Genomic DNA, 288,358 nt, shown 5'->3' with positions numbered 1-288,358 from the left:
GCTGACAGCTACGCCTCTGGACCTTCCAGTCCGGACTGTTTCCTTGTAAGTAAAGCGCTTAGTTGCCCCCAGCCTATTTATTGACCAGTCCATAACGGGCTCACAATGTTTGTAAAGAGGAGAAAAGTGTATTATAGCGCACAGAAACTTTTTTTTTCTCAGAAGCAAAATAAAAAGCCTCTCTGCAGTGGACCCCTGTTGTTCTCCCGAGGAATCCCGTCTGAGGAGATTATTGTGGCTGTGCTTTGACTTTATTATCAAGTGTAATAAGACCAGCTGTCAGAGTAGTCCATGTTTATTCCTCCTTCATAACACTAACTTGCGAGGGAGTGAAGTTTTGAGTCGTATAATTAAACTCGCTCTCGTTTTGCTGGGGGACCTCCTGTTACCCCATTAAAGTCCCCGCACCCTGATGGAGTAAGCACCACACCAGCAGCCCTGTGAGCCCACACAGTCCTGGCACATCACGCTGTAACTTGATTAGGATTGTTTGTGCAATTCCTGATTCAAGTTTCACCTCGTCTTTCACAACGGGACAACATGCAAAATGGTTTCTTAATTGAGTTGACTGTGGGCCATGTGTGGTATTTTAGTGCCAGTTGTCTGTTCCAACCTCGTTTATTGATGCTGTCCTTGTTTAAAAAACGTATTTAATCAGGCTCGGTGTAGTGAAAACTGCAAGAAGAGTACTCTGTGAGTGGACGGCGTTTATCTAGGTGTGCAGTGCCTTGCTCAAGGGCACACTGACATATTGCAGAGAAAATAAATGAACTCAACTTAAAATGTTTGTTCGAAAACTCTCACAATGTGCCAGAACTGCCACTGAAAACATTTTTCCGCCACCAAACTCCTACTGTAATATATCTTGATTTAATATACTTAAAAAATTGGATTAACTCTAAGAAGTGTAATTTGATCTCACAGGCCAGTCAGGAATATAAAAATGTGTTGGTGTTTCCAATGTTAGAATGAACAAACTGTCCCCTCAGGCTGAGTAAACTAATAAACCCAAACATGTCATAACTAATAAACCTCTGCTTTAGACACTCAGATTCATGACAGGTATTACCCTAATTCCTGTTTGTGTGCTGCTTGCTGCAGTTCACAAATCACATTTCTTGTAAATTAAGAATTATCCCCAGGACAAGACGGACAACAGTTGAAACCCTGTCTGCCAGCTCATTTAGGAAATGAGCCAATTTGGGGCATTTTTCATGGAACATCCTCCAATGTTTGGGGAACTTCAGCACTTATTAAGCTGAATGACACAATTATTTTACTGACAACACAGCCCTCTGTCCTCTCAATCAACATTTTGGCTCTCGGCTCAGAATATTGTAACCACTATGTCCAATGGCAATTTAGCATCCTCGGTGACAATTAGGCGTCTTGCTACAGATTTTTCAGCATCTGTTTGTGTTGCTGGGAATGTGGGGTTAAAGACCAAAGACCCAGAGACTCCTCTGGCTCCCAGGTTCCTGTGTTAGGCGCTTAATCTTCCCCTGGGAAAGTGAGGAATGCAACTTTTAAAAAAGTCCTCTGAAAAACATGAATAACGGCACTTGTACCCGGGTAGCCTCATTGCCCTGAAGCACCACTTAGTCAAGTTCAAGTGCAGACGCTGTTTATCATGCATGTACGCAGACACACACTGCTCTTCCTGTCCTCTGGGACAATGGACAACTACTGTGGGACAAATGTCCCCTCTGAAACAGCTGCTCTAAACCTTTTGGGTTTGCATAAAGACAGGGTCCTGCGTTCCAAGTCTACTTCTACTGTCTCAGCCAAACCTTATCGGTCAAGATTTAAGGACCTGCAATCATGTTGTTTTCAAAGGGAATGGCTTTATGGCTCTGGATTATCTTTCAGAAAACACCTAGGTTGCATATTTCCACACCACTTGAGATAGTCACATTATGTTGGCAGGTAACTCAAAGGGAACCAGCTCTGTTTCTCCAGGCTCTGTAAACGAGCCAGATTAGCTGATGATTACTGTAAACCCAAAGAGGCAAGTACGGACAATTTCACTTGTGGCCCAGTGTGATCCCATTGTAAAGTCCCCGACACCAAAGGCCAGTCCACTTGGTGAATTGTGTTGTGGGTTGAAAGTTGTTTAATTTTAGAGTGCTGCCTGTGTGTGAGAATGTGGGTGTTTGTTAATGAGAGACAAACGGGGGGCTGTAGTATTGATGCAAATGACAAGTGGGTATAGCAAAGGTTATAATATATTACAACAGTAACACTTGTGTCTTTTTGGTAAAGCTGGCTGAGAGCGCCTTGGTCTTAGACCAAACTGCGTTTGTCCATCTCTACCTTCAGGCGTCCGAGCCAAGGGAAATCAGTGTGGAATCGACTGTCTCTGTTATGTTTACCCCAGGGAGGGAGCAGCAGCAGCAGCATTTGTGTTGGTTTCGAGGACAGCATTCATGGTGTCAGTAAACACAAGCTTTCCTCCCTCCATGTCTCTTCCACATGATGCAGATGGAAGGCTCGAAGGAATATCTCAATAACCCGAAACACCTGTAGGATTCCCCTGTTAAACAAGTAGCTTAAACAGGTCTAACTGCAGTTGTTAATCAACAAAAATCCCCCCAAATTAGTCGTACGTGTGTTTTTAGTACTTACAGACTTTTTAAGTCCCCTATGTTCTGTTTTACTGTCTGAAATAAAAGTAGTTCAAGCAGAGGACAAATCCAGCTAAAGATACATGGAGTTTTCCGAACCCTTTTGTGTGGGTGAAGAGGGATTGCGCTGTCATGTATTTGTTGCAATTATCTTTATACAGGCTCTTCAATTTGGATTAAAGGAAATGAATGCAGCAGTAGTACCTCAGGACCTGAATTTATACGGCAGCTCAGAGGGAAATAATTGTTAAGAGAGTCATCACATCTCCACCAGGATGAAGTAGCATCACTGAGGTTTTAGGAGTTTTTTTTAAAGCATTTTTTAACACTTTCTGGTAGAAATTGAAACATAAAATGCCAAACTTTTTAATTATGATAATATCAAGCTTCCTTTTTTTAATAATTTTAAAATGGCTATGGCAGAAAGAGGGCCTACTCAACATGTTCTTGCAAATACTGTGTGTAAAAACAAGAAAATACCATTTCAAAACCACAATTGCCTAAATGTCACAATCTTTAAATCAAACTAGTGTGAGACTTAAGGAAAAAATGAATTTCTGACTATTAGCTGAGGAGAAGTAGCATCTGATGCTCCTGATCAACAGCTTATTGACAAGAGGAAATGATGATTCATTTCAGACAAGTGGCATTAAGTGGGTGCATGAATTTCATGATAAACTTCCACCTCTCACTCTGACAAAGCACTGTTTTGAGTCACCTTCAGGGCACATTGTAGGGGTAAGGAAACCTTGGTGAATGTGAATGTCTAGGGGAGATGGGTGGCTAGTGAGTAGGTGCTGGAGGTTTTTCCAGTAACAGTCCTAGCAGTCTCGTAGCAGTGGGGCCAGGGAAAAGCCCTAAATGCTTTCCAAAATAATCTCCCTTCAGGACCCTGATTTGAGTAGTCCCCTGTGAGGAAGCAGCCTTGATGAGGAACCAAAGAAACGAGCATGTTGGCACATTGTGGCAGAGCTGACTGAGCTAACAGAGATGGTGAAGGATTGAGGGGAACTAGGTTTGTGTGGGAAGATAATCTATTAATTGTGAACTATTAAATAAATAACCAACTATTTTTAATAATCAATCGGTTTGAATAATTTTTAAGAGAAAAGTCAAAATTCTCTAATTCCTGCTTCTGAAAAGTGAATATTTTCCAGTTTCTTAACTCTTGTATGTCAGTAAACTGAATATTTTGGGTTATGGATAAGACAAGACATTTGAGGACCCCATCTTATGCTTTGGGAAACACTGATCAACATTTTTATCAATTTTCTGACATTTTATAAAGAGCAGCTGTTGCTTCTTTAAGGCCTCGGCAGTCATGGCAAGCACATCCTCTGCTGTTTTACATCGCTGTTCCTAACATTTAAAAAAAACGGCCACCAGTCTCAGATGTTTATCCATTATTTCTGATTGATAAATAGCCCTAACAACATTCAAAGGAACTTTACTCTCACACAGTCTCATATTTCCTCTCAGGAGTGGTGCCTTATCTTATTTGCAGCCACGATAATGTGTATAAAGAGCATTTCTGCCCACAGTGCCACAGGCGTAATGGGGTTTTGCAAGTAAAAGACAGCATGAAGATCAGTGTGTTAGGCTAAGATTTCTGTGGTTGGGTAGAGATAAGGCAGACACATGGCTTCTGTTTGCCAGTGTCCTGCTGCTTTATCCATGTTAGATTGTGAAATCCTTTTCGATTTTTCTTATTCTTACAGAAAGCTACAGTTGTTGATGGGGTTTGTCTTTATTTTTTACTTGACATTGATGAGTCCCTGCATCACCAGCTTGTAGCAACCCTAGTGTGATGCAAGATGAAGCCTGATCTTGAATGGTCCCCTTTGTAACCAAGCGCTTCCCAAGTGGTTTCCCAAGTTTCCGAATGTGCTGGTCATAATGCACGCCAAGCGTTCTGCTGCGACGCAAACCCCAAGCCGTAGCGTTCAACCTCACAGTACAGCCTTATTGGTAAACACCACCCCCAGCAGTTGGTTTTGGCTTCTGCCTTCAGGAAATGGGTTTGTGTCGGTGGTTTCCTGGCAGGGGCTGGGAGCTCAGCTTGGCTGGTTGTGGATTGGTCTGCAGAGGGTGGGGCTGCAGATCACCTGGCCTGGGGGGGAATACAGGGGGGAGTTGGGGAGACATTTTCCACCCACTGCATGGAAGTGTTTTGTCAATGTCACGGTCTGCTGCCTTCAGGCTGGTTGGTTTAGTTGGTGAAAGTCCTGTCAGTGGTCAGAAACCTCAACCACTGTCACACATGTTATAACACACTGAGAAAAACCAGAGGAAATGAAGCATTACAGGACGGTCTGCTCGTATGTCACACACTGTCAGACAACTCCTTTGTCTTTAGGGACCGTTTTACTTGATTTAACCTACGAATGAGCATGCAAAAATGATTTACCATATTAGGAGCATGCTTGCCCTTGGTGCGGTGTTTCTGTCATGGCTATTGCTGCTGTTAGTAAGTTTGAACTTGAACTAAATGCTTCTTCCTTTGCTTGAACAGGTTCACATTTCACCAGTTGGGGCAAAGATGCAGCAACAGCAGCAGGGCTCAGCCACTTGTGGTTTCTCGGGCATTTCTTGCTACGCAGCCTTGTAATCTTGTGGTATTGGGAGTGATTATACCAAGTTGTTGTTGTTTCTCTAGCCTTGTGACTCCCATGTCCTCTGGCGGATATTTTAAAGTCAGACTCTAGATTTTGGAGGAGTTTAAGATGATATTATCACTGGCGCTGATTTTAATCAGCCGCTCTTCACTTTTTCCTCCCTTATCAGGCAGTTTGGTGTTAAGTTGGATAGTAAAAGGGAGTTCCTGTAGGGAAATTTAAAGCGGCAATCCTCTTTTAACAGGTCGAGATGATTCATGCAAAACATTAGCAGTGAACAAATTAGGAAGGAACAGCTAAGGTTGAGCCCCTACTCTAATAACAACAGATAAAGTCTGACATTAACATGAAGATATGGAGTGAGCTCATGGCCTCGCTCTGGCTTTAATGACAATCAAACAGCTGCTGCCACAAGTCATTCTGCAGGAATCCAGTCAGCAGAATAGATGGCCCTTTTGTGAAGACACTTAAGGGCGCCAAGTTTTTTTCCACCTTTCCCTCTCCCCCGAAGTCGGTGTCTACAAAGTGGGCTTGATCGATGAATCATCTGCGAATTCTCTACATCTGGTAAGAGTTTGGGAATCTGGAGAGAATGTTAGGAAGAAAAAAAGCGTGACTTGGACAGAGAGGGAGAGGTGCTGTGCAAGTGAAGCAGCTTCTACCCAGAAAACAGGCAATACTTCGAGAAGTGAGGCTTTGAGTGCGAAGTTGGGCCAAACACTTTTTTCAACCCCAACCCCCCCATACTAGCCTCTGTACTTTTTGATACTGCTGAAAGAAAAGGAGCATCAGAGCTTCACTGTCTAGACTGCCAAACATTCACACACACTTATAATTTAAAGATAGCACAGTCCACTACTTAGGCACTCGTTTCAGCGCTGGCTGGAGTGTAATTATTGCAGAATTTCACTCTGCTAGTTTAATAAACAATGAGTAGAAAAAAAATTGACTAACGATCCTGTCTTTTTCTTTGCTTTGAAGTTAAGAGGTCAGCTGTCTGCACAGTACTAAAACAATAAAGACGCATACAGTACTTATGTTTTTCTTTTGGATTAATTGGGGGACACTCATTTCCTTTTTCTCATAATTAAGTAATCTGGCGCCATTTGTAAGAAATTGTTATCATGCTAGTGTAAAATGCAGGAGCTTGATCCTGTTTGTGTGTGTGTGTGTGTGTGTGTGTGTGTGTGGACAATGTGTGCACATAATTGCATATGGTGTTATTGTGCTTCTCGTCTGGAGAAGTCCATGCTGGCGTCATTGTTCATGCAGTGCCTCGAGCGAGTGCAGACCCTTTTTTCCCAACCTTCTCCCTGTTTGTTTGGAGTGCCCCGCTCCATCAGCCCCAAATGGCGGTGCACATGGCCCCAAGATGTGGCCTGCCTTCCTGCTTCGGAAAAACTTCAGAAACTGAGTCACGCTCCGAGTCTGACTGATTTCAAAGGCTGGAGCGACTCCTTTGTTGAGTTGTGCGTGTGTGGTTGGGGGCGGTGGGAATCTGTAATGCAAATGGTGAAATATGCTGATCCCATCAGCGCTACAATTCTCTGATCCTGCACCTAAGTTCTCCTTCACCCTCCCAAAGATCATATGGGTGTTTCAGTCACATTTTAACTCTTCACATTTATCATTATTATCGCAAATCTTGTCGGTCAGGCTATGCTTTTAACCTTGTGAAAGTTGATAAGATAGTGGCTTTGTTCTGCCCGTTTCCTGCCTCTGTTTGACTGGTGTGTAAAATGGAGGCCTGGAGCTGGTGTTAGCTTTGTGTACACTCTCACTGCAGTTGCCTGGCTATAAACTGGCCTTTAATGACAGGAAGAGTGGTGTGTGTGTGTGTGCGTGTGTGCCCGTGTGTGTGTCTGGCCCTCAGACACTCAGGTTATTATTTGACTACTTTTATGATGCTCTGAAATCAACCACATTAAAGGGCCTTTGTCTCCCAGCTGGACTACAGAAGGCTCATCACTGACATCACTTCACACTTTGAGCGAGCAAAGTTCACACCGCATTTATCCGCGATAGAAATGAGGAAGATAATGATGATGTATCTCTGTATGTGTAAGTCCCCGCTCCAGTCCTCCCTCCCCGTATCTCCCCTCTCCCACACACAGACCGTGTGCTGACTTACAAGCATAGTGTCATATGCGATGACATCACTCCTGTACTCCCAGCTTTCCACAACTCCCACAGCACCCATAACACAGCTATTTTTTAAAGCCTTTTAATGAGTTTTATATGTCAGATCAGCTACGTGATCTAGCAGTGAGGGTCTCCTGCAGGCTGTTTTACTTCCTAGACAGTTTGCTTAGTCAGATAGATCTTTAATGAGTTTATCATATTGTGTTTTGAAGATCTATCTCCAAGAAAGGCTCAGATTGAAGCAAATGTTTCAGATTGCTCACACATCGCTCCAGTAGTTGGCTGATCATCAGCTGATACAGTGGGTTGTTTTTGTTAGGCTATAAAAAGTAAAAATGCCCTTCACGAGTTACTAATGTCACAAGTAACATTTGTCAAACAGTCCAAAAAGTTGGTCACATTAGTTAGTTGGTTACACATAATAATGATAGAAAGAGGAGAAAAGCTCTTTGTTTCAACTGGCAAAAGTGTTGTTTTTATACTTGATAGATAATTAATCAATGATCCAAACAGTCACATCACTTTTTTGTATTGATTAACTAACTAAGTGACTGTGACACCTCTTCAGGACAACAGGTGGTTGGTGATTATCATAATATTGTGTTTTAACCCAGCATTTGGGCCGTCCGTCACGTTCCACAGAGAGCCTTTATCCTCCTGATGTTAAACAGTCTCTCAGTGTTTGTGGTTATTGTTTGTTACGTGCGGGGAGGCGTTTGGGTGGTGGCTGCTGGGTGAGGTTGGAAGGTGGGAGTGTAACTGTTTCTTTATCCCATACCAGCTCTCGTTCCAGCTTCCCTCTTGTTTCGTGTCCCTGCAGTTCTGCTGTCAGAAAAAAGGTTATGCTGACCTTTGTGCACACTGATGGGTAGCAGATCGCAAGGAACCACTTGAAATGTTGGCTAGTGCAGTTTAGAATAAATGGTAAATGTTGAATAGGGCCTGTTTTTTTTTATATTTGCAGATTTTTGGAATATTCATATTTAACTTTGATGACTTCAGAGGTACTTTGTGCTGAATGGGCGCTGATAGGTCTGTTACAATAATTACTTTGGTTGGACAATATATTGTCCCAGGAAATAACTGCTATAAAAGTTATAATTGTAATGGAAGACCATTTTATGCCGCTTTTATAGTGTTAATATAATAGCATAATAATCCAAGTACACCCTTTCAGAGAACAATTAACTTTTAAATCTTAGGAATATTCAGACATTGAAATTGGCATCTGAAACAAATATTAAAATATCCCTCAATGAATAAAAGTTAACCACACAACCAAATCATTAAATAAACTCGGCCCTTAAGCTTAATTTACAGAAATTGCATGTGAATTGCATGCTGTGACTACCAGAGTAATAACATGATCATCAGTTTTAATATTCTCATAACCATGGATAATTTAATAAAGTTTTCAATGAATGTACAAAATGCTCACCTGGCTGCAGTGCACCAGTCAATACAGATTGCATTCAGTGGGAAAATTAGTACTTGGCTCAACATGCATCCTCAAATTATCGCGCACTTTCTTTGGTTAAGTACCTGGCAGAGAGTGCTTTTGATTTTGATCCCGCTGACTAATGTCAAACAGTCCTGCCCTTTTGTATAAACTAGTTGTACCACACAATGGAATGCTGCTTTTGAAGCATTAAGACAAACTGCTTTGTAGTGTTTGCCACGGTTAATCACAGCGACTGTTCCCATCTCGATCATACATCCTTTTCCGGTCTGTTAAATCGTGTGATGCAAACTAATAGAAGCTGTTGTGCCATCGCTGGTTTGTTCTCTGCAGCCAGTGCAGAGTTTGTCTGGTTGTGTGGACAGTTCTCCTCCGTCTCTGTATGTTTGTTTCTGCTGGTCACATCTGTCAAAGTCAAGAACTCTAATGACTTCTAGGCTTCTGATCGCTGCTCGGCAAACTCTTCCAGAAACGGCATGATTGTAAGGTCACTTTCTGGAAAGCATTAACAACGCTTAGCAGTGGAGTCCCACCCCTGCCACCCATCTCCTCCCAACCCCTCCTTTCACAGGAGGGAGGGGGGAAGGGAGAGGGAGAGGAAGGGAAACCAGCGTTATCACAATCGGCTCATACAGTAGGTGTTAAAATGCTGTGAAACTTATCTAATCTGATAGGGAAGAAATAAATCTGGCTGACTGAGATGGAGAGAAAAAGAGTTGAGTTGTGTAAACACCATAGGTGACTGAGAAAGAGGCACATGCATGCTCGTGCTCGCTCACAAAGGACCAGTTTTATTTGTTGCCGTGGCCTTTAGCACCAGTACGGCAGGTTTAACTCTCAAATGTGACTTGCTTTTTTTGTTAATCGTCCCTTTGTTCTGTTCTGCCCTGTTCTTTCTTTTAAGGTTTGGCTTTCATGCCTGTGGATATATGCATAGCCAATTTCCTCCACCTTTTTAAATGCTAAAAAAAGCTCTTTGTGGAGGTTGTGTTCCTGGATATATCTTTATTTGCTTGTAATGCGAAGACCTGTTTTGTACCTGAAGCAGGTTGATAAAAACTAGTGAATGCTCTTCCAGTGCTCTCCCAAGTTCATATTCTGTGAGCCGTGCGTGCGTGTTAGAATATACGTACCCCCGGGCAGAGGCGGCCTATAGGAAAGCTGTGCGATTTTTTTCACTTCACCATAACGAGGTAATTGCCTCCTGTTGCAGGGGACGACAATTTAGTGATCTGGGCCACAATGGGAGGTGCCCCAGTAAAATGATCATAAGACAGACACACATGCACACCTCCCCTGTCAGACCTGCGCCTGCAGGGCAGACACATGCTGCTATTATCTCGTCACACACACATGCACGCAGGGAGAAAGCTTTGGGGAGGGAGGCTGTCATTATCTGCAATCGAGCACAGAAAACAAGAAAGGGAAATCTGTCAAGCTAGACAGAGATGAAGATTGATGGGAATAAAAATTGGAGTGTGTATGATGTAAGGCAATAACAGTCTTTGCTTGTGGTATTGAACTATTCCCACTTTTTCTAAAGTAAAGAATCAATGACATGAAGCAACAGCCCAAATACCTGCTTTCTCCTCACCCCCACGGCGGTCTTTTAAGACCACAACGGGACAAGAGGACGTGGAATGTGTTGCATCAGGTAAAAAGTGTCCCCAGTCTCTGGGAATAAGCGGCCATCTCTCGGCAGGCCTGTGAAACATTCCTGGGCCGTCTCTCACGTCTGGACAGAGGGATGGAGGGGCGGGAGGCAGGCGGCTCGGAGCTGTGGGCTCCCTTTGTCTCCCCCAGCCTAACCCCACCACACAAACACAAACAGCACTCTCACTGTAGCCTCCTCTCTGCCAACAGGCCGGCCGCATGCCAGCCAGCCAGGAGGTGTGTGTGTGTGTGTATGTGAGTGTGACAGAGATAGCACTTGTTTATGCGTGAATTAAATTTGATTCATATGGCCTGGGAAGCTCAATCTGAAATGCAGATGTGTGTTCGGTGTGCACGCACCCACACACCCCTCCTTCCCACCCGCGCTCTGACGGTGGTAACGCTATATCACTGGACAAATCACTCTAATAAGCCTCCGCACAAGTCAAGTGCCAGCTATTAAATACACTGTTAGCTTAAAGTGCAAATTGACTGCTACAGATGAATAGCCTGTGGGTTATGTTTGGAAAGTGAGCCAGGAGAAATAGGCACTCTGTATCGATAGTATTGATCGGGCCCTCCTTGAAGGCCGGCTGAATGGATGTACTGCAGTGTTTCCAGGCATACTTAATGTGGACGGATGAGGCTGTTTGTCAAATGGGAGAGATAATTGTTGTTATTGATCAGGATCCTTATTTGAACTACAGAACAATGGCTTTGACAAGTACTATAAAATATATCAAAAATATTGCTGATAATTTGATTGTGGATGTTCTCCCAGTCTTCTCTTAGGCTGAAATGGATTTGAGCTACATTTTTATTCACATCCTCTTGTCTTCTTTTTCAGAAATCTTGGCCACAACAAGCTGAGCACCATCAGCGTTGATGCTTTTGACAACCTTCCCAACTTGAGAGAGCTGTAAGTAGGAACCAACAGAAAACTCGCCACATACACATGATTTCCATTGAGGCAACAGAGAGCAAGCCCCTTGATACTGACTTGTTAGAGTCTCTTTATCTCTGCTTTGAGTGCTAAACTCTGAATATAATTTAGTTTAGTTTAACTTTAATCTAGCGCTTAAATGATTAGTCGATCAATCGATTCGCTAATCTAAAGAAAATTAGTTGTCAGCTATTGATAAATTCTTCATTTATTAAGCAAAAATGTCAAACATTTGCTGGTGCTTTTCTTTATATTTACAATAGTAGATGAAGAGTCTTTAATGGACAAAATAAGCAATTTGAAGACAATTGTGAAATTGTAATTAGCATTTTTCACATTTGGCATTTTATAGACTAAATTATTAAAGATTCAACATTCAAAAATGTACTAAAATTGCCAACATAATGTGAAGAAATAACAGTTTGGAAAATAAGGCTTTATGTATTGTGTCTGTCAACTGAAGTTATCATGCTAACCAGCTAGCACCCGTCCCATGTCAGTGGTGTAAGCACCAACACTCTCCCGGTGCACCGAGCTGCCAGCCCGGACTGCTAGCTGCATGGCTATCTAAGCTAACTTGCCAAGGGCAGCTACAGTTAGCAGCGGTTAGCCTATACTCCGGTGATATGCTGTTTTGAGGTGGCCAATTCTTACGTATTGCACCTTTTTAATCAATTGATCTTGAAAATAATCTGCAAATGAATCAAAATAATCATCAGTTGCAGCCCTATCAAAATGTCACTTGCAATACCTTTTTTATCAATGACTTAATTCTGACTAACGGATGCCACTCTACTTCCTAGTAGCATCCTCGTATGTGTCGCCTTGAACTAAGTCCAATTGAGAATAAAGTGGTGGTTTTCTATATTAAGCCTCCCCTTCACCACCCGATACTGTGGCCAACGCTGGCCTTGTAAATATTTTATACGGTGAGGAGAGGGCTTGGCTCTGTGTCACTCAGCGCCAGTACACAAGACACATACACACACACACACAAGCTAACTGATGATACACACACTGGTGACATCTTTGGCAGGCCGGCCAGCCAGTCATACGCTCCTCGACATCTGTTTTACTCCCATGTTATTTTTGGTTTTTAAAAGGATGACTTGCTACTTGCTCTGCGGCAGACGTGACAAGTTGCGTTTGAAACCTTTTGATTTATGCAAGGTTTGATTGAATTTAGCCTCCTGCGATGGAGTGTGTGGAAAAGCCCCGACAACACGGTGGCATCTCATCTGGCGTGTTTATTTGTGTAGAAAACTTCACTAGCATTGCAGCTTTAGTTTGATTCCGGCTCTGTTTTTATGCCTGAATTAAAGATTTAAAATACAAAATTGTACCATTTTCTTTTCACCAGTAAGGCTACTAAAATTCCTGTGCTTTTGTCAACTACTTTGAAAAATGCCTCCTAAACTCTTGCCTATCAGTTTCTTTGTTTTTCCTTCAGGGCACAGTTTTGTTCTCTAACCTGCAACTGTGTATGTGTGTTTGCCACTTCTTTCAGGCGGCTGGACCACAATGAGCTGACCTCCATACCAGATTTAGGACAAGCTGCTCCCAAGATTGTATCTCTCTACCTGTGAGTACCCCCCCACCCCCACCCCAACCCCACCGCCATTCACTGCTTAACATGGTACCAGAGTTATCTGGCTTTCTGTTACTGTATTCTTAGGTCAGTGGCCTCTTTGAAATGCTCTTGAAATAGTCCCTTGACGTCTGTGCAGGGTTAATATGTCTTTGCATCTGAGAAGTAATACTGCATTAATGTGAAGTTGGCAATGAATGCAACCCTGTTACTAGATCAAACTAGATCAAAAATGAGCGCTGAGCAAATACGGAGCTCTGTCTCGGGCAATTAGTATGTGGTCACGTAACTGACTAGTCTTATTAGCTGGCCATGAGCTCTTGACTGCAGCGAGTGGTGCTGGCTGCCTGAGAGTCGGCTCGTATATAGTTCCAACTTGGTTGCTCCCAGTTGTGAAACTGTGCCTGTGGGGACTGCCTGCACTGGCATCTCACTGGAGATTTACTGCCCTATTTGGGAAGGGTGTGTGTGCGCTTGTGTATGTCACAAACGTGAGCTCAGTTCTCCATCAACAGTCTCATTTTTACACTGTTGAGGCAAGAAAGTGTTGGTTTCATAACTTTAGTCATGTTGGAATTGATTGTGGTAATACAGGTGTTCATATACTTTTAGTAGTTGGAAGTTACATTTACGTCTTCAAGTCTTTGAATCATCTCAGTACTGAAACTTTTCTGTGTTACTATGATAATCAAGAAAGGCTCCAGGAATGTGAGGCCCTCAAAACAAATGCAGTATGAACAAAATAGATGGCAGTTCTTCTTGGTATGTTTCAGATTCTGCACACACACACACACACACACACACACACACACACACACACACACACACACGGGATAAGTCAAACCATGACAGCGTTCCACCCATATCATCTGTTGGGTGGACTGTTGTTTTCCAGCGTGCCATAGTTTTTTCCCCTCGTGCGACCAGGGGGAACATTCTTACATCTCACTCAACCTGAAACAAGAAAGTTAAACCCCACTAAGCTGGTCCAGTGCTAACCATTAGCTTCACTCTACATATGTTTTTTCACACCTTGCTAGCATGCTGGCTGACTGACTAAAGCGCGCAGCTGCGGGTTCCCGTAACGTTGGTCATGGTCGTGTCATTGCTGGTGGTGAGCTTTGTGGGAGTCACACCTACGCCTATCCCTGTGCGTCATCTGTCCACCTCTCAGAATTCATCATGATGCATTAATGTGGTCAGAACATGTCTGTAATCTGTGAACAGTTTGTGAAGATTAAGCAAATCTGACATCTGTTCAAATTTGTCATGTTTCCAAAAGGTTTGAGCTGTTATTGTGTGTGTTTTCAAACTAGATGTTTAGGGTTTAAAACAATCTCATGTTCACTTTGCTTTTGATACAAAACCGATCAGAGCAAGTTCACCTTTACTTGCACAAACTATGCAGTGTCGCAGCCCCTCCAAATGATTGGGGTGTCTTTTTTTGGCCTGACTTGAAGCCTGTTGCTAGGGGAAGGCCTGTAGGCCTGGTGGGAGTGGAGGCTGGAGGGAGGGTCGGATCTTTACAAAGCCACACAGCTGAAGTGAGGGCCCGCTGAAGCACTTGCAGCTGCAGCTGTCAGTCACATGGCTTACAGTAAAATGGGTGACAGTGAGAAGGGGAGGAAGGATGAGAAACTAGGGAGGGTGGACGGGACGGGGGATGTGAATAGTGTCAGATCAGGGTGACATCACTACATAACGAAAGAGGAATGGTTGAGGAGAAGTAGTGGAGGAGGCAGCAGAAGGGTACAGAGGGAGGCAGAGGAAGCAGAAAAGGAGAAGCGAGAGGTGAGCTCATGCTCAAGGATATTCCCAAATGTAAATCCAACGCTCCGCGTTTCCCCTGCCAACTACAGAGCCCTCTGAGTGTGAGAGTTTCACTGTATGTGCCCTGGCAGAGGCAGCAATGGAGACTGTAGGCAGTGATCCTGTGCCATTGGTTGAGATAGTCTGGAATGCTGTCTGACTACAAGTTTGTGTGAGACAGTGGGTTACACACACACACACACACACACACACACACACACACACACACACGCACACGCACACACTAAAGAACGGACTGAGAAAAGACTTTCAACCCCCCCATCCAACGGTCACCAAAAGGGCCCATCATATGTGGTTGCTACTGTCTGACTGCCTGTGAGTCCTGGAGTGTATCAGTTTGCCAGTTTGCACTGTCTGATGGAAATCAGTTAATGATGTTTGAAGAATAACACACATTAAATAGCTCAAGGAAATGGCAAGTTTCCAGGATTTCTGTCACTCTAAATGTTCAGTTAAATTAGGCCTGGGCTACATGGTCTTAAAATAACTATGTAGCAACAAACTATGTATTTTTTTTAAATCTTCCTCTTTATAAATGGTCAGACTGGGCAACAAAATCAAATATCCCCATAAATTTTACCAAATACCTCTGTAAATCCTGCGACAATATTATAGTCATGTGGATATAATGACAAAGTGGGTAGAGGCAAGTATTAGAATAAGTAGAACAGTTTGGTAAGGTCAGAAACGTACATTACTTCATTGTAATGCAGCTTTTAAACCCATGAAAAGATTGCTGATGAGTTATCTTTGCAAAGATAATCATCAGACTGTATCTAATCAGCACATGGTTATTCAGAGATATCTGATTCACAATCTTTAAAGTTTATACTTGATGACTTCAGTCCTGTGAGAGCACAGTATACACATTTATAAAGAATTATGTTTATTATTAAAATAAAGAGGAATAGATTAGCTAAGAAGGGAAAGGTGAGTGGGCTGTGTTTTTCCAGCTTCCTTTTTTCTTTCTCTGTTCTGCTTTCTTCTTGATCCCTTGCCTGGCAGAGAGATGACTTTCCAACCCTTTCTTTTGCCTTTTTTTTCCTGCTTACTGTTACTTTGATCCCTTCCCCATAGTTATCAATTGGTAAGATGTCAATCAATCAGTCAAACCAGTGCTCTACCTTAAATTGTAAACAAGAGTCACCTAAAAGCTCCCGCTGAACTAACCGGGCTCCCACAGTCCCACAGTGCGCTTGGCGAGCCCACTGGCATTCCTGCCGACTCCCAGAATGCCACAGCAGGGTAGCAAGAAAACAGCAACAAAAAGTTTTAAAAACACATTGTCAGAGTGACAGCAGAGAAGCACAAACTTTCCCATTGTTTTCAATGAACATCAAAGGGATCCATTAAAACAGCTCAGGATAGAAATCATATGGCCCGCTGGATGATCTGATTTTGAAATAATTCTCCTTTTGTCCCAACGGCCAGCTTCAAATGGGAAAGGACGGGCCAAACAATCGCCCCCAAAGATGACACTGGAAACGGGAGAATGGGCATGCTAGTGTAAACCGCTGCTGCACTTTCCATACATCAAAAGAAGTGTCAAAATGAGCCCGGCTCATGATAATCAGATGGTCAATGGGGCAGGGTAATGAGATTTGGAATTAAGTGGAATGGAGGCGAATAAGACCCCCAGACATCAAAGGGAACAAGAGTGAAGCCAGCTCCTCTTTATCAGAACTGTCCCCGGCCGTATGATAATCACTTTTTATAAACGCTACTATTGTATGTGTGGACTTCAAACACACTGAGCGCCGCGGCTTTATCTGTCTCTCACGCAGCTGGGCTCTGACTGTGGGAGGGAGCGAGCAAGAGGGGGGAGAGAGGGAGACGGGGGAGAGAGAGAGAGGAGAGGGAATTTGGTTGGAGTGGTGGAGGGGAGAGCAGGGCGAGAGAACGAGTGAGAGAGGTCAACCTCTCCCACCAGTTTGAGACTGATCTGTTTTTCCCAGCAAAGGTCACCAGCTGTTGACCCCACCTCACCCCTTCATCCCCCCCTCCTCCCTTTACTCTCCCAAATCCTTCCCTCTGTCCCTTTTGCTCAGGCTCACTGTAGCCACTGTCTGTTGCTCTGTCCCATGTGTGTGTTTGTTATTTGTATAGTGTGTGTGTGTGTGTGTGTGTGTGTGTGTGTGTGTGTGTGTTTGCCCAGGCGTGCTTGCTTGGCTCATCCTTAACCATTTCTGCCACTGTTTATTCAGGTGGGATGCTGTGGTGTGACCCCTCCTTCTCTCAGACACCAATAAATGTGTGTGTGGGCGTGTGTGTGTGTATGTATGTGTGTGTGTGTGTGTCCATCTGCTGGCTGAAGGCTAGGAAGGAAGGAGGGACTGACCTTGTTTTGACGAGTTTGACTGGTGGAACACCTGCTCTGTCTCTTGCTCTTTCTGTCAAACACACTCATACACACACACACCACCCTAGGAAGTGAACTCAGAATAACATTGCTGGGCTTTAATTTAGAATAAAGGAGCGTTTTTGAGTTTTCTTCTAGTGCTGCCACACTTTCTGTTAGTCAAGTGAGTTGATCTTGAGATAAAACATTTAATTAACTTGGTATTTGTGATGCTGGTCGCTGCCTGATGTGTCAGCTTCCTGCATCTTATGTAAATGTACTGACAAGGGGAAATCCATGCAGGTCATCAGATTTGAGCAAAATAGATCCCAAATGGTCAGCTCCATGTTGGAAATGGGGCTTAAACACAGGTCCTTGGTGCGAGAGACCATGTTGGGAGGTCAAGAAAGAGCTAGAGAGAGTTTAAACTGAAACTTCATTTGGTAATTGTTTGATGTAATTCGGTGCTTTTCTCAGTTTTATCTGTGAAGTGTTTATACCTGCTCTCTCTGTGCTTTTTTTATTAAAAGACTTAATTTGATCCCTCTCTTTGCTTTCCCTCTCTGTCGTTAGATTTTGTGTGTTTTTTTCCAAACCAGTCGGGTAAATGAAAGGGATACTAAATGAAATTCCCGTCCCTAGTTAGCACCCAGGCATGTGTCAAATGTGTCACCCAGCAAAGTCTTTCATGTATGATCAGATAACAGCGGCCATCAGACTCCTTAGTTACACACTGACATATACACGGACACACACAAACATACCTCCGCACACACATAGACAACTGGTGTAGCAAGATGGATGTCTAACTGCGTGTTCTTTTTTAACCTGTCTGTCTGCTTTGCATATTGTACTGTATGCGTATGTTTGCAGTAGAGTAGAGCTGCGTCTGAGTTACACGAGTTCATGCCTTACGGGAGTGTGTCTGTCCCTGTCGAGCAGTGTTTCCACCATCCCTTTATCCAAATTGTAGGATAATGACTGCGATTAGTTCTTTTACTTTCTCTTTTGTTCTTTCTCGTCTTCTCTTTGTTTAATTGGGTCCTGGTTGGCAAAAATAACCCACCATAACCCACGTTTAGGAGGACAGGAGACCTCTTGACAGAAGTGTTGATTGTTTGTTTTGTTGCATCTCTTCAAGATTGTTACATTTTTGCTTCTCTGTTATATTGTTGTGAGTTCCTGCTCCTTTGCCCTCAGCAGATTAGAACTTTGATAGTGGCCAGAACTTCTTGAGAACCACACAGCCATCTCTCCATTCCATCACACGCTGAAGTGCTCAGAAATCCCCCTTTAAGTGGCCCTAGTTGATTACCAAGGCCCCATCTATCTAATAGATGTTGCGCCTAAGCTCTGTTGAGAAGCACAGGTGTCCTTGGAATTGTTTAAAGAAGGCCAGCCTCTGTTTGGAAGCTCTTAAAGGACAAATTTGTGGTGGTTGAAGACCACTTTGCTCTGTGTACTCTGCTGTCTTTGTGTGAAGAGAGTAGATTTAGAGAAGCAGGGGGATTTGGAGTGTCTTCCTCCGGTGATGGGAAATGGACACTGAAGTTAAACAGGGTCATATTTTCCATGATAGTGATACTGATACTTCATAGAGTCGAGTTTTCAACCACACCTCATGCCTTTTTGTGTGTCTTCATTTTCCAGACATCATAATAAGATCCGCAGCATAGATGGCAGGCGGACCAGAGAGCTGGTTTCTGTGGAAACGCTGGACCTGAGTAATAATGACATCACTGAGCTTCGAGGGCACTGCTTTCCTGCAGGGCTCCAAATCAGAGACCTGTAAGTACAATCTCAAAGTGCTGCGGCATACAACACACCAATCTTTAGAAATGAAACAATGAAACTTTAACAGTCTCTGCAGGGTTTTGCATACATTTTTTTTTTTTATCCCAAATACGATACTCAAGATTGTATTCATAAAAACAATTTGGGGGAAATTGATTGCAAAATATTAGAAGTATGTAAAATAACTCAAGAATGACAGAAACTGGGGATCTTACATCACAATGTGCTGTTTCTGTGTACAGGTACCTAAGCAACAACAAGATCAACGTGTTGGAGCTTGGAGCTCTGGACCATCTGGGCTCAACTCTACAGGTCCTTAGACTGAGCAGAAACCGCGTCAGCCAGATCCCCGTGAGAGCCTTCCAGCTCCCGAGGCTCACCCAGCTGTGAGTACCACTGGATTTCATCAGTTCAGCAACCTAATTAGCATGCTGACAAGGTTGTGTGTTGATCTGTCTGAACCGTTCCTGTAAAAACAATATTCATTTTCAGCCTAAACACAAATGTCAAAAAATATGAGTGTCCCAGTTTCTTTGGAGACATTACAGAATTGAAAAGAATGAAGAGTTTAAATGAGGAAGAGTTGGTAGTGGTCTGTGTGTTTAACATTTGGAACACTATTAGTGTGAGCTATACCTCTAGAGGTGGACAAGGTCTGACTAGGTAAACACCGGAGCTGTATTATCTGTGATTTATTGCCTTCTTCCATATCCCCAAAGTGGTTAGTTCATTCCACACACCGTGCGCTATTATCTCAGTCAAACTTCCCTCCGGCCTAACAGCGAGGTTGACTCATTTGTAGCTCAACGCCTCCACTCCGGAGAGCAAAGGGACTCACGTAATGGGAGTCTCCCCCATTGTGGCTGCGGTAGTTTCCCCCAGGTGCCTTTTGTTGGACAGGTGGCCCCGGTTGCACTGCATCTGCACACGGTAGTGGTGATGCACATTAGACCTAAAAGAGCCTGTGTGGATGTTTATCTTTACCAACGTGAGGGCTTTTACAGCCTCCACACTCTCACATGCCAGATGTACAGATTCACAGCTACATGCAGTGACATCTCAGGCCTTGTATGCAAAATACTGAATCACTGCTCGGTTTAAAATCTTACACCATGTTGTCTTTTCATATCTCCTTTCTAGTATAACTTTTAATTAATAGTGTCATCAGTTGACCCCTGTTTGTAAGTTAAAGCCTGTGGGTATACAGCGCTGGCCACAGGTGGAAAGGACACCACTGAGGAATGCTTGTTAAGATTTGTTCACTACAAAATGCTCCCGCTCCAACTCAAGCGTGCAGGCTACAGGATTCTTTGGTCGTGACTTGCGTGTGATGGATTTTAATGTAGACTGAGGGCAAAAGAGAAAAATAAGATCTTGTTTTTGAAGTGAAGAGAATATTTTGACATAGTTTAAGTATGATTAAGTGGCTCAATGACTTTTTTTCCCCGCTATCAGTCGTTAGATTTTCTTTAAAATTTCTGTCTGTCCACCCTGCAGTGAACTGAACAGGAACCGTATTCGTCAAGTGGAGGGTCTGACCTTCCAGGGTCTGTCCAGCCTGGAGGTCCTCAAACTGCAAAGAAACAGCATCAGCAAACTGACTGATGGAGCCTTCTGGGACTTGGCCAAGATGAAAGTCCTGTGAGTAAAACAACTAAATAGTATCTATAAAGAAACATAATGATGCATTTACATAAAAGTTGCCAAGTATTATACCTTACATGAAACACTCTACACCAGCATTGTAAAACCTGTATAACCTATTATCTGAAACTCTGACAGTAATCCTATTTGCACCAGTTGCTATAACAGGAATATTCACCCACCAAACCTTCTAAGAATTAAATCTTTTTGTGCTTACTGGAACTTGTTCATTATCTCAACAATCACTACTTATCCTGCTGACCTACAATTTTACATATTATTTCAATTACATGCAAAATAACACAGTAATGGTCTCAAATTGCACTGTAGTTTTTTTCAGAACTGCTGCTGCAATTTCAAGGCACACCAATTCCCACCAAACCCCACCCATCCTGTTGTATGCGAAACCAGTGTGTCTGAACCCTGAACGTCTTTCTTCCTGATGATATTTTTTATTCATTTCGCTCATGTTTGTCTCTTGCAGTCACCTGGACTACAACAGCCTGACAGAGGTGAACAGTGGCTCCCTGTACGGACTGACCTCCCTTCAGCAGTTATTCCTCAGTAACAACTCTATAGCTCGCATCAACGCTGATGGATGGAAGTTCTGCCAAAAGCTGAGGGAACTGTGAGTACAAGCATTTAAATTAGCCTGAAAACTCACACTTTAAAAAAGTAGACAGCAGTTAAAGTTCCTAAAGTTCCTGCAGTGGAAGTGGGTGGGAGGCAACTAAAGTGAACATTACTAAAAATAAAAGTTGTATATTTAAAACTTGCGGGTTGAAATGTTGCTCTGTCTCTTAGGATCCAGATCTCTTGTCCTATAGCTTGAGAATTCAGCACTCCCCACCCCCAACCATATCATCCATATACCTTCCAAGGGGTTAAATGACATTGTGCTTTAACACTCAATACGTTACGCTATTCTCAGATTAAGCCTGTTTATCCCATAATTAGAGCTGAGCTCAACAACACTCAACCCCTTTGACAAGAGTTTTTGTACTCACTTCTGAAGCGCGGGGTTTGGCAAAGCGGCGTGTAATCCTCTACCGGTTGTGTTGTGGTAATTACACTGAAGGATCGCCTTTACGGCCCTTTGTCTTCCCAATGAGGAGCTATTATCTGTGAGTCTTTCCTCTTCTGTTGACATGACTGTCGTATTGCTGCTGTAAAGTGCTTTGCTCAGCTGAGGCGTTGCTAACTGCGAGGTAGCCTGGGGTATCCGTGGCGCCTGTGTTAGTTTATATGTAACAGTCAGTAGGGATAAAGACGTAGGTGGCATTCATGTACGTTTGCTCTGTGTATCTCATTGCTGTTTCCTGTGCACACGTCTATGAATGACAGATAGCTCCCAGCGCCATCTCTGAATCACCCTCCCGGCACCGCACCAGTCAGCGGTTATATGATTTGAGTTATGATGACCCCAGTGACTGATAGAAAAGAGTGACTTGTCTTTATGAGGAGCCTCTTATTGCATTCCCAATGAGCCCAGGTTGGTCATCAGGAGGAATCTCTGCACACATGACTGGTCAAGCAAACCTGAGGCCTGGCCACAGAGACAGACAGCAAGGGCCACAGAGAGGGCAATATAATGCACAATACTGCCTTTGACCACGGCTGAAGGATAGCATTATTGGATTTATAATCAGGATTTATCAAGAGGTATTACATGCATACTATGAAAATAGTCTTACAAGCCATTGTAACAAGATCTGAGTCTTCAGTTTAACCTGTTCCTCATGTAAACTCGAGTCAGATGTCGTCTTATTACTAGCAGAGTACTCTTTCCTCCCAAATTCTTAAAACAAGTGAATCTGTTTGGAATCCATGTACTCTCCTTATCCCATTTGGACTTCCTGCCACTATGTAAGAAAAAAAAGAGATTTGATATAAGAAAATGTATCAGTTTGTGTATCAGGCTGCAGCACACTGAGTGACAGTATATATTCCCCTGGGGTTTACCACATGCTCAAGTAGGTTTTTAAATGGAGGTTGTAGACATGTAAAGCTCCAACCAAGAACTTATTCTCTTCCCCGCCAAACTGTCAGGACCACAGTTGAGCTCTTGAGGTCTGTTAAGCTCATTCTCTGTTTCAGGCACAATGGAAAAGCACATCACAGAGTGGCAAATAGACATTGAATCAGCCATGAAATTTAAGTATAATGATGTCACGAGCTGCCTCAGCGTTCTGCCAACCTGTCATCTCTTTCCAGACCTCACACAGAACATTTTCTCTCTTTTCCCCTTGATTTTCCTCTCCTCCTCTCTCCGTCTCCCCGTCTGCCTCTGTCCTCCTCTCTGTCTGTCTCGTGCTCTGTTTCTCTCTCCAGGAATCTGTCGTACAACAACTTGACTCGTCTGGATGAAGGCAGCCTGGCTGTGCTGGGGGATCTCCACACTCTGCGTCTGGGCCACAACTCCATCAGCCACATCACCGAGGGAGCTTTCAGAGGCCTCAAGGCCGTACGCATCCTGTAAGTACAGCCCCCCACCCCCTCCCTCAACCACTATTACCAAGCCCCAAACAACCCCCAACAACCCACTCATTATGGTTTTGCCCCTGCTGACGATAAGGCTGAGATGTGCCACTTGGGAGCAGTGAAAGCTGAGATGTTTAATATTGGTCTTGCCTTTGTGATATTTGATATTTAGGCTTACGCAGTCCATTCATTGAGTTGTATATTTTTTCAAGACAGCTTTAATTTCGATTTGCATTCATGTCTATTCATGAGTTTTTAAAACTTTTTTATGAGGTGTTCATGCATCACTGTTGCCGTGGTTTCTGTGGCAACTCCTTATTATTCTTGCGTCTTTTCTCACTTTGCTCCTTTTGTGTAGTTTTGTTTTGAGGTTTTTGTTTTGTCTCGAACTCCAGCTTCCAACAACCTTGGATCTGAAAGTAGTCCACGTCGCTCACGTCCCTTGAGATCCTTCCTCGCTTTTAGGAGCCACGAATAAAGACGGAGCTTTCTCTTCCAGCTGATCCACCTTTTTGCACAAAGAGTCCAAACAGGCCTAAAGAAAGAAATGAAAGGAGGGAATGAAAGGGAGAAAGTCAGGGGATAAATCCAGGAGAAAGACTTGGGGGTCTTGGTTCCTAACCAAGGTCCTCTTGGCTATGCCTTCCTCCCGGTGAGAGAGCCAGAGAGGAGAGTTGTGCCAGAGCTGGCTAGACAAGCTCTCTCTCACAGCTGGGTGACAAGCCAAGGCACATAAGGCCTCTTTCTGCTGGCAAACTGGGTGCTAGATAACTAGCTACAGAGGGAAATGGAGAGTTGGATGGCTGAGCTTGTGACCACCCTATCTCAGTTCTTCTCTCATGTTTTCCTTTCTTGTCTTTAATTGGTTACTTTGTTTCTTTTGGCTTTACCCTTTTAAAGCACACTTAATGCCTATCTCCTCCCCTCAGTTTTGCTAAGTGTACTCTGTCATCTCCTTGTGTTATCCCCAAATACACACACTATCTATGCACTGATTTTGCATGATCTTTTCTCTCCTTCTCTTTGTATCCTGTGCTCCGTGTCTTTGAGGCAGGCCTAATCTAATCAGTGGAGGGGAGGACAGGCATAGGCTGGGCCCTGAAAAGGAGCCGGGGGAGCTTTAATTGGGCCTGCGCTGCTGGTTGTGCTGGCATGGGGCTGGAGCCTGCATCGGGGTGTGAAAGCTCCAAACAAGCCAGCCTGCCCTCTAATTCGGCCACGGGGGTCGTTGGCTCATCGGAGCACCCCCTCCCCCCTCTCAGTGCCCGGTCTCCCCGCTCCACAGCCCCCACCACTGGCCTTGCTTTAACAAGGCAACGGCCATTCACATCCAGCCAGCCAGAAAGAGTAGGAAATTGGCAGCCCCTGTCCAGTCCAACTAAGACAGCGGCCAATGGAGACTGAAAAGAACCAGAGGGGGAGAGGAGATGCTTGGAAAGCAAGGGGAGGAGGGGGGGTGGAGGGTGCTATTGTGGAGGCGGTGGAGGGTGTTGCTGACCATCAAGCTCAAAGGCCTTTCTCAAGTTTGAAAGAAAGTCTTTTAATGGTTCAGAGGAGTCGTCCGACTGTTGTTTTTTCTTTTTGATTACCACGAAGAGGGGCGGAGCTGTGGCTCCTCTGCAGCTATGACCTCACCTACAGAGGTAATTCTTTAGACCTTGCAAGGGGAAATAAAGTGCATTCAACAAGTGGTTGGAAACCCCCGAAGGCTGTAAAAGAAGCTCTTTTTTCTTCCTTTTCATCGAGTTCATTTTGTCTTTGCCCAGCCGTGGCTAAGCTCGCCTCCTAGCCTCATTTGGCAGTGCCATACCTGCAGCCATTGGACGAACAGACCCAACGGTTTGGCCTCTCACACGGCATTGTGTTCCCGCCAACCCCTCCACGCAGTCATGAATTATACATGCGTTTCCCTGCACTGGGGTTTGACTCAACACACCAATGCACATGCACCCATACTCACATGCGCACTCCTTCTCCACCCCTCCAAGGAAAGAATGCGCTTGGTTGGCAGAGCAGAGCAGCAGAGGGGCTCTTAAGGCCAGGTGCAGAGGGGGGAGGATGATGTAGGGAGGGAGGGAGGGAGGGAGGGAGGGTGTGTGGGCGAAGGGGTAACCCGTGACTTCCAGACCATCCTCTGCCAGGGCTGTGTAACGCTTCAGCGCTGGCAGACCCTGTCCCTGTTCTACTGCTCCCCTCCCTCCCCTCCTTCCATCTTTCTTATCCCCCTCTTTTCTCCTTTCTCCACAGGGAGCTGGACCATAACGACATCTCGGGCACAATAGAGGACACCAACGGGGCCTTCTCTGGATTGGACAGCCTCAACAAGCTGTGAGTGTCTCCCCTCATTCTTTCTTTAAATTCCCTCCACCTCTCCTTCGCTATCAACCCCTCCTTTTCATCCCTCTGCGCTGTTCTTCAGAAACAGACAATCAAAGAAACTGAATTGAGCTTTTTTCTTGGATCCAAATGTTTCCCTCCAAATCCCGACTCAGCCTTCATTGCCAGCCAAGTTTAGCTAGTCCAATTACTGGCTACAGAGTGTGAGATATGTGTCCCCCCCGGACCCCACACTTCACTTGGTAGGGAAGTCGTTTCAGTGACTTATAGGGCCCCTCTTCCTTTTTTCACAAGGCTTGTTCATGAAACATTGAAGGTCACTTCATCCTGTTGAAGCGCAGGCCAGCTTTTCTCCGGTTCAATCTGGCTTTAATCTTATGATTTCATTGTTTCACTGTAGCTTTATGGCCAAACTGTGTTCTTTTTGCTGCTAACTGGTTCAAGAAGGAGATAGTGAATCATTTTGTTATATCTGTTTTTCATGATTACTCATCAACGTTTTTGTCAAGGCAGCTAGTAAAAAAAGTTCAATGTCAAAAGTTGGCGAGTTGAGAAATTGCAGCGGACGTGGAGTTTCTGGCACCGAGCGGCAATCATCAACCTGCAGGATGAAAAGATGATGTCCAGCCAAGATGGTTCCCAGTGTGAGCGCCGCTGAAAGAGAAAGAACGGGAGAAGGAGAGGGAGAAAAGGGCTTTTCTTCGAGCTGGCAGGGGTTCGCTCCCCAATAGGCTTATTTCTATTTCTCTTCCATGCCTCCGCTCCTCTCGTCCCCTCTTTCCCAGTCCTCGTTGTTTGGAACTGAGAGAGGGTGAAATCGAGGACTTGCATTCAGTCATCAACATCAAACGCCTTGCACGCCCCGCCCTCTGACCCTGCCCCTTTTGTCACGGCGTTGGCGGAAGCGGCCTTGCTGCATCCCAACGCTGGCAAAGCAAGCCATGGGAAAAAGAGATGCAGAAAAGAGAAAGACGGGGCGAGACATCAAAGTGTCCGCTGGGTTTCCTTAAAGCGGCTTTTGAATGCCGCCACATGGGAGGGAAGTGGATCTTATAGATCCAAGCCAAGGAAAAAGATGAGGCGATCTCGGATTTCATTTATTTATTTATTTATTTTTAACTCCTTCAAAATAAAAGTTGCAAAAATGACGAAGTAGCCCTCTCAACGTCACCGTGACAAGACAGCCGCTTGTTTGTGCGTACGTGTGGATGAGTTGGAACACTGGGGTCTTCATTGTGAACCAGCCAGCCGTGTCTCCTCTTCCTGCGAAGCGGAGGCTACAACATGAGAGGGACGAGGGAGGGGAGGTGGAAGGAGGGATTAGGACCCCGAATCAGAGCGAACAGCAACTCACCTCTTGTTTCAAACCAGGCTTGACAGGCACGGACACACACTCACATGGTTGCACGTATGTCCTTACAAGCTCTGTCGGGGGTGAAAGAGCCACCCCACACACACACACACACACACACACACACACACACACACACAGCCCTGGCCAGTCATTGCTATTAAATTCTAATAAAGATAAAAGTGGTCTTTGAAGAGCAGCGCAGAGCCCAGGTCCCCCCCCCTCACTCACACACACACACACACACACACACACTCTCAGACCCCATCCAATCTCCCTCACCCTTCCTCCGGGCTAATCTCCGCACAGTTCAGATTTCCAATACCTCAATCCCCCTCACTCTTATCAGATTCAGCCTTGCTAATTGTGCTTCTCTCTCTCTCTTACTCTCTCTTCTCACCCCCCCTCCCCCCTTCTTCTTCTTCTCTTTCTCTCTCTCTCTCTCTCTCTTCATCTATCGACACCCTTCATGTTTGGAAACGGCAGGACTCTGTTTGGAAACAAGATCAAGTCGGTGGCCAAGAAAGCCTTCTCTGGCCTGGAGACCCTGGAACACCTGTGAGTATCCCACAATGCTTGGCTGCCCCCTCCTCCTCCCCGCCATAGAGAGAGAGTGTGGAAGATGGTGGTGGTGGTGGTGAGGGTGTATTGCCAAAAGTAGCTGGCAGAGAGCAGGCCGCTAGCAATTTAATAGCGTCTTTGTAAAAGGAGAAGACAGAGGCTTTTGCGAGCGCCCAGCTGCTTCTCTCTCGTTAGCCTAACACGATCTCAACTTTGGCCTTTTTTTTCCTGCCACTGCGCTGGAACAAAGTTATTGAGCATATGGCGAGCTCCGCACAAGAAATGGAATTCCTATAAGCTCTTTCACAGGCCTTTTGTCAAACGAGGGCAGGGAGGGACGGAAAAGGTGGCATGCATCCTCAGACGTGGATATATTTCCACCTTGGTTAAAAAGTCAGATCCTTGCTAATGAAAACTTGAGTGTGCATAGCTTTAATGTGCGGTCGTTGTTGATGAGACGATGTGTAATGTCCCTACAGGAACTTGGGAGACAATGCTATTCGTTCCATCCAGCCCGATGCCTTCAGTAAAATGAAGAACCTCAAAACCCTGTGAGTGTTATTGATGCACTTACACAAATACACATTTATGTGCACAGAAAACCGACACATGGCTCAAATCCCTGGCATCCACACACACTCTCAGAACTACATATTCAGCTCCAGATGCAACAGATGTGATAAATACAACTATACTTTTTCCTCTCCTCTCCTCCACAGGCTCATTCAGAGCGACAGCTTCCTGTGCGACTGCCAGCTCCACTGGCTGCCCGACTGGTTGCTGTCACGTGCTCTGCAGGCCGGTGTCAATGCCACCTGTGCCCACCCAGAGAGCCTTAAGGACACCAGCATCTTCCAGGCTCCGTCCAGCAGCTTTGTGTGTGGTGAGTTATATGTGTGTGTCTGCGCTTGATCTGTGTTTACGTGGACGGGTGTGTTGAGCAAGAGCCACACTGACAGCCGCTGTGTTCTGTTATTTGCATAGTTGCACATATTTGTTTGGGTGGTGTTTTGTGTTTAGCTTTGCATTTGCAGTCGGACAAGCTAATGGATCCTAATGTGTGTTTTATTTGTCTCTTTCACATCCGTTTATTCATAGCAAGCAGACACCTACTGAGAGATGTGATGTTTGACACGTGTGATTTATGCTTCAATCTCAAATCTACTTTTCTTTTTATCTCATCCCTCCAAAAACTTTCTTCTTTTCCTTCTATTGTTATCCTACCTCAGACGATCTTCCAAAGCCCCAAATCACCGTGCAACCAGAAACCACGGTGACGGTCCTCGGTAGCGACGTGCGTCTCACCTGTACAGCAGCGAGCAGCAGCTCCTCCCCCATGACCTTCGCCTGGCGTAAGGACCAGGAGCTGCTTCGCCAAGCCGAGACGGAGAACTACGCCCACGTACGCGCTCACCACCAAGGCACAACATCTGACGTGCCCGGGGCAGGCGGGGGCGTGATGGAGTACACCACTATCCTGCACCTGCGGCACGTCACCTTCGCCCACGAGGGCCGTTACCAGTGCATCATCACCAACCACTTTGGCTCCACCTACTCCAGCAAGGCCCGCCTCATCGTCAATGGTAGGTTGTTTTTTTAGGCTGAAATGTATTAATATCGAAGGGGAGAGTTTGGTTATTGTAGTTCTGGTATGTTAAAACGTGAGGGGAAAACAGAAGAACATTAGAGATCGAGTGTCATGTCAAGACATGATAGACAGAGAAAAACATGCCACTCCAGTATCTCTGTTGACATGTGTGTGATTGCATTCATCATTTCCACCAAATAAAATGCCTGCTTATGTTAAACTTATGTGAGTTGCAATTGTCCTGTTTTGACAGAGGAGCGATTGAGATTAGCAGTCATGCAGATTTCTTCTCTTTCACTCGAATAAAGTCTTCTCTCTCTGGCTCGGGCCTCCATCTCTCCAAGGATGGTATTCGGAACAAATTGATTTAGCTGCATGTCAGTGCTAACAGGGGCCATCTCTTCTGCGCTCTGTCACTCTGATATTCTGCAAATGTAGAGTATTTATGTAGAGTTTGGGTCTGCGTCAGACCTCTTGCTGCTTCTTTACTTTGCGGTGAATTATTTGCATCGAGGAGTCGAGCATTCTGCTTCGAATGCCAGCACTTGGACAGTAAACTTCACCTGAATAACGGGGTCTCTTCTGCCCACAGTTCTCCCATCCTTCGTGAAGACTCCGAGGGACAGCACCATCAGGACGGGCCACACAGCGAGGCTGGAGTGCGCCGCCGAGGGCCACCCGGCCCCGCAGATCGCCTGGCAGAAGGACGGCGGCACGGACTTCCCCGCTGCACGTGAGCGCCGGATGCACGTCATGCCCGACGATGACGTGTTCTTCATCATGGACGTCAAGCCGGAAGACATGGGCGTGTACAGCTGCACCGCCAAAAACACAGCGGGGACCGTCTCTGCCAACGCCACGCTCACTGTGCTGGGTAAGAGCTGCACGTATTTCAACGTGTTGATCATTTTCCCGCATGCCCCAAAGACGAGCGCTTGTAAATAGCTCTGTCGCTCAGTCGGGAAATGGTCAGTCGCAGAATGAGAGGCTTTATATTTTTCTTTTCTCTGCAGCTGTGGCCTTGCTGCGGGTCAAGGGCCAAAGGTCACAGTTGGGGGTCAAAGGGGGGATGGTGGGGAAGCGAGGGGGGCTCACAGAGGGGTGTTTGTTAGGCATTCCCACCCCCCTCCTCTCTCTCGGTGGGAGGGACAGTCATGGCTGCTTCACTGCAGGCCTCAGTGCTCCCAGTTTATTGGCTGTTTTACACTGTTAAATCAAACAAAACTGAGCTGCTCTCCTATAACCATCTCAGGACATAGATCATCTTTGTCCTTTGTCTTTGAACTGAGCAAAGCAGTCCCTTGTTGAACAGAGAGAGAAAAAAAAGAGAGAGAGTTGGGGGGTTTCCTTGCGAACACACAATAGCTAAAATGTCCCCCAAAGAACTCAGAAGCAACTGCGTCTATATTTAACAGACTGGTCTTTCAAGAGGTATTTTAGTGACTCATTTGCATGTTGTGCGACTTGTGAGAGACTTCCCAGCAGTTCAAGCCGAGTGCTAATCCACTGAACAATGTAAAATATTGAGGCAAGCGAGCGACGTTGCCTCTGGACTGAATCTGTGATGTTTGGGTTTGAGAGACGGACAGGAGGGGAGAGAGAGAGAGAGGGGAGGGGGGTGGCTGTAGTCGAGGGGCCCCTGTCTGGAAAAGAGTGGCGGGGGAGAAAAATGGGAGCCAAAGAAGAATTGGAATGGAGGAGTCAGTGTGTGGGGGAAGGTGAGCGAGTGGGATTGAGAGAAAAGAAAGAGGAGGGGATTGATGGAGAGGGAGAAAGTATTGATAGAGGAGAGAGGGGCGACTGAAGTGGGTTAAGTGAGATCTCTTAATCTGTGTATGTCCCACTGTGAGGGGAAGTGCTCAGTCTGAGAGGAGAGGCCCACCTTAACACACACACACACACACACTCTGTTCAATGTGCTCCTTTCAGCAGAATGTGAAGTTGCCGAGAAAACAGTGAAAGCTTTGTTCTGAAGACGACAGACAGAAATCCTGTTTGTGTGCTGTCATTAAAACGTATGAATGTGTCAGCAGCGCTAAAGATGTGACCTCAGACGTATAAATATGATTGTTAGATGAGACCGTTATCATGAGATAAGGGTTTGGTGGTCAGATCAAACTGAGAACATCACACTTTGTGCTCAGTCGATCCCGCTGACTCACCGCTCTGTAATCAATACTGTGAACAATCTGAGCCGAAGCAGAAACCTGAGAGCAGAAACCTAAAACTGTGATGTCACAGAATAACAACAGAACCAAACGCTGACCTCAGGAATCCTCTCCTCCACAGAAACCCCCCACCTGGCTCAGGAGCTGGAGGACCGCAGCGTGGTGGTCGGGGACACGGTGGCGTTGCAGTGTAAGGCGCTGGGCAGCCCGCCGCCCCGCATCACCTGGCTGCGCAACGACCAGCAGCTTCGCCCCTCCGAAAGACACCACTTCACCCCCGGGAACCAGCTGCTGGTCATCGGCTCCGCCTCTCTGGAGGACGCCGGCCGCTACACCTGCCTCATGTCCAACACGCTGGGCACGGAGCGCGCTCACAGCCAGCTGGTGGTGAAGCAGCACCGCGGCCTTTGCTCAACGCCGGTGGGGCCGAGCACGGTTACTATAGGGATCATCGTCATCGCTGTAGTGACGAGTATTGTGGTGACGTCGCTGGTGTGGGTGTGCATCATCTACCAGACCAGGAAGAAGAGCGAGGAGTGCAGCGTCACCAACACAGGTGAACTATTCTGTCCTGTCCTGTCACGGAGAGAAATGGAAGATGTCGTGTGTCTTTTTTCAACCCACAACTCAGACATTTTTTCTCAGTTTGACAACTAAAACAATGAATCGATTGTGAATTAAATTTTCCTAAATATTCTGTCAAATGAGGCAATGTAGGCAGAAAAAAAAAGAAAAATAAGACACAGATGGTGAAACCAGTGATTTTGTTGCAGTAAAATATGAATTAAATGATTAGCTAATGATAATCAATAATATGCGTCAATAAAATGGATTAATCAACAATTAGTTTGAGCTGCAGTGTCACAGTATCCGCAGCCCTGGTTCTAATGTCCTCCTGTTCTTTTCCTTCTCTCCCAGATGAGACGATCGTTCCTCCAGACGTCCCCAGCTACCTCTCCTCCCAGGGCACTCTGTCCGAGCGGCAGGATGTGTGTATCCGCGTGGAGGCCGGCGGTGGACCTCAGCCCAACGGACACGTCGTAGACACCACAGGTACCCGACAGTTGTGCTCTGCTCGACCTGCCAAATGTTTGCGCTCCCCAGCAGCTTCTCCCACTTCCCATGAGCGAAGTCGGCGCGTTGCATAACGATGAAAGGAGCGCCGCTGTCTGTGAAGGCCTGCTCAGCATCAGAAATAATTACAGCAGACACCCTAACCACAGTGTTGACACACAGTTGTTGATTTTGAGTTTCCAAGTCATTTATTTTCTTTCCCCCTGTCTGCAGGATTCGACGGCGCAGTCGTGTGCACGGATTGTATGGAGAACAGCAGCAGCTACTCCAAAGACCCCGACTACCTGACGCACGGGTTCGGCCCCGCCGGAGGCATGGAGTACCAGCAGCACTCTCACTTTCACCCAGTGGAGCAGCATGACGCGGGGCCGCACTCAGCGCTGCTCTGCAACGGGACACCCAACGGGATCCGAAAAGACATCGAAGAATTTCCAAGAAACCACAATACGTTACAACACGATAGAAAAGGTAAGATTAAAGTGTAATGAGGGAAAATTTACCTTAGGACCCGCACTGCAACTGCTCCAAACCCATCCCATTGACAGAAACACTTTTTTTAAAGCCCTGGAATATGATTTATTTCAGGTGATGCCATGAGAAACAATCAGCAATCTAGCATCCTTTGTCAAGGCAAATTCTTTTAAACATGATTGTTGATGGATTGGCTTGCTCCAGGATTTGACAGTCCATCATAGTTGCACACCCAGAGCCCCTCAGGATATCTCCCTGAAAACACTGTAAAGCAGCACTGAGTTCTCACTGCTGCAGCTGCACGTCTGGGCCTGTTCTGGGATTCAGCTTCTTTAGCGAGGAGTAATACCAGTGGTATTGGCCTCCAAATACCAATTCTCACCTCCACATGTCAACACAGCCCTGTTCATACATTCCACTGCCTCTGTATCCTGAAGCTGACTGCATATTTCTCTACATATATGTCACGTCATTGACCTTGCCTGTTTCTCCTTCTTTGTTCATCAGTGGGCAGAACGGGACAGATGGCGGCGTTCTCTCCATCACAAGAGGACTCTTTCCACAAACCGGTGAAACTGGCCGGGGTGGCGACGAGCCGCGGCCGCCTCGACAGTGACTGTGAGCCTGAGCTCAGGCAGACTCTGCTGTCCAACGGACACACCCTCAGAGCCTCTCAGAATGAGAGCGGCCCCCTAAGGAGAGCCAGCGACTAGCAGGCGCTCCATCCAGCCCAAAACGTGGACTCGCAGTAGCGGAGTGGACTTTTCTCTCTTTTTTTTGCACTGGGAAATAAACTGCTACCTCATATCGAGGCGATTGATCCTGAGCCTCCTGGATCTGGACTGAAAGGGAGCACCAGGAGGGGAAAAAAGGCAGGGGGCATCCGGAGTGTGAAGAGCTTGTGTGGGTGGCGTCCCATCTGAGCGTATCAGCTGTACATAGTTAAAAACCTTCGTTCGGGAGGTGACCAATTAAGAAATTCTAGCTCCAAAAAATGTGACTTGCATTTGAAGCATGTAAATGTAGGGAATCTTGTACAGTATATGTATGTGCAGGGGGAAAAGAGAAATATACCTTTGGACATTTGACTGTACATAAGAGTTTTCTTATATTATATATTATATAACTTTTACAAAAGAGTATTTGAATTTATGTGCATGACAAAGAAAGGAGTGATGGTATTTTTATTTTTCTTCAAAACAAAAAAAACAAAAACAGCCTTTTTCAGCTTTTACCAACAACATTCAGCTGCGGTGCCTTATTGCATGATCAAAGAAAACTTCAACTTGTAATAGCATATATCCAGAGACTTTTTGTGAGAGATCCTGGTACACTCTTTATAGCAAAACCAAGCAAACACTTGATTGCACTTGAATGTTTTTTGACAAACCATGGCCTTACACAAACACAATTCACATGCGTTGTTGTATGAAGGAAGAGCTTCAATGTAAATTATTTTGGTACGTCAGATGGTTCAAGATGGGATGATTATGGGCGGTCAGTTAAAGCACTTTTTATATTCACTTCAGAAACAAGCAGATTGTGTACATGATATCTGCCAATAGGAATGCCGGAGCCTCCTCTGCGAGGAGACGCTCCACTTATCTTGACACGGTAAAGTCGACAGTACATACTGTACCATTAAGGCTCTTCCACCTGTTTCACAATACTACAAGTTACTGCGAAGCTGCTCTGATCCAGTTGGGAAAAAAAATATTCTTCTCTGTACTCTGATGAGTTTCTTTATTTGTCCAGGAAAGTGACTTTGGCACAAGTTTGCAATTAAACTCAAACTCAAGCTGTAGAAGCCAATAATGATCTCAGCATAAACACCATGCGTTCTTGGTCACATTCATGATGAGATTAGAGCTGCGACGATTAATCGATTAGTTGTCACTTATTAAATCAATTGCCAACTATTGTCATTTCCAGCCACTTAGAGGGTAACACCACCAATTTGACACATTAAAGTGTGTTTACAGGTCTTGGGGAGCAGTGTTAAACCTTTTGTGGCTCCAGTGACGTTGATGTGTGGCTGCGTTGCATTGTGGGTAATGAAGGCAACAGGTTTTGAAGAGAAAAGAAGAATGCATGGAATAAAAAAAAGGCAATAACTCTGGTTCTGCTGTATTGGTCAAACCACGGTGCTTACATTACCCACAATGCCACTCTAGCCTCTGAGTGACATCACTGGAGGCAGTTTATCAGATTACATGCAGCTTCCTCTGGAGCCACAAAAGGCTTTATACTACTTTTATGACATGTGCAGTAGTGCTCCCAAAGACCTGTAAACACACCTGTAAAATTGGTGGAATAACCCTTTAAATGTGAATATTTTCTGTGCTCCTTTGTGACGGTAAACTGAATATTTTTGGTTTTGTAGAACAAGACATTTGAGGACGTTATCTTGGGCTTTGGCAAACACTAACATTTTTTTCGACCAAACAACTAATCGAGAAAATAATCATCAGTTGCAGCTCTAAACGAGATCCGCAGCTGTGGACACTCGACATCTAATCGTCTGAATGTTTAAATCGACATTTCAATGCTACGAACTTCAGAAAAGACGGAGAATCAGGGAGAATCGTGTTGTGTCGTGTCGCCGTGTTACTGCTGTAATGTGCCTCAACAGCCACCGTTGTGCATTCACAGGATAATGGCCAGTAATCAGCCTCTGTCACATCCATAACCTTCTCACCATCACATCACTACAGCTCAATAATGTCTGAGGTAACTTAAAGGTGCGCTCTCATGCTGTGAACAGTCGGGAAGCTTGTGAAATGCGTGCTCTAACCAAACTTGGGAGGATTCATGCAGTCTGGACTGTCACCGTCCCTGCATGATGATCAGGCAGAGCAGTAGTTACACTTTGTCTCATGTACGCATGTGTTTCGCCAGTGTGCTCCTGTCTGAACTGTGTTCTGTTACCAGTGGCCTTATCAAGGTAACGTGGAGGACACACTCCTCTGGTTACACCTGATAGCACCCATCAGAGATGACTTTTTTTTTTTTTTTTTTTAAACCAGCAAGACCAATCAGAGGTCCCAGTTGGAAAACCAATCCCAGTGTAGCAGGTAAAAGGAACAAGAGGGGGAGTGAGGTGCAGTCTGTGTTCTGAGTAATTTATTGAAACAAACTGTTGAACCAATGTCAAAGCTGAAACAGTGAAGTGTCTAATAAAATCCCATTTTGCTATTATTGTGAGTGCTCTGCCTGTTATTTAATTTTTTTCCCTCCGCCTGTTCAAACAGAATGAGAGGATGTTAAAGTGACAACAGAATCACAAACAGCTGAGTTAGCGTTTAGCGTTGCTCACATGTCACAGCGGTTATGGAGAAGCCATCAATTGAAATGGAGCATGCACAAAGACATGAAATCCACAGACCTTGATCTTCAAAGCAGTGAAGTAGTAACACACACACACACACACACACACACACAGCTAATCTTCCAACCAGGAATGTGTCCTGGCTCCCTGAAGCTCCAAAAGACAGCAGGCATATTTTTCCCTTCTCCGGCCTGTTTAAAATATTTGCTATGGAGTCGAGGCTGACTGAGGGTCAATGGCTGGCCAGAATGTGCATTCCAGATGGATGTTTGTCACTGGATGATTGACATGCCTCCGGCCGTGGCCTCCACCAATCACACGCCGGCCATTGTTGTCCAACAGCATAGTGACAAGCAGCATGACAAACACTCCCACCTGTGAGGCCATCCGTCTCCCTCTGCCCCCCGACAGTGTTCACTTTTACCTCCGCCGTGGCTGAAGGACAACACTGAGCTGAGGAGGGAAGCTGATACTGAAGGCTGATTTCTCTTACATGTGTCATTCAGATGTAGAGGAGTGATTTGTTAGTCTTGTAATATGTTATCTTGGATAACTGCATGCTCTTATTTTGAGAAAAAAAAAAAAAGGACATGTGGAAACCATCAGTACTTGTGCGATTGGCCGGTGCAGACATTTTTACTGCACATTGTATCTTAAGGAAAACCATGAAATTAATCCAAAATTGTGTTCAAAATAATATAATTAATTCTTTACAGCTTTTAATCAGCCTTTTTCCCCTCATGGAACCATTTCCTGTGTAAGGCCAGGTGCAATTACAGCTGGAGCTCATTTAAATTGTCAGTTTCGACGAAACAACAAAAACATTTTTCCCAGTCTGCCCCGACTTGATCTACTCATGCAGATCATCTTGTTAGGCCCCAGCAGCTGAGCTGATATCCCGGAAACTTGGCAAATACAATCGAAACCATCTGCATGGCCTGATAACACCAAAAGTAAGTGGGAAAATATGCTGCTCATTTCTCCTGAGCAATTCTCAGTAAACTGAGTAAAAAGGTCTCAGACTTAAAGGGTAACTCCAACAATTTTACACATTAAAGTGTTTACAGGTCTTTGGGAGCACTGCTGCATTATGTGAAAAAGGTAGTAAAAAGCCTTTTGTGGCTCCAGAGGACGCTGCATGTAATCTGACAAATGTGACTGATGTCACTCAGTGGCTAAGTTGCATTGTGGGTAATGTAGGCAACAGGTTTTTTTTTTTTCAATCAGTTTTTCAATCAAAGATTAAGGAATGACTCCTTACAGAATCCAGTCATTAAATAATAATGTTCCACAGTAAACACACGAGAGATAAACTCCTAAATGTAATAAGCAGCTTCTGCAGGATACCTGAGGCTCCTAATAAAACTAGGCCCTTGTTAATTTAACAAAGTGTTCTATTGTTGAAGGCACCTAAAGTATAAAAATTAAAGCTCCTGCAGGTGGATGAGCTCAGTCGTGCTCCAGCGGGAATGTAACAATGGTGAGATATGAGTGTGTCTGTAACACAGGTGGCCCGGCTTAGCAGAGAAAATATGGATGAAACACTAAAATGATCATAAAACCTTGTGGAGGAAGCCTACAGGGAACAGGAAGAATCACCAAACCTCACTCAAAACATAAAAAGAGACCATCTTTAATACCATAACTTATTGATTCACACACACACACACACACACACACACATTAAACAGTAAAGAGGCATCATCATTTTCACCAAACCGCCGTCGCTGTTACAGGAGTGTGAGCTCAGGCTGCAGGGCACTGATGAGCAGGAATGCAGCACCCTGGGTAATGCGATCAGGCCCGCGGACGACTCTTCGCCCGAGCACCAGGTGTTCCTTGCTTCTCAGGGGCCCAGCAGAATGGAGGTGCGGGGGGGGCCTCCAGGGGACGAGGGTGCTACTTCCGGAGACGCTATCCCTGCTGTTCCTCCACCAGGTCAGGACTCAGGACGGTCACAGAGGACGTGCTGCTATAGCAAAGTGCGGCGGATCTTCTCATAGGCTCCCAGGAAGATGAAACCACCCACACTGATGAAGGTTACCCTCGGTATGCTGCCCGCAAACAGACTGCAGGAAACAGGAGAGAGAGCAAAACATGCTATTCATTTTGAACTAATGCAGATTCAAATCCAAACAGCCGGCAACTCTGCTGAATTACTTCTGATGATCACAGTTTTGATAACTGGTCAACCACAGCTTATTTACTTCAATAAGTTGCACTTGCTTGACTGCAAAGTTGTGACTAGCAAGTAATCATAACAAATGCACATGTGCAGCTGCCCATATTTACAATAGTGACGTATGAGTGAATTGTTATCCAAAGCTGTACAGGCGCCAAATCACAAAATATAACAATTCTTGCATCGTATTGCTTTAATCCATTTTTAAAATGTATTACTAATAACAGTTTTGGTTGTATATTTGTATTCAACTTTAAAAATATATATGGTATACAGTAGTGCGATGGTAAGTGATGAACCAGAATTGTGTTAAATTGAGCCAATTTTGTTCACATGACTCAGATAATAGTGTCAGCGATCTGTTCAGTGTGTTCATCATCTCATCTTTGTGAGCGTCACAGTTCCTAAAAATCATATTGTTGTTTTTAGTGATTTCAGCAGTACAAAAACAGCATCCCCTCTTGTGGCTTGCAGCTTAATTTGTGACTAGTGTGACTCAGTCCCTGCTCAGCTAAAGCCACTAAGTGTGTCCACAGAAGAGGTGACATGAAAGAGAATGATTGCTGCGGCTGGAAAATAATCTGCAAGGGAAAAAAAAGTTTATTCTCCGCGGCAGAAGATTCAGGAAGGAGACGGGTTTTCTGTCCTCGGAAACTGATGCTAATTCCTCCACAGTTTTCCTGCTCCAGCTTTAATTATCTCCATGAAGACGCAGGCCGGATCATGTATCGCTCCGCCGATCGACAGCATCTATCTGTGAGTGATTTATGGCTGTGAAGCGGGGCCGCGTGGTCCATGAGAGCGGGTCAAACGTGAGGCGTGTGATGGTGGAGCCACTTTACAGGAGAGCGAGAGGGCCCCGGGTTACAGCGGCCGAGGCCCGACAAGAAGCAGTTGACGTAGCAGGGGTCAGAGGATGAGATGAGCCATGAGAGAGCAACCATCTCCCAAGAACCACCCCCCTCACCAGCACCACCCTCCCCGCTACACACAGCTGTTTTTGGGATTAGGCTTCGAGCCCCCACCCTACGGCCTCCCTGGAGCTCTCACCCCCTCCCTTCTCTCTCTCTCTCTCTGAGCGTGACTGATGGCCGGATGACATCCACACATGTCCCTCCGCTGTCCGTTTCTCTCTGGTCTCTCTGTCCAGCGACGCCCCCCTCAGCTGGCTCAGTTGTTCGGGGATTTCTCCTCCGTCTCCTTTTTCTTGCTGCGTCATCCACTTCTCAGACACGTGCTCGCTTCGTCTGTCTTTCTGCGTCTCTCTCCTTTTATTTTCCCCATTTACTCCCTCTGCCCGTCTCCGTCCCTCGGCGTGTATTTGCCTACCAACACCTTCCGCCTGCCAATACGCCCCCACGCTCACATGGTCTGGCCCCGTCCGAGCCAGATGTAATGGATGAAGGGTATTGTGTGTGGAGGAGAAAGTGCATAAAACTGTCTATGTGCCCAGACTGCCTGTCCTCATTCCTCATCTGCGAGGGTGTGTGCGTCAGTACTCGTGTTTCTGTCCATTTTAATCTTTAGGAAAAACCTGAAGTATCACAAAATCCTGCTCGGTTTCCGTCAGCTGCGCTCCAGCAGACACCGTAGAGAAGCTTCTTGAGTCGACCTTTCTCATATCAGACATTTTGATTAGTCACAGTAGGAAAAGCACAGGTGCCAGCAGAGACGAGATGGCAAACTGAAGAGTCATTTCCTGTATCAGCGTCACGTGGGTTTCACCACCGCCCGGCCTGCGCCTTTAGGAGACGAGCAGCAGGCTCCGAGTCTATTAATTCCGACGGGAAAGGCGAACACGAGAGCAGATCATGACCAATTCTTTCCCCACACATTCATCCAAAGTGAATATTTGACCCCTTTTTTCACGAGCTGCAGATCTTACAAGCAGTCTGATACCAAAATAGAATTTTTAGACAAATCAGAGCAGAAAATATCTTTGCTGAGACCTTTCTCTGTCTCAATGACACAGTCTTGCGATATCAGGGGATCTGGAGTGAGCATATTAAGCTCGGATAAGCGAAAATAAGAATGAATCCATGACGGTCCCCGAAACTGAAGCACCTCAAGGGAATTCAGCAATCATTAATGTTATTCTTTATACTAGAGCCTGACTGATATATATCGCTTGGCCAACAAGATCAGTATGTTGTCGATATCGGCTGATATGAAAACCTTTTAGTTTAAAAGAACACAGAGCAGAAAACAATGCTTGGATGATTTGAAATTACAAAATTTTGGGTGAAGTTTATTGTTTTGGTTCACTGATTATTGTTAAACTGTGTGTACATCGGCCGGTATATCGATTTTGGAATGTTTTACTCCATACTGTCGGTATCACCATCGGCCCAAAAAACCTGCATATCAGTTGGTGCTTTTCCTACTGTAACATGTAAAAAAAAAAAGTGAACAGCTACAACTTTCACAAAAAAATCAGAAGAGTTGTCAAGATCTAGTAACGTTTTCACTGGAAATCCGCCACCAGATGTTTAACGTAAAACAGACGGGTGACAAGACCTGTAAAAATACTTTAATGTGTAAAATTGTCGGAGTTACCCTTTAACTAGCTCTTTCACTGGAAATGTAAGATCGGGATCACAAACAGACTCGCCTGTTGTGCGTCACTTTTGTCAACTGCAAAGCTCTACAAGGTGACAAGCATGTCAGGGATCTCCCAGCCATCCCAACCATTCGCACAACTCCACGCTTCAGAATGCCTCGACCCAGATCGGGTGTTTTTAAAAGACGGCCAGTAAAAGGTTAGTTGTGCGTGGTCGGGCTCGTGGGAGTGCGCGAGACACAAAGAATGAATGTTTGAAAGAGAGAGGAGCGAGAGAGAAGCCGAGTGTGTTTGTGTGAGCACGGACTGGTGTAAATGCTCCAAATAAACGTGGAGACATCAGTCAGAGGTCGCTGCTCCTCCCATCTCAACACAGCTTTTTATCACCATCTGCCGAAACACAAACCACAGGCCCACTCCAGGCAAGTACTTAAACAACAATATCACATATGATCCGGAGCTAAATCAGAATCTAATGAGAGAAAACCAGCTGGACAACTAAACAACATCACAGTAGACACAACAAGTCCCGACATCCCCTCATGTGATGGCTCTGACTGCCGGCTGTGTGGACGAATGAACTAATTTTAAACTGGACGTGCTTGTTTTGTCTCAGCTCTGGACTACCGTTACATTTCCTGTCTGGGATCGGGCCCACCTGTGGACTGGAGAGACGTCAGAGCAGAGACAGAGCTCAGATATTCCCCTCGGCTCCCCCGGGTGCCCTGACTCACTCTGACATCACAGCCCGGCCGGCCAACTGATCGCCGTCATCCTTCTATTGTGGGCCAATCACCTCTCCAAGGAATCGAACTAAATATAGTCTCAAGGCATGACAGGAGAGCAGAGAGAATGTCTCGGCTGCTGTTTTAAAGACGGTGGTTGTAAAGAAGAGAGGGTGGAGATCTTGTAATGTCTAACACAATCAGTGATAGCTGGTGCTGTGTGTGATGTTCTGCTGTAAAGCGTTACGCACTGTGATCTTATCTGCTCATTTACCCTATGACAACAGACCTCATGCGAGCAGCCTCCACTGGCCGCAATAAACTGGTGTTTACATGATCCTGTTTGAATCAATCTAAAACAAAAACCACACCAGCTATAATCAGCTTTCATTTTTTGCAGCAGGAAGTTAAGAACTTCATCTTCTGCCAAATCCTGTTGTGCTTGCATGATGACGTACGTCACGATCTGGAGTTGATATGTTTGATATGTGATCAAATAAAGATTCTTATTTCTTCTTCTTCTGTGTTTTTACTCAGTCAAATTTGATTTAAAAAAAAAATACTTTCATCATTTATCAGTGTTTATTGACTTACACAACCCTTTAGCTTAGGTTGTACAGTTTTCAGGGATATGAAAGTACTCAAAGAAATGACAATAAGAAACTGGCGGATCATATCTATTGAGTGCAAAGTGTGGAAATGATTTTGAAACTCTTATTTTAAGGTAAAATTGTTGCATAATGTTGCTTTAATGAGAGGATATAAATGGATTAAATCTTCTGAGAAATACTTTATAAAACACAAATAATCCACTTGGAGATACGATCTGGATTTTCCAAAAATATAAAGGCTTAGCTGATGGGAGAAAGCACACAACATTACAACTCGTACAATCACACTTACATAGCGTATGAAGTGTTCATTTGAAGGAGGCAGGTGAAAAGTGCTCAAACTGCTTCACTCCATTCCTGACGGTGAAGAACAAGGACTGCTGATGTCATAAAAGTACAATTAAGGTTTACCACAAACTTCGAGAGTCTCTGCTTTGTTGTGTGAATGCGGTAAGAAAAAAACCCTCGTATTTACTTTTCTTTCCATTTTGGTTTACATAAGGCACGGAGCAGACACAGCCTGGGGGACATGTTGCTTATTAGTCTTTGTTTTGACATGTTTCCTGGTGCAGCTTGCAGGTTACTGGGGGAGGCCGGCGTGAGCTCCACCGCTCTGTGCTGCTAACCCGGGGTCTCTGGGGCATGGCACACACATGGAAGCACTTTAGAGCTTCACTACACTGCAATTGGGCCTATTACCATAATTACAGCTTTAAAGCCCCAGCAATTTGTATCAGGCATGCACCAGCGCAACCACCGGGCCTTTGGCCCTGCGGAGCAGCAGCCCCCCTCCCCTCCCACCTCCCCTTTTTACTTTCTACACACTCTCCTTTGTCTTTGCATTTCATTCTCTCGTCTCTCATTCCTCTCTGGTTACATCAACATCAGGGGAGAAAAGGATTATTCGGGAGTTGATCATGTCGGAGAGCTTACGGTGCATGTTGTCTGGGGCTGCACAATGTGAGTGAGTTTTACAGCCGGTCTCAGAGGATCGTCGGGGGAGATAGAGAAGGAGAGGAGGACATCAAAGGTTGCCGTGTGGTGCAGAGGTGGGGGACTGGCATCAAAGAGCTCCCCAGTACATTACCACTTGGTTACTGTTGCAGCTGGGAGAGCGGGATTTAGGCTTTTCCACGGGGGCCCGACAGCTATCACCTCAGCGAGACGGCGCAGTCCTCTCAAACATGATCTTTATTAAAATTGAAAGCTGGATGTTTGAAAGCTGTTTGTAGGGAATCACCCTTGGCTCCTATTATAACACAAAGCTGAGATGTAATTTCTCTCTGATTAGATTCCAGCGCTTGCAGCCCCGCACACACAAACAAACAACACCGCGGTGCGTGTGTTGGTGAGATAGAGAGATGTCCCGCTTGTGTCTGGCCCGGTCCCAAACCAAATCTGCTCCGAGCATTAGGCCGAGGTGCGTCCTGACTAAATGGTGGTCGCTGGTGCGCGAGCAGGCCTATTATTCATCGCGGCTGAGGGGTTGTTTTAGTGCTGGCAGCCCTCTGCGGCCCCATTAGACCTGGCCTTTTGTCCGGTGTGCATTATAAACACATCAAAACACTCAAATAAACCCCTCCACTCGGCCCCTGTAACACCTTAATCAATAGGACGGTACTAGGAAAAGCTTTTATGCATCTCATTTTTCAGCTCTGGCTGTAAATTCACGTCCCCCAGCAGAGAAGCGACTCGTCAAACTTGATTACGTGAGGGATCAGGGAGTAAAATCAAATCATGTAAAATAAGAGGCTGGGATGAATACAGTTTGTGTGAAGCGGCTGAATCGACGGCCTTTCCCTCAAACGAAGACTCACCCCGTGAGGCCTCGGCTCTTCCACACGTCGTACAGCACCAGCGGGATGTTGCCGCTCGCTGTGGTCGACCCGGCCTGGAGAGAAAAAGAGAAAGACAGAGGGTGAAAATAAAGGTGTGATGATTGATGGATCGTCTCCTTCACTTCCTGCTCCTCAAACAGACACCCTGTTTAGTCTTCCTCAGCTGAGCTTCCTCCTGCCCTCCCCTCCCATCATTCCTCCGTCTCTCCCTCCTGTTCTCCTCTCGGACAGCTGTGTCAGCGAAGGTGACACCTCCAACACCCGCCCAGCCGTTTGCCCACCCAAAAACACACTCAACAGGTTCTCCCGCTCTCCCTCCACAGCTCGCACCCGTCAAAGTCTGGAACTTTTATTTACACAATACGGCTTAGCTGGCCAGAGAGTTTCTAATCCATCACTGCGGAGAGGCGGAGGGGTATGGGAGCGGCGGGGCGAGGCCAGCCAGGGTTAAGTGAGAGCGGGCGGTGGCAGCACGGAGAGGAGACGAGCCGGAGGAGGCGACGGGAGTATGTGTGTGGGTTCATGTGTGCCAATCTGCGCTACAGCTCACGGAGCGTGTAGGAAACTAAGTTTGCGGCGTCCTCTGTAAAGTTGCGACTGGAACGAGGGGAGGATTCCCGCATTTTATTCATGTGAGGAGAAAAAAACACCCCTATTCCTCGTGTTTCTGTTGGAGACAGGTGGCTGAGAAATGACTCTGGTCTGACAAGTTTTCTTTTCCTTTACCGCTGTGGAATGATGGAAGGAGGGGATGGAGGAAGAGGGTTTCCAAAACACACACACGCACACACACACACACACACACACAGACACACGGTCTTTGTGTAACTTATGCTGACATAAAGAATATCTTCCTGCAGCTCAGTCTATACGTTCCTCTGTCTTATGTTCTTTCAATCATGTCCAAATAGAACAAATTCCCACTGACAGTCTCAGCTGAATGACAGTGATGACTTCTGAACAAGGTGTTGGACCGTACCAGACATCGACTCCGGTGATTACGACAGTGAAGGCAGCAGTGCGCTGCCAGCCTGAGGAGAAGAGCAGTGTTGTGCAGTAGCAGCGTAGGAGGCCGTGGTGTGCCAGGCATGTGGCCAGTGCTGCAGGCAGGGCGGTGTGGCAGCAGTCCCTGCCCAGGAGGGGCTTTGCATGTCCAGCTGTGCCCTGGACGCCCGCCCGCTTCGGCCTCGTCCGTGTCAGGCTGCCTACCGTACAACACCGCTCTTTCATTCTGCCCACCTAAGACAAGGAACAACCTTCTGCTCTGCCTCTGTAAGACGGAAACTAATGTGACAAGTTCCAACACCCACATTTCCTCCCACCGTCCGATCCAAACCATCCATACCCATCAACAGCAGCCCTGCTCTCTCTCCATCTGTCTGTCTCTGATTCTCTCTCCTGTCGAGACTTGTCATCCTTCTCTGCTCTAGTAGGTTTTATAATTTAACAGAACTCCGTTTTCAGATGTGATAAGCTGCTTTACTGTCATTTGTTGCCTCATATCGTACACAAATCACATTTAAAATGTTATTACCTCCAGCAAGGAGGTTATGATTTCACCTGTGTCCATTTATTGTCTTGTTGGTTGGTTTGTCAGCAAGATTACACAAAAAGGACTTAATGGATTTCCATGAAACTTGGATGGAGGATGGGTCTCAGCCCAGAATAGACTCCATTAACTTTTGGTGTGGATTTCTCACTTTCTCTAACATTGCGATACAGGGCAATTTCTTATCTTGATGAAAAAATCAGGCGTATTTAGGTGGCTGGTATCCATGAATGCATGTTAGAGTGATTCAGGGCTATTGAGTTTGATACTGGATTAGGCTTGATTGAATTAAAGGGGACTGTTAGGCCTTGGCAGAGGTAAGCGCTCTACTGAGTGCCATTCTAGTTTTTTAGTACATTTCTATTAGAGCAGAAACATTCAGTTCATTAATTGATTAGTTGCCAAACATTTACTGGTTGTATCCGGTTTATCAGCTGATAAAAACCGTCTCGTTAGAAGATCTGAAATTTCATCTTCCAGTTTTTTTTCCACCTTACCTGTGGTGCCTTGTGTGGATCAAAAACTTGGCCTTATAAAGTTATAACCGAACCTCGTTGAGGCAGCGCAGGCCAAGTCCTCTGCTGGTGGTAAATTACAGCAGCTGCATTTCAAATGGTGTTTACAGGAAGCTTTTGTGCCGAGCTGTTCCACCTACAGCCAACAGCTTCTCGCAAGAGATCAAGACTGTCTGAGTGTTTTGTTAATTCCAGTATCTCATTAGTTCGGATGGAGGGGGGGTGAGGATCGGAACACTGTGTCTTCTCCAAGGACAGCGTGTGTGTGTGTGTGTGTGTGTGTGTGTGTGTGTGTGTATGAATGTGGGGGGGCTGATTTGGGTAACTCTGAACTCACTACCCTCTCCATACACAGACACACGCAGGACATGGTGAGGTAAGCCAGACGTACAGTCAGAGCGAGCCAGGAGTGAAAGAGGAGGTGGAGAGAGGGAGGAAGAGGAGGGAACACCGCTACACAGAGAAAGAGAGGAGAGAGAGGGACTGTTTGAGAGGATGGACAGAGTAGAGGAGTCAACAGGAGGGACACTGGCCCTCTGCTTCACCTCTCGGTGACAAGCAGCCTTGAGATGGAAATTCCTCTGGAGCAGCAACAAGTCCTCGCTCTAACACTAACCATGCGCACAAACATGTCCTGCCGACACTGTCCATAGTCCACATCGGATGATAGATGTGTGTGTATGTCTCACGACTGTCCCGCTGCTACCTCGGCCCTCTCCGTCCACTGTTGCTGCAGCGCTCTGCCTGCGAGGCATCACCTGACAGCAGTGTTTAAACGTCGCTGCCAGAGGAGCTTGTGTGTGTGTGTGTGTTTGAGTGTGTATACCTTCGCGAGCATGATCCTGGTCTTCGCCACGTCGAGAGGAGTGGTAACAAATGCAGCTACCGCACCTACGAAAGACACATGCACACATTTAGCAAAGTGCAAACATAAGAGGACCTCTCTGCTCCCAGGAGAATCTTTAAATATTAAAAATAAACCCATTAAAAAAGTCCAATTACTTAACCACAGATACAGTAACCTATTAATTCAGCAATAAACAGTGGAACTCTTGGCCCTCCGCTCCATTAAGTTCATAAAAAAGATAATATTCCCCATCCGAGACCTTCCCCGTTATTAGACCACAAAAACCAGACACACACACTCTGTTTCCACCAGCCACCCTCCTACTTACTGCCTCATCCAACCCACAACCTCCACCGAGCTACACACACACTCAAGCACAGACACACACATGAAAAAAACACACATTTGGATTTATTCAGACGTACAAAAGCCAGCAACACAGACACACACACAGGTTTGTGCAGCTATCCTTGTTGTGACTTTACATTGACTTCAATTCATTTGTACAGCCTAACTAAAAAGCCTTACCCTAAGCCTAACCTTAACCTAACCAGGATCTCAGAAATCATGTTTGACCACATTAGGGCCGGTCTCCATGATGACTATTGGTCCTGACATGGTTCATGCCAGAAACAGTCCCCAGTATGTAACAAAAACGAGTATATATATACACACACACACACAATCTTTTATAGAGCACTTTTATTATATACACCCCAACTTCCCTCCACCCGCCCAAGTTGGAAGCTGGATGGGCGCTGCGTTCCAGAGGTGTCCCCACTGAGCCGCAGTGTGTGTCTGAGTGAGAAGTTGTGTGTGTGTCACTCTGTCACTGCTCTCGCTAAACATATCCACATGGGCCACCGAGGAGCAAAGCGACTGCGAGTGAGCTGAGGCTCCAGAAAAACATTAGGATCAGTATTGTGTAACACACTGTTAGATTTTACTAGTTAATCCTGGCTTGTTATACGAGTGGTTTTAAATGATTTTTTTCCCCCGTAGTTGGGTGGAGAACACTTCAACGAGGATAAAAAGATACATTACTGTTGCCTGACTTGTAATATTCTTGGACAGCAATAAAAGGCTGCATTATCCAAATAAATCTTACACATGGAGCACTGATTTGGAGGATCTAAATTTGGCTGGAGGAACCATGTGATGTGATGTGATGAAGGTTAGACCCAAATCAGACGGTGATGTAATCTTGTCTCGGCTGGGCAGGATTTTTTCTTTCTAGGCAGTTCAAACCGGGTCAAGTCCGTCGTAAGTCAACACGGGGTACGGGTGGAGATATTTGGGATGATTAAACGCGGCTGTGTGAGCATTTCCAGTGTCAAGCAGATTATGTATGAGTGAAGGAGAGAGTGTGAAGCGCGATGTAAGGGGAAGTGCCTGAAACTTGAGGATCCCTCTTGGACAGCGGCTCTGTCGCAGAGGGACGTGAAATGGATTCCTACCCTGGACCTACGCCCCTCCCGCCCCCAAGACTCCCAACCCACCCCCTCACTACTCCCTTAACCATTTTTTCCCCAACTTTTTTCCACCCTTTATTCTCACAATTTCATATTTTTCAATCCTTTTTCCTTTACATACCAAATAACAATATTGCCTTCACACTTTTTTTGTTAAACAAGGCATGAAACACTAATGTTATGTCACATATACACTCACCGGCCACTTTATTAGGTACACCTTGCTAGTACCAGGTTGGACCCCCTTTTGCCTTCAGAACTGCTTTAATCCTTTGTGGCATAGATTCAACAAGGTACTGGAAACATTCCTCAGAGAGTTTGGTCCGTATTGACATGATAGCATCACGCAGTTGCTGCAGATTTGTCGGCTGCACATCCATGATGCGAATCTCCCGTTCCACCACATCCCAAAGGTGCTCTATTGGATTGAGATCTGGTGACTGTGGAGGCCATTTGAGTACAGTGAACTCATTGTCATGTTCAAGAAACCAGTCTGAGATGATTCGCACTTTATGACATGGCGCGTTATCCTGCTGGAAGTAGCCATCAGAAGATGGGTACACTGTGGTCATAAAGGGATGGACATGGTCAGCAACAATACTCAGGTAGGCTGTGGCGTTGACACGATGCTCAATTGGTACTAATGGGCCCAAAGTGTGCCAAGAAAATATCCCCCACACCATTACACCACCACCACCAGCCTGAACCGTTGATACAAGGCAGGATGGATCCATGCTTTCATGTTGTTGACGCCAAATTCTGACCCTACCATCCGAATGTCGCAGCAGAAATTGAGACTCATCAGACCAGGCAACGTTTTTCCAATCTTCTATTGTCCAATTTTGGTGAGCCTGTGCGAATTGTAGCCTCAGTTTCCTGTTCTTAGCTGACAGGAGTGGCACCCGGTGTGGTCTTCTGCTGCTGTAGCCCATCCGCCTCAAGGTTCGACGTGTTGTGCGTTCAGAGATGCTCTTCTGCATACCTCGGTTGTAACGAGTGGTTATTTGAGTTACTGTTGCCTTTCTATCGGCTCGAACCAGTCTGGCCATTCTCCTCTGACCTCTGGCATCAACAAGGCATTTGCGCCCACAGAACTGCCGCTCACTGGATATTTTCTCTTTTTCGGACCATTCTCTGTAAACCCTAGAGATGGTTGTGCGTGAAAATCCCAGTAGATCAGCAGTTTCTGAAATACTCAGACCAGCCCGTCTGGCACCAACAACCATGCCACGTTCAAAGTCACTTAAATCACCTTTCTTCCCCATTCTGATGCTCGGTTTGAACTGCAGCAGATCGTCTTGACCATGTCTACATGCCTAAATGCATTGAGTTGCTGCCATGTGATTGGCTGATTAGAAATTTGCGTTAACGAGCAGTTGGACAGGTGTACCTAATAAAGTGGCCGGTGAGTGTATATACACAACACGTCCTTAACCTTAGCTTGTCACTCCCCAATAATCTTACAGGTTGGTGCCAGGAAAATTATTGGGGAGTGACCACCGTTGTTAACCTATTTCTGCTTATATCCATATCATGTTATCTACAGTTTCTTTTTCACTAGCTTTAAAAAAGAAGTTTAAAAAAATGCTGTCAACCATCTAACAGCAGAAGAAATACCCTTTGTCTGACAACTAAAAACTTTTTATGCTTTTCTAAGCCGCTCTGCTCCTTATCACATAAGTACTTTATGTCTTTTTTCCTCTGCATGTCTCAGTCTGTCTCATCCACATCTCCTGTCTCCTCTCTCTCTTATTCTATTCTCATTTCTTCACTCTTCCTCCTCTTCCTCCCAGCATGAGCTGAGTCCAGGTGGGGTGGCTCAGGGCCACGTCTCAGCTCCTTGGGGTGCCGTTTCGTCATCCCCTCTTCTCTCCTTCACCCCCATCTCCATCTCCATTTCTCCATCACTCCTTGAGCAGCTAACCTCAATCTTCCTGTCCTGTCTGGCGCGTTGTAGCGTCGCAAGAGTTATGGACTGAAAGCTATAACTGTCCAACGCGGGCCAGCCTGCGGAACTGTTCTTCTGAAATGTGTATTTTGGTTGTGGTTTTGCTTTTTCAACTCGAAAAAGATGAGGACTGAGTTGAAAGATAGATGGTGTGACACATTTTTTACTCAGAGCTAAAATACTGGAGGCAGGTGCTATGTTGTTACACTCCTCTTGATTTATAATATTTTAATGTGTGTTTCCCCTGCTAATGCTTTTCTTCAAACTTTATGCAAGACACTGAACAAGATCACAAAGCTCAAGCAACAGCATACAAACAGAGTCACATACAAAAGTTACAAAATATAGTTCAACTCAAACTCAGGTGAACAGGTTTAAACATATTTAACTTAACCTATGCATGGCTACAAGTGTGCATCCTCGCTCATAGCTTTCAATGACAACTGGTATAAAGTCGACTCAGGACTATGGTTTTATCTTTTATGCATCTAAAGTTGCAAAAACATATTTAGAAGTTTTACCTAGAAACTCATATGGAGCGGGGATCAGGGATGTTGTTTTGTCACACATACTTAATAGTCCCGAACCTTAACTTGTCACTTCCCAATAATCCTACTGATGCCAGGAAAATTATTGGGGAGTGACCACTTTTGTCAACCTATTCTTGTTTATCAGACTACGGCAACCATACCAATTTTTTTTATTTATGTCTTGCAATTAGGTCTCCAGGGAGAATATTAGAGCTCAGGGATTATGATTTGTGATATAAAACAATGTCCTTACCCTTGATAAGGATTACATTGGACTGAGACCTTTATGTTGAGATGGAACCCTTTACATTTAAAATCAAAATCATCAAACACACAACTATGCTCAAGATCACCTTTTTAAACAATAACAATCATCACAAAATAAAGCTACTAGCATCTATCTCTACTTATCTCTCATGTTTTACAGCTTGATTTAATTCCCTCTAGTTGCTTTCCTTTCCCCTTTTTGTATTGTTTTTAGGCCACTCCTCCTCTTTATCTTTCCTCTCCTGTGCCTCTTTCTCTCCCTCTCTTTTAAGAAACTTCAGGCCCCAGCACTCAGGAGGTCGCACAGCTGCAGGGGCCCATACCCAGGAACCGGCCCCCTCTTATCTCTGCTCTCTCCTCCCTTGGTTGTCTGTCTCTCCCCTGATACTCATCAAGGCTAAGACAGAAACGCAAAAATCTGCCATGGTATGATTTTCATTGGATGAAGGGATGGAAAGGTCTGATAACGAGATCTGTATGGGAAAACAATGCAGATTCACTGTACTGAGGATTGCTAATTTAAAGCTGTGAGAGAGCGATGTTTAAGAATAATGTTTCTTCCCATTGCACTCCATCCATCTTTCTCTATTCTGTTCTCTTCTCTCCTCTGATCTGCTGTGCAGGTGAGGATGAGATGTGCCAGCTGAGCTCATCTTCATGGAATCTTACAAGAATGTGGCTTTGGGTAAACTCGTCCTGCTCTCCAGGCCATCTATTCACCCATCCATCCATCCCTCTATCCATCGATTCTAGCCATCCATCCCTCCCTATCCTTCGCCCAACCCCTCTCCACCCCCCTCCGTCCCTCTCCGCCTCTCTCCAAAAGCAGCAAATAATCCCCTGCACCTGCAAAGGCTCCGCACACTGCAGCCTGCCAAGAGTAGAGCGTGTGACCTTGCTTCCACGACCACAGAGTCTGGGAGAAAGAGAGAGATATGTCGAGAGAGAAGGAGAGGGTTGTCGGTAGAGGGGGATGATGAAAGAGCAAGAAGAAGGGAGGAAGAGGAAGGGAGAACGAGAGAGAGAGAAGACTGTAGTTAGTGGACATATCAGACACATTGAAAACACATTGTGAACCTTGGTCCGGTCTGGGGTGCAGGCCCGCGGCTGGGAACCAGGCTGTCCGGCTATTTTTGTGTTGCCTGTTCTCCCCAGTGATGTCATGCTACTTGTTTCCCAAGAACTGGGACGGGACTAGAGGGAGGCAAGAGGATACGCTGCAGCGCTCCCACTCTGTCACACTTTTTTTTACACTTTTTGTCTAGATGCCATCATGTGGACATACAATAGGTCAGCACATAATCACATATCAACACATTGTTTTTACTGGTCGACATTCACGTGTTGAAGCACTAAAATATACAAAATAGCAGAGTCACATGAATACATGATATACATCAGGGGTCTCTGACTCAGATTACATTGGATTCACTTGAACACCTCACAAAAAAAAGAAAAACTCACATATTTTACATAACACATTGTTTTGCACGTTCAGTAATGCTTTCTGGGGAACAGCAGCTTTCTCCCTGTAGAGGACACAGATATAGCGACTAACTACTTTTAAAGTTATTAGTTCATCTCTTTAAACTGCTCCAGGTCAACATTTATTGCACTGAAAGATGCATTTCAGTGTCAGCTGTGCTATAGGAAATCATAGTGTTGCTGGTCAATGTCTCTATGTTGACCAATTGAGAAGTTAGATATAGCTTGCTAGTTGCATAATGTTTGATAAAAAGCAAGTTTTATGCACCAATTTTTAACCCTTGCTTAAAAAAAAGGTAGTGATCACAATAAAGTGACCAGGCATGGCAATCTAACGCACAACAATCAAATGTTTTTTGAATTTCAGTCAAATTCAATTATTGGTCAATCTTATAGTGACAGCAGAGGGTTGAAAGGCATTACATTTTAAGAATCACACCTTGCCACAGTGAAACAAACAAATATGCATAACAATATAATTAGCCCTTTAGCGCTGGGCAATGAATCAATATTATATCGCAATCATGATATGAGACTATATATAGTTTGGATAGAGCACAACTGATATTTCAGTTGACCAGTATAATCAGCTGATATTGGCCTATCACAGATAAATAGGTATCGCTGCATATGTTGTCTAAGATATGTTTTTATATGATTTTTCTTTTACAGTGAGTGTAATGCAGAAAAAGATGCTTCAAGCTCATTTGTAAGTACATATTCCCAGTGAAGTTTATAGTGCACGAATGTCATTTTGTGCAGTGACATCCATGCACAGGCTATTGTTCTACGTCTCTTTTTCACAAGTATTTAATAACCACTTTTAAAGGGATCATTGCAAAAAACTTTTTTTAAATGCTCTCATTTGGATATTGTTACACCGTGATATGGCACAAGTGTTGTCTTTTTCCTGGTTTGAAAGGCTGCATTACAGTGAAATGAAGACATTTCTGAACTTACCAGACTATTCTTCTTGTTTTAATACTTGACTCTATCCACTTTAGTCATTATGTCCACGTAACTGAAGATTATTGATTTTAAATCTCATTGTGTTAATATTTTGTGCAAGTACCAACAGTGATTTCTATAATAAAGCTAAAATATGGATATCAAGGTATTTTGTCTAAAAATGTGACATTTGATTTTGTCGCCCAGTCCTAACACTTCTGAAGTGTTTTTAAGGAGATTTTAAAATATTGATATATATATTGTGTACGGTGATATAGCCTAAAAATATTGTGATGTTATTTTAAGGTCATATCACCCAGCTTTAAATGTATTTCATTGGAAATACAGTTTATAAATCAAAATACTTGATGGTGCATTTATTGTAGACAATGCATCTTGTAATTATTTTTGGCATACAAATATAATAATATTCTGCAATAATATCCCCCCCACAGTGTCTGAGTACAACACCACTGTCGTAAATACAAATCCCAGGTCTGTAGCGATTCAGACATAATGTAGGTGCTGACTACAAACAAAACTCATTACGTCATAACAATGTTATGCGGCTGTGACAGAGACACTATTCACCATAGAGTATTTACTTAATTATAAATAATTTCTCAATAATCATAGTTTGGAAAATGAACTCCTTATTTGAGGACAAAGCTAATTGCACAGAAGTTCATCAACAGAGTGTACGGCCAATGAATATGTAAAATTGAATTTTAGTCTGGAGCATTTTACAAAAACTCTGTGTCAAAAAACCTTCAAATCACAGGACAGCTTGCCCAGATGCAACTGGCTACTGAGTGAAACCACCTGATGTTTTTGTTTTGAGAATGAACTCTTCATCTCTTCTTCGCCCCGTCTCCTTTCAATGAGGGGACTGTCTATGCAACGTTAGTCTTTGTATAAAATGCATGTGGACAGCTGGCCTGCCTCGGGCGCTGCAAGGTATGATTACTTCTCAGGGAGAGCAATTGAGCAACAGCATGGAGCGATTACTAATATTTTCTTTGTCCATTCCCCCCCTGCAAGTCTAATCGGTTGCATGTTATCTCGTTCTCCTCCTATCTTGCACACGTGTGGAACATCACGGAAACCATGTGTGCGTGCACAACACACGAAAAGACAAACAAGTAAACACGAAGACAAAGAGAGATAGAGGAATAGCTGTGTACGAGCTCAGGATGCGTCATGTGTATTTCATTAGAGGGCAGATTAAAAACGGAGATTTTGCTTTCCACATCAAAGGCCTCTCGCTGGGGGATTCCTCTCCGTCTCTCTCCCTCTCTCCATCCCTTCCTCTTTGTTTCATGAATAAATAATAAGGGGTAAACCTGGGAAAACAAACTTTTTGACCCTTGAACCCTCATGTCAGGGTCAGAGTTTGCACCTGGAGGACTTCCCACAGGAAAGAGGTGGTAGGTCCGTTTGTCAGGACGTCACGTATGTATTTTTTGCGTGCGGAGGCAGCATCTGTAAGCGAGTCCAACTGGTTAAATACGAGTTCCCGTCATGCCTTCGACGCATTAATTCCTTGAATTTTTTGTGGCTCTTTCTTGGTGTTCAATCGTAACCTAAAAGTGTTACACCCTCCTGGTTTGCTAATGTTGTTTTTGAGGTCAGAACAGATGGGGTGAACTGTGAGCCTTATTCTACAGCTGCTGTTGGGAAAACAACTGAGTGAAAACCACAATATTGTGAAATTAATGTGTGAGAGAACAGTGAGAATTACTCACATGGTTATTGAAGTCTGGTGTGAAAAAACACTTGAAATGTCTGTGCAGTGACCAATGCGCGACTTGTCTGATGAATGTAGAACACTCCCTGACTTTTCCTGCCAGGAATATACCTCTTTGTGATGTACCCAGAAACTGAAGGACTCTGTGAAAGGATTTGTCTGCTTACTCCTCTTCCAACAGGCCTACAGCAGTTAGTCGGTTCATTTTCTCCCTTTCCATCTCTCTGAGTCTCTTACTGACAGCTGTGCTGGCTCGGAGTGTAAAGCTAAAAGAAAAAGGCCACATCGCAGCACATTACCATCCCACAAAGCAGATGGGAGATCGTGCCACACACAAGCAGTCTCTCAAAATTCCTTCACTCTGGTATTTTTCAAACTAAATCACGTTACTCTTGTGTATGAAAGCCTCAGAACATCTTGGTGGTCACTCTAAAGGAATGGCAGTAAAAAACCTGTTGCAAGTTTTTTTTTCTTCTTCTTCTTCCATGACTAGTCAGCTCATCTCCCTGCCACTGTAGCCAAGAAACGCCTCATTAGCTATCGGGAGCACCATGTTAGTACAGAGGGTACATCTGGGAGGACTGGGAGCAGGGAGCCAATGGATGGAGGAGAGGATAAAGAGAAAGAGGAGAGGAGAGGTCCAGATTCCAGCCGCTCAGCTCTCCGCCAACGGACGTGTCCAGATGGCCTGGAGAGAGAGGCCCTTTGACTGAGGGACAAAGAGACACTTGTGGACGACAAAATCTAACTCGCGCAAATGCACAGACACACACACATGCACACACATACACACAGCTGTGCGGCGTATTGTTCGTCTTAGCCGCGGCCGTTAGCTCCCGAACATTGATGGAATGTTTGACTGTCCGCCTCTCGCGCCCCTGAGACATGATGTCACTTCAACGAAATGCCGTCTTTTCAAAGAGAAGCAGCTTTTTATGTGTCCGGGGCCACACAGTGAAAAGAGACAGAAGGGAAGGAGAGAACGAAAAAAGATATTAGTAAAATATTACAAGGAGACAGATGTGCTCGTGATAAAATGAAGGCCGGCTTGACGGTAGTCGTGACAAGCCATTAAACTGGGGCGCAAAGTCCAATTTTCGCCTGCCACAATGATACAGGGGAATGCAGAGTGCGACCTCGCCGTAAATGTGTCAGAGCGTAAGCACACTATCATAACTTCACCTCGGATTTATCACTGAGAACAATTACTGTAAATGATGGTGCTGAGGAATGGTGGAGAGTGGAGGGATGAAGGGGGATAAAAACAGATGGATAATAAAGACAGAGAGGGAATTAAAGTCAGAAAGGCAAACATTTATGGAAAGATCTGATACGCACCTTTAAATATTCCCAGAGTGGAAACTGCACCAGCGAGAACGGGATCTGAAAGAGAAGAAGACAGTTTTAATCATCAGGATCATCTCAGTGTTAGTTTTATTTTTCCGGAGGTTCAAGTTTCATCTTTAACCTCCAATCTCCCGCACTTGTCATCCCTGCCACCTTTCTCCGTTTCCTCTCTCTCGTCTGACTGCTCCCTTGTTCCTCCTCACAGCTGATGATTAATGAATGAGACAAGCTGTGGATGGATGGACAGACGGATAGGCCGACGGATGGATGGACAGACGGAAAGAGGAATAGAGGGATGGAGGGAGGGCTCTAAAGTGATGGTTGGGAGAGTGAGTGTTGCCGCTGGAAACACTAAATCGGCTCGGGCAGGAAGCTACAGCGGGAGGAAATCAATGGCACTGCCAAGGCAAAGGTGGCAAGCGACACACAGTCAGACCACACACGCGCATGCACACGCTGACTCACACGGCGACGTGCAGACACATGCCCAGGAATTGGCGTGCTTTGTATAAACAGACACATAGAGAAAACTACACAAAAACACTAATTCACACAGACACATGTTCACTTTTTCACTTTGAGACACACATTGCGGACACACACACATGTATCCTGTCATCTCGCGCTGCAGGAACGGCAGATCAGGTCAGGACAGGAAGGAAGAGAGGGAACAAAAACAAAAACCAAAGAGAGAAATAAATAAAGTGACACTGGGTCGTGTCATCGGTCTTTGATCACTGAAACAAGGCGATCATTCATCCATCTGCAACGCCTCCTCCAGCATGTTCCATCAGACTACGTTAGGATGTCAGTAAAAGCCGAGCCCGTCCAACTCTGAGTCAGCCCGAGCACAAAGACAATACACCAATGGTGTTTATGTCACTTAATGAGCTTACTAAGCACTTAGTCCCGATGAGCTGACCTCATATAAACACTCAATCTGAAGTAGATTAGCTTAAAGGGTATCTGCCGCATCTGCTTTCTGTGAGCCGGGTATAAAACTTTATAACATCCTCCCAATGACCTGGAGTTTTATTAAAGGCCATTTTGAAAAACAAAAGCAACAACAGAAAGCTGTCATCTGATGACAATTGTATTAAAAGTGATTATTACAAGTAATAAACATGTTGTGAATGACTAAACCTAATGTACAGTAAGACACTCAGAAAAAGCCACCTGTCATATTCTTTAGTAACCTTTTAAATGCTCTGACATATCTATGTTTTTTAGAAAGTTTAGGACTGTTCATCCTTACACTATACACTTACATACTTATAATAATGTAGTTAGAGAATAATATACTGCTCACCTTTGGAAGTAAAGCTATTGTAGTGCGGTTACTATGGCATGCTTACATTTGCAACATGTACATTAGAGTAGATACAGTCTACAAATACTGCATTCAAGTACAGCTACAAGTACAATGATTTTTTTTTCTTTTCTAAGGTTCATCCCAATTGAACATTTGATAGTTGCTTGATTAAGCCAGCCTGGGTGCATGAAGCTAACACAAATCTTTCCAGTGAAAACTGTTGTCCGGGCAGACAGAAGCCAATCCTCTCAGTCCTTTGAGGTGATTTGAGAACTGGATTTGATGTAGGTCTGGTCTCCAGACCCCTGAGAGCAGAGTGATTATACGATGACGGGAGAGTACACCTCTGTTTTCCAACTGTGGAGAGATGAGAGAGCTTCCAAAAGGGAAGCACGTGTCTTTTATCACCACCCCGCTGCTTTTTCCTCCAGGCCAGGGAGAGACAGAGAATGTAAGGAGGGTGTCACGGTAATTAGCCTCTACTGCTAAATGTAAGCACAACATACTGTACTGTATGTGATAGTAAATTGAAAGTGAAAGTAGGTAAACCTGTCCTGACTTATTTCACACTTGGGACACTTTTAGACTTGCAAACTTGCTCACGGCATTTTCATAGTTGTATACTGTATGTTATATAATCTCAAATACAGTATAGATTTTGTGTTCAATCTGAAATACAATGTAGATGTTTTGGCTGAAAAAAACAGACTATTTGTCTTGTAATTGCATAGTTTTAATCTTCAGTGCTGGATAATATTCTCTTTTATCTTTTAGAAATGTTTCACAATATTAATCAATGTTTTATTATTTTAAATCAGCTTGTAATGTAGCTGACAGATTAGCTTAAAAAAAAAGAAAAAGTACAGAGTGAGAGAGAAAGGAGAACAGATGAGTTCGGCAGAGGGTCTGGAAAGACTGATCCACCGATGATTTATGACTTAGTTTGACACCCCTGGCACACTGTGCTAGTGCTGTGTGTGTGTGTGTGTGTGTGTGTGTGTGTGTATGTGTGTGTGTTGCCTGGCAGAGATGGAACGTCTGAAAACCACATGCGGTCTGATTAAAATTGATAAGTCATTTATAGTTAAGGGAAAGCTGGCGAGCACACACACGCACGCATACACTGGAAACATGTACGAACCTGAGTGAATGTGAAGAATCCAACATGAGTGTTTGTGTATTATAGTTATAAAATCAGGTGGGGGGGGGCAGATGTAAGCTAATCACTGTAGTGTTATCTTATTCAGCTCTGAAATGATTTCTTCTCATCTCAAATCAACCAGCTCGACAGACATAATAAATCTCTCAGCTGAATGAGAAACGACAACAGGTAGAGACAGAAAGAGAAGTGGTGAAGAAAAGGAATTGGACAAGTAATCCGTCTCCTCATTTTCTTCTGCCGCTGCATCATCACACCGTGAACATCGCAATCAAAAAGTTACCTGAAGTCTTTTCATTTTCCATCGAGCATCTGAGCGGTGCATGCGATGTGTTACCCGCTGTGGAATGATTGCTCACCGCAACTGCAATCCTTGTGTCGCTGCTCTGACTTGCACTAAAAACACGAAACAGGATTCCTCAAAATAGCCCAGGGGAGCGGGCTATATTTGCTTTTGCTATTGCTATTGAGGTGGGGTAACCTTGGAGATAAACTTACGCATCACAATCATACCAGAAGGTTGCTCATGCACTTCCTGTCCATGAAGGTTTGTGTGAAGAAAGATTAATTGAACCCAGAGATGTGTCCAGTCAAGGTTCATCTATTTATGGCCTAAAAAAGAGCGTAAGAGCTACGCGCCACAGAGCTGCTTTTATTTTGAAATTCTATCTACCAGTCACGGAGAGGAAAGAGACAAACACTCTTAACGTATCGCAGCCAATATTTCAGCCACACCACTGCAATTATTAATGCACAGGTACATGATTACACACCGTGGGAACAAAATTGTTTAACTTTTGTGTGACTCCTCAGGCCAAACAGTTACACAATATCAGATATCAAAGATAACAGAGTGCAGTTCTTAAGAATTAATTTGCAACAGTGATTACTAAGCAAACTGAGCCGGAATAAACCTCCCAGCAACCCACAACTGTGCTGCTGAGAAACTGTGTTTTTAAACAGAATGTCTTGCTCAACGGGCAGACAAAAATCAATATATCAGTTGTTCTTGATCTTGAGATATGTTGCTCATTATATGAGAAGTTTGTTTAATCAAAGTGTTTAATTTGCCTCAGGTGTTTGTGGTTTGATCAGCTGTTGCAACCTGTGGCTCTGTTAGAAAGATGTTGTTTCATATTGTGAATTTGCATTTTCACCAACAGCACACAGGGATTCAACACTTTCTTTTGAAATGATTTCAGTTGTCTATGTCTCTGTCTAATATGTCTAATTTAACAGTTGTGGCATTAGACACTTCATTTACATTTGAAATCTACAGAAAATATTACCTCTGCCAAGGAGGTTATGTTTTGACCTGTGTCCATTTGTTGATTGGTTTGTCAGCAGGATTACACAAAAACTACTGAATGGATCTTCAGAAAACTTGGTTTGAGGATGAGTCTGGGGCCCAGAACAGACCCCATACAGACCCTACTAACTTTTGGGGGATTTTCTCACTCGTTTTTTTGACATTTTCGTTCATTTCTCAGGGAACAATGATGAAAAAAATCAGGCTTAGTTAAGTGGCTCGATCTGTTGACCTTAAATAACAGGTGGTTTAAATTTTAGAGTGATACAGGACTATTGAGTTTGATATTGGATTAGGCTTGTTTGAATTAAAGGGGATTGTTGGGCCTCGGCAATGGTACAGTATGTGCTCTACTGAGTGCCATTTGAGTTTTTGTTTTAAAGTACAAAACTTTTTTCAAACTTGGGACAGTATGCAAAGTGTGTAAAGTGTTAGTACAACATTGAATCTCAGTTTGTTTGAATTAGATTTTAGGATTAACTACAGTATCAAGACTAGATTGGTACTCAGTGAAGTGCAGACCTCAGCCAAAAGTCCCCTTTAACTCAATAAAGCCTTTTCCAATATCATATAAAACATATTTAAACCTGAATCAAATTGTACTCACTTGTAGATACCAGCAACATAAATATGCCAGATTAAAAAAAAAAGAAAGGAAGAAAAAAGATCCATGTATTATTCCCTGAGAAATTATTGAAAATGTCTATAAATACCTTATCTTGCAATGTTAAAGACATTTAAAAAAAAAAAATCCCAAATCTGTGCCTTTATTCAGATCCAAATCAAAAGACTATCTATTCTGGGTTGAGATCCATCCTCCATCCAATTTACGTAGAAATCCGTTCAGTAGTTTTTGTGTAATCCTGCTGACAAACCAACCAACAAACCAGACAGGATTGGTAAAAATATCATACATAGTTTTAGCTATGAAAATGTTTCCAATTAAATCAAAATGGAAGTGAGTAAACAGAGGGTCAACCATCACTAAACGTTTATTTTTTTAAATAACCTGCATCATGCCGCTACGCTGTTAACCTGTGCAGCTTACAACTGAGCACGTTAGCAGCTCAGCATTTAGCTTGAGGACACTGTGCGGGACCACCTGGTTGTAACTGGCTGCAGGTGCTGAACTTAAAAGTCAAAAGGGGACACTTACTCCGTCCAGTGGGCCACAGGGCCAACCGCATGGTTTTGATATTCTAGAGTTACAAAGAGGTCTGCCAGTGTCGAAGACACATTTCAACCTGAACTATGTCATGGTAGACTAACAAACAGCCATGCAGACAGCCAGGCCAGTGCTACGCTATGCTATCTGAGGGCAGCCAGCCAGCATAAAATCCACACTGCTCCATGGTGCTAACTGCTGACTCTGTCTCATCCCCCTGCCTTGTATAACGCATCAGCTACCCCGGCCTATTCAGCGCCATGAAGCCAAGCCAAAGTCTCTGTGTGCGCGCGCGCGTGTGTGTGTGTGTGTGTGTGTGTGTGTGTGTGTGTGTGTGTGTGTGTGTGTGTGATGGCCGCTCAATCCAGGGTCGTTATGTTAACTCTAAAAAACAGACGGGACTCCATAAACTGCAGCAGAAACGATGGAAAAGAGATGTCTGTCAGCATCATCAGGACATAAACAATCAGGCTCCTACAATCATATCATCAAACTCACGGGACTAATGAAAGAGAGCAGCGTTTTATCTTGTTACAGCGTGTCATTTCACACAGTCTAAATATGTGGCTGTTATTTAAATGATCAGTTAGCAGAAGAAAAACCCTAGCCTGAAGGCAGAGCGGCGCTCATGTTTATGTCCATTGAAAACGACTGAGGTTTTCCTCCGCCTGCCAAAACTTTACTAGCTCACTCAACTCCAGCTTGAGCCAATCAGTGCGCTCGCACGGCCGCGCGGGCAGCAAGCGAGTCATAACGATAACCAGGGAGACAAACACGGCCAGTGCATTTAACACGTTGTTGAGGTCTGTGAACATGACCTGTCACTTGACATGAGTCAAGTCTTGTGACAAAACACACACATGGACACACACATACACACACGCTCAAGTAAAAGTGGCCAAAGTAATAATTTAGCCATGCCAGCAGCGTAGCTCCAGCAAGGTTATGGTCAGGTGGTCCATCCTGTACAGACCTTCATGGTCCTGAGAGGATGAATCTTTTCTGATTTTCATGATCCCCTGACTTTTCCTCAACCACCAGCACCGGGAGGCTGACATTCTTGAGTGAAATGTCTTGACAGCTGTTGGATGGGTTATCAACTGAAGTCATTTTTCACACAAAAATGTCAAACATTCTCTGGATCCATCCACTAAATTGTTAAGATTTTCTGCTTTTATGTTTGTGCATTTTTGTACAATTCTTTAATTTCTGGATTTTTGGCTGTACAAAATATGCAATTTAATAAAGTCATGTTGGGCTCGGCTCTGGGACATTGTGATGAGCATTTTTCACTATTTTTTTACATCGCCTGTCCAATCGGGCCAGGCCCTGCACTCATGTATTTTACCTTCGTTTGAATCTGTTTCACTCTGGACTAAAGCTTTGCTGAAACGATTCAGCATGCCTTGGATAAATCATTTGTTCACAGAGTCAGCTAGGCCTCTGTTTTAAGTGTCTCCCCTTGCGCGATCTCATATCGCTGTGTTGGTGTTGTTCCTAGACCATCATAAAATATGATGCTCTCACTGAGACCAATATGCAAGGGGACAGTTATCCTTACAAGTCAGTGTTTAACGATGTTAAATGGTCTATTTGACCCCAAAGTTTTTCTTACCAAGTATTTTAGTTTCCTAAACCTTACCAAACAGCACAACAAGCTGAAAAGAAATGGGAAAAAGATTATGAGTGAATTAAGAAGTGAACAGTACAACAACATATTCCAAATAGGATACAAGCAGTGGTTTCCTGAGTGAGAGCCCTATACTCTAACCACTCAGAGACAACAACCTTCTCCAGATGCAGACTTTGTTGCAGTTTCATTGAAATGATGGTCCTGGAACAACATTACTTATGATGTTGTGGGAACAACACCAACACGGTGATATCAGATACCCTTTAATTTCAGGCCCTATGCATCCGGCTGTCTAAATTATAAGTCTGTCTTCACTGTGCATCAAACCTCTATCAAATGATCTCCTCTCTGTCAACCAGTGTACCCTCTCCACCCTGACCATTCACCTCTGCTGATCATTGCACTGAACTCCAAAGTAAACAGTCAGGATCAAAACTGAGTCACCTCTGAGATTAGAGATATATTCATATACCCTTTTTTTCCCAAAAAAAAAAAAAAAAATCATGCCAAAATCTGTCTCTGCAGCTTGGACACAAAGTGAAGACTGTGCTCCAGGAGCTCAGCAGCATCTGCTCCCAAAGCCCACAAACATCTGTGTCATCCAGCTGGCCTCCAGGGACAGGATTCCACTGCTGGGAAACACATGACCGGCTCTCACACAGACCTGCTATCCTGCATGTGTGTGCCTGGTGTTTTTGTGCATGAATATGTCTGCGCGCTTAATCATATTTCTGCTTATGTGTGTGTGTGTGTGTGTGTGTTTGTGTGTCTGACGAGCAGCATTTTATGTTTGCCGGTTGACACATTTTGTCAGTGATCAAAGGTGACAGTGCCACTTGCTGTGACTGTCAGGTACTATATTACAGGAATATGGACATTGTATCTGCTGTGTCACTCTGCTGACAGTGCTCCAGTCTGTGTGTGTGTGTGTGTGTGTGTGTGTGTGTGTGTGTGTGTGTGTGTGTGTGTGTGTGTGTGTATGTGTGTGTGCGTCCTTGCCAACTGTATTAGCGCTAACTTTATTAGTATTCAGAGAGGCTTTGGGCTGTCACAGGTCCTTAAGCACTCAGCGGAGGGCAGGAAAAACACATGTCAAAATATATTCACATTGAGCCTGATTGCAGGCAAGCCAGTTGGCTGCAATTTGACAAATGACTTTTAATAGGTCATACTGCAGCCTCTGCATACTGATGAGTATTTAGGAGGAGAGAGAAGGACTAAGGAAGACAGATATTAAGATGGAGAGACAAGCAGACAAATGTATAGATGGCCAAACCAACAGAGGAGACATTATTCATCTTTTCCAGCAGACTTTTCAAAAAGGATCTCATCCCTTAATGTTTGCAGTTTAAAAACATCTACCTGCTGCTACTGTAGAACGACTCTCCAAAACCAACCTCACTGGAAACCAGAACTCAAATGCTTTCCAACAAAATGTAATAATTTATCTCCAGCCTGTCAGACATGTTGCATAATATAGTACCATTGAGATGATATAAAGTTACAGTAGTTTGTACAGTCCATTTAACATTTACAGTGCACTAGAGACTTTAACACTAAGGCATAAAAGAATACCGATTGGCTGGTTGGTTGGTTAAAAATCAACAACAACAGGACAATTTAAACAAACCCCCCTGGCCAATTCTTCAACCACTGCTGATCAACAAAATTTCCACTTCACATTTTATTACCAGAAATCTCTTACCAATAACACGCACCAAACTATGAGTTAAACTGACAACAAACCAAGGGGAATAAGTGGGGGTTTGGACTGAAAACAGCCCTGTGTAAAACGACACAGGCGTCTGCTTTGGCAAGCTGCTAAAAGTCCCCATGAAGTGCCCCACATATGTTTTGCACTATAACTCACAAAGAAGACAGTATCATACCCAACGATCGCAAAAAGTTCATTTTGTTGGTATTCTGATGGGTAGATTAGAGTAAAAAGAAAAGATGACTCATCCTGCCCTGTGTGCTAATTTTGCATCCAATATATGCTCTCTTAGTTTTATGAGGCTGCAGTAGATGCATGAAAACAAGGACACCACCAGAGCGGATTGTTTCTGAGGGCCGGCCTCATGGATTAATGTACAACAACACCATTTTATAACTTTATTCACTGATTTGGGTGAATCCTATAATTTCTTTGGAGAAAACATTTCCAAGTTTACTCACTGATGCTACTCCATCTCAACTCTGGACCGCTTGCTTTACTTGTTACTAAAGTCACTGCTAAGTACTGCTAACCACAAGCAGCCTCCCAATAACCACAACCAAGAACGACACAGTTACAGTACCGGGAGTTTTCTTTGGGACAAATACGGGTACCTCTGTTGCTAAAGTAACCGCTAACTGCTGCTAGCTGCCGTTCTTTAAACACAGCCTACCTTTAACAGTGGCATGTGCATTTAAATATATAAAACACAAACTGTGAAGTTGTTCCTATGGTTTGATTCAGTTCTTTTGTAATCACTTATGTGATACTAAAAGGCATGTCATCTTTCACACAACAGTTTACAAGCAATCCAATTGTTCACATAGCAAACATGCTGATAATTCTTATCACTGTCTAGATCGACAGTTTTGTTTCATCTAGATTTCCACCCACACGGATGGACTGCTGCCACCTTGCTGAAAACACTTTGTGTCAAAGCTCGCAGTATATGATTCACAAAGACAGTATATGCTTAATGACGTTGTTTACTGTCACTATGATGACAATAAGGACGCCCTCCCAGATGTTACTGCCATATTATGAAATCCCAGACCCAAATAACAGTATTCAGAAAAAACATTTTTCACGCTCTAACTCAGTCAAGACACTGTGGTGCAATCGTGAACCCAACAACTCGCGCACTTGCAACTCATTCTGCTCTGTTCTTGCCACCAGATGTGGAGTAAATGAGCAAAAGAGCGAATGATTCATGAGCCAGAGAAGTCTGCTGGATCCTCTGTTAGTATTTGATACTGAGTGACCATTCCAAATCCATTTGGCAAAACCTCATGAAGCCGAGGATTTGGAATTTAGCAAATGTACCATTTCAAATGAGACCATATGTGCTCTCCCAAATTCAATTTATATGCAAAATAAAATTAACAATGGCTGCTTTTACATGTTAAGGTCATCATGTTAAGAAATGGTGAGTCACTAATCAGTTCCCCTTGCACACTGATACTCTCTGAACTTTGTGTGTTCAATACCGATTTACACAGATTGTATTTTTATTTTTTATGGGGGAGAGAGGGTAAGGTGGAAGAGCTGGGAGAAAAGAGGGGAGGGGAGAGCTTTTAAGAGAAAGCAGATGGGAGTCAGATGTCGAAACGATCAACAGCAGCCCTATTCAAAGTGAGGAATCACTATGAAGACACACACACACACACACACACACAAAATAAAAAATCATACACACTGGCCAGGCGAAGCAAAGCCCCGAGTCTAAGTCCACATTTATTACCTGCTAATGCAACAGGGCTGCAAGCTGAACTCACTTGCCAAAGTCATACAAGCACACGCACACACAAACATTCAGACGCACCCACATTCCATCTGCTGCGTGTCACAAAAGTATGACGAGGAACTGACTGTGGTGACACGCTGATAACAAACAGACAGATCAGATTTTAATATGTTGAGAGTTGATAAAGTCATAACTCAAAGCAGAGCGGCAGGTGGTGTTTGACACATCAGCGTGTTACTGTGCCAAGTGTTCAGCCTCAGTCACCGAGCAGAAGAAGCCAGACCTGTTTGTCTGCAGGAGCACACGCAAAAACAAAAATACAAAAACAATCACTTCTAACAGCACAGCTGTCAGAGAAACACACACAAATACACACAAACTGGTTAGTGATACTGTAGTGAAGTATGACAGATAACGTATAAGGAAACATGTTGCAATACCCTGAGCTCTTAGCAGTAACCCTAAAATAACTCCAGCAAACGGCTTCTGGATACCAGCTCAGGACAGATATGTTTTTTATCAATCTTTTTTATATTGATGTACATAAGGATAAATGATGTGGCAAATCACAATTTAAAGGTACAATATATGTAAGGATTTCCCACTTGTTGAATTCAACACAAACCGCTAACTGTTGCAAATTGTAGCTGTCCTTAGCCAGTTAGCTCAGTTAGCCGTGCAGCTACCAGTCTGGCAGGCTGCTAGCTGGCAGCTAGCAGGCTGGGAGCTTGGGGCACGAGGGAGGACACACTTTGCTGATGTTAATATCAGTTGTACTTATTGTGAAAATGAAACAGAATCACACACCAATGTGTTTTAAAATTGTAATTGCAGGAATCTTTTTTTCAATTTTTGTCACTCGGTTTTGAATGCAAGGTTTTATTCTCAGCAAATATTTAGATTTTAATGGAAGTATTTATACTCACAAATGCTGTTTACCAAAACAATGTCCACATATACTGATCTTTCTTTTTTTCAGGAAAGACAGATGTCTTTGATATAAAGTCAAAACTCTTATTTCTTGACATTCTGTTGATAATTCAGTTTATATTCAAATCAGTTAAAACTCTTATATGTTGCACCTTTAAGTTGTTAATCATTGCTTCTTTAGAATATGATCCTATAATCATGATCGTGATGAACATCAATGAATAATAATAATAATATCGCAGCATCATGCAGCTGTCTTATCATGCAAACAGTGTAACGATATGATTTAGCGACTGTAACTCCGGCTGCACTAGCCTATTCAACTTTCTAGCATCAGTCCAGTTTTAACCACACATGGGGCGTTAGGCATTTTCCTATTATGGGCAGCTCTATGTTATGTTTCTAAACACTGGACACAAGCTTTGCGTGCACATATGAGCTAATGTCACACCTAGTTACTGCAGTGACTACACGTTCCACCCGGCAGTGACGCTGCAACAACCCCTGGCTAAACACAGGAGCACAGGAGGAATTTGTATGCGCACAGTCCAGTCAGAGAGACAGAGCGTGTGTGAGTGTGAGTGTGTGTGTGTATGTATGTATGTATGTGTGGCACATAAGTACCCCTCAGGGACAGAGGGGTTCAGGGCCTTTTAAATAAATAAACAAACACATAAATAAAGTCAATCGATAGAAGGAGCCTGATCCGGCACTCCGGGCCTGTGTTTGGCCTCTCACTTCATAAGAGAGGCCTGAGGGAGAGACAGAGGGAGAGCGGAGGGGAGAGAGGGGGGAAACTGAGAGTGCCAGAGAGAGAGAGGGAGGGAGAGAGGGAGTCAGAGAGAGGGAGAGAGAGAGAGAGGGAGAGAGAGAAGGTTGGATTACTTCTCTCTTGGTGGTTGTATAGTGTCGGTTAGTGGAAGCCAAGGTCTGCTCTCCCCATAACAGAAAACAGACTCACATATGCTGTCTTAGTTCAAACACACACACACACACACACACACACACACACACACACACACACACACACACACACACACACACACACACACACACACACACACACACACACACACACACACACCTGTCTTTAAACTCCCCTGAGGCACACTTCACACAAATCATATGCCTATCCAAACCTAAACCGATAACACATAGAAAGCATAACTCCCGCCCGTGCTCAGTGCAGTTCCTCAAAAACCTGAATTTGTCACAGATTAGGGAGTGTTGGAGGCCGTGCAGCGTGAGCTCGTGTCCCTTTAAGGCCTATACTGTGTAACTATGAGGAGTGTTCTGCCTTGAGCGACTAGCAATCACTCATCCCAACCTTTCCAGCTCCCCGGCGCTGTAAAAACTAGAACGAGAGTCAGTGCACTTGCCGAAAGAATTCCATCTGACAGTTTTGAATGCCAAGGGCAGATCAGAGTGTGTGTGTGTGTGTGTGTGTGTGTGTGTGTGTGTGTGTGTGTGTGTGTGTGTGTGTGTGTGTGTGTGTGTGTGTGTGTGTGCGCGCCTGTGTCTGTGTTTAAACAAGCCAAACTAGGGAGAGGTTTAAGCACCGGCACATCTCATCCGTGGGCAAATCAAATCGCAGCTGGCCTACGGTTTCCATGAGCCGCGGCAGCTCCGGCGGATGGCGGCGCAGGGCGGTATGATTCCCGACAAATTAAGACTTGTTCTGAGGTGGAGGGAGAGAGGGAGTGAGCAGAGGGAAAGAGGGAGGAGAGGTGGTGGGAGAGAAACAGTGTGCTGGCATAGATTCAAGAGAGCAATTCCATCGACATGAGAGAAATGCTTCCCAGAAACTGAATAATATTTATGTTGTGCTTGTGATTTTTTTTTCTTCCTCCCACCTGTGTGCAGCTTGTTGCTTCAAAATGGACACCTGATACAGCAGAACAGGCAAAGGCACAGAGGGAAGAACACAGGCTTCCTTATCTACACACACCTGAGGCTTCTTTTTCTCCACAGCTTTTAATGAAGGGATGACAAGAATAGCCTGCTGCTGCTAATACAACGCATTAACATGCAATGTCTTAACACTCTCACAGTTAGTATTTTCATATTGGGAGAACAAGCTGTGTTTAATGCATAATTTATTGGATAAATAAATCAACCTAATTGAAAACACTTCATCTTTCGTTGGGTTAAAAATATGACGTTGGATCTGTCACAGCTACTGACAGATGACATCCACGGCACAGTGCATATTAGCCAATGAATGGTGGTGTGGTGTGACACAGGATGTCCTGAGGGCCAACCAATTAGCTGCTGACAGGAAGAGAGATGTATGGGCGCCTGAGGATCTGGCTGAGGGAACGAGTAAGACATGGGAGAGTGGACTGAGAGCAAATGTGATGGTGGGAAAGGGTTGGTGGAGCAGCATTAGGGTGGTTATACAGCTGACCGAGAAGCGTAGAGTCTTCTCACCAGCAAATGATTCCTACATCGACAGGAATGCTTGCAATCTGGAGCTTAAAGGGTATCATGCCTCTCAACATGATCTCTGCTTCATACTCAAGGTGGGAAAACTATGGTTGTTGTGTGGTTTTCTGAAATGAACGTGTACCATCAGCGTCATTTTTGGGAATAATCAGTGAATAAAAAAGCTTCAACTGTCTGTGTTTTAGCTGCTACCCACAAAGGGTGCGGCGCTGTCTTCTCCAATTGTGCTAACAAATAACTCAATTTAGGATGATTTCAGAGAAAACATTCAACCAACTGGTGCCAAAGAGGCTAACCAACTGCATGTAATGAGTTTAAATGTGGACGATTTATGATAGGATTGTTCAGACTGTTGAATCTGCGCACAGAGACTATCAAAGGAACAACAGGAGAATTGTGGTTATGAATGTAACCTACAGACAAACATACACAGTGTTAGTTGGAAGAAAATCCCCAGCAGTATCTAACTGAGCCACTGGCAGCGCTTACCACAAAAATTAAAAAACTGACACAAGGAGCATATTAACAAACTAGCTGGGAGAACTTCGCCAAAATGGAACAGACGGCTCTAATCAACAGAACCAAACCCATTATGGTTTAGATAACTAAACCAGAGGGCTGCATATTTCTGTCAGATTCTATCACCGGCAGCAGCGCAGGAATTCTGAATTTATGTGCTACTACACAGGCACTTTCAAACATAAACTGCAAGAGACAACCATCACTACAGAAACAGCAGCCCTCGACTACTGCTGAGTGCATAACCAAATGTCTGCATACAACCGACAATGTAAATGAATGCCATTTCTTGGGTTTATAGTTAGCTGCTATTGTCAGCCAGCTGGTCCGACCAGTGCGAGTCAAACAATGCTGTCACTATTGTTCAGTTGTTTTGGATTTTCTACCATGCATGCAAACGTGTGGTGCAATTGTCAGACAAGATATTTGCGTGCTAATAGTGGTCAGCTGTAACTGGGCAGCATTATGTCAGCACAGCATTTACATACTGGGTATGTTATGAACAGATAGACAAAATAGCAGAAAGTTTGCATTTACTGTATTTTTCTGATAACATATATATATATATATATATATATATATATATATATATATAAAAGTGTGTTTAAAAATACAGGTAACATTCAAGACTGTTAAATACCCTCAGCAATGATGTGAGAGTTTCCCTTTAAAGGAAAGAGAGCAAACTACAGTAAAGCGATCAGGAGGGTCCAGAATAAAACGGCGTGCTATCTCCAGCATGGCACACACACACGCATGCCTGTATGGAAACACACACTGCAGAGGTGCAGACGCACACACATTATGTTCTCTGGGAGCAGTGCCCACAGCAATAAAATACAGACCAGAGTCATTCCAGCTAACCAATCACTGCCTGACGGCCAACTGAAATGTTTCTCTCCCCGTTTCTCACTAACAGAAACATATCTTATCAGCTGGGAATCAGATAAGAACAGCAGCAGCACAGCTGGAAGTAACAGTATCTCCATAGTGAGAGAAGTGTATACTGGCAGTGACGCAACTACTTTAAACACACACACACACAGATGGATGAGTTAGTCAAACAAGGCCATGCACGGACGTGATCAATTTGTTACAGAGCTCGACAAACGGCTGCACAACAAATGTCCAGCTTGCCTATCATAAGTGAATATAAAAACGCCATAAAAATGTACTATGTTATCCATCTGGTCACCGAGTAACAGATTTTCTTCCACTACAATCACAGCACTTGAGCCAATATTTAAACTTTCTCCCTCAAATCTGAAAACTGGGGTGCTAAGCTAACAACTGAATTGAAAGTTGCTAGGATTTAACCTCTGGGAACCATGAATGTCTGTACATATTTCATGGTAATCCATCCAATAGTTAGATGCTCCAGTCCGGGCCAAAGTAGGGGACCACCCATCAGACCAATCAATTTTCCAAGCCCAGCCACCTGGGCTAAAAAGTGTGTGTAGATGTGCTGGAAAGAAGTAGGCATGCTGAACAATCAACTTTTACAAAAAGATTGCTCCTTTGTTTGAGATGACCTCCTCATTTTAAAAGGGCTAAAGTTGCTTGAAAACTCTTGATGTGCACACACGTCACAAGTGGGGAATATTTAAGTGTTTTATGGTTGTTGGCAATAGGTGGGCCAAAATGACCCACTAGCACCCATTAAAAAGCAGTCTCTGCGAGTAGTTTTACCTTGATGTATGAAATTTTAATTCTTTGGGTCGTGTTTATGGTGTTTGTTGAACATTGTGACTTCTCACTGGATGCCATTGCTGTGGCAACGTGTTAGTCACCATGAAACAGGAAGTTGCTGTAACTTGATTGTACATGGACCAATCTTCCCTTAATTTGACGTGTTTGTGTCGGCCATAACACCTCAACTTGCTAATGAGGAGGAATGGTCAACAGCCAGCTACTAGCAACAGGAAGTAAGCTTTGTGTGACAATCATCATTTGATTTACATGAAATTTACACAGTGCAGTCTACCCTTGATATAAATCAATCTAACATGTAATTACTGCGTCTTCTCTTGCAGCACTCTTGGAAGTTACAATGAACTCCAGTGCGCAGTGCCCAAAACACATGAAACTTCAGAGGCATGTCGAACTGTCCGTGCTCGGCCAAGAGGCCACGGCTGCAGCACACCCTGACTCGTTCAGGGGCACTAGGGCCTGTTTTGTTTTGCTTGCGGTTTTAACTGTCAAATGAATTTGAAGGTAACTTCAGAAATGTTTAAAAAAAGATGGGAAAAAAAGAAAATATAAATTATCCGGTTTTCCATTAACTGGTGTAGAGCAAATAAACTTGGCTACACGATCACGTTTTGTCAGATGTTGGCAATGTACAGTAGGCTCATGATGGCAAGAGTAGCAAAAGTAGAGGGTGCAAAATGCAAAGATTGCCAGAAAGTTTGCCATCTGCCAATAAAACTCAAAGAAGATGAAATGAAACCAGTCACCTCAGACAAAGCTTCTTCTTCTCTTGAAGCAGAAACTGCTGGTCATGTCAGTTGAATGTTAGCTGTATCAGAAGGTATTCAGAAAATGTGTTTCCAATTCTAATCAAGCACGTTATGTGAGCATTAAAAAAACACCTTAAGTGAGCTTAAGTGAGTTTTTTGCGACTATTTTTGCAACCTTTCCTTACGTGATACAGAAAGGAAACAGCTATTGTTGATATCAAACATGTACAAAAAAGTTAACTCCTACATTAATCTGACCTGGTTTGAATTACTATTGTAGTATATGATTAAACCATGTTACCGCTTGGCTCACATAAACAACAGCTCCGGCTTGGACTGCCCTGAATGTAGATGAGTGTTGAATTATGAATTGGTTTGAACTCTTAACCTCTGCCGGGGTTGAGTGAGGTGAGCTCTTGTGGTGCCAGTGACACTTTATATTTCTTTTTTCCATTGGACATTAAGCAGTGACATCACAGCGTGACCCTTGACATTCAGGTGGTTTGTTCCAGATGCTTTTGGGTCTTAAGCACTCCTGCGAGCAAGATGATGGCTGTGAGGAAACAGGGGCAGGCATATGCCTGGGTGGGGTGGCGTGGGGTGGAGGGGAGCAGGTGCTGTTTCTGGAGAGCCTCATATGACTGTCTGGGAAAAAGGGCACTTATGCAACAGAAAAAAAAACTTGCAACCTACAATACAGTCCTGCAATGCGTAACGTGATTGAAAAAAGCAACTCTAGAATGATTTACATTCCAAAAGCCAATTTAATTCAAAAGGGGTCATATTTTACATGGGATTTAACGTTAATGTAAAGCCACAGAAATGAGAGATGGGACTGTCTGGTTTTGGAAAGGAGGGGAGAAAAGCAGAGGGAGAAGGACATGCATCGTTGCTTCTCATGAAAGAGAAGTGGTGCTGTAATTACCGGGTGCTTCCCCATGTCTGGCTATTTCACAGCACTGATTTATACTCCTTCCACTCCCTTAACTCTCACTCTCTGCTGTCACTCCAGGATAAAGTGAAAAATAAGACCTCAGTGTTATTCAGAGTGGATTTGATTGAAGGTTTAGCTGATGTAAAGGTTTTCTTACAGTGGCTTTATAATCGGCTGATTGACTGGGTATTACAGCAATTAGGCAGTTAGGGTATTATGTCACTTTAATGCCGGCTGAACTCAAGTGGAACAGGTGTCCAACTCAAGCAAAATCTGCAATGCAAGTATTGCCGTCAGGGGAATAATACATCATACTCAATCTTGTGAGCTGGCACCAGATACTAACATACAGGAGCATACTCTTGACAAGCATTTCCTTCCACACGACATCCAAACCACTGCTGTCCCTTTTCCCTCCGTTCCAGACCTACCCCTCCTCCTCTCTCCTTTAAATACTCTCCCACCCTCAGTCCCTTGCCAGGCCGTCCGGGCTGCGTGTTATTAGAAACACATGTGGAGCACCAAAAGGTTTTCGGCTCGCATTGAGACAAACATGCGTAAAGTTGTGGGACGCAAACGTAGCCCCGAGACTCAAGTCCACGGCACTCACACATACAGCAGAGGGGAGAGGCATAAAAACATCTATAGTTGCACAGCTAAAACAACAGTGTCTTTTTCCTGGAAAAATGTCTGGCGCTAGATATTGGTAATAAGTCTCAGTGCAAAAACGCAGAAATGCACGGAGAATCCCTGCATTACAAATTATAGCCACAATGATGGATTTTTGAGCGGATTGAAGAGCTCAGTGGGGACAAACGTACTTAACATAAGCTTGTGATCCATGGCTCTCAGTGGCAGAGACGTCCAATGCATCATCCTCAACAGGGAAGCACAGAAAGCCGTGCACTGTCCCCCGGCCAAGTCTGCACCGAGCAGGAAGGCACACGTGGGGGTCTAGCAGCGTGGCAGCTAACTCCTCCTTAAGCACATCCGACTGTAGAAGTCATTAATAAGACCACGTGTTGATCTAAGAAATGCTGTTGAGGTTTAGTCAGATTTGCGGCAAAAGCCACTGTGCCAGTGTCCACCACAGAGGGACTAGATGTATAAGGGGGATTTAATATGTGTGACAATGTATGGCATGGCACAGAAGCTCAGACAAAAAATGTGAAAGTACAGTTGTATTCACACAACTACACTGATGTAAATGTCAGGTTCAGTCGAGGAGCTCGTCCATCCGTCATCCGGAGTGGTGGCGGGAGAAAACCATTCATCCCCGGAGTGACATGTGTGGTAAAGTGATAGAGATCATCCAGTGACTAAGAGGAATCATTCTCCGTAGCTTAAGAAGGCCATCACTCTTCTAACAAGGGTCGGCCTGACCTGCAAACATCTCTAACAGGGGCAGCATTCAGAACAAATAGTCCATAACTCAAGCGGGCGGACAGATAGTGATTCATCAAAGAAATGAACACTATTAAAGCTCACGATGTGAATAGACATATCAAGCTGAGGCCTCTCTACAGCTGTGGCTGGCTGCCTTCAAACTCCAGTCAAACAAGTTGAATTGAGGCTCTTATTCTACAATTTCTCTCTTTCTTTTGGTTAACTGGTAGAGGGCTTATCAATTAACTCAAAGCTCAGATATTACTGCTGCGCCTGTTCGCCTACTTGCTTTTCTAACTGAGAAGTGCTAATCAGACTATGTCCCGATTGTGTCCTAAAGACCAACCATAACAATAAAATCTGAGCAATACCATCTGTGACACAGGCAATTTGGTTAGCCATTTGGAGGGGCTCTGCCTTAGCCAGGCACTAGCTCCCGCTCCCAAACAAGCTCCTGTCATCCAATCACCTCCTTTGTAGTGTTTGCATTCCTCCACCCCAATGAACAGATGATTCACAACAAGATATAATAGAAAATTCCAAAAAGCACAAGAGCAGTAAGAATTTTTTGCAGTAAGACAGCACGTGCCAGTGTGGTGTATGAAACCCTATCAGCTCAATTAAATGTTCTTAAAAGATATGTTCACCATAAAATGAAATTTCACTCATTATCTGCTCACCCTCGTGCTGATATATAGTCAAGTGAATTTCCATGGTCCACAAAACATTTCTGGACCTTCACAGCAAAACAGCACTGCAGCATTCCCCTAAACAACTGAAGTAGATGGGGACTTGTTTTAAAACGTGCAAAAAAACAACTCATAAAATGGCTCCATACAGCTCATCCGGCATAATCTAAGTTTTCTGAATCCCCAAGATCCCAAAGTGATTTATAAAGAAGTTATTTACACTCTGAAATCTTTGCTGTAGCTGCTAAGAGTTGGCGCACACCCAGTCCAAAGTGGGTGCACAAGCTCGTCCGCACGTTGAGGGTGTAAATATTAGCCTTTCAAATCTGATATCGGATATCTTGGGGCTTTCGGAGACTTGGATAAAAGTGGATGAGCTCTATGAAGCCATTTTCTGTTGTTGTTTTTTTTACATTTAGAAACAAGTCCCCATCTGCTCCAGCTGTTTAGGAGAATGCTGCAATGCTGTTTTGCTGTGAAGCTCTGGAAATGTTTTGTAGCCTATAAAACTCTGCATGGGAGAGAGTAGATAATGACAGAATTTTTCATTTTTGGGGGAACTTATCTTTTAACAACATTTCTTGAACAAAAAAATGAGGTGACTGATTAATTCGTCTGGTATAATTCAGCTGAAAGTTGCCCAACGATTTAAGATCCAAACCACAGGAATGGTAATTAGTTAGCTTAAGAGGTGTTGGTGGACAGATTTTGTTACCTTTGGACGGAGCCAGGCAAGCTGTTTCCACCTGTTTCTAGTTCTGTACAAGGCTTTATAATAAGTGTACAGACAGAATGGCATCATCTAACTCTCGGCATGAAGAGGAAAGCGAATGGGCATTTTTCCCAAGAACTTTTTGGGAATTCAACTTTTTTGTTTTTGTGTATGTGTATGTGCCGTTTGTGTGTGTAATTATCATACTTATGTCCTATAGACAATACATTCAAAACACCTGGATAGCAGACATTATATCAGTTCACCATATTGCAGAAACAACTGAACACACACACAGACCCTTCTGCAGGTCAAGTCATGTCAAGGGTCAAATCTAAAGAGGTCAACAGGTTTTGTCTGGACCCATTGATCGCAGTGTAAACAGATAAGATAACACCAGTAGCTCACATTCTTTAAAACATTCTCCTCCATCTTTGTAACCACTCGAGCCAGCAAAACCATTTCACTGCTTAAAAAAACTTTTTTCTATAACTTTGCAAATGCGAAAAGCTACAAACTGAAAACGGTCCTTACAATCAGTCCAAAATGAACAAGAAAAGGTACCAGGTAAGTGAATGATCATCTCGAAGATGGGCATTGTATTTGATTTTCAACCGACAGTTTAATATTTTCCTTGGTTTAAATTCTCTTTTTGCTGGTTTCCATTTCATTTAATCCACTCTTGTTAAGTTTTTCAAGGTGTTGAAGCCGTGCAGAAGGGCTGCTTTGCTGTCTGGCTGTGAGAGACTAATGGCAGCCGCTCTGACGGGGTCCAACTCTAAACACAAAGCAGGAGGAAGCCTCCACTCCTTCACACGTGTCCCACAAATCCTGCCTTTACATATGTAGAGAAAAATAAACACGTTTTGCTTCCCTTGCTCTGTCTCTCTTCCCTCTTTCTGCTCTGTCTCTCCTCTTCTCTGTCTTAGTCATATGAGGGTGTATAAACATGAGCCTCTCTGGATCAGTGCGCACACAGACAGGATATGAGAGTGATTCCCCTCACCTCTCCCTTTTGAACCTGCGTCAAAGACAGTGAAGAGTGGCTCCTTTCCAAAGAAAGGGCCAAGCAGGGGTCAGCTCTGCTCTGTTCTGTTCTGTTCTGCTGCATGCCTTACCTTATGGTTTGGACCTCAGCAGCCCAGCAGTGGAAGCAGATTTCCCTCACTTCTCTGTATGTGACAGTCGTAACTCAATGTACACGCCAAAACAATGTCATTGCTTGGCTGTGATTACACATACCGTACAGAAAAAACCTGCAAACTCACACACGGATCCACCTTTTCAGATTGAATCCAGTGTGACCGGAGCTCCGCAGGGAAACGAGGGGAATCAAACACACCGAATTGGGGGTTCGACTCGGTTCCCCGAGGGGCAGAAGGGCCCTGCAAGGGTGAAGGGAATGCAAGGGAGAGAATGTGGTAGGGGGTCGATGCGTGCTGAAACGCTTAGTCGATTGAGTGGTTAGTCAATTGTTACCAGCGGCGACCGTGTGGCGAGTGTTGTTTTCACCTTGGGAGTGTGTGATCGGGGGGAAATACGTGGTCCTGGAGACACCTATTGCACTTGTTGCCAGCTGTTTTCAATGTCTGTCACAGTTGAGATCAAAATGAAGATGGATTTTAAGACTATTCAGTTTTCAGTTATTCAGTTTTATTATTTCCCGTTTCATTTTGTAAGGTTCATCCTCATGTTGTGTTACTTCCTGTCTTTGTCTTTCTTCCCTCCCTTGTGATTGTCTTGATTAGTTTCACCTGTCCCTGATTAGCCTCCTGTGCGTTGTCTGTCTGTGTCAGCCCAACACCTTACTAATACACTTTCCTTTGGTTTTTATCCTTTAATTTGTCACCCATCTGTAGCACAACGTCAGCTGGTGAAATGCTCTGAAACCTTAAAATCTTTAAAACCTTAAAATCAGCTCTAAAACAGTACATAACTCCGGAAATCCCAAAGTTGAAGACATGTCATTTGGCCTGTTGGTATCAGTTAAAACCCAAGTCAGCAAGTCTTTCCTCACAGCCAAACCCCCTGATGGAGGAAGCAGAGAGGGGATCAACAAGGGATTGAAGAGAAGAAGGATAAAGAGGAATCAGAGGTGTAGTGTGGAGGAGCCTGGATGCAGAGGTGTTTCATAAGCCTTACTGCCAGATCCTGTAGCTCAGGTTGCCAGGTCCCAGCTGTTGGGGTGGAGAAACCTTAAGGCTGATTCAGCCGCTGGCTAAAGAAAAAATATATAACACTGGTAAAAGCAAGACCAGGAACACATTTCTCAACGGCAGACTGTTCTGACTCACTTAGCAAGCTCAATTACCCTTCTTGTCTGTGTGCTTACCTAATTAAATGCGAGGAAAAAATGGATTTAGATAAAGTGGCTTTCAGACTGAGTAGGTGAGGAGATATATGATGTGTGGCCGCTGCTATATTCCAATCAGACAATGTTCAAGGCTCTTCAGTCGACTGTGTCAGACACTGTCAGCTTCACTTACACCTACCGCTCCGCAGCCCTCATACACCTCACATTACTAAATTACTATCTAATAACCCATCTCAGGCTCATTACTCAAACTCAAATTGGAGCAGTTTAGATCAAATCCAAGATCACCTCACAGCACTTTAGTTCAGAAAAATAAAGGGCTTGCCATTAAAAAAAAAAAAAAAAAAAGCCATCATTTTCACTGCAGTGACTGCTGCTCATAAATGTCATAAAGCTGGATTGGTGTAATGGAGAAGAAGAAAGACAGGAAAATAGACTGGGGGGTGAAATGAGAGAAAGTGAGGCGCAAACATCTATGGCAGTGCTAATCTTAGCATGCCATCTAGTGGTGGAAGGTGGTATTATGCAAAAGGAGAGACCTGTCAGAGCCTGCCAATATGACGGCCTCAGCAGATGCTGATATATAAGCAGAGTGCAAAGATTTTACAGTTAACTAAAACTGAACAAAAAACAAAACCAATGTGTGATAAAACATTTGATTTAGCTGAGATCAAAGTAATACAATTAATAATACATTGGACTTATATAGCTCTTTTCTAGATACTAAAAAGATACTTCACAAAGGAAACAACAAAACAAAAAAACAACAATAATACATGAGTAAAGGGAACATATCAAACACATATACTATATTGAGACTCAGACATCTACATGACTGTGAGTCAACTGCCTTCAAGTGTTGTGTTTGTATTGAACAGTGTTGCAAAAAGTACCTAAAAGTCATACTTGAGTAAAAGTAAAGATATTGTGCTCATATTACTTCTGTAAATGTGAAAGTCATCCACATGAATGGTACTTGAGTAAAAGTCTTGAAGTATCTGATATTAAATGTACCGGTACTTAAGTATAAAAAGTACATGTAAGAGTAAATGATACATATATTTACATGTCCTGTATGTAAGTACGTGTCGATCAGCTAGGCCGATTATCAGATCCAATATTCAGCATTCTTGTGATTCTCGAACCAGAGTTTTTAGAGTTTCTGATTAAGTTAATTTTAAACATGCACTCATCTGGCTCTTGATGCAGATCTAATCTAAAAAGTAACTAGTAAGTAAAGTTATCAAAAAAAATGTAGTGTAGTGAAAATGTTGTGGAGTGGAAGTATAACGTAGCAGAAAATGGAAATACTTTAGTTAAGTACAAGTACCTCAAAATTCTACTGAAGTAAAGTTCTTGAGTACATGTACTTAGTTACATTCTATCACTGGTAGTGAAATACCTATTCTGAACCTCTTAAATGTTGCCTCTGACAAAGATGCCCATATTGTTATTATATTTTATTTCTTTTAAACTAAAAATAATATTAAAAATATAAAAAACTGAACTAAAACTAAAGATTTTCAATAACAAAAACTAAACTGAAATGAGCAATGCCTGTCTGGAAACTAATTAAAAATGAAATAAAAACCAGTCTTGATGAAATATAAGTACATCTGGGACTAAAAAACAAGTTTGCTTTTAACTTAAAATCATGAGCAAAGTATTTCTGATGTTAATTAATGCGCCCTCTTTTTGAATAAAGTCATTTTTCACAGCCCAATTTTATTCACCACAATCTGAATCTCATTGATTTCATGCTCTATTCAGCTGGAACCCAAAAGGTGCCGACGCAGCACTTGAGAGTTTCTCTTAAATTGAGAGTAGACAACAGTAAAGATTAATGTGGTGCAGATGAAAAAAGAATGTAATGCGTATTAGTCAATAGTCCAGATAAGTTTTTTTAATAAAACTTGGGGCAGAGTTGGGGTGTGCTGTGTTAAAGCCCCTGTGACTGTTTAAAACTGGCTCTGGCCCGTATGATCATCTAGACGTGGGTTGCTGCGACAATGTGAACCAGATCGCCAAATCAGTCACACCTCCCCTCCATCTCCCGAGCCCAGGCCAGCCTCCTGACCGTGGTCGATCCTGACACATCCTGTACTAAAGTGATATCATGCCCATCAGAGGAGCCCTGTGAACCTTATGAATATATAACACAGAGAGGACCCCAATTAGTGGGCCGGCCTTGGGGAGTGGGGGCACGCTACACCACATAAACAAACTTATCTTGACAGGGTCGCTTGGTCAAAGCAGGGAGATGTGCGGATAGCGAAGGAGGCCGAGAGAAAATGAATTACCTTCCTGACACACGTCAAAGCCAATCACTGCGGAGCATCCCTTGCCGTTCCCGCGCCCCAAATCCCCGCCGCCACCGTTGCGTTTCATCTGCTAGTGTTAGTATGCACACAGGCCGTGCGCCAGCCTCCAAATGTATTCATTTATTCAGAGCCCCTCGGAGAAATCACAGTGTCTTGTTGTCCTTTTTTTCCCCGGCTGTCCAGATGGAATTTGCGTGAATAACATCAGTTTAGTGAGGCAGAAAATAAGTACAGGCTAGCACAGCAGAGGGGACTAGATTACGCCCTCACCCACCTCCCCAAAAAAAAAGGATGGAAAGACAAGTGTCACCTTCATATACTTCTGTCTCCCTCTCCGCCTGCCTTTCTCATTTTCTTTTCAGCTTCTATTGAAACTTATCAGGCAGGCGGGAGGGCTAAAAGTGAGAGATCTATACAGCTTTTGCCACAATCATTTTGTGTTATCACGCACTGCAGGGGCAATTAAACAGAAGATCATGAATCAAAGAACGAGAGCGGCTTTTTCATTAGAAAAAAGGTGAGCGGCCATCAAGGGACTGGAGCCCAATGCTCATTTATCCTTGTTTTGTTTTGCATTTATAACGCAACTAATTGCATTAATTAATCAGATGTACTTCTAATAGGAGAAAGAGCATCTTGAACAAGTAATTGAATGAGATGAAAGTGAGGGGGGAAAAAACTGTAAATCAATATTTCCATCCCCAGTGAAGCCCAAGAGAAATTAAAATGTCTTTAATCAGAAGAGTGGAAAGCCTCAATATTCGTCCAGCCTATCAAAAAGAATTCACTACGCAGCCTTCAAGGAGTCCAGTAATTGTCTTAGTATAAACTCTTGAAATTGATTTCAATAGAATCTGCACGGTGTGCTTCACAACTGCCTCGAACTAAACTTTACCAGAGACAGACATAACAAGTGTGTGATCTGCTTTAAAACAGCTATCATTGTCACTTTGGTTGTGATCACTGTCACCAGTGGATGGCAGACAGAATAGACCAACTGAGAAAAAACAATGATTGGGTGAAAGAAAAACACTGAATTAATCCTACCTCTCTGAGAACTGTGCTCCTGTATCCTCTGTACAAGCCTCGGACACCCTGTTCAGAGACAACATATTTGTTACAATCACAGACATCACTTCATTCAATAAATAGAAAAATGTTTTCCTTTAAGAAACTGTCAATGATATATCAATATCAATAGCATGAGCTCAGTATTTAAAAACAATGACAACATGAAGAGTTTGAAAATTAATTTTAAGTTAATCTGTGAAATCTTAACATGGAAGAATAATCCTGATTTTTGACTCTCATTCCTAACTCGTTAATTACTGACGAGCTGGAAAACCCAAAGTGTCAGTATTTGACGCGTGAGGAATGAGACTCACATCATCTTTTCTTCCAAATAGGACCTTTGAAGGTGAACGTTTCAGAAGAGAAAGATCTTCATTGACTGATTGTTTGTGCCCAATCAAACTAAATAAACAAACTCTCTTTGTTTTCATGACTGAATAAACTGAATAAACAAACTAACGAGGAGGAAGGACAACACAATTTCCTACTTTATATTTGGCGGACCCTGCCACCTTTCTAGCTTCAAACAGTGATCTGGGGACCTTATTTTCCTCTGAGAAGAGCTTGTTTAATCAGTTATGGAAAATATAAATATTTCTGAGTTTGTACTATAACTTCATTATTATTGTAATTTTTTTTCTTCTCCACAAACTACATAGTGCCCCTTTAAGGCTTCAGTATGCTCTAACAAAAGCACTTGTCAGATGGTCTAGCATCTACTAAAAGAAGATCAAAGTTTTAATAAACCGGAGTTATCCTTGAAGAAAATGCCTAGACTTGTGTGTACCTCTTCTCTGAGTGTAGCCAGCAGGTTTTGGTAGGTGGTGGATGATGGGGAAGCCTGGGTCCTCTGTTTGACCACCTCTGTGGGTACCCGGATCAGACACGCCACCTACAGGATGGAAAGAGCGAGAATAAATAGACACTGTCTGACGGTGTTGCATGAATACATAAAATATCAATCTGCCGCAGATGCCCTGTGGCTGTACATGATACCATCCTGTGAATGTTCTCGCTACGTGGCAGGTGGCCATGATATGGCACGGCCTTTACATCGAGCTGGCAGGCTAACAGGGCTTTATTTAGCATCCAGTTGGGCCAATTAACAAACCAGTGTGTACAAGAGGCATGACACTGGAGCAACAGGTAAAAAGGTCATCAGGCTGACTGTATCTGTGTCCACAGAACACACGCTTCCATCAAACACGCTGATAGATCTGGACACACATGCACACCTCAGTAACCACACTCCCCGCTACAAGTTCCAACCCATCCACCATATGTCAACAAAAATATGGACTGCCAACAGCTAGTGAAGATAGACATGAATATTTATGCTTCATAACTCCCATCGCCCTAAAGGCAGGCAGGCACAGCTGCCCACCTGGCGACTTGATTTCCCATTTATCCTGCAACGGAGCGGAAATACCGGCTAACGGCAAGCAATCTTACAGAGCGATTGGTGAGCCGCCCCCCTGCTGTGACTCCCCTTGGTCACACAGATGCCAGTCTGCCGGTGCCACCCTCGCCACAGCACCGTGATGTAGGGGAGAGGAGGAAAGAGAAGGAGTGATGAAGGCAGTGCAATAAAGAGGAAATTCACTCTTTTTCTGTTTTGTTCCATCTCCATTCAGCTATCCATACTGATTTACTGTTTGGGCCCCATCGGAAGTTTTCGAGGAGATGGGCCCTGGAGGATCTATTGCTCTGTGAGGAGGGGAAGGCTACCCCGACAGCTGCTAGAGGGCTCACTTCTATCAGCCACTCGTCCTTCCTGTTGTTTCCTCTGCCAGACACCAAGGACACCTCATGAGCAAGAACGTGGTTATACGTGGGGCATAAAAGGAGAACGGATAAGTCAGCAGTGCTGGAAGTCAAGTGAGCTGGAGAAGACTTGACAGATGCAACATGTGAAACAGCCCCAGTTCTTGCTGTGTATGTCGACTGTTGTTTATTACATGGTCGATTTCTCAGCTTTGTTTAGCCCTTCATTGTATCACTTTTACTTCAAGACAGTGTAACTTCTTCTATTCAATACACAGCGAGCCGATAAACCGCATTCTTTGTACATAAGAGCAAAAGCAAAAGACCTGAAGGAGTGTCTATAAAGAATTCAGCGCAACACTTATTGGTATTTCAGGTGAGTAGGACCACAGCTGCAACCTAACCACGGAGCAACAGTACCACCAAGTGGCCAAACTTTCACCTGCACCACCTCCCTGTGTAACAAATCTGGCTGCATCCATCTCAGAGATCTCATTTGCCCTCCCTTTGGTCAAGTTACCATTTATAATACATTGTACATCATGTTTTCCCCCGAACCAATTCTCCAAAGGACCAGAATAAGGCAGCTAAATAGAAAGAAAGTGGCTATGACAAGTAATTACTGACGTAATTGGATGTGGGGCCTGGAGTTGAGACGGCTTTTCCTCTCCTGTCACCGCAGAGGGGAAGGCAGAATGAGCCAGAGATTATACCAAATAAATTAGGGACATTGTTTATTTGGGAGTAATTTGCGCGCCTCGGGTTGGGGAGAACGATGTTGAGTGGATAGAAGATAAAGTGGGCAGCCTCCGAGACCATTTCAGATCCCTGAAAACAGCAGAAAACGGGGGAACAATGGTGATGAATCGGGGCATGATAAAGTAGGACTGGGGCTTGGAAGTCTGGATAATAGAGTTATGTCACGGCGGCAATGTATAGATAGCATTCTGCTAAATTTGGAGAGAAAAAAATAATTACAATTAAGAATGGACGAATTAGATAGACGTCCATCATTACAAGTCAGGCTGTCAGGACGACACACTCCAGTTTCTTTACCTACTTTGATTGCCCTTCTTTAAGTGCTTTTCTCTGGCTTGTAAACTTATTATGAAACCCACTGGCAGTCTTTTGGATTCCTGCTACCATTCATCTTTATTTACAAGCTGTTGGATTCGTCAGGTGGCGTTAATTAGGAGGCAGCCTGCCTGTGATTGGAGCCTTTCAGTTTCCCCTGGCATGTTGTTGTTAATCCAAATGACAGAGCGTGTTTTCAATTTCCAGCGCTGGCCGCTAAACAACAAGGTAAGCGGCCGGCGCTCAATCATGGGCGAACAGCAGTAAGGAATGGGAAATTAGCAGAGACTCACAGCACATTATGGGCATAGCCGGCGAATCAATCCGCAGATTGAGTCATTACATCCCTCCGTCCTCTCCTTTTTTACCGCTCACGGGCATCAGGACACAGTGGTCAGTCAATCAGGACCAGGATTATCATGTGGCACCATGAAGATACAACAGGTAAGAAAACATCTGAAACAGCTGTTATGGGCCTCAATTATTTGGATTTATTTGTCATAAAATAGCCTGCATTCACCCCCACAACAGACAATTTGCCAAAGAGAAACTGCTGCAGTCACACATATAAAGATAGCCTAATTTTACCAACGCCAAGACCAATAAACAAAATAACTCCAGCTGAAAAATCTGCAAAACAACTTAATCTCATACTTGACGTGCCTCTATCGAGCACGAGACAATAAATGGAGCTAAACAAGCTTGAAAACCCCTGTTACATCTGCTGTAAGACTAATCCAGAGTCATGCCCCCCTTCAGAAGGCAAAAAAAGTTAATGCCCTTCGCCTAACAATTGTCATTAAAAGGGAAAGTATGTAATAATTAAGATCAAAATATATCTTTAAAAATATAAAAAATAAAAACATCAACAGAATGTGAACAAATAACAGTTTTGGCGTTATGACGTCTATTTATTGTGTGGCAGAGAAGTAACCAGCTAGCCCTAGCCCGTCCCGGATCTAGGCTCCTCTGCTAGCAGTGTAAACACCAACACACATCTGGTCCCTGAGCTCCCAGCATGGACCGCTAACTGCACAGCTAACTAAGCAAACTAGCTACAGATGCTACAATTAGAGGCAGCTAGCTAGGGCGATATGCTGCTCCTTATTTGCTTTGAGTATGAATTCGACAGGTGACTAATTCTTACATATCGCACCTTTAATCATTAACAATGAAAGGGAAAGCAACTCGTAAAAAAGGATCAAAGGTGAATTTTAGTGAAATAATGGTAAGCACAATAGTGTTGCAAGCTCTTGTTTCTTTATTCTCCTCAACTTAGTTTCACTTCACATTGTTCCCAAGCTCATAGGAAAATAGTGCCTTCAGAACCCTTTGAAAGCCTGTATAGACAACAGCATCTACATGCTGCCCCTGAAAGACAGGATGTGCCATCGTATGCACCAAATTCCCATGGCTTAACTCGGTTTGTGATCATTCGCCCAATCCTGGAAACACATCTTATTACCAAGAAAGACTGAAATAAGGGTCGACAAAGGAAGGAAGGAAAAAGGGGACGAAAAAAGGTCATGAAGAAAAAGGAAAGAGATGAGGACACTGCGTATCTCCAAATTTGAAACAACAGCCAATAAATCACAGAGCGTGGCGCTGCTCAAAGGCGATGCATGGATTATTTCTCAGTGCCAAGTTAAGTGGCTGCCAGTTTCTACCCCCAAAACTCCTCCCTCCTGCTCCCTCCCTCTCGCTGTCCCCCTATCTTGTCATGTCACACTGTATTTTCCAGTACATCCTCCCAAAGACGTGTGGTGGCGAGGGGGTGTTGGTGGGGGTTTATAGATGCGAGAGAAACCCGCCGCCTGGCCTTGACAAATGAGCTTTCAGGGCAGACGTCGAGCGAATGGGAATGAAGATAAATCTGATCTAATGGCTGGATAACAGCCTGCTAGAGCCTGACAGACGCCATCAGCTTACACATTCTTTATGGGAGCGTCCCACCACCACAGTCACACAAACATCAGGACACTTCTGCCGGGGAGAGGTGGGGTTTCTCTCATTGTCTTGACCCCCTCTAGTTCTTCCTGTCTACAACTTATGAGTGTCCTCCTCTCTGTCCTCCCTGTCTCTGTCCTGCTTCTGTTTACAAGTTTAACCAAGCGTTAAGTAGGTTAATATAGAAATGATATCGGTTATTACATTCTAAGACATCCATGCATCAGCTCTAGTAGATTTCTGCTTTATATCTGTTTTTAAAAGCACACACTGTATGTCCACCACAATATAATCCTGTATCTGATAATCTTATTTAGTAGTGATGCACAATATTACTATTATCTTTTGGCTGAACTTTAAATTTATTGATAAAATTATGATTCCTGCAAGCTAAAACTCTCACAGGTATTTCACATACGGTGATTATTATTATGGTAAGGCATGTTCTTGTTGTATATGCTTAACCATTCCTCCTTCCCTTCGATGAACATCTGTTAAACCCAAGGATTGACTATTTTCTGTCTTTCAATTCCCATCTCATACTTTATGCAGAGTAAATTCCAAGTGACAAACCCCCTCTGGTATGATCATCACAGACTTTGACTGAAGTCCACATCCAGCAAGTGAGAGTCAAGTCGAGCACATCATCCACGGAGGGAGACTTCAGGATGGGATTAGCAAGGTTATAATTCCCATAAAGCTTCTGTTGCAAATGTTGCGGAGTGGAAACAGTTGGTAAAACACAACTAAATGGACTCCTGGGGAAAGGATCATGGGTTGACGAAGGGGTGGGGTGGGGAAGTCGGACGAGGACCAAAATAACAAGTTCTTCTTCTTTAAGTCCCTGTGTGTCAAAGCCTGCCCGCACACAGCTGTTCCCAGCAAAAGAGAGACAAGCGGGAGGAAGAGAAACACAAAGAAAAACAAGTGACCCTGTCTTACACTGGCAGAACAACATATAATGCAGAGGGGAAGATGAAACATAATGCTAATGCTGTACGGTTAAATATAGCCAAATAAGAGAACTTTAACAAACTTTCTGCCACATAATTAAAATTCTGCTCTGAATCATGAAAAAACACAGCTCTTATAGTCACAAAGTAGATGGTAGAGAGGCAGCACATGAGACGATGAGCTGTCTTCTTTACTTTTAGTCCAAGAGAAGGACTACAAGAAGTAATGATGGCTGAGAGCAGGGGGGCCCAAACTTTTTCACTTGCAGGGCCAAAACCAAAACTTAATGGTGGGCCCCGGACCAAAAGCAAACTTTACACACCTACTGTATTGTCTTGTTACATGCAAAATGGCGTGAGGATTCAAAGTTCCCTTAGAGGAGACATATTGTGCTCATTTTCAGGTTCATAATTTCATGGGTTACTACAGGTTTGCATGCTTTAGTGCTCAGAAGACACGTCAGTGGTGCAGCACTGTATTCCCCCTCTGTCTGAAACGCTCGGTTCCAGCTCTGTCTCTTCAAGGTCCCCCTCCTGAATACTCAGTCTGCCCTGATTGGTCGGCTCACACACGCCTGACCCAGCACCGCTAACAACAACAGAGCAGCTGTGCTAAATCAGTTGTTACGTGCCAAACTAGCTGCTAGGGATACATTATGCAAATGTGTGACAGAAAGTGAAAAGGCGGGACTACTGACGAGGGGTTTCAGGCACTTCCGGAGCAGTGCTTTCTGTGGGAGAGAGGAGGTTCTGTAGGTTTGGACTGATATTTCACATGCACAAGAACCTATGTGAAAAGCTGATTTAAGGGATACAATGAAAAAGCTCAATAGGCCTCCTAACTGACTGACTCTGCCCACCATGCTCAGATTATGAAAAATGATTAGCAATGAGGGATTCTACTATTTGAGGAGGATTCCTACCTCACAAATAATAAAGCATCATAAACAGTGATGGCAGCCCTGGCTTATAGAGAACAGACTATGAACTGAGCAGGTACCGTACCTTCCAGGTAGAGTCTGATCTCCTCTCAGCCTCAACTGTGTAGAGTCACCATTTTGAAAAAGGGGCTTTACAGCACTGAGATCATGTGAAGTATGCCTTAAAAGGTTTAGCAGTGAAAGAACTGATATATTGCAGTGTGAACATGCAATGGAGAAAATGACTTAAAATGTATGAAGAAGAGACAAAACTACGGCTGCTGAATTATTTCAGCTCTTTTTACAATCATTTAGTCTATAAAGTAAGAAATTACTTTTAAAAATGGCCCTCTCTGTTTTCCCATGGCCATATTGACATCTTCAAGTTATTTGTATTGTCCAAATTCAAAAGGTATTCAATATACAATGAAATAAAATATAGCATATCAGAAAATCCTGCTGGTTGGATTCATTTTCTATCAATCAACTTATCAATTATTCGAGTGCTTGTTTCAGCTCTAGACAAAACAAGAATATTGCACCCACTTGGCCCAAACTGAGTCAAGCTTATGTCAGAACCTCAGTGCGGTAACTTATAATTAAAAATCATTAGCGAGTACTGAGGAGACACAGAATCGTATGTGGCAGCCGTTGCATCATAGCGCGGCTGTTTGGGCCTTGCACAGGGCAGCACCAGGGTAGGCCTTTCATGGCTAAGCTTGCAGATTACTCTCTTTGAACAAGACGTATCCAGTTGCCAGAATGCAGTGGGATACCGCCCCTGCTCTGCTCAGCTCCGCTCCTGAGGATTTGTGCCTTTGATGTGCTCAAATCCAGAACAGCGGGAGAGGGGTTAAAGGTAGCCGCGACCCCAGCCTCACCTTTGGCGCTCATCCGGACCGTGTCGTAGACAAAAAGTTTTGAAAGAATGCGCAGATTGTTAAGCGCTTTGTTGCTGCACTGATGTTGACAATCGCTCACTACAATTATTGAAATTGTGCTAACATGAGAGTTGCACATGGCATTCTTCTCAACACTGTGAGACTTTACGACAGAGATAAACTCACGGTGAACACCCTCCCATGTGGAATAATCCCATTTCATAAACATGCAAAGCTTGGCCAAATTACATCCATCCAAAAGCCATGAATACTGAAAGCCTACTATTTTGCAGAGAGCCATGGTGGTATAGCAGGGGGGCATGCCTCTTTTCCATACCCACCATCCGTCTACCCCCCGCTTCATGCCAATGTGAATACGCGTGGCCCCCATATGGCTCAGATTCTGTGGTTCACTGCGAGTGATTTGGAGAGGATGGGCTGAGGAAATTGCGCTGCTGTTGGTTTCAAGCCCCAGTTCCCCAGACTAAATTGGCAGAGTCTGGGGGCCTGAGCTGGGAAAGTAGATGAGTCAATAGGCAGTAATGAGATCTTATTTACCCAGCTAGTGGGGGAAATGCTGGGAGAGTCCTGAGGAAGCCCCCTTAACTCGCCCAGCTGGACCCCGGGGCCTACAGCCAAAACCACATACTTGCCCCCGCCCTCCTGCCCTGCTACTCCCTTGCATACTGGGCTATGAATTTTAGAAGGCAATAACGTTAACAGACATGCCGATGGTGTTCATTTGGGACTTACAGTGGTGGGAAAGAAACAAAGAGGGAAGAGAAACAACAAGTGCACAGAGCAGATGGCCTTCTAAGAATGGAAGCAGTGAGAATGAAGAAGGCCAAGTTGAGAGAGTTCAGCAGCGGAGCAAAAGAGGATCAAAAATTCAACTGAGAGTTTGAAAAAGTTGGGAGAATAAGGGACAGCAAGACTTACTATTTCTCCCAGGGAGGCGGCCAGCATGTGAGTGACAGGTGCCACGTGTGGTGCCGCAAGCACTCCGCCAGCGCCGAGCAGGGACTTTGTGCAGTCGTAGGTGACAAAGAAAGCAGCGGCTGTAACCAAGCAGAACCACAGCCATTTAAGGCCCATTAGTCAACCAGCATACAGCAATTAATATCCCTCACTACCACTGACAGGGGAGAAACTGAGGTGTGGGCATGAGTGTGTATGTGTGTCTGTCTGCGTGGAGAGGAGGGGGGGGGAGCTGAGAAAGTTTAGTGTGTCTCCTGTGGACAGAGTTCAGTACTTTCTTACGGTCACATACATTCATCCTGCAAAGGCCTTGAATTCATTCGGATCGGATATTTAATTTAATTACATGACTCAAAAGTCTCATCTTTATCAGTCTCTCTCTGTGATATGCTCATGAAAGTCATACTGATCCATCAAATAGTCATCTGATTTATGCAAACGTTTAATTGAATGGTCTATTGATTATCTTGTGCATCTATTTGCACACTATAGCACCCAAATCGTGTGGCCTCAATCCAAAGAGATTCTTCAAACTATTTTATATTTATAACCTCTTCCATTCAAAAGTGTTCTTGGCAATAAGGTGGACATGTAGAACTGCAATGATTAGTCCATTAATTGATTTGTCAATCAAATGCAAATGTATTGCTTACCAACTATTTTGATTATGAATTTGTGGTTTCAGTCATTTTTCAAGCAAAAATCTTCAACATTTTTTGGTTCCAACTTCTTAAATATAGGGATACGCTGCTTTTCTTTGTCATTCATCATAGTAAATGAAGACTCTTTGGGTTTTGGACTGTTGGTTGGTCGTAAGAAGCAATTTGAAGACGTCACTTTGGGCTCTGTGATGAGCATTTTGTACAATTTTATAGACCAAACGATTAGTCAGGAAAATAATCGTCAGATTAATTGAAAAAGGGAATAATCATTAATCTCAGCCCTGTTGAAATGGCAGACTGACTTGGTGCATTTACAATCATATTAACAAAAGTTGAAAACGTTTGTTAATGGATGCAATGTTGTGTTCAAACTTACACTCAAGCTGACGATGACAAATGAAATGCCTGCCTATGGAAAGCACTGAAATACAAACGCTAATAAGCTGTTGAAAAGATTTTTGTTTTTAACAGTCTAGTCACGTCAAAACCGTTTTAAGAAGAGCTTCAGAGCATAATTATGTCATTAAGCGAACTTTAAAGGGAAATCCTGTATTTTTAAACCTGGGCCCTATATTTACATGATTTTGACAATCTAGATGAGGCAACAATTGCAACATCTTACCTCACCAGACTGAGAGTAAGATTTCTCTTCAGCCTATCAGCGGCAAAAACAAGTGCTTTAATGGACGTACTTTGACGATCTGAGTTGCCCCAAAGGATTACATTGAAGAGGTGCTAAGGAGATCTACTGCACCGATTCCAAAACTGTCCCTAAGTAGTTAAAATCCAGGTCCTAAATAGCTGTAATCCCACATGACCACAAGTTCATTCCTCAAAAGTTAGAAACAAGAGTCTGATCTCACCGAGAAACAAGTAAAGAAGAGAACTTTGTCACCACTTAAAAAGATTTAATGAGGATGCATACGAGTCCCTGTCTGATCCTGCAAAACAAAGAAAAGAAATAAAACTAATTTGTTTGTGAACTACTAAACTGATCTGTGCAACCCAACAAACGTCCACAAAGTTGCACTCTTACTAATATCACAAGTGCCTGACTTTAGGCCTGACAAGAAAACAAAATAAAATAATGAGCCACAGTTAAAATAAGGTCTAAACAGCCAACTCAAACAGTTACTCTGTGGATGTTACGACCAACACAGTGCGAGGTTAGCTTTCAGAATGACTCCACACGCAGAAGAATTGTAGTTTTTGGTATGTAGCTCTGGGAGAATGTCAGTTACAAACAATACTGAACAGTGAACCTTCATCAGACCACAGATCCAACCATCGGAATGAGCGTCGTACCATTAGGGAAGGAGCCGACAGCAGCAGATGGGACTCCAGCGTAGATGCCCCTGAAGCCCCCTGCCTTGTAGAAGCCCTGCTGACTCTGCAGTCTTGTCTTAATGGTGTCCAGGGGGAAGAGGGTCAGATCCACGCACATCCCTGCACAGCCTCCTGCCTGAAGAGATAATGATCATTTTGTGAGATGGAATACATGCTCTATAACACCAGTGGTGGACATAGAGATCTTGTACTGTAACCTGCATTCATTGGGTTTTTTTCGGCCCAAGTGTAACGCAACAAGCTGTAAACCCTGACACATTTTGATTTTTGATTTTTATAAAGTTGATATAGTGAACTTCTTATCAGCTCCCTGTCAACATATCCAGCAGAAGCAGGGCAACATTAGGAATAATTAGCATGATTTTTATTTCCCACCTCACATACATTATTTTGACTCAATACTCACTCTACATTTAGCTCTCTCTGTACCAACTCCAATGAAACATTTCTGGCTCAACAGCTGCAAAATGCTCCACTACATTCAGCAGCAAGTTGCCAGCTTTGTTTGTTTGTTGTTTGGCCCTGGGTAGGTAGTGCAGAGGGTTTTATCAGAGCTTTCATTTGCTGCTTCTGTAAGCAATGCTGATGAAAGCAGTAGAAATGCAGGCCGCTCAGCCAAAACAATAAGGTGCTTTAAGTAACCATAGCAGTATCACACTGAAAAAAATATATATTTTCAGTAAAATGTACCTAAAGCAACATTATGTCACTTCAAATAACAGCTTCAAAATCATGTTGATGGTACAGTGTCATGTAACAGGGTGAGTGGTGTCTCTGTCTCAGCCACTCCGCCTCCTATCACTTGTTTCTGCACTATGTCACTTCAGTGAGAGGGTAGGATCACAACGTTACATACATGATTACTTCAACATTCAAGTTTTCAACACATAATATTGTGATGATGTCATGAGTTTTGTTTGTAGTCAGCACCTACATTCAGGGACGTAGCAAACTTTTCAAAGTGTGGGAGATGGATGTGGTCTTTCCAGTTAAGAGAACTTGTTCCAGATGCCTTAACATCAGAACTTTGGACTCATCTAGAACTTTGTACTTTTGTTCAGTCCTGTAGTAGTCAGAAGGGGACGCATGTACATGCGCAGGAGCACTACCTGTGAAGCGCTGAGGTGGGATACGGACACGAGGAGAGGCAATGGGAGTGAGATGTGTCTCACACATCCTTGTTGCCTCTCATTTACCCATTCACACACGTACGAATATGTCTGGCAAAAAGACATGTACCAAAAACAAGGTATGTAACGTTCTCTGATGATTATAAACGTTAACTACTCCTTATATGTTTATGTGTGCACCGGAAACTGTTGTACCAGAAGAGAAAAGAAATATCTGTATAACGGTGGATAAATTCTTTTGAGCATCACAACCCCCCATGAAATGACTCATTTCACTGTCACAATTTGAGTCATTCGGTCCAATAACATTTGGAAAATCTAGAAGAACTGCATGATTAAATTATTCTACCTCCTTTAAGTTAGCCGGCTCGGTTGGTGATCCAGGTATTTTCATAGTCAGGAAGTAAAAACTTTTTTGGCTTCAAAACACCACTGAGCAGCTTTCATAGGACTGAAAAAAACCCAGGTCTTCTGCAGAGTCAATTAACCTGGGTGTAAATACCGAGTTTACTCAACTACAAGTACCTTAGAAATTGTATTCAAGTATCTACTTATTATAATACTTGTTTCTTACTGTGCACTTATATTGACTTTCTATCACTGTACACTACTTTACATTATCATTAATGTGCAATAAGACAATAAAACATGGTAACTGCCACATGTCTTCTGTTACTTAAGTTATTTCTTAAACTCATAAAAATTAAGAAAATAAAAGTTGAGGAAAAATAACAATAACAATATCCACAAGAAGTGTTTTAACAGAATAAAGCTTGTTCTTGTCTTAAAGTATTCTGCTTTATCTGTGATAGTACTTACATGAACTCAGTTACATACACATGGTGCATTATCTTTTATAATGTCACTTGCTGAGCTAAGTTAGCTCGTACGGTAACATTTAAAACACATTAACCTGTGGTAGCAGGAGGTTACACCATGGACGTAGTGTTACAGGCTCCTGTGGTCTAAACTAGCAGCGGGTCTTGCTTGTCTGACACTACATTTCGCAAATAAATTCATTCTTTAGTGACTTTTGAGCGGAACACGAACACATATGTACCCACGCATTGAGCTCTCATGCTAAATTGGTCTTCGGCTGCAAGTAACCGACACAAAGTGATTGAATGCGGTTAAAACAGAGGAAGGCTGAGGGAAATATTAACATGTACAGAGACACGTTGTACTACAAGTGCCACCTTACCACCAGGGACGCGACAAACTCTCTTCTCTCCATGCTCCGCTCTCAAAATCCTGTCTTGTCAGTCGAGTAGCTCGTTAAATTCACAACTGTTGAGCATGTTTCTGCCTCCACTGTAAACAAAACATGCCTGTCAAGGACGCTGCCATCTTACTTCCGCGTGACGCCATGACGCACGCTGCTACTCACGTGACGTCAGACGCTTTTCGTTGAGTGCATTTCTGTTTCTGGTGTGTGTAGACACGACAAAGAAAAGAACAGAGCTAAGAAATCAATAAAAAGAAAAGTGTGATTGTGATCGTTAGACATATTCACCCACATTATATAAAGACACAGATATTCATTTTACAGTTTATTCATGCGGATAAATGAAAGCAAATGCTGACTGGTTAAAAGTTCACTTCCATTTGCTCCACTACAGCAGTTTCTGGCAGACAGACTACCTCTGTGGGCTTATGGGTGTCATGTGCAGCCTCAGGAAGTAACAGAATACATGCAACAGGATCAGGATACAAATAAGAAGGTAACTGTTCCAGTTCCTCACACAACATCACTCTGGTCTTGACTGAAACCGAATACACAAGAGTGTGTATTCTCACAGAAGATTAAACAAAAGTCATCTTATTGATTTTTTTTTTCTCACGTCTTTATTTGCATGTGTTTGGTATTGAAGTAATCCAAAAGTAACTGAAAGTAATCAAGTTACATCACTCCTTGGGTAACTGACTACTTTTTTTTTTAACAGGTAATTAGAAACTGATCGGAATACATTTTTATTTTATAACTAGTTTACTCTATTCTATATTATTACTATTTTTATCATATCATATTCTTCACTACGCAGCTCAGGGAGATGTTTTTGGTGCTGCTGTTTGACGTTGTTGCACTGTTGTACACAATTACAGTAAAGACTTGAATCTTGAATCACTGGGTCGAATTACAAGCTATTTGGTAAAAGATCTACTACGGAAAACTTACATTTTCCCTCTCGACACTTCAGAATGATCATGCCACAGGTCCAATCTCAGGAAACTCCAATATCTTTTCTCCCACACTAGGAGAGTGATGCTGCCATTTGTTGCCTGTAATGTCCAAATGGGGCGATGGATGACACACCGCTTGGATAAAGACTCAAATGTACAAGCCATGTTAAAGCTGAGCAAAGGTGAACTTGACCTGCTCCACCGCCGAGACAACTTTCTCTCGAATTTGTCCGTTCCACAAGTTTCAATGGAGCTGAATGAGACAGGTACATGTGTAATTGTGCCTTTACAGAGTGTACTGGTGTTTCTTTGATTGGTCTCTGTGTTGAAAGAGCAACCGTGATACAAATGCCCTGTCGTTTTCCCTGTCGAGTCTCCAGTCTCTGCTTGTCACCTCTGACAAAGCCAGAGAAGGAGAACAGAATGAGGTTAAAGGAGCGGAGCCACCTGAGGACGCAAAAGCACAGTTCTGATTGGTTACAGTCATTTATTTTAGCCTTAATTGCTGTGAAAATCTGGCATCGATTAAGTTTGATGTTTAAATTTTACCTTGAATATGATATATAGATTTGTGTGATGACACAATGCAGTGTTAGTGATATCAAACAAAGTATATAAGTCATGAAAATGTGCGTCTGTGACCTTCCTTCACACACACTTGTGTTGCCATTCTATAACTGTAGTCCCTGCGTCTCACCTTTCCCCGTGGTCCTGTTGAGTGAGCGTGCTCAGGTGAGTGTGTTCTTTTCCAGTGACACGCCGACTGGGTTATTTATGGGCCGCTGTCAGCCAGGCAGCGCCTCCTATTAGGGAAGAGCAGGCGAGGGGCCACCACCTCTTTATTCAGCCCGGACCCAATGATGTCTGGGCTGAGTGCGCCCAGTTTGAAGCTCGGTGCCCGTCATCCATCTTGTTGAAGCGGGTCTCGCAGGGATCCCATTGGATGCGAGCCCCAGCTGGATCTGGAATGGGCTGCTGTCTCCGCTGCCTTGATCTGTATGTTAGGCCCGAGGACGCAACAGCATCACTTTACAGACACTTTGTCTTGATGGACCTCAGAGTGTGAATCACTGCACGCAAGGATTTCTTTGTTGCTGATGTCTATTTAGGGATGTTATTTAAAGGTATATTATGTAGTTTGTTTGGGGAAGAAATTTTAACCAGGGGAGAAAGATCTTCGATGACTGAGTTTTTTTATGCCTAAACAAACTAAATAAACAAACTCTCTTCGTTTCCATGACTGAATAAACTGAATAAACAAACTGAATTTGAAGGACAACTCGATTTCTATTATATTTGGCGGACCCTGCCACCTTTCTAGCTTCAAACAGTGTTCCGGGGGCTTAATTTCCTCTGAGAACAGCTTGTTTATTTAGTTTTGGATGTATTATTACATCATTAATATTTTAAATATTAATCATCTTTAATCATGTTTTACTCCTCTGAACATATGCAGTGGTGATTTACTGTGGCGCGGTCATCATGCTAGTGTTCTTACATTACTGCAGATGCCCAGGGAAGACTTAGGCTTTAGTCAATACAGCACATTAATGCTATGCCATACCTGAGATTGATTTTTTTTTTTCGGTTGTTGTCGAGAAGTTTGCAGTGTCCAGAGTCCTGTCTGTTCCATCATGTAAAGCCATTCATCACCCTGTCACAGCATGTCCTTGGTTGTTGGGATTTTTGTCATTTAAGCTCTGTATTCCTCGACGTCTCAATGGACTGTGTGCTAACCTTAAGGTGGCATTAAAAATATAGAAATCGTACAAGTTTCCTAACAAGACTGGACCACCTAGAGATTGTTTTCCCAATAAGTTAGCGACTTAGAGAGATTTTTCTGGAGCTTAAAGGGGCACTGTGTAGTTTTGGAGAAGAAATCCAAAGTCAGAATTTTAATATTTACAATATTAATGAGGTAATAATACAATCTCTGAAATATTTGTTCTCTCCATACCTGAATAAACAGGCTGTTCTCAGAGGAACATAAGGTCCCCAGAACACTGTTTGAAGCTAGGAAGGTGGCAGGGTCCGCCACATTTAAAGTAGGAAATTGCGTTGTCCTTCCTCCTCGTCAGTTTGTTTATTCAGTTTATTCAGTCATGAAAACAAAGAGAGTTTGTCAATCTTTCAATGAAGATCTTTCTCTTCTGAGTAAAATGTATTCCCCAAAACTCCATACTGCACATTTAAGGAAGCAGGTTGTCTGTCATTTATTTATTACTTCAGCAGCGATGAAAATCTCACCTTTTACCTCTCAACACTAACAAGCTGCTGATGTGCTCCTCAGCGACTTCAGCCAGATACGTGTCAGAGGCGCGGCGTACAGTTTGAGGCCAAGAACAACTCAAATAGAGCTGAAACCGGTCTGCGCCGACGAGGTCCATGACTCTTTGATGAAAGCCCTGCGAGCAGCCGGTGAATTCATCCACAGAAGTTCATTTAAAGCTGCCTGGATGAGAGTAGGAGTGCTCAGTTACCCCTGTGTAAGGTCAATGAGAAGCACCCAGAGTCTGGGCAGATTTGCAGGGAGCACCATTGATCTTGACCCACTCAGAGTATGATCTCAGAGATAAAAGGGAGGAGACGAGAGGGGAACTTATTCACTGTCAGCCGCAAGTCAGCAAAGGGCAATTCTAGCCTGCAGGCTGTCTTTGAAAAACTGAAGGGCAAAAGCACGGAGGATTAAGCCACGAGGTGGGGAGGGAGAGCAATGCAAGCCGCCATAAGGGTTATTGTAATAACACAGAGCCAACATCTATTGGTTTCGCTCCACCTTAGATGTGTGTGTGTGTGTTAGGTGACAGCCGGAATGAACTCCGAGTCAAAAGGTTATGTGACTTGCGCAGGTGAGAGGGTTTTCAGAGTTCCACCTGAAGTTTGGAGACACTTTTAATGCCTGTTTGTGTTCGTGTTCGTGTGTGAGTGTGTGTGTGTGTGTGTGTGTGTGTGTGTGGGTGGGGGTTGGGGGGGGGGCAGATTGCTTACATTTGAATTCTTTAAATGAATTTTCATTAACTTCATTTTAAAGGCCCAGTTGCTCCTTTGGACACCGTTACAGACCAACAATTGTCTTTTTTTCCCCTCATAGGCAATGTGAGAAAGCGCCATCTGTAATGGTCATTATTTGTGAGCTGAGAGGAACACACATCTTGAGGCTGACACGGCGATATTATTCATGAGACAGGGTGGTCGAGCAGCGCGGTAAACTTCAGCCCGCTACATAACTCCTGCTCATTAGGGCAGCCTAACATTTGCATCATTAGGACACCGCAACAGCAGGGGTAGGAGAAAATGCGACTAAGCGCCTTTCATATAACTCTTTGTTTTTACCCTCAGGATGATAGGCTACATGAGTCCGTGACAGGGAGGGAGAGCAGGAGGGGAGGGAGTGATGCTCCGAACCAAGAGAGGAAGGGAGGTGACAGGAGGAGAGGAAGGAGGGAGGTGAGATAAAGGGAGTAAAGGAGAAGAGAAAGGTTAGAGAGAAAGAGGAGAATAAAAGAACATTCATTATAAATTCACTGAATCGACAAGCTGTCAGGCTGCGCTGCCGTCCATGTAGCGTATAAGCCTCCGCTGCACTATTGACTCCTACGTCACGCCCAAAACTTCTCTCTCCTCTGCTCACCTTTAGTTGCATCCATATCACCTGTTCCAGCTACACGCTGCCCGCTCTCTGGATTGACCCCCGAGAGCCTTGCAAAGCCATGTCATCATCCCATCTTCCCCTTCCCTTTTCTACCCCTCTGTCCCCCTCATCCCTGCTGGGGCCACCAGTGAAATATGAGCTGCCTGTAGCATATTGATCCCATGCCTAGCTCCTGCCTAAAGATAGATAGATCACGGACAAGGCAAAGCACTCCTGATGCCTCCTCCTCCTCTGCAGAAGCAGCAGAAGCAGCAGCAGCAGCAGCGGTGCCAATGGCTTCACTGGTTGATATTGATCGCAACAATCAATTTCACCACAATGCACGCTGATGGATTCTGTGCTCCTGTTGTCGTTGCCTCAGTAAGAGCAGGTGAGCTAAGCGAAGGGCTGTCACACAAGTAGAGCTGTGATGGCCTTCGATTGGTCAGGACGGGTGTAATCAGCCCTGTCTTATAGCTGTCCAGCGGGCAGGGTCCACAATAGAGGCGTCAGCTGTCAGGACCAAGTTCACACCGTTAAGACGAGCTTTTAGCGTTATATGTCACGGGTCAAGTGTTCATTTTGACACAACAATTATAGTTATATTGCAATTTATATATTTATATTTATATATTTACTTTCTCATACTTTCAATCGTTATAATGGTCCTTGTGACGGCTCCACTACATGTCTCGCAGGTGGACAGATGGAGTTGAGCCTCCCCAAACCATTTCATTTCACATTACATTTCAACTTTTTAAGTGTTGGTCACAAATATATGAAAGTTAAACAATGTTTCTATATCACAATGACTTAATGTGTCATTAGTTATGAGCTGAGATCTTTTCTGGCTGCCTTTCCTTCTCATATCTGTTACTGTGTCCTGATATGGCATTGCCTGCTCCAGCAGGGAGAGCATTGGCATTGACTATAGACTATGAATTACACCAAATTAAGTGAAAAAATACAGTTTGTCCATGCCCAAATGTACTCATCAGGATTTATAGGGGAAGCACAACATCTTACATCTTACCTTATATGTGTAATTCAATAAGAATTCGGTTTTTAGCAGCAAAGCAAGATGGATGGAAATGTTGTTCTGTTGATTTACCACTTGGGTTAACACTTTACTTTTACTACTTTATCACTGTACCTTCTTTGCCTCCTCCATCAGCAGGGTTCTTTCTTTTCCACCGTGATTCCAGTTGTTCAACCATTATCTTGGGATAGCAATGAGGAAAACTATGCCTCTTCCAGTTTTGGTTGCACAACGAGAGACTTGCTCCCTTCGTGCTGTAATTCAACCTTCATTTTTCCAGCATAGTGTAGTGAACGTGAGGTTTATAAGAAACTATCCTTTCTATCACACTGTGCAATCAATATGCTCTTCAGAATCTTAACTTAAAGCAGAAAAGTTGTCTATTGCGAGTTGAACTTAACTTAACTTTGCAATGTTTCCAGTACCCTGGTTTATGATTAAATATCTCCAATGGTATTCCAATCAGCCTCAGCTGATTAGCAAATGTTGCTAACAGGCTAACTAAACTAAGATGGTGCACAGGACTGACTGGTGTAAATATTTCTCTTTTTAGTCTCTTTGTCAGTCAGTTATCTCACTATGTTCATTGCTCATGCTTGTGGCTCATTGTCTGGTTTTGACCTCAGCTCATATGAGGCTACAAAGAGCTGCATTGTTTTGTCCTATTAACTGTGAAATGCAACGTTAAAAGTGCATTCAAGTTGAATGAATTTCTTTCAGATTAAGAAATTGTTTTGGTGACACAGCCTTTAATTTGCACTCTGTCTCTTGTCCCTGACTTGCTAGGTTCCTCACAGTTACGGACTGTATTATACATAAATTGGGTTTATAAAATGTGGTGTCCTATTACTGTGTATCAGTATTTGTGTAATATTTAGCCTCACAAATCCTGATAATTTTTTTTTTACGTGTCTGAGAGCAAGTGTGATTCGAGACAGAAACAAGCCAACAGGTTGAAGAAATGTGCTAACTGGTATACAGCGGGAGAAATGACCAGCCGGCCTCCTCAAGGAGAGCAACTCACGCAAAATTATCTCAAAGGAGATACGGTATCTATTCATCACAACTAGTGTGGCTGACTTCCTCCCTCCGCTGGTATTAACTGACTGGCCTTTTCGCTGCTCTGGTTCCTAGTCACAGATGACACTTGCATTTGTCATGGCCTAAGTGCTGAGGAGGAGGTGAGAGCAGCTGAACAACAATACTTCACAAAGAGCTGCAAAATGAATCACGGGAGCTTTGTTTGCAGCTTCCTGTGCCCTTTGATAAATCACTTCACCGAGTCTCCCTTCTTCATAATTCCTCATATAGTTGCTTTTTGCATTTTCTGTGAAAGAAATACTGTTCTTCCCTACTGAATACACACATTTCAATAGGTGTGATGGCGGAGAATGGAGATGCTTCTCATGTATAAATGATAAGACAAAAAGGACAAAAAACACTTGAACTAAAATCAGAATTTCCTTTGACTTTTTCTTCTTTTCTCTCTTATAACATAATGTGCTCCTTTCCCATTAGAGAACACTTTTGTGTGATGTGAGTCACACACACCTCGTTGACTCCACTAATGCCATCCTGTCTTTGTGTCTGCAGTGACAGATATCCCTGCCAAGCCTTATTGCCGTCTAGTGGCTGCTGCCTCGGTGCTGCTTTATCGCTCCACAAAGCCTTGTGCAACACTGTACAGCTTTCTCATGCATGGCTTTGTCTCTTTTTAAGACTCACTCTCTCATTTATCTCGCACACTTGAAAGTCACAATGGCATAACTACCTTTCCTCTTTTAGTCTGGTGTTACTCCATGATCTGTTTTGTTCTGGGAAGTGAAGAAGCTGGTGATGATAGCTGATTATTGACACTAAAGGTTTGCTGTAGTTGAGGAAGGAGAAAGTTTTAAATACTTTGGAATCACATGGGACATTAAACACAGTTTGGATCATTACACCACCGCTATCCTTATTTGGGACTGTGTTATTCACTGTGTGCAAAATTCTTCCTCCTGAAAAGTTTAGGAAAGTGGCTGTGTGCTTTGTACTGAAAGTGGGTAGTTAACCAGACGTCCATTTTTCCATACAACTAGAACTGGGTTTAGACAAAAAATTTGAAAAGGTGTCAAGGCTCACGACGAGCTCCATCACATCAACTGACATGGTGCTTTCAGGTTCTGTCAGTGAAAAAAAAGTGTAGTATTAAGTGATAGATATCATACCGTTGCATCCTTCGTGGCCCACCGCTTCCCAAGATTCATTGCGCGCTGGTGGCAGTTAAATTTGTTTTGCCAAAATCACAACTCCTTCGAAGGATGCAGCACCCAAATTGAGACACAGCTATTAACTGCATAGAGCTCAAGTCGGGTTCGGAAGTAAAAAAAACCCAAAACAGAATACCTTTTGAGTTCAGTTCGGTCTCGATTAGAAAACAACTTCCGATTTAAAAGAAAGTTCATTTTAGATTCTCTTTCCCAACTTGTCAAATACCAACGCATTGAGTTTCCAAGATTGCAAAATTGGAGTGATGCTTTGGGATTGAAGGTCTGGTCGGCCACCACCCCAAAGCATCAGTATTGAGTTGGGAATTCTTACAAATTGGACATTTAAAGTTTTAATCTGGTAAAAACAGAAAAATAGTTTGAAACCACTTCCGATTCAGATTCAAAATGTAATTTAAACTTGCCTTCATATTGTTTGGAACAAGCAAGTTTTAAAGTGCGGTGTCTTTCTCGCCTCACTCTGGTTCATCACGCTGTTATGGGTCCATTGCTGCCCCCCAAGGCTGGAGGACAGAAGAAACCACTGCAACTACATCTGGTGAGAACCACAGATACAGGAGGTGTTTTCCCCCCATTGGCCGCAAAGGGCAACAATGAGCCCTGGGCTTTAGCTGAGGTGGGCATTGGGGTGTAAACAAGTGTGAACCCACCATGACGTCACCAATTGGTTTGTGGACTCCCTAATTTGGCATTACAGCTTTAGCCATCTCGGATTTTGGAGTGACCATATTTGGTCGTCAATCGACTTGTCTGAAAGCATACCCTGCTATATCCTCTATTTGATCTGAAATGGGACCATAATTCACAAAATAAACATTCACTGATTGAGACCATAAACTCATTAGGAAACTTTTTACTGAGGTAATAAAATCAAATGAGAAGTAGGGTAATTTTTTCATAAGCTTATATACAATTGCTTCAGCTGTCTCCATCAGGAGCATCTTAGGCACCATCCTCGCAAACACTGCCTCCAAAACCCCTGACATCTCCAACACCAACCTCTTAGATCTCGGTTACAGAGTCAACACTTAGCACTCACCATAGCACAAGACTCTGTCGACCACCTCTAACAATTTTTCATGCTACAACCACCAGCACCAGCACATTTGGCTTAGTCGTATCCCCCTGCTCATGTTTCAACGGATATACTTCAAATCAAAACCTTACCACACGATGATAATCCCGCCGTTTCTCTTTTGAACACACAGGGCTAAAACTTCTTTCCTAAAAACCACCTGTGCTGCACCAAGTAGGATTTTTACTACTACTACACCTGAGAGTGCACTGCTCAGTCAATATCCACTAGTGCCGTGTGTGTCTGAGAGCTCACAGTTGATGTGAGGCCTGTCAATAGCCTGCAACGGGCTGAAGGCCTCTGCAGCACAGGGACCACATCTGAACAAGTAGTTTTCATCTTCGCAGGCGGTCATTCCCGCCAGGCAGCTGCAGATGGATCAATAACACCGGGTCCCCTGTCTGAGCCACAGTGAGAAGTCTCTGAGTGGCTCTTGTGGCAAAAGCATGTACAGATCTATTCGGTTTGTACGGATCGATCCTGGACATGGACATCAAATGGGAGAGGAGTGTGCGCTGCGTGTATGAGCGTGTGTGAACTCCATGCAGCCATCTCTATCACCTCCTCTGTAGGTCAATGAAGACGGAGGAGCTGCATTACAGTAAAAATATGCACAAACATGCTTGGCAATCCAGTCTGTCTGTAGAGCCTAATAGAAATATGGATCCGCTCTCGTATGCTCCCTGTCACACTGACATTTGATTCATCCCTTCATGAGCTGATACAATCTGGCATCGGCGTGACACACTGACACTTTGCAACGCTTTAAGTCACAGGAGACGCTGACAAATTGTCGGCATGGATGTGAAAAATGTTTTTCATGCCGCCGGGAAACTCGTGGAGGAGACCTATTGTCTGAGCAGGAGGGGTGACGCTGTGAACATTAGTATGGCCCTCTTCTCCCCACATTCACCTTCAGGTTACATAGCAGGAGAACTTTGTGTGGAAAAATTAGAGCACCATCATCCAAACTGTGATAGTGATCAACTCCACGCCCTGTCGCAGAGCACGATTATGATTCAGCAACATAAATGTTACATCAGATTGTCCTCTGCTTGCAAATGATGACCTTTCAAACAGCACAGAGAGAGCACTGAGGGAGAAGCTAACCTTTAGATTTGAATAACATCTGGACAGCTTGGGCTGCTTTACTGCAGTGTCAGAGTGCCACCTAGTGGTCAAATGGTACACAGGTATTGTACTTTGTGTGTCAAATGGGTGATGTTTGATTAGGCGGTCACCTGCGTTGATTTCATACCCTTAAAATAACATTTTGTGAAATAATTGCAAAATGATAATAACTTAAGAAAAAGAAAAAATAATGTATTACAGTAAAACATGTGTCTACTCTGATTGAGCTGATCTTTTAAGGACAAAATATTATGGGGCTTCATTAACCTTGCATTCGTAATTCATATTCCTCCAATTTATCAGTTGTCGAGCGTTATGTATTGTTCCTTTCCACCTTCATCACATGGGAACATTCCCATCAAGCCACCGGTAGGAAGAAAGTCTTTTGGGACCGATGTGCTTGATTGTGTGATAATAACCCATTAACATGCTAATTTCACAATTCATCTCTGAGGTAATTGCCTCCATCAATATACACTGAGGCAGCGCAGCCTTCACTTGTAGAACACAGTTTTGGATTTTTTTTTTTTTTCATTCCTGCTGTATTGTGATTAATAACGGGTATCAGAGGGAGAGCAAAACCGCACGATATAGGTGGGTGTCTGGGATTCCCTTCATTCGTGATGGCCGGTAAGGATGATGCTGTTTTATGGTTTTTGGTACACTGGGTTGTTGTTCTCTTATAACCCATTGGTGTTAAATCTGTCTGTTACACTGTCTCTGAAGCTAAACTAGCAACCCACCGACATGGATGGAGGAACTAGGGGTGCTGAGGGAGCACCCCCTAAAACGGGGCAAACAATTTGTCAGAAAACGGTGCTTCACAAAGTTTTTGAAGTTTTCTCCTACAGTAACTCAACAACTCCTTAAAAGGGAGTCTGGGGAGCTTCTCTCCCTCTTCATCTCCTTGCTGCTATTGACAGTAGTTGATGTGAATTGTCTCACATTGTTGTAAATTACTGTTACTAACATTAGATACATGTTATAAATTAAAAACATGAATGTTGAGCATGATTTACTATGACATCATTATATATGCTGACCCCTCAGCACCCCCAACCCTGACTAACTTCCCTCGTCCCTGCCCATCAGGCATGGCAGTTACTCCCGCAGGGATCTGGCTGTCCTCTATCACCTTATTTTCCTGTTTACCTGACCTCCCTGTTCCCGCCAAGGCATGACGTGAAGGCTCACAAGAATCAACGATCAAGGCAGCTTTTCTACAGTCTTTGACCTCTACATCACTCAGGTGAGCTTCAACATGCCGCGGTTGACTTCTTTTAAATTGTTCCATCAACATTCAAGCAGCTCCTGAACGGGATAGACCTCAGTAGATACCAGCCTCCTGTTGAATACTGCTTCTTTTCTCCAGTCAATCTGTCAAGAGTCAAAGAAAACAGTCACTTCAGTGGGATTAAACTTGGCCATTCATCTCAGACAACTAGAAATATCAAAGCACGCTCCATGCTTCTTTTTGCTGTTGCAACCTCTCCCGTTCCAATGCAATCCCAGCCAACTTCACTTGGAGTTCGTCGCACTGTTATCCAGTTTGATTTGAAAGCGTAGCCTCCACAAGAGATTTAATGTCTCCCAACTTTTTTTTTGCATCGCAATCTGTTTCTGCTGAAACACTTTTGGCCACAGCAAGCGACTGATTGCATTCAAACTATCCGAGGTCACATCCTCAAAACTCTCTTGAAACAACCTCCATATATCATTGTCAATATCCTCCAATATTCAACATTCTGCTACACAGCAGCAGAAACATCATAACAAAACTGCAACACAAATAATCAAAATCACAATCCCTGATGACAGACCCTGTCCGATTTCACTTGGTCTTATTTGTCATGACAACAGACATCACCAAGAATTCAAAAATTAACTGCAGCTCAGTTGCAGTAAAGCTACCACACTGTTTTAACAATCACATCCACCGAGGAAATGGCCTTACAAATTCTCAAAACAATGAAAGGAGACTAGACATGGATAGGCAGTAGTTTAGAAACCCTCGTGCAGAGCAAAGAGGAAGGTTGAGGGCGCATCTTCCTGCAGGCTCCAGAGCTGCTCAGGAGCTGATCACACCTGAGATCAACTCAACTAAACTCAACTCAACTTTATTTATAAAGCACTTTAAAACAACCACAGCTGAAACAAAGTGCTGTACATAAACAGGGAAAACAACACTGAGACATTAAACAATTAAAAACAATAGATACAATAAAATAAAACAGGTAAAAACACTAAAGTAATTGTTTTACTGATTCTAAAACAAATTAAAAAACAGTAAAACAATTACTAAAACAAACCAAGAAACATTAAAACAAAAGGAGAGTCTCATGCGGGGTTGAAAGCCAAGGAATAAAAATGGGTTTTAAGACGAGTTTTAAGAATGGACAGTGAGGAGGCTTGTCTAATGTGCAATGGGAGCTCATTCCATAATTTAGGAGCAGCAACAGAAAAGGCTCTATCCCCTCTGAGCTTCCGTTTTGACCTCGGTACCTCCAGGAGCAGCAGATCAGCTGACCTGAGGCACCGAGCAGGAGCGTAGGGGTGAAGGAGCTCAGAGAGGTAAGGCGGGGCCAGGCCATTTAAAGATTTAAAAACAAATAAAAGAATCTTAAAATGGACTCTAAAGTGCAAAAAATTAAAAGCTGTCCAGTCTCAGTTTTAGGTCCAAGTCTGTATCCAAGTTACTTGACCTAGGCTACATACCATATTGAGGTTTCTACAAAAGATGTCATCTATCATTACATTACATGTTTATGACCTGACTTTCATATCCGAGGGTAGAGAGGATGGTGGTGGAGTAACAGGCGAGTAGGCTGCCAAGCCACTGACCACAGTTCAAGACTTTTTGAAAATTCTTTCAACATTTGTGAGCATGACATCACAGCACATTTTTAAGGAGTCCCAGGTACAACTTCCAGCCAAGTTTGTGTCGACATAAACAGGTATTTTTAGCCAAAACATGATCTTTTCCTAGCCCTAATCAAGTGGGTTTTGTGCCTAAACCTAACCAGAGCATGAGAACAGCATTATCACAATACAAAATAAAGTTGCAACATATAGAAATGTAAAGTTTCATTCGTTTTGGAAGTGAATGACAGACAGAACTCAGGATGGATCGCGATGAGGTAATGTATTTATATGTGATTTTATATGTGATATATGTGATCTGACCTGAGCACAGGCATTAATAACAACTATATAAAAATGGCAGTCTTTTCGCTGATGGTCTCGTTTGCTGTTACAGGTCATTTATAATCATCAGAGGAATCACGAGACTGTTTCATAAACACTTAAAAGTTCCTCGTAGTCACTTTAAATAGATGAAATAAATGTATAGATTAAACCAATGGTTACCAACCTCCTAGACTTGTGGCCTCTTGTTGTGTCTTCTTGGGGTCCTTGTCATGTTTTAAACGCTGAGTGTATAGTGTGATTTAGTTTACCCTATATAGTTGACTCAAAGTATCCCACAATGCACCATAAAAAGTAGTGTTCACTAACCAAGCATTATATACCATCATGCATTGCGCTGGAGGAGATAAAATATGACCTGAGCGGTGTCCACAAGTGTTTTTTCATTTAACAGCTGGCCTCTCTATATAGTCCACTATGTAGTACTCCCTATGTAGTGAGTAAGCAGTAGTGAACATAAATCAACAGTTATACATCAGAATCTAAACAATATAATGATGTTATGCTTAATACTCACTTAATAACATTTTGCAGCTTATACTTCTGTACTTTTACTTTTAAAAGTAGTATTTTATTGGAGTATTTTTACATTGTGTACTTTTACGGAAGTAAACAATCCGAATACTTCTTCCACCACTGCGCCCTATCAACCTGTCACATTGACGGATCACAGATCAACTGAACGACATTGGAGACCTGTGTAATTACATGACACTAATATTATTAACTCTTCTGAACGAGACGAGGCCCCATTACCTTCAACAGCTTGTTTGCAAGCATAACAAATTAGCGCTGATAGCTTGGACAGTAAACACGGCTAATTACACTCAAGCAATGCATTTCCTCCAATGTTATCTGTTTTCGCTGAGTGACTGCCATGTGTCCCTTCATCCTAATTGGGCTCCTCATCATCTCTCATCTTAGGAAACTGCTGCCATCTAATTGTCCCAATGGTAATGTTCCCAGACGCCTGCAGGCCCGGTGAAAATGACACCCGTGATGTGCTCAATGATTACTGAATGTGTGGCTGGATATGAGCAATCAACACGAGACGCTATAGATGTATTAGAAATGGCTGGTGGCGGTGTAATTAAGCATCAAATGCTTGTTGTGTTGTTGTTTTTTAAAGAGCACATTCTTCCTGCTGCTTCTCGCCGTGAGCCACGCTGCGATACCGAAAACTACCAGCAGAGAGCGCACATGCCATTCTGTTGCACTGTGAAACAAGGGATCTTGACCTTAGGTTACATTAAAACATGTTTTTGCTTCCTCGGGCCTTGATATCAACCTATGAATCCACTAAATCATGCATTACTGTGCAAGCAGGGAGCTCTCTCTGCGGCCCTGTACCGAGATCTCATTTGTTCATGCAAAACACTCATTTTCAGAGTAGGAGACCATAATTCATGAACCAGTTTCAAGCTTGTTCTGACCCACGCTTGATCATCTTCCACCAGAACAGTCATAAATCTCCACACAAGTCAAAAAAGTCCCTTCAGGAACGGGGAGAGGGAGGATCTAGTTTTCTGGTTGAGAATTAGAGAATTAGACCTGAGCACACACAGAGGTTGGAAAAGGAAGGAAGAATAGAAGGAGTACCGAGTCAGAGCTGAGGATTTGCAGGCCGTTGTCAGAATAAGTTGACAGGAGGACAGTTATCTTAAAGTTGACCTGTACATGCAGGAATCGAGAATACTAAACAGTGACGATGTCAAAGGTTTCAGGAGAACACAGCTGGGAGAGAGGGCTTGCAGCAAATCACTAAAAGCCGAGATGAAAACAGGAGCAAATTTCTTAACAGCTGCTGCAGGAGGAGCAGGAGGAGTGAGAAAGTTATCTTGAAAGTTGTGAGGGATGGGGAGCGATTTTTTACACCGCGCCGGTGGCTAATGGAGTCAGATAATGGCTGGGCCCCGCTTTCGTCCCAGCCCCAGGTTGTTTAATAAGATCAAAAGCTGATAAATGAGTCTTGACTTTCAAATGAGCTTCTCAAGGGGTTGGAGGTTGGAGGGATCTCTATCCACGCTGATAATAAAGTTGGCCCGGGTCTCGCGATTCACCGGGGAGCCTCCACACGACTGGGATGGATTTGTTTACACACAGACACACACTCCTGAAGTGTAATCAAGGCCATGTTCACACATTGCATATGAAGCACTTCAAACTCCATGTTGGAAATATTCCCATCAAAATATATCTGCACACAGTAGTTTCATGGATGACACTTTTCCTGAGGGTCCGTGAACACCACCTCATAATACCATAGGCATTTAATCTGTCTCTCTTTCCCAGCTCACCTCCCATCTCGGCTCGTCTCTGCCAGGGGTCTAATCCTCTGTGACTAATAGGCTGGATATGAGGATTATTTTTTACCTGCCCAGAGACACAGTAAAATAGAGAGATGAATGGATATGTGAAAAGCTGATCTTTTTAATGGTATGACAGAGTCGTCACCGTCCTGCTCCTGAGCTGAGCAGTCAGTCTGACTGCTCACATGTTAGACAATCAAGTCTGAAAGCCGCGGTGCTTCCATGTTGCAGTCAAATTTAAAATTTAAAAGCTGCTCTTCCTCACCAGTAACCTTCTCAGGCTTTATGTACAGTAGGAGTTGGAGGGATAGCTAAAGTCACACTGATGAGGAAAGTTTGTGCATATAAGAAGTTCAGTGGGGGTTTTTAGGTGTGTGAAGAGATTAATCACTCTGATCTCTGATCCACTTTGCTCCGAGCCTTTCTGCTCAGTGGAAAGTATCTCATATATTAAAGCTGTATTTCAAGACTCTCTTCTTTTAATAATGAGAAAGCCATGCAGTTTGGTGTGCTTATAATCTCACGGCAGACATCTTAAAAATACATCCTGAATTTAATAGTTAACAGGACAAGGCAATGCAGCACTATGTAGGCTGCTGAGAACTGAGGTCCAAATCAGAAATCCTTGTTTCTAGCCAGCAGGGCAGTTTGTGTTATGTGTGCTATGGTTGGGGGAAATTATAATGCTGTGTTATAACTGACCCCAGTTTAAACATCTATGTATATGTATATTTTATGATGTGTTCCTTTTATCATAATCCAGTGGTTTTCCACTCAATGTGAGGAGCCAGCATTCTCGTCAACATCCAATTTGTTTAAAATCTTCAGTTTCTATTTAGAAGCTCAAATCATAAGTTGTCTTAACTTATCTGTCCTGAGTTCCAAGACAGCAGTTTAATCTGCAACGTCCTCCTGAAGTGGGATTTCCGACTCGGTGACTTGGATGCACGTCACCAGCCCAGGTCATCCAAGATGGCTGCTCTGCACATCAGCAGGACTAGAATGCTGTCAACTCGGGTTTGAAGTCATTCCCAGCTCCAGCTTCCAACTTCCAGTGTGGCTGGAGCGCACCATAACGGTGGCTAACAGTTGCTAACCTGACTAGAACAGGTTCTGACTTCTTGCACTGGAATGCGGTCAACTCGGGTATGATGTCATTCCCAGCTCAGACTTCCGTAAATGAAACACACCATTAGACACAAGCTGCGCTTTAAGCTAAATGCTAACGGCAGCGTGGTCATGTGCAGTCTCAGCGTCAGCGTGCTAACATTTCTCAATCAGTTTAAACACAAAGTATAGCCTCACAGAGCTGCTAGCATGGCTGTAGACTTGTTAAAGGTCCAGTGTGTAACAGTTTGTCCATTCCGGGCTACTGTAGAAACATTACTCCATTGAAGAGGACCCACTTCCTCTGTGGGCACAAAGAGCTTATTCTAAGGTCACGAAAACACAACAATTCTTTGTTTTAGCTGATTATACAATAATAAAAACACAATTATGAATATTACATTCTACTCCTATTGTTTCTGCCCCTTAAATCCTACACACTGGACTTTAAATGCTGCAAATTAATACCATAGATTAAACTAAGAAATTATACAGAGCTAATGTCAGTGAAGTGCAATGAATTAAATCTCTCTAGCAGCTGTTATTAGATATTAACATTATTATAGAAAAGCTCTGTGGAAGCTGTTTGAAACTGTCGTCCTCTGTTATGTGAAGGAATTCTCTACGGAGGGACAGCACCTCATTGTGCAGGTCATCTGTTTTTGCGTGCTCCAAGACCTCATTTGAATATTTAAAAGAGAAAAAGTGTGTTGGTAAAACCTTTCTCATGCTCTCTTGCCATATGGTTCACTCCTTTGATTTGAAGGGCTTTGGCTTGTTAAGATTGCATCAGTGGATAATGAGATCGTACAAAGAATGAGCCAGTAAAGCTTTACGTCTGAGACCAATAGGATACAATAAAGCTAATCTTATTAAACAACTTCTATGGTAAATATATGCAGTGATCCTCCCCTGACTGGTTCACATTGTAATCGCATCAAAAGGCCGAGGACAAAGAGGAGAATGTGCTCCTCTCTCACCAGTCTGTCAAGCTGCATTGTACCAGACAGATCCACTAATGTATTTCCACTTGAGAGACTGCTGTTGGGGTTTGGGATAACTTGTCTTGAAAATAAGGCAACATAATAGCTGTTGGATTGGAGAGTTCTTCAGCCAGAGAGTTGATTTCATAGACATATTAGCATGTGATTACTCTCTCACATTGTGCTGCGTGTGGCAGCAGGTGGCAGCACTTTAATCTTGTACTTCAAGTAATCACAAGGTTTTACTCTCTGCAGTACCTCATTCCTGCACTGACTTTACAGCCATGATTGGGTTTCCACTGTAGAAACACTCATCAAAAGTGTTGAGCACCCTATCGTTAATGAGGCTTAAGGCGTGTTTCATTGTTTTAGTCGCATGCGACTAGCAAACTGACTGTTTTGGGTCTTTTGGTTTCAGAGCCATGGTCAGGGCTATAGATTCAAACTCACACAAACCTCATTCAGATAAAGGGTTAGGGTTAGGGTTAATGAGTCAGGCAGACCAGACTAATATATTCATCTAAACAACCCGTCCGTCTCTGCCCTCTCTCTGTGACGGATGGCAGGTTAACAAGGGGGATGCATTTTGGTAATTTGATGGCATCCCTCCATCCCCAGTCACCCGTCAGTTACTGGATTCGACTAAAACTCATCTCTATACACACATTTGTGTGGCGCACCACAGACGTGACGCGTAAATCTCCAATGAAGACAGTGCACCGGTGTCTGTGAAAAGTAGAGGGCCCAGGATCCACTCATATTTCACCTGACCATATATATAATACACTGTGTGACCCCTTGAATTAAAGTTGTTTCCATGTCACAGAGGAATTGCCGTGCACAGAGCACATCCACAAAGATGACCATACCTCACAGTAAACTCGGTCCTCAGGGATCTCATTTACTCCGCTCCTCAAGGGTTTTCCACAGATGAACATCAATTGCAAAGGCGCTCTCCAGTCATCTCCCCTACACATATACCTGCACGTATACAGTGTTTATGAAAGATTTCTGTTTAATGAATAACAGAGTGAACAGAACACATTCTGTTTACTTGTAAACCTGGCTGCTCACATGTGGGTGTGAAGCCTTTTTGGTTAGTGTTAGCTTGTTTTTTTCCCCAGTAGTGCCACCATGATGGAAAGACATAGTGCTCAACCTTCCCCACACAGCCGTTACATGTCTGTTTGTCTTTCGCTGCCTCCACCCTACCTTGTTCCCTCAGGGGTGGAGTGCCTGAGATTGTGTGCCGGTGTTTGTCGTGTGTGCGCGTGTGTGTGTGTCAGAGGGATTAATATCAGTAATGTCGACGAAGAGCCTTTATTCGCCCATATGTTGAGCAGCTACTTTAATACTGATGGTGGAGGATGGGGCTAAATCAGGGACACACAGTAAATCAGAGGAGAGACACTATGTGCTACTGACCACTCATCGAGAGCGAGAGAGAGAGAGAGAGAGATGAGAAGGACACTGCCAAGAGGTTATTAGATAAACCACATAATCTCCACTCCTGGCCCCAGTGGCACTATGTAAGCCTTTGGGCCAAGAGGTGTTAAAGGTATTTTATGGGCATGTTTATGGAGATCGATACGTGTAAGCTGCGGGTGCGGGACAGGGTGCAAAGGCATCAGCGGGACTGCTGTTTTGTCTGGAGGCGAATGCACCGTCATGCTATGGGTAACTATTATTCACTATATCCAACAAGTGTTAACACTCAGGTGGTGCTGGAGAGTTTTGGGGCACAGTTGTTCAGTAAATGACCTTTCCTAAGTCCGGCCCATTTTTCCTCTCTGCTCCAATGACAGTTGAGCAAGCTTGGTACCCGGATGAACCTCGGACAACGTCAGCCAGGTTTGCTTCCTCCTTATTTCTGAGGTAGCATTAAAAATATTTCCAAAAGGACAGATTTGTCGCTGACGTATTTTAAAGATGACGTGAAGCATCACTAGCCAGAAAGGATCAAGGCTTATCTCGTTTTTTCTTCAAGGCCGGAACGACTTGGCCCCAATATGCGTCGTTTTGCCATGTTCATAAAACTCAACATCGTGAATATATTCTTTCCGTACTGTAGAATTTGCTGTCGGCTCCTTGAATCTAATAAACACTGAAGCATCCGGTGTTGCGATGTTTCTTGTTGTCGATCTTGTCCGACTGAGCAGCAGTAACTAAGGGCAGTGGGACTTTGGATCGGTCAGTTGTCTGTGTGTATATCTCTTCGAGCAAACCTTTTCACATTAAATATAGTCAGTTGAGCCATTGTTAATATAAAAATATTGATTAGTGCAGCTTTAAACAAAATTAAACTTCCTCATTCATGTACAGATTTATGCATGAGCATGGAAACACATGCAGGTGTAAAGTTTTCATCATGTATCATCACATCACAATCTACACAATGACACCAGCTGCATATCCTGCTTACTCTGTACAATAGTTGTGAGATATAAATGATATCCCAGCTATGCGCCCCGCAATATTAAAAGAGAAAGCACTTTCTTTTAGTTCCCAAGATAAAGGACGACACATGCATGACCCGAGGTCACGTCAAAATATTTTCGGCACAGCGACAAAATTACTCTAACAGCGTAAAAATCTTCCCTCTGGGTCAAAGAGCAGAGGCTTTTGCTGGCCTCATTATTTTTGCACTGATGAAATCACAACAGAGGGAGAAAACCACAGAGGAGGAGATGATAAGATATCTGTTCTTCTCTAAAAGATGCCTGTAGAGTTTCCACTGACAGCTACAATTGATGTTGTGCTGGAATTACATAACTCACGTAACTTCTTCACTCTTGCCCCAAGTATGCCCACACTATGAATATGAATGCATTCAGTGTGCGCCCCTTCACCTGAAGCTAAAACTAATTTTGTGGAAAGCAGAAATCACTGTCTGAAAAAGAGATAGGTGAACAAAAGGTGTGAAAAAATTTCAGTTACAACCTTTATAGTGCATTTGAAACACAAAGACTGCTACCATCAAGGTTTTGATTTTCCTTTTAAAACTAAAATGTCTTATCCTGGGTGAGTGTACCACTGCAGCTGGCTCCGGTCTACACATAGTTTTTCCAGAAACTGATAATGAGATTGCTTTTCTTTCTCAGATATGACAACTTGTTTAACAGTGATAATGGAGTCTCTCACTTTGTCATCGTAATGGATCCTGACCCAAACAACACACACACAATCCACAACCGAAGCCATAACAGCCAAAAATTCCCGCCGGGGTTCAATAAATGCATCTGATCTCATTTTCTCCCTGCATACATGAAAAAATACACACCATCCTTTTCTTTTATATGAATATACAAGCACACGCTCTACATGCCTGTGTCAGTGCAGCAGTGATGCCACATTGGATAACACTGAAAAGCTGATGAAGACCTGCAGCTTTGAGGCCCACGGCAGAGAGTCTCTCTCTGCCTCCGAGCGAGGCAGCTTCCTGCTGAGGACAGTTAACGCAGCACAGCACAGTGACAGAGCAGACGATCCCGCTCAGCACGGAGAACAACTGACTTCTCCCACTCCACAGAGCTGCTCACGCTTTGCTGACTGCTCACTTGGTCGGATCACTTTGTTTCCAGAGTTACACAAGAAGCGTAAGGAGAAGGTTGTGTGTGTGGGTGTGTGTGCGGTTACTGTGCATGTGTGGTATGTGCATGGCTCCGGTTTGAATCCATAACAGAGCCTAGTAAACTTTAACGCTTTTGAAAATAGCAAAACATAAAATATTCACAAGCAGCTGTGTCAGAGTGGGCATTAATGGCTTTGCAGTATCTTAGTGGTGTTGTAAAACTACGCCAGTAGACAGAAGATTACAGTTCTACACCCTCTCTTAAACTTTTAAACAAAACTCTTTTTAACACACACTCTTTTCTAATGAAATACGAGGGTCCACCGTTAATATCGGCTGCTCGGATGAGATGCATTAAAATGTAACAACGCAGCATCAGGGACTCACACCATACTTACAAGTTTTCCACACATCGACATGAGAATGAGAGGGATGTTGTTTGCAATCATGTTGGAGGTAATGATTCGTGAGAAAAGACATCTGGATTTAGATAACTGAACCCATAGACAGTGGATAACTCCACTGGTTTCAAATAGAAGTCTGATTGTATGTAAGCTTATGAGAAAATGACCCCACTTCTCCCTCGATTTATTCCCCCAGTAAACAGTTTTCTAATGAGTTAATGGTCTCAATCCTTAGTTTCAAGTCTTTTTCAATACAGCATGGTGTTCGTTTGTACATTACAGTCCCATTTAGAGTAAAACAGATTGTAAAGAAGAGTATGCTTGAGACCATGGCTGCCATACCTTGTGACTGACACGTCACTACTATGGCATGTTCTCAATCAGACCCAGTCAGGATAGAAGCGATGTGTATCCCTCCCAGCTCCTCCCTCTCAACCAAGCACTTCGGGCTCCAAAAAAACAAGATGGCAACAACCATACTGCCAAACTTGAGGCTTCAAAACAGTTCCCACAAACCAGTGGGTGACATAACAGTGTGTTGACCTCTGCAATTTCTTATCAGAGCACAGCCTTTGATTGGTAATCAGCCAAAAAGTGGTACTCTGACCATGCAATCTTTGGAGTTACTTCCTGTTTTATTTTTTAGTTATATCCTCATGTGTCTTGTTGGGACACCACTTCCTGTCTTTGTCTTTTTCCCCACCTACTTTTCTGTGTAAATCTGTGTTTCATTTGTTAATCATTCCTGTGTATTCAAAGGTCCTATTTGTAAGATACAGTAAGTCAATTTTTGAGTCAAAATGGTGACGCTTTGGGACTGTAGGTTGGGTTTGTCGCCATCACAAAGCGTCAGTATTTGATGACTTGGGAATGAACTATGAACTATGAACTATCTTACTATGAACTATCATAGTAACTATCTTAATATGACCTTTACAGTAAGCCTGTGTTTTCCCCAGTTCATCTGTCTCCTGCTCCTCCTGTGTTCCTGTGCCTGTTCCCCATTCTCCTTGCGTCCTCTGTGTTCCCGCTTTGTTCTGCCTTGCTTCTGGTTTTTCCTCAGTTTTGAATTTCTCTTTAGTTTTTTCTTGGACTTTTGCCTGCTTCTTGTTGCCTGCTTTTTGGATTTTTGGACTTTTGATTGCAGCTTATCATTAAACCTTAACAATTTGTAGTTTTGTTCCTTATGGTACACGGCAGCTGTGGTCAGGTTGTATTCATGTCAGTCATGGATTCCAGCAGTGGCACAAAGTATTAAAATGTCTGTCGCAATTTCTCCGGTCACTCCTATAGCATAATCCACTTCTCAGCTCCACGGCTTATATGTTCGGTATATTCCAAACGGTCCTATTTCCCCCCCTAAAATATGTTCAACTGTTTCCATCTCAACGTCACACATGACCTTTTTATTATTTTTTTTAAAGCGCCTATATATTTTCCACAGGGATCTCCTGAATGCATGGATAAATGATATGCTTTAAAGTCAACACATTTGAAGGCCCTCTTTTGTTCGAGCTCTGTTTTGAATTATTGTTCACTTCCTGACTGCTCACTCACTTCCCTGCGCTTGAATGTTCTCCCAGGCTAGTTCCCTGCCTCACCATGTGAAACCTTATACAGCCTTGACACACATAACTGGAGCATAGTAACAACCCGGCACTCCCGGGTCCCGAGGCCCTCGCCCTACCAGCCCACTGCCGCTCCCTCAGGGGTACAATTCAGCTCAGTCTCCCCCTACATCTCCTGGATGTCTGCCAAGGCTTCATTCAACAAGAGGAAAGCACGAGAGGCAAAGTTTTATTATTGTGGATGGCTTATATGAGAACATTGCCTCTTCCTAGATACATGAACAAAAATGATATGTACACAGGAGGTTACGTTTAAGACCATACTGTAAATAAAAAATATGTTTTCAACATTTAAAGCTGTGCTTAAAGCTGCAGTGGACTTCTGCTTCCTTCGCTCCCAGAAGGTATCGCAACAGGTGAGTAAATGAAATGTTACCTTGAGTAAACATATGGATTTCTGTGTGTTTGAACATTTTTTGGAAAGGTTTAGGACAACGTAAGTACACAACTCAACAAAATACACGACAGCGGCCTTGTTTTTAGACAAAATTATACATGTTATATCTGTAATCACTCACCACGTTCACTAATTATGTCAAAGATCCAACAAACTGGCCTCAAAATAACAACAGAGTTATATCACTGCCTCTCTAACACAGTCTCAAAACAAGCCTCCATTCTTCACACATTTACCCACAAGTCTCTTGCACTTGTCTGTATTATATTATAGTGGCGTGCCTATACACCACCAATTGTGGTTTTTTTAGTTAACCCTCTTGTGTAAGGCACAATGTTGCACTGTTTAATGTTTTTGATCACACCAACATGACACTGATGTCTGAGCATTTTGTTGTGACTTGGATCAAATCAGTTCCTGTGAGACGACAGTACATACCTTCATAATCATCATCATCATCATCAACAACAACAACAAACACAGTGCCCCAGACAGTGAACCCATGACAGCGGCTATTTTTTCATGTGGAATCAAACCTCCTCTAATCAGCGCCGGGTACAGGCACAAAGCCTGGCTCTGTGCTGATCTGCAGACTGAGGATGGCTGGAGAGCCACAGGCTGCTGCGGGGCAGGTCAGCTGCCTGCGAGGGGAGTCAGGCTCCTGTCCGTCTGTTGATGGATTTGTTCATCCGCCTGTTTATGCCTTCCGTCTTATCAATTATTTACTACCGTATGTGAAATTCTGTTGGCGTAGCTGCTTGGCTGTTTATTTTCAGTCTTTCTGTTGGATATTAAACCGGTTCTTATTCCTGGAAATGTATGTAAAATTATCCGAAACCGCCTACCTCAGTCGAGCCCAAAGTGAATTCGAAGCTGTTGTTGAACCATTTGGAGGACAGCCATGGGCTCTTTTGAGAGGTTATGGGCTGAATTTCTTACCCAAACTGTCAGAAGCTCCTGGCATTAATCTATAGGAGTTTGTGTCACAGTCGGCCATTTTTCTGTTGTGGATTTGTTCTGTGGTCTTTTTGTTTTCTGTGCTCGTTGTGTTTTCAGAGGTGCACTGAGAGGCTGGGCGAGGGGTTTCCCCACACCGGAGCCATTGACACAAACACACCTGCAGCAGATCAATCAATCAATCAATCAATCAATCAATCTGATAAGCCCTGGTCTCCACTCTACCTGCTACCAGATGATTTCGTCAGTACTACGTGGTACATGGCCCCTGCTGGTGCTAATCTCTTTGAGAGTTTTCTTGTGTTTTTCTCTGAGGATTTTACTTAGAGATCTAACTTAGTTTCAGTTCTTTTGCCTTCAGTGATCCACCTCGTTTCATCTACCAGCAGCTCCGTATCCAGTCACCCAGCCTTCAGCACCTCTGCACCTAACAGCCTTGCCCCGAGTTCCCCTGAGCTCAACACTTCACGCTATCCACCAGCGCCACCGTGAGCTACCTCTCCTCCTCCTCCTCCTCGTCTCCGGTGGATTCTCCAGCCAGAGCCTGTCACTACTCCCTGTGAAGCGTTAATAAATGTCCTTGCTACACTACTCCCTGCCTTGTTGTCCACTTCTGGGTCCAACCACACCTACAAATTGTAACAGTTTGAACACACAGAATTATTTATTTATTTTTCTTGCCTACAGTTTTTAATGCAAAAAAAAGCCTGCAGATGACCTGTCATTGCCCCTATTAGCTGGAAAACACAATGGTCCCACATCACATAGTCTTACATGGTCCACGTTAGAATTTAATAATGATATTACTGAAAACGGACACTTCATACTTGTTTTTCTGAGGAAATATCCAAAATGGCAAAAAATACTTAAAATACCCCTGCCTGAGAGTAGGAAGTGCAACAACTTACTATAGCTCTTTATTGCTTTATTTACACTAACTTTGTGCATATAAAAGTCAAAAACAGAAGTGATTAGGTGGAAAAGCAGCCTACTCAAAGAGCAAAATGCATAAAACTACATAAACGTGCATAATTTCCAAGTTTATGGCTTTAAAAACTGTCACAAACTAGTAGTGGATTTGAAATTTCATTGGCTACATGTTACATCAATCGTCGAGAGGCTGGCATGTAAGTGGCTCAGGAGAGAGGAGAAAGAGGAGAGAGTGGGTCACTTCTCTACTCGATCGCTCATTGGCTGTTTTAGGTCAGGCATAGAAGCTCATATCTGTTCAAATGAGCTGCCAATCAACAGCTGATGTGGTCCTATCTTGAAATGCTTTGCATGGATAGAATCACGAGAGTCCAAGCTTTCTAGCGATGTATGACTATACATTTATATTAAGGTGTTTGCTTGTTTGCTTAGCTGTGTTTGTAAAGTTGGCCGCTGACTTAACAGGATGCGAATTGTGTATTTGTGTGTCTTTTTGCATGTAAGTGTTGGCTTGTGTGGGGCCCAGTGTGTGAGTATACACACTGTGCACTCACATTCTATCAACAAATCTAATATACTGTAAGAGATGAGTTTCATTTCACGATTGTCTGCAAAAAAGTGCATGAACGCATCCGAGCCAGATTAAATCCAATTTTTTTTTACATTCAGCAAGTCCCATAGTGACGATTCCCCATTTTTCTGTACAATCTCCCTCAGAGTTTACTCATATAACTTCTAAAATGGATTTTATGCACAGTCACCAAGCACAATCACATCAGTGTCACTCAGATTGCGATCAACTCCTCCGACATGGAGCGCACTAGACGAATCATAAAACTTGTGGCTTTTATAGCGCACAGTACAGATGTTGCTGTACTATATCAGTTCCTATTGCTGCGGAACAAAGCTCTTTGTTAGCTGTTTGATGGAGCGAGTCCATTCTGCTTGAGTTACTGAGAGAGGAACCACCTGCACTCCGACAGAAGGGCCCATATGCTTCCTCTCCACTAGAGTTTAATACCGACTCGGGCAAACTTTGTGCCCTGGCGGAAATCACGCCAGTTTAGGAAGCCTCATAACTCGGGATACATTAATTTGTGATGCTGTCCTTCCAGCCAATCAGTCTACTTCAATCCTATAGAAACATAAAAGAAGTCTATATGTTTTTATAGCGAACAACCAAATGTTTTATCCCACAGCTTGAGAAAACAACTAGAGTCATGCTGATATGAAGCGTTTCAAGCAAAGATTACCTTGAAAGTTCTGATATAAGGGCTCCTGGTCCGGCCACAGGAAATGAGCATAAGCAACACACTATGTAGAAAATATAGCGACCGTTATTCTGTGTGTGCTTTGGATCCCGTCCAGATTCCACTGGTTCCCCTGTTAAGACTGCAGGGACGTTTGCAACAAGCTTTGTGTGTGTTTAGCTGGATGAAATAGGAGAGGATCCAGGACGGCAGTAACAGTGTGACATCTAAATGTCACCATAAGCGGGATAACAGTTGTACTTTGTGAGAAAGCTGATACTAAAATGTAGCACAAACACTGTAGAGTGAAATGTAAAGTCAGCAGAGCAGTTACTGTACTGTGTAACTACATGAGGGCAGTGTACAGTGTTCAGAACACATTTTAACATGTCAGTCATCACAATCCAGGGACGCTGATTTCCCAGCGAAGTCAATGGGGAAGAGTCACGCCTGAGGTGGCGAGGAATTTGCCAAGGCCACTTTTTCGGTACCCTTCCCGCCCCCTCCCCTCTTTGTGTGCTGTGGTCTTTCGTCATGCCAAGTAACCCGGCTAGTTCAAGCAAACAAAGGAGCACCTGGACACAATAGCTGCCTTGTTTGCCACTGTGTGACAGCATGACAGGTATTTCAAGGCTGATGCTGAGAACAGGCCTCTGCAGGGGGCGGGGGGAAACTTTGAAGTCACTGTCACTGACGCTTTGATTTTAGTCCAGAGGCTGTGAGTGCTGGCACACGGCACTGTAGATATATAAGTCTATTAAACAAGAAAGTCAACTTAATTCTCAAGGGCATGTTCAACAAATGTAACTACAGTACATCTTTCAAATCATGTGCTTTTTTCAAGTTCGTTTCTGGCTGTTGACCACAAGTAAAGTCCTGAACCTGTAACCACACCTAGCTTTGATGCCAGAGATTACAGAAAACACCTTGAGTACACGTCTACTGTACGTCCCTGCAACAAGGAGAGATCCCTGATCCCTGATCAGTTCAGACACTGAATGATAACATTTTTGTCTTGCTCGTAGCTCAGAATTATAATTTATTCATGTTTTATGGGAAGTTGTTGGCCAAGGGTAGCTAAACTGCTGAGCAAAATTGCCAAGCACAAAACTTATTCTTTTCTGGTGTTTTTGGCATGTAACAGCCGCTTCAGGTGCATTACTACCGCCCTACTGACCCTGATTAGCATGTAGCCCAGGGAAAACCAAGGCGGGTCAACCCATCGGCCAGGATAAATGTTGGCAAAGTCTGTTTCTGCAAAACCACAGACAAATTCAAACTTCATGCATCTTTATGTTGCAACTTTACGTTTCTGTTTTGCTCTGACACTCTGGTTAGGGTTAGGAAAACATCGTGGTTAAGCTTAAAATACCTGTTTTGTCGTCACAAACACAGCCGGAGACAGCCCGACCTCCCGCCAAAGTAACTGTTTTTTTGTCACCACAAACACAGCTTTTTCATCTGTAACTGTGAATGTGAGGTAATAAACATGTAATGATGCGTGGTATGGACGCATGGACGCATCTGCAGTGTGCAGAAAAGTTAACTGCTAACATTTTATCCTGCCTGATTGCAATCAGATTTGTGATCTGGCCTTGTCCTTAATCTGTCTCACCCGCTAGTCTACAGCTTGAATTATTTTCTCATGCAGCGATAAAACAAGAAAATGCACCAGGCAGATGATGAATGCACCCCTCTTTCAATCTGATTGCACCATCAAAAAGCCACCTCGTAGGTATAAAGTACTGCAAGTAGAACATCAAAGATAAAATGTCCAAAATTTCATGTGAAATTTGATTTATTCAACCTTTATGTCTGTACCCTTTATTTGCTGGTGTGAGGATAAAGTCTTTAGTCATTTTTGTATCAAATTTAAGTTTCTTAAGTGACTTTATTTGTGAAGGTGACACAATTTTATTTGCTGGATCCCAAGACTTTCAAAAAGATATTCTTATTGTGTGTGAAAACATACATAAAACCATTTTGATTTGTCAACATCTCATTCAAGGCCATGCATTTCATTAGCTGCTGTTACACAGCCCCCTAGAAAATATGCGGCCAATGAATTAATTATGTCAACCTTATTCCCATTGGCTCTCTCATCTATCTGTTTCAGCTGTGATATACTGTTACGTGGAGAGTCAGAGTAACAGAGCGAGAACAGAGAGATGGAGGGGCGGTTGGGCCGAGCATCTAAGAGTAATAACATCTGAAATCAGAAGGAAACACAGAGCGGTTGCTTCAGGCAAGACAGGGAGCGCAGAGGGCGAGCTGGGCATCTACCACGAACCATCCATCTGTGAATACAGCACACTGTCCCGCTCACAATCCATTCATTTAGTCTTCTTAATAATTCATGGCTCTTTTATTGTGCTGACAACATGCTCTAAGACGAGACAGGCGATGAAAAAGAAGATTGATGATCTCTTTTAGGCCTTGTTTTAATTAGAATTGACAGTACTAACAAAACACAAACAAACTGGTGATCGTGACTGAGAGGCCAAAATGTAGAAAAAAAAAAGAAAATGTTCTTTCTGCTAAATATTTGTATACATTAGGACAAGGTTTAAAACAATAAATGGTACTTTAATGGTTGTTTCTTCACAAATTCCCCATTAAAACATAGAAGAGCATGAAAAATGTCAAGCAGAGTGAATCTTCAGCTTGTACAGCTGGGCTCTAACCCTAAAATGTCCACTTGACTTGCTTCTGTTTTATTCCGGGCAGCGCGGTTGTGGAGCTGGCGTGGGAGTGTGTAGAGCACTAAGAAAAAGCCTGTTCTGTTCAGACGTTGTTTTGTGTTGCTTTGAATTATTCAGTCCTGCTTTAACATGGCCCATGTGACCTAACCCAGTCATACCCAGCTAATCATCATGTATCATCATCATCTCTCTCTCCCTCCCGTTTTTGCTCTTTGCTTTTATGTTTTTACTTCCTTTCCGGGTCTTCTTGACTAAGATGTTTGAATTCAAAACAGGAGATGGAAGCGCAGACTGTAGTGCAGCTCTGCTTGGAGTTGAAGGGTCTGAATGATGTGTGTGAGAGCACAATAAGGTCATAGTTCACATTTAGTCATAATGTGGCAGTTTAAGGTAAAAGTGTGATGTGAAATGTGAGTCAGTAATTATATTTTTGCAATCGTTATGTAAGTTGGGCTGAAAATGTGACATTTCCTGCAGCTATTATTTCTAAGTTGTATTTATTTGAACAGCATCAGACCTACTTGTTAAAACCATGCAAACCAGTTGTCTTAAAAAGACCAACTACATGTTTCTCATGTAACTTAAGTTTTTTAAACATCCATTAGAGAACCAATCACAAAGTTTGTTCACTAACTTCAGGTTAGAAACCCCCTGCAGCGTGCACTAGCTTACATACATACATTTTTCTCTGTTATGTCGTGTCTTTCATGTAAAATGCATGTTGAAATGCTGTCATGTCTCATTAATAAAAAACACTTTAGTTTGGAGACCTAATTTAACTGATGGGCGACAGACTAAAGAAAATAAAAGCTTGAGTTTACCCAAAACTAGCAGTTAGTCCAAGATGTTGCTGTTGGGTAGAGTTAAAGTTACGTTAGTGACTGTTTTTTTTGTTTTTTTTAACGGCAACGTCATGGTGATTCAGTCTGTACACGAATGAAACACAGGTTCATTTTAGAATATACAGTGTATGGCAACTGTGTTAGCAAACAGCATGCTATTTACACATCCACCTCTCAGTTTTTGGTCTCCACCATCTCTTGAGGGATATATATATTGACTTTGTCTGTCATCCATGTGGCGCAGAGCAGTAGTGTTCAGTCAGATTTTAGACCATCCACTTCTTGATTGATTACCAAATAAAAAGACAGCGGATTGTGAAAATCTGGAGGGATATTTCAAGGTAAAGCAATATATGGGATAACATTAGCTGACGTTAGCATTCAGCCGTTTCCTAGCTAATATTACGGTTTAGTTGCATCCAGTCGATTCACTTCCAGGCTTGAATAAATGTGTCCAAGGTGTGCAGTGATATTTAAGAATGAATTTATGTCTTTCCTATATTATTGTGTGACAAATATCAAACAGTCATGTTAGCTATGAAGTGGTTGAATACTAACATTAACTGTCATTTAACATTAGCTAATGGGTTATCAAATATGTTGTTTTATCTTGAAATGAGGCTCGATTTCCCTTTGAATTTTCACTATCCATTGTCTCTATGGTTACAAATCAATCAGGAAGCAGGGAAATACTAACAGTTTGTCAGATTCTCTGCGTTTTTGTGACTTGCAACCTGGAGCACAGCAGTATGACATTTCATCTGAGTGTCACATCAGAGGAAAATGGCCCCTGTGTGAATAGTACAACTGGGGGCTAATGGGAATGTCTTTAGTTTTCTAGACATTTGGTACATAATGGTGATTGATAATAAGTCAGTGGATCACCAAAACAATTAGGAAACATCAGCTAGGATCCTTGGATTTCATTCTATTGTTGGTCTCCATCATCTCTTGAGGGAACTATATTAACTTTGTCTGTCCTCCATTTGGTGCAGAGCAGTAGTGTACAGTGGGATTTTAGAGCGTTTAGCTGAAAACAGCCATCTGCTTTGCTGTCACTGCAATGTATGCTAGGAGAGTGAACCAAAAGAGGAAAGTTGCGAGCCAGAAAACAAAAACGATGACCTGACAGTGGCTGAAAAGCTCCGCAGAGCTAAAGAAGGACTTCAGAGTCAGGTAATTATTCTCTGTGGGTGTCAATACAACTTACCCCTTTCAAAACCCATATAGTAATTATATACAAGAAAAGAAAACAGGGCATTAAGCAAAAACTTCTCACTTGATATGTAAATGGTCAAATGTCTGACAGTCTTCATCTAGATACTGTCAGTCCTCCTCCCTTAGGCTCTGGAAATTGCAGATAAAAAAACCCCTCCATACTTAACTGTGCTCAGCCTCCAGTCCAAAAAAGGAGATGATCCTCTCTGGGTCCCCGCTGACGGGAGGAGCTTTGGAGGGCGATTCGGAGAGGCTCCTGACACGATGACCCACATGTCACACGTCTGAAGGCATCGTCGAAGAAGCCGGCAGTAGTGTTGTTAGATGTGATGAGCGCTGTGGGTTGATAGTGGGTGAAGTTTCCAGTATTCATCAAGTTAAGAGACAATGCCTCATTTGTTGATATCTAACAAGTATGTAGACCTGAGTGATTAGGCAGAGGTGTGTTTGTTATAGCAACAGGGCAAATATACCGCACTGCTGTAGTAGGATGGGACAAGTATTCAAGATGGCTCCTGAACGGACATGCATGAAAATGTCCCTGCCTGCAAGAAAATATAACGATGACCAAGTATTTTTCAACTAATGGGGCAAAACCAATGAAGAAGTGCAGGACAGGACTGGGTAGGCTGTTCTGTGCTACACTACGGGGCAGCCAAACATTTGCAGCATCCAGATCCAGCTGATGTTTTATTGCTTCGGATCACAGCCAGCTTTGGGAATGTGCTGACGTGAATTTAGGCAGTTAAATATGCTGAATAATGTGTATAATTCACTCAATGTCCCGATCCTGCCCTGGCTCTTAGCAAAAGTGCTCCAGCCGATTCAAATTGGAAAAAAAACTGCACAAAACTCAGTTTAGTGGACATTTGAGTACAGTAGAGCTTACAGTAAAAATAAAGTCCCCAACTATACCAAGTGCCTCATTAGTCCCTGTTATGAAAACTTCCCACTGTCATCGACTGCGATGTGACAGCCCTCCACAGCCTCGGCTCCCATAATCTGATGGCCTTTTTGTGCCGAGCCATTCATCCTTAATCTTTCCAGGGCAACACTGAGCTTTGCCGCACTGCTTTAGTTAAAAGAAGGATTTCACTCTCTTTCCCCCTCTCTCTCTCTCCCTCTCTCTCTCTCTCTCCCTCTTTGTGGATATTATGATGAATGAGGCATTATCAGGGCACAGAGGTAAAGTAGATTAAAGTGACATCTAAAGCAGAAAAATGACCCTCCTCATTTACAGAGCCCGTGTTAAGTGATGAACACAGATAAGTCATGGGTCAGCAAATGCGACTCCTTTGTGAGCCACTCATAGAGTTATCCTATAATGCACCAACAGGCCTCAGATATAAAATGTTCATATGGTTTTAATGACTTATGAATGATGCACAAGCCGCCTTTCAGACGTGCAAAACGGTGCATCAGCGTCACGCCACGGGAAATATGAGGTCATAAAGGTTGCATATAGGATTGCGCACATGCATATGCAGCAGCGCTGTTGGGTTCCCACCTGTCAAAACACATTTTGTGTCTCTTGATGTTGGGGATGGCTCGCAACAGTCTGATCTCATTCATCAAAGCATTATCTGGCACAGACGTGCCCCAAAAAAACTTAACAGACGTCTGCTTTTGCAGCTACATTAACCCATTAGAGGTTCTTAGAAGACGACAGAAATACGGAGTTCAGTTACATATTCATCCAAAGTTCACTGCGAGTTATCTGATGTACAGAAAGTCTGCTAGGATAGCACAAACATTAAAGATTGAGATGTGAAATGTCAGAGTGAAAGCCGAGGAGGTTTCCAAACAGAAGTGAGCTTTGAGGAATGACTCGTAGGATGAGGAGAGAGGCTCCTTCCAGGATGGATGCCTTTAAAGGTCAGGTGTCAGGCAACATCACATTATACAGTCCTCTGTCGCTACATTTACGACAGCCACGGCTCCTTTAAAACATTTCCTTCTTCTCAAGTACATTTACTAAAGTACTTGAAGTGGTTGTACTTTCCTTGTGCTTTCCACTCTACTACTACAGTTTGGAGGCAAATATTATACCTTTTTTTACCCCACTACATTTATTTGCTAACTTTTGTTACTAGTTACTTCATGCACATTTTTAAATTAATTTATTTTATTGTTCATCACATCAAAAAATACTTATTTCTGATAATCAGAAAGGTGTTGAATATTGGATGTGACAATCTGTCGGGGGGGTAATCAATACAGTGTACAGTGTATAAGTACATTTAAATATGTATGTAATTTATTTTTACTTGTAGTTCGGATACTTGAGTAAATTTTTTGACAAAAGTCACTTCTGATACTTAAAAGTCCTATTTGTATGAAAAAGTTGATTTTTGAGACTCATTCCCAACTCATCAATAACTGACGCATTGGGATTGTAGGACAGGCTGGCCGCCATCCTAAAGCGTCAGTATTTGATGAGTTGGGAGTAAAACTCAAAAATCTATTTTTCTTACAAATAGCACCTTTAAGTAAATGTAACATCAGATTTACTATTTGCATAGATTAATTACATTTTTGACAAAGTAATATTTTCACACGATATCTTTACTTTTACTCAAGTATGACTTTGGGGTACTTTTTACAGTACTGCTGGTAGCCCAGTGAGACTGTCCTGATGCAGAGGAGTGCTTTAATTGAGATGTTTGCGATCTTATTTTAGTGTGTTAGTGTGCTTTTGTTTGCTAATTAGCTCTGAACACTACATACAGCTGGGGCTGATGGGATGACTTTAGTTTTGTAGACAAACCAGCATATTTACCTAGTAATAGTGGTGGATAAAAAGTCAGTGGATCACCAAAGTAATTAGGAAACCTCAGCTGGGAACCATGAATTTTCTGTACCGAATGTTGTGCCAAGTCACACTAAATGCCAGTTTCTATATAATGCTGCATAAATGTGATTCTTTACTTTCTATTTACACCAGAATGCTATTCAATTTTGGTAGAATCCCTAAAAATGACTATTACTCAAAATTAAAAGGCTATCCTTTGTCAGCTCATTCAGCATTTTTATTTACATGAAGAGCATCCCAGACACCATATCTGACAACATCATTAGCTTAAATGACGGGCTTATAAACTAAGCTTCTTTTATTTTATTAATGACTGCAAAAAAAACCATCCCTTCCATTAACATTTTATCAGGCAGAAAACCAGTCTGCCTTAAATATTATGTAACTGAATATCAGTCTCATATTTGATGTACAATAATAATTCTGCTTGATAACTCTGTGTAAATAATATATCACCCATTAAATGTGTCTTTTTTAGTTGTGTTGTCTTGTTATGCACATTATCAAAATGTATGTAAAAGTAAAACATAAAGTCAACTGAACCATAGCGACGCAGTCATGTGATAACATACGACTGAGTGACAGGATGACCTCATTAACCGAGCGTGTTCATTGTGTGTTTTGAAAACATCTTCCACACGTTCCAATCTTGACAGGCTCTCACGCAATGTGAAAAATCCATCGCACAAGTAGACTCCTAACTACTTGCAAATACTGCAGGTGCGAATATTGTGTCTATAATGTTTACATCCCATTAAACAACTTAAAATCAGACGTGATGGATGGGTCGGCCACTGTGCGTACATCATGAGAGCTGTTAACGGTGGAGGACTGCCAGAGTGTAGCACCAAAGTCATCTGAGCGCAGCTGTCAGGTTTGAAGGCTCCATTATTACTGGTGGCCATTAAGTTCACTCTGTCATTACTTGTCAGCGGCGCCACCAGGCGCATCAGGCAGAGTGAATGGAAATGCCGGCTAATAATAGTTTATGATAAACAAACCATTCTTATCCAGGTCTTCCTCATTACATATGCTGTCATAACACAGCAGCACAATGGCAGGAAGTGATCATGTGCGAGCGCTGCTTTAATGCACGGCAAGGTCTTGACTTTTCCATATGCCTCCTCAAGATCAACACTGATGTTTATTACATATTCTGTGGGAATGAGTTTAACATGTAGATCCTACAGTATGCTATACATGTGTGACACTGGAGCTGATATAAAAATGATATTGCGTGGTTATGAAACATCAACAACATGCTGCCGAGCATGATTGTAGCATGTACAGCACGATTCACGTGGATAAAACAAAAAACATGCAGCCGTAGTGCATTTTTACTGCGATTTGCATCTATTAACGTGTGCGGGAGACACAGACAGAGAGAAGATGACAGTGGAATATAGAGAGGCAGCAAACACTGGCGAGAAAACATTGACACATACGGACTGATGGATGGGTGGAAAGGGAATAGGAAATTTTGGGGCCCGTGGCAGTGCGTTTGCCACTGTCGATCTGATTTGGGTGACACTCTGTGACAGGGAGCTGGCAGAGGAGCTGGGTGACCCCCCTCCATCACTGGAGGTCACGATGGAAGGGACTGGCACATGTACAAATTCAAAACACACACACACGCACAAACCCAGCATCCGAGTCCAAAACTTAATTTATTGTTTACTTCTATAATCAGCCCCCGAAACCACTGACAGTGGAAATAAACTGGCATAATGTTGGTGTTAACCCTTACTTGGCGAATAGAGTTTAAATTAAACCAGAGGAATTGGCTCTCAAATGGGGAACTAGCCTCTTCCTGGTGATTCAAATCAATGCATGACATGTGTATCTCCGTGGGGAACATGAATATGGGTAGAAAATGTAATGGCAATCCATCCAACATTGCCAACCCTAAAATCTAATTTTGCCCGATGGAAAAACTAGTATTTGATTCTTGCTGCCTCATCAGATCATGAGGTGCATGTGGCAGGTCTGTCCATCACCGCCTCTCCCTTCCCCAAGTTGTTTCCCTTTTATGAGAGAGTTTTCACCACCAAAGTCTAACTCCCATAGGGTGAGGAGCTCTTTTGTTTCTTGTACCATTTAATAGCTTACCTCTGGTTTATGTATTTTTTATAGGATAGTTAGAAGTGCAGTGTTAGTGCTGTTTAGTTTAATGGTGTTCTGTAGATGAAGATGTTCATAATTCATGACGCTTGCGTCCTTGTGCTGTTTTAAGTACTCTTATATTTTAATGTTTATTGTTCATCAATTGTCTGCAAAGAGAATTTCCCCTCGGAGGAAACTGAAATGAACTGAGCACATATTAAACTTGCATTTGATGGATGAGTAGCTGATAAAGAATGAAGATAAGAGAAAGTTGTACCTTTTCAGCTTTAAAGTGCACTTACTATTTCCTGTCCCATCCAGGCCAATGGTTTTTACTCCCATGAGACCACGAGTACTTTCACCGTTATTTTTAGGTTGGGAAAAGCTCATCTGCAGTTCCCTAGGTGAGAGGCCCGGCCCATCTGATCCCATCAAACAGTGTGTTCATCGCTGCCGTCTTAGCTCGCTGCCTAACTAGAGATGAATGTCCATCTATATCATCTTGCTTTCATCATCTCTTGGACCATAAACCTGCTTTACAGTTAATGTTTCTTCTCTTTTCTCTGTATCGTTCGGTTCGTGACTCACCAGTCATCTCTTTCTTCCATCAATTGAAGAGGAGGGAGAGCAAGAATGGATAGCAATTGCAATGATGACTATAATTTTTGATGTGACTGATGTTGCCAACAAGTCTTTCTTGGATCTGAAAGTGCATCGCTGTAGAAAAACAAATTCAAAAGCCCTCTGCAGCTTCTTTGACTCACAAAATATGAATATGATACAAGGAAACATCACAACAAATTCGGTCGACAATTCTGTGCCAGGGGTAAACCCGATCAAACAAACACTTAAGAGTGTCTGCACAAAGAGGGGAGGTTTCGACCACACATGAAAACATGGTGCGCCACCTGTCTAACCTGAAATCCAAGAATCCTGACAAGCAGGCTCACAGGTATAACCCGTGGCAGACTAGGTCATTATCAAATTAGCATTTCAGTCAGAATAATCATTTCACTGTCTGTTGAGTGAATAACTAGTTTTCTTTTGAGTATCAGCTCAAACAAGGACAAGTTCTTGACAGAAATCTCCACAGAGAATCAATTAGTTGCAATTGGAAAGTCTGAAAATGTCTCACAGAGACAATTACAATACATTTTATATTTAATGAGTGAATTTTACACAGGGTCCGTATTCAAAATGAATAGCTTGAATTGATTTAAATAAACACAAAATGACACCAGTCTCCAATTTAGGGAAGCCACAAGCTGTTTTATGTGAAGGGTACAGCCAGGATAGAGCTTTGATCAGCACGCATGCGCTCATTGTAATATTGCTGCCTTCACGTGCACTGTGGAGGCTCCGACTGCAGACATTCAAAGTGTCCCAACTCAATACCACACTGACAATGTAAATTAAACACTACATATTAATTCAAATGTTGCAAAAATGTATTACGGTTGACGCAGTGCATTGCTTTTCATGTGGCCTATACATGTGTGATGTAAAATGACTTAACATAAGGCTTATATAGTGATATATAATATAATATGTATTTCAGTTGATTTATTGGTTACTGACTGTTGTCAATGCAGTGGTAGCATTTCATGAGAGGATATGTGCAGTATGTTTTGTTTTTTTAAGTAGTGTGTGGGCAGCAATTCATTTAGCATGTCTCAACATGGTGAAAGTAGTGGAAGTATTAGCAGGTTTTAGTTTGGACTCATATTTAGAAAATGACAAACCCATTTAAAAATAAGAAATTAAAATAACACATACATAAAATGAATGAAATTGAAATCAAAATGTCTCAGATTTAAATAAAAAAAAAAGATAAGAAAAGACCACACACATTATACAATGTTACACAATTTTGTATTCTTCGTTTCTAATCGTCAGGGATCACAGAAAATGGTCGCTTCCATCTTTACTTTTATACTCACGATATTTCCTTGTGTAACATAAAGTACTTCATGCCACAACGTTGTTGGGTCGTTTGTGTGAACCCACCTGGAACTGTCCGACAGCCCGTGAACGCAGCACGAACAGCAACACATTCCCAGCGCCACAGCGGAGTCCAGAGTGGGAATGAGACTCCGCTAACTACACCGGAGAGAGCGTCGTACCTGGTGAACCGGGCCGAGCACGGTGTCAGACAGGGATAAAGTCAACGGCCGGACACGAGGAGAAAGGAGTACAGTCGCTGTTACCCGGAGGAAAGAAAGAAACGCCATTAAAAGTGAGTTTTGTGAAGAACTGAGAGGATTTAATAAGTGGACACGAGACGTGAGTGGGACCGTGGCAGATGTAAGATGACATCGATAAAGGAGGCTTAAACTGCGGGGATGGTAAGGCAATGATATGCACACAGTAAGGAGTGACTTGTGAGCCGACAGGAATGGCTTGATTCGTCGCCCCGGGAGAGGAGCTGGGACAGTACTGTCAGAGGCACTCATGTTTCTGTGGAGCAGAAAGAAAGTTTGCTGCGCTTCACTCGGATACAAGTCTACTTTGTGAGCCTCGCCGCCGCTGTGACTATTTCTCAGAGCCCGGCTCGTTTCGTCGTCGGCCTGTTAAACTGTTCGCAATGTCCAAACCCGCGCTAAAGAAAAACCACTGGACCTCCAGAGTGATCGAGAGCGCCGTCTCCAAAGATGCCCGCGGTGACTTGAACGTGCCACTGCGCGGCGGCGCGGAGAACGGAGAGTTCGCCTACATCGGCCAAGTTAACGAGGATGTGGTGTTGTACAAAAGTGGGAAATTAAATGAAGGGGAACTGCTGCTGGAGGTGGAGAACCTCTCGATTTCGGGATTACCCTTGTACGACATACAGACAGTGATAAGGAACTGCAAAGGTCCCGTCAGGTTGAAAACTGTCAGACAAGGTAAGGACAGGGAGAAGCAGCGGCACACGCAAAACTCCGTTTGAACTTCTAACCTTTGTTGTTTTTTAGTTCTCCTAAACATGGCAGGGGTCGAAACGTTTGTGGCAAACCTTTTTTCGAAAGAAAAGTAAGCACTTCTCAATTCGGCACACAAAAAAAATGCACAATGAAGCCTCGAACTGTGTCAAAATTCAGTTATGTTGAAATAAGTTCTACCAGGTGAAACTTCAGGAGGCCACAATAACTTACACCTGTCGAGGAGCGAGGCCACGTTAAATTGGTAGATTGTTGAATGGGATTTGGCGTGTAGTTTTTCCATTCTAGAGAAATACCTCCTGTGGGGTCCACATGGATGGAAGCAAAGTTCACACAATTCACACATATTGTTTATTCAACTTCCCTTTTGGTCAGTCTCCTCTCCATCCCTTTGAAATGACTGACATCTAAAGAAGCCACTCCCAATAATGTGTACATTTATTACATTCAAGGTATAACAATTCATCTTTAATTCAACACCTGAAATAATCATATCCTTACAGGTGTCAATGTCCAAGTTAGGCTAAACTTTGACTTTATGTAGGAACAAGAGGTGACACCATAACATTATGAGTTCAGTTGACCGACAGTTTTCAGTAAGCTAGACACATTAAATCAAATTAAAAAAAATCACCATTCATTTGCAGTGTATCTACAAAACAATTAAAGTTGGCCTACATCTTTTTCCTCTGTGTCAAGGCCCTACAGTATCTCTTGAGTCCTCAAACAGGCTAGACCGGCAACACGTCTCTAGCACCTAACAGGAAGTAGAACATCAGGCACCTAACATCAGGCCAGTGTTGCCGGTCTGGCTAGTTCATGGTCAGCTTGACTCAGCAGGGCTGGGCACTTTGACACTGAGCCACTCTGACAGGCTCCCAGCATGGCAAAGCAGACTGCTGAAGGGATGCTCGCAGCCAGCCCGGGCCACAGTAACATCCTGTAGAGACGGGAAAAAGAGCAGCGACTCTTCAAGGACAATTTCACATATTTATAATCTGTGAACGCTGGCAGCGATATTGGCTCGGCCTGTTTAGAAGTGGCATCAGAGCTGTTTTTTTTAAAGGCGCTGCTTTTACAATGAATCAGTATCTACCTTGTGTGCCTCTGCATTGTATTTGGAGGAGGGAAAAAAGCTGTTGAAAAATCTTTAACGATATAAAGTGACGCAGAAGACCTCCAGCTGAACACTTCACCAGCAGGTATCACTGATTAATTTCTGCCGTCTGATGTTTTTTGTAAAGAATAAAAGGCTTCAGACTTTTAGCTCTCAGTAGCAAAAATGTAGTTAGTTCTCTTAAAAATTCAGCATGCAGCAACTTTAATGTCACCAATACTTTCTATTTTTAAAATTAGAAATAGTATGACAACAAATAGAGCACACTGAAGTAAGGATAGAAGACCGAAGGTCCTGCACACAGGTGTTTTCACTCATGGGCTGATTAGATCTCGCCAAACTCAACAAGCACAGGTGTCAACAATGAATCAACAATGATCGTGCTATTGTGCACGCTGGCTCCCTGGGACACTTGAGTAAAACAGCCATTGTTAATGTTTGGCAGGGTTGGGAGGTTACTCTGAAACTGTACTTTGATACAGTTACTAAATCCCGCCTAAAAAATGTAGTTGGTAACGTAATCCAAGTATCACAATATGAAAGTAATGCAACTTTTTGTGACTTTCGGATTACTTCTATGAAGTCTGTAAGAATGCACACTTTTGTTTTTGGTTTCACTAAAGATCAGAGTGATGTTGTGGAAGACTGGTGAAGTGTTGTCGTGTGTGCATGTGTGTGCTTATGGACTTATTTTTTTTAAGATTGTGATCCTTTTTTTACTGCATGTATCTGTAATCTAATTACAACTTTTTGACACTGGAATAGTTACTTTTTTTGGTATCCTGGTTACTCCCCAAACCAGGTTATTAGTAACTAAGGCTGCAACTAATGGTTATTTTCATGTTGAGTAATCGCTTGACTATTTTCTCATTTAGTTTAGTTTATAAAATGTCTGTCCACATCCCAAAGAAATTCAATTTACTGTTATGAAAGAGTAAAGAATCCAGAAAATATTCACATTTAAGAAGCTGGAATCAGCAATTTTTACTTCTTCTTTTTTTTCTCAAAAATTACTCAAATCCATCAATTTGATTATTAAAATAGTTTGTGATTAATTAAGAATAATCAATTAATGATTCCAGCTCTGTTAGTATCACCTGTGATTTTCCTACTGTAACAGTTCAACATGTCTGCTGTGAAAAAGGAATATACACCAATAAGAATAACACGGCCGTTAGATGTCCCGCCCTGACAAGTGTAACACTACAGGACAGTTAGGGAGATTCCAGTCATCCTCAGGCTGTAAACGTCCACATGGTTCTGAGAAGAGGCCTGATCACAATAACTGGAAACACTTGTGCAGTTGAATCACAGGGGCTCTAATTGAGATCGAAAGTACTGGAATTTACAAAATATCTGTATTTTTCGTTTAAGCTCGGGTACTTGAGTTAAGTATTGTTTACTAGTTCGGAGGAGATTCTAAATTGTGGCGACTGCTGTGGGGAGCTTGCTGTCTCCCTCGTTCAGTAACTGCAGGGGTAAATAAATCCCAGTGCCAGGTGGTGGACATCTTTTTTCAAAAGCTTGCCTGTTATTGAGGGCAGGATTTCAAAGCCTTTCTTGAATCTTTCCTAGTAAGGAGCATGTAGGAAGCTGTTCGGTCACTTTATTTAGCCCTACTTTAAATACTTTTAAGGGAATCACCAGTGTGAATTCAGAATTTAAAAATTCAGTTCACGTAACATCCGCCAGTGTTGATCAAGCTCCCCTCCCACTCTTTCTGCAGTTTGTAATGAGTTTAGACAATAAGAGGAAACTGGCTCTCACTTTGAGCCAATCACAAGTCTCTCAGCGCCCACTTTTTCCAGGACACATCTGGGGATGTCGGGTGTCACCGCCACACGGCGTCACATGATCAGATTCCATTTAAAAGTTTTTAATAATTCACGCTGTCTGGGAATTTTCCCTCCCTAATCAGCCCTAATTGGGAAAATATGCTTGGCAACAAGGGCCATCTGTAAAATCTAAATGACCTAATTTTACCCACAGCCTGTGCCATTTTCTCACTTTAATCAAGCAAGATGTGTGGAGAGGTACTGCTGCAGCGTCTTGGCTCCCTGAAGTTCACCGAGCATTCGCTGCTGGTGACTGCCAGCCGTCTAAAAAGTTGTGTTGAAAAGTGTTAGGTCTGGGCCATTCTGCACTCTGTTCAGGCCACACGCACATACACAGACACACACAGGCATTCCTAGTCTGAGCTGATAAGAGAGTCGAACCAGCTCTGCTGCAGAGATTGTGATGTTTGCTTTGGGTATCGGTGAAAAGTACAACACACTCACACACACACATTTACTGTAGGAAACACACCCCGTGCACTGCTGCTGAGCCCAGGTCACGATGAGTCCACTTCACTGTGTATCGATCAGGCAGAGGTCGTGGGAAAGTAACAGGATTATGTAATTAAACTCACACAGACAAACACACGCACGCTCGCTCTCTCCTCACCCTTTTAAACAAGCAGCTACTGACCCTGACTGTCCTGCTGCAGTTTAATGATTAATACTCCGAGAGAGATGTGCCGTAATGACAAAGACAGTATGCCGTGTTTGCAAACATTAAGTCACATTATGATAAGACTTGTCAATCTGTTAAACCACCGGAACTCATTTATGGATAATCTTCATAAGAAGATGACCTACTGCTCCACATATGCAGCTCAGTCACGGTGTAACGCTATGGATAACACGCAGTCTAACACACATTTGTAACAGAGAGGGGTCAGATTGAGAGCAGATTAGTGTCATGCTCTCTGTGGTGTTGGTACACATGTTAGATGTGTTAATAATCAGGAAAATGTCTATGATAGTGTGTGTGTGTTCATGTACTGTATTTTCCCTGTGGACAGAAAGATGGAGACTATAACAGCAGGGCTCCAGACTAACTTTATATACTGGTTGCAGTTGTGCGCATAACTTTTATAACTTTTGCACCGGCACGTAGTTTAGCTGCACCAGTTATACATTTTAAATTTAATCTCTTAAAGCATGATGTGGAACAGGCATCGCAGCATTTTTCATCACGAAAAAATAATCAATCACCCAATTCATGATGAAAAGGAACCATTTTTTAAGGTTGTGATGTATCATGGTTTCCCTCGTTCGCATTCAGGAATGTGGGTGCAGTACGGGGAGCGGTCTCACGCACACACACACACACACACACACACACACAGACATGCACAGCACAGCACATGTGCAAGATGTACATATAATTCTGCTATACCCTGAAAATGGTGTGACCAGTGAAAATGTGTAGTTGCACTGAGAAGATGTTTGGGTGCAAGTGCGACCAAAACAGCAGCACCCTGGAGCCCTGATGAACATTTATTTCCTCTACATGTGACGTTTTCGGGCCCAAGCCCTTCTTTAGACATGTGCAGAGACACCATACAGGTACCCATGTACCTTTTTTAGTCACCTGACAGGTCATGTGGCTACAAAAAAGTGAACTAGCTTAGTAACCACCTTCATTTGTAGGCCATAATAATATGTTGTTGTTTATTTTTACATGATGATCTTCTTATGTTATATTTAGGTGGTAGTACAGAAAATACCGCACGTATGAATTGTACTTGCAGACATCATTGTACATTATGTTTGTAAAGTTTAGAATTTAATGTGTTTCTTAAACATTTTTGCACATGCTTTATGTCTAAGGAAGGGCTAGAGCCTGAAAAGCCTGTAAGCTTCTTGTATTTTTTGACTTCACAAGCTTTGCAAAACAAATATGTGTGTTTGAATCTGCGTGTGTGTTTTCTGGACATGAAAAATGGCACAGTGGCCCAGGGTTCACGGGTTTCCCCGGGCAGGAGGCGCGCTGTGTGTGGGTTTTTTGCCTGCATGTGACCACACTCACACACACTGGAAATTTGAATCCTCCTCACATAAAACCAACCATCGCTCTCTCAAACCAATTGGGAATCAGAGAACTACAGCTTCAGAGGAGTGTGTTTCTCCCCGAGCTGTGTTATATTATGGAGGTGGTGTGATGAATGAGGTCTTACCAGCTATAAATTTCTGGAAGCAGAAAATATTCTCCCTTTCATATGGTGGCGTGTGTTGCTAACTAGGGCCCTGCTGCTCATATTTACAACACCACGTTACAGCACGAACTGCAAGCTCTGTGTGTGTGTGTGTGTGTGTGTGTGTGTGTGTGAGCGTTTCTGGCAGGGATTGCATATGGAAGTGTTTATTTCCTTTCTCTCAGCAGGAAGTCGGACAGCCCTCCTCGCCCCAACCGCTCTTCCACCTTTGTATTCTCTGACAGCGGTGGAACGACTTCACTTCCTCCCTCGTAGCCCCGGCTTTAGGAAAGATCTCTGGCTTCAATTTGAGGGTGTGTGTTTATATGTGTGCGAGTGTGGGACACGAGAAAGAGAGGGAGAGATAGAAGTCACATGTGTACAGTATAAGCATCTTGCCTACTTTGAGCTGAATTGGTGTTTGTGTGTGTCGGTGCTCGGCTTAAGCTCTGCGTCTAAATACAGTGTAGGGACTCTCGGTTAGCGACTAAATAGACCATGAAATGCTGTCTCACTAATGCAGCGCTTTTTTGTAATCCCCCTAAAGAGGCACATATGCACATGTGCACAGCCTTGACTCTTGTTTACCGAAGAATCGTCTTTCTTTACCTAATTAGCTCAAGTGTAGGCTGTTGTATTGTGTGTGAATGGGAATTGGTCACACTTGGCACTTGCTGTTACACAGTCTGTCAGAGGAAGAGAAAGGCCGACTAATTTACAACAGTGAGTTTAGAAGAGCTGGGGGAGGCTGCGAGGCAGGTCCCTTTCCTTTCCTTTGAAGACTGCTCTTATCCAGCGTCCTCAAATTGTACACATGCACAGCAGAGGAGTGAGTTTCTGAGGAATGCCTGAAGATTTCGACACGGTTTCACCTTTTCAGTCCAATTTCGAAACCAGTTTGAGGGAAATCTGTCAACACTCTCTTTCCTCAGTGGTCAGTTCTCGAGGATTTTGTCCCCCAGGGTCATTTCACAGCACTTTGCTTTTCTTTTTTTCCTTTTTTCTTTTTTTTTCTCCCATCAGTCAAACCATAAAATACTGAGCTCCTTATGAGTGTCAGGACACACTGGGAAATTAAAGCCCCAAGCTTAATATCAGGCTGCTTTGGTTCAGTACCCAAGGTAACTGTTAACCTAGCCAAAGTGTCGGATGAGTTGACAAATCTGCTCAAAAAAGGCCTGCACTTATTCCCACTCTGTCAATCCGCCTGCTTGGTTAGCATAATCCCCCCCAGCTGTGTTCGCTCAGTGGTGGTGACATTAGACTCCTATCTTAGAGCAGGTGAACTTCTTAATCAAATAATTTTTTTTATGGATCATTAAGATCCTGAAAATATGTATTTTGTCCCAGTTGCTTGAAAAGTACCTTCACATTAAATTCCTCTTTTGAGTTAGTAAATTATATTAACTATTAACTAGGGCTGAACCAAATAGTTCATTCATAACGTTGACTTTCAAATTCTCAATCAATCTTTTGATTCTGTTTAAACCTTGTATTTCTGCACAGTTGTAGATAAAGATAAGGCTACACTAATATTGATATTTTACTATTTAGACAGATTCATTTCCATTTACTCCAGAGGGTTGAAAAGGCCAGGAGTCAAAATTTATTGTCATGTTTTGTAATTTCTTTCCCCTTGAACCTGAATAATCTGTGAAAAATGTATGACTAAGCCTACCCTGGAACACAGACTGACATCCCGATCATCCCTCCATCTGTCTTTTCTTGTAGTACTACTACTTTTACCAGTAAGCTAGTTTTTGGCAGATTCACATCCTCCATTCTGTGACCGTCACACTCCATTGTCCATAGAAACTTTGCTAAGGTTAGCCAGCAGTGCCGATGGCTGTGAACCAACATCTTGGTGAGTCTGTGTTTGAATGCATTTATTTAGTTTGAGTGTAAAGTTTCTGCTTAAACTTTGTTGCACCTTTTCAGGTTTAGACTGTTATGCTTGCTGTAGGCCCAAATAATGATAGTAGTATCAGAGCAGCCTTTTGTTCAGTGTAATGGGCAAAGTTGGCAGCTGAGTGGTGAAACATTGTACCAAGACATCAACCTGCACTAAAGAAGTCGCTGACGCCTCACGGTCTCTGAAAGTCTTCGCTGCACACTCATTCTTAACAATGTTTGAGCATAAGCAGTTCTTTTTGTGTGTCCTGTGTTAAGTCAGGAATGGGATCATTTGCAAGCCTTGCAGATAGAAGGCATGGTGTGTGCGCATGCATGTGTGCCAGTTTGTGCGTGCCAGAGAGGCTGACATAGCCAAGTCTTTCTGTCAGCTCTGCTGCTGTTCAACTCAGATGAGATGTGGTTAGGCCTGCAGCGGGCACGACTAGGAAGCAAAATGATGGGATTGGTAGTGGCTGCGGGCATTATTAATATGGCTGAGACTAGACCCACGAGTGAGTGGATGTGCCCAAGAAAAACACTGCTACTCTCTTGAAAAGTTGAAGGTTTTATAAGTTTTTTACTCATTAATTCAGCAGGGACTTCTGCACAAAGACACAGAGTTGAGTGCTTGTGCATTTGAAACTCAACCTCATGTTTCTGTAATGTGTCGCAACATATTTGACTTCTTGAGATACAAGCTTGTCAAAAGACACTTAGAAGCTTAACATGGTGTAAATTCGTTTTTGTAAATGCCGACTGTCAGCCTGTTATCTTTGTAGTTGTGGTTGGACCCAGTAAAATCTATACGTTTTCTCTCAGGTTCCTTTAGAAACCAGGCCTTTCTTCCTCTGTCTGCTTCTTAACCCTTAATTACGTTCTAGTTGAGGCCTCGGGGTCTATTTACACAAATCCCATTAATGTGAAGTCTTCGGGAAGCTTACTCATGCACATTCGTGTGCACACGCAGACAAAACAATGGAGTATCTCCAGGTTTAGAGAACAGTCTAGCCCTGATTAAGAGGATTTAGGCACGAGGCTGTCTGTTTGTCCGCGGCACTGAGCACACACACGCGCACAGACACACACACACACACACACACACACACACACACAGGCCCAAACTCCCGGGGTCTTCCTGCAGTGGCAATTATGCAGCATGCACAACAATGCCTCGCTGAACCACTCTGCCTTATTCCTCCTCCTCCTCATCTTTCCTGGCTCTATTCATCTTGTCTGCTCTCTTTATCGCTCCCCTCTCAAGTCTTCATCTATTCTCTCCACACTCATTGTCGGCTGAATATGGGAATTGTGGCGGCTCTTATTATGGGGCAGCCCGTTGTGACTCAGTCCCCCACTCTGTCCTTTTCTGGCTTAAGTCTCCTAATGAAAAGAATTGTCCAACAGGTCGCTTCACAGCAGTTATGTATGACAGTGTGTGGCAAAGCATTGTGGGCAGCTTTGTGTGGGTGGTAGTCGCTGTGAAGGGAGAGTGTGGTGGATTATGGGTAAAAAAGAGAAAGATTTGAAGTGAGGAAGATGTGTTAACATGTGTTTAGCTTTGTGGTTAGATGTTATGATGTGTATTGCAGTTGAGGAGGCTGGCTTGATAATACTTTTCCTCTTTTTAAGCAGGACTTGAACATCATTCAGTCAGCACTGAGTTTGAAAGAAAGACTGCATAAAAGATATAAAAAGGCAGTGTCTGTCGGCCTCTGTCAGTACTACCCATGTACAGCTCTCAACAGAGATGAGAAAGAAGCGAGATATCTCACTCATTAGCTACTTTCACTATCAGTTCCTTAAAAACTATGTGTCTCATTCAGAATGTTCTTGATGAAGACTTTTTAAAATAAGTTTTAGTGTCTTCTGGATGAAGTCTGATGAGATGTGTGATCTGTTGCTTTGTACGGTTCCCTGTTTTTCCAGGTCGTCATGATGACGTACACAACACAAGGGAAAAAAAAAACAGAAAGGCAAACTCGTCTCCTGGCAATGGGAAAGAGTCAATAGACACTATTGCATATGAAGAATGGTTTGACATTTTGAGAAATAAGCACATTCGCTTTCTTGCCAAGAGTTAAATGAGAAGATTGGTGACTAATCACATCTGTGCTACAAATATGTAGCTGGGGCCAGCTATCTCAGCTTAGCATAAAGACTGCAAGTGGTGGAAAACAGCTAGCCTAGTTCAGTCCAAAGGTAAAAAAATCTAGCGGCACAGATTATGCGCACTAATTTACATACAAATTGCTATAGACCAAATCCTGTGACATGTTGGTAACAAGTTGCTAACAACTGGCGCTTGATTTGCATCGCAGCGATATGTGAATTTGGAAAACTTGTTTATCTCTGTTGTTATTATCAGATGATACTAAAATGTAAAGATATATAAGCTGTGTCTCAATATCGGGGGGCTGCCTCCTATGAAGTCTTGGCCTGTATATGGCCTTTGTCTATATACATCACCAACTCTCCTGAACCTCATCCCAGCCAAGTCTAGCAACCTTGACAGTATCTGTGTCCCTTGTTTTATTAACATTTGTATAATTAGCTATTTCAGTGACTACCATAGTTCCAGCTGCAATGAATCTTGGGATAGGGTAAGCCACGATGGATCCAGTGGGTGGATCCTTTGCTGCACGGGATAGGAAGGTCGCATTTGAAGCAGCCTTTGAAATGGGATGGCATTGTCATGCTGCTGTGATTCATGTGGTCTTCGAAGAATGCGGCCCCCAAATTGAGACACGGCTAAACAGAGTGGTCCAACATATCTAACTTTCTGCTGTGCTTATTTCATGCACTTTGTGTTGCTTTGCAAGCTTTAATAAACCAAATCTACCCAACAGCAACTCCTCACCGCTGGTTGAACTCGCTGCTAGTTTTGGGTAAGCTGTTATTTTCTCCAACCTAACACACAGTCTAAGTGTTAGCATTTCATGAAAACATCAAACATTTGTTGAAATAACATCATGTAAAAAGAAAATTAAATTGTATGTAAGGTACCTGAAGCAGGGGTTATTGTAAACAAACATTGTGAGTGGTTGTATTTTACTGTGGCTGTTGGTCACGGAGCAGTTGCCAGGCAACCAACCGAGACGTCAGGAAAATAGTGCTCCCAACTAAGAAATAGTCCATCACATAATCCCTCAAAAAATGGCAGATTGTCATTTTCACACTCCAGTTCTTGTACAAAAGATAAGTGTAATCCTAAAATGTATATCTTAAATCTTCCTGGGAAAACAAGTCGTATCAGCAACCTGCTGTACTGTCACCAAAATGACCTGGTGAGCAATGTTTTTGAAACCTAAGAGGGCCTAAGTTTGTATTGATGGAAATAGATGGCGAGTACACTGTCAAGAAAAGGTGCCTGCTGTTCTCCCATCTGGAATTTTGGCATGTGTGATGATGACCAGCCTTGATTGAGAAAGCATGTTTGTACCGCGGTTAGCTGGAAGCCTTCGGGACATCAAATGGCTTCGGTTCGGATCATCCACGATGACGGGGGGGGGGGAGATATGGTTGTGTCATCAGCTGTGCAGGTGGCTTCCCAGTGCTGATGGGTGTACAGTAATAACCGAATAGCAGCTTAGGGCTTACAGCTATGGCAACTGTCTGATACCTCAGTGTTGGACTGTTTGGCTCTGCGTGGTGACTGTGCATCAGCTGTGTGTCCCTTAAAGCTGGAGACTCACTGTGACTCAATCACCACAGATCCTGTACCACTCACATTAAAGTCTATTGTTTCCAGTAATTTCATGCCTCTTCAACTTCGCGGTAAGCACACTAAATGATTCAATATATGCCGAGGACCACACACAGAAGACTATTTTGTTTGTCTGGTCTCTGAAACGTAACTTGAGAAGGAAGAGTGGTGTGTACTCAATTGCGCCAAAAGACAACAAAGACGTGAGCTCATGTCACTTAAATGTTACTTAATGTTCATGATGCATATAAGCATATTCTTGTGAAAATCATTTTATGAGCCAGTTATACAGTCTTCTTTCCCACATGTTTTCAGTTTCATCAAGAAAACTTTTGTCTGGTGCCAAGTCTTTTGGCTGTTGTTGCTTACCATTCTGAGAATTATTCAGCGTTAGGTGAAAGCTGCATGCAGAGTTGGTTCTGATCTTGGCAGTTTGTCTCCAAAATTACCTCAATTTGGGTAAATAGATTTCTGGAAGAGCTTTCTCAAGACAAAACACTGAGGATGGAGGTAAAAGACTTAAACAACACCTCATTAAAGGGTAACTTCACCAGTTTTATACATTAAAGTGTATTTGCAGCATAATCTATGGTATCTATGGAGTACTAGTGCATGTATGACAAAAATGGAAGGATTCAGCCTTTTGTGGCTCCAGAGGAAGCTGTATGTAATCTGATAAATTGCCTCCAGTGATGTCACTCAGTGGGTAAGTTGCATTGTGGGTAATGTAGGCACCAGGTTGCAAAGGGAGAAGAATACGTGGACTAAAAAGGTGATAAATCTGGTTCTGCTCTTTAGATTTTGATCGTTTGTTTTCAAACTGTCCAATAGTGTTTTAGAAGTGCAATGCTAGACCAGTGGCTTTTCAAGCATGGCGCCTACATTACCCACAATACAACTTAGCCACTGAGTGACATCACAATTTATCAGCTCACACGCAGCTTCTTCTGGAGCCGCAAAAGGCTTTATAATACTTCAGTAGTCTCCAAGAGCTGTAAAAAACAGTTTAATGTGCAAAATTGCTGGAGTTACCATTTAATGATTGTTTGTGAAGGATAATTCTTCTTATCCTTTGGTCATACTAACTGGGATTAGGCATACAGAACAATATAATGTTTTTGAAAGTCGAAAAGATTTGAAAATCTGACCCAAGTGGTTTTTAATAGTTCACTGTTTTGATTGCCTGGGTAGCACCATGGCAGCACAAAGTTCCCCTGCCCTTTGGTGTGTGTTTGCGTGTCTGATAGTGGAGCATAAAGGTCAGTACGCATATGAGCACTTAAAGGTCACTACAAAACTACAATAGAGAGACTCTGTTCTCATTTTTCACCGACGGAAGCAGTCCATGCCCTCATCGTTCACTGTATGGGCTTCATTCGAACAGTACAGTGAGGAGAGTTTGACAGCTTACTGATAGAAGCTTAATTAGACAAGCAGAGACTAATTAGCAAAGACAGGAAAAGGATTGAGTCTTAATTAAGAGGTCACCGGTGTCCATCTTCTGTCTTCACTGTCGGCGTCGGTCACAGATGTTAACGTCTCATCTCTCTATATATCAGTGTCAGCAGCTCACTCACTCTGACATGCTTTTTATCAGAGCTGGAAATGAACCTGATGGTAGATCTTGGACGTAGCATTACAGCAATCTTCTCTAAATGTAAATGTTCACAGCCTGACAACACACCTTCACATGCTTTTAATAATCCTGCTCTTGAAGAAAATATTGTACATCTTCACCACAACTCATGCGCTTATTTTGCCTGTTAAGTCCTCTCCTGAATGAATCTGACATCAAGGTAAATCCCTCCAACAGCACCTGCTATGAATAAGATTCATTGCATGATGAAAACTGCGTCAATTTGCTTTCATAATTCATGAACTTGTATTATGACAGTCCAGACTTACCATTTTACAACCTGCTGACAGCAGAGAGGCTTAATGGGGCCTTATCTGTGTTATCTTGTTGGCACTGTATTGTATTAAGTGACTCAAGTATAATCTGTTGTGGTATCACTACAGTATTCCTGTTGGGGTTCACAGTCTTGCTGAGGTGACCTATATATTGTGAGCAGTATGTTGCCTTTGTAGTTTCTTTCCATATCTGATCTTCTATAGACCAGACACCATGAAATACTGGTGTCACTGCTTAAATTGCTTCCCTACGCTTCACTGAACAATTGTTATGAGACAGACCAGCTTGGCTTTATGATAAGCAGTATATATAAGTTTATAATTCAAGGAGAAACACCCATTTCTCACATAAATGTTGGAAACAAATTCTGAAGCCAGCCACTCTGGACTTTGTAGTTGAAATTAAAAGTAAAACACAGGCCTCGCAAAAATTTAAATGTATGTTATAAAACGCTCGGCTTTTCAGGGAGGCTGTATTATCAACCTGGGGCAGCCATGTGTGGGTTTGGTTAATCTGTCTGAAATCACATTTCGACAGCAGGGAAACATGGGAAAAGGTACTCTGGTGTGAGCTTGTTGACCCCATGTCACCGCTCGTAGTGCCCAATGGGACGAGCCTAATCTGATACCCATATGGAAATAGTGCCACACAACAGGATTATGACTTGACACAGACCCTCCAGGCCTCGTCATCATGCCTGTATTTTCATTTCATCTAATGACTGCTCAGCAGCACGTTGACTGACTGTCGTCAGTCTTTACGGATGCTTTGTGGAGCTGAGGTTTACCACACATGGGACACTGTTGATGCTGTCTGCAAGGCTTTAATGTGGGCAGCATGTGATTTTTAGCTGTGTGTTGGGTCAAATGTGAAGGATGGTCACGATCTTGAGGACCTATGTTGATTTTTTTGCATGCAAATATATTTCTCTAAATTTGCATGCTGGGATATTGTCTTTCTCAGTCTTTGTCTGTGCACACACTCACACACATGCACACACCACTGTATCCCTGCACTCTGTTCTGTTCAGGAATGCTCTGTTTACATAGCTGGAGCTGGCCCAGATAAGTATTTGAGTCTCTCAGGTGTCTGCTGTGTGTCACTGACAGTTATTTTATAGGCCCCGGTGTGGCTCGTATCCCAGCAAACGCTGCTGCACCTTGCCTTAAATTCTCCTCTCTGTCTGCTGGATTTATGGGAGGACACAATGGCCCGGAGACTCAGGGGAAGTTTAGCACAATCATTGAGAATTAATGTCATTTAATTTTGCAGGAAACCTTGCGGAAACATTGTGGGCCGTGTTGAAAAAAAGTCATAAATTGTTCACCTGCTTTGCTATGAGCTTGCCTGAAATGTTGCCATATCCTTGTATAGTTTGACTTTTTCTGTCTTTGCTTATCTACCTGACATCATTTTCCAGGACAGACTCCATCTTTCTACCTGCTTGTGAAGCTGTGAAATCTCCCTAGCTTAGCCAGTTGCTTCATTGAAAACGCAAAGTGCAACATCAGCATCCCTTTTTATATGATCTCTCTCTCTCAGGCTTCCACCCCACTCTTGTCTTCGTTCCCACTCGATGCACCTTGCCGTGAAATGACAGTTCCTTTGCCGTTGATGTATTGCAGCAATCTGTTTAAAAACACATAGAGAATCACCTATTTTCTTTGAAATTCATCAGCGCAAAGAGGCAGAAGACTGCTGCCGAACACATACGTCCCTCCATGACCTGAAGCTCTGCTGGGCTTCAGAGCTCATAAATTAGACAGGAAATCTAATTTCCCTGTGGGGCTCTTAGGATCTGAGCACTTGCAGACACACTGTTTCTTTTCAGGGGGGGTTGATTTCTATTATTCTTGATGTAAATGGGCTGATAAGGGGACAGTTGGAACTGGATTGTGGCCTAGTTGCTTGCTGAGTCACTGGCAAAATAGTAGTCTCTCTCTGTCACACTGACTCTGGGTTTTTTTAGCAGCGCACATGACAGGCCTGTTTGGAGTTGTTTCCAAAGAGGGACTTTATTACAAGCGCTGTATTGTGTCGGTCCCAGGATTCTTGAGGGTCACAGAAAGCACCACACACTTCTGAACAATGTTATCAGAGAAAACAGCTGGGAAGCTGGAGAGGGAATGACTGTGATAAGCAGAGTAATTTTCAGCATTGTCATATGTTACTGAGCCCGGCTGTTGAGTTCTTGTCTCCTTTTCAGGGGACTTTTTTGTTGTTTGGCTTCCCTTTAGATCCATTTTCACTATCTCTGACTGTCTGTTGCTTCCTGTGTGTCACTTCCTCAATCATTACACCACCTTTGTCCACCATGCCCTTTGTTCTGCTTGATGTTCAAAGGTACTCCTGCTCTGTAAGGTGGAGTTTCGGACACATTTGGCAGGGGCTGTGTTTCATTTTCAGTGTTTGAATACAAACAAGCCAATCAAATGCGTGTGGATAAAACCTGCCAACTGGTGACGCCACTCATCCTCTAAAACCTGACTCCTCCGTCCATTTGTTTGTTTGGAGATAATGAAATGAGGCGAGTCATGGATTTGTTTGGTTTATTATTCATGCTCAACCCTCCCCTCTTCTCTGCCATTAAACCACAATGAGTCTCATTGGTCAATATCTGCTTCATCTGCTCAGAACATTTAAAGGCACAGTTATCTGAAACTACTGAATGCCAAGAGTTTTCTTTTCTCCCTGCATTGCCACAATGAAATGATCAATGTGAAACAGACTGAACTCCCCTAAAATATATCTTGAATCAAGCTGATTGGTAAATACAACCTCCAGTATAAAGACTCCACCCGTGTTGCCAGCGAGTCATGTTCATTAGCTCTGTGCGGTCCCAGCCGGTTCATTGTCCTTTAGGTAGGAATGGGTGGAATCCTATACAGCCAGTTTGGGCTGTTTTGCTGTTTGTCATCACAACGTCTCTGGTGTGCAGTCGGCACAAGAACATGCCGGTGTCAGGCATTCTTTATGAGATGTTTACAACAGAAGTAGAACAACTGGAGAAATGGATGAACATAGAAGTGGGAGACATGGTTTGAGTTCAGTTGTACTGATGCTGATGCACTGGTACAGCTGCCGGAGCACAGGATTTCTTAATTCATAGGTGTGGACTTAAAAAGTGACACAAGGGTTTAATACTTAATGGGATTCAATTTGTAAGCAATTTCCTGAATCAGTTGTTGGGCGACCAGTTATTAATAAGTGATTAATCATCTGAGAAAGCACTTATATCATCAAACTGGCCATTCCGCTCTGGTGTGTGTGTGTGTGTGTGTACCCAGCTGATCTAGTCGGGCAGGTTTGAGTGAAACTACAGCATACTTCCGCAGCACCTGTCAGCACTGGGCGGGGCTTGAGGGCAGAAAGATTAGAGATCAGAGGCTGCGTTGCGCCCTGGAAATGTGACCACACCTGTTTACGTCCCTGTTTTTACCGCACCCTTGTTTCCTCACTTGTAAATGCAAAGTACCCATGAGGTCACTCAATCCTCTCTGGACTTAGTATTTGATTTTTTTTACCCAGGTACCCGTCTTCACTGTAGAGATTGATTATGGGTCTTCAGTTTGGGCCGATGTTGTCTTAACGCTGGTTAAATACCACACTAAGATACACTCTATCCCCTCTGTTCATCTGGGGAGTGTAAACATGACGTCCGAGGTGATTGGTGTCAGGTGACCTTTGAGTTGTCATGGCAACGGGGTCCTAAATCCCGAGGCGCCGGTCATCTCCAGGGGCTTGGCTGATTACTAAATAAAATCTTCCCAGTCTCTCTCTCTCACACACACACACACACACACACACACACACACACACACACACACAGACTTGGAAAGCGGTAGATAAACAGTGGTGGGGAGAGGAGAAGCTTTCAGTCTCATGATGTTGCAGGCAGATAACTTTGTTTAGCTGTCTGTCGGACAGACCACATTCCTGCCGTCTCTCTGCACAGACGACGAGGTACAGCAGCATTGTTGTCCACGTCTGGTTGGACTAGAGTCTTTTCTACCCATTGGTGTGATTTAAACTTTTCGTTTTGTTAAAGGTGGATATGAAATGCATAATTTTAAAAAAAATCAATTTTGAGGTTGACAGTATAAAGATTAAGGCAACCTGGAGGGTAAATCTGGTTAGCTTTCTTATCTCAACAATTGTTACTAATGAACAATCACATAAATCATTCAGATTTACAGTATTAGTGAAGTAGAGCTCATGCATACTACTCTGGTGCATATCCAACCAGAGTGCAATGATTTGTCAGTTAATTGATCATATATTAATCGGCAACTACTGTATTTTGAAATGTTAGAAATGCTTAATGCTATTAATGAGAAGTGAAAACTATTTTCGGATCATTATGAAACCATAGCAGAGCAAATTAGACTCTGACTGCCCGTTGGAGTCTATGTAATTAATGACAAACACTGATTGAGGGCATTATATTTTTTAATTTTTATTCGAAGATAAATGTAACAAGGCTGTGTGTTGTGCACAACAGCATCGAACTTAATTTACCTTTAACCATGGTCAGAAGAATGGGAGGAATTTGGTGTATGTGTGTCAACTCACTGTCGACTAGAAGAGTGAGCGAAAAAGCGCATCTGGTATGGGTGTATGGATACTGTGGAAACTGTGTATTGAAACCGTTTCCCATATTCACAATCGAAATGCATCGAGTAACGATATTTTTGACAACTGCACTATACACCGTTTCAGAGTATTAAGAGCCTCCTTCCAGTCCTTGCAGTGGTGAACAGAAATATGTAGTTCAGAAAGCCTTAAGAAGTGGATTCATCAGTGCTCTCCTGCACCTTTGACCCCCATTCAGCTTGTCCTCACAGATAAGCTATAGGTTGGCAGAAGGCAGGACTAGCAGGACAAACTGTCTGATGATGATTTCCTTCAGTCATCATACTGTACATGTGGGAATATTTTCATCAAGCTTTAGCCAAGAGGTGTAATTACTGTATCGTATCTGAAATATACTATGATGGATATACAAATGTATCAAACACAGGCTGTTCTTAATGTAGACTGCTTGTGCAAGATGTAAGTCTACCCTGGGTTTGCTTTGAAGAGTGTAGGGGCAGCAGAGGAGAGCAGCATTAATGTTTCCAGAGGAAAACAGGAGTTATATATGAATGCAGTTTTAAACAAATGATGTCAGAGCTCGGCTCCCCATTGTAAAAAAGAGAGCAGAGGAAAAATGTGTTGCTTTGTTCTCGAAGTATCCAGGCTCTTGACCACAGGCCCTGTGTGTGAGTGAGTGAGTGTGTGTGTGTGTGTGTGTGTGTGTGTGTGTGTGTGCTGGCACACATGCTTGTGTGTGGTCTAAATACAGCTCTTTACTGCTGCCCAAATCATTGTGCGCCAAAAGGCACAAGCAAGGTCATAAAAGTGACTTTGTTTTGCCGCTCTAAACATAGACGGGCTCTATATTTTTATACCATTTTCCACAGGCGATTGTGTCTTTGTTGGATGTGAGTCAGCAATGGATCTGTATTCAGCTACTGTTTGCTCATGAAATGTCAACCGTAGGCAATATCCTTATCATTAGCACATGTGGCTTGGCTACAATGGCGATGGAAGTCTTATATTTTGTATCTACAGATGAAGCCATGTCAGTGAATGTGCTGAATTATTTATACATTTCATAGTTGATAGCTTCAGTGAGTGCTGTACTATAAAAATGTAACCAACTTGTATTCAGCGCGGTACACTTAAACGTGGCCCAGTAAACGTGGGGGAAATCGCCCGTCCAAGCTGTGATCCTGGCTTAACCTCCACTCACTCTTTTTGGCAGCTAGAAGGCACAAACACACACACATCAACCCCACCACACATTTCCCATCTGCCTGACACTCAGATGAATTAGAGCAGACACAGGAAGAGATGCTAGTGTGTGTGGGTGTGTGTGTACCTGCTCATCTGGTCTGTTTCTCTGACTTGTTTCTGCCCTGCTAAGCGCCAGCTGCACAGAGACGTATTTCGGTCCACCTGACTGTGGATAGAGCGCTCAGCACCACAGCCCAGGTCAAACACAGAGCCATCAGTCAGGTTATAGTTGAATAATTGACAGGCAGAGGACAATGAAGGTCTGACTGAGACATATAACAAGAGAACGTTCATGTTAATGATTGACATAAAGCGTCTTTTGTAACCAAAGTTGTTTGCTCCACAATAAGATACCTTTTATTTTGAAATGTGGCTTTAACAGATTCAGAAATGTCTTCTCAACTTCAGCCTCTGACATGGATGTATAGCATTTGAAGATCTGTCTCCATGTGTTGGTTCATGCTGCAAACTGCCAACATCTGTTACTGTTAATATGACATGGAGATTGAACAGCAGTATTATAGTAGGGGGTGGGAGAATTCTGTGTTTTCATGCTTTGCTTTTCCTTTTGTGGCTGAACGTATTTAATTTGCAAGTTAAACCACAAATTTCTATATACTATAAAATAAAATAACAAGCAGGGATTTTAATGTTCTGCGCCTTGGGCTGTGGGAACCGGAAAGAACAAGGAGAGATTACCTCATTTTGCTCTCATTAGCATTTTAGCTCACACCCATCTTAACTTAATTTCACTCTCTTTCACTTTCCCTCTCTGGGGACCTCTCTTTCCCTTTACTGATTGAACAGAAAACGTTGTGGGTCATAAAAATCTGGGTGTGTATAGTTTCTTCCAGCAGGCCGCAGTCGGCTTGACTCGGCCGTACAGAGCCGGAGGAGCCCTGAAGAGCCGAGGAAAAAACTGGCGGGGCTTTTCCGCCAACCGAGCCCCCTTCCCTCCCCTGGGACTCATTCCGCCGTTCAAACTGAAATCAATCCTCTTCCCTGTCGTTCTGCACCCCTCTCCTCCTCCTCCTCCTCCTCCACCTCCTCTCATCCACCTCATTCTCTCTCTGTTCAGTCACCTCCTCCTGTCCTCCATCCTTCTCCCCAAGCCCATATTGCGAGGAATCCAATTACATCACATGAGGGTAAAGCCAGTCTAATTCCACTGCTGTTCTCCCACTTCAATCCTCTCCTTCTTAAACTCCTCTTTCTATCTTCTTCCTCCCAGTGGGTAAAGAAAGATCCCCCACCCCTTGGGCATTTGCCCCACAGGCATATCACTCTGTCCTGGGTCAGTGTCACCTCGTGGCCCCTCCTCTCTGGGCCCCTGGGTGCCTGGCTTTCTTTGCGTTCCCACACTAAACAGTGGCTGTGTTGACACTGTTCTAATGGCGCTGTCACGTTTTTCTGACACACAGCAGGTGAACCATGAATGAGAACAAGGCCGAAGCAAGGCCATGGATGGGTGGATGATGGCAGTGATGATAATGGGGGTGGAGGTTGAGGTTGAGGGCAGGTTGTTTTTATTGACTGGATTTGGTTGCTTTGACTATTTTTGCTGTTTTTCAGGACCATAAGAAGGAAATTATGTATGATTTTTTTCAAAATTACCAGTGGAGGTATTTAGTGTTTCTGAAATTCATGGAAACATAAATATCAATATTAATTTGCTCCACTTTAACTAAGAAAGTGCATCATAATTGTAAAGTGTTTTGTACTTGACAGCAGTAATGGAGAGGTGGATGAGGTGTTTAATATTCCATGTTCATGTCTTTGTAAGTGTGTGTGTGTGTGTTTGTCAGACATCTCTTGCTGAAACATTAAGCTGTCGGGACTCTCCAACAGAAGGCGGCAGATATTACCTCCATATTTCATGTCAGGGGGAATGGACGTGCCCCGCCGGCCCCACTGTCTAATCAGCCCATAGTAGACTGTGCCAATAATCAGCAGCCACAAATCAGCCTCATTTCCTGTTTTGGGCTGAGGTATGTTGTTGTTGTTATTGTATTTTCCTCACAAATTCCACATTGCCGTTCAGTGTGCAGCATGGCAAAATGCTAATAATAGGATAGGAGGGGCGGCACAGAAGAGGGGGCTGTCAGATTGGATTCTCTGTGTGCTGGATGAGAGATTAGGTTCACATGTGTGCTGCTGATAGGTGATTTCCCTGCACGAGGTGTACATAAATTAAAGGGAAAACTCTTGATAAATGATAACGTACTTGCAGTGCATTTCTGGCTCAGAGACATATTATGCTTAATTTCAGGTTCAGGTTCATGATTTTAATTTGGGTTACTACTAGAGAAGGTTTACATGCTTTAAAGTGAAACTCTCGCCAAAAAGCAACCGAGGCTTTATTTATGATTGGGTATGAGTCAAACCTTCACGTACAAGCACACTCATGACCAAAGAGGCACTTTTAAGATTTACCGTAGTTTCGTTTTGGGGCAAGCTCATTTTGAACGGGAGTACATAGGGCATACCACGACGGCATCAAAATGTCTATTTTTAGACCACTAAGAAGGCTCCACACATCATGAAACTTTACTGGTAGCATCACCAGGGTCTCTACTCATGACACGAGCAGTAAGAACATTGTTTGTGTACACAAAGTGTGTGAAAAAGACGGTTTTGAACTACTTACGCTTAGCTACTGGGACTCCGGCGCGCCGCCGCCATTCCAGGCAAAAAGTGTCGATCTCCGAGTGCGGCCATCATGACGGAGAGTAACGGTGGGACGCTCCTCGGGCTTATTTCCAGATGAATTCGCGGATAATTCGTTGTTCTGTCGTTAGTCAAAAGCAACACTGACGTCCATGTTGACAAGGGAGCCACATATTACAGAGCGTCCCACCGTTACTCTCCGTCATGATGGCCGCACTCGGAGATCGACACTTTTTGCCTGGAATGGCGGCGGCGCGCCGGAGTCCCAGTAGCTAAGCGTAAGTAGTTCAAAACCGTCTTTTTCACACACTTTGTGTACACAAACAATGTTCTTACTGCTCGTGTCATGAGTAGAGACCCTGGTGATGCTACCAGTAAAGTTTCATGATGTGTGGAGCCTTCTTAGTGGTCTAAAAATAGACATTTTGATGCCGTCGTGGTATGCCCTATGTACTCCCGTTCAAAATGAGCTTGCCCCAAAACGAAACTACGGTAAATCTTAAAAGTGCCTCTTTGGTCATGAGTGTGCTTGTACGTGAAGGTTTGACTCATACCCAATCATAAATAAAGCCTCGGTTGCTTTTTGGCGAGAGTTTCACTTTAATGCTCAGAAAAATCTGATAGTTTTCTCATACTGTCCAGTGCTGCAGCTCTGTACTCTCCCTCTGTCTGAAACACTGTTTTAGCTCCTGTCTCTTTGAGTCCCACCCTCCCGAGTACCCACTCTCCTCTGATTGGTCAGCTCACACATGCTTGACCCAGCACCGCAAACAACAACAGGGCAGTTGTGCTAAATCAATTCTTACATGCCAAACTAGCTGCTAGGCATAAATCATGCAAATGTGTGACTCTGTGTCACAAAGTCACAGAAGGCAGGGTCCACTGACAAGGCGTTTTAGAGGCAGTGTCACAAATGCCTAGTAGTGCTCTGTTTAAACACTTTTTCCTAAAGCAGGTAAGCTGTGGAACGGCACATTCAGCTAAACAGCGGACATCAGTTTCAGTATAAATATCCACTCTGACAGCAGGCAGAGCTGCTTTAAAAACAGTCCTCAGACCTCTATTACAGCAGCATTTCGCAGGCGCATCATGCCTGTAGTGTGCAGCTGTTCGTTGAAAACGTACACTTGAAATTTTGCTCATAACAGGGATAATGAGATAAAATCCAAATTCTGCCCAAGCGTCCTGCCACGGTGATTACAGACTGACTCTCCCCTCCTTGTGGATATTATACAAAACACCACAGGAAAGCATGAAAAGAAAGTTGTAGTGCAGGCTGTCAAACATCTAAATTGGACTGGCTTCATTGATTTTAATAGAACACTACTTCTTGATACGCTGTATTATGTAGACAAATACACAAAGCAGACTATAGACCTGGGAGGGACTTGCTATTAGTTTGGGTGTCACTTTCTCAGAGTTGAACTATCAGACATGTTCTGCTTTAACCAATTTAGCATCACATTCATAAAACATTGACTCATGATGGACAGTTTGAAAAAAAAAAAAGTATAAAAATCAGTGCAGCAGAACCAGAGATATTTTTTTTTTATTTCTTTCCTCTTCCTTGTCAAAACCTGAAGTCTACATTACCCACAATGCAATCCGATTGCCATGCTTTTCCAACTTGGCGTGGGTGTTTGCAGGAAACTTTGTAAAACAACAAAAATAAAAATTCATCACAAAAAACCTTTCTGGACCGCACTGACCGTCACAGGTTGATGACAGTGCTACAGAGTGTCTGAGGTAGGATGCTTGCTGTAATCCCTTTGTTTGTGAGTGTGATCGTGTGCGTGTGTGATGGATACGCTGCATGCTCACTTCTGTCAGATTCGGGTGCTCGTCTGTAGTGACTCCCTCCCACTGCTCAGAGAGGAGGAGTGTAAACACACTCGAACAAATCCTCCTCCTCATGCTTCTCTTCCTCTCTTTAACCTGTCCTTAAATTATCTTATCTAAAAGAGGAGTTACAGATAACCTTGATGTTCAAATGTGAATATTTTGTTATTTTTAAGCGTTACAACATAAATTACCCCTCAAAAAGATCGTCAAAATGGAACATTTCTTGTATCTTGTCATGAAGTTGCCTGTCTGACAGATCCAGCAGTACAGAGACATCAAAACTGTTGAAATCCTCCATGCCAGTCATTGAAGAGGAATCAGTGTGCTCGATATAGCAGACAGGTAGAAAAATCCACTCCTGCTTCATATCTCAACTTTCAGTCCTGCCTCTGTAAACTGGGAGCATGGCAGACTGAGCGCCGTGACTGGCACAGCCCTTCATAAAGCTCCTCGGCCCCTTAGGCAGCATGCTAATGTAAACGCTGTGCTCCGCTACCCCTGTTTTAATCACAGCCATATGCCTTGCATTCCTCCCCGGGGGATCTGGAATCCGGTTCTGCCTTCAGTCAGCCGGTAATACGACAGCCACTCTGTTAGCGCGCTTGTTGATTTGCTCGCCTGAAACGCCTCATATGAGCAGAGCACTTTTTAAATATTATATTTCAGTTCATATCACACCTGAGAAGGCAGGAACCGAGCAAATTTAAAAGAAGGCCTGTGGTCGGACTGTCAGAGCTGCAGGAAAGTGTACGAACAACACACCATGCTACTTCATTTGCAGTGATGGTACCTTTTTGAGAAAGACATTTGTTCTGAATTTGAACATTTTACATTTCGGTGTTAAAGCCAATACTTTGTGACTTACTTACTGACTGGTTGTAGAAATAGATACTTCCTTTGCCTAGAGATCTTATACCTCCCAAAAAACAAGCAAACAACAAACAAATCAGGGTGATATGAGCTATGTGTCGATTGCATTCTGTTGTACTTAAATCTTTACTGTTGGTGATGTTGTTGTGGACAACTATGTCATTAAATGTCTGTCTTTTGATTGTAATGTCATTTCTGTTGTCTTGTGTTTGTCTGACAAACACAAGACAGTCTGACAAAACTAACAATGGCAGATATTTTCTAAAAAAAAAACTTATCTTAACAAATATGCAGGATGTCCCACCTTATTATGGTGCTGCTTTGTAAGTAGATGGCTTTTAAGCTAAATGCTAATGTCAGAATGCTAACATACCCACAGTGACCAAGCTTGCTATCATGCTGACATTTAGCGGCTGTAACTTCAACTATGTTCACCATTTGTGTTTAGTGTGTTAGCATGCTAACATTTGCTACTTAGTCCTAACATTAAGGCCCAATCCAAATACACCCCTTCTGGTCCTTTTCTTTATAATAAGCATAAAACAATCACTACTAGTTTGCTCATGTCTCAGTAGCTCACTTGCTTGCTAGCTAATGTTACAAATGTTATTGCTCATTTGTGCAAGACAGTCACACATTTTGATGTATTTCAATGTTCTATTCCCCGTCGTTGATGGCATATGACACCCAAAATGCAATTAAAGTCCAGCAGTAAAGTTGCTTTATGTGTACCGCTCCTCTAATATCAGTACAGACTGGCAGGAGAGGAGCAGGGGTTGCCTATGTTAGCCTATAAAGCACCACCAGCTGCTAGGTAATGATAGCATGATTGATAGCATGAGGTTTTGAACAAATCGCAAGCGTCCTTGCTTTTCTGTCTCCATTAGATAAATGGCAAATGGCACTGTGATAATACCAGGATTGCCACAGATTGCTACAAGAGAAAGGGGGCACTCGGAAATTAGGGGTAAGGGTAAAAATTGGAAAAGGGATTGAGCCAAAGTACAGAAGAGGCTGATGGGAATGTCATTACATTTGTACTTGGTCATAAAACAACATATTGGACACATTTTGATTTGTTGGTGACACTAGAGGAAAAGTCGGGGCATAACCATGATGAATTGTCCTCGGGGATATGAATGACCGATTTTATGCCAAATCATCTGGTTTATTGTAGAGATAGTTTTCCAGAGAAGTGAAATTTTGACCTGCTGGTAGTCCGAGATGAAAGCTCAGAGATTCATCCAAGTCAGTAGGATGTATTCTCTGGAGACCATTCATCAAATAGACATAAAGATGTTTCCGTCTGAACATAAATGGTTGACTGATATGCTGACATTGCCATTCCGAGAGCCACAGCTCTTGTGCGGCTAGTAAAAATATTTCAAATAGTGTAATTGTTGTGACAATGAGCAGAAAAAACAACACCTGAATGGCTGGAAAGGTTTTTCCTGGAAGTTTTCTTGCTTATAAATGTTACCTTGCATAATCTAAAAGCATTTCACAGCTGAACACTGGTTCCTTGAAAGAGCCTCATTTACTTGGAGCACCATGTCCTTTTAAGCCAGTGAATATCCTCATTATGTACTTAGTGGACTGAAAACTCCTCATTCTAAGCCCTTGTTTTCCTCTTTAGTGTGACTCATTGATGGGAGGAAAAGTGTTTTGCATTGTTTTCTCTGGCACTGATGGGCTGATAAATTGCTGCTCCATACGGTCCAATCTTGCCGCTCAATTAGCCAGGGAGGTTATCTGAGGACGCAACACAATCCAGCGCTGCGGCAGGCAGATGGCAACTTGGTGTGTGTTTGTCTCATTTGACTCTACCTGTGTCTTATGCGTAATCACTCCCATCCACTCTCTTTTCTCCATCCGCACCAGTCTCCCAGTTGGTCTTCTCCTGTCGTCCGTTCACTCGCGCTCCATCGCTCATGTCGTCTGACGTTTCTCACTTTTTCTTCCCCTGCTTTGTTTTCCGAGGCTGTGATGGATTGCTTTCAGCTTTGCATTCATCACACTACTGTCTGATTGGACAAACATGATTTTTTCCTCCTCCTCAATCAACTAGGTTTTGTTTTGCTCTGGACACACGTAACCTAAATAAGAACCTAAATAGGGAGCAATCATGGCCTTGATATACTTCAAGTGTTTTCATTTCCGTAGAAGACGAGCATGACCCGGAGCTTTGTATTTCATGTATGAACACTGGGGATTAGAACAAGAAAGATTTTTATTAGCTTTGATGTAAAAAGCAGGCCACTTAGGTCCAGTTTGGCAGAGTGAAACAGAGGAAGTGAAGAAGAAAAAAGAAACTAGTGTGTGTGTCGCACTAACTAAATGCTACGTATGTGGTAGGACCTGCTCAGTGGGGTTTTGGGTGGTCTGATGTCATCATTCATACATGCAGCCAGTTTCTGCTGTCATGCTGCATGACTCGGCTTTAGTTTCAGTACACATGTTCATTTCCCTATCTGCTCATTCTTTGATCTTCCATCACATCTACTGTTAAGGAACTTGGAGAGCGCTTTCAAGGCCCCCTTTTTTCTCTTCCACTCTTCAGGACTCTGGGAAAGAAAAAAAATAGCTGTACAAACAACAGATGTGCGCTCTGATCCCAGGCCACCACTTCCATTTTTAAGGAATGGTATGTTCCCAACCCCTTGACACAACTTAACAAAGGAGATCTCCTTGAAAGAACGCTGGTGGTCTTTACGTTCAGCTGCGATTCATCAGATCGCTTTCATGTGTCAGTGTGCTGCTGGAGGAAACTTCCCATCCCAAATTGCTCCTCCGGTTCAGGTGTTTTGACTCTTTTGAAGGCAGCAGTGATGGGATCATGCCTTTGGCCCTTCCCACTGTGAGAGGTGACAAATGAGCATGCATGTTTATGTGTATGCATGCCAGTACACACTCCCAGCCACCAGCAAGTGTCCCATACCGGTTTAGTCACAGGAGACTTGCTGAGAAGACAGGAAAATCGCCTGATAACTCACTAAATTCCCACACTGCACAGAAACAAACAATCTTTGTTTGACAGGATCGGGTGAAGGTAAGGTCCAGGATAATGTCCTCTCAGCTGAATAATCCAACAATGTGAGAGTTTTAATAGCTTGCCTCAGGTAAGGTGTGTTTTTCACTTGCTGCTTATGATGCTCTCTAAGTGTTGTACAGGGACAAGCACTTCTCTGCTAAGAGCAATCTCTCCATTTCGCGATTATTACACATTTCAAGGCGAGGTGGGAATGTTTCAGAAATAAAGGCCTCACTGTAATATTTCCTTTATGAGGGCTTTATTGCTAGTCATATTGCTGAAGTTGATGTAATTGTTGAGGCAGGCTTTGAAAGTGCTAAAAGTTAGAGAAACGCCTGCGTCACCTGCCTGTATTTATGATGAGAATGAGGATACTTTTGTCTGATGTGAATATCGCAGATCGTTTGTGTACCTCTGCAAGCAGGCTTGTTGGACTCTGTGTTTCTACATCTGCAATGTGGAAATGTTGTTGCCAAAGTACAGGAAAAGTGAGTTCAGCCTCATCGTATCGAGTCCTACCACTTGTGTTCTCTTCTCTTGTCCTTTTAACCCTTTCACACAGCTTTTCAAACTTTTTTGGATGTCAAAGTTAGGGATGTTCCTGACAAATTTTCCTGTTGCTTAAACAAAAGTTTATATTAAGTGGACTAGTCTTAAAGTAAAAAACAAAACAAAACATGAAGCAGAATTGTATCTATACGGTTAAACATTGTCTGAAAAAAACATTTGCAAAAAACACCTCAGATGCAACAGTTAACCAATGTTGTTAACATTAGCAATTGACTAGTGTGGTGCGCATTCGGAACATATTATCTGGTAATGTGAGGGGTTTGCAGATCTGGCCTTAAGCCCTCTGAACTGCTCACAGACTCTTCGGGGCCGACCTGATAATATCAAACATGTTTGATACTTACGATTCAAAATCTGGGTGATTAAACGGTAGCTAGCATAGTACAGTCAACAGAAACATAATATCTCACATTCAATTTTTGCTGAAGAATGGAAAACCCATGTGTCTTGGATCATTCAAACTCGCTTAACCCTAACCCTACAGCAAGTTGTTCCACAGAGCGGCGCTTGCGTTTTATTCAAAGTGCATTAATATTGAATATATTGCATGTCCAAATTGCTCCAAAGAGAGTCCTTGCTTTATAGTTAGAGGCTCATTCTTTGTAAAGCAATATTTGACAAAGAAGACGTGACATTTCAGTGCAAATTATGTCAATATGGAATTTAAATGTGTACATTAATACAATAATGAGTTTAACAGACTAGTTCTTCAGTTGCCCACCCTACTTTGAGGAGGATAGAAACAAAGAGATGTAAACTACTGCCGGGATTACTGGTAGGCTCCGTCTCACAACTGTGGTATTTTGTTATGCTCATAAACTCAGACCACATTCCCTGTAAAGCCAGTTGCCTTTTCTTGCAAAGACGATGTTGCTACTAGCTGCTCCTCCTTCGCCCTGCCATACGATTTTTATTGTTGAACGGCAGAAGAAAGCAGCGGTTACTTTCCCAGTGAGCCTCGTTTGCATCGGACCAGCAGCTTTCTCGTCACGTAGCATGAAGCGATCTCCCCGGGTCAGATCAGACTGGGAGCGCAGAATATTAAATGCAGTTCAAAAGTGAGTAATAGTCTTGCCAGTCTTATTGGTGTAAGGTCATCATGCTAATGACTCCTATAAGATAATTTAATGGTTTAATATTAAAATTGCTACACATGCATGTAGGAAATTGGAAGTCAGGACAGACGTCTTGCCGTGCTTCTGTCAGCGTGTGGGGGTGCTGCAGAGGCTGTCCAGCTGCTTCGTCCCAGTGGTGGCTGCAGCAGCATGCAGCAGCCATATGTTGCCTCAGCCTCTCTGTAATCACTGGACCAGTGGAAGAGATGAGCGTGGAAAAATGAACGTGCGGTCTGATGAGAAGGAGTCGGCGGACGTGTTGGTGTAATGTTTCTGTCAATTCCAATCCACGTCTTGAAAGATCTCCAGTCTGAACTGCAGTGAAAAGGGCCATAAACACTTGAGTCTCCACACATAATTCTTTTAGCACCACATATTGAACTCCTCTCTGCTCTGCTGTGCTTCCATGCATTCTCTTTGACGACTATGTCATTGGCGGCGCATGGCTTATTATTCCAGCTGTGCTGTAGCTGCAGTGCTGGCAGCAGCTCAGGGCATTTAGTCATGCTGAGGTCAGGAGTAGGTTACCACCTACCAGCACGTATAAAACTCGGAGGTGGTGTGTGTGTCCCGATGTAAGATGATACAGTAATGGCACATTGCACAGACCCAACTCCTCTTTGCTTCATGGAGACGTGATTACTTCAGCGGCTCACGAGGGGAGTGATGTAGCGCAGAGAGAAATGTGGTCGTTACAAAGGTTGATTGTGCCACGGGGTGTCAGAGGCAATAAGAAAAGGGTTGAGTTAACATTAACTTGATATTAATTCTTCACGCTGAAGCTCATGTCTCATCTTTGTGGTGGTAAATGGATGTTTGTACTCGGTGGTACAACACACCACAGATGGATCATCTTCCCTAGTACCCTTGCCGGAGCCACGAGGTCCGGACACCCGCCCCTCAGCTGCGTCCCCCAGGGTTCCGGTTGCTATGATACGCTCTCAGAGAGGCGGGGCTCAGGCCAGGATGGATGTTAGTGGTCTTGGAGGTGGCTCCGAGTGTAATTGATGACATGGGGGAGCTCAGCCGCCCGGGGCCGCTGCATGCCGTCGACACACACGTGCACTCACATTGGGAACTCTATAGGAAAGGACAGGGAAAACACAAATCAATAGTTAACACCCTTTCACCAGCACCTGTTTCCAGGTCTGTCACTCTCATGTAGAAACTATTGTACACATTTTTTTGAGCTTGACCTAACTGTATGAACGTTTAGGAGCTGTGGTTTGTGGTGGTGCTGTGATGGATGGCTTGTATCTGAAGGTGTGTTTAACATTGCCTATGCTTGTAAATTTGTCTGAAACACATTATCAGCACAAAAAGGGACCCACAAAGGTAGTATTGCACAGATTCTACATTGGCTTGCATTATATTAAGCATCATATTATTAGTTTTTAAGATCAGTGAGTTTTTATGCTGTTTGTTCTCATGAGCGATATTAATACTGCAGCTAATTTGGACCAGCAGCAGAATGAAAACTCTCCTCCCCCCAAAATGTAATTAGAGGAGTTGAGAACAGAAATGTCATGGCTATTGATCAGAGAGCGCGGGGGCACAAAAGCACTGGCCGGTCCCAATGTTTAACGACTAATTAAAGGGCCTCATTAGGAGGGAAAGGGGGCCGGGGCTGATTGTCTGCAGGGCAGAGACGGTCCAGCCCCAGTCATCTGGCCCAGAGCAGTCCACTCATTTGTGGAATGTGAAATGTCCACAGCTGGCATAGAGAGCTCTGTGGTCAGCAGCAGGTTAACTTGCAGACACACAAAAGAGAATACTTTTGAGTTCATGTCTGTGTGTTTACAAGTTTGTATCATCTCATTTGGGAGTGGAGAAATCCCCACACAATCTTGAAATGGGGGATCAGTAATCTTGATTTACGTGTCATCTTTCATCTTGACATAAATCCTTCTCCTTTAATGCCATTGTTGGATGTGTTTTGCTCTTTATCTCCTTCAGCTCGCGATTCCAAGGAATCATTTCGCTTGTGTTTTCCTTTAGATCATGTGACTATCAAGCTGATTTGGCTGGCTGTCCTGCAGTGCCCCCCTTAGTGCATTCAGATTTCCTCAGATTGCCAGACAGGGAAGAATTTTCCCACATCATTAAGGGACAGTTGGTGTAATTGGTTGTTTATTGGACCTTATCTGTTCACATAGCTCAGCTGACAAATGCTTTTTGATTGTGTCAATATTTGAGGGGTTGGAGTTTATTAAAGGGGGCACTATGTAGTTTTGGAGAAGGAATTCAAATTCTGAATTTTAATATTTACAATATTAATTAGGTAAAAATACAAACGGAGGAAAATAAGGTCCCCAGAACACTGTTTGTATAAATTTGGCGGACTCTGCAGCCTTTCTAGCTTCAAAATAAAACAGTATGAAACTGTGTCGTCCTTTAAGGTCAGTTTGTTTATTCAGTTTATTCAGTCATGAAAACAAAGAGAGTTTGTTTATTTAGCTTGTTTAGGCATAAAAAATCAGTCAGAGAAGATCTTTCGCTTCTGATTAACATTTCTTCCCCATGCACCCACTACAGAGTGCAGCTTTAAATCATTTGAACTTTGTCACCATTAACCAATGAAACCTATTGTTACTTTTCATGTTCTGTGCTATATTTGTGTGACAGAATCAGGAGACCTCTTTGTGTGCTGTGGCAGAAGAAAATAATATTTCAGACCAAGTAATAAGGCTGCGTTTTGTAGGTTGCAACAGTAATACTTTCTGTCTCAGATTTAGAGCTTTATCCGAGGTCACAAAGCAATGATGCAGGCGCATGTGCTGCGGTGGGCTTTTGTGTCGGGGCTGTGCAGTGTCATTAGTCAGTTGCCAGCCACCCTCACCAATGAGCAAAGCATTTGTGTTCTCTTCCCTTCTTCCTTTCTTCGCCACATAAACAACAGCCTCTCGTGTTTCTTGATTTGTGCAAATAAGCACTAAGGTGATGATAGTAAACAAGTGTTCAGTCATGCAGATTGGTGATGTTAGCATGCAGAGGGCTGCACAGAGCCAACAAACAACAGCTCTTTATCAGTGTGTTATCCTTTCAATATGTGGACATTGCCTTTTTATTAACTTTTATGGAACAATTTGTTCTCCTAAGACGTCCAACACATCCAGAGTGAGACATCAGAGTGACAAATGTTGTTCAAGCAGCACCTGAGTAAGCATTCGCCCTCTATTGATTTTCCTACTTTTTAGTTCACAAATCTATCTCTGAGACTGTTTGCAGCTCTGGCTCCTGGCAGGGTGGACAGAAATCAAAGCTAACTTTATTTACTGCCCGGCTCTCAAACTTTGACAGCAACATTTTTTCTTTGTCCTCACAGCCTCACATCTCTCTGTCTCAGCCTTCTATCAGTTCATGTACAGACGCCTGGAGGTGTTTTTATGGTAACACCAGCACCTAGAAGCTGCAAATAATGGCTTATGTTTTAGAACCTAACTTTTCACAGCTGTATGTACTCAAAACTGTGAGACTACCCGGTTTTCTAAGCGTCAAGGTGGGTCGAGGGGACATAGAAGAGGCACAGTTTTGAACAGGAGAAATAATTTTTACAGTTTTCACTAGGCCAGAAAGCAGAAAGAAGCTCTGGGTGACCCTGAGCAAAAAAACTAAAAGTTTCCCAGATGCAGTTCCCCTTTTGCGCCAGATTTTACTCACTAACAAGCGAGAGGCATTGCAGTGCAGCTCTGCAGACGCAGGCAGAATGTTGCGCAAGGGCTCGGAGGCTCCGGGCTGACTTTGAAGCTAATTCAATAGTGTGTTCTCCTCTTCTCTGGCGCATAATAAGATTGGAACACAGACGTTTGGTCCTTTTGATTAAAGTGTCCAATCAAAACGAGGTTATCAGGAGACAGATTCCTCCAGCACCGACTGTAATGGAGAGCGTTATCGCTGTCGTTGTCATTATTGTTTCCTTAATTGCAAACGATGCCAGTGTTAGCCTTGGAAGACCTCTTTGAGCATCCTAAATAATAGGGTGTGATAGCACCGATAGCAAGTCGAGAATACTAATTAAATAGCCCGGGGTTCCCAGTCTTTTCACATTTTCCCAAGTTCAGTAATTGAATAACTTTACAGCGAGTAGAACAGTAACAGTGTTTCTATCACAAAGCAGATTGTTTACTGGTTTAATTCGGTGGAGTTTGATAAGGCTACAGGTGGCCAAAAAACAGAGAACATGTACCGAAAGGACTGTAGTCTAAGATCTTCTCCGCTCTACCCAAACTGGAGCAGGTTGTATCAGTGAGCGGATTGTTCAGGGGAACCAGCACAAAAACACATGTTTCAGTACATATTGGTCTTTGTGTTTCCTGCACAACGTCACTGCCAGCCAGTGGGAGTTAAAGGAGAAAGCAAATGATGTTTGTATTGGCTCCTGAGGCAGCGCTGCCATTAAAGGACTTGCTGGGCGACTTCTCAAAAAAGCAGCAGCTACGACTGAGATTAGTTTAGCTCGCCATTATTCATGTTAAAAATATCCCTCCTCCTGTCTCGTCTTTGTCTTTCCTCACTTAAGGAGCACCCATTTGCTGTCTCTTACTTTTTCCTGACCTCTTGTGCACAAATGCAGATATAGTGAACATTATGATGTCTCCTTCTCCCAGCCCCCACTCCTCCTCTCCACCGTCAGGTCACCACAGCATGTCATCCTAACCTCTCTTTATACTCCTCGATTAGTCATTGATTTTTTTTTTTTCACTGCACATCTGTTGTCTCCAGCCTCATTTATGTTTTCTGATGACCTTTTTACCTCAGTGAGGCCCCCGCAGCTATATTGTTAGCATAGATCTGCTAGCCAAGTATGAGTCTGATGGCCTAATGTGGTTGGCGCTGAGCGATGACTAACATTAAGACCTGTATGGTCCCTTTTATCTTCAGAATGAAGCATTGAGGGAGATGGCAGGATGCCACGTTTTATACCCCCCGCTGTAATTTAAAAAACTACGTCAGTATTTAAAGGACTTCTTATATAAATAAAATGCACTCCAATTTCATGATTTTGGTCCACCTAATTAAACTTGGTCGGGTTATCAATTATCTTATCACTTTTCCTTGAGGTCCGGGTGTAATGATCCAGTTTTCACACAGATGATAAAAGCTTCTGCATTTAAACGTGCAATATGTAAGAACTGACCATGTGTCAAATTCATACCCAAAACAAATAAAGGGCAGTATATCACCGGAGTAACCGCTAACTGCTGCTAACTGTAGCTGCCCTTAGTTAGTTAGTTAGCTCAGTTAGCCATGCAGCTAGTGGTTTGCACTGGTCACTCAGGGTCCATGGGAGTGTTATTGTTAACACTGCTAACATAGAACCTGGGGAACCTGGACAGGCAGGGCTAACTGGTTAGCATGCAAACTTCATTAGATATCTCTGCAACACAATACAAATACATCATAATGTCAAAACTCCAATTTATTCATATTCTGTTAACTGAAATGTTTTTTTTAACTAAAACTTGGTTGTAGGTCTTTTCTGGGAAAAATACTTCAGAGTGCAGGAAGCAATGCTTTTTATTATCCTGGCAGCATTTCTTATTAAATAAAAAGAGCTTGGTGTTTAGTTTGGTAGGCGGTTGGTATGATAAGTGATGGCCAACAAGACTGAACAGCCCAAGAAAGAGAAAAACCTACTCAGACTTTTCTCAGCAGAAAGTTTTATTGCAAAATGAATTCTTGGGTGTGCATTGCTTACATGCTGCCAGATTACATGAAGGTCTCGTGTAACACATCTTTACATTAGTCTGACTTGACATGACATTTAGCTGATTTTAAACATTGCTGTTGGTTGGTGTCATGGGGTTGGAGATTTGACAGAGACGGGACGGCGGAGAGAGCGAGCGAGTATAACGTAGCTCTGTTGGTATGCATTGTTATGTGCTTGTACAGTACACATGCAAATCATGACCACATGCTCAGACCTTCCGTTGTGTACGTTATATGATTTTACTTTTACCCAATCTTTTATTAAAAGCAGTTGTGTGTAATTCTTGGATTACAACAGCATGTCTGTGTTATGTTACTGTGAAGGATGTTCACCTTTCTTTTCAGCCACTTTAACATAGTACGTGAGGTAAAACCCTGCAGGGCAGTATCTCTTTAACTCCTGACTTTCTAATGTCTGATGTATTTGAGCACCAGCGTTTGGGTCATTGTACAATTGACTTCGTATTAAACCATTATGCTACAGTGCAGCCATTAAGCGCTGTAACTGAGCTTTTACATTGCAGAATGAGAGATCAGCGCACATTAACTGTACACACAACAGCGGGTCATTTTGCCAAAAGCTCTGCATTGATCTCTGCATGTGTTAGGAATAAAAATATCAAACTTTTTTTTTTTGTAATGAAACTTCCCCCAAAACCTGGAGGTGTGAAAATGACATAATTTTGGAGATGCACTCCAAAGGCAGTTGTGATTGGTTCATATGTCACAGTGGAAAAGACTTGTGGTTGTGTCTGTTCCATAAGATGTGATCAAGAATAGCCAACTACTGTAAATCACTCAGCAATGATGGCTTATTATTAAGGATTCAGTTCTCTCTTTACATGGAAATCAAACAGCACTGGTTCAGGGAGATGATATGAACTATCTGTATCATTCTCAGTAGTGTGTATCCTTACTCCTTGACCCTTGACAGCCTATTTCCGTGTTTGCTGAGCTGCGAGTTGAACACATTATGAGCCTGTCTGTGTTTCTAGAAGTTATCTAAAATGTTTAAATGATCTCAGCCCCAGGTGGAAGAAACTATTTAATCGATTTGACTGCAGAGCTGACAAAGTTAAGAACACTGCAGTCTGGTTGTGACTTCTTGGTACCCTGGTTCATTTGTCACTGATGAATGCTCCTATGGCACACTGTAGAGGATCTCAAAGGTTTCAAGGTTGTTGTTTCTTTGATACCCACAGAGCGTCTCCTTCTACCTGCTCAGTTTCTTTTCCACCTCTGCCCTGTGCAAACAGTCCGATCTGCCCTCTCTTCTGCCTTCTCCCAGCAACACACCCATCCTCCACTCCCTTCAAAGAAGAAGGTTTTGTGGGAATCTAGAGGTTTGGGAGGTAGGGAGGGTGCACGGAGGCCAGCGTTCCTGTGTCTCTCGCTAATGTGGCCTGATAAATCATCCAAGATTCCTGCACACTCCCACAAACCATGCTGTGTCCACCGCGACTTGTTGATTCATTCATCAGTCTGTCTTTGAGTTACTGAAGTGCAGCTGCTGTGGGCTATTAAACACCGCTACCCCAAGAAGCTGCCAGTTCAAGAGCTCATTTACTTCATTACAGAGTTACTGTACAAGGTTATAGCTAAATGATCATCAATAGACCAAATGGGCTTTTAATGACACTCAGCTGAACTCCTCTATGATATACTGTATGAGCAATTACACATGGGAATTTACAGGTATGTGTGAGGAGGCAACTTTAACTTTTAATTTGACTGAAAAAGGCTCAGCTTTCAATTTTAATAGCAGTGATTGATGAAAATGTGTGTTTCCTATACATGATTTTTCTAACTGATGACTACTTGCTCCTTTGAAAACATTGCATATTTGTAACGATCCTGTCTTTGATCAGGCTCAGCCATCCTCACTAAAAATCTAGAAGTAGCTTAGTTTGGAGCGTAAACACGAGGCACAAATTTAGGTCCGAGCAGTGTAGGAACATAACGGACCATATTTAGGTCTGTTATGTTCCTACACTGCTCTTGAAGTGCCTGAAATGCCTCGTCAGAAGTCCCGCCTTCAATTCTTCTGACTTCTTGACATCACACTATGTCACCATGTCACACATTTGCTTGATTTATACGTATACTCACTGTAGAAGTGAAGCTAAGTGGAAGCAGAAAACACAACAAAGCCAACTGGGGGCATGGTGAGCTGTGCTGGCTCAGTCGTGTGTGAGCTGACCAACCAGAGCAGACTGGGTATTTGGGAGGTGGGCCTTAAAGCAGACAGAGGGGGAATACAGTGCTGCTGTATGAGAAAAGTTAGGTTTTTTTGAGCACTAAAGCATTTCAATCTATTCTAGTAGTGACCCACAATAAAATTATGAACCTGAAAATGAGCATAATACGTCTCCTTTAAGGAATGTAAAACCGGCTCTTATAAAACTGTAACAGGGGATGATTATGTTGAGAAATGAGTTGACTTTTCTGTGTGGAGACATAATCTTTAAAGAGAGAATTGAGATAGAATAGTTTCACCCCCTGCCCCTTAATGAGTGAGTTCTTTGAGAAAGTCCCTGTTCTTCCAGTGTGTGTCAGTGGGACAAAATCAAACAAAAATCATTCCTTGTGATGTTGTAGTTTAAACTTGGCTTTGACTGACCGTCTGACCATCGTTAGCCGGAGGTTGTTGGTGAGGAGAGAAGTTGGACGTTCATTCAGTCAGTTGTTTGGAAATCTGTTTCTAGTTCAGCTGCCTTGCGTACAACCTCGACTGCAGGGGGAGTGAGAACAGTGAAGGGGTATTATGAGGTGTGTGTGTGTGTGTGTGTTGGGGGGGGGGGGGGTTGCAGCTGACTAATTGTTGTAATGTGGTCTAACGGTGCATGACGCTCACTCCGTCTCTGTCATTGTGCGTCAACTTGCCTCAGAGTGCTGCTCTCCTCAGTCATCTGGAATGCACACTTCATCATGCACGCATGCACAAATGAGCACTGCAGACGGACTGATACACACACACACACACACACACACACACACACACACACACACACACACACAATCCCATACCTCTTAAGCCTCCCGGGGGAGTTAACCCCAAATCATTACGTTTACCCACTCCTTCTCAGTGTTTGCTTTTCCTACATTTATGTCATAAGGCGCGATCCCCCCCCAGGGTTTTCCCCGCGGTCTTCCACCGTAAAGTGCTGCTATTGACTTCAGCTCTGGTTCGCTGTAATGGGAGATTGCCTGCTGTGAAGTTATGGCATCCTGAGTGTCCTGTGGTCCTGTATGGCTCACTGAAAAGAAACTTTTGCAATGCTAAAGCAGACACCCACATTAAAGAAAAAAGTTTTATGAACTAGGTTTGCAAAGTGCTGATGTTGTAGATTTGTGTTATCATGAATATTTGGGGAATATATTGGGTTGTAGGAACAGTGCTATCTCTTAATCTAAAAAGTACTGTATTCCTACTGTGTGTCTTCTGAGGCTTTGCTTTAACTGGCTGTTGGCTCACAGCTTTTTTGTCCATGTGGTATTGCTGGAAACTCAGTATGTGACCCTTGTAAAGAAAGCAGGAAGGTATGTAGTTGGTGTTTCACAGTTAGTAAGTAACCACATTCTTTAACGGGGTCAATCTGCTTTTGATTAGTCCCATTTTGCACATCCTGTACTTTATGCAACTGTACACAGGAGATGTTTTATCAACAGGGTTTATTGTTTTGTCAGCATATGTCAGAGCTGGTTGGGTGGAGGATATCAGATTAGTTCATAGAAACCACCTTTAATATCATATTATTATGATGAATTAGATAAAACATTTATTTATTTATATACTGTCTAAGATGTCTGTTTGATGTTCTGGCTCCTCGTGTATTCCTCATTTATTTTTTCCTATTTACTGATTATCAAATTGTTCTGGGATGTGTTGGATGTTTATAACTCCGGATAGTTTAGATGATAAACCACACCTGCCATCATAGAGCTTGTCAGCCTGTTGGTGTTAATGGTGTATAAACATGGTTGTGTGCTTTTTTCCATTTCTCAAGCGGTTTGACCTGATGAAGATTCAAGTGGGATCAAAACGAAGACTGATGTTTTTACTCAAACTGTAAAGCTGATATTGTCGATTCTAATGAAAAAAAAAAAAAGTTTTACGTTTGAAAACAAATCAGTAAATCAGCAATGAAAGTTTGTATGCTAGTTTATGCAAATGATTAAGTCGCACAGGGAATAGATGAGCAGTGTGATTGATTAAAGTGCTCGTCTGGAGGTCCAGTCTCTATTGTTGAACAGGAAACGATTGGACTGAAATTCCCATTTTCATTCAAACCAAGTTTTCCTTTTAGCAAAACTATTTATTTTGTTTTTTTTTAGATCTTGCTAAAGATACAACAGTATGGAAATACAATGTACTAAGGTGTAGATTTCTATATCATTGCAGGGGTGCAAGCAGATTTTATGGAGCTATTCAGTCAGAATATTTACAACCTTGAAAGATATTTTTTGCTATTTTTAATCCTCCACAACAAACATCAAATTGAGCAGCAGGGTGCATTATACAACTGTCACTTATTATTATTACATCTGCAAATAGACCACTATCACTGGACAGGAGATCACTGGAAAATGAGTTGGAAATTTGGAGAAATGGAGATGAAGGCACCATCAAATGATTTAAGTCGTACATGCGAAACAAAATTCCAATTACCTCCATGTCGAAAGCTATTCACAAAATAGCAGTCCTAAGACCTGAAATCATGTCTGTGCATGATCAATACCTGCATGCATCTGCCTTTTCTCCCTTACGTTCTCGTAGCCATACACTTTTCTTACGCTCTTATCTTTGTTCTTAATGGGGAGGGCTGATCGGAGCTGACGAAGATCTCTCCTGATGCTAGAAAACACGCTGGCTCGCCGTGCTCTCTGCTTCACCTCCCATCACTCACACAGCCATCTCCTCAAAAATAAGAAAAGTTCTTTAGTGGATTTAGGGGTTAGCCACACCTCGCTGCATTCACCCTTTTCAATGAGCTGTCACTGATTGAAGCTCATTTGCATATAAATGGACAACTAATTCTCTCCTTCTTAATCGTGCTTGGTTGAAAGATTTCAACACAAAAGAAAACAGCGTCTCGCAAAGTTTTTGTTCCGTCTTCACATTTGACCTCAAATTAAAGTCTTTTTTCTTTTCAATATAAACTTTGGAAGATGTTGTTCTCGTGCCGGCATCTGAATCTGATAGAGCAGATCGATGTGATAGCAGTAATGGAGAGAGTCCAGACAGGCCGTACTAGTTATCTCTGTTTTCCTCTCTTGTCTCTCTCTGGGTATTTCTGTCTTTCCCTTCCTCTCTCCTCCAGAGTGCACAGCAAAGATCTCATTTGTGAACAGATGGATCTCCCTTTTTCTCTCTGTAGACACTTTCCACTCTGGTCCTCTTATCTCTGATCTGTCCATTAAAGGCAGCAGGAGGGGGGCATGGGGTAAATGGCGGCCGGTAAAGGGGAAGAACCAGACGACTCCTCCTCTCCTCTCCTCTCCTCTCCTCTCCTCTCCTCTCCTCTCCTCTCCTCTCACCCCCTACGCCCCCTCCCCTTTTCCTGACATTCTCTCTTTCCTCCCCTCCTGTCTGACTCATATCCTCCTTGCATTCCTTCTCCTCTTTCCTCCCCTTGTTCCTCACCCAGTGTCCTCTGGGTCTTTTTCTTTGTGTCTTTCCTTATCCAAACTATTTTTGTGTTGGGTCTTGTAAACAATGTTGGAAGTACAGTCGGTTCCTTACATGTTATTAATTGTAGCCGATCTTCGCCATTTAAACATTTAACTGTGTTTTTGCTGCTCATTTATTAATGTGACACATGGCTGCATGAGCAATTGTTAGCTATTATGGGGGACAATGCTATAGCCAGATGATTGAAGAACCTAAGTACTTTTTATTAGTGGACTTGGACAGTAATCTAAATATTTTGTGGCAGTCCTTGTGACTTTGCCAAGACTGTGTGTATAGTCCTTTTTGTTTTAGTGTTTGCCTGTAGATTCAAACTAGCGATTTGTTTAATGAGGTTGAACCATCGTTGCAACCTGTTCTTAAACAAGCAATATACTAAATTTAACTTTTAAAAACTTTTTTATTATATATTATTTTTACTTTGTAAATTTAGGTATGACTTTTTCTTATTTATATCTGCATTATATATATGCACGTAGAAATATGTGTTTCATGTATTCTAGTGAATTTTATTTATGCGAGCTACTCCTTACTATGTTGCTGGCACAGCTGGTGTATATATATATATATATATATATATATGATATACCACTTGTAACAGTTGCAGCTGGTAATGTTTTCACCTTCTGAGTCCCTGTGTGTGTGTGTGTGTGTGTGTGTGTGTGTGTGTGTGTGTGTGTGTGTGTGTGTGTGTGTGTGTGTGTGTGTGTGTGTGTGTGTGTGTCATCATGACAAAATGTGGTCCTGGAGACACCTTTTGTAGGGGGAACTGTCACAGAAACATTTTTGAGCACTTTGCCAGCTGTTTATATGCCTGTCTGTGGACAGAGTTTGTCAAAACGATCGCAACACAACTGTGTAAGATGCAGTCATGAAACTTTACAGGTTTCTACTTGAGATCAAAATGAAGGCTCATGTAATGATGTAATCGCTTCTGAGTAGTCATGGTTCACAAAGTGAACGTGGTGATGGGCGCCACAGCTGGTGTGATCCTATCGCAAAATGGTCTTTAGTTCTGTTCAGTGTTATTCTTTGGGAAATGTGATTGTCATTCTTTTTAATCATTTTTTTTTTCAATTGTGTGGACTATAACCCATCACCCTGTTTACTCTGAATGTGTACCATATTAGCAAGCAAACTTAAGCATTACCTCTATTAGCTGTAACACCTGGCAGTTGGTGTAGTACCAACTAGTAACTTGACTATTGTCTGATGCTTCTGGTTTAGCCAGCGGATATATCCAGATAACAGATGTCCAGGCCAATAATTCCTCTTCCGCGTGCCAGTGATTGTTGACAACTTGAAACCAAATTTTTTTTTTTTAAGCTGAAAAAGCCAATGTGTTTGCCTCTTTTGCTCTCAGCATAGACTGGTTACATGCATGCAATCAAAGACAACACAAACATGAATAATCAATACTACGCTTCCAATAACAAAATTTGGTCCATTACCTACATATCCTACATTCATGTGCGGATATCTGTTTATAGAGATGAACAACTAATCTACATAAGAACCCCTTTTTAATTAAGTGATGAGAAAATCTCAACTTTCCATAACAGTTAAAGCAACACTACATGACTTTTAATGTGATTCTGGTGAAAGATTGTTGAGTCTCATTCCATAGTTGTTACACTTGAGTGACACTTTGAGTTGGTGTTCGTCTCGAGCCATTAATCCAAAACGTTATTTGATGATCAGAGAATGAAGAGTCTGATGAACTGGCAACCAGCCCATTGTGTACCCAGCCCCAACTATCTTGCCCCTGAAAGTTACATAGAGTTTCTTTAAGCTGTAACTAAGCTTTGAACTAAGGAACAGCAGCTCCTGACGCTCTCCAGTGTATTGCTACATGAGAGTGTTAATACAGTGAGGGAGAGAGTGATGGAGGGTGAAACCATGTGACGACAGAGTTGCATAAAGCTGAGCACTCACTCTGCCCTGTCCTGTCAGATAGCAGCTGGAGCTGACACTGGTGCTAACAACAGAGCCTTGTACACACACACGCACACACACACTTTAAACGCAGCTAGAGTCCCACAAGTTCTCATTACCGCATTTTTTGCTGCATCAGCAAAACCGACAAACGGAGGCAGAAGCTCAGTGGTTGTGTGTGTTTGAGGGAGAAAAGGGCGGTGTTTTTCCTGTGGCATTGTAGTTGTAGCATCCTGTGAGTGGAAGGCTGTGCTGTATACTGACCCTGACCTGACTGTGTAGGTGGAGGTTAATGTGAGCCGAGGACATAAAGCCTCTCCTTCAGCCAAAAACTCTCTCAGAGGCTGAATACCTGACTAAGGTTGGACTGTTGTATTGACACAGAACAGGCTTTTTGCTGTACTGGGGTTCGCTGTATCGAGCATTTGTGTAATTTTGACAGAACTGTTGTTGTTGTCTGTGGGAAGCCTTTCTCTTGAATTGACTGTAATGCAGCATTTTGATGAGACTCCAAACTGCTGACGGATCAGCTCAGTGTCTGACGGCGTGTGGCGAGAAATCGTACAACTGACCTCTCTGAGTTTCTGCCTGTCTCTCATCTTTCCTTCGTCGCTCCCTCTGTCTAATCGATTAATCCTCTAGATTGGCTTTTCATTGTCAGGCGCCCCTCCTAACGTCTACTCCTCTTTCTCGCTCCTCCATCTCTTCTCGCTCATTTTGTCTTTCTCATTACAAGTCAGCATCATTATTTGGGCTTACCTGCCCACGGTTGCTGGAAGATTTAGTTATCCTGCAGCAGTTCACTTTCCCCTCCTAAACAATGATTAATGATGCCTAATGTCTGAGTAGGCAGAAATGGCAAGCACGCCCCAGTTTCTAGGAATATTAATTGTATCAACAAGCATTCACTCACAAACACTCATTACCTCCTCTCATCAACAAGGCTCTTACCTTCCCTTGTCGGATGTTTCTCCGTCGTCCTCTGTTTGGTCTTTTTTATTTACTCTGTTTCGGTGGATGTGCTGTGTGAGAGGTGTCGGCTGTCTGGTTATTATTCGGTAGATTTACATTGACAGATAGAACATTCTGTTAAAAACAAAAACAACAACAAAAAAGTACATACTCTTGTAGACAACAAAAAGTCTTTGTAACAAGCGCTGCAGATAACTTTATTTGTCTCGGTGCCTGTCAGTTTAAAACTGATCCATGTCCATTTCCTCTGGATGAAGAAAAACTTTTCTAAAGAGTTTCTTCATTGTTTGTTCTGCGTCTGTGGAATTGTGTCGCTCCACCTGAAACAACACTCAGAGCTGAGTGCTGAGGGTGCTTTTTGTTAAGAGGGATGTTAAAATAAACTAGTCAACAGTGGGACAGACTCTCCAGTCTGCATCGTTACCATGGATACTTATAGATGCCATTATGTCCTGGATACTGTAAATATTTAAAGCTACACTTGCCAATACTTTTAAATCAACAATGGGTCAGATGATTGTGTGTAATATTAGGGGTTGCTCATAGTGACAAAGCCAAAGAAAATTATCATATATGTTTGCACGTCCCCTGGGCTCTTTAAGCTGGGGTTGGTTAGATTGCAAAAGCCAGCAAAAGCAAGCTACATTTTGAAAGTATCCCACCCCTCCTCCCGTCAGAGCAACCCCTTCAAAACACATAAACGAGCACTGCCTGACTACACAGACACAGACTGTCCCATAGCTCTCACTGGCCAGCAGGGAGATGTGTTAGCGGCTAGGTCGCTACGTTCCACAAGCTCTCTTATCTTTTTTTACTCTAATAAATACATAACAAACTCTGGTAAATAGCACGATCATATAAACATGAGAAAAAATAGCTGTCACACACGTACCTCACTCAGAAAAGGGATTTTTGCTACCTTGGTTAGCTGAATGAGTCTGTTGCTGTCGCAGTTCTGTTCTTTGGTTCAGGGGCAGTGTGCTTCGTGCTAACTTTAGCCGCTGTTTTTGATCAGTCTCACAGCACTCATCAATGTTTTTGTCCAGCCAAATGGCAGGCAAACAAAGTTAGCAACTAGTTGGTGAATGTATGAAGCAACTATTCGCTAAAGCAGTCGATGGAGAACAAAATAGAGGTAAAAGGAGAGTGAATGTTGGACTTGCCTTCATCAGGTGGCCAAAGACACAACTCTTAATGTCTGATGGATGTTTAAACAGTTTGCTCACATGTTTATTTATCATATAATGACTTTCTATCATGTGGCTAAAAGTGCTATCATATTAGCTTTTATCATTATCTTGGAGGCACCTATCACACATTCACACACACATCTTCTCTGACCCGAACAAGTTGTAGAGTTACAGAAATAGAAATGTAAAAGTTTCACATGCTTTTGGTTGAACACATGGTTTTGGTTAGAAAAGTCTCACACAAATAGGGTTGCACCTCCAGGGTTTCTCTGCGTCACTACGGTAATTCATTATAATGCTGTTTTGCCACATATTTTGCTTTATCAAAACATTGCAGCCCTACACAAAGAGTGTGCCATAAACACCTCTGAAAAGCGATGCAAGACCTCGGTGAAGCTCATTATATCTTATCGTTGTTTGACTTTTTGGATGAAAATTCGAGAGGAGAGTGGTGTGAGACAATCCTCGAGTTTAGTGTTTGAACACCGGCATTTGTATGTGTGATGCACTTACTTTGATCTTCTTAATATTTTCATGCACATGAACATACAGATGGGAAACAATTTAAACAAACAAACAAACAAAACAATCTCCTGGTCTCAAGAACCCTCTTGATACTCCTTCAGTGACCCCTCATGTCCTTTATTAAAGCATTTGCATTTTTTTTATGTGAGTTCTGGGTGCACGTGTCCATATCAAAATGCATGTTGCTGTGTTTTATTAGTGCTGGAGTGTCTTTGAGTCTTTCTTTAGCTTTTATGAGTTGAGAGAATTGCTGAGCTACACCTCTCCACCCTGCGTTCCTCCAAGATAAACACGCCTGTGAGCCTCGGCAGCCTCAGCAGCCTCAGCTCTGTGTACTGTTAGCTTTGGGTCTGGCTCTCGCACATTGCTTGAGTTAACGCTAAGGCTTCTGACTGCGCCCAGGACTTAGCATGAGCACTAACATCAACACCCTAAGCTCTTACCACCAAATTAAAACAAAGTCAATTTCCAACATGACCCACATTTTCCTCTGTGGGTCCTCAGGCTCGCCACGACCTGCGGTGATGACGTGTTATGATAATGTTGTAGAGCAGAACTCGTTAAGTATTTGTCTTGGGTTACCTCGGCTAGATTATCTTTCACCGAGAGGATTTGTAATGGGATCCTAATCACCTGCTCCCCTTTAAATTCAGCTTCAGAGATTGTGCTGATACTCTCTATTGTGTTGGACCAGAACACAGTGAAAGCTTCAGTCGTGCCCGTGTGTGTCGTCTCAGTTTATGGCTTTCTGCTTAACCTTTGTTTACTCCTGCAGTTTTGCTGAAGACGGCCTTTTCTGTGGATTTTACTGGAGCTTATGGAGATGCAAGCGGTCTGAGTCGATGTGCTGTCTGTGAGAGCGATTATTAGCTGCCAAGTGTCAGAGTCAGCACAGCAGTCAGTTTGGTTTTGTGTTTGGGCAAAATTGATGCAGAATGTGCAGTGTGTCGATCCTGAATACACTGCACAGTTGATCTGAGTTTCTTCTCAGTCTCGGGTCCAATTTGTTAATTTCTTAATTTGCTCTTATATTACGGTACACGAGAAACACTGTATATATTATTTTGAGCTAAATTGCTGGTTGTCATCACTGCTCTGTTGAGGAAAACATTGGTCAGTCAGTCGGTCTGTGGTTTGTTTTGTGATTGTTGGTCCACCACTGTGGTCCAGACTAAAATATCTCTGTTTGATTGATAGCCATGAAACTTTGTATGGACATTAATGTTGCCCAGAGGATTATTTCGCATTACTTTGGTGATCCCCAGACTTCTCCTCTAGAGCCACCATGAGGTTGGCATTTGTGGTTTATAAGTTAAATGTCTCAACAACATTTGGATGGATTGACATAATTTGATACAGTCATTCATGTTTCCCTCAGTATGAATAGCTATCCGTATTAAAGGGGTGAGACAGCAGTTACATGCGCAGTTGTGTTACATGTCATGCCTCGTTGGCTTTCTAATGCTATGCTGCCTAACATCACACACTGGGGCAGCATTATAATGCAGTTGTAAAGAAGCGAAGCCGGCATAATGACAGATCCTCTTAACTGCAGAGTAGTGGGACGTCTGTTTACAAAGACCAACTGTGATAGCGAGCATGTTAGCATGATAACATTAGCATTTGGCTCAAAGCACCATTAATGCTAGCATTCCAACAGACCCTGGACATTGTTTAAATGTCTAACGTTTCCTTTTCTTCTCTTTCTGTGTGTCTCTCTTCCATGGTCCTGGTTTTCTTGATGACGACGACTCTTCTTCTCTCCATCAGGTAAGAAAAATACTGCCTTCACTGTGCATTTGGTACACGTGTAATATGATGAATGTGCAACCTCTGACTCCCACGTCATAAAGATTGTTGTTTAACAGTGAAGCACACTTCCTGTCACCCACCTGCTGTGACGGGAATAAAAATGTAGAATTTCCATCATTCCACAAAGAGTAGAGCGAAGAGGAGAGGAAGTCATGAAGATGAGGAATGAGGCAGATATTTCCGCACTGCTGACTGTTCAGTGGGGGTTTGAAATAATATTTAAACAGTGGATGACTCTATCAGTCTGCATACCAGGAGCCTGGTGATGGTAGTAGCAGTGATACAGCAAGGATGGGGGGGAGGGCTACTGAGAGGTGGACAGGTGGAGAGTCTTCAGTATCACACGTGCATAAAAACACTGAGATTAAAGCCAGATGGAGTTTTTTCTCCGCTGATGTAAAAATGACATCTTTTTTTCCCCTCACCCATTTAACGGCCCACAATCCCTTGAGCCCCGAGCGCTCACCGCAACCAAACTCAGTGTGTCACTGTTACTGACGTTTAGTACATTTTCCTTTCCATCCCTCTGATCTCCTAAAAGATCCAGAGTCATGGTGTGGATCCAGCCTTCACAGCTCTCCAAGGGACTGTAGATAAAGCTAACGTGGAACGGCAGCGTGATAAAGCTCACAGGAGGAGGTCTTTTAAAGGGAAAAGATGAGTTTTGCTATGCAATTTTCATCTATTTTAACCACTTGTGGACCTATTTATAGTGCTCTAAGTGCATGCATTTTGGGCCAAATGTCATCTCTACCCATTGTGGCTAGCAGAGCTGATATAAAGACATATACAACTGACATCTGTTCAGCACTTTAATCGAAGGCATATACATTGGCATGCTTATAAAGTGTATACAAGTTTTGGTGGCTGTCTCTACTGAGGATTGAACCCACAGCATTGGTTCCTACACAGGACCAGTAGGTGTCAGCACAGTCAATCAATCAATGGCAAACAGGGTCATTTCTTATGTAACTCAGTAAAAAGGGAAAAATCCATCCCTAAATACTCTTCCATACTATTGATCCTACATGATCCAGTGTGGTCGGAGACTTGAGCGAGTGAATTTGAACCAAACACTAGACATCTACCAACTACCAGCTAAGTAAAGCCTGAGAAACGCTTGACATTGCGATTGACATCCACAGTCTCTATAAACTGTGTAGTTGCTTGGGTGGTCCTGTCCATTCAGTGGCTAAATGAGAGCTGATGGAGCCTGTGAATGTATGTGTGTGTGAGGAGGGCGTTCCTGTCCACTCAGCACATTCCCCCCCTGGGTGGTGGGGGCACATCTGTGGCACACTCCCTGCCCTGGCACCCTGCCAGGCCTCCATGCCTTCCTTCTTCCCCTCTCTCCGTTTTCCCTTCCTCTGTTTTTGCCCGTCCCTCTCTGCTCGCTCCTTATGCCACCCCCTTCTGACTTTTATCTTACTCTGTACGTCTCATGGGACATCATCAGGACTTTCTTGTCAGCCTTTTGAAAGCTCCATAATGAGTTATTAAAAGCTATACTTCCTTGAAAATGGTCTGCAGTCCAATTTTACTTTTAGATATTATTTTAGTTACAGTCATTTAGAAATATGCTAGTTCTTTTCTCTGTCTTGTTTGTTTTGGTCTAAAGGTGCAATATGTAAGAATTTGTGTTGTTTAATTCATACTCCAAACAAATGGGGCAGCATACACCAGAATAACCACTACAGTACCTACTGCAACCTGTATTCTCTTTATACTTCCATGACTGAAGCTGCCATTAGCGAGTTACCTCCATTAACCGTGCAGCTAGCTGGATCACCGGAGGAGTGTTGCTTTTTACACTTTGAGCGTACAAGCTTTGGACTGCAGACATAATGTAAAAAATAAATAAAAATAATTCATATTTCTTCGCATTCTGTTGATAATTGATTGATGATTGATAATTAACTAAAATTCTTACATATTGCCTCTTTAAAGACAGTTCTTGCTGCACATCAAAGACTCTCACATCTAAAATTAGGCCCATGTTTTCCTTCCTTTGCTTTGTCACTACATCGTTTCCCTCTGGCCTCTCGCCTGCTCTCCTGTCATGCCCACCTGCCTCCATCTACCTCCAACTGAGCTCTAATGCCTTTGAAACGTCCATTAACAGAGTTCTTCCAGCAATTGTGAGTCACAGAGGAAAATCTGTACTCAGGCTGGGTACTCATTAAACAGCTGAGACCTTGAGCTTCATGTCTTCCTGCACTCACCATTCACTGAATTACCCATTCAACAAAATTACAGAATGAACTTCTCCTTGATTACTAATGAATGCCTGACAAAAAAAGCAGCCTCATAGTGAAGCATCTTACTTTTTTCACATCTGCTCTTGACACAGCAGAAGTAAAAATTTACAACAATGAAGATTGTCCAGCAGATAAAACTATTTGGGTCTAAGTTGGTCAGTGAGGCTCACTGTGCCTCGTCTCAGTAAAGTGAAATGGCTGTGTGATGTCACTCAGGAACTGTGGTAAAGGTTGGTAGAGGGAGAAACAAATGGAGACAGACTTCAGACTTGACCTCCATTAACACTTGCAACTGCCACACACACAGCCACATAAATGCAGTCGTCTGTTTGCAGCGAGGAGGGGTTCTGTTGTCTTGAGATGGACAACATTTATTCACTGTGTGTTTATCTCTTTGTTCTGTTGAGTATTCATCGTCACTGTCAGAGATGGAGCTTGACTTCTTTGTGTCGGTGTCTGTGTGTGGGTTTGTCCATAAACACAAAACCAAGGGACAAATGCATAATGCAGATTTGTGACTAAAACTGCTTTTGCACAGAGGTGAAAATGTACACATCCATCCTTTTCATCAGATTTAATAGCGTGCACATGGTCTCATCATGAAATTGTATGCATGTGCATGAGCCTGATTTCCTGGTGTTTGAGTTCGGATGCATTTGCGCAGCAATGTTCAGGCACATGATCGTGCACACTGTGAGCTGCTGACAGTGATTACTGGCTGCCGGTTCCCAGCCAGCTGATCCCTTGTCTGTCTGTTCTTCTGTCTGTCTGTCTGTCTGTCTGTCTGTCTGGAGTGTAGTTCTGCCCTGCTTCACTCTCAGCCTCATCCTCGTCTTTGGCTGAAATTCTCCCATGGCTCAGTGGCACACTGCTCTGTGCTCCTTTCTGCTCTTAACTAGGCTGAGCGAGGCAAATATGTCCCAAAAATATATTGAACCAATCAACCTTTTATGTTAAAAATGGCAAGGTTTTGTAACTCTCGATGTGTCCCTGGCAGATCATTTGTTCCAGGATTCTTTGTGATTTTCTACAGGAGTTGTAGACTGTAGTAGCAAAAATGGTTTGAAAAATGTAAAGGAAATGCATATAATGTGTTTCATATTTCACTTTATAATTTTGATTCATCTATAGTAGGACAAATAGGAGGAAGACAAAAGACACAAAAACATGTATGAAAGTACTGAATGACGATGTTAAAATGACATGATTCCATTGAAATTGAATTAAATTACCATTTTTTTTCATGTACAAAACAAATGTGTAGCGGTGTATTTAACCCTGACACATAACCCTGAAATTAAAGCGCGAAATGAACTTTCATGGTTGCATGGTCTTAATGCTAAGCTAAGCTAAGCTAAGATAAACTAAGCTAAGTGTCTGTTGGCTGCAGTTTAATATTTACTTCACAGATATGAGGAATTGTTTCAATCTTCTTATCTAATCTTCTTAACGCTCGGCAAGGAACCGAATAGGTTTATTTCACAAAATGTTTAACTGTTTCTTTAAATGAAAATGCTGATTGTTCACATTTGAATGTGAATTATATCATGATCTTGTATTGGCCATCATTATCACACAGAAGAGGTATGTACTTGCTTCATATGATCTGTTGAGTAACGCTGCAAGCTTACAAGCTGTGACACTATTTGAAAGCAGAAGAGGGAGGTGTGTCTGTCCGTCAGTGTGTCGTCACCACGGTTTGGAAGTAAACCTCCGTGGCAGATTAAGGCTGTGAACTGGCAGCCTAGTCCTCGGACCTGGGCCCGCTCCAACCTGAGTCGTAAACAACCTGGAAAGTGTGTGTGTGTGTGTGTGTGTGTGTGTGTGTGTGTGTGTGTGTGTGTGTGTGTGTGTGTGTGTGTGTGTGTGTGTGTGTGTGTGTGTGTGTGGATTCTGTTGTATGGGTGTGTTCACTTGTAATGACTGTGTGAGAGCAAGCTGAGCAACCACGTCACACACTCACACACACAATTATCACCCTTTAACTCTCACACACAGCTCTCGTCATGGTTCACTGGGCTTCATCTCGCTCATCATGCTACGGTGGTAGGACACTGCTGATAGTCCATATTTAAACATGCATGTGCTTCTGTTGACACACGCAGACACACACAGCACATGGCATAATGCACGCATACAGCCTCACACGGACGTATGCACTTGCAAGGAATCTTCCATGTAGCCACTCAAGCTGTTTCTATCAAGTGTGTGTTGCAAGGTTTGTTTGCATGGCTTGTGGGTGACCGGGTGCATGCGACTGATTCTGTTGAGCTGTGGATGAAAGTGAGATACACTTCCTAATATGTGCACCATTCATACTTACCTGCCCCTGCTGGTTGTAAGATAGCGGTACAACTATATTACCCGGTATGTGTGCATGTGTTGGTGGGTGTGCGTGTGTGCTTGCCACCGTATCTGGCCTGGAGTCAGCTGTTAAGGGATGCAGCGCTGGATGAGCTTTGCCTGATGCTGACCCAGAAACGACTGTAGATGTAACCAGCAGTGACTGCTGCCCTATTAGCCCACAACCCCTGAAACACACACAGCTTTGAATGTGTGTGTCTGTATCTCTGTGTGTGCTCTTGTGTGGATGTTTTAGATTGATGTTTTCTTTTGTAATTGTTATTGCTAATGACCAGTGAGTAAAGTTCAGTCTGATTACACATGAGAATGACAAAGTTGGAAATGATACATACGCGTCTGCAATTTGTGTTTATTTTGTCCTGTCTTTGTATACATGTGCCTTCAAGTGTTTTCTTCCTTTCTATTTATGCTTGCTGTTTCTAAATTTAGACCCGTGAGCAGATGTGCGGTGTGTGCGAGCGTCCCTTTTGTGTGCATGTGTTGCCAAATGTATTCATCCGCATTAGTGCGTCGCTACGTGTATTTGTGCATTCACACAACATCTTGAGCGTGTCTTGAGTCAGCAGTGTGACAGGGTGACAGGGGCAGGAAAAGTGGGTCAGTCATGCTCTCTCCAGGCATGAGCGAGACAGACAGACAGATGGATGGATGGATGGGTGGATGATGGATGGATGGATGGATGGATGGATGCATGCATGGATGGATTGTACAACATGACTAGAGGTGGATGTTTGCAGCTCAATGGGTGTGGCTGAGGGAAGGAAAAGGGGATTTTAAGGATGGAAGAAGGGTTAAGTAAAGAATTACATAAGAAGCGAAGAGGCAAAGGAAAAGGATGAGAGAGGGAAAAGAGGAGCAGACTGAGAAAATGAGAGGACAGCAAATACTGGAACTGTAGTCAATTGTGTGGACATGAAGCCTGAAATCAGTGGTGAAAATGCACAGAAAGTCACTGGCATTTGCCACATTTTCAACCAGGGATGAATTTTCAAAGTAACCTAGAGCTGAAACATACTATATTAGTCGATATTACCTACGCTGTAGTTATAGTGTAGTACTAGGCACATATCTTACATCTCTATTTCTAGTATCACTTCTATTTCTAAATGTAAATACATTTATATAGTTGTCACATATTATAGTTTAATGCAGTTATTTACAGTTATTTATATCTCACTACTTGTATTGTATTTCTACTTACTCTTATTTCTTATTAAAATCTCTCTTTAGTGTGTTATTTCTATTCAAGGAGGAGCAACTGTAACGTAACACAGTTCAGGATCAATAAAGTATTAATTGATTAATCGATCAGCATACAACATTACAGTAACTTATGTATGACTAAATATTTGATAAATAACTAATAATTGATTTTTTGATTAATTGTTTATTGGAAGAAAGTTGCTGAACATTTCCTCATTCCAGCTGCTCAATTGTGAATATTTGCAGCTTTTTTGTTTTGTTTTATGCTCCAAAAAAAAAACAAATTTGAAGACATCACCTCAAAAAATATGTTATGTTATGTTAAAAAATATGTTGTTTCCCCAATTGTAAACACAAAAGTATTATATTTAGTCTCAGTTATGATATAGATGTTTTTATATAACATTTTCAAAACAATAATAACAATAATAACACTGATCAGTTGATACATTCTGTAGTAGATCAACTGAAAATGATTCACTTACAAGACTCAATATTCTGAAGCAAAAATACCAGTCACTAGTTTCAGCCTCAAAGTGTGGGAATTTACAGCTTTTTCTACATTATGTCATTTTAAATGAATAAATAAATAGTCTCACACACGGGCATCAGCAAATTTCACCAGTTATCAACATACACACACTCACAGAGACGCCTTACTGCTGTCCCTCACACTTAATGATCCTGAGTGACATCTGCCCCCTGGTGGTAGACTTAATGAGCTTGCCCTGGTTAGTCATAAGAAATAACCGACTCTTCCCCATGTGGCCAATTAGAAGCCAGGAAAAGTGTGATGAAGACACAGAGTCCCAACAGCTGGTCGTTCAGTTGTAGACAGACAGGAGGAGCGTGCCTCGCTCCAGGTCTGTCTCGAATATGAACACACCTCCCACGTCGAACTCTGCTTCGGATTTGTCTTCCCTCTTTAATCTCTCATTCGTTCTTTATGGGCGTCTGTTTTTTGCTCTCTGTTCATACACCTCCTTGCCTCTTACATCTCCTCTGGCTTTAATTTCTCCACGTTTCCTCCTGTTGTTTATGTTATTCCTCCCTCCCTGGCCCTCTGCTGCCCTCCCTCCCTCCCTGGCTGTGACCGGTGGTTGGTCTGTCAGTACAGCGTTCACCCACTGTGGGCCTGGGGTGACTTAGCACACTGCCTCTGATTACACCCCAGCAGTTACTCATTTATCTTGCTGTGAAATGGAATAGGGGTGGGGAGAGGCCAAGAAGATATTATGGTAATACATCTCACCACTGTAAAGGCCTAATAAACTTGGGAATTTTTCTCTTAGTCATTTATTTGTAGCTTTGGTTTGCTGATGGTCTTCCCTTGACTTTTATTTCAGAGTGATGTCTTTGCTGTGGATTGCTTTGTTTGACTGCTTTACTTTAATGTGATATATTCTATAGTCTGTAGACAGACTTGTGTCTTTGTTGTTGTCTGTTATCTTGTCATATAAATGCGCTTCTTAATCACAGGAAAACTGTTTTTAATATGAGGATATACCATTTAGATTGATGCATCATGTGTACATGTGTTGTTTAAGGTGAACGTCCCCAACTTTATTCATCACAGGGAATGTTATACAACAGCAACAAAATAGTTGTAATGTACTAAATGTTGATGTCATCAGTGCTAGAAGTGGGCATTTAAGAGGCTTGATGTGTCTAATGAAAGACGCAGTTGAATTGCACTGTAAGAAGTGTAGGATTTAGCATTTTTGGATGCTGACCCATTCTAGAGACTAAAAGTCAGGATATGTCGGCCTCTGTTGTTCCGATTTTGACTTTATTTTTTCACATACAGTCTGTCTCTTACATGTCAAATGACTTTATGAAAGATACGTTGGTGGAATAGCCCTTTAGGATAACTTAAATATGTTGACATTATTGCATTTTGAATGTAATTAATTGGTCTGTACTATCATATTTCAAGGAAGGCAGCTTGTCCTCTTTGTTGCTTTATGAACTTATTGTTCCTGTTTTTTACAGTGAATTATACAGGACTAATAGTAATAAATCAAGTAAAGAATTCCTCTATTTTCTAAATGAATTTCATGCTTTAATCAAATCTAATTTAATCAAATACAGGAGGACTGCCTTGCTGCTTTTATTTATGGTAGACTTTCCTCTCAAGGCTGGCGTTTCTTTCTGCTGACACATGCCTCTTTGGTTGTGTTTGAACATGAGGAGCACTTTGCTAAATGACAGCTGAAGTGTGTGAAGTTTTAGGTTTGCAGTGTCCCAGGATCCCTTTATCAGTGTCGAGATGTCTCACCTGTACACACACTGAGGCCTTTTGCCGTCACATTTTCATCCTCCACTGTTCTGTTGATCACTCCCTCACTCATTCTGTCTGTCTTTATTCTCTCATACTGATGTTTTTCCGTGTTAAAGTGCTGATCTGTCCTCTAAGCCGGGGGGACCTGTTTTAAATCTGCGAGCCAATCAGCTGGCCTGTCACAGGAGACTAATGCTCCTGTTGGTCTTGAAATGCCGCCTGTCAATGAGGAGAGACCATGATGGAGAGATCATTACCTCCAAAATGCTTCTGTCCCACTGGCTTATGCATCAGTCTGTCAATAATCACATCATTAGCTGGGCAAATCTCGGCCTCAGAGAAAGTTTGCATCAAGGAGGCCTCTCATTGAGTGGTTCGTGTTAATGACTAACACCTTTGGACATAATAGGGTTAAAATCTCCTGTAATCCTTATTGAGTGTAAATGCAAAAACATCCTGTGTGTCTGTGGAAGATGGATCGTCTCATTCACAAGCCTCTTTGAAGGCAGCGTCAGTCGTAGAGGCTTATACTGTAAGCACAACTTAGTCTTGTGTTAGCACCCACATGAATTATTATGCAGGCGCCGTATTATTGTGTATAGCATCGGAGTCCTTGGACAGCAGATGCTGATGTTTGTCAAATTAGACAGGCGATCGTGTTGTGTAAATAATGTACCGCACTCCAAGAAAAATACACGCAAGTCCTCAAATCTATTGGACGTATGGGACACATGCATAGGGTCAGAGCCATATAAAGTCACATGTATACCTTCCTCTCAATTCACTATCACATTGCAGCGGGGAAATTGACGCCTCTACTGCAGCCCTTTTGCTGCTCTCCGTGCTGAAACGAATCCTCTGAGGATTTCTTTCCCCTGCGTGGAGGACAACGATCAATGAAAGCAATCTGGAACATAGTAAACAGGCGAGCAGCTCCAGGACACTCCACCATATTATAGAAAGGATTGAAAACGTGTCAGAGATTTAACCCCAACCCGCCTCGGAGCTGGTGTTTTTCTATCTCGACTCAACCAGGAGCAGATGTCAAAGGATAAGAACCAGGTTTTTTATTGTTCCATAGCTGTACTGACAAGACTGCACCTGGTTTCTTCCCGTGTTTCTTCTCTCTGTGGGTGTGCACAGCTGAAGCAATTTCTTTAACAATCTCCCAGAAAGCTCCATTTCATATTCCTGTTTATGATATGATCATAATAGGTATGGTTCATGATAGGCCTTGAATGTTTATTTGCTATATTGGGGGAAGCAACATGGCTGCTTACAATAGATTTCCTCTGAGAAAACAGAAGGTTTTTGGCTCAGGCTCGTTATAAAGCCACATTCAGTATTTCAGTGCCTGAGTGCGTTTCCTCCTCAATTTAGAGCGTCTTCACCTCATACAAACATTGATTGGAAAGCTGCTTGTCCCTGCCACAAGGGATTTTGAAAGAAGTATACTGCAGTCACTAACATATACTGTGTACGTTACTGCATGACAGACAATATTGGTGTATATGAAGCCACTAGAAATCCTCATACATATGCAAAAGCAAAGATACCATCATAAACCAGGATGCTGGAGAATCCATTGACTCAAACACAAATCTTACAGATTATGATGCAATAGATCTCCTGAAATATACTCTATTGATATAAACTACAAATAGGAACTGGACTTCAGGAGGCTTTTAGCTTCCTTCCACTCCTGCATAAACTGTTGTTTTCTTTGGATCCAAGCTAACAGCATTCACTTTTGCTGAGATTTGTTTTTCTTGTGTCAGCATATGTCCACTTACACAAATGACACTGAACCGCTAAACAGGTTTATTAACAAATTTATCTAAAATGCAGGCACCAACTACTTTATTTTGGCTGTTTTGGGTATCTCATCTTGCTTTGAAAGTCATGAACTGCTGATATCCTGACCTTTTTTCAGGATTTCAAGCTAATATGACCTGCCTAGGTAGCACCATGTGGTAATTCTTATAGCTTTATGTAACATTTCAGTTAATATATTAATTTTTCCCTCAGTATTCTGAATTTGGCATGTGTGCATACATGTCTCTAAATACAATGCAGTACTTTGCACTGAGAAGCACATTTGTACTAAACAAACTCGTGTATGTCTTTCCTTTGTTGTTGTAATACCCTGTTAGTCCAGGCGGGGGCAGCAGACTATGCCTGGCTGCCACCGTCACCTCCTTCACCACAGTCTGTACTCATCTGGCAGCTGTTGCTATGGATACAGAGCCCGGCCATTGCTGTGTTGCAAGCCCCATCAAATAGAGGAACATAGGGGGTAGTGTTGAGCTCAGAGACAGGGATGTTCACACAGACTCAAACATACACACTGGCCTGCTCTGTGAATGTAAAACATTGGTCTTCTCCACATCTCTGCAGTCTGGTTTGGGACTTAACCAAAGCGCGGCTGATTATAGTGCTGTTTTGTCAAGTGCCTTACTTAAGAGCTTGAAAGGAAAGGTATTGTTGCCACCTGCATTTCTCTAGAATCACTTTCAGCTGGCTGCAGTGTGGATCAGTCATCATGCATCAACTTTTCTGGTGTTGATAGATCATACTACGGTGGTTCGGTTGCCAGTAATCACCTGGACCTGCACTTAACAAGCAGGAGAGAGAATCAGATCCCTAATCTGGTCAAGGGTCAGACTGAGCTTTCTTTGACCTCTCTACATGCCTCCTAATCATCATGACATATGGTTAAGCTCTGATCAGTGGTGATGATAATGTTAACTGTAGATAGCTGCTGCTGGTTGAATCAATTAAATGGTGATTAGCCCTGATTAACTGATTAATTAGAGCCATGGAAAGGCTGCTCACTTAAGAGTTGATTACTTAAGACATGACTTTGGACAGCATGTGTATGTGTCACAGCTAAATTTAGCTCGTAGTAGGTCAGGTTTGAATGGCACAGATCCACTTGACTTTAAAGCCCACTTCTTTACGGTGTCCCACTTTGCAGAAACTAAATTTAACAATAAACAGCCCACTGAACGATGGCTTTATTTCTAATCATAGCCTCTGCCTGGCAACATGTCCCTTGATATTAAAAAGACAATTGAAGAGAGCAGGGGAAAAAATGATTTGTTACCTTGTATGCCAGACTGTTTGTGTATTCTACATCGATACAACACTCAGTGCCCAGCCAAACATGGTGGCGCTGCCAAATCTGACTTGGCTAAGTGTAAAACAGGCTGGCACCATGGCATATGACTGTGTTTTCTGCTTTGTCACTTAGACTGGTGCTTTGTGTTGAGGGGGTTAGTGTGTCTACTATTGCCCAGTGTGCTGATTGATATAAAAACAATTCTTAGATGCCTCTGCATAAAGACCTTTTTAAATATTGTTATTTATTTCTGGGCTGACCATGCAGTTCATGCAGATTATTACCAATGGTTTCTGACAACACTGAATGTGCAGGCTTTCTTTTGGCTGTCTCAAATATAGCTAAAGAATATTGGTGGCAATCTTTCGTAACCTTATGATTTGATTCCGAATTTGAGGGCTACGATGTGATTATAAAATGCTTATAAATGCATCATGATGCATCAAAAATTATTTATTTTTTCTCTTTTTTTTAACTGGCAGATTTCTGACCTTCTCAGATTTGCACTTACCTTCCACCCCAACTAAACAACACTCAGAGTTCTCAGCCATGCTAGCGGCTCTACGAGGCTTTACGTCTGCACACCGGTGCTATGAGCTAAATGCTAATGTTATACTAAAATCCTCACAGTGCCAATGCTGGCATGCCGACGTTTAACAGGTATAGTGTTTACTCTGTTTACATCTTAGTTTTGTGTGTTAGCATGCTACCACTCAACACTAAGTGCAGCTGCGCCTGATGAGAACGTCAGGTAATTGGTCGTCAACCAAAGTATTGGACAAATACAAATTTTGACCTGTGATGGAGCTAATTAAAATGTGAAGGAAGTGAAGGAAGTTTGCACAGTTCATCCTGAGGGGGAGTGTCTGGACAAGATAGTTCTAGAGACATTTTACCAAAACCTCAAATGTCAACCTTGTGGTTTACATTTGAGGCTCTCATGCAAGATTGAAAATCAGGGGGAGGTCAGGTGATGACCAAAGTCATTGGGATATGTCCTCTGGGAAACATAAATGTCTGTGCCAAAAAATAAAACTTTGTTTCAATCTGTCCAGTAGATATTTTACTGGATAAGTGAAAACCTTCACCTGCTGTTGGCACTAGAGGAAAAATTGGCTGATCTTTGAAATCATCAGGATGCATTCTTTGGGCACCATGAATATCTAGATACAAAATTTGATATAGTAGTAGAGATATTTCACCAAACCAAAAATGTCAACCTTATGGTGGCATTCGAGAAAAGATGGGGGATCAACAAAGTTGTTAGTTTTCATCCTAGGTAGCAGATAGAGGATGGACCCGCTGATCAAATAATGCCATCCCTCAAGCCCTCACGGTGTTTGTCGTAATTATAGTACTCTAAACTGAACTGACATTTCTATCCTGTGTGCACAAGTGAAAAACTATTTTAGTCTGTGAGTTCTGAACAGTAATTTGAGGAAAATGCAGAATGTCGTTCTCATGTGAATGTTCCTATAGAATTGCACATACAGCTTATAAAACTTCCATTACAGGGCTTCCTCCAGTAAAAGTAATCAAGTGTCAGTAAGTTTGGATTTTGGCCTGAGCCCAGGTCTTGAATCAACAACCTCAGCTACTTCTCAGTACACACAAGTTAGATTAATTTCAGGAACAGCAGTCGGGTCATACAAAGAAATCTATGTACTATAAATGTAGCTGTAGGTTTTCTATATCAAGCTAGTTACCACGGCCCTCCACTATGTAATGACACTGCTCATCTGGAGCGTGAAGGGCCCGTACAGCTCCGTGACTCCTGCCATTTCCAAATCAGCAGAAATCGGTCAAACCTTTCCTTTCCCACTATGAGCAGGAAGATCAAGTTTCTGTGAAGTTTGGTTTTTCCATGCTGTGAATACAGATGTCAACTGCCAGCGGAGGGTCTGGCTGGTGCCATGTCTGGCGCTGCATGTCTGAGCAAAGCCTTGGCTGGCTGATCAGAGCTGAGGGGTGCAGGGGTGGGCTCAATGGGAGATGCCTGGAAAGTAGTGAAGCTTTTCGCATTTCAGCTGTGTCTAAAACTCTTTTGATGTTTTGTCTGGCTTACTCTGGTGTTCTCTTTCTGTGCGACAGACCCTGCCTCTCTTTGCCTCGCTCTCCTGCATGAACCACTGCTCCCCCACTTCCCTTCTGTCATGGATTGCGTGTCTCCTTCTCAAAATCGCGCTTGTTTTAGAGGGCTTATGGAAAATCTATAACAGGTGGGCTGTGTTTGAAGGATATGTCTTTTCTAATTATCTGTTGCAAAGGGATTTTGGTGGGTGGTTGCTGGGCCAAATGTTCTCCCAACCCAGTCCTGCCGCCTGACTGCTCTTTGTTGCCTGTGAGTCGAATTTAATTCAGATAACTAATCAATTAAACAATACACTACAAACCAGGTCCGGCACAAGGAGTTTAGACATCAGTTTTGCATCAAAAATGTACTTTTTGATTCAGCTACCATGATGAATTGATAAGGTGTCAGCTATTAAATTGATCGGCAATTATTTTGATAATCAGTTAATCAATTTGAGCAATTTTTAATAAAAAGAAAAAGTCAAAATTCTCTGATTCCAGCTGCTTAAATGTAAATATATTTTTGGTATTTTTACCCCTTTATGACAGTAAACTGAATATCTTTGGGTTGTGGACAAAACAAGACATTTGAGGACGTCATCTCGGGCTTTTGGAAACACTGATAGAGATTTTTCACCATTTTCTGATTTTTTTTTTATTGATCAAACAACTCATCGATTTATCAAGAAAAGAATCGTTAGATTAAACGACAGTTAACCCTAATTGTTAGTTCTTGATATTTAAATAATGTCGATACCGGCAAAAGAGACCATGGTGAGGCATCAGAATCGAAAGCGATAAGAACAATCTTTGGTTGGTCTGCCTTAGTTAGTTCAGTATCAAGCCTTCAGGATCAGTACCGTGCCATTTGTTGACCATCGGGGCTAGCATTGCCTTTTCATCACAGTTAACCTTGCGAGGCACCGCAGTAGCAGTTAATGGGCTTATGGTGTTAACATACTTGGCGCCGGTTTGATTGAGCTGACTAGCTGCCTTAAAGGCTTAAATTGAGGTGAGATGTGATCTTCTTGACCTTCCCGCTCATAAGATGGGTGACAGATTGCTGGTGAGGTATCCACAGAATATCAATCTCTAACAAACTCACTGTATTTGCACTACAGTTGGACCGCCCTAGACCCACTTTGGAGCCAACAAAAAGACTGAAATCCACACGTTGTGGGTGCACTAAAGGAGGGTGGTTTTAAAGTAGTCAGCTGTTATTTTAAGTAATGGACAGGAAAGAGAAAAGAGAAAGGAAATGTGGTGGAAAGGTATTCAACCTCAGACCAGAAACAGCATATTATGTTGGGTAGCGGCAAAGTGAGTTTGAGTTGACTCCCAGACCCCGTGCATACTTTGGTCCCAGCTAACACCTCGGCACCAGCCAATGAAAAGATAGTGGTCAGTTATCTTCCACTCCTTTCGAGGGCATTGAGGACATTGTTCAAGGTAATGTCCTGCATGAACATGGCTAAATACTTAAACTGTCTGTTATGGGTGATCAAAAGTCATAAAGGTTTAAGTAATCCACAATCTGTCACACTGTCTGAACAGCTTCCTACTATGTTTGAGTCAGTAATCTTTTTAAAGTCAGGCAATGGTGCCAATCTGGTCCATGTCAGTACTGGACATCAAAACACTCCTGGTATTAAAAACAATATATTCACACTAGGTGCTGATCAGTAGAGAAGTTGATCTTCCATGTCAGCACCTGCAAAGTGCCCAAAAACAGTAGGAAAGATAGTGCTATCTACTGTATCAACACAAAGTGATGATGTTCCTCTCGTTCATCCCTCAGGGCCTCTTCATTCACACTGTCACTGTAGGATTTCTGCTCATTTTCATTAAAACACTGTTTTTCATCAAGATAAGCTGACACAAAGAGAAAATGAGGGGAGGACAGATTCTACGTAACTGGATTAAAGCTTATGCAACAGCTCCTTGAGGTGCTGTTGCTTGTACGTCAGCTCCTCCTCCTCCTCCTTCTTCCTCTTCCTCCTCCTTCTTCCTCCTTCTTCCTCTTCCTCCTCCTCCTCCTCCTCCTCCTCATCCTTCTCCTTCTTCCTTCTCCTCCTCCTCTTCATCCTCCTCCTCCCCCTATTCTTCTTCTTCTTCCTCCTCTTCATGTCTTCCTATTCTTCTTCTTCTTCTTCCTCTTCCTCCTCTTCCTCCTATTCTTCTTCACCTCACTAATCTCTGTCATGACTTACAATAATCAGTCAGCTAACTTTGCTTTTTTTCAAACATTTCACAGGGTGATGTTTGGCTCAAGGGCCAGACTGGATCCAATAGCTTTTCATTGTGGACCTTGATTCCATTTTCTTTAATACTACTTGCCCTTAAGCCATCAAAAGTTTGATTAACAAAAGTAGAGAAAGATCAAAATGAATGGTGCTTTTTAGACAGGGTTTTTAAAAATCTTTATAAAAGCTTCAACTCTAGGCTTTCAGTGTGTACAGACACCGAGGGTGTGGGTTTGAAAGGCAAGGGCACTTGGGTAAGGAGGGTCTAACAAAACCTGATGCTGTGAGTGGGTATTGTAGGATCCAGCTTTTTTGAAGTTTGACACATACTAGAGTGTAAATGAATCAAGGTTTTGACCTCTGCTTTACCAGTTTTGACTTTTCTTTTTTAAAACCAGTCTCTTGCAAGTATCCCTACTTTATGGAGTGTGTATCCCTTCAACGTTACCAGGAAAAATGTGAGCAAGGAGACACTGTCGTGACCATAGAAGATGTGAACTTAATAGATACCCTGCAGGGAAACACGATGAACAGATGTTTGAAGTACATCCCAGGTTTGTGCTCTCATCTCTTCTTTTAAAGCCCCAATGGTAGGACTTTAGGAGGTTTGGCATGTTACATACAACCCTGATTACCAAAAAGTTGAGACGCAGTGTAAAACATACAAATAATCTGTGTAACCAACAAGAGATTTACAAAGTAGTAGTAATATGTGATTATGTGATATAATTATCACATTTTGTTTTATTCACGTTGTACGCAGCATCCCAACATATTTGAAATTAGGGTTGTATTTCCAACGCAAATCTCATGGTCACATGGTGCCACTGCCTGTTGGGGTCCCATTGCTCTCCAGTAATTGGTGTGTACACGGGCACGTCAGGGTGTGTATTAGGCTGTCCTGGCCTGAATGTTGTGACCTGTTGTGAGGATTACTACACAGTGATATGTCTGGGTGGGACGGGGCCAAGAGCAGAGTTTCTTCCCAGGAGGAGCTTAGACAGTGGGGTGAAGACTGAACCTTTCCTCCCAGACTGTTTACCAAACAGCCACATTGTCTATTAGCTGTGACACCAATTATGGTTAATCAAGTGTGTCACTCATTACTTCAATGAATTATGATTGTAGACATGAGCTTGAATTCACTAAAGCTGTCATGAGTCATAAGAAGTACAATATGTTGAAAGTGTAATAAAACACAATTTGCTTTCTAACAATAAAATACAGTGTAAGACACAGTTTCCAAGTCTGGAAAATGTGATTGTAAAAACACATTTTATTTGAGAGCTTTGCTTTCAAAAATTCTGTTCATTCCTAATTTTTAGTGTGTACAAAAACATCAGAGCATATAAAATTGTCTTAGAGAATTGACATATTAAGACAATACTGTTGAAAGCACAGCAGTAAATGTTTTGTGAAGACGGGTTTCTACCAGGGTTGTATATTGACATTTTAATTGCAGTGCGAGCCTGACAGCATCTAAAACAGACTCAACTTGACAATCTGATAAGCAGCAATGTGACCGTAATTACATTTTGCACCCCCTCCACTTTTGTTAGTTACGTTGATGTGAATGACAGACAAAATCTTGGTTCAAATTAAAGTAAAAAGCAGTCGTATCATGTCCGTGGGATGTGCGTGTTGTGCTACGGTTTGTATTTTGATCGTATGAACCTACAATCATTCTGCCAACCAGTGCAGAATGCTCCTCTGTACTATGCTAACAATCTCAATCATCTTATTAAACACACACGCACACACACAGACGCACACACATACACACAGTTTCCATGGAAACAGGATCCAGGGCCTTTTATGACTGGTTGTTTGCCCAAGACAACTAAAAATGGTCTCAGCAGCCATGCAAAGATGGGAGATAAATCATTTGGATAATAAATAACGGGACATGTACTAATAAAGAACGTGATAAGATGTTTGTTGTTGCCTGAAGCAGCATTGTTATTGAGGTTAGATCAAGACGTTGTCATATTCATCAGGCAGATTCTCTCACTTGTCCATTTGTGTGACATCATGCATCTCCGCTCTGTTTTTTCTGTTATGTTGTCATACTGTTTGTGCTGTGTTTGCACACATCGCTCTGCCTGTAATGTGGACTCTCGCTGTAATGGCCACACACAGACACTCATTCGGAATCAAGCACACACACACACACACACACACACACACACACACACACACACATACGGACACTTTCCAGCCGTGCTGCCCTTCAGTAGCCTAATGTGTGTCTGAGGTCCAGATGGCGTGGCGGTGGGAGGGCTGATTCACAGCGTTAGCCGTAGTGCTAGCAGTCTTAGTTTTGGCTAACCCCGGCTGGTTGGAGAGGGAGAGCCTGCAGCCAGCTACCCCTCCGAGCGACAATGGCAAGTGTACAATTCACGGCTATGCCACACAGCATCTAGCTCTGCTGCTGTTGCAGGATAAACTTGTGTGTTTCTTGCTGTGGGAGCCAAACCGTGTGGTCGTTTGACACTTCACTGTGATTTATAACAGTGTCACTGTAACTCTTGCAAAGTGCTTATGTCTGCTTGCCTTATTTTTAGTTGTTTTGATGCCGTTCCCACATGTTTTCCTGTTTGTGTCCACAATGGCAGGAAGCAAGCTGAACAAGGACCTGAAGCATTATCTGAGCCAGCGCTTCCAGAAATCCTCGCCTGACCACGAGCTGCAGCAGACCATCCGAGACAACCTTTACCGTCACGCCGTGCCTTGTGAGTCCATGACCGTCTCACACCTCACTCTGTTGTTCTTTTATCTCACGCTCTCTGTGTCCTGGCCTTTATATGAACCATTCTGATAATATTCTGACTTTAAACTGCGTTTGTTGAGTTCCCACAGGACATCATCTTGTAAACATCCTCATGAAAAACAAAGAACCCTTTAGATCAGTGTGAACCATTGTCTTAGCTCCAGGCATGACCACTTCTAGATCCATGTGATGATAAAGTACAGCATCCTCACGCAGACACTTTGGATGGTTATCTAATTAAGGCCGATTATTTCAGTCTAATCCAAGAAGGGTTCCTCTTGCCTTTTGACCAAGACTGGCTGTGCAGTTAGCCAGGCCAAGTACTTCATATCCTCTTTGCAAACAACCCTAATGTTCTTGGGTGATCGTTTTGATCACCCTTCATCCCTCTTCATCCCAAAATGGACTTTTGCCTTGCCTCCCAAGCTCATAACAACAAGTTTGGTTCATACAAAGTCACCCACCCTCCATCTATCCAATCAGCATGGTGTTTGCTTTACTAATATTGTCTGATCAGTTGGAGGGAAAGTCTGGTGTCTCCACAGTGGATAGACTAGTAGTATCTCATGTCCATGGGATCAATAGCACCAGTAATTATAGACGCTGTGGCTTCATCCAAGTCTCTCGCCCTCGATCACTAACCAGTATCCTCTGCCAGAGCTGGCTGTGCAATCCAGGAAATACAGGCTTGTGTCTTTTGACTGTTTTTCTCCCGAGTGTCGCAAAGATCCAAAGACCCCCTTTTTTTTTTTTTTTGCTGCTGCATATTTCTCTTATAGCTGCTGCACAAAGGTTGAAGTAGATATTTGAAGTGTTTTATTCTTCTCTGCTATGAAAAGCATCCCTCAAAGATGTTGTTGTTGCTAAGGATGCTACATTGTAGTGTTAACACCATAATAGTAGAGTGATAGATGTGATAACTGTGCAACTCTGTAAATGGGGGGTGTTAAACAGAAAGATGGTTAGACTGATGAATCATGCTGCATGGTGCCAATCTTGTTTTATCCCTGATTTGCATATAACACTGAAATCAGCAGCATGGACCAATCAGAGCAAAGCTCATCATTGCAATGATGCTGGAGTTGGAAATCCCTACTGGCTTTTGACACAGTATGCCTCACTTGTAAAGATGGAGAAAGGGGAAGAGAGAAGACGAATTGATAAAGGGTGCAACTGCTGCCTGCGCTGATTGTGTGTAGCTCCATGCATCATCTTTATCTCTACTTCCTTTACTGAATACAATCATCACTTTATAATTTATACAACAAACATATATTTCAAATACCAAAATTAAATGTACTGAATGCAAAAAATTACCTTTTTCTAGGTTATTACTTTTCACTTTCTCCTTCACCATATATTTTTTTAAGCTTGAGCTGTTTTGCAGTTAATTTCGGACCTGAAAGGACGCGCCTCTCATTTCCCCAAACCTGTGCCTTTCCCATAACGGTTCTCATCCGTTGGCTTTCCAATTAGTTTATTCACAGCCCTCTCACGCAAATTACTATCCGTATTCAGGAGGCGTTTAAGGGACTTTATCTGCATTACCTCCACTACCATATGTCAGCCAGACACTGGTGGAGGGTGGGGGTCTGGCCATAATGGCCATTTTAATCACAGAGTGGTCTATGGCACACTAGTAAAAATCCTTGTGTTGTTAGGAGTAAACAAAGCATGAAGGTGTTCCCCAGGCCATATGTTTTATAGGACTGTAAAGGTTTTGTTGTCATGCACTTAGGAAGGTGACATAAACACAACATTTACAAATACTTTGCAGCAGCTTAATTTTTTTCTGCGTATTATGGTGGGGCATGTTACACAGTCCATGAATAAGTACTCCCTTATGCCCTTCACACTCACAGAATAATAAAGGAAAGCATATTTACATTTATGTAGTGATAGTGCTAGTTTCAGTGAGATGGCTTTGCTGTGACTGCTTTGGCCTGTGATTGTGAGAGGGCAGTGTGTGTCCATGTTGACGTATGTCCAAAGGGTGTTCAAAGTGCTGCCCATGTGCATGTGTAGGTGTGATTAATGCACAGTGAGCAGGTGGAGAAACAGATGGAGAAGTGTGGCTGTGGATGTTGGGTCTTTTCCTGCCTCTAAATCAGACAAAATGGTAACTCTGCTCAACCTGCCTTTCCATACATGTATGTGACTCCATCTAGTGCACAATGTTATGACCAATTATTTTTTTAATAAAGGTAACACCTGCACACTTACTTCAACCCACAAGTTGAATTAAAACAACATTTCAATCCCACTTGGATTTTCTTGGATAGCCACAGTCACGGATATAATTGTTGAGTTTCACTTAATGAGTTAATTGAATTAATATGCCAGTAATCTAACCATCTGTACGGCGCAGTAAAGAAAGACAAAGAAGCTTTCATGTTTACAGAGATTTTCCACTTTTTTTATGGCCAATTCCCCGAGCACTACCACTCATTGTTTCTGTAACTCACCATGGCCTGGGCATGGTGTCACTGATTCTCTGAATCGCAGGATCATGTTACTTTTCACCCAATAGCAAGGAGTTCCACTCATACTTATGGCGGTACCTATATTCCAACCCCCTATACACTGGGGTGCTAAAAAATAACCAATGAGGGAAATAATGAGGACATGATCCCCCACTGGCTTCCCACCTTTCAAACTGGGAACAGTAGACGGCTTGATGGAGGCCAGTGACAATGTTAGAATTGTAACTTTTTTTTAATCTTTTCACTTGAGTCTGTCTTTTCAACTCAACGGCGACTGCTTGAGCCCCGCTTGAAGGGATACCAATAGTTAATATATAATAATAATAATAATTGACTCCAGAATGAATGCCAATTGTACCCTGTGCCACTGAAGACAAAAGCCAGATATTGGTGGATGTTAGTGGATTTTTTTGTCCAGTGTGAAAGGGGTATTAGACTGCCATGCTGTATACACCACAGCAGGGGCTGAGTTTTAACATGCATCACCAGCGCATGTCACCAATCCAGCGTGTCAGCAAAACGAACACTGAGCCATGATATTCTCAGCGAGAAATGAGTTGAGAGTCGTCTGTTAACAGGTGAAGTTATAAGTAATCCCTGAACTTTAAAACAGGCTTACCTCTGGCTAGTTTTGAAATAATGCAATAACATTTTAACCTTTGTAATTAATGCAACACTTGGACTTTTGGGGGCCACTTTGAATTCTGTTCAGTCCTGACAAAACTTTTGAGGCTCTCTTTGAGTTTTGATGATCACCTTATGCAGACTGCAATAAGAATAGTTAATCTGAGATGGTTAGGGGAAAAAGTAGCTTACATAAACCACGAAAAGACAGTCAGTGAAATTACTAACGTAATATGAAACTACATTTGAGATTCAGTACACATAAGGTATTTCTTTTAAGGTGTACAAGTTTCATGAAGTTAGTTGCAAACATAAACGAGTCCCTTCTTACATCTCTAAAAAGTCAGTTGTTCTCATAACCCTGTTAAAATATGAAGCACAGCACTCCCACCCTCCCCCATCTGCTCAGGCGTCCGTCGGCTTCCCTTGTGGTCACCCCATCCGCGCGTTCAGCATTCCCAGTCTCCCATTAGCCCCACCAACCCTCCACCCCCTCTCCCCTACTCTCATTCCTGACCCCCCCAACTCATGACACCGCTGCCTCTGGTCCTCTCGCTGCTGCTGCTGCTGCTGCTCCCTTTCTCCCTCTGTATCGCTCATCCTCTGTCTCATTCTGCCTGCCAGTTGATCGGAGCAGCAGCAAGAGGACGAGACGATTACTCTGTTTGGTTCACACCTGATTTTACAGCTCAGCATTCTGTGTCTACGAGCATTGAAAAGGGATCCCTGGTCTCTCCTGCATCTAGGCAAGTAGCAGTATTGTCTGCCGTGGCTGTTGTGATGCTGATGACTTGGTGTGCGCTTCCCAAATGAGTGAGGTTTGCAGAGGCTAGTGTTCACGTGCGCGTGTGATGAATTGCGGGGCTAGCAGCACAGACGATTGGACGACCCGTATATAGGCTAAGAGGGCGGCTCGGAGGGAGGTGGGGGCTGAAGCCGCGGGGATGGAGATGGGGGTGGGGTGGAGTTTGGGTGTGGGAGGGGGGGAAGAAGGGGGGGATGGGCAGAGAGGAGAGAGGGAGGGAATAGAGAGATGCAAAAACATTCTCACACACTCAAATCAATGCAAGCCCTAGCTAGCCAGTCACGCTAACACAAACATATGACTTGTGGTTGTATGGGACTGGCTGGTTTGGTCATCTCTTGCCTCTGTGTGTGCCTACAGTGTGAAGCAGCCTCTCCGGTGTTGGTTTGGTGACGTTACAGATTGCACTCACAGATGCAATCGCTTTGTGTCACCTGAACAAAAGAAATTCTCTCACTCAATGTGCCGTTCCTAAACAGCAGAAGGTGGTAAAAGAAAGCCCAAGAAAGATTTAGAAGTGAAAATCACGCTTTGTTGACATGTATCTCACAAGACGAGGATGTGTGTCAGTCAGATAATCTGTGTGTGTCTACTGTTCGACGTGCATTACACGAGGGATGTTGTTTTCTGTCAAGGCTAGGTAAGCACATTTGGACATGTCTCTGCAATGACACGTCTTTCCCGTTAAACCAGTTTGTTGAATTACACTGGATCGCAAAGCCATGTTTGCTTTGCCCTGCATTTGACTTCAACCTACAGGTGATGTGATGGCCACAGTTGGATACAACTTCTGTATTTAAACAGATCATCCGGACTTTGGAATAGTTAATAGTAAACTGAGATCTCTGTTGACCGCAGTGGACACAAAGGAGACGCTTTCAGTAAGGCATCTTTATTAACCTCTTGCTTGAGCTTTTGATACGGACTGGCATGGACTTGTTTAGCTTCACAGATGGTTTAGCATGTATTACTACCATACAATAATGTATTTAAGAAATGCACTTATCTTTTCTTTCTGAGAGCTAGCCAAGATGATTGATACTACTTCCATATTTGTCTGTTAATTTTATAGCTAGAGTCAGGAGCTGGTTAGCTTAGCACAGCAATAAAGACTGGAAAAAGGGTTGAAACCATGGATCTAACACTTGGCACATGAAGCCAAAAAAGCTTGACGTCTCTTGTATAAAATTACCTGGATCTTCCGCGTTGTGGGGCCAAAGTAGTGTGCGCACTACAGCCTTCTGCCGACCGAGCCTGCAATCTTCCGGTTTAGCGGCTGGCTACCTTGAATAGGGATAAAATGATTTAATCGTGCGGCTTTCCACGTTTTGATAGTGAAATGACTCATTTTGCTACGCTTCCAATACACTTCTTTCAATGTAAGCTCATGGGACCCAGTGCATCACGTGACATTGTAATTAATCGGTTTGGTACAACAAAAGTTGGCTTCAAAGCTTGGCTCTCTTCCTGGAGTCTCAGTTGAAACAGACTCGCTAGCTTGGACCTGTACCTATGGGGCATGGCACAGTAACTTCCTGGAGTCTCCCCTTGTTGCCTGGCAACCTCACAGTGATGACCCGTTTCTAGGCACTTTTAGACAGCGGCAGGCTAGTAGCTGTTTCAAGAAGTAGTCGGACACATAGCCCCATGTAAAACCACAAAGAGATACTGAGCTTTAGCGCTGCTGTTTGGCAGATTTTGTTACCTTTGGACAGAGCCTGGCTAGCTGTTTTCCCGTCTTAATGCTATGCTAAGCTAACTAGCTGCTGGCTATAGTTTGATATTTACTGTACAGATGTGAGACATTGTGTCGGATCTTTTCATTTAACGCACTGCAAGAAAGTGAATAAGTGTATTTCCCATAATGTCAAAATAATACTTTAATGTTCAAATAGCAGTGGCTGCTGATCTAAAACGGATAAATGTTTTTGAAATGTTTCAAATCCCGATCATTTACGTAACAATCAGGACAGACTATGGGCGCAGCACAATACCAGTACCAGTTAGCTTATATTTGGAATGGGGGATCCCAGCATGCTGCAGGTAGATCAAAGGGATGTTGTGAAGGAAACAATAGGAGCTGAATTGATGCTGGTGGGGAAGTTTTTTTGTGTAGCTAACACCATTAACAGGATTCAAAGGAATGTTGTCAAAGAGAGTGAGTGATGGGTGGAGTCCCCCAGATTCATAGCCCCCTACTGCCCCACCCACACACACACACACACACACACACACACACACACACACACACACACACACACACTCTCGTGCACAATGTATTGTATGCACACTTAGTCACTGACACTGTTGCACACAAATGGAGGATGATAGACATATATGTAGTTTGGGCGAGTATGCCCTTACCTCAGTACAGGCTGTATAAGCAGTATTTTAGGGCTGCACACAATATGGGCAAGTTTGTAATTTTATAATGAGATACTGTAGTGCTGCAGAGATGTTCTGACCTACAAATGTTGTTCTCAGGATGTAAGAAAGCATGTTTGTTTGGTACAGATCCAACAAATGTCACATCATCATGATTTTAATGGTTTTTTCAGCGGAAAAACATAAAAACGTAATCGCAAACACAATATCTGTCAAAATAATCACAATAGGATTGTTTTTTGTACCATATCGTGCAGCCCTAGTGTATTATGTGGATGCTTATTTGTGCCTCACTATGTGGGCAAAAGTTCAGTTTAATTTGTTGAAATGGCAGCTCATACAGTGTTTCCTAGCCTGTTAAAGGAGTTTGCAGATAATGATGCCCTTTCAGTCTGACAATGACACAAAAAACTCTATGATCTCATTATTTTATTTATCACATTATTTCACCAGCCAAGAAACACACAATTTGGCAGTAGCAACACTAAAATACTGACAGTTTTCCTGAAATTGACAAAACTAACAAGTGAAGGTAGAGAACAAGATGTCTCACTAATATGTTGTCCCCCATTCACAAGAATAAGAGTAGACACCATATCAGAAACACCAAAATGATCCTGAAGGTGGATCAACACCTAAAACAGTCGAAAAGAGTTTCAGCTCAAACTGAACAGTGTAACTTTCATTAATGTAGGATTTATTGTGGATTATCATCATGCTGCGCTGCACTGCTAATATAGCTCTTAGGCAACACCTGTTTCTGTGTTTGGATGCACGCTAATCTTTTTAGGGACTTGAACCCCTTTAACCCCTGACATGGCAGAAATTCAACAGAATGTTGCTGCTAAGAGTGACGAGCGCTGTGTCCCAAATCCCAACAATATTTTATACCGCTCTAGAGACAGTAATGAATGTGTTGTGCTGTTTTGTACTTATAGTAAATAATTTAGAAAAAGTGCTCCGGGGGCATGTCCATTAAAGTGTGTCTTTGAGAAGCTACTGCCAATGTAAGATTTGGAAAAATAACAAAGAAAACCAATTTAGTCAGAAAGATTTAACACCTCATTTTTATGTTTTCTTGGATGTTTCTGATGTTGTCTCACCAACGGCCACAATTAGTAACATTTTTTCCAGCTGTGAGTTACTGCTCTACTTTAAAGGCGTGTTGCTTTTGTGGAACAAAATTGTCCATCACCACCACACTCAAAAACCAAGAACATTTAGGATGCATACCAAAGTCGTCTTCACACTGTGAGTTTTCCTCTGGGAGCGCCTGCTTAGAATTAGTACAAAGTATGGATTTGGGACACGTTTAAGTGGCTATCTGATAGAGAATGGCACATCACATGACCTTTGACCGTCCTCCCTTTTACATTTTCTCACTGCTGTTCCCAACCCCCTCCTCTGACCAGAGAGCATAACAAATGAATGCTGCACATGCTGCGCTGCCCTTTTTTTTTTGTTAAACTTGTACATGCACAGATGTGTGCCAGTTGGTTAGTTTGACTCAGCATAATCAGTGTTAAAACATTTGATCTCCTTCTTTTGGGATTCTTCCATAGTTGGCTCATTCCCACTGAAATCCTGTTGGCTTTGCGTTACTTGCCCTTGTATACCCTTTATCTACAAGGGTTGTAACACCCTTTAATATTAAGTGATTTAGAAATTGTCTAAAGAGTCTTATAACGCAACTCTTATTCAAGTCCCTGTCTTCCTGCCCTGCTCTTGTCTTAGCTCCCAGCCTCAGGATTCTTCCCTCGACTCCTCTGTCCTCTTCACATGTTGGTCAAGGATGAGTTGTCTGGAACTTGTTAAACAGCCAGAGCATGTGTACGAGTTTGTGTATGCATAAGGACAGCGGTGTCTGGGGAAGAGAAAAAAGAAACGGAGGTGTGGAAAGGGGGAAAGAAATGCATGGGATCTGTGAGAACAAGAAAGAATAGGGGTGAACAACCAAGAGAAGGGGAGGGAGGTAGAGAGAGAGAGAGAGAGAGCGAGAGGGGGGAGGTGGGCGGGTGCATGTGGGTGCCTGCGAGACGGGAGACAGCGGGGCTCAGTCCGTGAGAGAGAGAGAGAGAGAATCCTAGCATTGGTGTGTGTGGGTATGAGACGGAGCGCATTATAAGCCAATGTGTGGATGCTGCTTAGCTTAGCTCCCATTAGCTTAGCATCACAAAGCCAAAGCTGGACAGAGGACAGACGCATGGGGAGGAGGAAGGGGAGGGTGGAAAGGAGAAGGAAATGTGAATCTGCACTGGTTTTTCTTCAGCTCATCCACACCTGATTGGAATTTTTTCCCCTCTCCTGTCGACGTGGTGTTGTTCTGTGGACTGTAGGAGAAGAAGCCCCCTCGCAGGCTCCCTAACTGAGGTATTTTGCCTTGTGTTTCATTTCGAGAAAAGGGCTGAGGGCTGCTGTGATTTAATGGTTGGGGGTTGGGGATGGAGAGGGATGGAGAGGCAGGCGGCGAGGATGGCTGTGCATCAGGCGGAAGGCATCAGGAGCCGAGCGAGGGAGACGGAGGCACATCGCTGGCAGTAATGGAGGCTGATGTGTTGTGGTCAAACGGAAGCTGTGTGTGTCTGTCTGAGTCTGTCTGTCTGTCTCAGGTATGCCTGTGTCTGTCTGTGTTTGTCTGTGCCCCGGTTTGATGCCTGTGCCTTGTGTGAGTGTGTGCAAAGTGTCACTTCCCCTGTGTGTATGTACAGTATGTGTGTTTCTGGTGGAAGCACTCCAGCTCTGCGATGACTGTATTAAGGCTATGTGATCTGTTGACATGCTTGATCATACTGGAAGCCATTACCTCCAGCAGCAAACTGCTGCCTGCCCGCCTGTCTGTTTGTCTGTCTGGAGCTTCCAGGATGCTACCGTTAGCTTTTTACCTCTCCTTCATCTTCTTTCTTTCTTTCTTTCTTTCTTTCTTGCTTTCATCTCATGGGTCATCTCATGTCTGGATGACCCCCCCCCCCCTTCTCTATCCCTCCATCCCCACTCCCTCCCCGCCCCTCTAAATGTATCATTTTAAAGCCTTTCTCTTCCATTTCCATGTTGCTCTAGGTAGTAGGGAGCCCGTGGTGCTTTTTTCTGGGTGGAATAAAAAGACAAAGGCCGGCTGTGTGTGTGTGTGCGGGGGGCATTTTCAGGCAGGGTTCTGCCTGATTTAGCTTCACACTGCACTACTGGCCCTTCAGGTTTTTTTGTTTTTTATTCTAATCTCTCTCCCTCTCTCTTCCCTTCCCCCAGTCCTTATACCTGGGAATCATTTAAAGCTTATGAAGGAAAAAATAATGGAACACGTCACAGGTCCAGAGAAAGGCCTGTTTTGATCTCATTGTGGTGTGATGTGTGAGTGTGTGTGTGTGTGTGTGTGTGTGTGCATCGTCTCTTCATTGCGAGCCTCTTTCAGCCAGCCGGAGCAGTGAAAACACCCTCCCCCCGACTCAAAACACTCCATCCCAAATGAAAGGCATCCTTAGCAGTTGTAGAAAAACCATCACAAAAACTGCCCCTTCAACATTTAATTCCCAGCCACCAGTACATGGGGAGGACTCTTGAGTTATTTGGGGGATTTAATGAATCAGGTGGGATGGTAGGGGTGTCTGTAAGGCTGGACAATGCATTGTAACCCCTCGTCTATCCCACAAAACCAAAAGGCAAGAAAGAAAAATGTAGCTAGAAATTTGAGGACTGAAAAATGTTGGAAAATGTTGGAAATGCTGGAATCTGTGGCCTGTGCTTTTGGTTGGATTAACCCTTTACTGGGACAGATGGCTCGATCCCCCTGCCGAGCTGACAAACCCCGGTCAACTCGTCACCCTTCGTGTGTGTGTGTGTGTGTGTGTGTGTGTGTGTGTGTGTGTGTGTGTGTGTGTGTGTGTGTGTGTGTGTGTGTGTGTGTGTGTGTGTGTGTGTGTGTGTGTGTGTGTTCACAAAAAAAAAAAAGCAGCACTGGCAGGCTAACTGTGGCGATGACGGTGGATGGATCTGTTTTGGTTTGGAATATGACGGGGGAGTCTGTCTGTGTGTGTGCACATGCATGCGGTCGTCTGTTTCTTGAACATTATCCATGCGGACATGCCTCAGTATCTTCTTGGAAAATGTGGACTAGCTGGCTAGCTTGACACAAGAGCATGTTTATTGTGGAGATTTAGAGAAATGCTTCTGTAAAAGCTTCTGCACAACAGTTGGGTCCATGAACGTTGCCAGATTTTCAAGGCAGGGCCATTATCCATGTTTGTTTCCCTATCATCATCATCATCATCATCATCATCATCATCATCATCATCATCCTCCAGCTACATACAATATTCTTTATATGCCCACTTATTTCAGCAAGGCAGATGGTACAGTAAGCCCAACATATCCAGCCAAGACATAGAAACATTTGATGTGATTGTATGGTGTCCGTCCACATGCTTAATGTGTGTCCTGCTGTGTTTACTCTGACTGCCATCAGACAAAAACCATAAATACCCAGTGGAGTAAGAGTGCTCATGTTTTTTTCACAGTTCTGTGGTCTGCTGTCTGTGTAGGAAATATAGTGTATGCCATTCATGCAACGAGTTTAACTTGAAAGTGAAGTGACTGGACTCTTTGAAAGACGTACAGTACATCGGGCTAATTCAAACCACTACAAGGCCTGCCCTTAATGTAACACAATCATCACATTTCATTTCAAAGCAGCATGATTCAGTGCACAGGGCAATTTCACTTCCACTTAATACAGGCAAGACTAAGGAAAAGCATTCGCTTGCTATATGTTGAGGCACCCATCTTTATTAGAAAGGGAGTCTGTTTGTCTTCTTTAACTGAACAAAGAGAAATTTTGCTTTTTCAGCCAAAGGCATTTGTATGAAATACATTGGTGTGTTATATTTGACATTCTCATGTTCAAGTCAGTTGTTTCATTAGAGGGGGAAGCTTTTACACAGCCACGTCTGTTTACAGGTGTTGGGGAGGCCTGCATATGTAAAAAAATTGGTATGTGGCTCAAGAGGGAGCGGCGTGAAATCTGTTAAATTGCCTTATGTGATGTCGCTTGAGTCAGCATTTATTGGGTATATGAGATATGGCCTTAAAAAATACTGCAATAGCTATAAATGTCCTCAAATGGACCTCATAAATACTAGGTGTTGGACTCAAAATCAAATATTACGACCATATTTGTCAAATACCTCTATCAGTATTGCAACAATATTGTAGCGATGAAAGGCAAGTATTACAACAAGTGGAACAGCCTGGAAATTACTTCACATTGCTGTAATGCAGCATTTAAGAACCGGAAAAGACAACACCTATGATTCAAAATCACAATGAAAATCAAAGTAAAAAATTGAAATCACAGGCTCTACCAACTTGCGTTAATTTTATCACAGCAACTCATAACATGACTCAGTAGTGTGTGTGGCCCCCAAGTGCCTACATGCTCCTGATGAGTTGGTGGGTGGTGTCCTGGGGGATCTCCTCCCAGGCCGCAGGGCATCAGTGAGCTCCTGGACAGTCTGTGGCGGTACTTGGTGGCGTTGGATGCCCCGATACATAAGGTCCCATAGGTGCTCAATTGGATTTAGGTCAGGGGAACGAGAGGGCCAGTCAATGGCATCAATACCTTCGTCATCCAGGAACTGCCTGCACACTCTGGCAACATGAGGCCAGGCATTGTCTTGCACAAGGAGGAACCCATGGCCCACTGCACCAGCTTACGGTTTGACAATCGCTCTGAGGATTTCATCCCTGTACTTAACAGCAGTCAGGGTACCGTTGGCTATGACATGGAGGTTCGTGCGACCCTGCAAAGGTATGCCTTCCCAGACCATTACTGACCCACCACCAAAGCGGTCATGATGGATTATGTTACAGGCAGCACAACGTTCACCACGGTGTCTCCAGAGTCTTTCACACCTGTCACAGCTCATTGTGAACCTGCTGTCATCTGTGAAGAGAACGGGGCACCAATGGCAGACCTGACAATATTGGTGTTCTCTTGTGAATGCTAATTGAGCTGCACAGTGCTGGCTGTGAGCACAGGTCCCACTAGAGGACGTCAGGCCCTCATGATGCCCTCATGGAGTCTGTTCCTCACAGTTTGGTCAGAAACATGCACACAAGTAGCCTGCTGGAAGTCATTTTGTATGGCTCAGGCAGTGCACCTCCTGTTCCTCCTCGCACAAAGGAGCAGATACAGGTCCTGCTGCTGGCTTGATGCCCTTCTACAGCCCTGTCCAGCGCTCCTCGTGTAACAGCTGGTCTCCTGGTGTCTCCTTCATGCTCTTGAGACTGTGCTGGGAAACACAGCAAACCTTCTAGCGACCGCAACCCTGGAGGAGCTGGACTACCTGTGCAACCTGATTGGGCTGCAGGTACCGTCTCATGCTACCTGTAATTACGAGGACACTATCAGAACACAAAACTAGAGAAGAATCAGTCAGGAAGGATAAGGAGAGAGCAACTGTCTGTGGCCACCACATGCAAAACCATTCCCTTTTTGCGGGGTTGGCTTGCTTTTGCCTCTCCATTGCACATGTTGTCACTATAATTTGCATCAAAGCAGGTGAAATTGATTCAAAATCACTTGTGCTTCCAAAATGGACAGATTGATATCCCTGAAGTTTAATTGACTTGGTGTTATACTGTGACAATTAAGTGTTCCCTTAATGTTTTTGAGCAGTGTAATTGTAGTATTAATGTACCAATTAAATGTACAGTAAATGTAAAAGCAATTAGAAAAAGAAGAAACCTTAAAGTTGCTGTGATCCTCTCCTACTTGCCTTTTTAGTCCAGTTTCCGCCAGAATCTCCTCAAACATGTCATGAAGAGTGGACAGGGACGTGTCCCTTTGTGCACTCTTGCTCTGTGGGTGATCAGCTCTCTGACGTGAGTCTCATCATCAGTCCCGTCAGCAGGCCTATCCATCAGTTGCGCGTAAAGTGTGGCTGGTGCACGTTGTTTAGCATCTTCATCAAAGTAGCGGACATATGTGGGATCCGTTGATGTTGCAACGTAGAAAATGAGATCGGACTCCATTAGAGCAAAGCATGCGTTTACAGTCTCTAATTATGTTGTACTTGTTGTAACACTGTGGTCTTAATACACGTCTCAGGGCTTTCCCCAAGAAAGAAAAAGGTGACTGGAATGTCTTGCAAACTACAAGGAATCAGACACAACTGATTAACATCTGCCACTGGCACTGGAACTATTGGCAGTTGAGTTGCATTGTGGGTAATGAAGGCTTCAAGTTTTGACAATGAAGAGCAATAAGGGGAATAAAAAAGGGTATCTTTGGTTCTGCTGCAGCAATTTTGTTCCTTTAAAAAAAAAAAAAAAAAGTTCAAAACTCTGACAATGTTCTACGAATGCAATGCTAAATCAGTGAAGTGCCTTTTTAAAATGTAGATCACAAGAATCAATGTTGCAGTAAAGGTAATACTGGCGATTAGTGGTTGTCAGGATAAATCATTAACACTTTCAGTCACATACAGTATATTAAGTATTTTCTCATTAGTCAGCTCTTTCCCCACACAAAACATTTGACTCCCTTTTCACTCTATGTAAACTATTATACAGTATCCGTTATCCTTTACATCTGGATGTTAGTATGAATGGTCATTTAAGTGAGTGGCAGCCAAGAGGAATGAAGTAGTTATTTGGTGTACATCTGGATTACATGACATCATCAAGATCAGAGCGGCAAAATGGGGTTTGGGCTTTTGGCAGGACTCAGTCAGCGGCTTGAGAAAAACCACAGTTGTCCTCCAGTAAACCCGAAAGTAGGAACAGTTTTGCCTGGCCACACAGGCAGTCATCACATCAGCCAAATGTAGTGGAGACTGAGAAAACACAAATGAGCAGATCAGAGGGTGGGTGGAGGAGTCTGTGGTATTAACTTCCTTAATATCCTTTATATGAAAGAAAGAGTGGATGAATAGTGGTTTAAAGATTAAAAGGGAGAGCTGCTAGTGTCAGAGATTTAAAGAATTGGAACAAATGAAAGGACCAGTAGGCTTTAAGACAGAACAAACAAAGCATGGAGAGAAAGGACGAATGAAGTGGAGGAGTGATAGAAGCAGAAAGGAGTGATGGAGGGGAGTGCAGCTGAGGGAGTGAGTACCACAGGTTTCCTGTGCTATCCACTGGGTCACGCTCATGAAAATTTTAATCAAGCTTTGCAGATAACAGCTTCTTCTCTAAGTGAGCACATACATTTAACTCTTTGTCAATGATTCATGTGTCTCATCCATTGTAGAGAACCAAAAATTTCCCAAAAACACCGTCAGAGTTGTTGAGTGCGGCCATTGTTTCCATGTCAGTTGCAAACTACTTAAAATGCACTCTTTCAAATAACTCCTGTCCTCAATGACCTGGATGCCAACACACAAGCCGAATAAGAATAGCTCAGTCTATTAATAGAACAATTATGATAATGAATCATTGCCAAACACATTTATGATGGCCTACTTTTCACTCATGGTGCTGATCAGTTAACCATCATCATCTTTTTTCCCCTGTGTTTTGTTTATGTGTTCTGCAATCCTGCATTTTATGAACCCACGATGCTCAGATTTATGGGTGTTTTTCACCTTTCTGTATATGTCGTTTCTCTGAACCCTCTGACTTTTGAAGACAATTTGTATCTAGGTCATACTGAAGTCTGTGTATCTGTTGGTGTAGTGTGGGCATACTCTGAAGGCCTGCCTCTCATGGAAAGAAGGGTCGTGATGGAAACAACTGCCTTGATAATTGGGTGTTTGCGATACTGTAAAGGTTTCACTCCAGAGTCAAGTTTTTTGAATCTCAATGTGTTTGTAATGATCCAAATCTACACCCCAACTGCATAATTATCTTAGTCGTATTAGCTTACGGAGTCACATGCTGCACAGTGTTTGGGTAGGTGTGTTTTATTAAGAGCCTGACTAACTTGTTTCCTGATGTTAAGTAATTCCAGGTTCAACTGGTTGGGCGATGGAGCACAACGAACTCAGTCTTCAGTGATTCATGATGAGGAATAAAGTTAGTGTAGTTGCTTTGAGAGATTACAAAACAGCTTTAAGACTACTTGAAACCGGTTCTAGGTAGATGCTGCAAGAACTTTTAGGCACAAAAGAGCTGTGGTGTGCACAAAACTGCTAAATATGTCTGTGCAGTATGAAATACAGGGTGTATCTGCTTTAACGCAACAGAGAGTGGCAGGACTGATGTATTTTTGTAGACTAACCCGTAAGTTAGCATCACCCTGGTTCCCCTGACAGAAAGCCAGTAGGATTTTTCAACGGGATTTTGGATTATTGCAGAGTATAAGCACAGTGGCAAACGCATGTTTATGAAATGTTTTGTTCAGCACAGTAATCTTCACAGATGAACACCACTTTTATGATTTTTGAAGCAGTAAATGCAATCACCACAAGTAAAAAGCTAATGTTCGGTTATAAACAGACTACATTCTGGCCGCAAGGCATCAACACCACCACCACTTAGCTTCTGTATACATTATACTACACACAATTTCCCAGAAATTTCTCAATCTACTAGTTGGAGAGTTAAAATAGTTCATAACTAAAATCTGCCTGTAAAGATTAGTTGAGTCTCAAGACGAGTCTCAGTGTGATGACCTTAAATGTTTAATTTGTTAGTTTTATCTGTTAGCGACTGTCTTTTTTAAGACTCGTAAAGGCCTTATAATTCACATGAGTGGTATTTACTGACTGATTTTATGGTGTAGAACAAAACATGAAAATCTCCTGGCGTGTTAACCACAGACCTTATTTTAGGCATTTAACCGAAAACACATTGACCTCGAGAAGAGGTGTGTAATGTGCTTGTTGGCAGAGTAGACAAACATTGATCACTGTCAGTTTCAGGTGAACAGAATCTTCTAAATTAATCTAAGTTACGTAAAACAGTAACCCACTCCAGGACCTCGTCCAAGCTGCAAGCTAACCAGCACATCTGTGACTTTTCTTTGCACAAGGATATTGACAAAATGTGTTTTTTGGGTGGAGCAAACCTTCGGTGATACTCCCCTTAAAGTCTTTGGAGCCCTTGGGCCAGAACAAAGTCCTCTTCCTGGTTCTTCCAGCAAACAAAAGTTGTTGAATGTTCCTCTGTTTTTACCACATTGTGCATTGCAGTACTATTACTGCACGTAATTCACAGAGGGTTTATTTTGTCACATCAAAGAAAGAAGACAAGCATGTCCGATCGTTTTTTTCATGCTATCTGTAATGACTTGATCCAGGAGGAAAAGCACAGGAACATGGATACTTTGCTGTAATTTTGCTGCTGTAGCTTTCCATTGTGGAACTAACTTTTACTGTTAGAACAGTGATGCTAAAGGATATTTTGGACTCATCACCTGGATTTCTATTTGATTTAGTAGGACCAGCAAAAAGGCATGTTCACTCTTTTCTCTCTCAAGCTTTGTGGTTGTTTTGGAGGCCGCAAAAAGAGAAAGAGGCCCGGGACCAATATGAAAGAAGTACTTCAATCTGGTTCACTTGCATCTTTCAAACTCAAGAAAGCGGTGAGATTTAAGCGAGAAGTAGATATACTTGCCGCTCTGCAACACCAAACTGGATCCAATGAAGATGTCAAGCAAGACGACTCCTCAGCTCGAAGCCATAAACCCAAAGTCCTCCAAGGAGTCAAGTCCAACGTTGTCCTTGTGGAAGGAATTAAATGTAGGTCACAGCTAAAATGCAAGGCCAGGCCTGGGGGATATGTGGGCCCAGGGTGCTCTATTGCTCTGGGGGAACGCAAGCGTAGGAAATAAACAGATTTTTCACACATGGTTATTTTTAGAAGCTGGGTTGTGGCCCTGTGCATGCCTGTACAGCTTCCTTTTACGTTTTCATGTATTTTGATGTCACTGAGTTAAAATAAGGATGCCTGATATTAACAGCATGTGTCTTCCTCTGTCATTTAAACACAGTTGTTGGCAGGATGAGCTATTTTTCCCTCCACTGTTAGCATTTCTGTCTTCCTAGCACAGTTTGAAATGATCATAATTTAGCTATTGTTTCAGTCATGTGTAATTGAATGATATAGTCATTTTTGTCTTCCAATGTCATTGTACTCTGAGATCTAATCTTAGTGTCATCCTCTGCCTTCACATATGTCAGCAACCTTAGTCTGAGTCTATCCTGCTACCAGAAGGGCAGATGCTCACTTAAAATAGTCTGCCATCAATTAAATATAGATGAGGTGCTTGGATTTGTCTGCCAGTGAGTGTTAGTTGTGCTTGACGAGGGGAGAGGTGAAGAACTTCCATATATTAAGTACATTAAAGCGATGTGTTTTGTTTTACTGTACTTAAATCATGAGGTCTATTTCAGGGTTTGCATGTGAATGGTTTGCTCATCCAAACACTTTCATCTCTAATTTATTCCCATAAAGGTAGCGTAAGAGGTTCACAGTTGTTCAGCAGTAGCAAGAGAGGTGACCCATGAATACATTTGAAAGAAGGATATGAATGTCTATGCTTTTATGTAGAGTCTTTGCTTTAGGCTTTCCAGGAGAGCTAGTTATAGATATTATAGATTTTCTTTATAGATTTGCTGTTATAGGCCATCTTGATATGTAACTGCCTGGAATAAATAGCTATTATCTATTGATTTTTGCATGTGGCGTTCAATATGGCTTCACAAGTAAAATACACACTATCACTATTGTCCTCATTGTTGACCTTGAACCAAGATTTGAACCTTAAACAGCACAGTTCAGTCGATTGAGTCGAGGTGATGGGAAGATGACAAAAAGAAGACAGTTTGATATTGATCCTCTGTAAGCTGAGTGACAGTGTAGTCAAACTGGGAGGGCCAAGGTCACAGCGAGGGTGGTGACCAATTGCTGTCATGTATTGATTGTGGTTTGAAAGACATCATGGAGTAACCGGATGCTCTCTGTAGTTGATAAGCCCAATCCTGAGATGGGGTGTGGAGGGGTTGACATTTTGATTAGCAGCACCAAGGTCATGGTGACACCAAAGGGGTTGCTATTGGCCTTTGGAATTGTGGAGGAGTCAATTGTGTTTCATAAAGATTTGAAAATTAACATTTAAATAAATTAGATAGGTTTGTAGTGTTTTCTACCTGTCAACAATAATAATAACATGTAATTCTGATCTATGTATTATCCAATTAGTGTGTTTAAAGGCACATGAATTGACTTTTGACCATTCGGTGTCAGAACAACCCCAAAGTCAACTTGCAGAGTCAAAGCGCTAACATTATGTTACTGACTTATACATCCTGAGGACACAGAGCAAAATGGGCATTCCAGAAAGATGTTGTGTTGGCAGTAGAACTTGAAGGTAGTGAAGGTGATTCTGGACAAAGATACTTGATCGTTGAGACTCATCAATCAAGTATCTTTCTCCAGAATCACCTTCACTACCTTTAAATGGTGCAATGACACAAAATTAGATACATTTTATTCATAAGTAAATTTTTCAATCAAGAGTTACACTGCATTTGATTCCCATGAAATTATATTTTATTCAAAAAGTAAATATATTTAATTGACCACTATTAGTTGTCAATTAGTTTTTATAACATCTACCCCTCATAAATTTGAACCTTTTATTAGCTAACCTTTAATACATTTTGATGACAATTTTAGTCACCCTGCTCCTGAATATAATCAGCAGCTCTCTCCAGCCTCCAGCCTGTTTGAGTATATTTACTGATGACTGGTTTACTTTGGCTCTCTTCTGTCTCATGCTGGACAGTTTGTGTACACTCAAACCATCTTGAGCTTGTTTTCTTGGAACGTCTGAATAAAGTGAACGGAGAGCTTTCAGGAGTCATCTAGACCATCTAATTACTGACCGAATAAACAAAACATAGGGTTGTGTTATGATACTAGTAGCCCTTTTCACAACAAGTTATTTTTTTGACTGTTAACATTGATAATATCACTTAACTGAGATTTGAATTTGGACAAATATGCATTTATATCAGACATATTAGGCAATTTTAAGCTTTGGACTTATGTTGACATTGAACCTGACACCAAATAAAAACACTGGCGATGGGAAAGGAGTCAAATGCCTATTTATGTGGGTTTGCCTGTATTTGAAAAAACCTGCATTTATGCACCAATTTTGTTGTAAAATGGTACAAGTGGGGGGAAATAAGCTATACAAAGCTTCACTCACAATCAGTGGTTACTTTTGTAGTTCAGCAAAATGGAAGTCAAGATTAAGATCGATTTAATGAGGGATTGATTCAACTGACAACATTTTTCTTAATCCTTTTAGTGCTCTCACTTACAGCGCAGGCGATGGGAGTAGCAATGTGGAGGTAGAGGGGACAGCAGAAGGACCAGTTGGACATTTAAGCCAACAGCTAAGTGTTGATGTTAGCTAAAATGTCTCAGTTGTCTGAGCTAAAATAGCTGTGCTTGTGAGGTCCTTGAGTTCGGAAGCTTAACAGCTTGGGGATAGGCGCTGTTTCTCTGCCTTGCTGTTCTCGTTGGGGGGCTTTGAAACCTTCTGCCAGATTGAAGAGGAACGGATAAGTTTTGAAATGAACAAGAGGGGTTCTTGATAAGACAGAAAGCTTTGAGGGTGCAGCAACTCCAAAATGTAGAGCGGAAAGAGACGTCTATATGTTTTCTGTTGTCGGCCCCATCCCAGATGTTGTGACTCGGCACATTTTAAATGGTGTTTCAATAGAATTCAATAGAACGTAAACCAGATTAGAGCTAGGTGTCTTTTCTGTCTCACTTGCTGTAAGAAGGGAAATCATTGAACTTTCTTAGCTAAGGAGGATGGGATTTATGGTTTGAGATAAGATTCTCACTATGGTCTAGACTAAGAAACTTAATATTCATGACTCTTTGAACATCAGAGGTGCTGATATCCAGTGGGGTTCAGTCAGGATAGGCCTTGTTTAAGTCCACTTGTTTTGTAATGATCGCCTTACAAGTCAAGTTACTGTATTTGCGTCTGCCTGCTACTGTTGATAAGCCAGTCACAGCATCAGTGGTGATGCATCTCTGTGCTCAGTGTGTTGGTATTGGTGATGTTGTTGGCAAACCTGTGGTGTGTTGAAACCTAGTTGGTAAAGCTTTTTTTTAAAAATCATAGTATTGAAAGTTCAGCTCAGGTAAAGGACTGCATCCTCACATCCTCTTCTTCAGCTGTGTCAGGAATGGTGGAGAAGGCAAAGGATATAGAGTTGTTCACGGAGCAGTTGGAGAGACAGCTGGAGGGATCTAATGAGATGGACAGACTGAATTTTATGTTGTCCATGAGTAGTGGCTGACTACTGTTAGACACACAAGTATTAATTGTTCAGAATCCAATCCTGTTGGCTTTTTTGGCACTGGAATGATAGCAGCAGCTTTGACAAAATGTCCCTAAAGCGTGCACCAATCAGCCACAACAACATAAACACCTTGGAACCCTCATTCCACCAAAACATCTCTGACCGAGGCATGGACAGAAGTCCTCTGAAGGTGTCCTGTGGTATCCTGCACAAGGGCGAATCCTTTGGTTTCTGTGGGTTGCGAGGTGGGCCTAGGGGTTGGACCGGTTTCAGCATGTCCCATAGATGCTCATTTGGATTGGGATCTTTGGAGATTGGGATTTCCTAAGCTCTGTCACGTTCCTTGCTCTGTTTCTGAGCAGTTTTCTGTGGTTTGGTAGAGCGTGTTCTCCTGTTTTGGGGGCCACTGCCATCTGGGTCTGTCATTTTCCCAGCAGACCTGTAGGTCTTTTTAATGTTGTGGTGATCACTGTATTCTGATAGCATTATGCTAATATTGCCTCGTTACAGTAGAAGCTGATTGTTGCCATGATAACTTTTCTAAGCCCAGCCATCTGGCCAAAAAGGAGTATGAACCAATGCACAATGTCTTGATGTTTGATAAAACTTCAAGCTTCCTGGTTCTTGTTTAATCTTTTTTACTTGTACCCTGTTGCAACACACCCACAACAATGCAGTCCCTTGAGTTGTTGTGCCATTGTGCTGTGGTCAGTGCCATTACTCTCACTGTGTCGCTGGAGACTCTGCTCAAAGCTATTTCTCACTGGCCAAGTGTTCATTTCTGGCTCCACTAATGCTTGAATATCTAAATGTCAGACCAAACAATGTGGAACAATAAGAAACAAAGAAAGGCCAGAAATAGCTGTTTTATGACGAAATCAGGATGTAGGTTCTCCCTGATAGGGAGAAACAGCTGATATGAAGATAGTGGAGGTAACATGGTCCTCCCCATGTTCTCTTAAGTAGTATGGCTGTGATGTGGTCAGTTACTACAACATGGTTTTTTAGCATTAAGTAACTGTGGATACAGTTCAGAGGTGCTGAACTCTAAGTTGTTCTCCTCACTGTGGGGGTCTAATCTGGTCACCATAGGTGGCTTACAGACAGGACAGTTCTCCCACTGTGGCTGTTATGGTAATGAAAATGTGTGTGTGTGTGTGTGTGTGTGTGTGTGTGTGTGTGTGTGTGTGTGTGTGTGTGTGTGTGTGTGTGTGTGTGTGTGTGTGTGTGTGTGTGTGTGTGTGTGTGTGTGTGTGTGTGTGTGTGTGTGTGTGTGGCGCAGAGGAGATGGGCGAATAAAGCTCCATTAAGTGATTACCCTCCACCCACAGCTCGCATTTAGCCCCAGACCATGCCATTTGGTGGCCTTGCACCTCCTCCCAATTGTCAATGAGGGTGTATGTTAGAGGGTGTGTGTTCGTGAATGTGTGTGTGTGCACATGTTCATGCGTATGTGCCGGCTGGCAGGGGGTGGAACAGCTGCTGATAATGACAGGAGGTGTTTCCTTCCCAGCCCTTTTTGCACTATTACAGGCCAACGCATGTTAGCCACATACACACAAGCCATATGACTCCTCTGTGACTGTCGGTATCTGAGTCAGACCTCTGCTGGATTGCCAGAGGGGAAAGGTGGCTCAGCATTGTGCCCTCATCTGTGTGAAGGGACGGGGACAGACAAGAGGATAGACGGAGAGAGTGAAGGAGAAAGAAAGAGGGAGGGACAGAACCAAAGGTCATGTGGAGCTCCATATGTTCGAACATGGATCTTACAGCACACAAAGCAGTCAGACCTCACTTATTGAAATTTGTTGGTAGAGTTCTATATACAAAAAAGTCTATTGAGATTATTTTGACATACTGTATGAGTCACGATTTTAGTGGGAGTGGTCATTTTTGAGACATGAATGGCCAGAATTTTTGTAAATATAGGGGGCAGCATATCACCACAGTAACTGACAACTGCTGGTCTTTGCTAGCTACTATTAGCTAATTAGCGCATGGCTCAGTTAGCCATGGATTTAGTCATGGAAAGTTTGCCTTGACCCAAGACCTCGCATCACAGGGGGAGTTACCACAGTCAACGAAAGTAAAAAAAATGACTGAAAAGACATATAAAAAGGATGATGATGTGATCTTTGCTGGGGTTTGTACCAATCAATAATGTTCCCTTACATCCGGAGAATATGATTTGTGGGCTTGGGCAGCACTTAATTTCTAATGGTATGTTGTGACACATTTTTTTTTACCTTTATCAAAAGATTGCGGCTTTGGTGAATTTGGATATTGTACTTGGCCATATTTTGATTTCAGTATTTTAAATAATTGATTTATTTCAGCAACACCCAGCTTCACACCCTTATACATGTATACCCTTTGTGAATACGGATTTGCACATATAGCACTAGTGTTCCCCGAGCAGATCATTTCCTTGTCTTTTGAGGGTTAAACCCGCCAGCATTCTGGTCTGTGGCCAGTGGTCGAAGTTTTTGGCTGGGGCTTCACCACAGAGTGTTCAAATATGCCAAAATTAAATACTTGTACATAATTTATGCTTTTGTATATGGAAAATATCAATCGTACTTCTGTGGTATTTAATAAGTCTGTAGTGAAGAGGGAGTTGTAAAGCCAGAGGAGGACTGCATCATCACTGGAGGACAAACTTCCCCACATACTTAAGCTTCCCCACATCTCTCTCTCTCTTTCTCTATCCTATCCTTCCTGGGTTGTCCCTAGCAACAGCAGAAACCCAGTGGTATGATGTATGAAGACAAAGAAATTACTTTCATTTCCTTTTTCTTTATTTTTTTGAAGAACATATAGTCCTGGATCATTTAATGTTGTGTCTTATACAGTTTGGACTGTCGTACATTTACAGTATTTCTGGGCATGTGTTTTGATGCAGCATTATTTGCTCCCTTCACTACGGTACAACTGCCAATATCTCAACACATACTCCTCATCATCTTCTTGAAATGCTAATGATGAGGGTTTGTTTTTTTTGTTTTTTTTAACACAACGCCCACCCACCAATCTCGGCTGGTGTAGATGTTGAAGCTGTTAAGCCAGCCAGCGCTAGACGAACATCCTCACAGCAAATCTCCAAGGCTTCATTGTATGTGCCAGTCACTGGATTATGCTAACCCTTAGCTTTGGTGGGCTAACTCCTTCTCTTTCTTCTGCTACTGCATTTAAAAGCACGGCATTCGGAATACTTGTTGTGCCGCTCATACAATCCCAACTCTAGGCATGAGCCTCTATGCCCAACTCTTCAGTCCCAACCTGTCTTACCCCTTTCACTTTATTTCACAGCTTGGTCAAAGGAGCTTTTGTAGGGTGGTATTGAATGAATCAGGCCTATAGCGATGACAGTGTCTTACCCCTGGGTCTAAGCCAAGCCTCGGCTTTTCTATCCCTTTTGAAACACTGGTCACAATTCCACTTCCTATTTGGTTTTCTAAGAGCAGCAGTGTCCAAATGGAGTCGAATCAATGGCCACTTTTGTGCGGGAAGTGAACTGACAGTCGGCTGAACTTGGGCTCGGCTGAGGACTCTCCAAGGTCGACTTTCTGTAAAAGATTTGGCGCCTGGGAATGACTGTTTGTTTGATGGACTTCGGAGGGGATTTGTTTGACTTGGAGTAGATTTCCTCTTGCCGCAAGAGTGTCTGGTCACAAATAGTGGAGTTTTGAAGTATGAATGCTAGCGATGTAGTCTATCACAGGGATATCATTAAAGAATAGACTGGGAATGTTACACTAGACTGTGAATGTGATTAAACTGATGCATGTCAAGAATATATTCGGTGTGAGAGAATCGGTGTCTACAGGCATTGCAACTTGCATGCCTCTCTACATGCTTGCGTGAGTGTGATGCACGCTCACTCCAGTTAGGATCTGCACATCTGTGATTTATCACCAGTGTCACTGAACGTGGCTGCAGTGGGAGCCTCTCCCCCCTATCCCCACACATCTATTTTTACCAGCTTATTGCTTACCAACCCACTGGAGACAGAGTGATTGGGAGATAAGACAGATAGAGCAAGAGATGGAAGAGGGGGAAGGCGAGGGAAGGTAGCAAAGAGGAAAGCCCTCTGTTGGCAAACAAGTGTCTATCAGAAAAAGCAGGAAGAGAGAGATTATTCACCATGAGCGCTGTCAGTTTATACCATGTTTTTTCTTTTGTTGTAGGATACAGTAAATGCAGAGTGAGACACCTCGCAAGAGAGCTACAGTCAGTGTAGTGTGGGGAAAGACTTCTAAGAATGCTTAAAAGAAAAAAAAAATAGTATGACTCTATCAATTAATTTTGCAGTGTTTGTCGTCAGTTTATTTCTAGATCCGTTGTCATTTCACTATTCTCTCGGCTGTAAAGCTGTTTACTATTGACACCAACTGTCAGCGTTAAATACAAGTGCTAGAATCTCACAGGCTACATGCCAAACCACACACACACACACACACACACACACTCCCACTCCCACTTCCATTTTACCCCGAGCATATGGCAGGATCCCACTAAGGTGCTACTACCGTACCTCACTTTACCCCAGTGTGAAGGCAATCCTAGCAAGCAATGGCTCATCTTGTTTTTGGAAAATGCTATCATGTTATTTGTGTTACAAATGTAAATGTACATACTATAACTGAGACACTGAACAAATCTTGTTTGATTTACCTTAAAATCCCAAATCCCTGGAAATAGGTGAAAAATAAATGCTGCGATGGTATGTCTTACCTGAGTTAGTACAAGGTTTAGAGCGAATACTTCACTGCAATTCAATATTCATTCTAGTTTGCTAACTCATACCCTGTCTCTGATTGGTTATCCAGGTACAACCCGTGCCCCACGAGAAGGAGAAGTTCCTGGTGTGGACTACAACTTCCTCTCAGTAGAGGACTTCCTGGAGTTGGAGAAAAGTGGAACCCTATTGGAGATTGGAACATATGAAGGTAAATTATAAAATCACACATTTATCTGCATATAGTGCATTTTATTATTTTCATGACTAACTGACCCAACACAGAGTATTTGGCATCAGGTTGACATATTGCCAATGTAGCTTTAAAGGTTAAGTTCACCATAGACAGCATTCCCCCAAACATCTTTAAGTGGATGAGGACAAAGAAAACATAAAATGGCTCCATACAGGTCATCCAGTGTAATTCAAGTCTCTGGATGTTCGAGTTCCCAAATTGATTTGAAAAGACGATATTTGCACCCTTAAGCTGAAATCCTCACTGTTGCGCTAAAAGCGTTAGTGCATGCCCATCTGAAGTGGGTGCATGAGCTTGACTGTGAATCAATGGTGTAAATTTTGTCTTTTTAACTAAAATTTTGGATCTCTGTGCTTCTAGAGACCTGGATTACACTGGAGTCATTTCATGTTTGTTTGTTTTTAAACAGGTCCCTATCTACTTAAGTTGTTCAGGAGAATGCAGAAACGCTGTTTTGCGGTGAAGCTCCAGAAATGTACTGGATGCTAGTAGTGGCTATATGTCTGCGTTCTCGGGCACAACTGTCATTTTTGTTCTCTGTGTGTGTCAGCAGGTAAACATGCTTAAATTGCCAAATAGAATTGAACCTGAACCTAAAGACAGTCCCCATGATGTGCTCCATGGTGTGCTGTCAGCAAGCAGGCAGGTTGTGTACCTGTCTAGGCCCGTCAGCCCACTTCTGGACAGGTGCACCTGCTAGCACAGCAGGAGGGAACAGTGTCTTTTGTCAGCCCTCCCCTGCCACAGTCCAGTTTTGGTGTCCCTTTGCGCCAAAATTTCATGCTAGATTGAATCTCATTAAAAGAAATCTTTGGCTAAATGGCAGGTATACTAATGTCTCAACAGCTAGTCTTTATAATACATCATAGAACAGTGCAGCATGAAGACAGGTTGTATTTTGAAAATATTTTTCTCAAACGGAAAATTTGAGTTCTCTTGCTGTCCACCACCGTAAATGCAGGTCAGATAGCCGTCAGCAACATGTTCATCTCATATCTCTGGAGGTTGTTGAAAGTAGCCCTCGGACTTGTTCGAAACACTCGCTGAAGTAGAAGTAGTCGGAGAAAAGTCGAGAAAGGCCAAAAAGTTTGTTTGAAAGTTGAAAAGGTTGCTGTCAAAATCTTGACGTGATTTGTCTTTCATCTGAGCAACATCACAAAGGAATGTTCATGAAAAATGTATGTTGTGGATGTTGGCTATATTGACTGACTGGGGAGTTGTCAGTAGCCAGTGTGTTTGGTTGATATCTTTTGTGTTTGCAGGCTAGTCGCACTGACACACACACACACACATAAAACTCTCAGGTCAGGGCAGGGTCATACGCTGTGAACTTGTGGAGTTTCAGCAGTTGACTAAAATCCCAGCCTAGCTATGACTGTGTGTGTTGTCCTGTATAATTTCTCAGTCATTCAGTATGTGCTCCCTCCTAGCTGCCAAAACTAAATCCAACTTCAGTCATCATGGCAAGTGACACAAAGTTGTCACAAGGAGCACGCCACACTTGTGCTTTTTTCTGATGAACCAGGGTCACCACAGACACACTGTGTGACAGGACTGCAGACAACAACACAAACATGTATAACCTCCACTCAGTCAGATAATGTGTAATTAAGTGTCTGCTCTGTCCACTCAGCTTGTTCAGTGTTCCATAACAATGGCTTTCGCTCTGACGGCAAGTCTATAGGTGCAAACAAGGCCGATGGGCTACTGACTGGCAACTAGCTTACTCTCTTCCACTGGACACAGTATGGAGGAAATCAGAAACTCTGTCTTCCTTTCACTTGCTTTACACAGGGCAGTCCTGTGGCAAGTTGTCTGACCACATCAGACTGCAAAAGAAATTCTAGCCAGATGAACCTGGAGATGGGGCGAGAAGGTGGTTTCATAGTGAGGGATCATACCATGCACCATTTTGTTAGCTGCCAAACACCACAAATAAGAGTTGTACTTGCCACTTTATTGGATTAGTGAAGTGTTTCTCGAGTCATAATTCAGCAATTTTACTTCGGCGGCCAGCCCAGGCAAATCTGGGTTTCATACAAGCTTGTTCGTCCATCTAGTTGTTGTGATGTCATTCTGTTCTACAATGGTTTCAATAGTTGCGTTTGGCAACTTAATTTACGACTAGCTTTCTTCACACGCAGCTCACCTGCTGTTGAGAAAACAGAATGTGGTTTTTGGGCGACTTTATAAAACATACTGCTGACCAACAGAGCAGACACGTACTGCGAGATAGAAACAGAAAGGCGAGGCAAGCCGGTCTGTGCACCTTTAAATCCCCACAGGTACACAGCCATTCTTTGTGAAACACTGCTGTGTAAAGTCATTTTAAACAAGAAATGATAGCAAACTGGTCCATGAGACAAAAGGGTGATATTTTAGTTAGTACTGAATTTAATTCAGTTTGTGACTTGATGATACTATGTTTGGTGTGATTTACCAATGTTTTACAAGCTTTAAACTGTAGTCTGTGTTGTAACAATGGAAAAATATGAACATTATTGAACTATACATATTCTTTAAACAGCGTCCAGCCTGTGTGGAATAAAGTCTGGTGATGTATAATCTGCAGACCAGCAAAAACATCCCCACACCTGAATATTTCCATCACCATGCTTGACTTTAGGTTTTATGTTGATAAACATTAAAATAATGTTGTTTTTTGTTCAGGATGCAATGATGCAATGGTTGTTGGCATTTCAGGCCTATTCTAAATGTTTAGACAGGTTTTATTATTAAAAAAACTGTTTTGACACCTGCTCATTAACATTTTTCATGGCACACTTGGCAGCACAGGTGAAACATATTTTGCTAATAATGGCTCAGATCCATCCAGATCAGGTGCCTGGAACCAGCTCACCTAAATTCATGCAGTCGTTATTAATGTTATCAGTTACACCTGTGCTTTTCCTGCTTTAACATGCCAACATGTCTGCTGTGAAAAAAGTCTATACCACATTTAATTAGCAGTTTGCCAATTTATCTTTTGACTGTAATTCTGCCACCTGGACCAGAATGTTCTTTTCTTCCGTTGCCTTTATATTTTGGATGCTAATGCCATTCTGCCTCATTAAGAAGTTGGCTGTATATTCTGGTCTTAAGATGGTACAGTCTCTTTAGGTTTGCCTGGTTTTACTCTGGATGAAAATGACAGCTCGGCATGTTTTGTTCTCTCCCCTTTGAAACTGTCAGTTTAGTTGAAATGTGGTGCTGGCACTGGAGAACAATTTGGCAGCAAACTGCTTCACTAAATGTCTTCGACGGCAACTTCATGAGTTTGTGTTGATGAATAAATAAAATGTTCATTAGTTTGTGTTAAGTTATAACAAAGTTGTCTTGGTTGTGAACTTTATTTGGGTCAAAGAGATTCACATTTTCCCACAGACAAAGCCAGCTTCTTAATTTGCATACAAAGACTATGACTACCCCCCCAACACACACACACACACACACACACACAGAAAACCCTTTGACCCCTCCTCTCTAACCCTCCTTCTTCTTTTCTCCATCTTTTTTTTAATCCCCCCTCCCTGCCTTCTTCTTCGTTGCCTAGGTAACTATTATGGGACACCCAAGCCACCGGTGCAGCCCCCCGGTGGGAAAGTGATTAGCAGTAGCGGTAGCGGCGGTGATGCCCCACTGCCAGACGGGCTCAGCGGTAGCCTGCCGGGCTCGCAGCACTCCACTCCCCGACGCTCCAAGTCCTACAATGACATGCACAATGCTGGAATAGGGCCTGGAGAGCCGCAGCAGGAGGACGACGAGGACCTCCCTGACATGAACAGTAGCTTTACAGGTATGTAAAAGGGGACATGAGGTCGAGGAGGAGGGAGGAAAAGGCACGGTGTGTGGATGGTGGGATAGATGATAGATGAATGTCTTCACAGGTTTTAGGTAATGCCTGAGTCACATGGACCTCTACAAGGGTGAAATTTAGACATTGTGCAACTGCCTGACTGCTATTTAAGAATGGATGCTACTCAGTTTCCTTCAGCTAAATTCAGAAGGAAGTGAGGCTCTCCTGTACTGGCTCCTTCACCACCAATGTTGAACCCTCCGCAAGGAGCAATGGTGTAAACTTTGACCCAAATCTGAACTCTGCCCTATAAATAAATAAGCGTGTACAAACCTGCTTTTCCCAACTCCAAAACATCCTAAAAATCAAATTAATGCTATCAACCTGATATCTAGATTTACTCATCCATACCCTAATTTTATCACCTTCCGACTACTCCAATGCTCTTTTTTTCTTGTCACAGTCAAGCATCCCTGTCCTACCTGTAACTTGTGCCGTGCAGTTGTGCACTGCAGCCCAGCTGCTGACCTAAACCAGCCGTAGATCCCACATCACACCAATCCATTGCTTCAGTTGGCTCCCTGTAAAGTGTAGAAGAGATGGCAAAATACCTCTCATCACAGTCAAGGCCCGACATGGTCTTGTGGTTTTACATTCTTTTGCATTCTTATTCCACCTGTAGGCCACTCAGATCATCTAACCAAGGTCTCTTATTTATACCCTGCTACTGATTTGCCTTCCTTCTAAAGCTGTTGTTAATTATTTTTCTGTCTGAATGGCTGAATGTGTGTGTTGTTTCTGTGTCTGTGTCTGGGGCAGCACTTAGTAACCTTGTTTTAAAAGGTGCTATGTGCTGCCTGGAAATGTGCCAGACTAAAAGCTTAGAAAACGAGGATGTCCGTTGTAAAATAAAGTGAGCAGACATGTGGTTCAACATCATTTGAGGTCATGATGGTAGAACGCAGAATCTTGAGCAAATGGAAGTTTTTCCCTCCCCAAAAAATCAATTTCTAGTGAATCCCTAATAAAATGGAACTTTTGTTGTTTCTATTTCAAATGTTTAAAAAGACGAGCGAACGCCTGAAATCAAATAGTTCTTATGTGATTCTATCATAATAGTCCATTATTCAATCAACTGAGAGAAGCTTTCGATAATGATTCATTTATTTGACCGTCCAACTTGTCAAACGTGAGAAATTTGCTTGGTTGTCTCCATTTTAACTTTGTATATTAAAGAGGTGTTAGCTGGTGTCAGCTTTACATGTTATGTTCAGCTTAATGTTAATGAGGAGTACAGCCTGTGAAAACATTTTTTAATGTCATGTCAATGTTAACCCTTCCCCTAAGAATCTCAAAGGAGCTTTGTCAAATCTGAAAAAATGACCCTGGTGATGTCATCAGCATCATCATCTTTAAATTCATAACAGAAAGCTTGCATTACTATCTGCAGTTATAAAGTTATAAAGATATTTATATTTACTAGCGATGGAGAGAGCGTCTGATTGACACTATCCAGTTGCATCATGGGAAATGTAGGATCCATTGTTTTGAGGTCTTGGCCCATGATGGGGACTAAAGTCAGGATATCTCAGCCTCTGCTGCTTTGATATTTCCTTTTCTTTTTAAATCTATCCCTCTCAAGTATGCAGGTGCAACACTACATAGCTGGAATACCCCATAAAGTAAGCAGAATGTAGGCTTCACATAAGATTGTGTAATGTCTTGTGATTGGCATAAGAGTGTTGAGCATTTGTCCTCGTTTCTGACATCATCTAACAACTAATTAATCTGAAAATGCTTCATAGATTAATCAATAATGAAAACCAGTGGTGTGAATGCAGCCAAACACATTAAAGATAAATGAAAATTGATCATTCAGACCACTCAATAGTGTGATGCAAAGTGAATGCTAAACATCCCAAATACAGTTGATTTGCTTCTGCCATCACCTTGTTCAAGGTTTTGAAGTCTGCACTTCCTCTAGCTGTTTGGCTGAGCACAGATGTGCAGTTTTCTCAGTGTGAGTGAGAAGATCCAATAACAAGCAGTCACTCAAGACAGATTTGAAACACATTCTGAATTCAGGTGTAAACAGCAGCCCGTCTCCAATGGATTTAGACATTTCGTTTATTTGGATACAAATCCGGGTCCCTGGTACCGTACTCCAAACTAAATTAAATTTGGCGCAGGCAACAGGCAATATGAAGTGGCACATTTGGCTTTGATAAACATTTTTTTCCACCTTCTCAATTTTTTTTGTCATGTACCTGACTTTTTTCGCATACTAGCTGTTTTGCAGAACTTACACCATGACTCACACACTCTTTCAGCTGGTGCAGACACCTTTAAAATAAACAGACCTGAAGTCAGCGAGTACACATGACGTTGCTTGCAGAGCCGTCTTCAACAGCAGCCTGAGAACATGCTGTTTGGTTTGGAGTATAACACTTTAATGCGATCCTGCCTACAGCAGCTCTGTTTGGAACAAGAGAAAAGAGCATGTTAGTTGTGAAGGATAAAGTGGGAGGAGATGCAAGTGGAGACAAGGTAGCAGGAGGTTAAAAAGAAAGAGGGGGGGAGTGGCTGTAAAGGGGTAAAGTGGGGGAGTCTGAAAGGGATTGGACAGAGGGAGGAAGAGAATCCAGGCTAGATTGCGTTGTGTGCAGGAGGATAAGCTCAGAAAATGAAGAAGTAGGAGAAAGAGCACAAAGGAGGTGGAGAGAGAGCGGCAGAGAGAGCACTTTGGCGTGGTGAGGGGCTGCAGAACACAAGAGCTTCTTTGATTGGTGAGTAAGTGGTCTCTGGGTTTGACTACAACTGCCTGTATCTATGCATCCAAAAATGTAAAAGAGTGCCATCTGGCTGCAAGAAGCAGAGGGTGGATGACTGAGCAACCTCCATGTTTGAAATGATTCTCAATGATAGTATTTGTACTTGGAAGGTCCTCTGTGTTTGTGCATAACAGAGAGATTTGATTTCATTCAGCTGAAGTGCTGTTTGTATTAGCTCTTAATTTGTGGTGATTTTGAAGAATATTACTCACTGCGCTCATTTATTTGATATCTCTACTTGTGTGTTAGTAGGTCAGCAGGCATTGTAAGGCAGTTGACTCAGTGCTAAAGCTGTTTCTGCCATGTGTTTTAAGAAGGTGGGACCAAAAGTTGTTTATTTGCCGTCTGTGATTGTGTGAGCTGCGAGGGTGCCAGTCAAGTGTGAGTGTGAAAATGAGATAGCAGGAAGCTAGGTGATAGCACTTCAGAGGCCATGGTTCTAGGTGTGAACTGCCCACTCAGCAGTCTTAACTGAAGCAAATGTCTCTATAGTTCAGGATAAATGGATATACTGCACAGTAGTGTAACTGATTCTAGTGTGAAAAGCTTTTGGGTAGTTCTGCTGGTGGCAAGATGAGGCTCTCTAGAAACTCTCGAACTCCTCATCCTGGAATATGTTACGTTAATCTGGCTGAAAAGTATCGTGTGTAGTGATGCTCAAACAGAGAAGTCTTTCAGCACTGGGAGCAATTGTTTTTCTTCCAAAAAAAGACATTTTTGGTTGATCATGTGGGGAAGCTCCTCCTGTGGCACCCAAATTGTTTTCACAGATACCTTTTGTTTCACAGCGACCAAAATGCTCTTAACACCGAGCCATCTTTGTCTTAATTAACTTCAGGAGATTCAAGTGAATTAGACGAGATTCATCACTCGGTGCGACCCTTCGCCACCCGCAAGAGTGAACCGCCCTACATTGGGACGACCCCCTCACCACCGTCCATCACGGAGAGCACACAGCAGACACACTCTCACCTGAGCCATCCTCCCCCGGAGGACCCGCTGGGACCTCTGCCTGACAACTGGGAGATGGCCTACACCGAGAACGGAGAGGTCTACTTTATAGAGTAAGTTACCCAACACTTGAATAGATGGGCAGTGCAGTATGTCAGAGTTCAATTTTCACAGGGTTCCCACAGGTTGAAGTCCTCGAAGTCTGTGAATTTGAGGGAAGAAACATTCAAGGCCTTGAATGTTTTTGAAAATAGACCTAAATAAACGTGAGGCCTTGAATAGAAATAGGCTACATTCTGCTGTTTTGCATGTTTGGCTGTAACACAGCAGCACAGTTAAGATGTGTTCACACACTCAAGCCTCTCTATTTTTAATTGTTGTCTGTAACAGTGATGAACCTTGATCAGTGTCTATGTCTAACTATGCTATGTTGGGTTGTTGAAAATGTCTTAAATTCAAGGTTTAATACAGTGTGGGAGCCCTGTTTTTGGTGTGTGCTGCTTGAGCTGGACTAAGACATTGTGTCAACTTCACTTAGATGTTCCAAAGATGAGATATTTTACACACTCTTTTGCATGCGTCTGTACATATACTGTACATGGTTTAATGTTTGACTGACCAACATTCGAGTTTGTATTCAGACATCAAGTATAGAAACAAAGAAACATTTCTCAGGCTTTCATAGTATTATCGATTCAGTTTATAGCTGCATATGTCCATGTTTCTACTTAATGTGATATATAACAGTAGAATAGAACATGAACCAAAATCACAATTAATTTCTGCAGCTACTTTACTTCAAGGCATATATGCAAAGCGAAAAACATAGAAAGTTGTGGAGAAATTGATCAAAGGTAACCTGGACACATTTCATAGCAATTTACTCTGTTGTTTTAACTTTTCAGACCTCAGATTCTAATAAATTCAAAATGCTGAGTTGAAGTGGTAATGAGTATCGTGTCTCTGTGAGATGCTGTTGTTTGTTTATGAACTCAGTCCAGGTTCAGTGCTTAAAGCAATTAAGGTCAATTGTAGAAGAGCTTTTCCTCTAATAAACCGTTGAGAGTTCTTTTATTATGAAGGCGCTGCTTTGTCAGTCCTCTTGACTTCTGTGAATGTAATAAAACAGATGAGAATAACCTCTTGAGTCCAACATAATCAAGTGTTGACTGAACAGTCATGCCGCTGATTTAGTGACAAACCAGCAAATCTTCATCTAGAATTGCGCACTATAATCATACATTCTGTCAACATCTTTGAAAACCTTCTTGCTCCAAATCAGATGTGAGGTTATAAGGATTATTTCTATCACATCAGGGTAATTGTTTTTGTGTTTATTTTATGTTCAGCCACAACACGAAGACCACCTCCTGGATAGACCCTCGGTGCCTGGACAAGCCCCAGAAACCCCTGGAAGAATGTGAAGATGACGGTACGTCAATGTTATGAGATGAAATCCTCTCCTTTCAAACACAGTTGATTGACACAGAATATTGAATTTAGCTTGTACTTGTATCTTTTTTTACACTGGAGGCTCCAAATTGGAGCATTTGATTTGGTGTTTCTGTCAGTCATTCTTTGGCCTTTTGTTATGCCAAGTGTAAAAACCCACAGGCTGTTTCTTAATTATTAAAAGACTTTTAGAAACAAAAACCTCTTAATGAGTAGATTAAAGATGACTAGTGTTGGACCTCTTCACTTATGTGTCCAGTCAACTCACCCTATATTTATTTAGAAGTAGAGCTTTTTCCCTGCAGAGTTTTACTAGGTTTGACCAAAAACATTGCTTAGAAATCACGAAATACCTTTTTTACTTCTTTTTTCACAACATTGAGCTGTTTATGCAGGAGTAGCGGTTCTCCCAGAAGCCCATAGGTGTCAGTGTTGAGTCACAGAAAATGGGGAGCAGTCATTAGGTGGCACTGCTCTGCCAAGCTTTTAGCTGTTTGTAAGAGCAAGATACCCCACAGCTTCACCGCATCAGTCGCATCACAAACAAGGATAGGTTCATACAGACACACAGAGGAGTACTGGTACATAACAGTTTTCTCATGGGGGCGTCTTGCGATCATTTATTTCCCTGTTCAGAAAGTGAAATGTGATAACAGCTGTCATGTCATTAGGAGCTGACATGACAACTTCGGGTTGGATAAAAGTCTGCCTCAACTCCAGACTTCAGTCATTTGGGGAAACATGCTTTGTTATTTTTGTCTACATTGTTTGACACATGAGGCTGAGGCTCTGACTTTGATTTACTCCTGCCACCCAGTGGCCAGATACAGTTGACTGACTCACAGATGTGCACCTTTTTTTCTCTCTCTTTCCCTCTAACAACGATCCTGTGCTGCTGTGTGGTCCGTCCCACTGTGTAGAAGGGGTACACACAGAGGAGCTGGACAATGACCTCGGTAGGATCCTCACTCTTCGACATACACCCAGTGTCATATTGGTCTTGCACACATCTGACTCACCGCTGCAGTTCAGAAAGTTTCAGCTCAATTTGAAAATGTGTAAAAACACCTCCAGTGGCTCATACACAGACATTTGACAGTAGATGACTATGACAGTGACTCTAATCATCTAGAACTGACACATTATGCCTCTCTGACAGATCTGACCTTCACCCAGCCTCCCCTCTGTATGCAGCTTTGATTTTAAGCAAACACACACCATTTTCTATCAGAAAAGACTGCTTTGAACACAGCTGTCTACTTCCCCACATACCACCAGCCAACCAGACACACACACACACACACACACACACACACAAACCGAGACAAAACACTCACACACCAGCAGATTGTCTTTTCATACATAAGAGACGAGGGCTGATCCGAGGAAGATTGTTATAATGATGATTTCCTAATGGGTGTCTGTCTGAGGCAGACGGCAACAGGCCTTTTTTTTTCCCCGAGACCCATCAACACACTAACTAGCCTTTCAGACACAGCAGCGCGGCCACTTGTGCAGGATAAATGGTGTCTGGAGACGGTGCCGTGCTACCGGTATGAACGAGTAATGAATGGTGTCATTCCATCAGGGGAGATATGTGATTAATGTCTGTCTTAGCCCTTTATGATTAGCATGTCTTTTTATAGAATTTGGAATAACACTCAATGCATATTACTTTTGTCAAGCGAAAGAATGAAACCTCGCAGAAAAAGAGCTTCTTTTGGCTTCATTTGTAATCAGTTCCACTTTTGTAAAATGGGATTTGAAAGGTTTCCATTTGCCCCAGGGACAGGGGCTTATTCAGGCACCATATTTAAGTACCAGCATGGAGTCTGTTTTTTCATCATGTGCTAAAGCTGCATTAATCAATATTTTTTATATTAACATCGAATCAGATGACTTAATGTTATGTCAAAGAGGTCACCCGAAGAGAAATATCTATTTTAAGCTTCTCTCTAGCTCTTATTTTCCAGCAGCAGGCAGCTGTTTTCAGCAATAAAAACTGAGCATCACATGCAAAAAAGGTTGATGACGCACTGCGAAGGCGAAACCGACGGTGTGCAGGGCTTTGATCTAGTCGGCAGCTCCCATGTTTAAGCATCTGAAAGAGTGGCCGTGTTATAATGATCAGATCAGGCGAGCCCCATCATGTCCGTGAGACAGCCCTCGACTGGATGAACATGTTCGATAGTTATCGATCAGCACAATCCAATACAGGTGGGCAAAGAACAAGTAATTAACTCGTGTCCTCGGAGGAGAAGTAGTATGAGCGCAGGCACACACATGCACAAGTTCTCACACAATCCTAACACACACAAAGAGCCTCTCTGTGCTACATGCTTACTCAAGAGAAATCAACCCCAGTGCTATATCAAGAGAATGAGATGCAAACAGTTAAACGTGCAATTCATCACACCTGACTCTCCCTCGAATTCACAATATGTTGTGGAGGGTGGGATGTGGGAAGAGGGACACGAGGTGAGAAGAAAACGCTGCTGAACGAGTGACAGATTTTTCTCTCTTTGTCTTCCTCATTTGTGTTTCCACTCACTGAAATGTATACCACGTTGTTAAGACGACTGCAACAGCAAATGTCCTCTCTTTCCTCTCTAACTCACTCACACACAGACACACACACACACACACAAACACACACACACACAGGTGCTCCTCCAGGAGCAGAACTAGCGCGGTGTGAAATCAAGTGGGTGATTAAAATTTTGCGCGAGGCGAGGCGGGACCGCATTCCATTTAACGTTCCAGTTGAAAACATCTGAATGATGATTCACCATGCCTGCTTTGTGGCTTCACCACTGCACTACGACGCTCAGGCTGTAACCTTGCATTCTGTTTCAGTATTTTTGCATTAGCTGAATTTAGCAGCTGTAGAAAATATGGAGTAATACTAACTTGCAAGCATCGAATTGACAACTCTGATTGCAGGTTAGTCCGTGGTCGCTCTAAAACCACTTATAAGTCTACCTGGTCTGACAAACTGTAATCTGTGTGTGTGTGTGTGTGTGTGTGTGTGTGTGTGTGTGTGTGTGTGTGTGTGTGTGTGTGTGTGTGTGTGTGTGTGTGTGTGTGTGTGTGTGTGTGTGTGTGTGTGTGTGTGTGTGTGTGTGTGTGTGTGTGTGTGTTATGTACAGACAATTTAAACATTCCCATCTGCTGCTGACTCCACTCCAACTGAGGGCCTTCCTCATTAGAAAGCAGAGGGAGGCTCTCCAAGTAGGATGATTGTAATTACCATCTACTTGCACACAGGGTGAGGCTTAATTGGTTGGGGGTAATAATATGTAAAACTGATACATCACATGAGAGGACCATTGGACAATCTGTGTTTGTAGCCAATTAGAAGCCTCTGACATTATCTATGTGGACGGCAGCCAGTAATCGATGCCGCCGTAATCAGACTGCAGAACTGATTCAGATGGCTCCGTCGGAGATAATGACATCACCTCTCTGGCAAACAGCATAGAAATGCAGCACGATCGCACCATCGGGCAATTACATGCCGCTGAAGTGGGCCCAGTCATATTCATATCTTCCCCTAATCATTGTTAATCACGATGAATTCCACTTTTTACTCTCTGCAAAAGTGTCTGCACATGTGTGTGGAGCTGCCTTCAATGCCACCTCCTTGAATGAAGTAGCTTCTCAAGTCGAGGGTGCAGCCTTAGTTCACAAAGCAGGAGCTGGCACAGGTGAGGTCAGTAAATTTACACATGAACAGGGTGAGTTACGTAAAAAAAATAACACAGAGACACAGTAGCAAGGACAGGCATCTTTTCACTGATACAGCCAAGAAACTGATTAGAAATGAGCTTCTTTGTTGTCGGAAAGGGAATATTTCATAATGCTAAAAAAACAAACAAATCCACTCATTTTCCCTGCACATTGTCAGACAGCTTTTTGTGTTTTTTCTACAATGGTTTCAAAGCCCGGATTATTCCTCCCTCCCCCAGTCTCCCCTCCTTCTCACCTTTATCTGTCGTTCCCTCCTTGCTTTTTTTTGCCTCCCACTTCCATGCCTTCCCTCTCCATGACCCCTTCCACCACTCCTTTCTCACACCTCCTTTCATCTCTCCATCCCTCCATTCATCCACCCATCTCTGCCCAAGGGGGTCTTGCTCTGCTCTTATCTGATTTGTGGAAATGTCAGCAATGTGAGGGGACAGGGACAGGCCAGCCAGACAGCCTGTGAAGCTGTTCAGTCACTGTGGCCCCGGAGACTGACTGACAGGCAGACACAGTGAGAGCCAAAAGGTCTCCGCTGGGCTCGCCTCTAATGGCTCAATACATGGCCCCCAGCAACCTCACAGCCTTGAGTTTTTTTTCCTCGTTCCCGCAGTCTCATTCTGTCTTTTTTTCTCTGCTTCTCTTTGTAGAACTTCCACCAGGATGGGAGAAAATAGACGATCCGGTGTATGGGGTCTACTATGTTGAGTAAGTGAACGTGTACGGCATCCGGACAGGCTGACGCTGCACACACGCACGCAGGAAGATGAAGAAACAGCCGCCTTGCATTTTTCTTCCCGCACATAAATAGAAATGCTCTCACACATTTTTTCGTTCGGAAAAAATGGAACTCTTGACCTTACTGTAAATAGGAGCAGCTCCGATGTACGTACAGTTCTGCCGTTGATAAGACGTCACAGCAAGATTTCACTTCAGCTATTTTTGGTCTTTTGTCTTCTGGAAAATGTAGGCCATTTTGTTTGTGTCATTATCTTTTGGGAAAAGGCGCAGCGAGCGTTTGCGCGTGCATCTCATGTCGTGTGAAGCCCCTCGGTGTCAACATTAATACGAATATGTTTCATGCGTTTTTGATGTTGTTCAAAGCAACACCTGGGGGCTCAGGGCTGTGGCATTTCTATTTTTCCCCTCTTTGTCTCTAACAGATGCTATTCACTGTTTGCTTCGTTTGCTGTATAATATCATGTGGCGCTTTCAGGTGTTATTCTCCTGCTGGTAGGTCAGCACAAACCCCCCCAGAGTCTTGAATTAAGCCATCATCAACATGTGATTTTATATGATGTGATTTGTGGGCAGGATTGTGTCACGCATGTCTCAGAGAGAGGTTTCTGTGTATGTGCGGATGCATGCATGTGTATTGTGCCACTGTGAATTAATCAAATCTTATCGCCGTGTCTCCCCTCCCTCTCTGGACCCTATCTCTCTCTCTTCTGTTATCCTATCCTCTCCTCTGTGTCTGTTTTCCCTCCCTGCTGCGCTCTACTTCCCCGCTGATATTTACCTCTTGTCCTACATCCTGTTTTCTATTTCTTATTTTCCATCCATTCCTCCCGTCCCTCATTTCATATTCCTCAACCTCACATCCACTCGTCCCTCCTCCCACCGTCCCTAAAGTCATATCAACAGGAAGACCCAGTATGAGAATCCAGTGTTGGAGGCTAAGAGGCGCAGGCAGCTGGAGCAGCAGCAGCCTCAGCAGCCTCAGCCCCAAAGCCAGCAGCCACCTGAAGGTGAGCGCTACATCCGAGGTTCGTTCACAAGCCCCCACCAAGGGCGTCATTTACTTTCTTTCTATTCATGTGTGCGACTCTGTATGAGACTGTGTGTGAGATTGTGTCTGTATTGCAATGATTGCTACAGTAATCGATGTTGCTGCTACTGCCTTATGATTTGCTAAGTGCCCTTCCATAAAGGCATAACTATTATTTGCGGCTGTGCCATGCAGCCTTTTTGAAGTTAATTTCTGTTTTCTGCGTTGCTATTGGACACTTGTTTGTGTAATATCTTGAAAGCTTCATTTTCTCTAACAGTTCATACTGTTTTACTTTACTGTTTATATGTGGCGGACCCTGCCACCTTTCTAAGCAAACAGTGTTCTGGGGATCTTATTTTCCTCTGAGAACAGCTTTTTTATTCAGTTATGGAAAAAATTAGTTTGTATCATTAATGTTGTAAATGTTAAAATTCTGAGTTTGAATGTCTTCCCCAAAACTACATAGTGCCATTTTAATAAAGCAATAAGTGCTACCAGCAATAACAGTGATGATGCAGCTCGCACAGCTGCCACAACTCAACCAATCGGTAACCTTAGCCTGCTCCTGCTTCTTGTCTCAAACCATATGCAGTCACAGGACGCCCCGCAGAGAGATTAATTGTAAATGCATGCGGGCCCACATGGGAACTCTCCTATCGCGCTCCACCTTCTGCTCATTCAGCAGAAATCATTCGTATCCACTCGATTACCTGCTGACTTTTCCCTCCGTCTGAAAGCTCAATCTCTTTTCAAAAAAACTCGATACCTTCAAGCGGAGTTTTTACCCATTTTTTCTCACCTCCACATTGATTCCGTTTCACTGTGGAGAATATTAATGAGGGTTGTAGTCTGATCAGCGCCATGATGCCCTAACAAGGTGATTAATCAAAGATGGTCGCCATAATGAAGAAAGGGGTTGCTCTAGTTTCCTATAGCTCCGTTTGTGTTCAATAGGGAGGTGTGAAACGGTGTTTATGAAGTTTGTGCGACCTGTTTAACCCGAGTTTACACGTTATCTTCAGTGGGGAGATGTGAAACTGTAATGTAGGTTACACACAGGGCTGGACAATATATCGATTATAACATCATCATGATATGAGTTCTGCACTAGTGTGTCTGCCCTGGATTTAAAGGCTGCATTACAGTAAGGATCTATTATTTTCTGAACTTAAAAGACTTGTTTAGTCATTATATCCACATTACTGATGATTATTCACAAAAATCTCATTGTATAAATATTTTGTGACCGTACCATCCCTACAATATTAGTGCTATATCGTTTTCAAGGTTCGTCGCCCGGTCCGAGCATGTCTGAAGCACTTTAGAGGAGATTTCAATACATCAAGTATCACAATATAGCCAAAAAATATCAAACTGTTACATTCAGGCTATATCGCCAAGATCTCGTTTCACATAAAACTGTATCTTGGTACTTTTTCGACCTATTCCTTCACAAGTTCCTCTCACTTCATAGAAAGCTAAATTGCTCATTCCCAAACACACAGCGCAGTAGGCCATGTCGTCCCAGAGCCCTTAGCCCCGGTTCCTCCCACAAGTAGGTCAGCCACGCACCTGTTTCGACCCCACCTAGAGAACATGTGCCTCTTGCTGTTGCAGAATGGATCGAGGACTCTGCGTTGGCAGGGGCCCCGCTGGCCAGCTATGCTGCCAACCACCAGGAGACCTACAGGGACCCTCAGACAGGACCTCCAGTACCCAACGCAATGGGACAAAAACGTAAGTTCCCACCTATATAGAATAATGATGTTCATAAAAAAAAAAGGATTGCTCATTATTTGTCTGTTTCTTCGCTTTGTTACCCAGAGCAACTTATTATGAGGTACACAAAATTACAATGTGGTTTGTCTCCCTGAGCTGGTGCCTCAGGGCGTGTTTGCGTTTTCATGATGGAGGAGCAGTTATGAATCGACACACTCTGTATAAGTTTAATCAAATAATTAAAATAAAATTCAACCTTATCTGGTATGTGCAATAAATTTGAAGTGTTTTCCAAGAGAGAGCTTGAGGCAGCGTCAAAGACAAACACACAGCTCTGCCAAGTCCAGACTTACTTTATACATGTGCTCTCTCTGTGTTTACGGCGTTTACTCCGCATGTTGCTTCTCATGGATCCTGTTTTGTTGTTCTATTTACTGGATCAAATAATGTCCTGATTTCACCCAGCATTTAGCCACACACACACCTACGGACACAGTGTCTAGCCGTTACAGTGTGTTCCTTCTCGTGGTTGCCAGCTCTTTTTATACCAGCCTCCCACTAGCAGCTTGTCTAATTAGCACAGCCATTGCGGAGAATTAACTGCCTCACCCCGTCTTTTCCTCTTACTCTCCCTTGCGGCTCTGTTGGCCTGTTCTTTCCTTTCTCCCCTCATCGATCTCTTTTTTTTATGGCCCACATTGGCCGTCTCGCTGGCTTTTGTCTTGTCTCCTGCCACTCTCTCCGCTTTGGTTCAATTGTTGGTTCTGTCCATCAGTCTGTCTGTTTACCTCTATCTTCCCCCCCCTCCCTCTCTGACTTTGCTATTCTGTACTGTCCTAGGCCTTGACATTCCTCCAGAGAAAGGCATCACTTGAAATCTCTTTATCTAACTACCTACTTTCATGTTCCTCCTGCTTCCTGGTCTGTTCTTACATCTATGGATCCCTGGCGGATAAAGCCGCCATCTATGTTCACAGTTTTGTTACATCTCTCCTGTTCTGAAAAACACTATTATAAGGCACATACACACAAACACACACACACATACACACACTGAGAAAACACCACAAACACAAGGACACATACTGACTCCAAGGGTAATGCATTTTTCATTGAATGCATAAGCTGTAGCTCGAGCACAAGCTAATGTTGTGCTGCAGGTCACTAAGCACACAATTCTGTGTGGCCCTCTCTCCTTAATTTATACTTACTCTATCTCCATCTGCCTGTTCGCTTTCGTTCTTTCCCTTCACCTCTGACAACATCTCATTATTCATTTGTGTGAAGTAATTTCCGTAGCATTTGGCTTACATTGTGTCTATTAATAGACATTTCTATCTCACCCTGTATTCAACTGTTGCTCCCCGTCACTCCCATTCTCGACAGCGAAGAGAGCAGATGTATACCTCACACAACTTTTTGATTTACACTGAATCCATCTAAAATCTTTCTTCATTTTATCCTCATTTTATGCCAGATAATGAGGCAGTGTTTGAGCACTTCTCATGATTGGGTTTCTGTGTTAATTAAACCCTCACAAGCTGAATGATAGAGATGCCTTGACAACAGATGAGGTTGTACTTTTGGTAGCCGTTTACAGAGGCAGAACCCTCTCTCACGAAAATGCTTTTGCCATGTGACCTTCACGGATTAAGGATGTGACTTGGCATTTGATTTCATTACTCAAAAAGAAAATAATCTGGTGCCTCGCGAAATGGCACCAGATTATTATAAAGGGGCACTGTGTAGTTCTGAAGAAGAAATTCTCACAATTTTAATATTTACATTATTAATGAGATAATAACCCTAACCCAGAAATGTGTATTTTTTACATAACTGAATAAACAAGCTGTTCTCGGAGGATAATAAGGTCCCCCGAACAGTTTTTGAAGCTAGAAAGGTGGCAGATGTAAACAAAATAAAACAGTATAAATTGTGTTGTCCTTTAAGGTCAGTTTGTTTATTTAGTTTGTTTAGGCAGGAAAAAAATAAGTCAATGAAAATCTTTCTCTTCTGATTAAAAATTATTCCCCAAAACCACACAGTGCACCTTTAATGAGGTTAAATATGCATAAACTGTCATTAGTGCTTTGTGTCCCTTTGACTCCATGCACTTTAAAGTAATCACTGTAGCCAATCAGTGCAAAGACAGGATCAGTTGAAGATCCTTTATAAGCATCATATACAGCTGTAACCAGCGTAGTTGCCTGATACTGCCCACAGACTCACCTTCAGTCCCAGAATCAAGGCCCTTGTTTGGATTGTATGATTGATGATGCTATCATTGGGGATTACCTCACTTGTCCTTCCGATTCTCTTTTAAACTAATTAGTCTGTTTATTATAATGAGTCTGTTTTGATTCATGTTGTCATCAGACCAGAAACCGTGGCCTGTAGCCATTACACTCATTAAGGTTAGGTGTGTGTTTAGATTATTGATTAAGTGTTAATGTCATTGTGCCAGTGAGTTCAAGCTTTTTAATGAAGCCCAGATTCAGCATAACACCAGACGGAGAGCAGTTTTCCCACTTTTGTTGACATGCAAACAGAACTGAAAGCTGCTTAATTCAGTCTACGCTGGTGTATCAGAATGAACAAATTCGAATCATCTGTGTCTTTGTGTTCAGGAGGGAAGCCTTTCTTTACTCGGAACCGATCTGAACTTAAGGGGACCTTCATCAATACCAAGCTGAAAAAGAGTCGCCGAGGGTTTGGTTTCACTGTTGTGGGAGGCGACGAGCCGGACGAGTTCCTGCAGATCAAGAGCCTGGTTTTAGATGGACCTGCTGCCCTTGATGGCAAAATGGAGACAGGTTGGTGCACTATAACTTTGAAGTTAACAAAGAAGGAATACTGCTTTTGAATATTGCTTTCGTTGGATTTTCTGAATGCTGTGCTTAAAGGAGACATATTGTGCTAATTTTCAGGTTCATAATTTTATTTTGGGTCACTACTAGATTAGGTTTACATGCTTTAGTGCTCAAAAAACACCACTGTTTACATCAGTTTTAGGGCCGCCCCTCCCGAATATCCAGTATCCTCTGATTGGTCAGCTCTCACTTGCTTGACCAACAGCAGAGCAGCTGTGCTAATTTTTTAAGTGCCAAACTAGCCACGAAGCATAAATTATGCAAATGTGTGACATGATGACATAGTGTAATGTCAAGAAGTCATGTAAAGGCGGGAGTATTTAAAACATGGAAGGACAGGAGAAAAATGAAAAAGCATAAAATGTCTCCTTTAATTGTGGAAGCTAAAACGTAGCTGACAGATGACTTACAAAACAAACTTAACTCCTCCCTCTTCTCCACCCTAAGGTGACGTCATCGTGAGCGTCAACGACACATGTGTGCTAGGCTACACCCATGCCCAAGTTGTGAAGATCTTCCAGTCCATCCCAATTGGCTCCATGGTCAACTTGGAGCTGTGCCGTGGCTACCCACTGCCCTTTGACCCCGATGACCCCAACACCAGCCTGGTTACCTCAGTGGCCATTCTAGACAACAAAGAGCCCATCATTGTGAACGGCCAGGAGGCCACCAACAGCTACGACTCGCCATCCAGCCACGGCAGTCAGAACAACAACGGCTCGACCAACGGCGGGGCACCCCTCAACGGCCTCCCCCGACCCCACAGCCCCTCAGCAGAGGTGGCCTCCGACACCTCCTCCCAGCACGGCTACCCCAGCGATGTGGTCACCCTGGCCTCATCCATCGCAACACAACCAGAGCTCATCACTGTACACATGGAGAAAGGAGACAAGGGCTTCGGCTTCACCATCGCCGACAGTCCCGGAGGTGGAGGGCAGAGGGTGAAACAGATCGTGGACTACCCGCGCTGCCGCGGCCTCAAGGAGGGCGACATCATCGTGGAGGTGAACAAGAGAAACGTGCAGAGCATGTCGCACAACCAGGTGGTCGACCTGCTCAGCAAGTGTCCCAAAGGCAGCGAGGTCACCATGCTGGTGCAGAGAGGTGAGTGGGGGCTCGTCTGTCGTCTTGGTGAATGTGTCTTTCATATTGTGACTGATGAGTGCAGATGGAGTGGAGGAAGATGCAGAACAGGTGTGGAGTTATGTGGCGGTTACTGATTTATGTGCCCATATGTTGAAGTATTACAAAACAAAACAAACCTTTCCCATGAAGCTGCTCGGTGCTGTTGACAAAAACTAATGGGCTTCTGCCTTACAGGCTGTTCAGGCTCTTTTATTGACACACATATTTATTTATTCATGTAAATAGAGGTTGGAAGCAAAAAGGAGATCGCAAAGAAAGACGAGGTAGAGGGATAATTATGGTATGGAAGGAGAGAAGGAGCCGCAGAGGAACGCTGAAAGTAAAGAAGAGAAGAGAGAGCGAGGTTTTTATACTGAAAAGCATCGACTGTCAGAACATTACAGCTGCCTTGAAATGGAACAAGGAGGAGAGAGGAGGAAAAGTGAAAGATGGGAGGGCCATGTAAAGAAGAGTGAGAGACTCAGGTCTGAATATTCTTCTTCGTTTTATTCTGCCTGTCTCACATTCAGCTTCTCTGCCCAGGTTCCTTTTCACTCCTCTCTGTTTCTGTCTGCTGTTTATGTTTGCTGACAACATGTCAGGTTTATTTTAGGCTTTTAGTGTCAAAGTTGGTCGCTTTAAAGATGCCACCAATTGTTCTCCTGGGCCTTTTAGCCACCCACATGACTGTCCTACTTGATATGAGCTAAATCAGTCAGTGACATTTTGTACTGTTAACATAAATTTTCAGCGTTAGTTGGGGCGATGTCAATGCTGCGAAAAACAGTGCACCATGATGTGACTGCTGCTATTCGACGTGTGCAACCCAACTTTTGTCACAGTTTCTGATTGAAAATCACTGTCGCACAGAAGCACTAAATGGAAACAAAGCAACTGTGAATGGAGAATAAAACTGAAATGATTGAATTTCAGTATTTTCCCCTCCAATCCCCCTCAGACTCGCAGACCTCCAGAGCTCTAAACGCACTGTGTGATACAAGTAATTGGACTATTTTCTCTGTCAGACTGTCCATAGCTTGCTTTGGGGCTTATTAATTCAAGTAACTAAAAGGTTTTTGTGTCTGTGTGCACACGCAGAGTTTATCTCCTCTGTGGGGTTAAGTGCTCAGAACTGTCAAGGGAAATTGGTCAGATGAATGGCGGCCGAGTCACATTGTAGTCTCACATTGAGCCCGTGTTTCTTTCTGTCGCTTTATCTACATGTGTGACTCCGTCTCAATTTGTATCTCCGGCTCTCTCCATGTTGTCACTCGCTCTCTTCTCCTCGCTTCTTGACACTCCAAACTTACACAGGCCAGACCGCTCCACTCGCTCTCACTGGCTTTTGCTAATGAGTTGCATTTCTTCATTGTGCGAGTGTACACAAGCTCATAAAGTGATGGTGCCTCATCAGGGGCATAATGGGCTGTCAATAAGGCAGCTGGGATTGTGTAAAAGCAGCGACTGGCTTTGAGTGCCGCTGACAGACAGATATGACTGTGATAGAACCAAGGGCACCGAGCTCAAAGACAAAATGGATCGTCATCATCATGGATAGTCATCGTGCATTTGAAGTGTTTTAATTGAACCAACATCACTCAACACCTTGAATGGATTGATCCTAGTTAGGGTTTGGTACAAAGGATGCCAGCAGGCAGAGAAAAGCAAACACAGGGACCAATGAAATCCAGTTTAATCTTAAATGTATTACAGGGGTATTGTGTTGGTATTGACTTTAGATTTTAAGATCATGATTTGATTCCATTTTTGATTAAAAGCTTTTTTTTATGGTATTAAAAGTGATATAACCGGCATATGTTTAAAGGTATATATCACCAGTTTCATCATGATACCATATTATAACCATTCTTTGGACAACGTTATTATATTTGTCACTATTATGAAGTCTGCCATGATCCCATTTGATTCAATTCAGGGGCCTGCGATCGATAGAGACAATATTATATGCCCATTAAACACAGTTACAGAAGAAGCTGTCGCTGCTTTCTTTTATGCTTTTGGACATAGAAAAACAACACATAAATAATTGTAAGCAATTAAGCGCAGTATAATTTACTTTAAACTGACTTTAAACGCTAACTCACATAAAACACGTCAACACAACAACAGTTAATAAGAGTGTAAAACGTGGCTCAATATCGAATGCCAGAGAGACAGAACAATTGTTTTACTGGTAGTCACCTTTATTAGCTTAAGCCTATGGCATTTTACATTACATAAATTAGCCAAGCAGCTAGCGGACTTTCCCTCTACTCATAGCAGTATTACTTAACCTTTTTCTTACTCACTGCATCTCCTGACAGAACATGACGGTTGAATTTCAGCCTGCATGCACGTTTTTTCCGTCTAACATTGTTGAAACAGAGCCGCTCATATTGCCATAAGGAGAGCAACAAGTTAGCAAGCCCAAAGTATTTCCACACAGTTGATTTATTCCTGAGAGGGGTGTAAATATCCTCATTGTCTTGTTCTTGGCTGCTTGCCATTATCTACCTGGCACTAGCAGTATTTGAATGTTTAGAAAGGAGGTGCACCTGGATGGTGCCAAAGGGAATTACAAAGTAAAGGCGCATCTTAAAAATGATGATATAGATCAGTGTTTTTACTTTGCATGGATCACAGTGGATCGTTGATCATTAAATCGAAATATATCGATCCAGATTGATGGATCATTATACCATTAATTTTCATATATAGTGTGCTCCATCGACTTTTGATTCAGAATTGAAATTGTGACACAGTTAAGCATATTAAAGCAGGACCCGCTGTTCTGATGCTTCATGCAGGTTCATAAAAATAATTGATAGAACAAGAGTCTGATCACTGCACTTCAGCCATTTGCACAATTAAGCACCAAGTGCTGCCTACTGTGTGTTTTACAAAGAACTTTTCTGATGAAGAGCCTAATGGCTCCAACATCAAAACACAGTCAGCAATTAGTGAGCCAAAATACAAATTGGACCAGCACAGTGTCGACTCATTTTTGTTTCTCCTGCACCGAGTATCAAACCTCCAACTATTTTATTTTATTTTGTTGGTTCCAATCGAAATGTGTCTGTAGAAGAGAACCGAAAGCTGTCGAGTCCTAACATCTGCCCCTTAATCCTTTCATGCCCCCTTTAAATGTTTTATCTAACAGTGTCATGTCGAATAATGGATCTGTTTACATCTTATGTGTCAACGCCCCCTCATCACAGCGACATTCACTAGTCTTAGGTGTTGCCTGACACACATGCCCACACACACTGTTGCACTCATGAGAACATAAACCAAGGTTCTAGACACGGTGCCTTAATTACTCTCCGACTCTGACTCTCTTCACTGCTTTCTCACTCCGGCTCACTCCACCAGTAGCGGCGAGGCACGCTGGCCTCTAATTGGGGTCCTGATGTCAGCTTTGCTTATCATACACATACATCTTTTTCTCTCTTGTGCTCTCTTTTACTCTCACTCTCCTTCCATCCATCAAGGATCTCTTCTTCCCTGAGCAAACACCGCTCGTGCGTGCGCACACACACAAACACACACAAGCATCAGTGTCGGTCTCACACATGAAGAGCCTTGCATCCAATTATAGATCTGCAGCAGAAAGACCCGTGCACGGTCTTAATTGGTGGAGATCCCTTCCTCCAACCCTCCATTCCCCCTTTTCTGTTTCTATTCCCACACTGCCAGAATGTAGATTCTCACCCTCTCACCACATGAAGATGGGAGCCAATCCCTGAGGACCAGGCACACACTCGTTAGCAGTAACACATGTGCACAAGTCAGATTGTGTGAAAATGTGAAGCGCCACACATGAGCTAGTGTGCTGGATGTTGTGGAGGGCACCTGTGAAGCTCATTTGATTAACTTTATCTGAGAAAGCTACATTAGCTTTGAATAATCTCATACAGAGAAAGGTCAGATGTCAGGTTATGAGTGCTTTATAGGTTAAGCTCACAGAACACAAAGGTTCTGCAGTCATTTTGGACTGCCTGTAAGCACACAGGCATGATTTATTGCTTCAATCAGGCCTGTGTTTCGTGATACATCGTTCTTTCATTTGTCTAATTACACTGCTCTAATGTGCTCATTTTCCCCCTGCCTGTCTTCTCCTGCCCCCACTGATGCTCTGGCATAACTCATTTTAGCCCCCGATGTCTTGCCGTAGTGCAGACTTTAATTTCCTCTCCCCTGTCCCCTTTAAAAAGGTGTAAACGTTACCGAGTCCACAGGGACACATACACCTGCTCCACAGCCTTTTGTCAGCGAAAACTTGTTTGGGTGTAGAATTTGTGAAACACAGCATCTCAGCAGCCCAGCAGCTCGTGTCATTAGTCAGCTATAGAAAAATGAAGCCCATTTGTCTCAGCGCGGATGTAGAGTCGTGTTCTACTCTATTTTTCTTCTTCTCCTTTTTTTTTTTTTTACCTGTTTGTAAGGCCTGGCAGGTGCTGCAATGAACACAAAGTAATTTGTGTTTGGCTGCAGTAACAGCTCGTAGCCATGTGCAGGAAATGGAAGGAAAGATAGCTGCAGTGGGCGGAGGGAGAGGAGGAGAGCTGTGGATGGAAGGATGTCAGAGGATCAGAGAGATGATAAAAGAGCGGTGCAGAAACCCCCATGATGCTCTGCTCTCCCTCTTTCTCGAGCGCTCTCTCTTTTCCACTCCCTCCCCCCACTTCATGACTCATCAATCAACGGTGACACATTAGTTGCTGCTGGGCAATCAGGCCTCACACTCCTCTCCTCTTGGTGTGAGAGATGGACCTTCGCTCTCCTCCCACGTAGCCAGCGGATGGACTAATGGCAGGTTGAGGGACTAACACGGACAAGAGGTGATGACTATTTTGCAAATATCGATGTATTTGATAGTCACTTTCCTTATTTCCTGTTTAATTAAATGGGAAGCTAAACACCCAAAGACATGTCCGAGACGTCATATTATCCGCGTAGCTACTTGGAGAACTCTTAAGAGCAGTCGTCTACAAAGAATCCATAGTGTTAAAGCACAAATGGGTGTGTTTCCTCTTGTTTACCTTTGCTCGTTTCCCCTCATTGCCTTTAAGTGCAGCTTGAAAGAGATTTATTGTACCCTTGAAGACAGACAGTTGAAATGTTTGTTTTCCTTTGTCTTTTCATGGATGTGTGGCTTAAAGAGGGTAAAAACACCGAGTGGATCGTTGCCACACTAGATAGCTCTTATTGGCATAATGCTGGGCAAGTGAACCGACAGCTTGTAAATGCCTGCTGTCAAAAAGCACTCCACGGATCAGTGTTCTTTGAGGACACACACTGATAGGCCCAAACACAATTACGTGAACTCGCATAACCCACATAAACAAACTGGCAGTTACCGGCATGCACATTCATAAGGCCCGGTATAATGTGGACAGTCTTGTACACAGCCATTAGAAGGAGATAAACGTTGATGATGGGTCCCTGCACAGACCAAAGCAGGAAATCAATTCACTGTATGGGCAGGAAGCACCGTATTTTTGCCCACTTCGCATTAAAAATTCTGCTGACTGAACGTTCCAGTGGCACCATAACGAACAGCAGTGCAGTCCTGGAAAGCAATGATGTAGGGATGTGAGCGCCCTGTCCGCCAGGTGCCGGAGATTCACCTCCGCTCGCTGGAGGCTTGAGCCGGTGAATCACCCGCTTGTTGCTCAAGAGACAAGGTGAGCCTCCCACCCCCCACCCATCTCCCATGCCTGCACACCTCCATAGCTATTGGGCGAATTGTAAATCTCCACCGCTGCACCATCCTTTGTTTCTATGACAATGCTCTGCAGATAATCTGCGCTGGGGGTCTCCTCTGGGTGGATGTGTGCATTTGGTGGAGGAGGGGATTTCACCCCTTCCAGGGAAAAATTCACTCCTTGGTTCTATTTCTTATCATAAGGCACCTTCCTCGAAAGAGAAAACTGCTTTTCTGCATCCACGCTGTCCCTGGTCATCTTTATTACCTAGTTAGCCACGCTGGTATGACCGCTCTGTCACATTTAATTCCACTGTTTACAAACAGATGAAGCTAAATAAAGCTGTACTCTGCAGGGCTGTCACATCCTGCCCGCTGCCGATGTACGCAGCTGATGTGAGCCTCTCACTCCTTGGAGACCGTCTGTCAGATCCCCACAGTCACCAGGCGCTGTCGCCACGGTGACAGATGGACCTGCCTGTTGGAAGCCATCACTCGGAGCCGAGATTCCACCGACGCTTATGCACACGCGCCGTGCACTGTGGACAGACAACATAATCTGCTTAGTAATGGCCTCCGTTTAGTGACTGCTACGCTTGCCAGGTTGTTACAACAGTTCCTATCTGTTGAGGGGGATACACTATGTCTTAATCCAAAGCGCAGCTCCTTTGGGAGGAATTGTTGCTGAATTCTGCGCTCGCTGTGTGTCAGTGCTTTCATTTATTCCACCACACCTTATTTCCAGTGTTTCCATCATCTTGATGCACCCAAACTGTTGGAATTTAACCAGCTGTGGGGCTGTCACACACAGCAAAACAAAGTCTGCTGAAATTCATGGCATTTTGCCTGAGGCAGTGAAACAAGATGACTGGTTTTCTGTCCAATAAAAAAAAATTCACTGCAAATCCTTAAATAAACTGGATGCTATTACTATTGTTTTGACTTCATTGGGATTCATAATAATCAGCTGATGTATCATTAATCATAAAAAGCACATATTTAGAGCCTCGTGGGTCCTTCATTATTCACTGTTATGAATGCATTTCCTGCCACATATTTTAGGATTTAGTAAGCTGAATAAAATATAAATAAAAACTGGAGGGCCCCACAGCGGTCCGGCTCAATTATTTGAGAGCTGGAGTTGTCGAGGCTGTAGCGGGCCGCCCTCTCACTCAGGCTGTCAGCGCTCAGGCCAGCCGAGATCGCCCACCTGTCCAAAAGCGCTCTTTCCTCCCTCTTGTATGTAATTAGGACTGGAGGTTGGCCCAAACAGCCACAATAGCTTTTGATCTAGCAGCTTCAAACACACACAATCCCACAGAACTGCTCCTGCCTACCAATGCAGTGTTGACCCGTCCACAGCTATGTCTTCCTTGTTGATTTTGGTTTTAACGTAGTCATGGTTCTGTATTTTTAGTATCGATTTCAGAAGTACAGTGCATTACAAAGACCTGAATCAGCCTATGCCTGAGTCGAGTTATTGCTTGAATGGGCGTGTCTGTTTTGTGTGTGATATGTGATCTAGGAGAGAGGGAGAGAGAGCGAGCTGAGAGACATTGACAGACAGCAGCAGCAAATCAGTTGCAGAGGATAGATGAGCGATAATCAAACATCAGCCTGACGCTGACTGACAGCATGCTCAGCCCAGAGAGAGTACCTCAGGATTGACAGCGTGCATCTGCGTCCGATTTAGCGGGTTGTTATGCGCTCCTGAATGAATGATTCCCATTGATTGAAAAAAACAGGGGGTGAAAAGGGGAGAGAGGAGAGGGGGGAGGAGAGGAGGAAAAAGGCTGCAGACGCAACACAGTTGGAGCTGTCAGCTGTGAATGAACCCAGATGTCGGAGAGATAAAGAAGATGAGCCTGTGTGTGTGTGTGTGTGTGTGTGTGTGTGTGTGTGTGTGTGTGTGTGTGTGTGTGTGTGTATTAGAGAGTAAGATCTTATCCCCTCATTTTCCCCATAGGATTGACACACAATAGTGGCCCATTTTCTTAGATCAGACACTGCCTAGTCTCACTCACGCTTTACATGTGTTACACACCCAAAACGCATGCTAGAGGTGTGTGTGGTTGCTCCTCCGCTCATTGTTGAATCTTGAATATTACAGAGGTAAATACACACCACGAGCCGCTGCGTTCTCTCTTTGTTTCACACATTCCTTCTCCCACTCTCATTTCCATAACTTCATACAACTGTTTATTTCATGCAGAGTCGAGGGATGGGGGGTGGGGGGGGTAGAGGGGCAGGGATGTGCTTAAGGAGCAAATTTCTCCGGCTAGATTCCGGCTGTGTGAGCGTTTTAGTCATCTGTCAGTCTTTTCTTTGTGTGCTCGTCCGCGATAATGATTTTTCCGCGATGATATTCCTGGTCACTGTTCACTCACGCAGAAACCCGTCTGTCATACCTTAAGCGCACTTCCATTTGTGTCAGGAGCGCAAAGCCGCCTGACGCCCGTGTTTTGTGTTGTTTTGTGTGTGTGTGTGTGTGTGTGTGTGTGTGTGTGTGTGTATGTGCGTGCAGCTGCATGGATGTTTACCAGCATGTGGGGGTGGGAGGGAGACTGAGATGGAAAGGAGAGAGAAAGAGGAAGAGGGAGGGAGAGGAAGGAGGGAGAGGAGGGTGATGATGCTGAGGGAAGAAAGGGAGGGAGGACAGTGTGCACTGAGGTGAGAGAGAGAGAGAGAGAGAGCAAGAGAAAGGGAAAAAAAGGAAAAGGCAGCAGGGAAGGGAGAGACGGGGAGGACACGGCAACTGCCTATAGATGCTGGAGCCTTCGACAGCGGAGCGCCGCACTCAGCGGACACAGGAAGATGGTCTCAGTAAGAGGGGAACTGACGGTTGCCTATAATTTAATGTTCAGTATCTTGGACTCCTTCTCCATGGGTAATGCTACGGCCAGGAACTCCAGAGCACAGCTCGCTTTTCTCCTCTCTGCTCCTCTCTCTTTATTCTCAGGCTTAGTTGCTCTCCAGGATTCTGTCCTCTCCTCTTAACTCTCACTTTACTCCCTCAAACACACGCCCGCTCATTGGCACGCTCGCGCTGCCGTCGGGGTAGCCAGGGTCTAGTGAGCGCCGGGTTAGCCCTCGGGGCTGGCCCCACTCTTCCGCTGCACCAGTCAAGCCAAAGCGCTGGCCGCGGCAGTGATGCAGATAGATCGCGCTGCCTGCACCCCCCCCTCCCCTTCCTCCCTCCTCAAACGCCAGCCGCGGATGGGCGAGCAAAGAACCAAGCAGGGAGAGAGAGGAGAGAAGGGAGAAGGAGACGAGGGATAGATGAGCACATTGTTTTGGAGTCTGCGTTATCTGTTTTTTTAATCTTCTTTTTTTGCTTGAACATGGACGATATACTAAAAGTACACTGGTAACCTTCTCCTTTTTTCTTTTTCCCATTTCTGTCTGGTTTCACAGGGGTGGCACCCGCAAAGAAGAGCCCAAAACTGGTAAGTAATTGTTCTCGCATATTTTTCTCCTTCCTCATCCATCCTTCACTCTCCTGTCCTCCATCCACATGGTGCATCTGTCAGAGGGATATCTGGCTCACTCTCTCCTCCCTCACCTCCAGCTCTCCTCTGTTAGGTGTAACTTGTGCCGATGTTGTGGGTCTGTTTGTAGACATGGGATGCTGTGCTGTGCGGGGGTGGCTCCCTGTAGCTCCACATCAGCGCCCCCTCCTCCTCCTCCTCGCTGGCGGGGGCTGGGACGAAGTGGGCTTTGATGCACAGCGTGAGCTGGGTTGCTAACACACTGATGATCGCATCGCGCTGGGTGCTAAGCTTGCAGAGTGAGAGTTGAATGTATGATCACAGCTGAGGAACGGCCTCATCCTGTGATATATGCTGCATTACCAGAGGGACCCTGATGATGACTCTGTCTCACTGAATGTGTATGTTGATTTTTTGTTTTGCAGGATGATTTTGAGCTGGCTCCTCCATACAGAGATTACACTAGGAGGGTATGTGATGTCGTTTAGACAGGGTGAAAGTTTTTGGGGAATGAGGTGTGGTGGTATTGGTGCTGGATATGTAGTGTGTTAGATGATAATGGTGATGGTATAGCCTTCTTAAAGCAGATAATAGAAGTGAGAGTGATAGTAGACTTAATGCATGGTGTTTCAACATAATGTCTGGTTGTTATGGGGCTGTTTATGTCAAACAAAACACTACATATGATGCTATTAGTGTGGCCCGCTAGCGGCAAAGCAGGACTGACCCGAGTCTGAGGAAGCAGCAAGGATTTGTTTTCATTGCCCCAGACCCCCCTCCCTCCCCTCCCCTCCTCCCTCGATTCTTCTGTCTCCTTAATAAGTTATTGGAGCAGGAGAAACCAATGTATTAGGCCAGTCCCGGAGCACAGAGGGAGTGCACAATGACTGCAGAAGGTCAAATCTAATAGATCCATCAAGAACAAGAGATTTGTTTTCATTTGAAAGGGGAATAGGATTTTTGGACTTTCTGTGCATCAAACAGAGAGAAACAAGTAAAAAAAACGCTGCCTCTTTGGCAAACAGAGGCGCCATTTTGTTTGATGGAACAAAAGTGACCAAAAAATAATTTTTCCTCCTGAGGTCTGACTTTAGCACCAAGCATCGCCTGCGTTTGTGACTAATGATATGAATCCATTGATCTTCACTTCCCCACATAACGCAGTGAGGTTACGCTCATAACGCTGGTACATTCCAGCTGGATCCACGGCTCCGGCTTAATATTTGCTAAAGCGTCAAGCTTCTTTTAAGTCTAACAAGGCTGATGAATATAAACATGAATTGCAGAGGTGTGGGAGGCTCATTCAGGGAGTAATGAGTCCGAATTTATTGAAGGCATGGCTGCACTTTGAAGGCCAAACACTTTGATATTTGAGAACAGATAAGCCGCTTGCCTCCGCCCTTTCCTGGTGTATTTTTGTCCACCACTTCCAAAGTACTGGGAGCTCACGTGACATGAAGAGACTGAACTGCTGTCATTTTCTCTTACTGTCCTAAAATATCTCCCTTTCTTTCCCATGCTCTGTCTGTAACTCTTTCTCTTCACTGCTGTCTGTTTGAAACAGGATGGAACTGTACAGAAAGATAATGAAAGGATCTCTGCTTACACGTGCAATGTTCATGCGCTTGACCTCAAGATTGTATGTGCCGCTCAAGCACCGCTCCCCTCAAACCCTTGAGCAGGTGCTCAAGTGGCCATGTTATTGAGGAGGTCAATTTATGAGGAGTTTTACATTTCTGGCTTCACCAGTAAAACCCTCCCTCCGTTTGAAACCTCTCTAGTGCTTTATTCACTGTGAATCTCTCCATATGCAACAGGGGATGCAGTTCCTTGTTAATACATTCCACTCTGTTAAACAAAAGGAATAGGCAATGTACCCTTGTAAGTTTTTTTCTCCCACAGCTGAATGACTTAATCATGAGAAACCATTGAGGTCTTTATACACTAAAATAATTGTCTGAATGAAACAGCTTGATTATTCTTTGTGTTGTATAAGGTAGCAACACAACAATGGTTGACATTATTCACTCTTAGATTCTGCTTCCTTTTACCCCAAGGAGCAGCCATCTTTAATCTCTGTGAACTCTAATCCACATTTCTTCTGTATTCAAACCTCATTTCTCCTCTCACAAACCACGACCCCAATTCGTCTTCTCTTCTCGCTGCTGAGCATGCATCCTTCTTTTTGTCTCTTCCTGTCTGCCGGTTCTCAGCTCATCCTCCGCTTTCACAGGTGTACCGACACAGCTGACTTTAAGTTGTCAAATGATATCGATCTGCTTCTCCAACAGCAGTTGTCAAGAAAGGACAGTCAGAACAGCTCCCAGCATAGCGTTTCCAGCCACCGGAGCATCCACACAGACTCGCCCGTGCATCCGTCTCTGGCACCCCCTCTCAGCGAGAGCGCTGCTCCCCCGCCCCCCTCTCAGCCCCTGCCAAGCCTGCCGCCCCAGGACTCCCCAGCAGACGGGACCATCCAGAGAAAACCGGACCCCTTTAAGATCTGGGCCCAGTCCAGGAGCATGTATGAAAGTAGGCGTAAGTATAATCATTTTTGGTGGCAGTTGGATGAGGGCTGCATGGGGCTGTTGGCTCGATGGAGACCATTATACTGCACGTTTTGGAGTAAGATTTGGGATAAGAGATAAGTCTTGTGCATGTAAGTAACTGGTTCGTATTCTTAAACAAAAGCAACAAAGGACAAACTCTTTCTGTGCCCTTGTTCGGTATCGGGAGAGGGATATGGTCTCTTTTTACTTGGGTTGTCATATGTGAACTTATTCTCTAATATTGGCTCAGCTGTCAGTTATTAGGTGCACCTTGCTGATACTGATGAGGTCTATAACAGTCCTGTGACAAATCTTACCTTCATGAATGCTAAAATGGTTTTGTGGGATCTGTTTTAGAGAGGTGCAGATTCAACTTTATTGTCATTTTGTCGTAACAGTATTGAATTACACAAAGAGGTGTTCCTGTCATGAAGCCGAACCTAACTGATAGAAATGAGGTGGACAAAACATGAGAAATGTGTGTCAGTATAATGGAATACATACACAACAGCACCAGAAACGATGTCCTCCAAAACGAGTGTAGACCGGAGTCAACACGTCTCTCAATCAGTTCAGTTCAATTCAGAGCTTTGTTACAGACTCAAGGTCCAGATAAAAAGAGAAGACATTCATATATTAACTGAAATGAAAACAGTTTCAACAGGAACTTACTATAACCTTCATGATGGTGGGATCTATTGCAGGACTGGTTGTATTAGGCTGTATGAGCTTCAGCTATGTGTATGTAATAAACCACATTGTACTAATGACATGGAACAACTTAAAGCGACATTTTTACCCTTATAATAACAGCTTCAAAATCACTTTGATGGTACAGTGTCTTGCAATAGGGTGAATGGTGTCTCTGTCTCAGCCACTCTGCCCCCCTATCACTTGTTTCTGCACTATGTAACTTCAGTGAGAGGGTCGGATCACAGCGTTACGTCTAACAAATTGTAACAGACCTTAGATTTGTGTCAGTATTGTTCCACTCAGAAACTGTGGGGGCGCCAAATCACACAAAATGCCAATGTTGCTTTTAATTAAGTCGATGTAACAGTTTAAATGTGTAATTAAAAGAGTAGTTCAGCGTTTTTGAGACGATGGATACCACTCACACCTCTGTGCGCTGAATATCTAGCTAGCCAGCAGTCAATTGGCTTAGCGTAGCTCCCACAAAAAGCAGGGGGAAACAGGCAGCCGTAGCCGTAACCCTAACCTGTTATATCTAGATGTTGTTAGTAAAACTTTACTTTTAGCTGGTAGGCAGATTTGTAGCCTACTGGATTTGTAGGTGTAGTCTTTGCCAAAATGTTGCGTTATTCCTTTAAAGAGGTTCCTTAAAGTCACAAAGTTAGCTTTGATTTGATTGTCATTTCCACCCAGCATTAGAGTCCCCCAAATGTTCTTGGTCCAGTCCTTTAAAAGCTTTGAGACGCCGCTTTGGCCCAGTTGTGGACACTGGCACCATTGACACACTTTTACACTAGACTTCCCTAAAGAGACATTCATAGCAATAGTGGAGTGAATGTCATTGGATTGCATATCCCTCTCCTTCTCGTCTAGCCTCAGCAAAGTAAAGGGATAACTCCAATTAAAAAGAGTAACCCTCAGATCCACTGTCAAGTTAAAAAAAAAATAGGGGTCTGTGAGGGCTTAGAAACCTTAACATTTAATCACATTCCCAGGCGCCACTTGTCAAGGACTTTCATTATTTAGATGCCTGTGAAGAAGAATATTAAAAGAAGGGCTGAGCGTGGGTTGTAGTGCCGAAGCCTGTTGGCAAGCTGCCGTAAAGGGCTGCGAGGACAGTGGTATTTGATTTAAAAAGGAAATACAGAGTAGAGATGGAGAGTGGACGAAAGCAAATCCAAGGGGGAGATTATGTCTACATAAATGTCCTACGATAAAGTCTCAGCAGGGGTTTTCTAAATTGCCTGAGTCCGTTTGCTAAGTACAAATGAGAGGAAAGTTTTAAGAGAGAGCCCAAAGGATGATGAAGAGGGAAGCGACAGGGACATATAAATGTGACATGAAAGAAAAATGTTCGGATAAGAGAAAGGTCAAGCATCAGGAGATCAAGGGATTCTGAGGTAAAGAAAAGTAAAGAGGAACACACAGAGAATGACAGGGAGGACAGGTGACCTGTACCAGCAGGTGTGAATCCTCTACTTCCTCACGCTGCAGTGAGCTCTGGTCCTAAAATCCCACTGTGTGCGCCGGATAGGGCTCAAGTCTTGGCTGCAGCAGAGACATTTCTCCACGCAACATTCGCTCTAATGAAAAGTTCTGCTGAGATCAAGGTCTTTAAACACACTGTGTGCTGAACGATTTCCATTTGCAGAAGAAATCCTCCCCCAAAAGCTCACACAGCATTAACCTGCTCCAAAAAAACAGAGGCCAGAGAGGATAGGGTTCTCGCTCGTGCTTTATTGGCCTTCATTTCGATTATTGTCTGGTTTTAACATGTTCCCAGTTTAATTTCCTCACTGTTTGAACCATCTGTGCTTGTTATTTGTAGCCCTCACTCTTAGCTCAGCACAGGTCCTTCCATCTTTGTAAAATATCGATCGATTCGCGCCCAGTTGGCTCACTGCGGGGATCACTCATGGATCTATTAATCGACAGGAGCAAGGTGTAACTGTGCAGTTGACCCCACCCGCAGTGCAGGTGCAGATTGCGACAGTTAGCCTTTGACTCGCCCTCTCTCCGGTTCCTCCAAAGTTACATTGTGATAGATTGGAAGAGATGGCTGCACTCCGCAGGGATTTTAACTGTTGACTGAAGGAACAGATTGGGAGCAGGCTGTTTGTGCCTTCTGCCACCCTGCTGCCTCTTAGTGGCTTTAGTGGCCTTGGCAGTAGTGGCCTGTGTTGGTGCAAAAGGAAATCTCCCCGGGAGTTTGCTCAGAGGTGCATGTTTGTCAGCCCGTACAACACAGCTGCGAAGATTCAAATGCATGCACATACATGCATATGTGAATAAATATACACAAACTTAAAGCAAAGACTCTCGTGTGTCCAGCAGGATGAGGCCACACACATGCACACTTGCTGTGTCTCTCCCCTGAGGCTCACCCCTCATCTCCGCTGCTACATGAACCATGAGCTGTCATTCGCTGCAGAGCAATGCCTCTTTTATTCTTCCTGCTGTGGATGGGAGTGAACTGTGAACTAGCCATCCTTCGCTCAATAATATATAGCCTACTTCCAGCATGTATTAGCACCTCTGTCGAGTGGGAAGTGCTCTCCAACATATTGAATAGTCGCGTGTCACACATCTCTTCATAAAAGAAACAGTGAATTCGAATAGCAATGTCCACTGTGGGAAGTGAAAACGATTGAAAAAGCTGAAAGAAAATGTGCTATTTCAGACATCAGAGTTTGGCCTGATCATTTCTAATTATGGGACCAATGATCGAGGGCGCTCTGAATTTTTCTGGCAGCCTGTCTCGCTTTTGATAGTTTATTTAAGCTCTATACCTGCGCTCTTTCACACCCAAAATAGATCCTTGTAATCTTTTGATGGATCAGTTGTTTGTTCTTTTCCCAAAGCGTCCAGACGGATTGTTTGTGCAAAGTGCTGTCTTAGTGACAAAGCTTGGAACAGTTGGGAGGACGATTATTTGCATGTGGGCATAAACAGATGGATAGTTTGATTCCCCGAGAACAATGGGAGCATCCATTATGGCCCTACCTCTTCAGGGCAAGGCTAGAGCATGATGTTGGAACTGAAAGGGTGATATTAAGGGGAGTTATCTTTAATAGCAAACTATTATGCTAGAGCTGAACTCTTCTTGGAACAGGAAGTCCCCTGGGCAGGCTGTTGGTATTAATGCAGGAACGTTAACGGTGGTTTGTTGATTTTACAGTTCCAGACTTCCAGGAGCAGGACATTTTCCTGTGGAGGAAGGATACAGGGTTCGGCTTCAGGATCCTCGGAGGCAATGAGCCAGGAGAGCCGGTGAGTCTCTCTCGCACTCTTTCTATCTCTCATGGTTGATTCTCTCTAGTTTGCTTTTCAATTTCCTCAATTTCCACTATACTGTATATTTGGGTGAAATGTATAAAGTACAACTCACAATATTCAGTCCCTTGTATGATGAAATGGACACTATATTCTCAGCTGCAAGTCTGAAACAAGTCTGAGCATCTATAGGGTTCTTTAACACATCTGTTTCTCTGTTTATCTTCCTCCTGTGTGTAGTTCTGAGCTTCTGTGTCTGATTTCTACGAGTTTCTCTTTGAACAGGCCAATGTAAAAAAAGATGTGAAAAAAACAGCCATCTCTCACACACACTACTTTTTAACCCCGTTTTTTTAAAAGAGGCTCTGCTCTTTTGACAGGGAAAAAAATGATTTACTTGAATGTTTGGATAGGGTGAAGACTGTAGCAGGCTGGAAAGATGAACAAAGATGTAATAGTACTGTAGAATTGTAGCAGACCTGTACTGCATGGCAACTTTATCCCCTTGCTGTACAAGTTGGCACATTCTTATTTAATTTATACTACAGTATATCTTGATTAAAATAAAAACTTTTCTCAGTTTGAGCCTTGTTATCTTTTCCTGTACATTTTCTGTCCACAATCTCACAAGTCTCCTCCATCTACTTTGTTTTTTCAGATCTACATCGGCCACATAGTGAAGTATGGAGCTGCAGACGAGGACGGACGCCTGCGCTCCGGCGATGAACTGATATGCGTGGACGGCACAGCAGTGGTGGGCAAGTCGCACCAACTGGTGGTGCAACTGATGCAGCAGGCTGCCAAGCAGGGCCACGTCAACCTCACCGTGCGACGCAAAACCAGCTACGCCGGTAAGAACCAACGGCTTAGCCTGTTAGAGACCTCTCCTGATAACCATTCCCTTAAGGGTTTGATATATTTCTGTGCACTGAAGTTCAAAAACTTGTTCAGGTTTTGAGGATTATGGCAAGTGCAGAAGCTCAAAAGTTGGAGGTGTGGAGCCTGTCACATGGAGCTCCAACCTAACTCAGTATCTAACAGCTCACATTGCTCTTTCTTGTTTCATTACTCGCTGCAATATTTAAAATGGGTCCTTTAAAAAAAATGCAGAAAATTACCGTTGTAGGCAAAATTTTGACGCATTATGCATTCATGAAAATCATAGAGAAAATAACTTTCAAGTCAGGAAAATTAACCTCTAATTGTCCAGTCCATTATATCATTACAGCCTCTGCTGTTACAGTACAACAGTATTCAGTTTCTGAAAAGCACTCTGTACTTTACTATGCCACGGGCCCATTTATTTTCATGGCAGTTCCACCAGGGGCCCGGGTTTGCCTTCCTCTGTAATAGTCTGGGTGTGTAACGGTATGAAGCATTCGAGCTAACGCCCCCGCCCATCACTGCCATTTCACTGCTCTGCTCAGCTCCATTCTGCTCCTCAGTCGGCGATAAAGAAAGGCCCATAAATATGATGGAGAGGCTGGTCAACCTTCGGCCCGATGACAGCGGCCAGACGTTAGTGCATTGCTGCTCCCCGCCTGCCTCAGAGCATCCACAATATGAGGCGCCTTCCTTGAGCAGCTGTACAGGAAATGAAATGTGGAATGAAATGTCCAGATACAACAGGCGGGCCGCGTCTTTAGTTCATCTTTTGTTCAAAACAGATCAGTGAAGAGATTGTTTGAGAGGCTCTTCTCCCCAAGCTGTCTGCTGGTTCGTCTTTTATCACATCAACATGAACGAGCTGTGTTAGGAGAGAAGAATGTCTGTGTTTATTTACAGTGTTTTTTTATTGTCAGATTGTACAGGTGATGTAACATTCTGCAGTGGTGTCCTATCTTGACAGTTTTGTTTTTATGTTATCTCGCCTTATTATGCACCGGTCTCTGCCTCAGATTTTTCTCTTCTATTATCTCCTGAACATTTTATGTAACACTGGCTGGCCTAATTTAATCTGTTTGTCTTCATTCCCCATTTTGATCTTCTTGTATCTCCTGAATCTTTCTCCCTTCACCTCCCTGTCCTCAATTTGTTTTTCTTTATTCCCTCCATAAATCTTTCTCCCTCTCCCATGCTTCACTGTATACCTGCCTCACTCTCACCTTATCCTCTTCTGCCATCTCCAGTTAAAGCAGAGGGAGATGTGCCTCCATCGCCGGCGTCCTCCCACCACAGCAGCACCCAGGCGCCCAGCCTGACGGAGGAGATAGGGAAGCGCACCCCGCAGGGCAGCCAGAACTCCCTCAATACCGTCAGCTCCGGCAGCGGATCCACCTCCGGCATCGGCAGTGGAGGAGGGGGCGGAGGGGCAGGGGGCAGCGGCAACGCTGTGGTCGCTGCCGCAGCTGCCACCACCTCCTCTCAGCCCCCCAACGCCACCTCCTCTGTCACATCCGCCTTGCAGCCCTATGATGTGGAGATCCGCCGCGGCGAGAACGAAGGCTTCGGTTTTGTCATCGTCTCTTCAGTGTCGCGGCCCGAAGCTGGCACCACCTTCGGTAAGAGACGCCATCAGGCACACTCTTGTTGATTGCACATACAAATATTGCAGATATCAGTTCCAATCAGCAAAACATGAAACACACACTCAAGCTTTTCCTCATCACTGGTGCTTTTTATCTTCCTATCTTCTTCATGGGCTGCCTTTGTATCATCCACCGAGCGCTAAATAGCCCGACAACCAGCACATATTCTGGCTATTTACAGTCCCACCAGATCAATACCAACACTCTTCAAAGAAGTGCTTCTTCTTTCTCATTTTTCGTCTGAGCCTGTCAAGCAGAGACACTGAAACCCTTTCTTCGCCTGCAGCTGCTGCTACACTCACACAAGGCTTTCATAATTGATCACAAGTAAAGTGGATCTTACATAAGGCATTTGTATTATTCAGCTGAACTTAAATGGCTTCTGCCGAGCAGGTTGGCACTAAAAGCCTAATGACAACTTAATGAGAATGAGTGCTACAAGCAGGACAAATGTGGGAAATGATCGCTGTCAATTCTATTTATTTTGCAAACTTAAGATCAGAGAGATGCAATGACTTAAATCCCTTTGTCTGCATGTTTGAGGTTATTTTGCATCACTTACCTGATAGTAAACTTCAACACAGTGAATCCTCTATTTGATCTCACACGCCTGCACATATAAAGCTGTTCAAGTTGACTCTTACTTTGCCTCTTAGAAACTAGCTGTGGCTTTTCTATGCAGAGCACTCTTTGCCCTACTGCCGTGGCCTTCTGCCTACACCACTATGCTATTCCACACTTCTCCACGCTCTTATCTCTGTCAATGTGGGTGGACTGATAATGTTCAACTTTCCAGGTCGGCTTACAAAGTGGCAAAGCTCCTTTTCACAGGCCAGAGTAGAAAGGACTGGGCCAGCAGATAAGCTTTATTTGATTTGAACTGTCATGTAAAATGTAATAGAATCGGCCACATGGAAGTTTCAAACTCAGAAACCAGTCCACCCATACTGTCTGATTTTAGAGAAGCAATTTTTTTGTTCAGAAATGCGTCAGACATCGGCCTTTCCTTTTCTCCGTCCCCCTGTCATCGACGTTCCACTCAATATTTTCCAGTTAGATTTTGTTAAGGAAACAGGAAGCGGTCAGGGTTTGCAGTTTGTAGTGCAATGAAAGACCGTAAGTGAAATGAATAGTAATGATAAAGAAGATGGAGAAAGAAGGGAGCGATCGCATGCACCTTTTCTCTGCAGTGACTGATGTCAGACTGCAGACAGACAGAGAGAGAGAGAGAGAGAGGGAGAGAGAGAGGGAGGGAGGGAGGAAGGAAGGGGGGGAGGAAGAGAGACAGAGAGACCTCAGGGTAGTTGGTGAGATGTCAGCTCTGATGTATGTTCGTTGTCTCCAACTTTCTGCCGGTGCAGGTGTTTGGGATGCAGACGACACAACGCAGGTTTTTCATTATTAGCTTTGTGCTGCTGCGAGACACTCATGCAAATATAATAATGATCCCCGTTTTAGAAATTTCCTGCTGGAGCAGCTTTAAGTAATAGAGGAGGATGAGGCAGAGAAAGTGGAGGCGGATGAACACATTGATATTAAGTCAAGCTTAGTTTCTCCCACTGATATGTTTGAAAAAGCAATTTACAGGAAAAGTACAGTACGACACGTTCTTACTCCTTTGCAGAGCACATTTGAATCTGCCCTTCCTTGCCAACGCTTGCATTTTGTTCTGTCGTTTTTTTCTGATTTGCTTCTCTCGGTGACCTTGGCTCTGCTGGCTGTCAGTGAATTAACCCTTCACCTTCTGATCCTCTCTTTCTGCTCCTTTTCCCTTCTTTTTCCTTCTCCAAATGTAACCACACACACATATACACACTGAATCACGCATCACAACACGTCAATTGACCATAGCTGGCAATGCATGTGTGGCCATGCCCCACAAAATAGGACGCATCATCGAGGGGAGCCCTGCAGACCGCTGCGGGAAGCTGAAAGTCGGCGACCGCATCCTGGCTGTGAACGGATGCTCCATCACCAACAAGTCCCACTCTGACATCGTCAACCTCATCAAAGAGGCCGGGAACACCGTCACGCTACGCATCATTCCCGGAGACGGTGAGTAGAAGATGACCCGTAATGAATCTAGCTATTTTATTTTTTTTGTTTGTGATTTCATTTAACTGTTGCAAAAATGGGGACCCAGCAACTTTAAAGGTGCCTTCAAGGGTACCTGCAACAGAGCGGGATATTGCTCACAGTGGTTATGTATGCTTGTATTGTTATATAAAGCTGTTTCTTCACTTGGTTTCAAAGTGGCTGGAACACCCGTGGTGTTGACAGAAGTGCTTCTTTTGGGAAATTAGGGAACTTTCCCAGCCTTTGCATTTCTGCTGTCGGCATGCATGCACTTTTAAATGATAGATGGATAGATATGTGTGTGTGTGTGTGTGTGTGTGTGTATGTGTGTGTGTGTTTGAGAGAGGGGGGGTGGAGAGAGGGGCAGAACTTATTCTGTGCATGTTGGTTTGTCTTTTTTGTCAAAGTGGTTTTAAGGAAAAGTTTGTGCACGTCGTATGTTGAGAGCTCTCGCTACTTTGTGCTGACAGATCACCCTGGCATGCTTCACAAATACTGTTTAATTAAGTGTGTGCGCGCGCGTGTGTGTGTGCAAGGAAGGCAATACTCCCTGTCAACCTGCACGCTGGTAGAAATTGGAGCTATTTGTCCGCCGCTCGTTGCTTTCCGGCTCACTTCTTATGGATGAAGAGTTGTTGCTTTTTTTCCCCTCGCGTAGTGCTTGATGAGAACAGTGAGCCAGAATCTCTCTGCCAAGAAGACACAGAGAGCAAGAGAGAAGGCGTCGGAGAGAAATAACTGGATATGCTTTATTGGAAAGTTCTGGTTTGTGTTTATGTGCATGTGTCAAACAAACAGACGCTGTCTGACACGGACACACAGAGTGACAGGAAAAGAATGTGGCTCGTGTTTCTGAGTCGTGTCTCCGACTGACTGTTCTCTCTGCCTCTGTTTTCACACGGCTGAGCATGCCTTCTTCTGCACGGATCAGTCCTGTCTAAACTTTCCGACATGAATAAATACCAACGCGAGAGGTTCTTCCAAGGCTGAAGTCAGGTTCAGCTTCTCCTCATTGAGCTCACCTCTCCCCTGCGTGGGAAGACAGACAGACAGAGTTTTGTAGTGACTGATGCTCAGAACTTCTGCAGGGGCAAGGAGAGCAGGCGTGGTGTTCTTCCTTTTAGTGCTCACCATACGTACACTAATGCCTTCATCAGTGCTTGTCTCTGCAGAATAGACTTGAGGCGCAGGCCAAGCGCACCTCACTGCTTCCTATTGTGTGTGAGAAGGGAGACAGACACGCCTGAGCTGATACGATGTGCAGTATTTTTCTTTTTTTTTGCAAAACCTGGTGTAGTACAGCCCTCCCACTTCTCTTATCTCTTCTCCCTTTCTTTCCCTCTCCTGAATTTCTCATTTTGATTGTACCTGCTCTTGTTCCCATCGCAGCCCATTCAAGGTGGGAGGGCATATTGCCAGGGCCGGAGACAAATTACAGAAACGTCTTTCCTTTTTTGTGCCGTGAAGGTGTTTAAGCGAGGGAGGAGAAGAAGAGGCAGCGGGTCGCGAGCGGAACGGAAAGACAGAGAGAAACGGAGCTTATTCGATTAATTTCCCAGACGGAAAACAGTCGGAGGAGAGATAAACGGAGAGAGGCGGCAGGATGGAGGGAGTGGGTTATGCAAATGAGCAGATGGAGGGGCGAATAGGGTTTATGGGGACAAATTGGAGGCTGGAAAATGTGAGAAATGAGCTGCAGAAAAATATGTGAGATTGTAACACAGTCAGCGTTTGATGCCAAAAAATCTTATGGGGGGTGTTTACAGCACCGACCTCAGGCTGAGGATCAAGCTGAATCATTCGTCACACACTCGCATTTACTAGGTGGTTTCTCGCCCAACCCACTTCACCCGCTTGATTGGTTGGCTTTTTACCTAATGGGCAATCGAAGAGCTAAGCCAACGGGCTCCAAGGGGACCGGTGGAGGTGGAGGAGATGAATAGATGAGAGGGGAAGTGACCGTGAGAGAAATAGCGAGTAGGGGACGGAGAGGAGAGGAATAGAGAGTTGTAATCAAATCAAAGATGCCTGTAAATGGCCAAGGAAGATGAGGTTGTTAAGGAGAAGAAAGGTTTCTTTATGCGGCAAGAGCGGTGTAATGATGGTGTGTTTTAGTGGTTAGAGCACGACAGCGTGATTCACTGATAACACAAAATGATTGAATCAGCGTTGAGATAAAAGACAGAATAACCAGGAGCTTTTATGTCCCAGGAGGCTGCAAGTGCTCGTCTGTTTCCTGTTTGACAGGAGGAGCTTCAGTCCACAGTGAGATGTACAGCGATTGGAAAGGAAACACAATTTGACAAGTGCCTCGACTATATGATTGATAGCACAGATGTAAACCTGTGTATTGAAAGTAGTGGAAGAAGCCTGGAGGCTGGTGGAGCTGGTGGTGGTCCCAGTGGGTCAGTTAATGTTTGTATCTGACAGCAGCTGAGTCTACACCAGTGTTCACACTGAGATGTGTGAAGTATGGATTTAATTCCATCACAGGACACCAGAGAGACTTGTATTCTTGGAGTCTTTTTATGGAAATTAGTATAAGCTGTATGGAAGAAGCAACTGTCAATAAATTCACTCAGTGAATCAACAGGGGTTTTTAGATTTGCATGAGGCACAAGAGCTCTTGTACTGTGTGAAAAATGTTTTCCACTGGTTGACATAAAAGCAATAATTTGCCCAACACTAATCAGTTCACGAGGGGCTCTGTTTTTTGGTTCTCATTCTCATGGATTCTCCGATTTGGTCCAGACCGACGTATCTCAACATCTGCCTGTTGATTTCCACGAAATTCAGTACAGACATTCACGATCACCAGAGGATGAATCTCAGAGACTCTGGTGACTTTTCCACTAGTGACACCATGAGGTTAAAGTTTTTAGTTTTGATTGTCACGATGGAAATTTGGCACACACATTCATGTTTCCCTCAAGATGAGTTACGACTTTATTGATCCTCTGACTTTTCATCCAGCACCATCAGGTCAAAATTTTTATTTGTCCAGTTCTTACTTTATTGGTTCATGACCACTAGTAAAGCACTGTGTGTTATTCTTCTTTGGATAAGCCAGACTACACGCTACACTAGAGCTGTTTTTTAAAAAAACGCAGACACAAGGTTTGACTTGGTCCTTGGTAAAGGAGTAACAGAGCTGCTAGCATGGTGGTAGATTCTTAGTCTTGTTTCTATAACTTTCCTCTCTCCCCTCTTTAGAGTCATCAAATGCATCTTTGTTGACCAATGCAGAGAAGATCGCCACTATAACCACCACTCACACACCACAGCAACAGGCTGCACCTGAGGCCAGGTAAGGGGCACACTGGGAATGTTTTGTATGGAGCCACTACAGTCCTTTAAAAAGGCAGCACAATGTGGTGTTTTTCAGATAGAGTGTCAAAAATATGCTGATTAAATGCATAATTTAATGCCTGAAATGCGATCAGCCTCTCTGATTCAATCTTAAATCATTCACACTGACTGTTATCTTTCTGTCTCAGGAACAACACCAAACCAAAACAGGAATCGTTTGAATTTAAAGCCCCACCAGGCCCTCCTCCCCAACCCCCGACACAAGTCTCACCTCAGGTAAGAAAGGACGGTCCAGTCATCCATTCACCTGTCGCTTCATTCCTACATCCATCCATTTCATGCCTCCATCAAACACCGCAGTAATCTACGCTCCGTCCCGTCAACTTTCTACCCACGTCCACATTTGTCTTTTCATCCGTCCATCCAGCTGTTCTGGCACCCAAACATCCCTTCTTCCTCCGTCCCTTCATGCATCAACCATTCCACCCGCCCACCTTCCCAAGGGCAAACAGAGTACATTTTTATTTATTTTTTTCTCCTTTACGTCCACCTGCTGGTGTTATCGGAGCCCATGCATTAAGGAAAGCCTGTTTGCTTTCAAAGTAACCCCTCAGTCCACAGTGTTCACTGCTGAATTAATCTGGCGGTGTGGAGATAGCTCCCACAGATAGCATTGATCCCTCAGCAGAGGAGATTAGGAGGGCGTGAAGACAGGAGCTGCTGTTGCTGTCTGTGGCTGTCTGCCTGCCCTTGTGGTGCCCGGCCTCTCTCTCGTCCTCTCTCTCTCTCTCTCTCTGTCTGTGTCCCCTCTCTTTGTCCACCCAGAGCCTAAGGCATCAATAATTCAGCATCCTTACACCTGAGCATATGCATGCACACACACACACACACACACACACACACACACACACAGTCTGGCCCATTTATTAAAGAGGTGTGACTTTCCTGAAGGTGGCATTTGTCCCATGCTCCTGAAATAGGAGTCCACTTCAAAGGACACACACACTTCAAATCTGAACCACAAACTTTGATGCTAATGTGTCTTTGTCCCTCCCTCTCTTCCTGTGTGTGTGTGTGTGTGTGGTCTGTCTCCATCAGGATGCTGAGTTCTACTCAGTGGACCTGGAGCGAGACAACAAAGGCTTTGGCTTCAGCCTGCGAGGAGGCAGAGAATACAACATGGACCTGTATGTGCTGAGGCTAGCTGAGGACGGAGCAGCCGTCCGTAACGGAAAGATGAGGGTAAGCGCACAATGTAACACCAACAACTAACAGTATGAAAAGATTCACACACCAAAAATCATCAAATGTTTCCAAATATTAAGCCCCGTTTAGATATAGGAAAGCTTTTTTTGTTTTTCTCAGAAACGTTCACATCTGAAAAGTTTTGTTGTTAAAACGTTTCTCCACTGATTTCACACATGAAGCGATATCCAGCATCTGAAAACTAGCTCTGGAGGAGTTTTCTAAAGTTTGAGAAAATACTCCCCTGCTTGGGTTTGGGGAGTACAATTTATAACAGAAAGTCTACTTTACAAACTAGTGCTGTGGAGTTGCAATGAAATGCATTATGGGAAATATGGGAGACTGATTCAAAGTCAGGATTTTTCAGCCTCAGCTGCATTGACTTTTCTTTTATAATGCGTCTCACAGGTCTCCAAACTTGGGAGGGTAATATTTATTCACTGGAGTCCCTCTTAATATTATATTATCAATTATAAAATGCTTCACATTTTTCTACGTACTCTTGTCACCTTGAAAATGAGATCTTAGTCTCGGTGGGACTTGCTTTATTAAATAAAGGTTATATGCAAATGTGATGGCAATAGTCATTTTGTAGCTGGAACAATTCCAAATGAATCACATTGTAACAGGATTAAGCTGCATTCTTCGGGAGCACCCAGAGGATCCCCTCGGGTCCTTTTGGGCTGTTTTGGCTTATAATGGGCCATTAATGGACAGTTCCCTCAACTGTTGACGGTTAATATTATCAGGTAGCTTTTACTGTATGTCATCAGGGGTGAAGATTGTACCTCGGGGGTTTCTTGATCAGGGTAGTACTGGCTAATCATCACTATAAAGGTTAACAAACAGTAAGAATCAGACAACGATGGTCCTAAGATGATCCTGATAATAGGACTCCAGTATTACAGTGTGTATGAGCTGTGTGAGAGACATTTTGCATGTCTCTCCAAAATGTCAATATTTTCAGCTCTGTTATTGTGCTTTTTTTTTTTTTTCAATAATCCAGTGGGTTTTTAAATGGTTTATTGGATTAAGAAATTGTAGGATTTTCTCAACTCATGAATAAAAACTTAATCCTTCAATTAATCTGAAAAAACACCACAATTTGCTATTTTTCAGTGGATGTCTGCACACGGCACGACAAATTGTCTCAAACACTATTGTCACGTCCTGATTGTGATAGAATAATTCCCTCTAAACCAGTTGACAGTGTTGATTAACACGCGGGCTGATGATACTGCCTCACAGACCTTACAGGCATCAGGATAATGTTATCTCTCAATATAATTGCTTGTGCATAATGTACCCCCCAATTACTGCGAGCTGTACCTCGCTGAATATAAACACGGTCGCCTCCAGTCTTGAGCAGGTGTCGGGTTCACTGTGTGAGTGCAATGTCAAAATACAAGGCACACAAACGTTGTCACGGAGCGTACCTCCTGACAGAATATGTACATTTTAATTAATTAACGTTTTCTTACCAGCTTGTAACACGGCTGCAGAACCTGTCATGAAACTGTAATATTTAACCTTTGTTTTGATTAATCGCATAAATCAGTATCACTTCCCCCGGGTTGCTTGATTGAATATACAACGTAGGGTTAATTGATTCTCCCGGATGTATTTGTATGTGAGACATATGCAGAGAGCCTGTTGGCAGATACTGTACGCATGTGAGCTAAAAGGAGTTTTTTATATAGGTTAATATATATACGTCAGGAAGTGTGTGGGCGTGCATGAATTAGCACATTTGTACATGCATATATGAATACACACGTTTGTGTTTGCGCTCCTTATTAGCGGAGATATTAATAGTAGCAGCTCTGTGAGGCAGAGAGAGGTGTCAGAGAGAGATCCATATTCTGCCAGAGAGGAATTCCCTCGGCGCAGACAGCACTGACGGATAACTTGAGGCGTGGAGGCAAAGAAGCAAAAAGTGTGTCTTCTGGCTCCTGTTTTTCTCCTCGCTCTCTCATTTTTTCTCTCTCAGCCGCTGCTTTTCGATGTATTTTGCCCATTCTGGAAACTGTTGATTTAGATAAAAAATGCTGCTGTTGTGCGTTTTACCGTTCAGAGTATTCGATATGTAACTTCTCCTCAATCTGTCCTCCCTTTCCCTTCCCTCCTGCTGTCACCGTGTCCCTTTGAACCTCCATCCCTCTCATCTCTCCTCTTGTGTACTTTCTTTCCCCACTGTCACTTGTTTTTCGCATTCTGTCTTGCTCTGCCGTCTCCTCTTTTTTTTCTGCCTTTTGCTGTCTCTCCTTTTCCCCTCTGATTTACCTCTTCTCCCTTCCATCATCACCTGTCACTCTGTCTCTCCTCCACCTCCCACCTCTGGCTTCCTCCTTCTCTTTCTTTCCTTCCGCAGGTCGGAGATGAAATCCTGGAGATCAACGGCGAAAGCACCAAGGGCATGAAGCACGCGAGAGCCATCGAGCTCATCAAAAGCGGAGGCCGGCGCGCCCATCTGGTGCTCAAGAGGGGTGACGGCTCTGTGCCTGAATATGGTGGGTCAATCTACGAAAACATTCCCTTCTCCCCCATCTTCACGCCCTGAGCCAAGGGACACCCAGTGGACGGTGGTGGGTCAAAGGGGGAAGAACTATATTACCCTCCCAGGACCCTTCACCCATCCCTGGGACACACCCACCAGGGAGGGGGAGGGGGTTGGTTGGTCTTGGGTGTCTTTCTGGTGGAGGTCACCCCCTGGGCTTTGGGATTTTGGGGGGGAGCAGGGGTGGAGGTGCTCCTGTGGGTGCTGCCGCCCCCCTCCTGCTGTCACCTGCTCTCAGTTTCCATGTCATCCCGCTGTCACTTTTCACCTTCTGGCCACTGAGCAAAAGCACTCTGCTGGGACTTTTACAGAAAGGTGGTGGGTCTGATGTCAGTGCTTCGATTAAAACAGAAACTGTTTACAGGGTTTGAATGAGCAGACTAGTGAAAATCAATGTTTAACTGAGGTCTCCAAATCCTCATTAAACACTAATTAAAAGTTCAGAGGAAACTTGATCCATTGCATCCCATGATAAAATGGGACATCTCGCAGCTGTGGTTAGGACGTGACACAAGCGTATTTATGATATTTATTGAAGGTGAATGTAAGCTACTGAACTCTTAAGGGTTTTAAGTGAGAACTGTATTGAGAAGAAAAGGCAGTCTGATGCTTTTTTTTTTGCCATTTCAAAGAGAAAATCTCACAATACTGTGCTTGACATTAGTCACTAATCCATGGATTTTATTTGCACCCACTGTTAATGTCATTGAAAAAGCTGTGACGATAGGAACTCCACCCATCCCCGTTTCAAAAGAAGAGTTGCTCCAGTTATATAGACGTTTTGTACAGTGATGAAAAGAATAGAGACGAGTATTTTTGTTCCATGTACAGAGCCATGAACCGAAGCCACATATTAATGGATAAAAGTCTATTGCTGCATGAACTTGTCAAAAGTGTAAATTGGAATTTTTTTTTCTCCTTCTACTGTCTATTTTCCATAATATTTATGGAACGTTTGTTTTTGTTTTTTTCAATCGTATTGACCAGTTTTGATTGATAGTCACGAGTCATCATAAATGTTTTCTTTTACTTTTTGTTACTGTTTTTCTTTGAGTGGAGATGCATTTGCCCGTCTTGAGAAGTTCATCAATGTAATTTTATTTGCGCACCGATATGACATCATGTGAACTTGTATATTTTGGATCATTGTTTGTACTTTTTAGTTGGCACAACCTTTGACAGTCTTGCCAGTATTTCTTTTGATTTCTGTCAGCAATGTAAAACTGCTTCATACGCTGTTGTTGTGGGTGTGCAAGTCTCACTGTCTTTATTTTCGGGGTTTGGGTTTCTGCTGCTTTCTGTGTCCACATGTTTAGGTGTGTGTGGGTTAGTGTGTCCGAGTGTGTGTATGTGTGCGCTTGGCTCCAGGACTTTTCTCTGTAACTGATGGTTTCCACTGAAGGGTTTGGGCAATTTCCTGGACTGTTTCTTTCTTCTGAATGACTCAATGATCAAATAAACACATTTTTTTTATTGAAAAATCAACACAATAATTCTCCTTTTCTTCCTTCAAGTTCCAAAGCAATCTAAACCCTGTGCTCTTCTCTTTTTTTCCTGTTTTGTTTTTTTGTTTTTTTATCTTCCCTTTCTTCCCGTATTGCGCTGGGCTCTTGTCTTCCTTCAGGGATGGTCGCTCCCCATCTCACTGCATGTATGAGAAATGACAAGATGGGGGAGGCCTCTGTCCTCCAAAATCAGACCACGGTTTGTAACTGTCCTCCCCTGTCGTCTGGCTCTGCCTCCCACTTCCTGTCTTTCTTCTTCTCTGTCTCTCTCTCTTTTTTCATCCTGATCTCTGTCCTCTGTGGTGTGGCCTCAACTCACCCATGCCCACGCTCTACTCCACGCATACAAATCCATTCACCCAAAATGCATTGCCAGTTCCGCCGCTGCCGTAACCGCTGTTATGGATACCTAATTTAACCTTTCGATGACAAGTCCAAAGGTGAAATGAGTGTTAGTATGTTCTTGTGTCATAGTTAAGATATTCACACTACTTTAGGCCATCAGAGAACATCCTCTTTGTTGTCGCTATAGTTGTAGTCCTGCAGTTTGTAGTCTTTCCTGAAAATGGAGACCCGAAGACGTATTTCCAGGTAGATGTTGGTCAAAGAACTATAAGGTTACTGCTATACAGCCATAGTTTTTGTAGTTCATCTTGAGCATTTAATTTGCTTTAAGTGTCTAAGTCATCATGCATGAAAGAGCATGGCTAATCAGTACAACCAAGCAGCATCACCAACATGCATCACGTTGGCTCTGACTGTTACCAGCCTCCAGTCCAGCCGCCCAACCAGCCAAGTCCCATCTGCTTCAGAGAGGTGACCCCAGGTAGACCTGGGAACAGGTTTGTTGTCGGTAATGAGTCTCCTCAAGCAATGGCTGCCATTGTGTCACTGCTTTTTATTCTCATGTGTAAGCTACACTAATATTTTCCCATTGGCTGTTCCTGTGCCATCTAACAACAAGCCATCTTTGCTGGCATCAACATCAGAATGGCTTACATTGAAAATGTTCTCAGCTTCATGTCGGAGTGATTCAGCATGGTTAATGTGAAAACAGATAAGCGCTTTTAGAGTCTAGATGCATGTTTGATCCCCCTTCCCTCGTCTGTATGTCACATTGTGTTGCAGACGGCAGCCCCAACGACAGCAGCTCAGCCAACCCAGAATCCGGGTTACAAAACGCTGCGGAAGTGAGCACCATGCCCTCAAACAACGCGCCATCGGAGTCAAGCAACCAACCAGAACCCCACCAATCATCCCGGAGCAAGAAGGAGCCGAGCAGCAACTCTACCGGCACCGGCAAGCAACACCATTCCAAACACCGCCACCGCTCCCCCAACAAGAAAACCAGCACGGGAAAACACAAGGGGAAAATAAACACGGGGAAGCTGTTCAAGAAGAAGGATGACAAGGGAAAGGACGGCCACCGCCACCATTCAAGCGGGCACCACCGTAGCCGCCACCGTTCGCCTGACAAGAAGCACAGCCGGTCACGCAGTGCAGAAAACACCCTGGATAGCCGTCATGGGGGACATCGCCACGGCCGCTCCCCTGACAGACGCCACGGTCACCACTCCTCCTCTAATCACCGCCATCGCTCTCCTAACCGCTCTCCTCGCCGCTCTCACCAGTCACCTCGCCGCCACAGGTCCCCCCATCGCTCTCGGCACCACTCCCCCACCAGACGGCATGCCCACTCCTCAGACCCCTACCGCCGGTACGCCTCCCCAGAGAGACCGAGCCGTAGCAACGAGAAGCCCAACGGAGAAGAGGCCGTATTGAAGGAGCCACCCAAGTCTCCTGAACCCAGCCTTCCTTTCGAGGACAGCATCCTCCGTGAGGCCCCGGCCCTGGACCGCCTGAACAGGGAGGCCACGCTTCCACCGCTGCGCAAGGAGGAACGCCTGTTCGGGGAGGACAGTCTGCTGCTGAGAGCCTCCTCCACGGATAGGGCCTATGGGGGGGACAGCCTGTTGAGGGACCTGGCATCCCGCGGCCAGAGAGACAACTACAGGGACTTGACCTTGCCCAGAGTGCGCACTCCCGACTCAGATTCAGCCTACAAGAGGTACAGCTCGCTGCTGAGAGGGCGCTCGCCTGAGAGGATGGAGCGAGACAGGCACTACGCCAGCCGAGGTAGCTCCCCCGAGTCGCAGTATCGAACCCGCAGCCTGGGACGAGACATCTCCCCGATCAGGAGCCCCAAACGGGACGACTCTGAGGACGAAGAGGACGATGACAACTTTGTCGCAGCTAAGGTGAAAGAGTACTACAGCACGCTCAAGACCAACAACACCAGTCGTTCATCCAAGCCCACGCTCCCTGAGCCCAAGAAGACCTACAAGGGGAACCCCAAAGACCTGAGCATCTGATTGGACGGCTGCCAGCCAATCACAGCCTCTATCCACAAAACACCTCAAGTACTCACTGTCATCATCACTCGGTTCTACAGAAATGCACCCAAATGTGAACACACACACGCAGATACACACACCAGACAACACGCAAACACTCATACACACACATTATGTAACAACGTTGAGTTACTAACAAGACAGTGATTCCAAAATGACTTTTGAAAGCTGTTTTTTTTCTTTCTTTTTTTAATTGTATGTTTTTCTTTTTCTTTTTTTTTTTCTTCTTGTTTTTGGTTAAAGCATTCTACATTTACAGTAACTCAGACTTTTCCAGAAAATGTAAAACCATAAAAAACAATGATGTGCCTAACAGTTCCATTAACGAGCGACATTTTGTTTTTGATTTGATACGTGTCCGGCATTTTGTGCCGCACTGTCAGATGATGAAATGTATGTACTTTTCCACGAGGAACCCATGGAAGTACCGCGCACCTGGATCACTGTAACCGGTGCTCACAATGATGCTGTGCATGTCTTTACCGGTTTCAATGTCTCTTTCTCTCTCTCTCTCTGTCTCTCTCTCTCGCTCTCTCCCGCCTTTATTCTCTCTGTCTCTCACTCTCAGTCTCTCTTTCTCTCTCTCCCCAGTGCCACTGTTTTTTAGACATTTGACCAGACTATAGCACAAGCCTGCATTTGTTTGTATATTTTTGACAGTTTGCAGTATGTGTACATTCAGAGGTGATCATTTTAAATGAATGAAGGGAAAATTAAAAGTTAAACTATGATGATGATGATGATGATGATGATGATGATGTTAAAATAAAATAATATATTCAACAAATGAACAAGTGTGTCGTTGTTTCGGTTTGGTCTGGAATCATTTTGGGGATTTGATGGAAGTCATTTAAGCTCCTAACAATATGGTGTGTAAGTGTCATAGGGAGGCAGATACTGGGTGGCAGGTAGAGAGTGTCTACAGTGTGCCGAGCTGTCATCATTTGGGCAAACAAAAGAGTGAGGAGGCTGATATTGTTATCTCAGGCCTCTCAACAGTATGTGCGTATGAGTGTGGAGAAAAAAAAAAAGTCTTTGAAGAAAAGTAAAGCAAAGAGCTCCCGTCCCTTCACAACATCAAAGCCTGGATAGAACAGTCTTAAAAAATGTTCCTCCACTCCTCCTCTCGCTGCCTACTTTGATTTGTGCCTTTTCAGTGCCCTATTTCTCCCATTGTCCTCAACAGTCCTTCGCCTCCTCCTCCTCCTGGATCAATTCTGTTTGCTGAAAGACTTTTCATTTGATAGCGAGCAGACATTGGGGGAAGCTGTGTCCCCTATTTCAGGATGGTGACAGCGGAGGTGGGCGAAAGATGAAAGAAAAACAGCAGAGAGCAGAGTGGTCACTCCTGTTGACCCGTGGATGTCAGCAGGGATTTACTGCTGCACATAAATGAAATGTGTTGTCGGGCAGTGCTCGGTACAGAAAGATGAGACACTGCTGAATTCAGCCCAAAATAAAAGAAGAGTCCCTTTTATCTTTTTTCATAATTACTGACATTCACTTTTAATTCAAGGAGGCGAGTGCATAAACCTTCTATGTGTATTTGATATTAACCGTCCTCACACCCTCACTTTGGCTTTGTATATGCGGCTCAAACACGCAAAGAGCTGTGAAGATTTTCCGAGCTTACATCATATGGAGTTATTTTTCCACTTGCTGCAGCACATGCCAAGGTACTTAATACCATATGTTCAAAAGTGTGCATCCAAGATTACCCTGTGGACACAATCTGCAGCTCATAAGTGGAAATGGGAAGCAGAGATGAAGCATCGCGATCAAACGGTAACATATCAGAGCCTTTTTTGGCCCAGTTTCTCTGCGATTCAACAGGGCCTCAATGCATTTTACTCCTTTTGATGCAACGATCTGAAAGTGTTTTTACATGGCTGCATTTACAAATCTGGCAAGTACAAGACACATGCATTGCAACTCATTTTTAATTGATTACAAAGTTGCACAGAAAGGGGTTTTTATTGTAAAGTGAATCCTAAAATTACACATCATTCTTATTCTATAGTCTTTTAGCTACAATTAGGTCACTGTTTTTTAGTTGTGCAAGAGTGGGGTCTTATTTAGGACGTGCAGTTCCACAAAGAGACATAAAGGAGATGTTTGTATCCTGCCAACACCTCTCCTTTCTCTCTCCTCTCTCCCTGTGAAGGGGGAGGCAGCTCCTAAATAATGGATGTAATCCACTTTCCAGCACCGACACACTCTCCTCCCCTGTCTTTAAATCTCTCTCTCCCTCTTTATCAGGACATACTCCACTCCTTCTCATCATCAAATGCAGGAACAGAGCTCCGTGTTTTATTACTTGAGCGACCCCAGAAATGATTAACAACCCGCGTCTGGTGACAATTTATCATGTCAGTGCCAGGCAGAGGAGGAAGAGACGGTAATGAAATGTCCAATAACAACATGACTACAGAATCCACGACTCCAGGTGCTCTCGCTGTGACCTTGGAGACCCTCCGCTTCCCCGTTGCCATGGAAACAGCGATGCAAAAGGGCCCTTTTCCTCAAGCCGACTGGCGCAGACGAGAGTTGTAGACGCGTAAACAAGGCTCAGGGAGAAAAGTAAATGAAAAGAAAACAAGATTGTGCCGGGGTTATTTTTGGCTGTGTGCTCAGGATTTCAAGACGCCTTCACTCATGAGATGAGGAAAGTTTCCACATCTTGAAGTTACTTTTCTCGCAGGAAGCTCAGCGTCCTATATAACAAGCCTGTTGTGGGTTCTCACTGCTGTCATGTTATGGACATCCACGCTGCTGACATGTAGTGTAACACTGTATCTGTCTCATGCTCAGCTGTGCGTGGAAATCGACCTTCTCGGGGAGAGAGGTGTGGCGGAGGGATGTCTGTGTGTGTGGCTGCTCAAAGGGCATTTCACGCAGCGTGTGTTTATCTCATCACGGTTTACAATAACAGAACTTAATAAGATACCGCAAATGTACATGTAACGCTTGAGGCACTTGTGGTGGACGGTTTTATTAAGTAGAAAAATGGCTGCAGCTTCTTCACGCTAATCAATCAGCAGCTGTATAGAAAAGACAGGGTCTCATCGAGAGTCTGTCACGTTTAATTAAATCGTGATTTTTCCTTCATTAGTTTAAGCAATCCAGAATTTCAGTGTATTCCAGTGCTACTTGATATATATCTTTGATAAACCTTTCAAATACCTCAAAAGAATCTGATTTTGGTAGCCTGGAAACTTTGTGCTTGATTCACATCATCTGATTAAACAAAATCTATCTAATATAAATATAAATACTTATTAGAGCTCTTACTAAATGCATCTATTTGTTTAAAGTATGCTCAGCTGCCTAAACCCTTGATGCAGCATTCATCTATACATAAAAAGATATGTTTAGTCATAGCAGCTGTAACCACTTTTGTTCAGACTGAAATATCTTAACACACGTCCTACTGACTAAAGCGGTACTTTGACTGTTAGTCTACCACCACATTAAGGTTGTAATATGATTTGGGTGAAAAATCTTGACAGTTATGTAAAAATTTGGCATGAATATATGAAATAGGCCTATTTCAACTAGATGGATTGCCATGATCCATTAATGTTCTCCTCAGAATGATCCTGCAAAACTCACAACATTCCCATCAGCCTTTGCTGTAATTTAGTATAGTGCTAAATGGAATTTGTTAGCATGCTAACATTTAAACAACTAATCTAATGAAAGTTTCCAACATCCGACCTTGAAGCGTTCCAGGTGCACAACTGAACCCTCAGCAGTGCAGCCTCCTTACATATAAACAAAATGGAGGAGGAAAGCAACACGTGAGGTAACAGAGGCCACTGTACATTATTTTACAGAACTTTTATACTTGGAAACTTGTTCACCAACTACAAATACCTCTGTCTACAAGTACTTCCTACCTCCTCCCCATGGGTGCTGCCATTGTTGTGTGACATCAGACAATTGCTCCCTCCTGAAGTTGTGGCAGATGGATTTGCGCTGACTTTAAAATTAGGAATTCCAACTTCGAGTGGCGTTCCAACGTACTCATTCTCGTCGGAGGTCGGAAGTTTTCGAGTGCTGAGTTTCCTTGAACGCAGCATAAGATATGGCTGTGGTTAAACCTGCTAAATATCATTACATTAACACCAGCGCTAATGTCACTGTGAGGCCATTAGCATTTAGCTCAAGGCAGCTCTCTGCCCATGTTCAGCCTAACAAAGTCACTGCTTAGTCTTTTTATATTAACAATTCAAAAAAAGGGCTACTTGTCAGTCATGGTGACAAAACTAGAGAATTATTAACCAACTTTTCCGTTACCCTCAGTAGGCCTACCACAGAGTGGTTTAGCACCTTTTAGCTAATCATTTGCTGTACAATACCTGGCTGGCCAGGAACTAACAACAGTTAGCAACTAGCTAGGTGAACGAAGAGTAGAGAAGAGAGACTACTGGACTTACATTCATCAGGATCAAGATGGCTGCCAAATGTTTCTTCGCGTGTGTGTTATATGTAAGTAGGCTTCTATTTGCTTAGTTTGCCCTAACAGTGGTTTACAGCCTGTCCGCTTTTAAAAGCATACACTGTCCCAATTGGGAAAAAACACAGGTGTTACTAATAATATTAACAATGGCTCTTTTCTATCCAAGTGGACAGTGAGCCAGCAATGCACAATATCAGGACCCTGAAACCAAATCATTTGTTTTATTATTAACACCTGTGCTTTCCCCACTTTAGGCCAGTTAATGCAGGTTTAAACCAACTAAGTGTAGTCAGATGGGGGGACCGTTGTGTACCAGTGCTTGTTTGCACTCGCTGTGGAATATTTTAGTTTATTTGAAAAGAAGTGGATCAATGGACTCTACAGCAATGATGCGTGGTGAATTTTACTTCACTGAAAAAAATGAACATTTTATTTTAAGCATGTATCACAGGCAGGTCGCATTGAGTCGAGGTCATCAGCAGTTCAGAAGGTGACTTGTGACTTGATCCAGAAGTTCCAGAGGTGGCTCCGTTAGTGGAGGACTGCTGTCGCCACCCCTTTAGAGATGTCAAGACGCTCTACTTTTGCCTACCCCAGAGGGGTCGCTCCGGGGCTTCCTCCTCTGTCGAGATGTACCCAAGGAACAACCCCCTATTTCTGCTGCGTGTGGTGTACAGTTTCAAGTGTTTTCTTCTCATCAGGTCTCTGTCTCACAGCTAAATCCCTCTTCCTGTCTCATCCAAATGGGGCTCCTGATCAAAGGCAAATTGCAGCACACCCCAATGGTAAGAATAATGCCGTTTGAGGAGTGGCTCATCCTCTCTTGGCACTCCGGAGCTGCCTAGATATGAACCGATAAAATAGTTATACTGTCATAAGAAATGCATGCGGAAATGTCGACTGTGCCTGTTGCACTGTTGAATGATTCATCTCAAACTTTGTGTGAGGTTGTTCGGTCATGGTTATTCCCAGATGAAGACACAAACCCAGACCCTTATGATGACTGTTTTTATTCAAACCCTCTGTGGGGTACGCTACCAATTGTACTCAACAAAAAGAAGAACCTTCAGCTTTTGAAACGTATTTGCAATGTCCTTGTAAAGTCTGTGAAATAACTATGGTTTTGTTGTTGCTCTAAGAGAGTGAGTAAATGAGTTTGTTGAAGTTTTTAAAAGCAGGTATTTTGAGTCAGTTTGACTTGAGGTACGCTGATCTGGAGGACACAGGACTCGTTGCACGGCACTTCACAAAGAATCAGGGGAGCGTCTTGAAGAGAGGTCAAAAAGCTGCTGCCCCGGTGGGCGATGATGTACTGTGCAACGCCGGCATATAGCTCCCAGCGGATCAGTGAGGCCACAACCATGATCACCGCCATGCGTGTGACCTCGGCCTTAGTGGTGACGGTAGACTGGCTTCCCAATCCCCCATGAATCATTAAGAGACTATAGGGTGATTCGGTCCTGAACTGAACGGCTTTAACTAGCAAAAGACTGAACTGAAGACTGTCAGCGCTGAAAGTCAGGCTGTACGAAGGTGATTTATTCACTTACTGCTGAATTCACTGAAGTGCATTTGGACAGCGTTGTGACTGATTAGCCTCGAAAAACAGCTAGCAAACTACACACGCCAGTGAGATTTGAAAAAGGGTCGTAAAGGTCAAAGTCCTCTGTTCCATCCGTGGCTCCTGGATGATTGACGTGAGCACATCTCAACACATCTTTCACTCCCTTCCTTACAGCCAAGCTGCCCTTCTGTTACTGTAAAATATTACACACATGAGATCTCACATCCCATCCTGTCAGCAGAAAGTGAAATGAGGATATAGAAATCGTCTGTCACCTACTCGTCTATCCATCGGGTTACCGTCCCATTACCTCCTATGTAATCAAGAGCACGGACCGTGTGACTGTAACGTGTGTGAAATCCACACTGCGTCTGTGCTCTGAGAGGAAACCAGTCATGTGTTCAGGGCGCGTCCACACGCAAACATGCTTCAAAGCTCTGCCATCCTCTCAGCATCATTTCTTTTTTTAGATTTGACAATGTCAGGTTAAATATTGATGCTCTGTTGTTGCCTCAAAGGAGTCGTGCAGGGTGGGCGCAGAGTGGTACTTCGGCAACAAACAAAAGGAGTAGAAGGGCTGTTTTTAAAGGAGCTATATGTAAGAACTTTAGTTTAAAGCGTTCAAAATGAACTTAAAGCATCAGAAGAATGTGAAGAAATGACTATTTGTTATGTCAAAGACGTCTATGTATTGTGATGCAAACGCAACTACTGAAGTTAGCATGCTAACCAGCTAGCCCCGGCCAATCCAGACTTGTATGACCACTTTGCATCTCAAGAGGCTAGCTATTTAGCAATTGCTTGTATAAGTAGCTAAGTGTAGACTGTAACTGACAGCAAATATGTTTTCTAAGTTAGCTGTTTAAAACTGGCAATAGACAACTTTTTTGCTTTAACCTATCGTTCAGAGGTAAATACTGATAGCACACTGTAATGGCTGTAGGAGAATGACACCATCAGTGTATATATTGGTTCCCAATAAACCTCGCTTTTGCCTTGTTGTTTGGTCTGGCACCAGGCTCCTCTCGCCCTAAAATCGATACTCAACCCATGTTTCTGCAGGAAACCTGACAGAAAGACGTTTTCAAAAGTCAGTGCGTTCAGCTCTCGGCGCTTTTGTAGCTTCTAACTGAATCTCTTTAGTTTCTCTCATCCTGTTTGTACTTTCAAACATCTGCTGTGTTTTACTGTTTTGTCGTGTTCGCTTTCAGCTGTTTCGGGAGTCATGTTTAGTTACTGCTGGTGAAAATGTAACATTTCCTGTAATGCTGCTTCATAACAAAAGCTTGTAAATGAGTAAATAGCAGGCAGCTTTTATTGTGAAGAACTTATAGTGAATGAAACATGTTTGTAGCTGAATTAGTAGAGCCACTTTGTATTTTTAGTTAAATTTTCAACGCTTTCAACGGAAATTCTGACATACTGCACCTTTAAATTGGACTAAATGTATCTATTCTTTCTTTGCAGCACCAGCTGTAATATAACACTCTTACATATATTCAAAATCCAAACAAAGAGTTAGATACAATTTATCTCAGTATTGTTTTCATTACTTTTAAAACAACACGAAGCTAAAAGTTGATTTATTAGTTTTAAGTGTTATATAAATCCACAGGCACAGGATGATGTGGACCTTGAATAATGGCACTCTCACTTGAAATGATGCGGACTGAATTCACAAACACAGGTGTTTGAGCTTCTTCTTCAAATCTCCTTTGCGTGCGGCTGTGTCTCAAGGCTAAATTATTTTATGCATGCACTGATGTAAACACCTGCGCCGCATCAGAAGTCAGACAAAACCAAATGGGGATCAGACACATTTTGTGAAAATCAATATCACTCTGTCTATATATAAATTCCCATGCAACCTCTGTCCATAAATAAAAACCTCCTGACACATTTTGGAAATGCACAACCTGCTTCATAAATATTTACAAAGGCAGTGCAATCTACATTCAAAATGTTAATGTCTCCACTGTGAGTGTGACAGTGTTCTGGTCCCATATGAATTCACAAGCTTCTCCTAGCCCATTGAATACATGTGCATTATGATATCATGTATGAGTCCGCACCGTAGATGAAGAGGAAGAATATACTATATGTAGAAAGTCAACATCAGTTTTTCAGTCTTACTGCCACTGTTAATGCAAATCAATGAAACTGCCTTGATTGTTGATTTAACTAGAGAGTAAAGGGATGCTGACAGGTTAATCATTTTTTAAATGCTTGATACCATCCAGCCCTTCCACCAAATAGTTTAACTATAGCAGTGACACAAAAATGATCAATGACACCTCTCGTGTAATTGGTTAAAATGTGGCCGGACCACAGGTGTCTAGGCAGTGGCCAGCGGTTGTAAACTACAGCTGCGGACAGCTGCTGCAGGCTGCTGAGGGATGCAACAAAATATTTGGTCGACTGGTTCTGATAGATGTCGTGACCGTGGCAGCTGGTTGGCCACTGGGTGAAGCCATCTCCTTGATTTACAGGCCTTTCAGTAAAGGGCTCTTACTGAGCGGACCGATGCCTCTGTAGTTGGTCCCTCGACTGAAAGAGCAACTCTGATTGGCCGTGTGAGTAAAGAGCGTAAAAGGCTCTCTAGTTTGACCTGGCTTATGCAGGGAACTCGGCTGAAGAGGTTTCATCGCCGTCACCCTGAGTGGATGAGTGCTGCTGCTCTCTTTCATTGATGAGAAGGCAGAGGAGGTTTGATCCTGAGCTCCCAGAATGCCTCAGTCATACCTCAAAGTCAGATCAAGAGAAGAAAGACGGGTACAAACAGAAAGTAGAGACACCACAGAGCTGTCTAATTTGATCTAACCTAATCTGTGTTAGTCTCCATAAGATTAGACAGCAGCCAAACCAAACCTTATCCAAAAGGTAGAGCATTAAAATGTCTGTAAATGACTGACTAATGTTGGGTAAAAAGTCAAATGCACACATAAAAAAACTGCTTAAATCGCGAGGTATTTTAATAAGAAGTCATTATTTGGTGGTAATTAATCTTTAACACTGGTGTCTTATTACAGGTCAAAACAAGTAGGCTTGTTTATTCTGGCAATCAGAACTTGACTGATTAGCTGAATAAATTACTTGTGCGTCACCATTATTTACACCCCACGGCCAGTGACATGTTGCCATGGTTATGTTATTGAGTGCCTCCAGAACAATAAATAGTAATATGCTTCACACTTCGTAATTAATTACACCCATTGCGCTGTGATTTTCGTTGCATAATTTAAGAGGCTGTAGTTATTATGTGCTATGGACAAATGTATTAGGTGCGTTACGTGTCACGAGCATGAAATCAATTTCACAAGTGGCAGTCATACAGTTGTATAAAGCCTTTCTGTGGCTCTGGCTATCTCAGCTCAGGCTTGGACACATCGGATTCATGCCTCGACAAGGCAGGGAGGGTCCAGCAAAAAATGCAATTGGTTGCATTGTGGGAAATGTGACACCCCTCTGGTGCCTCCATTTTCAAAAAAGCGCAGCGAAAGTGCCCTCTCAGATGCCCCTATGGCAGATAAAAACATGAGGGTGGCCTTCCAGTGCTCTTCCTGCACGCTGGTGCCCCACCACATACAGCTCTTTAATTTTTTCCGCTGCCCCTCAAACATCCTGAGTCCGCTACTGATGAGCACAGCATCTTCACAACAAAACATTGAAAATTCAACATAAATAAGCTGCGATATAAATAAATGTAAAGTTTCAGTGGTTTGCAGAAACATACATAACCAACACTTATTCTGGTAACTGTGTTGTGTACGAGCTGTGATTTTTGGAGGTCCTGTGGATCCTATATTCTCATGGTTGTCTAGTTCAAATCATTAAAATGCAAGATCCATGGTTGTCGGAGCTGCATCAATATTGACCATTCTTTTCTGAGTCTGTCTCTTATGTGTCATCCAACTTTATGGAGGTGTGATATGAAGTCTGTCTTTAACACAGGAAAATCCATTTCCAAACGTTAATTTAATTTAAAACACACCGGAGGGATTTCAAACAAGAAATGATGGAAGTGGCTTCTGAGACTGGATGCTGTGGCTGTGCAGCCATAAGTTGTCCATTCATGTAGCGAAATACGTGCAGAATGCTGGATTATGTGAAATGTGAAATGCAGCTGTTTTCTCTTGCTGAAATTAATGTCATTGCAGAAAAGAAAATCTACCTAATCTATCGAAACATAAACAGCTAAATGTACATGTGCTTTTGTGTCTGCAGCACAACAGCCAGGTACAGTGTGTGTCCCACAGTGTCATCTTGTGGCCGCTTTGGGACATCACACCCTCCCTCTCTAACTTCTTGAAGCTCTGAGCAGAGACAGACTGAGCAGGGCACTTCACTTCCTGTGGCAGACAAACTGTCACCTCCTAAGTTATAACTCACAAGCTCGAGTGTGACTGATGCTCCAAAAGGAGAGCAATCTGCGTTTTCCGCCCCCCGTTTTTTTCCATTATGAAGCAGTGAGTTTGCTGCCAGAGTGTCACACATTCAACATCTGAGGCCAAGGACTCTGTCAGAGAGAGACGGATCAATACGTCACCAAAGGAATTTGTGTGCCGACGTGTGAGTTTGTGTGTATTTGTCATAGTCAGGGTCAGGCGGAGATGTTGGTCTGAAGCGTCTTTGTTCGTGGTATTGATTCAGTCTAGCAGAGAGTGAGCTGATGTCACGCTGTGGCACGCTGGCTCAGGGTCAGTAATAGTGTGGTGAAACGCCCTCTACTGTTGCTCTGATGAAACAGGTTAATAGGTGTAGACATTAAGGTTGAGCTCAAAATGCTTCTTCACAATCACTGTCGGTTGAATGAATCTTCTCCTGAGGCCGGAATATAAGAAATCATTCTTTCCACATCTCTGTTTTTTTTCCCTTCCTCGAGAAGAGAACGCGTCACCTTGAAGTACTGAATAAGCACTGAACTTGTGAGTGATTTATCTCTTTGCACTGGAGATGAGTGGATAACTCTTATCAGTGGAGTTGAGCACATTTAGGGAGCTCTGTGCACTCCCAAACACACATTCCCCTCCTGCCACTGGCTCTGTAAGGCCCGCGAGACCGATAGATGATTTAGCGAGCGATATAAAAAGTCGTACAGCAAGGACACAGAGGAAGATGGGAGGCCCTGCGTGGGCCGCTCCAGTGTTTACTACATGAAAAAGAGTGACTCACATCCCTCCCTATACGCTGTCCGACAAACACGCTCACACACAAGCAGCACATGGTTTGCTTTCAAGTTGAGTTACAGCCTGACCACTGCATGGTGTGTTATCCCATCGCCCTTTATGCATCAGTACATCAAAGCGCCTATTCGTCTATACAGCACGGTGGAGTTGAAGACAGGCTGCAGCGGCTGGACACAGAGTCATCAGCAAAAAACCAGCAGAGAAATATGCTGAGCCGACACAAGTTAAGTGTTTTCTCATGTCCCTTTTCACGATTCTTTAACAGCAGCTTCTCTGTAATAACTGCACATGCTATGGTTGACGACAAAGATTTGTGTTGTGCGGCAGCTCTTATAACCATAACACAAGCTGTAAAGTTGTGCTGCTGTATTCACTCCACACAGACTCGACAAAACATAAGGCCATTGTTGAAATTAACTGACTTAATTCAGCCCCCGGAAAGTGTGGCTTTGGCGTATATAACAGAGCAGCGACATTATCTAATGTACACAAACTCAATTGCTTTTGCAGCGCGGGGCACACAAACATCGTCGATCTCCACCACAAGGGGAATTGCAAGGAGATCCACACAGCATG

General features: G+C 43.2%; 4 protein-coding genes and 1 long non-coding RNA gene across 6 annotated transcripts in view; 3 read left to right on the top strand and 2 right to left on the bottom strand.

Annotated features, from left to right (window-relative positions):
* Positions 1 to 35,859, top strand: part of lrig1 (leucine-rich repeats and immunoglobulin-like domains 1) — a 36,806-nt gene extending 947 nt beyond the window's left edge. The window contains exons 1-18 of the mRNA XM_084349100.1: positions 1 to 45; positions 11,341 to 11,412; positions 12,944 to 13,018; positions 18,843 to 18,980; positions 19,229 to 19,372; positions 20,484 to 20,627; positions 21,115 to 21,258; positions 22,962 to 23,105; positions 25,359 to 25,439; positions 27,286 to 27,357; positions 27,840 to 27,911; positions 28,080 to 28,243; positions 28,590 to 28,943; positions 29,541 to 29,822; positions 31,238 to 31,672; positions 32,035 to 32,169; positions 32,404 to 32,658; positions 33,169 to 35,859. The exon at positions 1 to 45 is cut by the window's left edge and continues 947 nt beyond it. Coding sequence (XP_084205226.1) covers positions 1 to 45; positions 11,341 to 11,412; positions 12,944 to 13,018; positions 18,843 to 18,980; positions 19,229 to 19,372; positions 20,484 to 20,627; positions 21,115 to 21,258; positions 22,962 to 23,105; positions 25,359 to 25,439; positions 27,286 to 27,357; positions 27,840 to 27,911; positions 28,080 to 28,243; positions 28,590 to 28,943; positions 29,541 to 29,822; positions 31,238 to 31,672; positions 32,035 to 32,169; positions 32,404 to 32,658; positions 33,169 to 33,374 — 2,962 coding nt within the window. The 3' untranslated portion in view covers positions 33,375 to 35,859. The remainder of the gene's footprint in view (positions 46 to 11,340; positions 11,413 to 12,943; positions 13,019 to 18,842; positions 18,981 to 19,228; positions 19,373 to 20,483; positions 20,628 to 21,114; positions 21,259 to 22,961; positions 23,106 to 25,358; positions 25,440 to 27,285; positions 27,358 to 27,839; positions 27,912 to 28,079; positions 28,244 to 28,589; positions 28,944 to 29,540; positions 29,823 to 31,237; positions 31,673 to 32,034; positions 32,170 to 32,403; positions 32,659 to 33,168) is intronic.
* Positions 35,860 to 37,606: 1,747 nt separating this feature from the next.
* slc25a26 (solute carrier family 25 member 26) lies at positions 37,607 to 95,381 on the bottom strand. Its single transcript, XM_084348245.1, has 10 exons — positions 95,234 to 95,381; positions 92,861 to 93,017; positions 90,855 to 90,973; positions 83,164 to 83,268; positions 82,353 to 82,400; positions 56,552 to 56,596; positions 51,880 to 51,949; positions 46,796 to 46,860; positions 43,885 to 43,958; positions 37,607 to 38,058 (listed from the first exon to the last, which is right to left on the bottom strand). The coding sequence occupies exons 1-10, from the start codon at positions 95,264 to 95,266 to the stop codon at positions 37,962 to 37,964; spliced, it is 813 nt and encodes a 270-aa protein (XP_084204371.1). The 5' UTR covers positions 95,267 to 95,381; the 3' UTR covers positions 37,607 to 37,961.
* Positions 95,382 to 133,842: 38,461 nt separating this feature from the next.
* On the top strand, positions 133,843 to 274,258 carry magi1b (membrane associated guanylate kinase, WW and PDZ domain containing 1b). Of its 2 annotated transcripts, none has more exons than XM_084348393.1 (23): positions 133,843 to 134,655; positions 199,261 to 199,377; positions 224,806 to 224,925; positions 228,524 to 228,766; positions 232,436 to 232,661; positions 233,898 to 233,980; positions 234,921 to 234,956; positions 238,392 to 238,449; positions 239,374 to 239,489; positions 241,130 to 241,249; positions 243,859 to 244,044; positions 244,549 to 245,205; positions 254,348 to 254,379; positions 254,847 to 254,891; positions 256,713 to 256,959; positions 260,842 to 260,933; positions 261,595 to 261,787; positions 263,066 to 263,437; positions 265,316 to 265,519; positions 268,754 to 268,847; positions 269,038 to 269,125; positions 269,948 to 270,091; positions 272,466 to 274,258. In XM_084348393.1, exons 1-23 carry the CDS (start codon positions 134,358 to 134,360, stop codon positions 272,652 to 272,654), a joined length of 3,960 nt encoding a protein of 1,319 aa, XP_084204519.1. In that variant the 5' UTR covers positions 133,843 to 134,357; the 3' UTR covers positions 272,655 to 274,258. The 2 variants fall into 2 exon arrangements, with proteins under 2 accessions (XP_084204519.1, XP_084204518.1); XM_084348392.1 differs by having other exon boundaries at positions 239,374 to 239,507.
* Positions 135,112 to 136,093, bottom strand: LOC311254558. The gene is made up of 2 exons (XR_014622264.1): positions 135,788 to 136,093; positions 135,112 to 135,631 (listed from the first exon to the last, which is right to left on the bottom strand). It is a non-coding gene; the product is annotated as an uncharacterized lncRNA (long non-coding RNA).
* Positions 274,259 to 274,275: 17 nt separating the features above from the next.
* Positions 274,276 to 277,345, top strand: LOC311254557 (uncharacterized protein). The gene is made up of 2 exons (XM_084348396.1): positions 274,276 to 274,355; positions 275,285 to 277,345. Exon 2 carries the CDS (start codon positions 275,356 to 275,358, stop codon positions 276,526 to 276,528), a length of 1,173 nt encoding a protein of 390 aa, XP_084204522.1. The 5' UTR covers positions 274,276 to 274,355; positions 275,285 to 275,355; the 3' UTR covers positions 276,529 to 277,345.
* Positions 277,346 to 288,358: the final 11,013 nt, after the last annotated feature.

This window comes from Pagrus pagrus, assembly GCF_965226575.1.
Source record: "Pagrus pagrus genome assembly, chromosome: 3".
Classification (NCBI taxonomy): Eukaryota; Metazoa; Chordata; class Actinopteri; order Spariformes; family Sparidae; genus Pagrus; species Pagrus pagrus.
This window is presented reverse-complemented; position numbering and strand designations above follow the sequence as displayed.

What these genes read in the sequence shown, in the direction of transcription:
- slc25a26 (XM_084348245.1), bottom strand. Translation starts at nt 95,266, where the DNA reads ATGGAGAGAAGAGAGTTTGTCGCGTCCCTGGTG. An exon ending in AGTGTGCGGAGCCTTTGCAG is followed by an intron (nt 46,861 to 51,879) that starts GTGCAGGGGATT and finishes TGTCTTTCGTAG; the next exon opens with GTGCGGTAGCTGCATTTGTT. An exon ending in CCAGGATCATGCTCGCGAAG is followed by an intron (nt 43,959 to 46,795) that starts GTATACACACTC and finishes TTTTCTCTCCAG; the next exon opens with GCCGGGTCGACCACAGCGAG.
- magi1b (XM_084348392.1), top strand. Translation starts at nt 134,358, where the DNA reads ATGTCCAAACCCGCGCTAAAGAAAAACCACTGGACCTCCAGAGTGATC. An exon ending in TTACCGTCACGCCGTGCCTT is followed by an intron (nt 199,378 to 224,805) that starts GTGAGTCCATGA and finishes TTGGTTATCCAG; the next exon opens with GTACAACCCGTGCCCCACGA. An exon ending in ACGCAAAACCAGCTACGCCG is followed by an intron (nt 261,788 to 263,065) that starts GTAAGAACCAAC and finishes TGCCATCTCCAG; the next exon opens with TTAAAGCAGAGGGAGATGTG.
- LOC311254557 (XM_084348396.1), top strand. Translation starts at nt 275,356, where the DNA reads ATGCCCTCAAACAACGCGCCATCGGAGTCAAGCAACCAACCAGAACCC.